The 288,358-nt window shown below is 40.7% G+C and overlaps 2 protein-coding genes and 1 long non-coding RNA gene across 3 annotated transcripts; 1 reads left to right on the forward strand and 2 right to left on the reverse strand.

The window, feature by feature from the left end:
* Positions 1 to 3,153: 3,153 nt before the first annotated feature.
* LOC149460515 (uncharacterized) lies at positions 3,154 to 7,177 on the reverse strand. Its single transcript, XM_089679596.1, has 5 exons — positions 7,105 to 7,177; positions 6,651 to 6,728; positions 6,080 to 6,238; positions 5,649 to 5,741; positions 3,154 to 4,860 (listed from the first exon to the last, which is right to left on the reverse strand). Exons 2-5 carry the CDS (start codon positions 6,669 to 6,671, stop codon positions 4,537 to 4,539), a joined length of 597 nt encoding a protein of 198 aa, XP_089535722.1. The 5' UTR covers positions 6,672 to 6,728; positions 7,105 to 7,177; the 3' UTR covers positions 3,154 to 4,536.
* Positions 7,178 to 12,173: 4,996 nt separating this feature from the next.
* On the forward strand, positions 12,174 to 242,106 carry NPFFR2 (neuropeptide FF receptor 2). The gene is made up of 4 exons (XM_089679597.1): positions 12,174 to 12,638; positions 179,994 to 180,322; positions 220,872 to 220,971; positions 240,976 to 242,106. The coding sequence occupies exons 2-4, from the start codon at positions 180,001 to 180,003 to the stop codon at positions 241,832 to 241,834; spliced, it is 1,281 nt and encodes a 426-aa protein (XP_089535723.1). The 5' UTR covers positions 12,174 to 12,638; positions 179,994 to 180,000; the 3' UTR covers positions 241,835 to 242,106.
* LOC149460517 (uncharacterized) lies at positions 128,218 to 129,488 on the reverse strand. Its single transcript, XR_016313059.1, has 2 exons — positions 128,597 to 129,488; positions 128,218 to 128,491 (listed from the first exon to the last, which is right to left on the reverse strand). It is a non-coding gene; the product is annotated as an uncharacterized LOC149460517 (long non-coding RNA).
* Positions 242,107 to 288,358: the final 46,252 nt, after the last annotated feature.

The raw sequence follows: 288,358 nt of genomic DNA on the forward strand, positions 1-288,358 counted from the left end.
ATCGGCCGATTTTTCAGCCCCCTGTAAAACTGTAGAGTGAAAAATCTGGAGCAGCTCTGCATAGAAACCAATCAGCTTCCAGGTTTTTCTCTCAAAGCTTAATTGAACAAGCTGAAGTTAGAAACTGATTGGCTACCATGCAGGGCTGCACCAGATTCCGAGTGCTTCAGTTTTAGTAAATAAACCCCAATATGACATTACGTTTTTTAACATTATACTAGTCATAGTCTGACCATACATTACACAATCTCTTCTGGATCCACCACAACTGTATGTAGTGCATGATCCTACCTGATTGGATACTGATTGAATAGATTTCTTAGGTTTGTCCTCGTATCACATAGGTTTGTTAAAGCGGTATTAAACCCAAATCCCAAAATGTAATATATTGCAGCTTACCAATCATTAGGCGTGGTGGCTGCATTCGTTTATCATCTGTTGATCTGGCCAGTAACACATCTCCTTTATTACAGTGCCGCCTCTCTGGATGAAGGAGCACAGGGGCACCTATGAACAGCAGCATTGTCAGTGTAAGGAAAGAGAGTATTAGATGTACTAGTAGATATAGATGCATTAATAAATTGAAGCTGAACACCAATTAAACTTTATTTACAGTTAGGCCGGCCATACATTATACAATATTCTCATACAATTTTCCTTTAGATTTACCAAAACCATATAATATGAGGTCAGACCTAAACACTTTCAATTTGTATGCAATCAGGCAGGCCCTCGCTCTTCATAGTTGAAGGTAAATCTAAAGGAAATCGAATAAGAAAAATATATAATGTATGGCTAGCTTTACAGGCAGCTACAGAAAACTGTTTTTTTTTCTTTTCCTTTTGGGATAAAGGTTTTTCATAAATGAATAAAAGTTGCTCATTCTATGCACCCGTCTGTGGTAAATGGTTTGTTTCATCACTGTAAGGCTAGATTCAGATCTTCGCATTCCTGCAGGCTGCGTTTCGCACTTGCATGAGAGCCCATTCATTTGAATGGACTCCCGTGCCCCGGGACACGCAGGAAGTCCCTGCACTTCTTTGGGAAACACAGCCCGCACGGGAACCTCGTACCTCGAACCAGTGCGGTTGTGATTTTCAGTGCAGGCGATGTGCCATTAGAATTAATGGCACCTGACGGCGGGTCCGCGTTCCTTTGTGCGAGTGGAGCAGCTGCACAGAATTTTGTGCAGATTCGCAGCGGCACCACCCGCGCAGATGTGAACCAGGGGTAACTGCTACATGTGCAGGACAGTTTTTTTTTTTACGAAACCAACATACTTATTGGCTAGATCACCAAGTGGAAATGAAAGAAAGAAAGCAAAAAAAAAAAAAAACAAATGCAGTCATCGCATCTAAGAACTGGTAAGCTGCAATATAATACATTTTTACTTTTGGGTTGAATACTGTTTTAGCTCTAAAGAAAATTTTACAGAGATTATATCATCAGGCTGTATAGATTCAAGGTGTTCATGGTACTAGTCCCTAAACATCTGAACTTAGAAGTGTACTGTGTGTATGTGTATGTGTATATATATATATATATATATATATATATATATACAGAGAGAGAGAGGGGGGGAGGGGGAGAAGGAAAGGGGGAGAAGGGTAAAGAGAGGGAGAGGGAGAAAGAGAGAGGGACAGGGAAAAAGAGAGAGAAGGACAGGGAAATGGAGAGAGAGGGGGGAGGGGGAGGAGAGAGGGAGAGGGACAAGGAAAAGGATAGAGAAGGAGGGGGGGACAGAGAGAGAGAGGGGGAGAAGGTGAGGGAGATGAAGAAGGAGAGAGGGATAGGGGGAGAGAGGGGGGGGGGCATGAAAAGGGAGAGAGAGCACTGTAAAATCCAATTAGTAAACCTTACTTAAAAAAAGCATGCAAACCGATTGCCTCAAAAAAACCAAGTAAACTAGAATAAGAATTGTATTTTCTTCTTACAAATGCTTATTGAGTGTGGTGAACTTACACTTTAGTATACACAACTAACAAAAAATAGTGAATAGTACTTGGAAATTTTACGTTAGGTGAACTCTTAAGTTAGTATGGAGTACTCAGATTTGCCATTTAAAATAACAAAATCATTTTAAGTAACGTTTACTGTATAATGTATTCCAAATGACACATTTATTTAGGTTGGGCTAACTAATGTGATATTTTCTGCAACTCTGAATATTGAGTTGTGGTTACTTGCACAGCAATCCGATTTACTTGTTAAAACCATGCAAACCGATTGCCTTAAAAAAACCAAGTAAGTGTTACTTGTTTTATTTTAGTTTTATCCAGACATCCATTTTACATTAACATCTCCCATCTGCCCAATACTGCAGACAAGCGGCGCAGGCAGGCCAGACTATCTAACTGTATGGCATGGGCCTGTTTCTGGGTTTGGCACCCCCTGTCTACCCATGCTGTGATTGGATGCAGTACACATCAATCAACAGGTTTCAGCCAATGATTGTGGCTGAAACCTGCTGACCGGCTCTTTCAAATCACGTTTACACAGACACAGCCAGATCACTGTGCTGTGAACAGAGGTTGTGTTTCTTCTCCCTGACAACTAAATCTGTTAACAACAGCACATAAGACACACATTACACTTCACAGATAACCCCCCCCCCCCCCCCCCCCGTCAGTGTCATTAATACAGTGTACATTATTATCTGATCACTGTATTAGTGTCACTATTGATGTTAGTTGGTGTCCCTCCCAGCCAGTGTGTTAGCTCTAGATTGCCCACCACTCCATCACAGTCACACTATGTTGCTGTACCGTCATTACAGTATAGAATCTATAGCTGTGTAAATTCCATATGTGTAGACACAAACCAATTAATATACACTTATTTGGATTTTGTTTTAACCAGAATACAATCATTTTTTTCAGAATACCAATATTTTTTATTGGATGTTTTGTGACAAATCTATATCTATTAAAAACCCAGTGGAGATCAAATACCACCAAAATAAAGCTCTGAGTGAAAAAAAAAATTGTATATAAAATTTAATTTGGGTACAGCATTACATGGCTGCGCAATTGTCAGTTAAAGTAGCATGGTGCTGAATAGAAAAAAAAAACCTGGTCATGAAGGGGCAAAAGCTTCTGCGGGGCAAGTGGTTCCATTCTCACAGGTACATATAAATAAATGACTGTTCCAAAGTTCAAATACGATTTTTTTTATTTTTCTTACTGTTATAAGAAAAAACATTGTTCTTTAAAATTTTGTTACATAACAACTCGCTTTTGAAAACATTTAGGCCTCGTTCACACCATGAGGTTTTGTGCACCTTTTTCTGCAAGAGAATGAAAACATCTTCTGCGCTATGTTCATACCACAAAACTAAATTAAAGTGGTTGTAAACCCTTCCATATATACCTAGTGAAGTGACTGGCCTTAGGTGATACAGAGATGAAACATCCTCCTACACAAGTTATACCTGTTAATCTGCAGCCTTCACTACAGCCATTTAAAGTGCTGTATTTATAAAGCTTGTCCGAGAGTTCAGAAAACAGAGGGTGGAGAGCTGAAATGAAACTCTGCAGAAATTCAGTGAGGACTAAGAACTGTTTGGTGGGATGAGACACCGCCTTCACAGGAACAGAGCTGAGGCTGTTAATCTGCTAGAGGGCCCTCCAGTCACCTTTTTTCTCTTGGTGTCAGGAAAAAAAAAACTTGTCAGAAGTGATTCATGCCAATATGGAGAAATGAAGCAGCAGAAATGAAATTATACTCATTGCTTTTAATGGAGACAAGTACACACTGTAGAGGGATATACTTTGTTCATATTTCATGTCTGAAGTTTACAACCATTTTAATAATAGTTTCCCTCCATGCCATTTTACACCTTACTCACAATAGGTCCGCTAAATTAACTCTGCCTGCAAGTAAAGGACCTTTTACAGGATGAGTAGGAACTAGTGAAAGAAGGATCACTTTGTATATATTATAGAGATGTACAAGCTGGCCAACTGCATCAAAATGATCTGTCTCTGGTCCTTGCATAACAAATCACCAAAATAGAAAATATAGGCATAGCTCATTGCATATATCACAATTGATGGAATAAACTCATTGCATATATTATAGAGATGTACAAACTAGACAACTGCATCAATGAGTTTATTCCACGCAAGCACAGATCACTTTGAGGCAGTTAGTCAGCTTTAATATCAATTATGATACCTGAAATGAGTTTAGCCCACATTGGTAATATACAACCACTCAGGTACTGTATGTTTGTTGTATGATCAGAGATAGATTACTTGAGGCAGTTGAACATCAATTGCAATATATGAAATTACTTTAGCCTGTATTGGTTCTGTACAACCACTGAGGTATGCCTATATTTTCTGTTTTGGTGATTTGGTATGCAAGGACCAGAGACAGATGATTTTGATGCAGTTGGCCAACTTGAACATCTATTACAATAAATTTTAAAACAGCACAAGGTTTCTGAGCTCTGTGACATCAGCTAACTTTAGTCTACTGAAAACAAGTCATAGGCAAGCAGAAAAACAAAACAAAACAAAAAACCCAAACATTCTAACTCAACAGGAGATTCTTAAGGCTTTGCAGTTTTGGTGGGAGTTTGTTCTCCCCCAGGCCCAGCATCACTCTTTGAATGAAGTTAAAAGTGTTTTCCATGGCTTTAGGGTATTCCAGGTGTAAAGCATATAAAAGTCCAAAGAAGAGGCAAAGTGCTTGAGGTAGGTTCTGGAGATCCTCCATTACAATACCTCCCTTGGCTATGATGGCAATAGACACTGGGTCAAGGTGGAGATGATTTGGAGAAGCAGGCATACTTTCATCAATGACAGTCTTCAGTCCAACAGGTAAACGTGCCCAGACCTCATCGCTGTCAGAAGGCTATACAAAAACAAACATGATCATTTGTCACTGTGTTGTATATGGTTAGTTTTAGCTTCAAGGTAAGGGTCAAAGTCAATCTATTTTTGGAAGGTTTTCTTCCTTTAAAGCATTTATTTAAAGCGGTTCTAAAGGCAGGTTTTTCTTTTAATGCATTCTATGCATTAGGATAAAGCACCTTCTGTGTGCAGCAGGTCCTCATTAACTGAGACAGCAGCGAGGCATCATTACCTCCCACTGCATTCAAAGTCAGTGAGCCAATGAGGAGAGAGAGGAGGTGGGGCCAAACCGCAGCTCTGTGTCTAAATAGACACACACAGCCTTGGCACAATTGCCCCATACAGCTGCTTGCTGTAGGGGCACTCAGCAGGAGGGAGGGGCCAGGAGTGCCAGCAGGGGACCCGAGAATAGGAGGGTCTGGGCTGCTCTGTGCAAAACCAACTGAACAAAAGGTGGTAAGTATAACACATTTGTTATATTTAAACAGAAAAACACACAAGCATTTTAATATCACTTTCAATTAGATAGATATATACACACGCAAAAAAGGGTATAATCCATCTGGATACACAAAGTAGTTGTAATGATACAGTTCTACTAACATGTCTAAGTTGAAAAATTGTGTTCAAGCATTAACATTTGTTTTACCCTCCCTAACTAAGGGATTAAATTTTATAAACTGCCATGCCCACCACTGTACTAGTGATATAATAAGTATTAATCTGTATTTCTAAGGAATACAAAGCGAATCCCCCCACAACTGCCAAGGTGCAACTATGATAACTTACGAAGCAAGTGATGTAGAATGTACTGGGGTCATCACCAAGTAGAACAGGGAGGCCTCGGAGCACAAGGGTGTGCATTGCTGTCACATCAGGTTTCTAGAAGTAAATTATCGAAAGTTCAGTTTAATATTGCATAAAATGCAAACCTACATGTTTATGAAACAAATATCATACTATTTGACAGTTCAGGAAAGTTACTGATTGAAGTTATTTAAGTTACACCCATAGCTTCGATGTTTTAACATCATTGGATCACAACGTCTCAAGACCACTTTAAAATATTGAAATCAATACATAGGCCAAAAGGGATTGTAGTAGAGGTTACAGGTTGTACATTTATGGTATCTTACATATTTCTGTATATGACAACAAAGTGAATCATGAAAGGTTTTGTAAGTTGAGAACAAACAAAAAGAGGGTTGCAGTAGACTCACCTCTGAATTAATTTGCTGCACAAACATGGACAATGTCTCTCCAACACTTCCTTTCTTGGAGTTGAAGATTGTGACAAAGCATGGTGCGTATCGATCCAGGGCATCAAAAAAGTTATTCTGCAGATTTGTGGTGGCTATTCTATTGAACTCTGAAAACACCTACAACACAAAAACAAAACAAAAAAAATCTCTTTTGCCCTAATATTTGAATAAGTCTCTCCCAAATTCTCCAGTACCCCAGCAGGCAGATCCTTGTCCTTCCTCTCTCTGTGGTTCCCCCAGCTCTTCCCTCACCTTTGCCTGTGAAGTTCAGTGGTTTGTAAGGTAGACTTTTCTGCCTTATCAACTGCTATCTCTGCATTCAGAGATCATTGGTTTGTAAGCCAACACAAAACTGCTTAACTCCTAAATTTACTTACCAACTACTGAACTCTGCCTTACAAACTACTGAATTCTGCATGTATAGTTCAGTAGTTTTGTGAACCAGAGCTCAGACGTTTGAAAGGCAGAGTTCTAGTTAGACCTATTGCAGGAAAATCCATTAAAATATTACTAGCTATTGGCATCTTACCTCCAGCGTACTGAAGCCCATTTTGACAAAGAGTCTGTTCAAGGAAGAGATCTCAGGCAGTTGCTGTGAGCAATTCTTCTGAAAAGGACAAAATTCCTTACTTAAAAATAAGTTCCCCCTTACAGCCTAGTGGTTAGTAGATTACAGACAGAGACAGTCTTTGATACCGTATGTACATTCTTTATAAGCATAGGAAACTACAGCAAACATTGAAAAAAAAAATTAGAATAAAATGTTAAATGAAACGTTCAATTTTAAGTTAAGTGGTTAGGATAAGTTTAATGGTTTAAGGCAGCATCCAGAGTTCAGTGGTTTGTAATGCAGAGTTTATATGTACCGCCTCCATCCTTAACACAGTCTTTTGTGCCCTGGGTAGTACCCCCCTTCTTGGTGGTCAGTATCTGCATCCACTCCCCCATGTGGTCAGTGTTTGTGTACCCCAGAAAATACTCACAATGGCAGAGACTGTCCAGTCAGTAATTATGGATCAAGGATTACCATCACGTAAGGTACAACCTTCCTCTGTGGAATTGATCGCTGTTGAATGAAAGAGTAGAGTACAGGAAAAATGGTCATAAATAACTGTAATAATAGCTGTGTCTGTGCCCCTTGTCCTTTGTGATCAAGTGTCTTTTCATCGAGCGCTCCCCCCCACAATAGGTTTGAAGATTGCCACCATACAAGCATTCATTGAACAGAGTGATTGTGGAGAGACAGCGCAACGTGCTCCTGGTGGTCAGACGCCAAGCCCCCAGCCATCAGTGGCTGCTCCCCATTCAAACAGTGCTTGTTGGCTGTGTCCTTTTCCCAGCTTGCCAGTCCATGGCCGCATGCACCCCTCCCCTTGCTGGTTGGTGGCCACACCCCCATCCTCCTTGCTGGTAGTCAGTATCTGTGCCCCCCAGGTCCCAGATGATCAGTGTCCACCCTCCATCTACAGTGTTGCCAACCTACCAAAATAAATTTACTGATAACACACCCACAATTTACTGACACAGCCAGGTTTTTACTGCCATTTTGACAATTACAGTTGTAAGTGCAAATTTCAGTATTTAAGTTACAATTAAGTACAATATATAATTAGCAATGTGAGTTAAAGAAAATCTGAAGGCAAAAAACATTTGATAAAGTAAGGGCAGTTATTATAACCCATTAGTTTTCTGTCATCCCTGTCCAACTCAAGAGATTTCCTATTAACCACTTTAGCCCCAGAAGGATTTTCCCCCTTCCTAACCAGGCCACTGCGTTACTTTAACTGACAATTGAACGGTTGTGCAACATGGTACCCAAACAGAATAGATATCCTTTTTTTCCCCACAAATAGAGCTTTCTTTTGGTGGTATTTGATCACCTGTGCGGATTTTACTTTTTGCGCTATAAACAAAAACAGAGCAACAATTTTGAAAAAAAAAAAATATTTTTTACTTTCTGCTATAATACATAGCCAATAAAAAAAAAATGTAAAAAAAGTCAATTTTCTTCATCAGTTTTGGCCGATATGTATTCTGCTACATTTTTAGTAAACAAAATTCCAATAGGCGTATATCGATCGGTTTGCGCAAGCGTTATAGCGTCTACAGACTGTGTGAAAGATTTATGGTTTTTATTTTTATTTAATTTTTACTAGTAATGGTGGCGATCAGCAATTTTTAGCAGTACTGCGACATTGGGGTGGGCACATCGCACACTTGTAACATCATTTTGGGAACCAGTGACACCAATACAGAGATCAGTGCTATAAAAAAAAGCACTTTTTCTGTATTGGTGTCACTGGGAGGGAAGGCGTTAACAATAATGAGCTAGGGAGGGGTTAAGTGTGTTCCCTGGGCGTGTTCCAACTGTGAGGGGAGCTGGGCTGTCCAATGGAGCAGAGTGATCTGTCTCCTGATAACAGGAAGCGGGGATCATTTTGCTCCTTACCGAGAGAATGGCGAGCTGCCTTGTTTACATAGGCACCTCGCTGTTCTCCACTCAGAGTGAAGATTGTTGGGTAGCTGGTGGCAATCGAGCCTGCTGGACACCTGCGCTGTCTCCTGCTGTGTGAGGAGACAGTGACAGCGGTGCTGGGGGAGTGCCCACTTGTGACCTTCACATACAGCTACGGGATTTAGCCTGCACGTGCCACCCTGTTGCCGTATATGTGCGTGGGGTGGTCCGAAACAGGTTAATTTCTGTTTCATAGCCAACACTGAAAGTGAAGGGAAATCCATGGTAGCCACCAGGATCACCAGAAATGATGTCTCCAGTTCTAACATTTTGCCTTTATTCCAGTTTTAGATTCTTTTACTCTTGGTGATAGCAGTAAAAGGAGAGGAAAAAAATCTACCAAACTGGGGCATGAGAGAGGGAAAACACACACACACATTGCCCCCCGCCCCAGACTGCAGAGGGACACAGATATGGAAACACACATTGAACAGAACTTAGCTTTTCCCATACACTTCCTCTCTCCAGCTCACAGTGCAACACACACTCACCTCCAGAGATGATACTAAATCCCAAGAGGGATGGCAGTCACAGAACTCAGCTTTTCCCCCACTCTTCCTCTCTCCAACTCACACAGCCCCCTCCTTCCTGATCACACACAGCCCTCAGCCCCCTCCTTCCTGATCACACACAGCCCTCAGCCCCCTCCTTCCTGATCACACACAGCCCTCAGCCCCCTCCTTCCTGATCACACACAGCCCTCAGCCCCCTCCTTCCTGATCACACACAGCCCTCAGCCCCCACCTTCCTGATCCCACACAGACCTCAGCCCCCACCTTCCTGATCCCACACGGACCTCAGCCCCCACCTTCCTGATCCCACACGGACCTCAGCCCCCACCTTCCTGATCCCACACAGACCTCAGCCCCCACCTTCCTGATCACACACAGACCTCCAGGAAGCAGACACTGAACACCAAGGAGGAGTGGCATATTACAGCACATGGACTTTCCCCCACGCTTCCTCTCTGCAGCTCACACTGCTCAGGCACCTCATCTACACCTCAGATCTGTCCATCCTTCAAGTCCAATTCCCCATATTTCCCACTGTACTCACCCCGTGTCTCTCACACCCTCTTCAGCAGCTCTTCTTTCTCCTGGACATCCTTCCAGTGTGATGTCCACGTGTCTTCTGCTTGCATACTATTGTAGCTTAGCTGGGACCTCTGCTTCTCATTGGTGCAGACAACTGTCTGTCACTAATAAGCCCATGTCCTATTGGAAGTAGGGAGGAGGAAATTGTAGGTGGCTGGAGATAGGACAAATAATGATTGAGGCTCTGAGGCTGTGTATGGATATACTCTTGTATTCCTGTGTGCATGTAAATGATTATGTACAGAATATAGACAGAAGCTAAGTGTACTTTGTATTTTTTTCCTGCACACTTTACTCAGTGCTGCTTTATTAGTGTTTAGTCAGTAGTGTGCATTGTGTCATAGACATCAATACATCTGATTAGAGATCAGTATAACACAAGGTGTTTTTCACTCCCATGTGCAAGAAGCCTAGCCCTTTATCCTCCTTAAATGACCAAAAAGCAGCAGAAAGACAGCACTGTGAAAAAAAAGAGCCAGCAGGAGAAAATGCACTGTAACTGGCTGCCTGTTAGGGCATTTTTAATACATTTGCAGCAATACTGAAACACTGGACTAAAGTGATTGTAAACACAATTTAAAAAAATAACAAAGGTTTATACATTTCTGCTCTGTGCAATTCCCCCAATGGTCCTTTTTTGGCGCTCATGGCTCCTCATGTTCTAAGTGTGCTTCCTATGGTGGTACACCTGCAGGCTCAATCCTGAGCCGCTGTCTATGTCAATTGACAGACTCTGGTTCCGCCTAATCCCTCAATCTCTCTTCACTGGCTTTGATTGATGACAGCAGGAGCAGCTGCCTCAGCAAAGCCTGTTAGACCTGGAAGTCAGAAAGCCGCTATACAGACAGACAGCGCTGGATCAAGTGTAATAAGGGGAGTGAGGGGGCAATAATATTACCTAAACATTTATCACCTTAATGCAGGAAAAATTGTTTAGACTTTAGAATCACTTAAATCCCAACTCCAGGAAAAAAAAAAAAACCTTGCAGTGGGACTACAAGGGTTAATTATCCATTTTTGTCTAGTGGTGAGAGAAAGGAGATATACTTACCTGATCTTTCAATTCTCCCTGTACAAAACTGATCCCTGCAGCTCGTGCACCCCCACCCCCCATGATCTAGCGTTCTTGAGTAGTGAACTGGTCCTGATGTCATCAAGCCCATAGACCTGCAGGACATGAGGATGTCAGGAATAGTCCACTGTTGAATTGTGGGGGAGTGCCATTTGCAGTATCGGATGATCCGCTGAGTTTAAGTTTTTCTCCCCTGCAAAAACAAGCAGTTAACCCTTTCAGTGCAAGCAAAGCTCCTCTGCATAGGAATTTATTTATTTTTGCCCAGAGTTGGGCTTTAGGGACAGTTAATGCATTGCTGCCTTGTACTGGTGTAGTATTGCCACTGCTTCCTTTGTTTCAACTTGATTATTTTAAGTTGGTTTCACTCAAAAAAATAAGTAAAATGGTTTCGTTACCTTGCAATTAACTCTAACTTAATAAACACTAGTAAGAAGGCATATTTTTGATATATGAGTAAAATTAACAAATATATCTAAGTTGGGAAAGCTATTGGATTTTACAGTGAGGGAGAGGGGGAGAATGAGAGAGGGATAGAGAGAAGGACAGGGGGAGAGAGAAACAGGGAAAGGGAGAGAGAGGGAGAGAGGGGGAGGAGAGAGAGGGAGAATGAGAGGGGGAGAAGGAAAGAGGGAGAGGGGGAAATAGACAGGGAAAGGGAGTGAGAGAGGGAGGGAGATTTGCACATATATATATATATATATATATATATATATATATATATGCAAATATATATGTAGGTATATATAAAAATGAAGTCTGTGATTGCTGTACTCTGTACATTTTTGACAGAAAATGTCAAAGCAGTGTAAATACAAGTTTTTGGGCAAAATCAGTCTTTCAAGTTAGAAACACTGAATGTACAGTGTACAGTGATATCAGGAAAGAAGTTACTTTGTTTATTCAGCAACATTTTGTGTGTGTGTGTGTATATATATATATATATGTGTGTGTTTTGCTGGAACTAAGGTTAAAGGTAGCTGTCATTGTAAATAACTGTCACTTTTTTGAACACAACAAGCTTTGTAAATTGAGCCAATTTCCTGTAACTCATTACCCTATATCACGCACGTGCAGTCCTGTATGAAATATGTACGTCTATAGATATATATATAGTATACTTTGTGTGCACAAGACCTTATCTGTGATTGTAACAGATCGGACAAAGCAGTACTTTACCAGTATGATATCACAAAGCCCAGGGAGCTGTCAGTGCCCCATAAGAATTGTATTGTTTTCAGATCAGCCCCTAATTGTAATGTCTCTGCATCGCTGGATCTAGTAGTCATGCAAGGAGCTCCTCTTCTGTACTGCCAGGGATTGTGCTGTGACTTCTCCCACATTAGTACCAGCTGTAGCAGGCAGTGAATGGTGTGCCTCGATCTGACAGCTTGGCAGTTGGAGAGCTGTCACACAGGGTTAGTCAGATGTCGCCTCTGTGCATGACCAGTGTCATCCTGATCAGGACTCTACTTATAAGGGGAGGTGCAGTGATGAGGACAGCCCCGATCCTTCACAAAGCAATGACGTCCCTTTCTCATCATCAGCATCCCTACAACAAGAAAAAAAAAAAAAAAAGAAGGGAGGTGAAAACGTGCTGATGCGCTGTGCTGTCAGTGCCTGCTTATATTTGGGTGACAGGAGCTGCTGGATCAGCTTGTGCTGTGGATATAACACCTGCTCCCTCTGCAGCTGACATCCTGGAAGTGTCAGCCCACTCCATTCCTCGTCCCTAGAGACATCAGCTGGAGCTTTAACCCACTTCCAAGACTTGTGTTCTTGGAAGAGCATCACTAGGCTTCCCTGGTTCCTGTGCCCAGGACTTCTCCTCCACTGGTAAGTACTCCCACACAAAGGGGGGATCTAGTTTATAGAGGGGAAATAAGGGAACCAATCAGTTTCTAACTCCAGCTTTTTTGGTTAAGCTTTGACAATGACAGTTAGCATCTGATTGGTTGTCATGCATAGATGCTCCAGTTTTGACCAATTCCCCTCTATAGTTTTGGATTTTAGCACAGTTTAATTCCAAGAAAGTACTTGAGGCAATGAAATGCCTGCACTTGCTGTCAAGCAATAATTATTTTTATTGGCAGTCGTCTGATCCTCATACATACTCTGCATTAGTGCCATGTCTACTTCCACTCTAATGGAGAAGCTCTCTGATGTTGGTAGACACTTTGTTCAGAAAGCATGAAGTGCACTTTATTGTATTGCCCTTGAATCCTCATTTTATGCTTTGAAGTCCTAAAGGGCCAATTGGGAGAGTAATATGTAAAAGGTGGAGTTGTTAATGTGTTTTTACGCTAACATGAAGAGGGGGACCACCGATGTCTGATTTAGAAGTAGATGGAAGAGATGCATGCCATTTAGATCTATTAGGTAATCAGCTGTTAGGACATCTTTACAAAGTGTCCCATTGGTCACAGGACAAAAGGTGAAGGGATCTGCCTCCTGCAGCCTTATGGGATAAAGCAATGCACTGATCTGTGGGGTATAACAACTTTGCTTGAAGTATGTCCAGTGTTAGATCTGTGATGACAACATAAATAGGAGGACATTGGAATGACTGTCATGTACTCTTAGGTTTTTTTTTGTTTTTTTTTGGATTGATATTATGGCATTTTGCACCGGTTGGAACCTTTCAGCACCTAGTGAGCTGCCCCTGATTACTTTCCTGACCACACTGTGGGGTTTATTTACTAAAGCTGGAGAGTGGAAATCAGGCTCACTTCTGCAGAGAAGCCAATCAGCTTCCAGGTTTTGTTGCCAAAGCTTAATTGAACAAGCTGAGGTTAAAAGCTGATAGGTTTCTATGGAGAAGTGAGCTTGATTTTGCACTCTTCAGCTTCAGTAAATTACCCCTGTTTGTATTGTGCAGCATTAGCCCATAACAACACATGTAAAATCGACTTTCTCTGCAATGCAATAAGCAACCATGTGGCAAGTGCAAAAGCCCATAGAAGCCAATCATAAATCTACTTTCTCCACTGTGCAATGAGCAATGAGCATTGATGTCCAAAGTGCAATAGCCCATAGCAAACCAACAGAAATCTATTTTCTCTAAAGCACAATGAGCAATGGTGTCCAAAGTGCAATAGCCCATATTATCCCTTTAGAAATCTACTTTCTCTGCAGTGGAATGAGCAATAATGTCCAAAGTGCAATAGCCCATAGCAACCCATCATACATCTACTTTCTCTGCAGTGCAATGAATAATGGTGTCTAAAGTACAATAGCACACAGTAACCCATCAGAAATCTACTTTCTCTATAGCACAATGAGCAATGGTGTTCAAAGTGCAATAGCCCATAATAACACATCAGAAATCTACTTTCTCTACAGCACAATGATCAGTGCTGTTCAAAGTGCAATAGCCCATAGTAATACATCAGAAATCTACTTTTTCTGCAGTGCAATGAATAGAGGTGTCTAAAGTACAATAGCCTATAGTGACCGATCAGAAATCTATTTCTTTACAGCACAAGCAATGGTGTTTAAAGTGCAATATCCCATAGTAACCCATCAGAAATCTACTTTATCTGCGACGCAATGAGCAATAATGTCAAAAGTGAAATAGCCCATAGTAACCCATCACAAATCTACTTTCTCTACAGCACAATGGTCAATGGTGTTCAAAGTGCAATAGCCCCTAGTAACACATCAGAAATCTACTTTATCTGCAGTGCAATGAATAATGGTGTCTAAAGTATATTAGCCCATAGTAACCCATCAGAAATTTTCTCTGTAGCACAACGAGCAATGGTGTTCAAAGTGCAATAGCCCATAGCAACCCATCATAAATCTACTTTCTCTACAGCACAATGAGCAATGGTGTTCAAAGTGCAACAGCCCATAGTAACGCATCAGAAATCAACTTTATCTGCAATACAATGAGCAATAATATTCAAAATGTAATAGCCCATAGTAACCCATCAGAAATATACTTTCTCTACAGCACAATGATCAGTGGTGTCCAAAGTACAATAGCTCATAGTAACCCATAGAAAATCTACTTTCCCTGCAATGCAATGAGCAATGGTGTCCAAAGTGTAATAGCCCATAGCAACCCATCAGAAATCTACTTGTTGTACAACGAGCAATGATGATATGCAAAGTGCAGGATGACAAAGTGCAGGATCTTATAACAACTCATCAGAAATCAACTTTCTCCACAGTCTAATGATCAATGATGATATAAAAGTGGGATAACTTATAGCAACTCATTAGAGATGAAAGTGGTACTAAATGATATAGTTATTCTCCATAAAAATACATGCACATCGACTCTTTAATCATCCTGTAATCTTTTTTTTTTCCATGGAATTGTTTCATAGTGTGTTTTTCTGTCTCCCTGTGGCATGCTCTGTGAGCTCCTGAACCTTTCCTTTTCCCTCTCACTGTTAGTTTAGAATGAGCAGTGCCTGTTATTTGCGATTGTGTGCAGTGCTTTATGTACACTACAAATCCCATTGTCCATCTAGGGAGCGAACAAGTAAGGTAGCTACTGTATGTTCCTACATGCAGTGGGACCATGAAAAAGTAGTCACTCTCTAATAGGAAGTCGGATCACAGCAGCAAAAATGGAATTTGGAGATTTGGAGGAGGCAGAAAGCAATATAAGGGATGTTTTTAAGTTAAGAATACCTAGACTGAAAAAAATAAAAACAGAGTTTAGTGTCACTTTATCTTACTCTGCAGTGCAACGAGCAGTTATGACATGGAAAGTGTAGTAGCCCATAGCAATCGAAGATTGGTCATCTTTTTCTGATCATGCGCTAATGCACACCATGTCAACTTTGCTTTTTGCAATGGTAAGACAAACAGGAAAATAAAGATTGGACATGTAGCAGTTCATCAGTTAGATGAAGTGACATTACTTTGTCTGTAGAGATCAAAGTAGCCTTGGGCTACATTCTACAGGTAGAATCAGGAATTTATAGAGCTGAAACTGCTTTCTTTTCCACTGCTGGTTAATCTGCGGTGGTGACATTCATTTATCAAAGTGAAAAAGCTATTCAAATCTGCGGTGCAATACTGTATTCCTGCTTCACACATGACAGAATCTCATTAAAGGGCTTATGCACGTGGCTGTAATTGAATTACTGATCTGTATGCAGGATCTTGCTGGTAGAGGCTGGCTCCTTGATCCTGCATTAGAACACATTTACTAGTCTTTAAGGGTAATTTCGCATGAACCGCTTGCTTTCTAGTGCAATTCCACACATTCTAGTGCATTTTTGACAGTCCATTCATTTGAATTGGCTGCAGAATGCACTTGACTGCAGAAAAAATAGTGCAAGCACTATTTTTCCAGACTGCACCACACCAATCTGCATGGTACTGCAGTACTATGCGATTTGGTGGCTGTAATCACTCTGCATTTTCAAGATGAATTTGGGGCGACAAGGGCAGTACGTTCACCTGCGGTACAGGAAACATATTTAGAACCACGAGCGGACTGACCATTCGAGCACTCGGGCACTGCCCGAGGGTCCGGGGTCAGTAGGGGGCCCCATAAAATGCCCCTGGTACCTTTTTATAGGCTTTCTTGGGTGTGTTTTGAGTGTGGTTAAGAACACAGGGGCCCCATGATCCCCAATTGCGCGGGGGGCCCCATGAGTGGTCAGTCCACCCCTGTTCAGAACGCACCTTTTCCGCACCGCAGTTTGTTGTAAACCGGCCCTAAGTTCTTCTGTTTAACTATGTGTTTAGATGTATAAATGTAATCCATCAAATTATTCTTCCATTCGCTAGCTGAGATGTATGCATGCACAGTATTGCTTTACCCTCACCTTACTCACTTTAATGGGTGGCGCTTGGCTGTGGTACTGCATGCCAAATGTTACAGGTGGTATAACTTTTGCCACGTGTATGTGTACAATCCTAAGCGGCTGCATGCTATCTTTTAGCTGGATAGTTGGGAGTGGTAAATCTGCAGCTTACTCTCCTATTTTTACCGCCCATAATATATAAATTAAAATAAATAGTCTTCACACCCAAAGAGCAGACATTTTACAGAAGTAAAAATAAGGGCCCTTTTAGACTGCTTCATTGAAAAAATGCGGTAAAATACATATGTATTTTTGATGCGTTTCCAATGTGTTTTCTGGTTGCCTGATTCCCAGCATGAAACATGAACATGTGACTCAAAACGTGCTCCAAAATGCAACTGTGGTGCACTTTTTATGTGTTTTTGATCATTTTTTCATTCATTTCAATAAGGATATACATTTTTGGTACGTTTTTGAAAAACGTGCTAAAGATGCAGCATGCAGGAGTTTTCAAAACGCAGCACAGCCACAATAGATATGTGCAATTCAGTTCCTTTGGATTTGTTTTTTGAATGGAAATTCCATTTTCAGAGATTCAGATGTATTGGAATTTCCAGACGGACACAGTAATAAATCTGCATGAATCTGAAAAAAATATCACAAAATTTGGATGCGTTCAGATGTATTGAGAAGCTGGTTGTTAAGGAACAGCCGGTTGCAATGTCCTTAACAACGATTACTCCTATCTGCTGTCAGCTGGATTCCCTGCTGTCAGCAGAAAGTTAGCAAAGCAAATGGCAATTTCCAAAAAATAAGAAAGTATGGCCCCCCCCCCCCCCCCCCAATTCTTATCAGGCTCTTCGAGTCTGGTGTAGATTATAAGGGGAACCGTGCACCAAAAAAAAAAAGAAATAGTATGCGGTCCCCTCCAAAATCCATACCCTTATCTGAGCATGCAGCCTGGCAGGCCAGGAAGGGGGGGGGGTGAGTGAGCAGTCCCCCCCCCGAACCATACCAAGCCACATGCCCCCAATATGGGGGGTGGATCTGGTATAGATTTGGGGGGGTGGGCTCACAGTTTTTTTTCTTTTTGGCGTGGGGTTCTCCTTAAATCCATACCAGACCCGAAGGGATTTCATTTTTAGTTTTTTTTAAACCGGCATTTGTTTTGTTTACAGGCGAGTCATGATTTTTAAGGACACAGAGGCCTGCCGGCTGGCCACTGCTTGTCAACTGGCGCTATTCCAAATGCAACAAATGATGAAGATACAAACCGAATTCCGAAAACAAATCAGTCCATTAACAAATGCATCCAAAAATGAGTTCTTCACTCAACAATTGGATCCAAAAATGAAATGAAATAAAATATTCCGGTGTGCACATGTCTAACCTGCAACACATTGATGTGATGAATTCCATAGGATTTCAAGGGAAATATTTTTATTGTTTTTCTTGTGCTTTTAGTAAGGTAAAAGTGCATCAAAAACGTATTGGTGTGAAACAGCCCTAAATGTGTTCACCTTTTTACATAGGTATAGTACGTATACATACACATAATAATTGTTTTTTTATTTTTTTTAACGCCTTCTAACTATTAGCACAGCATAGAATGGTTGAATAAGGGTGTACATTTTACACAAGCAAAACAAACTGGAAATGCAGTTAAAGCTATGATCACACTAGCCTGCATGGCAAAACACATTTTATCGTATAAGCTAGCACAGTGCTGGTTTCAGCAGAGAGCAGCGCACACTTCTTTTTAAAAGATTTATTTATTTGAAGTGTCACCATTCTTGTCAATGTGCAACAGCGTGGTGCTTGTTGCTGATCTACGGTGATCCGCAGTGCCATCTAGTACAGTGCAGAAAAATGCAGACATGCGTGCATGCATTTTACCACAACTCACTGTACCACGCATCACACCAGAGTTATGGTGTGAACAGGGCACATAGAAAACAATTGTTGTCTATAGGGTGGATTTGCTAAAGGCAAACAGACTGTGCACTTTGCAAATACAGTTTCACTCATTTTTCCCAGAGCTTAGTAAATATGGTAAAGCTTTACTTTGTAATGAATACCTACATTGGGCATAAGGAAAATAAAAATAAAAAAACATTTTGCTTGCACATGATTGGATAATGAAAATCAGCGGAGCTTTACCACTTTTACTAAGCTCTAGGGAAAATTACTGCAACTGTATTTGCAAAGTGCACAGTCTATTTGCCTTTTAATAAATCCACCCCTATGAGCCTTAGTGATGGCTTACTTTTATCCAGTGCGGGGAAATGCAGTGTAAATGAGCCTAAAAGCTGAATTCCAGGTATAGCACTTTTTACATAGCAAGTCGGTACGTGACGGAACGCCTGTCACCCTGATTGGGTGATTCCGTAAGAGAACTGCTTCCTCGCCGCTGGGACACAGGACCCAAGTATTATAGCTGGACATCACACCCAAGACTAAGTGACACTAGCTTAGGTGCAAAAAACTGGAACTTCTTTATTGAACAGAAATACAGGTTTTTATACACTTCAGAAATAAGGGAAGTCCCCACATGAACAATAAAAACAAATATTACACATTGGGATAAACATCCCACACTGATTAGGTAATAACTTGATCACATTATCCCAAACAGTGCAAATGGTAAACAGTATAGCCAACAGCTAACAGCGATCTAATTAACAGTAAGCTAATCAGCATCTAGCAACTAACAAGTAAAGGTGATCTAATTAATAGTAAGCTAATCAACAGCTAGCAAATAACAAGTAACAGTGATCTAATTAACAGTAAGCTATTCAACATCCAAGCACCCAGACAAGCCAGGAAGCCCACCCCAGACAGGCCGGCACCTCCAACCCTGAATACACAAAGTCTATTACACATGCTGTCTATCAGGTGTTTGCTTTCACATGTATAATCTGTCCATCATAAGACAAAACTCATAGGATAGTCCAACAGTCTGAAAAGTGGAATTAATTTGGATTGTTGATAAATATTTCTTTCCCAAGTTGAGGAGCTTCTTCAACCCAATCCGCAGGAGGGCCCCATATTTCCTCTTACCATTAACCTGTACAAAATAAATATTACTAATTTCCATCCAATCCAGAAGGGAAACTGCATTGTCTTTACTCAGACAATTAGTCCAAGCCGCACTCTCAGAGTTGATCATGTTGTTGTCCATCATTAGAGAATGATCTGCTTTCTCCATGGATCATAATCATTGGGTAGAAGGCTAGCCCCTAGTCCCCTCCAAAAGCCCCTCTCCTGATTGGGTCTGTCACATGGTCCAAATTAGATTAATGCAACTATATTATCATAGCTGTGGGATCTCTCTAGAAGTAGAAACTGCCACTCCAGTGATCTCTACTAGATTCCGAGTCCTGTGTTGAACAGCTGCCCTGCTGCCTTCTAAACAAAGGGGGTTGGCTGCTCAGCATGGACACCGTTCAGAAAATGCCTTGCTTTTTCTCAATGAAGGCAAAATGTTCTTTGATTGTATGAAGTGTGGGACAGTGACATCCATCTCATCCAATCAAAGAATGCTTTGCATTCTTTCAAAAAATGCAAAGCATCCTCTGCATGGCACACATGCTGAGCTTCCAACTTTGCGTGTTAACAGTGCAGCAGGGCAGCCACTTGAACTTGGACTCGGAAGCCAGTAGCGATCACAGGAGTTCTTCTTTAATCTTAGCTGTATTAGTAGGCCAAAGGGACCTGTATAAAATGTATGTCTTTTAATGTCACCTCGTAAACATTTTCTACACGCTATATGAACGTTACGTCATTTTTATAGTCTACATAGTGAATATGCCATTATCACTTCTATTGGCTGTGAATCATGGTTGACCTAACAACCCGAATAAAATGCCATTTTCTGTTTCATGGTAAAGCTGTGTTTTATCCAGTCTAGATGAAGGTCACGTTGTCACTGGCACTGACATGAACACTTTAAATGCCTGGCAATACAAAAACTAGGAGAGGAATGAGGTATACTGTATTAACACCGCATTCATCGTGACACATATATATGAAATGTGTTGCAATTATGTGTAATCTCTGTCAATAACCATACACTGTACTTCAATTTCCAAGTTCCATTATAAAATACATAGGGGTTATTTATGGTCCATGAGCAGGAAATGTTTGATGTGACAGTGCTGTAAAAGTCCCTTTAGAGTGCTAAATAGCTTTGTGTCATAAAAACAACATGGTGAAATAATGGATTTGCTCAGGGATTACCATCGTTGTAAAGTGCCTGCTAAACCCAGGCTGCTTCAAGAAGGACCTCGTAGTACTAACATGGATGACCTAGTAATCTCTATAGTAGATAGCAGGACTATTGATTTTCACCTCTTCGCTGTTGATCGATTTGCAGTTTAACACAGATTTTATCCTCCACCCACCATGCAAAAAAAATTGCGATATTTTAGATATGTTCAATTATCACACTTTATAATATATATTCAATATTTTCATTATTTTGAAAACACGTTTTCTAATAAAACATTCACCTATTCTAGGACAAGTTGCATATACCGTAATCATCCATTTATCTTAATGGAGATAAAATGATCAAACTGAGTTGTGCAGATGTTGTTTTAGGTATCATATGCATTGTAATTTGCAGTATAACTGCTGAGTAAAACACATGCTCCCACGCCTGGAGTGTGTAAGGGATTTAAAACCTTATATTTAGCATTTCAGATTTTCACATGTAGTAACAATGTTCTGCCAGTGGATGTCAGTATTGCTATAAGCTGTCACCAAGAACAGAAATCAACATAAGCTATGTGACAGTGAAGTATAGTGAACCATATGAAAGAAGTTTTGGTTTTACAATCTGCTGTTTCTGACCCATGTGAAATGTTGATCAAAGCATACGGTTTATTATTATCGAAAGGTGAAGTCCAAGAATTATATGTATTGCATGCTACATTGGTCCAGCTTGGCAAAACATAAGTAAGCATATTTCATATTGATGGGCCACTGGGGAAGTCTGAAATATCACATTAGTAGTTGGTGTAACCTTCCAGGTCCTGCTCAGGTCCTATGGGAGCTGCTTCCCCTCTGCACACTGACCATAGGGGGTCGCTGACTCAGTAATGCCAATATTCACAGAACACCTTGCATTTTTTATAATGAATATATGCCGTTCTCTGATTGGGCGAGGTGGAGAGAAGAGTAGCGAGGTCATGATCTCTTCCTCGTTCAATCACAGGATGTTTGTCTAACATTTTTTTTATAAATAGACCCTGTAATTTAACCACTTTTCAGCAATTTAGCAGTTTCCTTTAGTACTTTTTGTCATGATAGATTCTGCACTGTAACAACGTGGAATTCTTTTAGTCAAAAGGAATGAAGTGTTTAAAGTGGACCATAAGGATCTTTACAAGTCTGCATAAGCAAATTCCTGACATGTCACAATATGTAGCTTCAGTATTTTCTGTCATTTAAAAATCTGTCCTTGGGTTTCAGATAATTGCCTGTACCTAGGCTGAGATGATGACATCGGTCTGCAGCAGAAAAAAAAAGCAGTCGCTTTTTTGTCCAGTAATCAGACTGCAACATTGTAACTGTGTAAAAAGACTCAAGGTGGGAGACTGAGGCAAAAACACCAGGATTTTAAAAGAGAAGTATAGCCAAAGCAATGTGGTCATACTCCTCCTGGGGATCACAGGAGTGCACTTTGTACTGCACTTCTATAACCCGTTTTCAGCTGAAAGCACGCTGTCTGCTGACATCGTGGAGCAGGTTCAAGGCTCTGAAAACATCTTGGCATTAAAGTCGGGATCCACCCAGAAGCCTGGACTGGCTCAATCCTTTAGGGAGCCACTGAGAGCTTCATCCATCTGCTCCCACCCCCTCCACACCCCAGTTCTTCAGTGAAAGCTGGAAGGGCAGAACAGAGAGCCAGATACTAGCAGTCATGGCTCTCTGCTCAGAGCGAAGGGGAGAACTGAACGATCAGCAGTGTTTGATCACCTAGTTCTGCAGAGCTAGCGGGGGACTGATGCAGCATCGGCTTGATGCTGCATCCACCTAGGTGAGTATAAATCTTAATTTTTTCAAAAGCCATACTTTCTTTTTAATGATTTTGTTACCTCTAAGCCAGCATCTCAGTCCAGGCAGGAAGATAATGAATAATCAGGAGGAGTACTGTGACTTGTAAAGCTTGTCATAGATGGTTTAAAATTCAGCACGTTCAGCAGAGATGATCAACTTCTCATGAAAGGGAATGTTGGAAAATTTTGCTTTGGTCAGTGCATTCAGCCAGCTAATCAGTTGCAGTGCTGATCAGTGTATTCTGACAGCAGGGTAGTCTTGCTGTCAGAATACAATGACACAGTGGTAGGGATTACTTCATCTACCTTGAATGTGTGGATGGGGGAATCGCTTCACTTTTTTATTCAGTCCACTGGTTGAGTGAAAAATAAAACCTGAGCCATTTATAACCAGCTTAAAGTGAAACTCCAGTTAAAATGTAAAAAAATAATAGTCAGCAGCTAAAAAAACTGTAGCTGGTGACTTTTAAAAAAAAACGGACACTCACCTGTCCCTCCATCCAGTGGTTTCCTCACCACAGCTGGTTTCACTGGCTGTCCTCTCTACCCGACATCAGCATCTTAAGTGTGGGCACCCAGCTGTGATAGCTTGCGACTTCACAGCCGGGTGCCCACTGCGCATGCACAAATAGAGCCATACCTTGTAAATGGTCCTGTAGTCTTCTGGGACCTGTTACGTGTCCCAGAAGACTGTGGGAAGGGAGGGGGAGACAGCAAAAATGGGAGCGGGTACCTGTCAAAAGGGTAATAGGGTACTTGTCTCTCACTCCCCAAAGGTGCCATTCCTTAAGGAGATCAGGTGGATGGAGGAATCCCTCCCGCCAAGACATTATATTCTAACAGTGGTACTTCCTGCTGTCAGAATACACTGATCTCCAACTGCTGACCGATAAAAGATTTCCTACATTCTTGTTCTACAGAGGTCTATTGATTAACTTTTGTTAAACATGGACAGCCATACATGGATTTAAATTTGTCCATTTCCTGTTGAACTGGCCAGATTTTGAACCATCTATGGCCAGCTTTACATTTACATATTAGCAATAAAGAGAGGTAGAGTTTCAGCTGCTTGTCCCCAATATTCAAGAAAGGGATTCCTACCTCCATCAAGACAAGCTAAGACAAGCTTGTCTTGATGGAGGTGGGAATCCCTGAGATACTGGAAAGCTTGGTGGATTTGAAAGGGGCACTAATGGATATCTGCCAAGGGGCCTTGGTTTGTTTTTTCCCCATTCCTTTGATATTATGATGGAGTGATGTGGGGTATGTTTTACTGATTGGATTTTATATTGCCCCTTTCTTACCAATATGGAAGAGGAAAACTTGGGTTATTTTGCTCTACTCAAAATATGTGACTCCATGGAATGATGTTGTCAGCAATGTGAGGGTTGGCTGACTTTTTCCTCTGATGCCAACATATTGAGATGTTCATGTGACCACTCGTGTATCAGACTACTCATGCCATCATTTATGGAGAAATACAATTCTGTGGTGAACGCCATTGTTTTTAGGATTGCTCTGATATATGCTAGCAGTTTAATTGATGTTTTAGATCCCCCTTGTTTCAAGAAGATCTTGGTATGACTGAAATGTGTCGAGGCTATTGGGGAATATCTTGTATACTGTCTTGTTGCTTTAACCCTGTAGAAGGGACAATGGTGAAAAAAGTGTATTAGAGCTACCAGTGTGATTTTAAGATGCAATTAATTTTTTTTAGAAAAGTTTGTAAAATAAAGTATATAAATCTTTTTACATAAACATATGTGTGATATTCTGTTAGCTGTATTAAAGTCCCAATGGGGTAACTCATTCTTGAATACATCTACATATTAGCATGTATGAACTTAAAATGAAAAAATGCGTATGTGATGTTTGGTTGCCTTTAATTGATCAACAGTAATAATCATAGGTATTGTTAGTCTTAAGATAAACATATAGCACGCTCATTGTACTCACAGCAATGCTACCCAATATATATATAATCTATGCAAACGTCTTCCAGTACAGTGGACATATTATAGTTTACAATCCACTGAACTCTTGACAAGGCTGGATGAACAAACATTTGCTAAGGCAGTTTCCTTGCATTATAATGGGTGTGTGCTTGAATGTGCCCTAATGTTACCTTTATGGGTATCAATAAATTATAATGCATTCCAGGAAGTATAAAGAGTGCTAGCCCTCTAGGAAAATGCAGCTCCCGTGTGATGTATACTATTAGTCACATCCAACTAACAGGAAGATGCAAATAGAAAAAGACCTGCCCCTCCTCTATTGCTGGGTGGCTCTATCAGATGACTCATAAAAACATAGTTGCCAACATATGGAAATAAATAGGAGAGATACATCAAAGGGTTTAACCAATTCAATACCTGGCAATTTTACACCTTCCTGCCCAGGCCATTTTTCAGGTTTCAGCGCTCTCACACTTTGAATGACAATTGCGCGGTCATACAACATTGTACCCAAACTAAAATTTTATCATTTTCTTCACACAACTAGCGCTTTCTTTTGGTGGCATTTAATCACCGCTAAATTAACAAAAAAGACCAAACATTTTGAAGAAAAAACATGTTTTTCTTTGTTTCTGTTATAAAAGTTTACAAATAAATAATTGTTCTTCATAAATTTAGGCCAAGATGTATTCTGCTAAATGTCTTTGGTGAAAATAACCCAAATTAGGATGTATTTTTTAGTTTGTAGGAAAGTTATAGAGTTCACAAACTATGGTATAGATCTGAAGATTGATCAATCCTGAAGTACTGACAGCCAATCTAATTTCTTGAGGTCCAAGAATGTCAGAACAGTGCAGATATCCCCCAAATGACCCCTTTTTGTAAAGTAGACAGTCCGACGTACTTCATAAGAGGAATGGCGAGTTTTTTGAAGTTGTATTTTTTTTGTCATCATTTTTCGGAAAATGAAAAAATTAAAAAAATTATTTTCACAATTTTTTTTTTACATACTGTCACCAGTGCAGTACAGCATCATCATATAACTGGCATGGCGGTGATCAGGGACAATGACTGGTGACAGTATGAAAAAAAAAAAAATATATATATATATTTTTTTTTTTTTTCTTTTGAATTTTTTTAGTAAATTTTTTTTTATTTTTTTAAGATTTTCTTTTTATATCTCACTATGACCAAAGTAGTACAATGTTACCATAATAACATTGTACTACTTTGGGGAAGTGATCAGTATTTTTTTTTTTCTTTACACAAATTGCTTATAGCAAAGAATTACTTTGCTATAAGCAAGCATTTACCTGAATGACATCGATTCATTAAGGGTTTTGTTCTTTTTTTTGTGCTTAGCTGTGATTTGGCCACAGCTAATCACATGACATGTGCATGTGATTAGCTGTGACCATTCACAGCTAGACACTAGTATACAATGGATGGCATGAATGAAGCATCCATTGTATACAACTGTCATGTGACCTGCTGTGATTGGTCACAGCAGGTCACATGGTACTGGCAACGGGGGCCGGTACTCAAATCTGTCATCGGCCGTGTCCGAGGTACACGGCCGGTGACAGATTGCGCCGCTGCGCGGCTCTGCAAGCAAGAAAACTGCGCATGTGCGGGAGGACGCCAAATGGCGTCCACCCCGGAAATCTAGTGCATTTTTGCGGCCACCAAATGGCCATTGGCCAGGCGGCAAATGGTTAAAGCTGGCCATAGATGCCTAAGAACAAGTATTCTTAGAAAAAGTCTTAAAGTCTGAAAATTTGTATTAAAATTCTCACAACATTCAAATGTTGTTAGAAAGATTTTGTTTGCTTTTAACAATTGATTTGGGAATGAATGGATTTTACCAAACAAAAGATACATACTCTCTGCGGCTGATAATGAATGTCAATTTGACGCACTAATGATTAGAAAAATGAACAAACTTTCTTAGAACATTCTTTTCCTAAGAATATCTACCATCAATGGCCAGTTTAAGAAGAAGAATGCAGTTCTCAAAGTATGGTAAAAAGAATGTGTTCAGAAAAATTATCACACCAAATCATTTGTGTAATTGGTAGGAAAATAATCCACAAATTGGTGGTGTTAGTGGTTTAATAAGCCCTCAATTGTTGGTGTCAGAGGGGGGGAAATAGGCCCCAAATTCTTGATGTCATGTGGTTAAAAAAACAGTCCCTTCATTGGTTTAGTGGGATAAAGTAAGCCCCATTGATGGTGCCAGAGGTCAGAAAAATGCTTGAAAACAATGGTGTCAGCAGGAGTAACAAAAGCCCCAGTTCTTGATGTCATTGAGAAGAAAATAATCTGTTGGTGACAGTAGGATAAAAAAAGCACCATAATTGGTGTCAGTGGGAGTAAAATTAACCCAAAATTATTGGTGTCAGTAGGAGAAAGATTAACTTTTTGTGGGTGGTGTCAGTAGGTTCATAACTAACCCCAGATTGCTACTGTCAGTGCAAGCAAGAATAAGCCTTGTTTTGCATGTTGTCTCTGTGTGGAGGTGGCCATCTTGTTGAAGGAGCAGGCCATTACTTACTCATCTCAGACTCACCTATCCCTACTGACTGGTGATCTGATTAATGATGACTTGTACTAGAAAAGATCAAGATGCAGTAGGAGAGGTGGAGAAAGCACAGATCTACAGAGTAAATAAAGTTGGAGCAAGAAAATGTTTTCAGTGCTGGTAATAAGGTACAACATCCTCTCTGGCAGTTCTTAGAAGAACAGTGAACAGCTTGCTAGTGGCATTAATAACTGTTGCTATGGTGCTCATGAAGACACTCCAAGACCCTTAAAATTAGCAGTCACCAGAGGCAGAGGCAGGAGTGGGCTAGATATGTCTTAGATTATCTCAAATTACAGCTATGGGTCTGCAGGAAATGGATTATCTCAGCTAGGTCACATTTCACAAGAATGCACAGCTACAACTCAGAAGGAATCAAAACAAATGGTAGTTTGTTACGTGTAGTCCTTAGTCATAGTAAATATTTCCAAATTATTCCTTAAAGAAAATCTTTTTGAGTATAAGTCCATTTTAAAGGTTAAGTTCACTTTTTGGATGTTACACGTCGCACCCATGAAACATGCTCCAGTGGCTCCCCACACCCCTGTGACAGCTCCCATGGACCCACTGTCATATTTCTGCAGGAGCCTGATATTGCACCTGCGTTCTACTAATTGTAAGTGCAATACTCAAAATATTAAATGCACATTTTTTCCTGTAAAAATATATGCATTTAATATTTTTTTTTCAAAAAGGGGAGCCTTTATTAAAGAAAATTCTATACAAAAGACCTGGAATTGTGTAATCGAATGATTTACCTGTGTCAATAACTCATTGGCAGGATTGGATTGCTCCTCAAAAGGTGTTAGGGATTTATTTCCTCCCATTCATGAATTTGAGTAAAGATTTTTCCTATTTTAAGTATATAGGAAGTATAGTTTTAAAAAAACTCTCCTTCAATATGTTTTATTACAATACATAAATATATTGTTAAATAGTACTTGTACTCGTCATTGTACACCTCTGCCTTGCACATCAACATTCAGAGAGGATTTGGAGAATAATCAAAGATATTTTGGGGATAAAGGGTTTTACTTCATTTCCACCAGTTTAATATAATTCTTTTTATAAGGAGGTGGCAACATTGGAGGGATTTACTCTCTGGAAATGTGGTGTCTTGTAGTCTTTATAATTATATCACACTGGTTCACTTCAATTTTAGTAGCTGCAGGAGGAAGTCTCTATTCCTAAGCTTCATTTTTATTTTTTTCAGTACATGCAGCTGCTACATGCAATAAAAGTTCAAAAAAATGACCTTTATGGTACATTCTAAAAAACTGTAAAAGAGTATATATAGATGTTTGATTGAACAAGAGGGTTACTTCCTTTATTTATTTTCTATTTATGTATTTGAGATATTCCTTGAAAATCAAAGCAGGATATCTCAAGACATTGGGAATATATGGTTAGAAGTGTTAAAGATTATTCCATCTGTCTGGATATCAGCCTCTGAAAGAGTAACTCAGTTATTTTCAGTTCACACGTTATATAGAACCCCTCATTTACTTATACACCTACTATGAAGATGTCATAAAGTTAAAGTCTGTGTAACCCACATACATGTATTTTGGGACATTTTGAGCTTTTAGAGGGACAATCCAGTTAGAAATCAGGGCCCAGTACGTATTTTCTAGAAAACCGATTACACAAAATGTACCCTCCAATTTTGAGCCTGTAGGAACTGGCTGTTCATTTCAATTTGAAATTAGAACAACTGACTTTCCAACAAAGGGGGCTTTAAATAATTGTCAGAACATTTGGTTGGAGTGGCTGCAGACACTAGACTTGGTACCAGACAATTTGTTTGTCTGATCAGGACCTGGTTAAAGTTATGGCATACAGGTGGGGAGCATTTTCTTGTTTTCTTATGTTTTTCTTCATAGCTGTATGACATGTGGAACAAGTTTGATACTCCATATCATTTTACGTAGATTTAATAGCTATGTTTTGAAGGAAGGGTTTTTTTGTCTTTTTTTTTCTCCTTTCCTTTGTTAGGATTTGTTTAGAATGTGCTGTGTTCCTTTATTGTTTCTTTGTGTCTAAGCTTTCCTTTGGTAAAAATCATGTGACTAGGGCTTTACACATGTGACCAGCACCAAAGGAGGCTCATAGTAACATTTCCTCCAAGAAATGTAGATTTTTCTATTTTTGTATTATTCTTTATCTATGTTTCTCATTATGCTTTTCTCCTAAAAATGTTCAATTCACAAACATAAATATCACTTTCTTATGTAGTTTGTTTTTCCACATAAAATTGGCATGTAATTCCTAAAATTGTCATACTTATCGAATAAAATGGTGGCAATTGCAGTTCTTTATGTCACACAGAATTTGTGCAACTGTTTATCAAATGCATATTTTCAGCTAGTGCAAATACACTAGCAGGAATTTTAGTGCAAACAAATATAATACGAGGATTCTTCAAAAACTTTCTGCAGTTTTATATTTTCGTTGGAAACGGTGAGGATAAGAACAGTAGTAATTAGTCATGTCTGAGAGTGTCATGTGACTAGACTGTCTGAAAAGCCGGCTGACCTTGCAGTTTTTGTATGAGAGTAGCCATGCTGGGTTTGAAATTCTTAATAAATAGAGTTAGAAAAAAGTGCGGAAACTTTATGAAGATACCTTGTATAATATCCAATTTTCTTGTAAAAAATAAAAAATGGGGTTGTGTCAAGTAAATAAGTCTTAACCCTGGTTCACAGATGTGCATTTTTTTATGCATTTTGAGCTTGCAGATTCACATGACCAAGGAAATGCAATGTGTTCTTATGGAAGGTGTTTAGATATGTTTTCCATCCACAGTCCGTTTTGAAAAAGGGTCATGTGCAAGTTTGGAGCAGTGCGCTCCCCATTCGCACTGTATGAAGTTGAATGGGAACCTCAAGTGAAAGGTAGTGGATGAAAAACGCATTGTGCTATAGTAGAAAGAGAATTGTATGCAAGGAGAATGCAATGAGAATTGCATGTAATTCACACCACAGCTACTACCTTACTAGAAACCGAAACGATTTTGAACCGCATATGTGTGAACCTAGGCTAAAACTTGCCTGTGATTTTGCAAAAAGAAAAATCATCCCTGTAAAATCACCCTGTAAAAAAGTGATGGTGCTGAAAATTCTCCATAAGTGACACTTTAAATGTCTTTACCAGTAATCAGTTTAGAGTTAATCATGAATTATTGCTCCCATTCTGATATTTTGCTGTGATACCTCCCATGTGTGGTGCATGGCCTACATGAGCACTTTCATTTATGTGTGTACAGGGGTGATGGGGTTTCTGTCAAAAAGTTTCCTTTCATTTCTTTTTACATTTTTAAATTATTTTTTATTTAACATTATCGTTATCAGAAAAGAGCTAACAAGCCCCTTGTGTGATAGCATGAGTCTATTTAACCCCTGATGTTTCCCGTGCCATCTACTGCAGCAAATTAAGCCCAGGTCAGGCTTGATTAGCTCCTTCCTGGGCTGCAATGACAGCTCTGAACCTGGAGGTGACATAATGCATGTCGATCTCAGGTTCATTGATCAGAGGAGATCATGGAATGGATATTCCCTGGGATCCTTCTGCTCTCGGTGTTGGAACATTTTACCATGATCCTAGGCTCCCTAGAAGAAATGGAGAGCTTGGGAACCACTGCGGGCACTGAAGGCAGAGGGAGTGACACATTTCTTTTAGTGTAAAAGAGATCTACGTGGATTACTTTACTTGAAATCCAATTTCCATGAAAAAAAATAAAATACCAAGCTCATGGCTGCAACAGTAGCAGCAGCAGCAGCTATGAACTTGTTTCTAACCCCTAAAGGGGTTAAAGTGTATCTCAAGGAAAAAAAGAAAAAAATATTTAGTACCTCTCTTCAATACATGCACATTTGCCCATGTCTTATCCCTTTTAAAACCATGCATGTAATGTGAGGGGTCTGTCGAACCATTCAGCTCTGACGGTAACTATACATATGCACTAAAAACACAATGAAAAAGTCAATCTATCAAGTGGAACAATAAAGTGCAATACATAAATATATATAAAACTTGCGAATATATAAAAACAGGAAATCGGCAAACTGTAAGAAAAAAATGTCCGTGAGCAAATGTGATAATAAGTGCACTAAAGTGCAAATAAATTAATCAATCAATAGTATTATTGATATTCACATTTGCACGTAATTAATTAGTGCAATATTAGAATCATAGGTCCATAAAACAACTGCGTTCAAATAATGTCCTTATATTCATAAAGTGCAATATTTCAAAATGCAGGATATGACCGTGAGATTAATCACACAGGGGAATCCCCCACCTTGGTCAGATGTACACTCACCAGAAGGTATATGATAACAGGCATAAGGTATATCACATCTGGAGACATACTTGTGGGGATTGTTTCCTATACCTTGCACGCTTGCTGCTTTCTAATCATCACTAGTGCTCGCCTATATACAATATATTTACATATACATATGCACTGTCCTCTTAAGAAGTCCAGCTGCCGAGTAAATCCCTTCTGGTTGAAGGTACTTTCACAGGTTGACTCCATACTACATTTGCTCTCTGAGTTTTTCACTGCCAATAATAGTTCTTCCTCCCCACAAATCATTTGGGAAAATATGAAAGCCCACTTGAGAGGCCTCCTAATTAAGGAAATTAGCTCCTATAAAAAGTTACTGTTTGGTGGGAAATGTTCCTGTCTGCAGAGATATAATAAATGGGGGCTCAGCATATTTCTGATCTTACCCCCTGTTATTTGCACTCTGTGGAAAGACGTGCAGTTGCTTATAAACAGTCGATTTTGGATAAGGCTGGAAAAAAACAATTCCTTGCCCGCAGCAAGAGGAAGAAAATACTGCTCACCTGCTAGCTGTAATTTCTAGCTCCCAAACTCCTACTAATTCTATAATGTCTATTTTGATGCCTGCAGGTGTACATTCCTCTGATCCAACTGATATTCTGACTTCATTTCACTCCTTCTATAGTGACCTCTATCAGAACAAGGTGTCGTACCATCCCACTCACCATACTGAATTTTTACAGTCCTTGAACTTACCTAGGCTCTCCCCTGCAGGCAGGAAACAATTAAATGCTCCCATATCCATCGAAAAATTGACCCTGGTTGTAGCTAGTTTGCCAACAGGCAAAGCCCTGTGTACAGATGGACTTCCATCTGAAATTTACAAGATGTATGGGGGTGTATTGTTACCTGACCTGTTAAAGGTTCTTAATCAGGCATATGTAACCTTTACCTTGCCAAGCTCTATGAATGATGCTAAGATAGTTGTTATCCCAAACCCTGGTAAAGACACCCTATACCCAGAATCATACCGACCAATTTCTTTTTTAAATTCTGATGTTAAAATGCTGTCCAGCATCTTAGCAACCAGGTTGAGTGTCCATATGCAACAATTGGTACACCCAGATCAGTCTGGTTTCATATCTATTAGACCTACAGCAATTAACCTGAGAAGACTATTTTTATATATCAAAAATATGAATGTACCACAAAATATATAGGTGGGGTAACCTAGTAATGAGCTCGAAGAACGCACCTTATAGTGGTCTACAACCGCGATGTGACGTGCGTAACAATGCCACACCTAGCTGCACCCTGCACAACGATTTTCCAGCTCATGGATACCGATCGATGTGCCAGCAGCCTGAATTGATTGTTACTGGGTCAGGTTAATTACGCAATTAACCCCTTCACACTACCACCACCTCCTTTTTGATCAGAGAAAGAGGAAACTCGGCGTTCAGCTATAACACTATGATGGTTGATATAATCAAATGCATAACCTGGTCATAATACAGGCCTGTTATACAGAGGGTTAAAACAAACAGTAGCGTCTCTTTAAAGGCAGGGATTCGTAAATTGCAATCAAGAGCTATAGAAACAGTTCAACACTTTCAGAAAGAGAGATTTATTACTAAAAGGGTCAATAAAAATATTTACAGAGAAGATGTAACTAAGATATATATATAAACATAGAAAACAGCACAGCACAGCAAAGAGATAACAGGGAGAAGTTAAAGGGTTAAGTTACTTGCCATTAAGTCTTGGATGTCAGCTGATCACGTTTCAGAGCGAAAGGCACAGGTCTCCCCAGGTGGTATATTGATGTTAAAAATTGGGAGATGTCTTCAACTTAACTCTTAGGCTTGACAGTCTGCTTTAAAGTTTCCCAGCAGGGGGTGGTTCTGAAGTAAAAGACCAATCCCCTGTTTAGGGAGGGATCATCAGGCGGAACCCTAAACTGGAGCCCACATCTTTCATAATTCATATTCTGGTCCATAACTTTCCATCTGCACATATTATGCAGACAAATCTGAGGATTATTTACATATGAATTATGAAATTATAAATTGTGCGGTTCACAAGTTCTCTGTTTCGGCTTCCCTGACCCATCAAACTGTTCGCCTGCTCATTGGCCATCTGACGAGGTGTCTGGTTTTTATGTAAGTCTCTCATATTCCAAGATATGAGACATAGGAGAAAAATTAATTTGAGAAGTGTTCATCTAATTCTGTCACCTACGCTGAGCTAGGTTTATTAGCTCTGAGTCCCTTTCAACTCCTAGGAAGGCTCCTCTATCCCTTCACGAGGCGTGAAATTACACAGGTACTTTGGCCAGTGAGACTCCAGTTCTCTTAGGAAAGCTGGTCCTATCTCTTCCTAGGTGAGAAAGGATACAGCTTTCACAGACAGCTCGGCACCTAGCTAGAGATGCCTGGCCGGCCAATGACCCATGAACAGTACACACACACACACTGGCCAGATGTCTCCTCTCAGTGAGGGGGAGGGGTGGGGGAAGGATAAGGGAGAAATATATGTGTCAGGACAGTTAATCCCTTTGCCAAGATGGAGGTTGAAACCAAAATGGTTGACCCGCGTCCATCTCTGGGTATACGCTGTTACAGGTATAAACCAAATAATTAGCAAACAAAGTTGTAGTTGCAAGATGCAAACTACCAGAGTCGGTAATAATTACCCAAGCAATATAGCTCACATGTAAAATCACATATTTTTATGAATCCCATGTTGGGAAAAAGGTAATATCCGTAGATGGTGACACATACAATCTCTGAACACATGAAAAAATAAGCAATCCGGATTGCAACATTAATACATTTCAGTGGTAATCACTTTAGACTGGTGTAAGGTTTTATGCAGCGCTGAAATGTTTCATATGAAACTAAATTTGACCATGTAAATCATAGCCATGAACAATGAGCGTAATATCTATACATGTGGACTAATGGAAAAACGCAATAAGTTTGGCTAGGCACATGTCATGATATATTAATATTTCCGAACATCAAAAATAAGATGCAGGTTGAAAAAATATCCAGTTGTAGGATGCGGTGGAATAAACTCATGGAATTATACAGTGTTGAAATGAATTCATACTGTCCCATGTTCTTTCGAAACTTGAATGGTGTGGTATAAATCATGAAGTATCGTTGAGACATATATATTACCCCATATGGATGTTACTCCAATTAGGCAGAGTAGAAAATGTACAGTGCAGCTGAGAAATAGTATATAGACTTCAGGTGAGGTGTGCAACGGCATATATTGATGGTTTGTAGTACACCACACCCACCACCGTCATATTAACCGAATGCCGGACTGATTCCAGGTAGTAGAACTCTCAATGCGCTGTGACTTTGCTATCATATGGTAGATAAATGATGAATAACCGACACAGTCCCCATCAGGGTAATGATCAGACCTGATATAATAGATTGCATGGTATGCAGTGTTCCCGCCGGATCAGAAGGCATGTCGAGTGGTGCAGCATCTGAGACTGCTCTCACCAGTCCGTTATATCAACCACGTGGGGCGTTGCTTCTGGGTGTGATGATGTCAGTACGTTACATTGACTCATTTCATCAGCCAATCAGTGCAGTCTTTTTCTTTTTTTAAAATATCCAAGTCCCTTCGGATTATACTAGCGCTAGAGAAATCTTGTCGATTGATGCGGCAAAAGCTATAGACAGTGTCAAATGGTCCTACCAATGGTAAGTCCTGGAAATGTTTGGCTTGGGTAGTGGATTTCTCATACGGATGATATTGCTTTATTCGGAGCCTAGTACGTGCATGCATATTAATGCCTTGGTTTCTGACTTTTTCCCATTGTGCAGAGGAACTCGGAAGGGGTGCATCCTGTCTCCCCTCCTCTTTACACTGGCCATAGAAGCACTAGAAATCCAGCAATCAGGTTCCATAATGGGATTCCAAAGGGGGATGGAACAGATAAAATATCGCTGTATGCAGATGATGCTTTACTGTCCTATGGTGACACTGACCAATTTCTTATGTCACTTATGTCCTTGATCTGTCAATATGGGTCATTGTCAGGCATCCTCATTAATTGGAACAAGTCTGTCCTTTTCCCTTTAGATGTATCTAATCCTACCCTTCTGACCAGTACATGCCATATCCGAGTGGTAACATCTTTAACATTTCTGGGGATCTGGGTTTATCCCAGAGTGGAGGACTATCTACAAACTAATCTAGCACCACTTTTGCATAAGTTCAAGGCCAAAAGTAACACCTGGGCAAAATTACTTCTGTCCGTGGTAAGCCGTGAAAACCTTTTAAAGATTTTTTGGGTCCCCCAACTTTTATACATATTGCATACTTCGCCTGTCTAGATCCCTGTAACGGACATGTAAAATTTATTGTAACGGACATGTAAGATTTGAGTGGAAATATGGTATCATAGCCATGACAGGTTGAGTAGATTAGATTATGTCAGGCCCTTTCATTACAAAGGTGTGTGCAGGAACAGTCTGGTCATTAAGGATGCACATTTAGCCCCTGGGCAGTAGGGAAATGAATAGAAGATACAGACAAATGGTCTGGGGTCAGATGTGTATGTATACACAATTATTCAATAGGCCTTACAGACCCAATCAACATTTAGCATCAATTAGAGTTAATTAGCCTAAAGCCCCGCCTCCTGGAGGTGACACCTTTGTGTTAATGAGATTATCACCTGCTGGGAAAACGTGTTTAGGATTTTGTTATAGGAGACAGGACGGCTAGCCATATGCATTCATCAAAGGAGTATGTTTAATCTCTTATAAAAGCTGAAATAATAGTTGCAGAGATATGAACATGCTTCCTTTGTGCAGGCCATTCTGTACGCTATATTTGCATATGAAAATCATATTTGTGGCTTGGGGAGAAAGCCAGGAAAATGCATGGAATGATTAGATGACGCGGGGGTGCGACAGTTGATTGGAGTTTGGTACTGTTGCGATCGGGCTGACGCGCTGGTGTCAGAAATCTAATCCTCGACTTGGTGTTCAGGCCAGTCTTGGCCCAATTGAACTTGGGCAGGTCCATACACAGTACCTCTTGTGGGCAGGTCAGGACCACCTCCCCCCAGAGTCAATTGGATGAAGACTAATGTCCCGCCCATGTCCAAATCGCAATAAATTGAACGCACGGACATTTGGACAGGGTGATCCGTACGGAGCTGGTTCGATTGACCAATGGATTGCTAAGGTTCTGGCTTGCTCCAGCCGCAGGGTAAAGTGTTATTCTGTCTTTTTATTCCCTTTTATTTTATAGTAATTAGTCATTTGTGTGTCTTCTTATATCTTTTGTATTTTATGTAACCTTTTATCTTTTGTACATATTTTATGCACTGCCCACTTTGGGAAATTAAATCTTAAAATTAATTAGTGAACTTCTGTGTATTTAAGCACGTGCTCATATCTTCGGAGAGACTAGATCGGAGAGATTAGATTGGGTTGTATTTTAGTGCCTTTAAAACGCTCGGTTAAGCTCATTGCCAATCTGTATGCAACTGCACTGTGAGTGAGCAGATTGCACGCAGATTGCAAAGGTAACAGATCTGCCAGACGGAGATCTGTGTGTGTGTGGTGTCTCAACAGACCGTTCTGCGGATAAACTGTTGGGTGGTGGCAGGCTACCTTTGTGGTGCGTCTGGTGTGGCGGTGTGTGGACAGTGGAAGGGTTATTAACACCGGGGTTCAAGCTAGGATAGCTGAAGGGACCTTTAGAAGGGTGTGTGATTACTAAGCTGGTCCTCAACTCTAATCAGGGCACCAGGTTGTATGTAAGATCGCATCTGCCAGTGTGTGGTCGACCAGCTGGATTGGAGTGGAGTCTCCATCTGGTGGTGGCCAGAGGTAGTGCGGGCTGTGAAAAGGTATCACGGCTGATCTTATATACGGTTTGAGATATTTAAGTGTAAATCCCTTTATTATCCCCTCTTTACCACCCTGTCGCGGCCGCACGCGTGTGTCACGGTTAGCTAGTCGCTGTGGGCGTGGCGTGTGGTGGACACGTGACAGGGTGATCGTTTAACGAATCCTTGACAATCCCCTATGTGCGGTTTTGCAAGAAAGACTCCATTTAGCATACCCTAATATGGAAGGGCAAGCACTCCAGAAATAAATTACCTATTTTGAAGCTTCCCAAAGTGGAAGGAAGGCTGGCAGTTCCCCACTCCAAGATTTACTTTCTAGCCTCTCAGTTGCAGCATTTTGCCAGATGAGATACTGTGAACTTAGCTGACCCTATCCAAGCCCTTTTACTGGCACATTCTCCCATGTATAGTCTTTTGATGCAGCTGGAGTCCGATGCTTTTGCAATACCACATTGGGTCCCACATTTAAACTGCACTAGGTAAGGTATGAAATGAAGGCTATTATGCATTATGATTGGAAATCAGTGTACATGCCCTTATGAGGGAATTCTAAATTGGAAGAAGTGAAAAAATTGGAGGGGTTTCATTATTGTATCTTCAGGGTGTTTGATATGTCATCCAAATGTATGTCCAACATACTATAAGATCTTACCAGGATTTACAAGAGATTCTTTCAATATCTCCAACTCAGGCACACCCTGATGAAAAAACTAACCCCAGAAAACTAATCTCACCCTTCAAAATATGCCATTGATTACTGCTTTTGAGGTTACTTTGGAAAAAACAGGTCTTATAGCATCCCTATACAGAAAATTGCTTGAAAGGTACCTGGCTTGTCTTGTTGTTCTGGATTGCAATGGGTGGGAGCGGGACCTGGGCGAGATATCAGACAACTCCTGGCTCAACATATTGGAACAAGTGTCCCAGGTCTCCATGTCCCCAATGCAGCAACTCATTCAATTATTTATCGTTTACAGGGTGTATCGTACTCCCCTTAGGTTATTTAAATGGGGCTGTAGGTCTACCCTAGACTGCCCACTATGCCAGGGTTATCTGGCTGTTTTTTTCATATGCTTTGGAAGTGCCCCAAACATATTTGCTATTGGTGTGTGCTTGTGAACACAATTAACAAAGTGTATCAAACACAGATAGAACTCACCCTAGCGGTCTGTTTGCTGGGGGATGAGGAATAACTTCCACCTGATGTCAGAGTATAAATACTACAGCTGTTGTTTACTGCTTGTAAAACTATTGCAATGAAATGACTGTCTCCTAGCCCCCCTATGTTTGAAGATTGATAACAACAAGCTAATACTACCATGTTGAGAGAACAGCAAATATACAAGCGCAGGGGTAATCCCAGCAGATTCTTTAAGATTTGGGACTCATTGCTAGCAGTACTGGGTATAGCCCCTTTTTCTTTGGTATCATTAAGACTACTGCAATGTTAGTCAGGCTTGTGCTAAATGCAGTATTCCTAGGGATCAAATGCTGTTATAACTTCTATATTTTTGCATGTACACCATGGAGTGGGGATAATATTGTGTGATCTTTGTTCAGAGTAACAGTAACACTTATTTTCTGTTAATGCGAATGGCATATAGTATGGTTGTGTTATTCTTACATTTTGTTTTTTGTTATGAAATCTCATGTTTTAGAGACCGGCCAAGGTCTTCCACACTTGCCCTCACTGTAGGGGGGCTGGAGTGGGCTATAGGATTGCAGCATAGGGGCCACGCACTAGAGATGCCACTGGCTGGCAGACTGCCACTGTGTGATGTTTGCTTACCCACCCGCTGCCCACATTTTTTGCTGGGAGCAGATGGGGAAGGGTAAACAAACATTGAAAAGTGGCCATCTGGCAGTCTCAGTCCAGGAGAGCTGCAGTGGCAGGAGGAGGAGCTGGAGGGGAGATCCCTTATCCCAGCTTTCTCCTCATCTCCAGATCCTGCTTGTCTCCTCCAGAGCTAAGCTAACAGAAGTAGTAAAGCTGTTGTCACTACTACTGTCAGCTCATAGGTAAGAATTCTCCATGTGGTGCCCCCCACCTCACATAATACCACTGTGCCCACGCAGCTGATCCTCCCACCTTCCCCTTGTCCTAGCCCTGTAGACAGAGAACACAGGACATTTAGCTCTGAGTTTTTTACAACATTTTTTTTTTTGTTAAATAAATTTAACAGAATTATTTCAATTGTATATTTACCAGATCGAAAGATAGCAAACAAGAGAAGTTCATTGATGAGGTTTATATACACTTTAATTTTTTTATCATTTCAAAGGATCTCTTTACTCAATATACTCTTTTGTGTGAACTAGAAATAAACTATATGTTAACTAAATGTGTTTGTGGTAAATTAACAACAAAATCATTGAAAAGGCAAATGCCTGGGAAATAAAAATATCACGTGTTATGTATTTGTGAATTAAGCCTTATATCACAAAGCTGCTACATAGGTAAGCCTTTCCAAGCTGGAGCTAAGTGATAACTGCTCTTGTGGAAAGGAGGAGACAGATGTTACCAATCAATTAGCTGTTACTATTTAGCAGTTAATTTTATAAAATCTTTAAGTATGTATTATACTGGAGGTGCTCAGTCTGGCTCTTAGGGGATCTTTAACAGTGTTTTCTCCTTGTCATGGCTGTATCAACGGTAATGTGTTTAGTTTAAATGTTTTTATTAAATGCATGCACACGCATCACACTTTCACAATCATATACATGAGTAGGTAGAACACTGTTTCTGACAACTTTTTTTTAATATAATCACCTGCTGTTGAAATGCATGTATTGCCAAAAACATATTGATTTTTAAGGAAGAGGGGATTAGAACTCTCTAAATGTCTATTGCTGTCTTTGTCCCCATAGATTTATTCCCCTTCCTTGTTATGTTGGCCACAGAGACAAAAAGTAATGGGAAATGTAAAATTAAAGAGCTGTCACCAGAACAAAAGGTGAAAATTGTGACACGTCTTTCAGTGACAGCTTTCTAAGAGGAGAATTCAGCTCACTTTTCAAAGATTTTCTCTTGCTTCTCTAACAAAAAAAAAAAAGGAAAGATTTGGCTTTACATTTACTTGCAAACTCTTGTTCTACAACTGAGCTTAGGTTACCGTTATTAGAAAAATAGAGACAGTCAGGAGCAGAATGTTCTGCACAGAGGAGCAGCATGTTGAGCATCCTTTCACTTTGTTTTGTTGACCTTTTCTTTTGTATTTTCCAATTTTTTTCAAAGCATGTTTCTGTTTCAGCTTGTTTCCTTGAGCTTAAAACATTCAGAAAGAAGGCAGTTAAACAAATGTCTGTCTACAGAGGAATAAGTTATTTAAACTAGCACATGAGGTAACAAACATGAGCACAGTGGAAATGAACTATAAATGTATGGCTAGATGGTATATCACACTGAATAAAGCACATAAACAACAAGCAGACGTTTCACCTTTATGTTGGAGAGGTTGTGGGGGAAAGGGCACGATGGCACATATATGGTGGGAATGCCTGAAGATACAAGAGTGATCTGTGGATTTGTTTATTTTATACATTTGAATCTTTGACAAAACTACACAAGAACAGGGTACTACACCATCTAGTTAGTGTGGCTAAGGGCCTGATTCTCACATTTTGGCTTGCCCCTGACCCACCAAGTATGAATGACTGGGTAAATAGAGCAGACAAAATTTATAGGATGGAGGAATTGTGTCATATTGAAGAGGATAAAATGGAAAAATTTAGGAAAAATGGAGTGAGAGGTTGGTCTTCAAAAAAACTAAAAGATGTTTGGAACTGCTTGGAATATCAGTAAATGAGTACTGGGGGGAGCTTTTAAGGATGGCCCACAGAGAAAAGGGGATAGGAGGAAGGGAATACAAAAATTGACTGATAATGCTGATAAAGGCTGGAAATTAGGAAAGTGGTGTGGTTTTGGGAATTAGGTGGGGAGAGGGGAGGGATGAGGGCGGTAGGGAAAAAAAGAATAAGAGGTAATTGGGATACATGGGAGAAGCTTGTTATTGTTATTGTTTTTTCTTTTCTCAGACTTGTGTGCATTTGATGTTCTTTTTGTAATAAAAAAGAATCTAATAAAAGATGTAATTAAAAAAATGTCTGTACTAACACTGCATTAGTTGGGAATGAATGTACCTTGCATGTGTCATGTGCTTTCTACAGTATATGACGGGAAGATGCATTCATCCACAAAAAAAATTGTGAAGAGAACAATAGGGAGGATCTCACATGTGTGGTTGCCTGTTGCATGAGTAATCTGTTAGTAAAAGTCATTGGACTTTGATTTAATGCTAAAGTATTCATTTGCTGACCTTTGAATCACACATGATGATTATAGGTATCTTGCATTTAGGTCAACAGCTGTTAACTTGGTGAGCTTGGTACCAACGGATCCATGGAGTCAGCTGGGGCTGAAATAATCTTTATACTTTACCAGTGCACTTTTGGCACAAGAATAGAACAGGCTGAAGTGAATTGATTTACTAATCAGGGACTATTGAGTAGGCAAGAAAAACTCACATCAGTTCTGACGTATTCTCAGAAACGTCCTGCCCCTATGGCAAATACGAAGATTCCAGATTGCCAGTTTGGGCATATGTTACCCTTTATCTAAGAAGTGTTCTCAGTCACTGAAATACGATTCAGTAGGGCATTCTTAAATCTCTTTTCTATATCCAATTAAATATACTGTCCACATGCATGTTTTGGGGCATAAGGACCCTGCCAGCAGACATCTGGAGATCAGGAAAAGAACTCATTGATATTTGTGATCCAACTCTTTAAAAAGAATGCATGCCAGTCACACCACTGATAATGTACCGAAAGACTGAAAACTGCTTGCTGGGTGGACTAATGATGATTGGCCATTGTATCAGTAGCTAAAAAAACAGGTAACAGTGTTGATAAAGGTGTGAAATCATCCTGAAGGTCACTTGCTAGAGTAACATTCAATATCTTTAGTAGGGTTTTCACAACAGGAGAAGACTATTTATACTGATACTTATGATGATGATGATGTGTCAGGTTCTTGCGTAAAATAACAGAAGATTAAGGTCTGGGCTAAACTGAGGGATTAGTGAAAGTCCTGTACACACTTCAATCCTCTGTCACTCCTGGCATTATTTTTTTTACATTTATTATAACACTATTGGTTCAATAACCAATATTCAGTATGTTTGTTTTATTATGTCTTGGCAGACTAGGACCTAATTAAGTTTTATATTTTAATTTATGTTTGTATTTATACATCTTTATTTCTGTTTTTTTATGTTCTGTGCTATTGTATTAAATTCCAAAGTAACTTTATATGTTTATTCTAAATTATAGTTTTTAATTGGAAATTTTCATGTTTATATTTATTTTTTGAGTGGCGTGTATGGCTTTCTCCGAGAAATCAGTGATGGTGAATAAATCACTGTCATGTATTAGGGCTCTTTCACAGGGGCAGACTCTGCCAAGCGGATCCACCTGCTCAGCTGGGTATATGTCCACTGTTCCCTGCTGAGCTGAGCAGGCAGATCATAGGTCTGTGTCTGCTCCGCTTGTGCAGAGCGGACACAGGCACAGCCCTATGTTCTCTATGGGGCAGTCAGATGTAAACAGACCGCCCGTCTATATTTGACTATCATCCAATTTGATCCTCTAGACCCCCATCTGTCTGTTTTTAGTGGATTGGATTGGATCGGATCAGATGCAGGCTGGTGTAAACAGACACATGATAACAATGGGTGGTCCAATCGGGTCTGCATGAAAATTGGGCAGGTGGACCCGATCGATCTGCCAGTTTGAAAGGGGACTAACACATAAGGATTCATCTGTAATCTTGTAAAAATCCCGTATGTGATACACACTCTATTACATATTAATTCATATTTAAAACAATAAATGTAATGTTGGGAATCCTAAATTTATATCTTTCTGAAGCATAGGCTAGAATTGATTATATATTTTAATAAATGTGTTTGAAGGGGGATCCCTGTATCTACCAATATGCATTTGCACAGCTACACTATATTGCCAAAAGTATTGGGACACCCCTCTAAATCATTGGATTCAGGTGTTCCAATCACCTCCATGGCCACAGGTGTATACAATTAAGCTTAGGAATGAAGACTGCTTCTACAAACATTTGTGAAAGAATAGGTCGCTCTCAGGAGCTCAGTGAATTCAAGTTTGGTTCCGTGATAGGTTACCACTTGTGCAGTAAGTCCATCCTTTAAATTTCCTTGCTACTAAATATTTCACAGTCAACTGTTAGTGGTAATATAACAAAATGGTAGCAACTAGGAAACTCAGCCACGAAGTGGTAAGCCACATAAAATGACAGAGCGGGGTCAGCGCACAGTGCCAGACGTCTCCAACTCTCTGCAGAGTCAATAGCTAAAGTCCTCCAAACTTCATGTGGCCTTCAGATTAGCACAACAACAGTGCATAGAGAGCTTCATGGAATGTATTTCCATGGCAGAGCAGCTGCATCCAAGCCTTACATCACCAAGTGCAATGCTAGTGCCATTGGACTCTAGAGCAGTGGAGATGTGTTCTCTGGAGTGGCGAATCATGCTTCTCTGTCTGGCAATCCAATGGAAGTGTATGGGTTTGGTGGTTGGAAGGAGAATGGTACTTGCCTGACTGCATTGTGCCAAGTGTAACATTTGGTGGAGGGGGGTTATGGTGTGGGGTTGTTTTTTAGGGGTTGGGCTTGGCCCCTTAGTTCCAAAGAAGTGAACTCTTAAGCCGTTTGGGGATGGCCCCTTCCTGTTCCAACATGACTGCGCACAAGTACACAAAGCAAGGTCTATAAAGACATGGATGAGCGAGTTCGGGGTGGAGGAACTTGACTGGCCTGCACAGAGTCCTGACCTCAGTCTGTTAGAACACCTTTGGGATGAATTAGAGCAGAGACTGCAAGCCAGACCTTCTTGTCCAACATCAGTGCCTGACCTCACAAATGCGTTTCTTGAAGAATAGTCAAACATTCCCATAGACACACTCCTAAACCTTGTGGACAGACTTCCCAGAAGAGTTGAAGCTGTTATAGCTGCTAAGGGTAAGCCAACTCAATATTGAACCCTATGGACTAAAAGTACTGAAGACAGAGGCAACTGTGCAACCAGTATTTTTTAAGACACACTTGAAAGAAAGAGAAAGCTGCACTTCAAACATTCCTGCTGTCATCTATTCTATATGAGCTCCTTCCTCTCACACTTTTCATTCACAAAGAGCTTATTCAAAGAACTCTACCCTTGACTCAATGTTGCAATAAAATACACGGAGGCAAAAAAAATTGTGCAGTATCTTTTGGGGGTTTCCTAACCTGGTATAAGAGGTTTTGTTTGTATTTGTGTTTGGAACTCAAATTCCAACAGAGGTACCCTCCTGCAAAATAAATCACTCATACTTACCTTTCAAGCAGGCAGCAATTCTGGCCTTTGCTCATGGCCACAGCTATCTCACACCTTCAGGTGCCCCCTGTTGTGCACTGTAATTTCTCCAGCTGGCAGCTATGTCACTAAGGGGCACAGGACCAAGAGAAACTGCAGCATATAGCAGGAGACCAGGCATATAAAACACCCATGAAGTATTGGATTCCAATGGTGGCTGTAGCTCTGTAAAAGAGCAAAGACTGACGTTTACTGGAAAGGTAAATATGAGTAATCTTCTTTTATAGAATGCTTCTGTTGAAGTTTGAATTTCCTAGTAAAATGCTCACTTTAAAGGTGATTTACATTTAGTTTGACTATGTTATTTGCACCTTTCACTTCATGTGTGAAATAAAGTTCTTACTATCATGAGGAAGTGTAGTTGCTTAGTTCTTGGTTATCTTATAAAACGAGCATAATACATTTCCTTTCACCTGTTCCTTTCTCTTAACTGTTCTCTATCACTGTTTTGTGACTTGCTTTCCCTCCTTTCACAAAATAAGACCCTAAAAAGTATTGCAAGAAGGTATTGTTTGCACCACTGAACTAATGTCAAAGGCCTCACTCTGCTTTTAAGAGAGTTATAAATGTAAGTAAGAGATATCAGCAAATTTGTTGATATACTGTAATACGTCTGTTTCCTTTGTTTGCTTTCCTGTTTTATAGTTACCATTAATGGAGTCAAACTGACAAACAATAGACCTTCATTGTCAAAGTATTTTAAGGGGAACACATAAAATGGAATGATGAACCAATAAAACCAAATTCCAGCCAAACGCTTTGCTTACATCTAGGAAGAGTAACGTCACAACTAACTGTTATAACTATTGTCAGCTAAGAGCTAGGCTTAGTGCATGCACACACTCTTCAAGGACTTTCTACTAATTCTTTTGTACCACTTATCTGCTTTCATCCAACAGGAGGACAGCTACTGAAAATCTAACAAAACTTCCATTTTTGTGTAAGGTATATCATTTTAAAAATCTAGAATTGTGTATTTACACATTATTGCTAACATAATTTTGAATAATTATAAATATATTTTGATTTTTATTTCATTATTGTAGGTTGGTATTCTTTCGTACAGTTTTTCACTTTTGTTATAGTAGATGTTCTGCTGGTATGTGCAGTTTTTCAAAGTAGTAATGGAGTTGTTTAATAAATTCCTTCAGCTACTCAAAGTGTTACAAGTACTTTAAATGGACATTTAAGCAAATACCCAGTTAAAAACATATACACTATAAGGTCAAATGTTAGTGGAAACCTGACTATCACATCTATATTACATTGTTGGACATCCCATTGCAAAACCATGAATGTTAATATGAAGTTGGCCCCCAATTAAAGCTATGATGATAGCTTTCATATAGTTGCATCTGACTCTTGGCCATTTTATGGGCACTGTGTCTGATATGCTTGAAAGCCTTCTCCATAAAATTTTCTTGGCAAGTTTTTATGAGGTAGGTCTCCAGGTCCTCTCCTTAGCCACTTCCCATCTGGCCCATGTAGATAAACGGCCGAACAGGAGCACTGCCGAAGCAGGTTGACGATTTTAACTGTTACCCGCGTTCACTGCCTGTGCGTGCTCCCTCCCCGATCGTTGTACGGGACCTCTGTGTGTGGTCCTGATGCATATGATCACTGATTGGCCAATCAGTGATCACATGAATAGTAGTAAACAAGATGTCACTTCCTGACATAACTGCTTACTACTTGTGAAATCTGTGAATGATCACAGAGGTCACGGTACAAGGCTATTCACAACAGCCTTGTACCATGTGACAAGCTGTGACCAATCACAGCTGTCACAGTATTTCTCAATAGCTGCAAGAATGCAGCCAGAGAGAAGGAGAAATGATTGCTTTTAAAGCCCTTATGGGTGTAAAAGCAATCAGTGTAAAAAAATAAAAAATCTTCACCACCTCCCACAAGTAGTACAGTGTCACTATGGTGACATTGTACTGCTAGGGGGACGGTATGTTAAAAAAAACATAAATAATAATATTAAAAAAATGTAAAATATTTTTTATTAAGTCTAATTTTCGGTAATAAACTAATTTGGGTTTCTTTTTTTTTACTAAAAAGATAGCTGAATAAATTTTGGCCAAGATTTATGAAAAAAGATTATTTATTTGCAAAATGTTATAAGAAAAACACTTTTTTTCAAAATTTTTAGACTTTTTCATTTATATAGCAAACAAATAAAAATCCCAGTGGTGAATAAATACCACCAAAATAAAGTTTTATCTGTCTCCAAAAAATGCTAAAAAATTCATATGGGTACAGTGTTGCATGACCGCACAATGGTCATTCAAAGTGTGATTGCACTGAAAGCTGAAAATTGGCCTGGACTGGATGGGGGTGAAAGTATTCAGACTTGAAGTGGTTAAACCTCTCCATTTGCACAGGATGGGACTGGCATGCAGAATTTGATAACACATGTGCATACTCAATCTGTGCACATATAGTAGTTCTATTACAAAGAGCAGTCAATATACCTGTCCTCAGAGTACCTGGAGGAAACCCACGCAAGCACAGGGAGAGCATGCAAATTTGAGGCTTGGGAAGAGTTTTTACAAGATGTTGTTGTATCTATGTGGGAATTTGTTCATACAGCCAAAAGAACATTTGTTAGGTCAGGTACTGATGCACAAAAATACAAAGTTTGCAATTGGCATTACAATTCATATGAAAGTAGCTCAGTAGGTTGAGGTCATCTCATTCACAATTAGTCAGCTCAAGACACTAAACTTTAGGCAATGCTTTTATTTTATTGCAGCCAGTACATTGTAACATAGGTGCATTGGAGTGTCATTCAAAATCAATGACACTGCAACACACCAACACATGCATACTTTGTTATCATGTATGTTTTATTCTGTTATTATTTTTATTGTGTAAACAGCCCTAACAATACCTTTCACTGAAAACCTCTGAACTCAATAATTTGTAGGGCTGTCCACATACTTTGGCTATATGAGGTAGGTGTGATGATTAAGCGCCCACAAACCTTTGGCCATATATGTTTAGAGTTTATCAACCAAAATAATTCTGTTTAAAAGACCACCAGGGTAGGCAACACACTTATTTATTAACTCAGCAGTGCCCCTTCCTGTAGCCCCTCTCATACTCCAGCCACCTTATTGGACAATCAGCATCATCTCTATCCAACATCTTGAGAGATGCCCCAGGAAGCAATAATGCTAAAGCAGGTGTAGCAGAATGATCTTCCTAACAGAGCTGTGCATTTAGGTGTTTACTTAGATTTCCACTTTTTATAGCCTCTGCTAAGCAACTCCAAATTATTCAGTGTTAATGTATAGAAATGATTTCCCTCGCATTACTAATTGATTTCATGAGCATTCAAACACCTTTCATATTGCTAAACATGGAAGTTTCATGCAGTGAGCACCATACTGAGCCGAAAATGTGTTATTTTAAACCTGTCTTCAGCATTTAACATTTGGTATACTCAGGTTTGAGGTTGTCTCTGGAGAGCTGGATATTAGAGCAGACTTTATGTTCAGCGGCTGAAATGACACAAAACGAACATAAAACCATGTTACTTCTGAGAAAACCTCAAACTCTGCAAAATGTTCCTTCATCCAAGTGTAATTTAAGAAGACAGACTGCAATATTCTGGTAATTGAGTTGTGCTTGCTAAATTTTCAGTGCACTAGAACCTGAGCCTGCAGAAAAAAAAATCTATGCACTAGAATTATTGAAATGAGAAGCAGAATTTACCTGTCAGGGAATGGATCTGAATGGGACATCTGCTGTGTCTAAAAGTAGCTTTTTGCTGAGCCATGTGAGATGCTTAACAACTTCCTTCTGATCCATTAGACAATGTTGCCTTGTACTTTGTTTTTCATTAACCTTGAACTCTGCTTCTCCCATGAACTTCCTAATTTAAGCCATGTCTCTGCACTTCTTGTTTGTCATATTATTGAGCTTTTTCCAGCCAATATCTTGCTCTTGTCATTACTGCTCTCATTCATATCTTCACTACCACACGTTAGCAACCTTTGGCTTGTTTACTGACTACATTTCTGTGTGATCCCTACCTGCTATATCTACTATTGGTCCCCGGCTTGCTCACCTACTGATGGGGTGATCCTGAGAACTGGTACTAACATGCAGCAAAACCCATCTCCACCATCTGGAGCTCTGGGGAATTCTGGTTAGTACTTAGACGCTTCACCTTGGGTGAGCCCGCATCATCCTCCAGAGTGACCTGCTGGTATACTTGCCCTGCTGGTCAGTGGGAGCCTCTCTACTGCTATAGCTACCGGACTGCAAGCCTGACTTCAGACTGTAATGTAATTGGGATGCAGCAGCTGCATGGATACCACTGTTGCACCCAATTTGACATCCGTGCAGGTGCATGACCCTGAACGCAACGCACAGAGGTCTGCATTTGGGGCCATGCACCCACACAGATATCAAATGTCTTTACAACTGCTGCATCTTAATTGATATCCGTGTGATTGCCTGCACGGGATGCACAAAAAAACCTGTGCATCCCCATGCAGGTAAACACTGTCCTCTCACAGGCATGTGGGCAAGGTCTTAAATATGTCATTAGCATGGTTTTGCATATAGGTAGCTGAAAAGGAACAGCTAAAAGATAATTTTATGTATTTTATCATATTTATTTATATAAAAACATCAAATGACAAATATACAAACTAACTTCAACAAGTAAGGTTTTTGCCTCTTTTCTGTATCAAAAATACTGACATTGTTACTTTTATATCATTTGACACATCACGTTGGTTCCTGCATTTTGCTTTCAGCTTCAATAATGCAGAAAAACAAATTTCTTATTTTTTTAATTATTCAGAAACACAGAAAGCCAGTTAAGAACCTCTGCCTTATATGGTAGTTAATTTGTATGCAGACTAAGCTAAGGCATTTATCTTTTTGACAGATTCCCTTTAAATGATTCCCTTTTGAAAGCATTAGCATTTTATAAAACATAAGCAACTTCAATGTGGATAAAGTTTCAAAACTCTCAGAACATTTGTAGAAACTTTAAAACCCCATGTCAGCTTTTTTGGCACCTGTTTTCCAACTGAGCAGATCTTTTCACTTCCAGTTCAGTTTAGATACACCATTTTTGATTTTCCCACACTTATACTCCTGGTGACAGTAGACAGTGGAAGGTGAATCTCCATAAAAAGGCACATAGCTAGGAAAGGTGTAAAAGGTAGGAAAGGGGTTTTGCCCCCAGAAAAATACTTTTTATCTCTCTATTTGACCCTAGCTCTAATCTTTGAAAAACAAAAAATATATTAGCAAATTGAAAGGAGAGACTAGATACAATAACCACGATCAACACTAAAAATCAAAGAAAATTGCCAAGAATAAGTAATAATGTATGAAAAAATGAGAACTACCAAGCTATGAAATACAAGAAAAAAAAAACAAACAAGAAAAGAAAGGGGGAATAAGAAAATTGGGAAAGAAAGGAACTCTAAGCCGTTTGCTGCCTTATAGGAAGCAGGCAGAAGGCAACTGAATCATTAAAGGACAAGTTCACCTTTTGGACAAAAATAATAAATGCACATTTTTTTGCAGGTAAAAAAAATGTGCATTTATTATTTTTGTCCAAATGAGCCTGTAAAGCATTGCACCAGTGATCAGTAGATCTCCTGGAGGTTCCTACATGATGGGATTAGTCTTGTGTCAGCTTGACCTCGCTATCTAATCAGTGTGGGATGTTTATCTCGATGTGTAATATTTGTTTTATTGTTCATGTGGGGACTGCCCCTATTTCTGGAGTGTATAAAAACCTGTATTTCTGTTCAATAAAGTAGTTCCAGTGGCACCTAAGTTAGTGTTGTCTAGTCCTTGGGTGCAACGCCCAACTATAATATCTTGGCCCTGTGTCCAAGCGGCGAGGGAGCAGTTCTCTGGCGGTATTGTTCACATATTTAATAATACTTAAACATTTTCATAATAACCATGTTTCCATGTTCTAGCCTTCTGGAGGGGCTACATGTTGGTAATATAATGGTATATCAAAATGATCTTTCTAGCAAATAGGCACTTTCATAACTTCAAATTTATCCATACTGCTGGAAGGACAAAAAGTCCTTTGCTAATGATGAATAGTTCTTCCTGTGATAGTTCCTTTGAAAACAAATTAGTTACTTGGTTTTCATTATTATTAATATATATTTTCTGGAAATAAAAAATGATCCAGAATCACAAACTGGGTACTACAGTGTTTATAGTAGGTTGTTTTTCAGTTGCCAGCACAGGCAGTGTTGTATTTGTTGGCATTGAAAGGGAAGAAATAATGCAGCAGGATGCTAAATAGGGATGTGTGTTTGATATAATCCATCTCCTTGTATTCGTGGTTGTCTGTGATTGTGTAGTAGATAACATTTCCAGTGTCTTAGAAACCTGTGTATTTTGTGAGGCAAGATATTTCTATGATCTTGTGCGAGTGATGTGGTTTGTTTTTTCTTACTTTGATGCACTGTTTGTGATCTAGTGAACTTTGTGATTTTGGTTGGTGAATGTCAGAAATTGATATATAGGAGGAACTGGATGGTGGCTTGTATTTTCAGCTTTTTTAGGATACCTAGATTGGAATTTATTTTCCCATGTTTTTGTACATATGACCATTGTTTTAAAAAGGTTTCCTGTTTATCCTTTCTACAGAATTATTAAATCCTGCAATGTTTATTTATAGAAAGATAAGTCCTTAAAGTGATCTATGTCTGAGAAGGTTTTGTATATTTTTTCATCTGCCTTTTTTATTTTTGGGTGTAAAAGTCACTTAACCCCTTGACGCCGACATAACACAAATATGTGGCCTCACAGAACTGGGCTTTTTTTCCGTGGGGCCGCATATTTGTGTACCTGTCTTTGTGCTGGGAGCGTGCCGCACTGCGTGCTCCCAGCACACTGAGAGCCCCGGGTCCCATTCTAATGATCAGGACTCGGGACTCCAGATTCTGGGTCACATGATCGCTGTGATAGCCTCTGATTGGCTATCACAGTGATCAGTCACTGTACAACCTGGCCCCCTTGTTTTTTTTTTGTCTCTCTCTGTGAATGGAAAAGAGAGATACATTTTATCTCTCTAACTCCTGGCATGGAGGGGAAAAAACATTTTGTTAAAAAAAAGATAAATAAATGTTAAAAAATAAATAAAAAACACCTGGATCAAGGTTTGATATAGTTCAGTGCCAGGGTAAATGTTTAGGTCAAGGTCAGGGTCAAAGGTCAAAGTCAAAAGGTCAGGGTCAAAGGTCAGGATTTTTTTGTTTCTTTTAAATTGGTGTTAGTGTCAGTTAGTGTCAGTGTGTTTTAGGCAAACAAAAACAAAATGCGCAGTATTGTTTCTGGGCTTTACTCCGGGTACAAACAGCAAATAACTTATACATATATGGTATCACTGCGATAGTCAAGAGCTGGAAAATTTATTTTGGGTTCTTCTTTGGTGGTAGGTTATGGTAGTAACAAGAAACACATAGCTAAATTGAAAACAATTATTATTTTTTTTCACTATTTTGGTCCAGTTTTTCTATGTTAATAAAATCAAATCAGGAGATATCCATTACCATTTACCACCAAATGAAAGCCCAATTTGTCCTAAAAAAAAACAAGGTATAATTCACCTGGATGTACAAAGTAGTTGTGATGATATGGCTGGTTTTACTAACACATGTTAACATTGCAAAATTGTGCTTAGGCATTAAGATTTTGTTTCACCCTTAGGCGTGAAGGGGTTAAAATTGGCATCATTTTTTTTCTCCAACATTTCAGTTTGTTTTCCCATCCCTGTTTTAAACCATCATAATGTGTGATATATGTGGAAAAATTTGAAAGTGTAGTTCCCTTGGACATATATTTTCTTTAATACATCTCTCAGAAACAATACAATATTCCACCGCAATCTAGATTTTGTAATAACAAAATGTGTCTTTTTTTCAGAACAGATGTACTCAAATATGTATTCACTTGTAGCGCTAACCCCCATAGGGACCATTGGTAACAACAAGATCTTCCCTAACAGTGCAGAGGCCACAAGTCACCAAAGCACCAATCCATACATTCCGGCTCCAATGAATCAGTATAGGGGATTTATTTTTGTAGTTTATTGCTAGAGGAACTTTAACAAGAGAATGGGTTAGGGCATAAGATACTCCTAAAAACTTAGCACTTAGTGAATAGAGGACAACCTTCTCCCTGAGTAATTGTTGTTCTTGGACAGTCTAATGCCTCACAGCTGGAGACCATGAGGCAAGTCTCTTTGGCATATGGTTACCTTGCACTGAAGCACAATTGCTGGTACCAGGTGCCATCTCCAGAACACTACACAGTCACAAAGCTCAGTTTAGGGTTTTTACTCACAAATCCCTAGGATAGTAGCCACCTTCCAGCTTCAAATGAGTGAGACAATCCCTCTTCAGACCAGATACCTTGTGATGAGGTCCTGCAATCAACTTCTAATAAAGTTCATCAAGGCCTACAGCCCTGACATCGGTAAGATTTCTAGAATAGCTGTGTAGTCCATGGGCTGCCTGAAGGCAACAGACCCCTCCAGCTTTGGAATCTTCCTAGGGAGAAGGAACCCCGCTCACTGGTGCTTTAGGTCATTTACCATCATTCCAGCTCCCTTCTGCACACTCCCCTCCAGAGATTGGCTGGAACCCGATCAATATTAGGGCTAATTATTTTGAAGCTCCTGCCCTAAGCTCTGGAAGTTTCTCCTAGAGGAAGGGGGAGGCAATAAAATTCCCAGTCTGTGAAACCCTGAACACACGAGGACAAACGATCATTGCTTTCTTGATTTCAGAAGAAGCCAAAACTAAATTTATCTAGCATCCTGCGCTAGGAGAGTGCTACACAACAAATGTCTGTGCATTCAGAATTCCTCAGAATTGTCATGTAGGTATGGAAAATGTTATGATGATGGTTCTATGTTACTATATGCCACATCCAATATATCATACCCAAGGTCACCAATTTATTGTAGCAGGGGAGTTTCCAGGTCATATATATAGTGTGGCACCATTAAATAGACAAAATCATAAAATATACAACTTATATTATACGTATATTAAGTAAACACACATGAGTACCCTGTCATACAACAGTAGCTGTAGACACTTCTGGTCATCTGAGCCTCCGGTCAAAGTCACTTCCACTTTGGGGTCCTGCCACTCAGAGCACATGAAAGGAGTGTCCTGAAAGCAATGACATAACTCACTCATGCAGGGTGACATCATGGCCAGTGACATTTTAGTGCTGTCAGAATGAACTTTGACAAGGCTCCACCAATTAGATGGATGGGCCCTGGCCCATCTTTTGCAAATGCATGTGTAGATGCAGCATGCATATGTAAACAGTGATTTTACAAGGTATCACAGTAAACGTCGGATTCAGAGCAATAATTCATGGTTAACTCTAAACTGATAACCTGAAAAGGCTTTTAAACCATTACCTATGGACAGATTTAGGTACAATAGTCTACTGCCATTTCATGGACAATTTTAAATCTTGATATGCTTGGTATCTATTTTCTATTTTACCAAACATTAATTGGGTATTGTATTGTGTTCACTAAAATTCAAGTGTATTTTACCTGAAAATTTGTATTTGATAAATGGCTGTGCAAATATCATGTGTTAAAATACTTGCAACAGCCACTATTTTTTTCCTCAAGTCTTCCACTTTAAGAAAATATATAATGTTTGGGGATTTAAGTCGTTTTCTTGCAAAAAAATGCTGATTTTAACTTGTTTTGAAAATATTCATTTGTTGAAAAATTTTAAAATTGTCTAAGCCTACCTTAAACACTAGCTGTCTGGGGCAAAGTGTTATTTCTGTCCATATTCTATGTGGAAATAAACATATACAGTGTCATCATAAAAACTTTTTTTCTAGTTTTGCAGTATTTTTTTTTTTGCATATTTGAGTGGAGAAGGTTTAGAACTCCTTTTGGATTTTTTACTCTCATTTCTTCATGTCTTTGTGATAATGGTTTAACCATAGAAAAAGTGAGGAAAAATCTGAAATAGGGAAACAGACAAAAAAAACATATCCTTCCCATACTCTACTAAAGAAAAGCATTTTTATTTTTGTTATATTGATGTTGGAGAGTTCCCCTAACTTCTTGTCTGGTAAAACACTATCAGCAGGACAGAAAGTGAGAGTAAATATATTTTACGGAGCCCCAGACTGCAGTAATACATGGTTTTAAACCTTTCCTCCTCTTTCCAAAATGAAGAAAAAAAAATGGCTGGTCAGATGCTTTAGAAACTATTGTATTGAGGTTTATATGTGTTTTTCAGACTGGTTTCTGGTACAGTAATTATTAAAGTATATTTTGTACGCAAAAGGACTTGTGGTTCTACCCATTTTCAGCACGGTGTGGCCACACCTACCATTCACTGCGGCACATTATACAAGTCATTTTTCTTCTTGGAGTACCTAGGGGTGCCCCAAATCTTTCATAATCCCAGCTATTCCCTTGGTCTCATAAAATGTCAGATGTCTGGTGGAATCCAAAGCAGGCCATGTAAGTTAATGGCTGTGCTCCTTTACTCATGCAAACCCATGCATGCAATTACAACATATTGTCTTGATTCCAGCACTTTTGTGTTATGAAAAACACATTGTACATGAATGTGTAGGTAAACACTGATGCAGTGAAGTACTGGCATTTACATCAGTACAGCGGCATACAACTGTCTACCTCTTTGACATGCCCCACCTATGACTGTGAATTTTTTTACTCTAAGCATTTTTAATACCTAAAGATGTCTGTGTGCATGTACCCTTATAGTCCTCTACCCAACCATGTTATGATTTGTGATTGATTTGTGACTGGCATTACTTTAAAATGACTTTTAAAAAGTTGCTTCATGCCCTTCCACTTCCAGTCCTCAATAGCATATTGGAGTACCAGCCACATTCCTCATCACAAGTGTCCTCACATAGACTTGTATTGCAGTAAAAAAGGGGTGCATTTTTGACCAGTTTTGTTACTGAGTGCTAATTATTAATTACACTAGACTAATCTCCCATGCATATTGGACTGCACAAGTACTGTTTGTACACCCTGCACAATTGCCATTACAAAAACACTGCAGTAAGACTATTAAAATTGGAGTTTGTTCATACAATGTCTATCTGATTGCATACAGTATCTATATCAGTGACTTCAATGGAGGTTTAGGTGCAAATGGGCACAGCTGTGATTAGTGGTATAATATTCTTGATTTGCATCTACATAAAAATATTTCTAAAACTGGTTATAGCTACTAAATGGTGGTTAGATCATCCATGCTCCTCGGCTAAATAATATTTTTGGGTTAATGACACAGTCACGCATGCTCATATGTAGAGTTGCCGGGTTACCAGTATTAGTATTGGTGCTGATACAACCATTTGCACGAGTACTCGTACAAATGCTCCGATTCTTGAAACTGATTCCTTTGCAGTGCAATTTGAGGCCACACAACTGCATGTGATTCGGATAGGAATCACACCGCATTCTTGTTCAAATCACATGTGATTCTTTGCACTGTGATTTAGGCCCATTCATATTGTATGGCCTCAAATCACACTGATATCTCATCAGTAATTGGTATTGTGTGTACTTGATCACGAGTATCAGTATTCGTATTCGCTGATAAAAAAGCATACCCTACCTATATGTGCATGCATAATTGTCTACACTATAAATGGCAGTCTAAAATATGCCAATATAGAGGCAGGCATGTAAGACAGACATTGCCTAGTGATACCATGAATGACACAAAATTCTGGGCTAAGGCTAACAATAAAATGTTTGATGTGATACAAATTCATCAAGTGCAGCTATTTTTTTTATAAAACTTTGGATCATTTGAATGTCAAAAATGTTTAAACAAAACAAAAAATATGGCATAGTTTAGCAGAAAAGTTTAATCTATCAACCCATATCAATAAAACTATATTTTCCACAAGTTTCCTTTTAAAAAGGTCATCAGGGTCCTTGTGCGGCTTGTTCTTTACAATATTGATAGACAAGGCGAAGAGTTCACGACAGATGATGTGATGATTAGTGTAGCAGACGGACATTGTCTGGATGTGCGGCATAGCTTTGAAATCTTTTTCCCTATCACTTCCTCAGTCACCTTTGCCCTGAATTTCTGGGGTTTTTTTTACTATCCAAAGATGTATTATTTTTTTCCTTTTTTTTACTGAACTGGGCTCTGTAGTGTGCAGAGGCTAAGGTCATGTACTTCATTTGTGAACAGGTCTATTGGTCATATAGGAGAACAATATACTGTAGTCACAGCCTTATTCTCCTAATAAGTGTAAAGATACAATAAGCACATTACAAATGAGCTAGCAATAGGGTGAGATGTTGTTTGGATTGGGATATAATTGGTATACCTTTGGAAATGAAATGACCATCAGTTTAATACAAAATGCTACGGTTATGTTGAATGAAAAAAAAGTTAAACAAAAAACGTATATCAGAAAACCACTATGGGTTCCACTTGAACAATCAAGATTATACGTCAAAGAAAATATGAGACTTGGGATCATTGATGGTGGAAAAATATATAAAACATCATCCTTTGTTAGACCAACACCTCACATTAAAATATACACTGATCAGGAATAATCCTGATATTGGGATCTATAGGTGGCAGCAGTTGTTGGATTTTCCACGGACAATATGATTTTATATTTAGAGGACTAAGACCTTTCACTTAATACTGCTTTGACCGTTATTAATGATTTTAATGGTAATTCAGGAAAGCACAAATATTCCTTCCCTGTCACTAGTTATCATGCCTCACTTGCATTTTGCAAGAGTAGTATATTTAGATTTCTTTGTTTAGTTCTTTCTACAGAACGTCAGGATTATATCCATTGAAATGTTTGACCCCAGCTTACTACTGTTAAAAATAGTATGGTTCCCAATTTCTGTCATTGGACATATTAACCTTGTTAAAATAATTTTTCTTTTCAAAATTCTTTATATTCCTTGGCACTCTCTAATCTAAATATTGTGTTAGATTCCCTACGTATTATTATGATTATTATTATTATTATTATACAGGATTTACATAATGCCAAACGTTTGTGCAGCTCTTTACAATCTTAAGGGAGACAGTACAGTTACAATGCAATAAAATACAAGAAGGTTAAGAGGGCACACTGATAGTAGCTTACAATCAAATAAGGTGAGGTAAGTGGCACAAAAGGTTATAACTGTGGGGCATGAGCTGACAGAAGAGTTAAAAGTTCATCTGTTAGTTAGAGGTGGAATAGGTTTCCCTGAAGAGATGAGGTTTCAGGGATTGCCTAATGGTGGCCAGAGTAGGAGATAGTCAGACAGATTGTGGTAGAGAGTTCCAAAGAATGGGGGAGGCTCTGGATAAGTCCTGGAGTCAAGCATGAGAGGGAGAGACAAGAGAGCTTGAGAGCAGGGAGTCTTGGGAGAAGTGGAGAGGACTGTTTGGGCGATATTTGGAGACAAGATTGGTGATGTAGCTCGGGTAGTGTTGTGGATGGCTTTGTATGTTGTTTTTAGTATTTTGAATGTAATTCACTGGGCAATCAGATGCCAGATAGGGATAGCAGACACTGATCGTTTGTAAGGTGAATGAGCCTGGCAACAGCATTCCTAATAGTCCAATGAAAGAATTACATTGCTCCAGGTGAAAAAGCTTCCCAACTCAGCCTTCATGGTGCTCACCTCAGCTCTCCACCGCCACATCACAAAATGAAAAGGATCAGCTGCACACCACTGTAGAGCTGCTTAAACCATTTATTCCATCATCGTTCCAGATGAAGACAGCACGCAAATATAAGACACAGAGTAGTCACTTGTTAACACGTTTCACACATAATTGTGCTTATTCATAGCCAGCATTCATGGTAGACTGAGGAGGGGATAGCCTATGAAGAGGTAGGCCTATGAGAGGGGAGTTGCAATAGTCAAGGCGAGAGATAACAAGGGAGTGAATGAGTAGCTTGGTGGTTTCATTAGTTAAAAAGGGGCACATTTTAGAGATGTTACAGAGGTAATGTCTACAAGCTTTTGACAGTGATTGGATTTGGGGCAGAAAGGAAAGGTCCGAGTTTAGGATTACACCTAGTACCTTGGCATGAGGGGAGGTACATTTTTCTTACTAATTTGCTTTGTCACATTCACTTTTGTTAATTAATCCTTTTTAGACAACCAAATTAGACATTTTAGGTATACGTCCACTTTAAAGTAATGTTCTGCTTAGAGCTTTGAGGTAGAAACACTTCTCTATGTGTCATGATGTACATGTGTTGGTCTGCTTGTACCCCTGCTATTTAGCTTTTGTGTAAAGCAGAGTTCCAGTTGATTTAAAACAAAAATAAAAGTCAGTGCAACAAAAACAGTGCTACAAAAAGCTGCTGACTTTTAAAATACAGACACTTACCTATCCCTTGGTCCAGCGTTGTCCTCACCATGGCTGATTTCACCAGCCTTTTTCTCTCCCCGGTGCCGGCATCTTCAGTGTAGGCACCCGGCTGTGACAGCTTGCGGCTTCACAGCCGGGTGCCCACTACGTATGCGCAAGTAGCATTACACTTTGTGAATGGTCCTTTACTCTTCTGGGACCTGTCACGTGTCCCAGAAGACTATGGGGAGCGAGGGGGGGAGGACAACTTCAGCTTCCGATTGACTTAGGCGATCGCAGCGGAAGTGGGAGCGGGTACCTGTCAAATTCCTGTACCCACTCCCCAATTCTTAACGGGGATCGGGAGACAGTGCATTCAAGCAGAACTTCCCCTTTTGGGTGCAGCTCTGCTTTAAGTCCCTAAACAGCTTTAAATATAGCTTCTTGGCTTTTTCCAGACTGACACAGTTCCAGTCTTGAATTAATTGTTTTGAGAAACATCTAAAAGGAAAAAAAAATCTTTTTACATTTCTATAGGTATTTTGCTGGAATAGTAACAAACTTATTTAGTTTTTCTCAAATTTGACTGCAAAAGTGGAAATACACTTTAATGCAGATATTGGAGTAATCGTTCCAACAGCACATGGCTGATACTTCCAGGTACCTGTATGTGAGGTCTGCATTTCTTTTTCAGCAATTCTGGCACCCTGAATCCAAGGATGCCCTGGCTTACAAATATTGAACCAGCTTCCCTGCTTCCTATCTTCTCCCAGTCATAATGATGATTGATGATTGACCTTTCTGGCCCATAGTGAGGCTTAAGAAAAGGTAGGTGGGGTGGGAAAGCATCCAGACCCAGGAATCTGGCTCAAGAAAAGTCAACTTCATATTTGGTGCAATAGAGTGCTAAAATAGGTAATGGATTGATGTTTATGTATCTGGAGATGACTTATATGTGCTGCTTGCAGTTGGTTTTGGAGCTTTTTTCCTACTTTAGGCTAGCTTTAAGTTACAGACCTATTTTTCTGCCCATTGCAAACCATGACAGTATGTAAAATTGTATAAACATAATCTATTTTATGTTACTTTTTTATCTCAAAGCTAAAACCTGCTCCATAAAAGACAATAAATTTAATCTCTCTGCTATTCAAAATATTATACTGAAAAACAGTTTGATGTTTAATTAAACAAGTTTTTTTAGAAAGAAGAAAATAATTAACCAGAACCAAGCCCAATTTGTGGAGCTTTCATTCTGGCTTCCCATATTCTGTTCTCATTTATATATAAGTCCGTGTCTAAACTAGCAATTACCCGACACAATCTTTGCCTATTACCGTGCACGCTAGAGCAGATGACTTGTTTATACCTTCATCTTTTATTATATAGCAGATCTGTGCACCTAAACATCCAAAAATAGAAAATTCTAGTGGGAACCTAACATCTGATTCCTGTTTTCCTACTAAATGAACAATCTATGATCCAGTCTAAAATATATTATTGTAAATATTTCATATTGCATATTTAGGGGATACTTTACTTCTTATTATTCCTGATGCATGCCAGTATGCTAAAGGTTAATTATGTTGTTTCTCATTCCAATCAATTAATTTCCAGCTGCCATTTTTACAGCCTGGGCTTAAAAAAAGCAAGGAAGATGTTTAATTGCTATGGTCAATAAAAATGAAAATGGCAAACTTTAACTACATCAGGGTTCAAGTTTTTTTTAATTGACATTTATGTAAATTCTTATTTCAGTTTTATAGTTCAATTTAAATAATAGAAATACAAATACAGTCAGATAGATGTACTATATCCTTCATTTTCATAGTCAAACCTCCACTTTCCTGGATTTTGGCAGCAGCATTGATCCTGTTTTCTAATTAATTCACACAAACCTGATCAGACAACCCCCCTTCCTTGCTTCTCTACAATGCAGGTTAAGGGTGTGGCTGTTACTCAACTCTGCCAGCACAGACAACTGGAGAGATGAAGGGAATGTAGCATGTTCACTAAGATGAAATGGTATATTACAGCATTTGCAAGAAAAAAACTCACAAATCATAACATACAACAGTACAAAACCATATATCTAAAAGTTGTAAGGCTTCAATTTGGTTTTACAATAACAATAAATTACTCTGTGATTAACAATGATATTTGCAGAAGGGCTTTTGCAATAAATATATGGAAAATTAATAGAGTGAACAGGGTTAAAGGGTATCTAAACCCAAAATTCAAAATGCAACATAATACAGCCACTAGTCCTTGGTGTGATGGCTGTATTTGCTTTTATTTTTCAAGCTTCTTTTACTTCTCCTACCCCCTCCTACCCCCCCTGTATTGAACTGTATCGTTGCTGTACTGTTTCCCTTTATATTGTAAAGCACTGAGCAAACTGTTGGCGCTATATAAATCCTGTATTATAATAATAATACTTTAATTTTACCTGGTAATCCTGCAAATAACGCATTGTATCTATGGCAGGATCCATGGTTGTCAGTGTAGGCTTCTCTCCTGATATAGACTACAAACATGTCCATATCTCTTCATCTCCATTAGATAACAAGCAGAGCGATTGTTAGTTTACAGTGGACAGCTAGGAAGGAATATCTATATATCTTGCGAGCCAAATTATATCTACCAAATGACCACCTTAAAGCACAAATCTGAACAATATTTGTCCTTACTACTAAAGGATCGCAAACATCCAACACATAATTACCACTGTGCGTACATATTATTTCACCAAAGTGTGTTGCGCTCCTTATTAATTTATAATATCTTTTTTAGTACTAATAACCCCCTATTTGTATCCTTAAAGATAATAATAATATATAAAAATATTCTAATTACAGGAAAATTGATAACGTATATTCATACCATTAACCACAATTAAGTATTCATATATAATGATAACTAAATACCCCAAAAAAAAAAAAGGGTGGGGCTGCGACGTCACTCGGAGGTAGCCGGATTGTTTGACAGACGGCGGGTGCATGACTCAATGGTCAGCGGAGGATTCGGTACATATAAGATTGCCTTATATTGATCGCATAAAATGTGAGTGTACTACTTGGAAGGAATAAAGGAGCATTTTTAAAAAAGGATAAAACACTATGTTTGAATTTTTTTCCTATATATGGAGAGACGCATAAAGAGGAGAATATAGGAGGCTTATAACATTACAAGGAGGGATTAATCCCAGAGGGGATAATCAGTGATAAAGGATACCCCTATTCTACAAGAAAGGAGCCCCTTACTCCAATCTAAAAAGGAAAAAGTCTTAATCAAGCATGTTCCAAAGGAGGTGAACCAAAAGCGCATATAGCCTAATTGTAGGCAATTAAGGAGGTGAGTTTACATCTGTACTAATTGGAGGATTCACAAACAGTCACGGATTGAAGATTATATAAAGCACAAGAGTCACTATTTTATTTTTATTTTTATGATTAATGGGACACTTTTTTTATACAACACTAATTATATATAAGTGTTTATTCACAATTATTTTTGAAATTTATATATTTTTTACTTATAATAAAATTTGTTTAATAATAATTAACTAATTTTGATAATCACTGATATTTATTATATTATGAATTATTGAGGTTTTATAATCAGGAAAATTTTTTTTTATTTTTTTGGGTATTTAGTTATCATTATATATGAATACTTAATTGTGGTTAATGGTATGAATATACGTTATCAATTTTTTTGTAATTAGAATATTTTTTATATATGATTATTATCTTTAAGGATACAAATAGGGGGTTATTAGTACTAAAAAAGATATTATAAATTAATAAGGAGCGCAACACACTTTGGTGAAATAATATGTACAGCTAGGAAGGAAGATATTCTTTAGTGCAGCTCACAGGAAGTTACAAGGACACTGCATTTCTGGCAAGATTTGGCAAAAATGTTTTTAGCTTGAAGAAGAAGAAAACTAAGGCAGCCACATCATCTAAGGACTGTAAGCTGCAATATATATTTTTTTTTTTTCTTGAGATTTGTTACCCTTTAATTCTGTATGTTCAGCTTTGTGTTTTGACCTGAGTGTTGGAAGAGATGCTGTTCATTTTCTTTCAGCCTTAAATATACAGTGACTCAGATGAGCTTGTGTGTATGTATGTGTTTCTATACTGAGAATGTTGTCGTCAATTACAGGCAGCTCTGAAATACGCCAACCAGTGTAAGAGTTAGCACATCCCTCTCTACAGTTTTAGACATGTTACATTATGTAGCTATTATTTACTCAGCACAGTGCTTTAGTAAATAAAATAATCTGCATCTTACAAAGCCATTGTGTATGACTTATTTACTTCTCCCATTACAATGACATTAATAATGGATTTCCTGTAGTAAAGAGTGTGTGAAGTTAAACATTTCCAGAGAAATAAGGGGCTGTCATTGCTTAACTCCTTCTGAAAATGGGAGATGCCAGTAACACTTTGCAATTAGCATTTTCTCTTCTGTGGTTAGCAGGAGGTCCAGCTACCAATGTGAACTAAATGTTTTATAAAACAATACTGATTCAATGAACTATAATATCATGTAAACCTAGATATGAAATTGATGATGATTAGTTCCTGCTTGTTATAATTGGTTAATCATACCCTGAATCGCCTATGAACAATTTTAGGTACCTATTTTACAGACATGCACAATTTTAAATCTTGACTTGTAAGGTATCTATTAACTTGACACAACATAATCTTTTATATTCTATCTAAAAAAATGGTATTATATTGTGTTTATATGCACTAACATTCTTTGAAAATTTGAGTTTTAAAAATGGCTGCAAAAATATATAGCAAAATATCTTTTTTTGCTAGCAAAAAATGCTGATTTTAACATGTATGTGAAAAATGTAAAAATTGCCCCTGACAGCAAGCAGTTAAAGTACAACTATACTCGCCTCTCCTCCAGTGATGCACTCTCCAAAAGTTGCTTTGCTGGTGCCCATATTTTTTCCCAGTCTTCTTCTGGGTTTGGGATCTTCTCCCATCATGATTGACCATACTGAGATGATGTAATTTTCTGGCATGCGTTGCATAAGATCAGGAACAAGCAGGTAAGAATCCTTTATTTCAGAACAGCTATAGTATGTCTCTTCTGCAAAATATAGCTGTCCTGTTTGCACTATTTAATTATTTCCATTCTACGTCTGAAAAGGCTGGAAGCAATGACAATCTTGTAAGAAATGACAAAGAAATATGAGATAAGCATTTCAACACTGCGTGAAATGAGATGGAAAAGCGAGGATAACATTAAATCAAGAAAAAATATAATATTATACAGTAAAGCCTGAGAAGGACAGATAGAGGTTTTAGAGTACATGATAATTGTAAACAATCAATTATAGTATCAATATCAGTCCTGTCAAAGCATGAATAAATTTGCTCAAAGTGGAAGGAAATTTTTCAATACGTACATAATCCCTGTGCATGCACTTCAAAAACAAGGAAAGTGAAGTCAAGGTTGACTTTTATGAAAAACCAGATGAGACACTCAACAATGCCTCCACAAAAGAAGTGAAAAAATAATACTGTAGGTGATTACAATGGAACCTACAAAATATAGATCATCCATAGACATGCAAAGCTTACATGAAGAAAGTAATGATTATGGGGAAAGGGCAATTACATTTGCCATATAAATCAAACATAAATTGAAAGCGGAAGTCTAGTTTAGTAAAGCCAAGAATGAATAAAGAGGACTACATAGCAGCAAATACAGAGGAATACAGAGCAGCAAGAGGAATAGCTGAAATGATGCAAAGAAAAATGGGTGAAAAAAATTAGAGAATGCAATCAATTGCTGTAAGCTTCAGAAAACAAAAAGAATGCAGTGAATTTTTTTAGGGTAGAGACGAGTTCCACGTTGGGACTTTGGGAGTTTTGCTAGTTTGAAGGTTTGCCAAACGGTCAAGCTAGGTGGTTGTTCAGCCAAGCTGAACCTTTTGCTGCAGTGGTAAGTGAAACTGCCAGCGAGTTATCCCCAGCCAGTGCATTCAGCCATCAATTGGGAAACTAAGGACAATTTGCCAGCCAAAATTTAAAAAAAATATGCTCTAAATATTAAATATAGGCACCTAAGGGTGTGTGCACATACCTGCAGGAATCTCTAATATACTGATCTATGGATTCATTCTGGTTTGTTCTAGCAGGAAAAGCTTCTGCTCTTCTTTCTTGATATCCTCTTGCACAAACCTGTTGGCAGCCCATCATAGTAGTGTTTATCTCTGACACTCCTGGAAAAACTTTGGTGACTGTCAGAATGGCATGGAATTTGAAGCTGGAGAAACATAGAGCTGCAGGTGAGTGGAAATTATAGTAAAATAAAGAAAATGGCTGTGGTAAAGGATCCCTGAGTGCAAACCGAGCCTAAGAGTAATATGCAGATGAAAAAGTTACATATTCAAAGGTATTGAATTTGATAAGCACATAAGTATTAGGTCTAAGATGCCCTACACGCACACATTCTCTGTGTGTGGCCCTCTTTGTGCTGGGCAGCAGACTGGCACTGGGTGTCCGAAAGTGAAACACTCTCTGCATTCCACCAACCAACACTGAAATAGACTGTACTGTGATTTATCTTGGCTTCCCACACAAAAGTCCCAGGCTGTGGGAGAGAGTGAGAGACATGTGGGAGCGTGTGAAGATTGATGACGCCAATGCTGGGAGTTGTTATGGCATCCACTGACACCAGTGCTGGGGGATATTATTATGGCTGTGGGCAACGATGATGGGAGTTATTATTGCATCCATGGATACCAGTGCTATTATTGCAGCCACTGACACCAATGCCAGGAGTTATTGTTGTGGCTGCGGACACCAATGCTGAGGGTTATTATTGCATCCCCTGACACCAATGCTGAGGTTGACACTGTATAAATCCTGTATTATAATAATAATACTATATTAATAATTTTACAAGAATGCCTTCAGAAGGGAATACTCTCAGATTTTTTGGAGAACATTGGCCTAGTCTCCCATCACAACCACAAAAATATAATGAAAATTGATCCTAAGACATTTTATACATTTGGCCAAGGCATGCATCCCCAACTGTGGGTGAAAAGACTTCTCTCTATCCATATGTGGCTTAATAAAATAGAATACATGAGAAGGAAAGGACTTAATACATTAAAAAAACACCCTAGATATCTTTCATAAAATATGGCTACTCTCACACATGTTTATATTTTCTGAGGATGGGAAACATCCTGCAGATGCAGGGCCAAAAATGGGGGGTGAGCGGGGGGGGGGGGGGGGGGTCACAGACGGACCTGAGCTGCATTCACAGGAAGCTGTGGAACTCACACACCACTGGCTGTTCAGGTGACGGTGAGCCCGCACTGTCACTGATCGCAGGGGGGAGCTGGGATCTTGACCTTGGCCAGGGATTTAGCCTAGCCCTCCTCCTGCTTGGTATAAACTCTCACTGCTGTGCCGCTAATCACAGGGAAGGTGGGCCAAGACCTGGACTCGGATGTGTATTCTGCCTACTTGCTGCCTTCTTAAAGAGATCCAGCCGGGGCCCCGGGGGAGTGAGTTAGCCACCAGGTACTTCCCACCCAGGGCTGAGCAAGCTAGAAACTAAGCCCTAGAAGATCTCCACATGTAAGGATCCTGAGCTGGAGAACAACTCCATGTATTGTGTGTAGTGGAAGACCGTCTGTACTACTAGTGTCTGAAGGAGGTGCAGAACCTCATCCACGAGGTCAAGGCTCTGGAGGTCATTTGGAAGCTGCACAAAGTGAGGGGGGAGGAGATAAGGAAAAGGTCAGGATGGAACAAAGGGGGGCATGTGTAAGCTTCACAAGGTCAAGGACAAGGTTGTGGGCCCAGATGGGGGGGGGGGGGGTGGGGGTGCTGGAGCAGCTAAAAAAGGTGGTGTAGGTGCAAAAGTTGAAGGGGCGTTCACAGGGTAAGGGGGAAGCACAAGATATGGGAGGGGGAGAAGCTGCACAATGTAAAGGGGGTGCTCAAAATGAAGGGCCTGGGGGAAGCTGCACAAGATGAAGGCAAGGTGAGGGGGTGTACTCCTGCACAATGTCAGATAGGTGAGACCCCTCAATAACTGCTAAAAAATAAAAAAAATGATAAATCTGTAAAAAATGGTACAAAAATAAAATAAAAATGACACTGTTAACTTCCCTCCTGGCACCAACCTCTGCCCTACTGGCACCATCTTTTTTGGGCGGGAGGGGGAGGCGCCGAATGCAGTCTTTGCCCCAGGTGAAAGAATGTCTAGCTGGTAAGAATTGAACATCCCAACAACTGTCACTGCCTCTTTTTTTTTAAATTGATAGCAGTTTGTTCCTCTCAGTGGCCTTCAACCTCCTCCTCGCCCTTTTTTCTTCCTCTCCTCTTCCTTCTAAGCCTATCAAAATACTGCCCCCCTCTATTATTATAGTTCTCTATCCTACTAGTTTGCGTTACCCCATCTCCCCTCCCAATTTCCTTTCTAATCCTCAAAAAAATCAGGTTGAGGATTTCACCTGATTAGTTCCCCTTAGTTACTACCCCCAAATTCCAATTTAATCCATCTGTACTTGTTCTGTTATAAAGCTTTTAAGAACCAATTCCAACAAGTAGGTCATAGAAAATATACAAGTATGTTTTTTCCTTCTGATCCAATAGTGCTGGATATGTATGATTTACACCAGCCATATTCTATCGTGATAAACTAGCACAATAAAAACTTTTATTTAACAAATAATAATTAAAAACAAATATGCAGTTAAATTATCCAGGCTGGAGTGTGTGCCTTTCACAGCCTGTCACAGATGTATGGGTATAATCTTAGCCAGACACAGCCTATCAAATGCCAGTAGAATCCTTCCTCAACACTGTTAACCAGGAGGCTTGCAAGAAAGAGCCCTTCCAGGGATCTGAGGAAAGGTATATTGACATCCCTCTGACAGTGTTAACCATAGGTCACTCCCACACCTCACATAACAGGTTGCCATGGCAACACGTTCCTTTCTCAAGACTTGAGTTTTTGCAGTTAAGTATTACATTATCAGCAACCTTCACTATAGCATTCAACACATATATGGGAGTAGCAGCATCTTCTGGCCTTCACCCACTAGCTTCTAGAAACTTCTGCAAGCTTCTAGAACTAGGGGGAGGTACCAGAGGCCTGACTTGTAGAGCCCTCCAGCCTGGCCTAAAGTAAACTCACTGATTCACACCCAGGCTTCTAACAAGCCACTAACTACATTGCAAACTAGATACACAAGAGGGCGCTACACTAGATTTAAAATCTTCCATTGTTTAATCCCCTTCCACATGCTATGAGAATTATAGTTCTCAAAATAAACTTCAATGCATTGTTTATATCTATGATTAAAATCTCCTATGACAATGGCCACCCCTGTGAACTGCACATTCAATTAAAATGTCATATAATGCCTCCAAAGTCAGCCTAGAATTAGCCTGTAGATGTATATAAACAGCCACAATTATAACATTAGTAAATTGTATAAAAATGGTCTACATTTGGTATAAAAATTATCTTCATTTTAATGTAAGTTATTCCAAATCTGGTGAACAATATGTCCCGACAGTATTAGTAACTGTGCTCCAATTATTGTTAACATATTTTATATGCACATACCACCTCTTTTACTCTTTCCAGAGTCCACAGTCCTATCCGCTAAATAGACAGAGCAGCGTGGCCTCATCAGGTATAGAACATCCAGTCAAGTCTCTGTGAGAACAATCATATAGCTGTCTGTAGTAAACCTTAGCCTGAAAATATGAAAGAATTTCAGTGATAATATATCATGTACCTGGTGATGGAGGCCAATGGAGAGAGGGCTTCCCTTGCGGCTAAGTTCCGGACTCCCCTGAGAGTGGGACAGCTGGAGTCAGGCCCAAAGTTGCACAGGTCGCCTGTAGGAGTGCTGGTTGGTGGTCCACTCAGAAGCACAGCTGGTGCACGGAGATAGGTCTGCAGACAGGAGGCGCCTGTGCGTGGTATGCAAGCCCTTCCGGGATTTAGATGTTTACTGGGTGGTCGGTTCAAGCCAAGGTCAGGTACCAGGTGGGAATCAGAGCAGACGTAGTCAGATGGGATAACCAAGGTCATACACAGAGGAGCGAGAGAGAGAGTATCCATAAGCCATACAGTTGTGGCCAAAATTATTCAACCCCCAATGCTGTAAAGGGGTTTAGGGACTATAGTGTACATTTGGAATTGTATTCAGAATCAAATCCTACAAGGACGTTGTAACTACCCAAATGCAACTAAAATGACATCAATTGTTTATGTAATACAGTAGTAAATGGTTCTTATGTGGTTTCTTCATTGCCACAATTATTCAACCCCTTAAAGACTACCACTCTGAAGAACAGAGGTTCATACAGGTGCTTTCCATCAGGTATTGAAAACACCTGTGGATGTCACCGAGCAGCAATCAAGCATAATAAGCACCAATTAGGCAGCTTTAAAATGACTGTGATACTCAGCTCCTTCTAGACATTTACTGGTGTGGTTACAAACATGGTGAAGGCAAGAGAATGGTCCAGGAAGACAAGAGAAGAGGTGATTTCTCTTCACAGGAAGGGCAATGGCTATAAGAAGATTGCAAAGATGTTAAACATACCAAGAGACACCTTAGGAAGCATCATTCGCAAATTCAAGGCAAAGGGCACTGTTGAAACGCTACCTGGTCGTGGCAGAAAGAAGATGCTGACTTCGACTGCTGTGCGCTACCTGAAGCGTAGAGTGGAGAGAAGTCCCCGTGTGACTGCTGAGGAACTGAGAAAAGATTTGTCAGATGTGGGTACAGAAGTTTCAGCCCAGACAATAAGACGCACACTGCGTAATGAAGGCCTCCGTGCCAGAACTCCCAGGCGTACCCCCTTGCTGTCTCCAAAGAATAAGAAGAGTCGACTGCAGTATGCCAAAAGCCATGTGGACAAACCACAAAAGTTGTGGGATAGTGTTCTGTGGACTGATGAAACAAAATTAGAACTGTTTGGGCCCATGGATCAACGCTATGTTTGGAGGAGGAAGAACAAGGCCTATGATGAAAAGAACACCTTGCCTACTGTGAAGCATGGTGGAGGGTCAATCATGCTTTGGGGCTGTTTTGCTTCTGCAGGTACAGGGAAGCTTCAGCGTGTGCAAGGTACCATGAATTCTCTTCAGTACCAGGAGATATTGGATGGAAACGTGATGCAGTCCGTCACACACCTGAGGCTTGGGAGACGTTGGACCTTTCAACAGGACAATGATCCCAAGCATACCTCCAAGTCCACTAGAGCATGGTTGCAGAGGAAAGGCTGGAACATTTTGGAGTGGCCATCGCAGTCACCAGACTTAAATCCGATTGAGAACCTCTGGTGGGACTTAAAGAAAGCAGTTGCAGTGCGCAAGCCTAAGAATGTGACTGAACTGGAGGCCTTTGCCCATGAAGAATGGGCGAAGATACCCGTAGATCGCTGCAAGACACTTGTGTCAAGCTATGCTTCACGTTTAAAAGCTGTTATAACTGTAAAAGGATGCTGTACTAAGTACTAAGATTGAATGTCACTTGGGGGTTGAATAAAACTGATAATGCTGTGAGCACAGAAAAGACATTTGTGGTTATTTCATTATAACTGTTATGTTATATTTGTCTGACCTACAAGTGCCTCTTTAATGTAAATGTAAGCAAGATGACTGAATGATCAAAAGCAATGTCAAACTGGCCAAAACACTCAATTTCAGTGGGGGTTGAATAATTTTGGCCACAACTGTAAACTTGATGCTTTTGTCCACTGAGTTTAACTTTTCTCAAATTTCTGACCCATGTATCGTCCACATACCTGAACTAAAGACTGGCCTGAAAGAGTTCAATACTCTCTTTTCCACCTCCTCCAAGTTAGCTACATTAGGAGTTACAAGTTATCTTTGTACTTGAAATAGGTAGTGTTGAGGTAAAGGTCCAGCAAAGAATGTCCTTGGTCTTGTTTGAGTTCTGTTCTTCTATTAAAAGTTATATCTCCTGTCATTCACACTCCTACACTCTCACAAAAAATCAATTTAAACTGGCACATTATGTACTCCTTGCTCCATTGCTAACCTTGGAAGAAGCAGTTCACTTACTTCTCTGAAGTCGAAACTAGGCTGGATGGCTTTTACATCAATGAACATTTAACTAGCACCAATACCAACAGCCACAAGAAAACAATCCTCCTCTTTTTTCTTCAGCTAATCATCTTGGTCTACTTGTTTAAAAAAGAATAAGAAAAAAAGTCCTATCTCAATTCAGATGTTTCCTTAAGCAGGCCATAGATGGGTTGAAATTAACTGGTTCAGCAGGAACTGGCCGAATTTTGATCCATCTATGGGCAGGCTGGTTGTATTAAATTCGCTCCATCAATCAACTTCAGCATGACCCGCCTGTCATTTTTTTCTTTTTTGCCCAATCACTGCCGTGTGTGTGTAACCACCAGCAGTGATCATTGTCTTCTGGTGGGGAATACTCTTCTCACTCCCTGCTAGCAGAAAACAAAAGCTCTGCGGGAGGAATTCCCCCCATCAACACAGTCAATTTTCTTTCTATCAACCCATGGTTAAAGGAGAGAAAATTGCATAATGTATGGCATGCCTTCGACTCAATAACCTCTGCAGTTAGTATAAAAGTGAAAAGAAATGTGACATCATAGGACACCATTGTCTCTTCTGGCTTTAACTTCACTTCAGTCCCTACAGGCTTGGTTCTTGGACAATAACACACCTTTCTATGGTTCTTATATTAACCACTTCCAGTCCGGACACTTTTCAATTTTCAGCTTTCAGCGCTATCACACTTTGAATGACAATTGCGCAGTCATGTACCCATATTAATTTTTTACCATTTTTTTGAGACAGATAAAGCTTTATTTTGGTGGTATTTATTTACCGCTGGGATTTTTATTTTTTTTGCTATGTAAGTGAAACTGTCCAAAAATTTTGAAAAAAAGTATTTTTCTTATAAAATTTTGCAAAAAATAATCTTTCATCATAAATCTTGGCCAAAATGTATTCCATTGCCTTTTTAGTAAAACAAAAATAAGCCAAATTAGTTTATAACCAAAAATTATAATTTTTAAACATTTTTTTTACATTTTTTTATATTTTTTTTTTTATATTATTATTTATATTTTTTTTTTTTACATACTGTCACCCAGCAGTACAGTGTTTTACAGTGATTGCTTTTACATCCATATGTGGATAGCCTTTTACCATGTGATCTCTGTGATCATTCACAGATTTCACACTTTGTAAGCAATGATGTCACAAGTGACATCTTGCTTACTACTTTGAATGTGATCACTGATTGGCCAATCAGTGATCACATGATCGGGACCTTGTACAGAGGTCCCGTTCGACGATCGGTGTTTCACTGTGCACCGGATCGCGGTGCTGCGCGCTGCCAGGGAGCGTGCACAGCTAGAAATGGCGGGTGCCATTTATGAACGGCAACCCGCCCCTGGAGTGCCACCCTCCTGCCGTTTATAAACAGCAGGCGGACGGCAAGTGGTTAAGGTGTTACCTATTTGGTTATCAATACTGTGGTATTTTGTGGTATTAGAAATGAAGAAATGGCTTGGATTAGCTGTGAAACATCTACAACATTACAGATCAAATCAGTTGAAACTGACTAATTACTACTACCTATAACATGCCCAGGATAAATGAGAATCTTTACAAACATACATGTCCAGGGGTTTGTACTTTTCATCAGGCTTTGCGACCGTCACCCAGATTCCTCCTAATTGGCAGCGATCTGGTGATCCTGTACGTGATTGAATGTGCATATGAAAGTGATTGAATGTATATACTTAATTGAGCACACTTCGCTAAAAATCAATCCTGAGGGTCACAGCATATTACATTAAACCTTGTTTTCTCCCATCTTTGCACTCCCTACAACCTCACAAACACCCCCTTTCCTCTCTCTGATCACAATCTCATCACCTTCACAGTGTCCTCGTATTCAAACACTTATCCCTCCAAGCAGCAAACAATTACCCGCAGAAACCATCACAATTTGAACCCTGCTCCTTTCCACTCTGCATCTGACCAACTCTATGACAGAATCTCTCCCCTGTCCTGCCCTCACCTGGCCACTGCTGTCTATAACAGTTCGCTTTCATCCACAGTAGACTCGCTTGCTCCTCTAACAACACGAAGCATCAGTCCCTGACCGTTACAACCTTGGCAGACTGACGACACCAGAAATCTTAAACAACATAGTCGTGCGCTGGAGCGATTGTGGCGTAAAACCAAATCTCATCAAGCATTCACCCTATATAAATCTGCTTTCTTAACATACAATTACTCCCTCCATGCTGCCAAACAAGCCTACTTTGTCACTCTCATCAATAGCTTATCATCCAGTCCTCGTCATCCCTTCTCTACTTTTAACTCTCTACTTTCTCCACCTTCACCTCCACCCAGCACCTCACTCACTGCTCACAAGATTGCAAATCATTTCAAAAGCATGATTGATGCAATTCGTAGGGGCATCGCTACTGCACAGACATCCATCCCACTTAGCATACCTTATACTAAATCTCCCTCAACACTTTCCTCTTTTGACCTTGCTACTCCTGAAGAGGTCACTAAGGTTTTCTCAGAAGCTCGTCTCACTACCTGCCCCCTGGATCCTGTCCCCTCACAACTACTACAGTCACCCTCTTCTTCCATCCTATGCTCCCTCACTCACATCCTAAATCTCTCCCTCTCTAACGGTGCCTTCCCCTCCCCTCTAAAGCATGTACACATCACTCCCATACTTAAAAAGCCCTCCCTGGACCCCACCAACCGGAACAACTTAAGACCCATCTCCCTGCTCCCGTTTATCTCTAAACTCTTAGAACGCCTAGTCTACAATCGCCTGAGCTCCTACCTCACTGACAACAACCTTCTTGACCCTTTACAGTTTGGCTTTCGCTTACTACACTCCACTGAAACTGCCCTACTAAAACTCACTAATGATCTGCTAACTGCTAAAACCAATGGCCACTACTCCATACTCTTACTACTCAACCTCTATGGGGCTTTTGATTCAGTTGACCATCCCCTCCTCCTCAAAAAACTCCACTCTCTTGGCCTCCGAGACTTTGCTCTCTCCTGGTTCTCCTCCTACCTATCGCAGCGCTCCTTCAGCGTTACTTATAACTCTGGCTTCTCCTTTTCACTCCCTCTTTCTGTAGGGGTCCCTCAAGGTTCCGTCCTTGGGCCCCTACTCTTCTCCATCTACACCTCCTCCCTTGGTCACTTGATAAACTCCCATGGCTTTAAGTATCATCTCTATGCTGATGACACACAAATCTATCTTTCTATCCCTCACCTCACCCCTTCAGTCTCCTCTCGCATTACTAACCTATCGGCATGGATGTCACTCCACTTCCTCAAACTCAGTCTTTCCAGAACTGAGCTCTTAGTATTCCTTCCAGCCCGTGCCCACTCCCCTGACTTCTCCATTAAGATCAATAACACTATCATCAGTCCCTCCCTTCATGCCAGGGTGCTAGGTGTAACCCTAGACTCCCATCTGTCCTTTCAGCCCCAAATCCAATCGCTGTCCAAATTTTGTAGACTTCACCTCCGCAACATCTCCAAGATACGGCCAATCTTAACCTCGGAAACCACTAAGCAACTTATTCACTCCCTTGACTATTGTAACTCCCTCCTCATTGGCCTACCTCATCGCAGGCTATCCCCTCTTCAGTCTATCATGAATGCTGCTGCCAGACTCATCCACCTTACTAACCGTTCTGTATCAGCCACCCCTCTCTGCCAATCCCTCCACTGGCTTCCCATTGCCCAACAGATAAAATTCAAAACATTAACAATAACGTATAAAGCCGTTCATAACTCTGCCCCAAATTACATCAACGATCTTGTCTCTAAATATCACCCAAACCGTACTCTCTGCTCCTCGCAAGACCTCCTGCTCTCTAGCTCCCTTGTCTCCTTCTCCCATGCTCATCTCCAGGATTTTTCTAGAGCTTCCCCCATCCTCTGGAACTCTCTACCCCAATTTATCAGACTATCGCCTACTCTGCTCACTTTTAGATGATCTCTAAAAACCTCTCGGAAGCCTATCCTGCCCTCAGCTAATAATGGAATCTTCTACTCTTCCTACCAGTCCATCCCCCACAGTTATTACCTTTTGTACCACTAACCCCTCCCTCCTAGATTGTAAGCTGCAAGGAGCAGGGCCCTCCTATCCCTCTTGTATTGAACTGTATTGTTATTGTCTTGTCTCTCTTTATATTGTAAAGTGCTGAGCAAACTGTTGGCGCTATATAAATCCTGTATAACAATAATAATAATAATAATAATATTCATTTCCCCCAATGACATCATCCTTTAAAGCTGTCTTATCTCTCCTATCATTCCCCTTTGACTCATCAGCTTTCATGCAAACCCTTTCAACACAGACACACATACATTCCTTCCCTGTATCTTGACTTGTCCTACTGACCCAACTTTGCTCTGACTTTTGTCTGTCTCCTTTCATATGATTCAGGAGCCAGAAATGTAGTCATCAAATAAGAGAGTCCCATCTGACCCAGTCACTTGTGTGTGTCAGCTACTGAGTTTTGTGAATAACAAACTTTCTACTGCCAGTGGTAAGGAGCCAATATGAGCCTGTAAGCGCACACAATATTAAAATAAATATTTAATATATACTTTTTCACAAAAGGGAAAGAAAAGGAAATATATTTATAATTTTTATTTTTTTCCCTTGACCATATTAAATATGATTGAAAACAACTACACATTCCCTTTAATATGGTCAAAGAGGCAAATAATAAATATATTCTAATTAATTAAAAGGACAATATTTCTTGGCTGGACTTGCTTTATAAATCATAAAACAGTGCAGCGCTCTAAGAATTAAATAATAATAAATCAATAAAATAAAATAAATATGAATAAAATAATAGTGCCAAAAAACATAAAAAATTAGTGCCAAACCATAATAGAAATAAAGACTTGCTTTATAGCTGGCCTTGCTCTTTTTTGATTTGTTAATAAAATTCAGGAAAATATTTTGGCTGAAAAGATTTAACAATAAATATATCTGGCCAGGTCTTAAAACTACATTCATTGCATGTTTCTAATGCTATGTGTGATTTATGTGAGGATATTGATTAAAAGAAATAGGATTAACAATGGATAGGAATAGGATACACAATGAAGCTTTATAGTCCATTGATTTAATTTAGATAAAAGTTAAAAGAAAACATGTCAAATCATACATTATCAGAAAATACTAAGCCAGTCATCAATAATCAGCTGGCAGTCTGAAATAGACATTCTAATGCCTGGTACACTAGTGGAGGTTTTTGTTTTCATTGAACTCAGTGGGTTGAATGAAAAAAAAAAAGAGAGGTCACTGTACTAAGTGAAGTTAGTGCCATGATCTTCCACACTGATCTATTGTGTCCCTGCCAGAGCACACTAATCAGCGCTCGCAGCCATTGGCTGCGAGCGCTGACCAGATGCTGGATTTCCAACATGCCCATTCAACAGAAGCTTGTCATAAGACCAGTTTTTGTAGAACAGATAGCTGTACACATGGGCTAATAGTTGGCCGGTTCCTGCCCAACAAACCGTTTTCGGACAATGTTTGGCCCATGTTTTCCCAGCTTAAACCTAGGGCTCCTCCTGAGATTCGTAGCGGTTTCTTGAGCTGTGGCTGCTTGTCCTCCCATTTGATGATGACTGCATAGTTCCAGAGCCAACGCCACTTGCAGAGCCAGCAGCATGACACCAGATCACTTCAGCTATCTGTAATGGTGGGCATTTTTCCCAATGAACAACAATATAAGAGCCATTTTCCCACTAACCCCCGATTAATTGGGTTTAGCAGGGGTTCACAAAAGCCTAGACATTATTTCAATGGAATAAAAGACTGTACTAAATGATCCATATTTTTTTAGCTGGATGACAATCAGATGTACATGAATGGCTGTTTTTAAATACCAATGTAAAAGTTAGCCACTCCACTGCTTTATTGATTTTAAAAATAAGCTCTCCATATGCACAGGTATATTAGGAGCAAAATGGTATGGGTTTCAGACTTCAACTGTAGTCAGTTATTTGTTATACTGTTTCTTCACACCAGGGTGGAATTCAACAGAATTCATCATGCGTCATGTTAATGTGAAATGCAGACTTTTTATATGGCACTCTGAGCCAGCACAAACACAACACCAAAAATGCATTTTAATAGGACGCAAAAGTGAACCCTTTGTGCATTGGGGTGCTCTGCATTGAATAAAATGTTGCTGATCGATTTAAAAAAAAAAGTTTTTTTGACAACTCACTGAAAGTTAAGAGTTGTGATGTAAAACAGCACAGCAAACATGTGTGAATGGGGTCTTAATTAATGCTTTTAAAATACACATGTAAAAAAGGTAAATTTGATACAAATAAATAGATAGAAGACTGCTTGATTCCCCCACCAACACTTACTGTAAATGCCTTCCACAGCGGTATTGTATTCTGCCAGTGGGGGGATACAATGATTACTGATCGTATTAAAATGTGATTCGGTAAAACTGGCAAGCCTCCCTGATTCATTTGATGTGTGAATGTTATTGATTGATCCACTCTAGGACTTAAAGGATATGTTCTCTTAATCTTATTATTCTTACATTATTCTTATCTTTTACTCTCTGTTTCCTACTGTCCACTCCATAAATTCCTCCAAGGTTGAACATTCTTTACAACATGCACTGCTTTGTGTCGACTTTCTGAACATTCACTGACATAGAATACATAGAGCTTGCCATCTATTTTCTATTGGGAGATCATAGTACCTGTTGTCTTAGTTGGGTTGGGCTTGAAGACCTTGTGAATAGCTTGATTAAGAGGAAACAGTTTACCACTTTCACATGCTTGCTTTTGAATATTGTAATAGCTATAAAGCATTTCAGAAGCATTTAATAACGGTCTGCATCAAGCAATGTCGTCTATAATCATGACTGTGCAGGGAGACATGCACAGTCATGATTTTTTTGTGGCTAGCACCATGTTTTCAAATTTATTGATTTCATAAGGAAGGCAAGGAAAGGAAACTGCTATTTAATGAACAGAAAGTTATTATATGCTGACTTCTTTTATTTCTAGCTTTTTATGCCGTTTGCCATCTGACAAGACCATAACAAAGGTAACTTCAGTGACAGCTGATTTTTCCAATTATTTGTGAACTCTACATTACAAAGAACCCATCTTGGGAGCATAACACCTTAGTTTGGCACTAGATATTCATGTGGGGTTAGCTCATCACCTGTGTTGCATTTGATTGAGCTATTTATATACACTATATTGCCAAAAGTATTGGGACACCCCTCCAAATCATTGGATTCAGGTGTTCCAATCACCTCTATGAGCAACAGGTGTAAAAAATCAAGCGCCTAGGCATGCAGACTTCTTCCAGAAACATTTGTGAAAGAATGGGTCGCTGTCAGGAGCTCAATGAATTCAAGCATGGTACCATGATAGGTTGCCACCTGTGCAGTAAGTCCATCCGTGAAATTTCCTTGCTACTAAATATTCCACAGTCAACTGTTAATGGTATTATAACAAAGTGGAAGCAACTGGGAACAACAGCAACAAAAACTCAGCCACGAAGTGGTAGGCCTCATAAAATGACGGAGCAGGGTCAGCACATGCTGACGCGCATAGTGTACAGAAGTTGCCAACTGTCTGCAAAGTCAATAGGTAAAGACCTCCAAACGTCGTGTGGCCTTCAGATTAGCACAACAAAAGTGCATAGAGAGCATTATGGAATGGGTTTCCAGGGGCAAGCAGCTGCATCTAAGCCTTACATTACCAAGTGCAATGCAAAGTGTTGGATGCAGTGGTGTAAAGCACGCCACCAGTGGACTCTAGAGCAGTGGAGACATGTTCTCTGGAGTGACGAATCATGCTTCTCTGTCTGGCAATCCAATAGATGTGTCTGGGTTTGGTGTTTGCCAGGAGAATTGGTACTTGCCTGACTCAGGGGCGGACTGACAACTCATGGGGCCCCCGGGCAATAGGGGATCATGGGGCCCCTGTGTCCTTGCCCAAACTCAAGCCTATTAAAAAGGTATCAGGGGCATCTCATGGGGCCCCCTACTGACCCCGGGCCCTCGGGCAGTGTCCGAGTTTCCAAATGGTCAGTCCGCCCCTGGCTTGACTGCACTGTGCCAAATGTTAAATTTGGTGGACGGGACAATTTCATGCTCCCAAATTTGTGGGAACAGTTTGGGGATGGCGCTTTCCTGTTCCAATATGACTGCGCACCAGTTCGCAAAGCAAGGTTCATAAAGACATGGATGACCGAGTATGGGGTGGAAGAACTTGACTGACAGAGCCCTGACCTCAACCCAGAACACCTTTGGGATGAATTAGAGCAGAGACTGCAGTTCTTTTAGTCCAACATCAGTGCCTGACCTCACAAATGCACATCTGGAAGAATGGTCAAACATTCCCATAGACACACTCCTAAACCTTGTGGACAGCCTTCCCAGAAGAGTTGAAGCTGTTATAGCTGCAAAGGGTGGGAAAATTCAATATTGAACCCTATGGACTAAGACTGGGATGCTGTTAAAGTTCATTTGCGTGTAAAGGCATGCGTCCCAATACTTTTGGCAATATAGTGTATACAGTCAGGTCCATAAATATTGGGACATCGACACAATTCTAACATTTGTGGCTCTATACACCACCACAATGGATTTGAAATAAAATGAACAAGATGTGCTTTAACTGCAGACTGTCAGCTTTAATTTGAGGGTATTTACATCCAAATCAGGTGAACGGTGTAGGAATTACAACAGTTTGCATATGTGCCTCCCACTTGTTAAGGGACCAAAAGTAATGAGACAGAATAATAATCATAAATCAAACTTTCACTTTTTAATACTTGGTTGCAAATCCTTTGCAGTCAATTACAGCCTGAAGTCTGGAACGCATAGACATCACCAGATGCTGGGTTTCATCCCTGGTGATGCTCTCCCAGGCCTCTACTGCAACTGTCTTCAGTTCGTGCTTGTTCTTGGGGCATTTTCCCTTCAGTTTTGTCTTCAGCAAGTGAAATGCATGCTCAATCGGATTCAGGTCAGGTGATTGACTTGGCCATTGCATAACATTCCACTTCTTTCCCTTAAAAAACTCTTTGGTTGCTTTTTCAGTATGCTTTGGGTCATTGTCCATCTGCACTGTGAAGCGGCGTTCAATGAGTTCTGAAGCATTTGGCTAAATATGAGCAGATAATATTGCCCGAAACACTTCAGAATTCATCCTGCTGCTTTTGTCAGCAGTCACATCATCAATAAATACAAGAGAACCAGTTCCATTGGCAGCCATACATGCCCACGCCATGACACTACCACCACCATGCTTCACTGATGAGGCGGTATGCTTAGGATCATGAGCAGTTCCTTTCCTTCTCCATACTCTTCTCTTCCGATCACTCTGGTACAAGTTTATCTTGGTCTCATCTGTCCATAGGATGTTGTTCCAGAACTGTGAAGGCTATTTTAGATGTCGTTTGGCAAACTCTAATCTGGCCTTCCTGTTTTTGAGGCTCACTAATGGTTTACATCTTCTGGTGAACCCTCTGTATTCACTCTGGTGAAGTCTTCTCTTGATTGTTGACTTTGACACACATACACCTACCTCCTGGAGAGTGTTCTTGATCTGGCCAACTGTTGTGAAGGGTGTTTTCTTCAAAAAAGGGAAAGAATTCTTCGGTCATCCACCACAGTTTTTTTCCGTGGTCTTCCAGGTCTTTTGGTGTTGCTGAGCTCACCAGTGCGTTCCTTATTTTTAGGAATGTTCCAAACAGTTGTTTTGGCCACGCCTAATGTTTTTGCTATCTCTCTGATGGGTTTGTTTTGTTTTTTCAGCCTAATGATGGCTTGCTTCACTGATAGTGACAGCTCTTTGGATCTCATCTTGAGAGTTGACAGCAACAGATTCCAAATGCAAATAGCACACTTGAAATGAACTCTGGACCTTTTATCTGCTCATTGTAATTGGGATAATGAGGGAATAACACACACCTGGCCATGGAACAGCTAAGAAGCCAATTGTCCCATTACTTTTGGTCCCTTAACAAGTGGGAGGCACATATGCAAACTGTTGTAATTCCTACACCGTTCACCTGATTTGGATGTAAATACCCTCAAATTAAAGCTGACAGTCTGCAGTTAAAGCACATCTTGTTTGTTTCATTTCAAATCCATTGTGGTGGTGTATAGAGCCAAAAATGTTAGAATTGTGTCGATGTCCCAATATTTATGGACTGTATATACTGTATGTATGTTTGTGTATTTCCTCATACTTATATAGAAGAATTTGTTTGTTTGCATCAGACGCAGACAATAGGTTTCTGAGTGTCTGAGTGGACACTTCTCAAACAAATGCTGTTGGAAATGTTTACACAAGCTGTCCTCTAAAACAATGAAGATATAAATACTATTGTTGTAGGTTGGGCTATTGGCCATTAGTAGTTAAATACTTCTATTGTTCTACATTGGTTCTGTAACCAAAGTTAAAAGTTCAGGTAACCAATGGTCAACAATTGCTTGACCTTTAGACATGTATGGCCTATGGCAAGTATGATATAACACTGCCATCTAGAGGTTGAGTTGGAAAATGTTTGCCCATACAAAAGTAATGAGAACAGGCACGCCCATATGAGATTGTCTGCCTAAACTTTCTAAATAAAAAGCCTCGCAACTTAAGCTGAAGGAGGCCTCAATAATGACGTAACACAAAGGAAGGTCTGTGCCAGAAGAAACTTCACCTGATCTCCTGCAATTGCTTGTAGAGTAAGCCTGGGGTCTTGATTACTTACAGAGATCGTGAAGCCACTATAACCTGAGCTAAGTAACTTTTAGTGTTTTCCTATTGTATACAGACCATAGATCATTCTTATTCTATAGGAAGTGGGTAGCACTTTCTGTATGTATATCTGCCAGTTCTGTATTGTTTTCCTATAATTGTAATAGTTTGTACAGTATATACAGCATTTCTTTTTAGTAAAAACACATTAATACACTACAGAGGTTTCTAAGTTTCCTTGCTTTATTGCAAAGTGACCTAAAAAAATGCCAAGCAAAACATCACCTCCCTGGGAACATCTCCAAAACAAACAAAAAAAAAGTCAGAATGGGATTCTAGCTTCAAGCAGCCGTGCAATCTAGAGATGTCAGTTCTGGGTAAAGTTGAACTTTATGTTTAGAGAAATGATTGTTCAAGTTAGCCACTGCAGTTATAAGAAAGTGATAGCCTTAAGACTGTGATGCATAAATTAAAACTTTTTGAATATTTTTAGAGGATAATTACCCTTCAATTGCAAGTAATTCCTTTGGAGGCAGTCAGTTGGGGTATCAGTTGCCAATTTTCCTCTGCCAAAGGACCCTCTAAAAGTATCTGGCTAAATAATGTTTTTTTAATATATTAGAATCTGACACACCGAGAACACACCTCAGGGCTTCATTTGAGTGTAGTTCAAAAGGTCCTGTAGATTCCATTTTAGTGTAGGGTTTAGCTTTTAGGCAGAGAATCAGCTATTCATTTCCAGAACAAAAGACATAAATTTAAAAGGATTTTAATATGCCTGTAATTTTTGCTTCCCTGCAGCTAGCAGCGATGTGCGGAAAATAAACTTTGTAGCTCGGATATAAAATTGGCTCATTTTTAAAGCATTATCTGTTGTGTCAAAATACATTAGATGTTCTGGAAATTTTAAATCTGTAAAGAAAAACGTAACTGTAAATGTAAAACAGGGTGTCTTATGATACTTATATCCTACCCAAAGAAAAAAGAGTTCTAATTTTATTACCACTTGAGAATGTTCCCTAAAATGTATTTCCACATTTGCAGTCAAATTTGAGAAAATCCCACTATATGTTCGTTATGTACTCCCTCTCACACAGCATACCTAAAAATAATAGAAAAAATATTTTTGGGTGTTTGGAGCAGGCATCCGAGCAGGCTGCAAACTAATTTAAATAATTTTGCTCTGTTGGGACATCGCTAAGGATTCCCTGTTCTGGAGTCCTATTTTCAGTCGTTTTCTGTATAAGACAAGCAATTCCTATTAACCCTGTGCTCAGGGTATGTTCTCATTAGTCTCTGATTGTATCCCCTCCTGCCTTTATTGTTTTGCCTTTCAATAAACTTATTATGGAAAAAAAATAATAATAATTTCACAGCTATTCTGTCCTCACTGACAAGAGGGACACACTGAGCTTTCCCACATTACTCATATAATGAATCCCAACTTCTAGATCTTTAACCCTTTGTTTGGACCATCAGTGTTCCAATCTAGTTTACAACTGGACATGAAATCCACCAGCACATTAGCTCCCCAGTTTCCCATGGAATCCTTCCATTGTGCAAACTATGGGGTAAGTTCATAAGGTTCACAAGCTGTGTAGTCCATAGGAAAAAGTCAAAAAAGCAGAATGAACTTAAATTTCTAACAGCCTAGATCAGCTACTTCCACGAGATTTTAAAATCCACTTATGGTATACATTTGTATAACCAACTGCATCGCTGAGACATTAAAAAAAAACTGTAGCACCCTTCTAAATAGGTGCTAGGATTAGTTAGATTTAGTGCTGGCTCACTGTGTTCAATGGTTTTGGCTAGGTAAATTTAGCTGTGCTCACTCTATCCAGTGCAGTTGATTATTAGGTCAGTTTTCAGCTGCTGCTAGTCTCCCTCTGCTTCCAGAGAGTGGTAGAATTATCTGGAGCATAGGTGTGGAGCTATGCAGATGGCAATATGAATATTTATGTAGCCCTGGCCAATTCCAGGGAGCAGGGCCCTAAATTCTTCTGGGTAACTGTATAAATACTTTGAAAGACTGGGTTTTTGGGTCTTTTACTGAAGATCAGTCCAGCCTGGAGTGCTACTGTCCTCCAGAGCAAAGCTACCGTGTGCTTGTCTGATGCCATAGCTACCAAGAGCTGACTGAGGGGTTGTCTACTGAAGATCTTATCTGGTAGTTGGAAGGAGGCTAGCCAACTTTCCCTGGACAATTGTGAGTACAGACTGTCATAAGAGATCTTACAGACTTTTGGGCTGCTGCCACCCCTCTTGTGCTAGAGAGTCAGCTGTGTGTCTTTGTTTGAAGGGAACACTAACTGCTGTTCTGAAGAGCTTAGTCTATCTAATTCCATGTGAAGGGACTTTTGTTGTTCTAAAAAAAGAAGCTAGTGTGTTTGTAAATGCCTCTTTTACAAGCCAAGTGCACAGCTTGCTATCAGCAAGGACTTAATCTCAAAATTTACCTGTTTATAAGACAAAGACAAGTCCACAGTTTGCTATATGCAAGGACTTGCTTTAGCTTTACAGAAAGGAGGTCACTGTCGTCAACCTATGCATAGTTTTGTTTTTGGAATATCCCACTCAATTACCTAAACCCTATCCAAGTTCTCAAAAAAAACCAACACCCCTAGACTGCTTATTGAGGAAAAGTGTTCTTGTGCCTACTGTGGGTCAATCCACTAGGGAAGAACTTGGGCAAATTTCATCGGCTTCTACGGGAGTAAGCGCTTCAATACCATTCAGTGAGGGAGGGTCTTTTAAAGCGACTTAAAGGCAGCATTGAAAATACATAAATCCTTTAAATAGCATGCTTGAGGAATGCCTTAAAGCATACAGTAACTTAAGGCAAAACTTTTTTTTTACATTTTGGAAGGAGTGGAGATGAATAGGACACCTGTCAGTTTTTATTGCTGCCTGTGCCCCTGTTAGGGAAATTCACCCTCTCTATTTGTCCTGTTTACTGTTATAATCGAAAGTGAAAGTAAAGGAAACCCCAAATTTTGGGTTGTCCCCAGAAAAGTAAGAGAGGGGAAATTTTCCAATGGGGGCACTAGTTCTGTTGATTGGGGGGTCCACAAGAAATTCCCTTAATTTTAGAGGATTATCTGACTTCCTGTTTTGGCTATGGGACAGGAAGTGAAGGTAAATCTCACCAATGGGACACAGATGTTAAAAAATAAACCAACAGGGTTTATAACCCTCCCTAACACTAACGTAAATGAAAAAAAGTTTTGCCTATAGTTCTACTTTAAATCTGTAGGTGAAGTTGTGGATTGCACTATGATGCAATCCTTTGATATTTTGTGTTTACAAATAGCCACCAGGGATTTGTCATTTAGTTGTGATGGCCGAACTACTGCTACATGGCGGATCCCCACTAGTTTCTGTTTGTCAACAAACCAGGGGATCTGTCATTAGCAGTGGTACCAATATAGATTATGAATGACAGATCCCTGCCAGCTTCTGGGAAACCCGGGTGTTGCCCTTTACCAAAAGATGGTCATTAGCATACACTCCCCGGCCACTTTATAAGGTACACTTTGCTAGTACCAGAATGGACCTCCTTTTGTCTTCAGAACTGCCTTAATTCTTTGTGGCATAGATTCAACAAGGTGTTGGAAACATTCCTCAGAGATTTTGGTCCATACTGGCATGATAGCATAACACAGTTGCTGCAAATTTGTCGGCTGCACATCCATGATGAGAATCTCCCATTCTACCACATTCCAAAGGTGCTCTATTGGATTGAGATCTGGTGACTGTGGTGGCCACTGGAGTACAGTGAACGCATTGTTCTGTTCAAGAAACCAGTTTGAGATGATTTGAGCTTTGTTACATGGTGCATTATCCTACTGGAAGTAGCCATCAGAACGGTAAGGGCGTTCGGCAGGCTATTCGCCCTCCGCACCCCCACAATGCACTGCGCCCTGACAATGCTTTGTGATTAGCAAAAACAATGGTCAGGTGCAATGCTTTGGTCAGTCACAGTGCATGATGATGTCACAAAGGTGGGGTTAACCCCGCCCCCTTGTGACACCATCACGGTATTTAAGAACTGTTATTACGGTGCAGCTGTCAGACGGCGGGAGCCAGCGTTAAGAGCGGAGCATTTTTTTTTCTTCAGGTTGGTGGTGGCAGCGGTCATCGTGATTGACATTGGATCTAAGTCTGGGGACATGTTTTTATTTTGTTTTTATTAAAGAACTTCTCCTGTCATTTTTACACTACACTTTTTTTTTCTGAATGGGTAGTGGTACCATGCACCGCATACTCATTTACATGGGTGAGGGGTGGGATCTGGGGGCCCCTTGTTAAAGGGGGCTTCCAGATTCCAATAAGCCCCCTGTTTGCAAACACCCACAACCACTGGCCAGGGTTGTGAGGAAGAGGCCCTTGTCCCTATCAACATGGGGACAAGGTGCTTTGGAGGGGGGAGTCCCCCTGCCCCAAAGCATCCCCCCATGTTGAGGGCATGTGACTTGGGCTTGGTATGGATAAGAGTGGGGGGACCCCACTCCATTTTTTTTTAAATTGTCAGACAATGCCGACAATTCTTTTGACATTCAGCTGTCAGCTGGGAACTCCGCTGACAGCTGAAACATTAAAGAATGTTTCGCTACTAAAATACCACATGACTTAATAATATAACTCATGTGGGATTTTAGTAGCTGTGCAGTATTTTACTGCATACTCAGATGCAGTAAGATACTGCTCAGTAAATTGTCCCTGTTTGAAGTTCGCGGTCAAACTTTTGATAGATTTGAATGTTTGACCACGAACAGAACAGGGGGTGTTCAGCCCATTACTATCAGGTAGGTAAACAACACTCAGTTGGTACTAAGGGGCCCAAATTGTGACAAGAAAATATCCCCCACACCATTACACCACTGCCAGCCTGAACCGTTAAAGGCAGGATGGATCCATGCTTTCATGTTGCTTACGCCAAGTTCTGACCCTACAGTCTGAATGTCGCAGCTGAAATCGAGACTCATCAGACCAGGCAATGTTTTTCCAGTCTTCTGTTGTCCAATTTTGGTGAGCCTGTGTGAATTGTAGCCTCCGTTTCCTGTTCTTATCTAACAGGAGTGGCACCCAGTGTGGTCTTCTGCTGCTGTAACCCATCTGCTTCAAGGTTCCACGTGTTGTGCATTCAGAGATGTTATTCTGCATACTTTGGTTGTTATTTGAGTTACTGCTGCCTTTCTGTTATCTCAAACCAGCCTGCCCATCCTCCTCTGACTTCTGACATCAATAAGGCATTTTTGTCCACACAACTGCCACTCACTGGATATTTTCTCTTTTTCGTACCATTCTTTGTAAACCCTAGAGATGGTTGTGCGTGAAAATCCCAGTAGATCAGCAGTTTATGAAATACTCTGAACAGCCCGTCTGGCACCAACAACCATTCCACTTTCAAAGTCACTTATATCCCCTTTCTTCCCTATTCTGATGTTCGGTTTGAACTTTAGCAAGTAGTCTTCACCACATCTAGATGCCTAAATGCATTGAGTTGCTGCCATGTGATTGGCTGATTAGCAATTTGTGTTACCAAGCAACTTAACAGGTGTACCTAATAAAGAGACTGGAGAGTGTATATTAGGTCAGTAACACCACCCAGGATCCCCACTGGCTTATTTATATTCCAGTTGTGCTGTGGATTTACTAGTATAATTTATTCAGCGCTCAGGTAAAATTATACAATTCCATATGAGTACACAAGCAGCTGGATACTCTTACCAAAACATACTGCCCTTTTATTCCAGGGCCAGATAATGAATACACTTAAATGCTCCTCCACACTCCTCCTCAAGGCTGTGCAATCTCCAAAATATGGCTTCCAATAATTCAATATATGTTAAAAGAAAGCAAGCAAGCCTCATACTGAGGAAAATTCTTACAACTGCTATCTTTGATACACTGTTGTTGTGGATTTAGCTTCCTGATACAACGTGAGCATTTTTACATTTAATAAATAGTAGTTTTCAGAATTTACTGCACTATTTCTGTTCTCAGATAAGCAATACGCTTCTGACCCCAAATCAACACCAGTGCATAAACTTCAGACTTCAGATCAGTCTAAAACACTCTACCCTTGGGAATCTAACTATTTTTAAACACTGTCCAGCCAACCTTTCATCTCTAAATAGCCAGCCCAGACAACATGTGGCAGCCAGGTAATGGGGTGGTGCGCACTACTGTCTTATGCATGGCTGGTAAAAAGGGTGTTTAGAGCTAACTGAGCATGTTATCGAAGCAGTTGGTATGCAACAATAATGGACAACAAACAGCAGTAATAAAATAATGCCCACTGTCCCCATCAATGATAGACCCTCAGCAGCAGAGATAGACTCCCAACAGCAACAACAGTTCCCCAAAGACAGCAGTAACAATAGACCCCCTACCAGCAACAAAGATCCCTCTCAAGCTAACACTTGAACAATCTGTCAGTGTGAGTAGGGGTAGTACTGTTTTGGCGGTTTTCCTACCCACACTTATTTACTTGGTTCTATACAGATTATAAACGTAATAAGTGATTATAACCCTTTGTCTATACCTGAATTTAGCCAATAGTGTAAATATTAAAAGATAACCACTGTGCAAAAAAATAAAGATCTAATTTATTTACACAGCAAGGAAGCTTTCTATTAATCATATACAACAAAAATATAATACAGATTGTTACCAATACAAAGACTACAAGAAAGAAATAGTTACAAGAAAAAGACAGAGCAATGGTGATACATTACAGCATCCTGATGTTCTGAGGTCTGTGCTGTGGGAAAGCACATGGCAGGAAAAAGGGAAGGGCTCTTTTGTTTTTGTTGTTTTATACACATTCCAAAAGACCATCCCTAAACCCACCCACCCAAGTAAATCACACCTCAAATGGGTGGGCTTCAGAGCAAGGCATCAGTTTAATTAAAAGAAAGAACAGGAAATTCCAGTTGCCTTCCATCCCCCTCAGCTCCATTGAGTCTTTTGTAGTGTAATCCCCCAACAGTCAATAACGTTCATGAAGATGTGGGCCCAAAATTGCCATTACATTTCCCCCTCAAGTTCATTGGAGAACTTATGCCCTCCCTCAATAATTTTGTACCCACCCATGACCACCCAGAAGGCCCAACCCCCCACCACCACTGCGGCCTCCTCTTCTTTCTTGATCGACGGAACTCCTTATCTGTCCTGAGTAAACAAAGAAGTCCTGGTGCCTCCTAGACCTCACATTCGCACCATGAATGCCTGTGCTGCGATGTTTCTTCACCCTTCTGCCTTGGAAGGATGGAACTCCAACATCGATGGCGGGATCCTGGTATCTTTAGTCCCGTATCTTGGGAACACTGTGCAATGTTTGCAGAGATTGGATCAGACCGCGAAATGGCACTATTCAGCATGGCGAAAGATAGTTGAGGAAGGTCTAGCTTTTGCACCCTTGTCTCTAGAGATGATGTGGTGGTTGTCGTTTCTTCAGGTGGTGGTAGGGCAGGCCTCCAGACAATCATACATGGATACGAAAAAAGAGAAGGAGAATGTTATTGGGGGGAAATCAAGCGTGAAGCAGCTGTTTGGCCTTTAAAGTTGTTAAGCATAGGGGGTCTTAATGTGGGCAAGTGAAGTGGGATCCCCACAGGATGCAGAGTCTGAGCAACAGCCGGTATTTACCAGAGCCCCTGAAGGTGGGGATGGCCGATGCTGCATGCTATTGTCAGGTCTCAGTCCCTGGGTTCTCCCCACCCACTCACAGGGCTCGGGATGAAACTATATACAGATTGAGGGATGTCTGCAGGAAGCAATTCTAAGCCTGTGGATCCCCATCGGACTCTTGAAACTGAGTCGGGCACAAATGCCACAGCCTTATAATTCAGGCTAAAAAAATTACATGAAACAAGGAAAAAGAGAGAGAGGAAAGAGTAATAAAAGCCAAAGCATAAACAAAATGATATAAAAATAAAAAGGGTACAGATTTAATGCTCCTCCAACTACGACTTTTACTTTAGGATGGTGAAGAGCAATGAATCTGTATTCATACAAAAAAATTAAAAATGAGAAAAGATGAGTCGGGCACAAATGCCACAGCCTTTTAATTCAGGCTAAAAAAATTATATGAAACAAGAAAAAAGAGAGAGAGGAAAGAGTAATAAAAGCCAAAGCATAAAAAAAATGATATAAAAATGAAAAGGGTACAGATTTAATGCTCATCCAACTACGACTTTTACTTCACTTTAGGTTGGTAAAGAGCAATGAGTCTGTATTCATACAAAAAAGTTAAAAATGAGAAAAGGTGAAAAAAATTATAATATATACTGTATATATATATATAGTCGCCTAGGAAAACTGTTGGTAACTGCATTAAAACACAAAAACATTGCAAAAATTGCAGCAGTTACTAGACAATAGACAAGTCCTCCGCCATACTATAATCAACAGTATATTTGCAGGTCAGGTACACAAAAACGGGGAGAGTAAAAAATTTTGATTGAAAAAATGTTTAGAATTTAGATAAACTTGACTGCATTTTATTGCTCCAATTTAGAGGCTTCTCCCTAAAACAAACCAAACCAAAAAAAACAATAAAAAGGGGAAAAAAAAAACAAAGAACATCAAGAGTTTCCTTTTCCTTTATGTTGTTTTAGGGTCCTCTCTTGAATGTGCAAATTTATTTTGTGTGTATCGGATCAGGTTCTTTAGAGAGCAGTTAATGGCCTCTCGGTTTCTCTATAGGAGATACCTCATTGAGGTACACCTTCTTATAAGTTTGGTGATCATTTTCCTGATAGTGATGCACATTATTAATTGCATCAGGAAGAGCAACAGGGTTACGCAACTCAGGTGAAGAGGGTGGAGTAAGATGTTTAAGAAAGCTGTGGCTTTAGGACTGTACCTGAAGAAACCCATCAGCATACCTTAGCATCTCTCTACTGTGTGTGTTACTTGGATTAATCAACTTCGATCCAAAGGTAACACTTAAATTGACCACTCCACTCCTCCTAAGACATCCTGATCTCCAGCTCTCTTGTTACCTCCTCCCATGCTCATCATCAGGACTGCTCCAGAACCTCTGGAACTCCCCTCCCCAGTATGTCCAGCAAACTTCTACCCTGTTCACCACTAGGTGATCCCAGAAAATTAATTTATTTAGGGAAACCCCATCTGCCTCCACCTAAAAACTATACCTCAGTGAGCTCTATCAGACCATTCTCTCATAGCTATTACTTTTTGTACCACCCCCTCCCTTTAGATTATAAGCCCCTTGAGCTGGGCCCTCCTGTTGATGCGCTGCACAAATTGTTGGCGCTATCTAAAACTCAAACTTTTAACTCTGGCCCAAATCCCAAAGGAAGTTTCTGTAGGTGTATGGGGGTGTCAGGTTTGAGACCAAGCATTTTCCCTGAGGTAATAGGGGTATATCCCTGTGTCTCTGCTATTCTTTGTGCCAGCATTGCTGTCTCCTGTAAAGCCCCAAGCCTAACATAGCACCCTCCTTTCTCCAGCACCCATCAGTATCAATCATCTGAGGATGTCCGGACTCATAAACCATCAAAACATGATGGACTCGGGGGTATAACACAGTAAAGTCCGATAGGATAGTACCCAAATTGACTGCGGTATATGCACATTGTTCAGTCCCTGCAGCTGGACACAGGGATGAGACAGTGCAAGTCAGGCATTGATAGCCAAGGACCTGAGCCATCCACCAATCCTTATGACTCATAGCAAACTTGGATACTACCCTACCTGTGTCTTTTCAAAGTGGAAATTATCCCACTGAGAAAAAAAAACAATCATTCCTCCGAGGTCCTGGGACACCTCTGATTGTACCTGGGTACCGGACAGAGCAAGTTGGGTTTCCTGACCCCTTTACCAACATGTATCAGACCTCCCAATTTGGTTCTGAGTGCCTCCAGATCCATATTGTAATATTAATTGAGGTACACTAGGAGTCTAGGACAGGAAGGGCACCTATGGGTACTATGTGAGGAGACTACAGCATACCCGAATGTATCACAAGGTGAAGGGCTCTTGGAAGAGCCGAGGCACAGTGTTCAAGGATCTGCTGCTATTGGGAACAATTGGCCAATAAACAAATAAGAATCTCTTGCAGCGCCGAGGTGCTGGGATCACTAAACAGGGGGTAAAATTCAATTTGACAGGTGTGCATAGAGACACACAGATACTGGGGACAAATACACAAAAACACATAAAAACAGCCATGCAAACAAACAAACTGAATTCTCTAGAAGACAGGTAGAGGTACACTGAGACACTGGACAGGAAATAGGCTTAAAATACAATTGGGTACACAAAGGCAGGCTGCTAGGAACAATAAGGTGACAAGGCTATGGTAATTAGACAAGCTTGAAAAGAGATAGCCTGGCTGGGGGGTGGGGGTGTAGCTAACTGAATTAACAGCAGGAGGTTAACCAGTCTACAACACAAGTTTTGTGAGACAACAAGGATCAGCCAAACCTTACAAGTTAAAGCCATGGCACTACATATACTACATATACCATCCTACCTACTGATCCTTAGGAATATCTTCACAAAACACAAACACTATAGATGTAGTAACACTTTTTAGCGCTGTCCTAATCAGATTTCCATCTGAAAACTGGCTTTACCTAGTCACCAATCAGTGGAGCAAAGAAACTCGTTCATACTTGAGCTCCATACATGTCAGATTAGGACATACAAGCGTACAATCCAAACGCACACGTTCCTGCATTACCAATGGCGGTGTGTATAAGTGGGTGCTGCAGCGACCGTCTGCTGGAACCGAACAGAATCAACAAAGCAAATTGTCACCAGCACACTGAGGATCACCAATATGGGGCAAAAAGTTTTAATGAACGATCACATGGTTACAACAAAGCAATTAGAACATACAACACACGCCTAGACCTGAACAGTAAGACACAACCTGACTGACAAACGCAAACAAGCACCATCTAACTAATGGGGGGTGAAACTCATAAACATGGACACCTGAAAACAGACAATACAGGAGAAAGATCATTTTGGAACGAGATGATCGCCTTCTGTTCGGAAAGCCCTGAAAGCCAATGACAAAACCTGTGAGGTAAAACACCAATAAAATTTAGAAATAAAACATTACATTTCCACCTAAAAAATAAACAACCAATGGTTAGGGTTTTACAACAGCAACACAGCTTACAGTGAATATTAAAAAAAAAAAACATTTTCTCAGATGTTTAAAGAGTGCACTTTTTGTATTACAAAAAAAATTGTTGACGTCAACTAATTATTACCACGTGGATTTTGTTTATGGTATACCATTAATATCCAAAAAAAAAATTGTTTACCATGGTTAAAATGAGCAGCTCAAAACAAACATTTTAGTGTTACCATTCATTTACAAAATGTTGTACTTCACCAAGAAAATTCTCCAAACTCGTCTTTCTAGAAAAACAAACACATCATAGTGAATACAGCTCAGAACATTTGCATATGAATAGGGTCATTTCCACTCACTGACCTGGCTATACAGGAAGGGGGGGGGGACAGTTGTTGGTGGGCTGTCAGCAACTGAGACATTAGATTTTTGAAGCCTAAACAAATATTACGTTCACCTTCAGACAAGACAACATAGATTCCATAAACACACTTTTACAATTTGTTATCTCAAAGACAAACTCAAGATACCACTAATGCCAGCATGTCTTCTCCAATAACCTGGACTTTTCTTTTTACTTCCATAAAATCCATTTTGGAAGTTTGAGATTCCTTTAATGATTTCTCCCTTTTCAGTTGCTTATTCTCAGCCTGTGTAGATGCATTCTCTACCGTCATCTGCTGGAATGGGACCCGTGATCTCGGCCGTTCATACTTATTACACTTCGGCCATGTTCCAAAGCGTGCTGAATACACTTCCACATCACGTCTCATTCTCCTGTATGGATTTTGTTTCACTACCTTTCCAGCAGAAGAGGATCGACAAAATCGTGCAATGTGGCCAAATAATCCACATGCATAACATTTGATCTTTTCTAAGGTGGTACGGCATCTATTAACTAAAGGCTGTGTTTTAGACTCAGAATATTCAGTGACTGACACCTGATTAGCAACTTTTCCTGGCTGCATACAAGATGAAGGGGCAGCTTTACAATCGCTCCCACCATCCAGAGATTTACAAATGTTCACACATACACTAGGAGACAATGATTTTTCACTGAATTCACAAATACTTAATTCAGTCTTTTTATCATTTACTTTAATGGGAAAATGAGTGATCTGCTTCTGGCAGTCAACAGAAAATTGATTCAATTCACTTTCTGTGTTCTTCAATTTTTCTACTAACTGATCAATTTCCTCCTGTAATCTTTTGTTATCTCTTGTTAGCTGTTGGTGGCTAGCATCAGAATTAGTTACAGAAATTCTTAAACTACTCAGGTCGCTTTTGGATACTTCAAGAGCTTCCTGTAGTGATTCGTTTTGCAACTTCAGATGCTCATATTCCTTAGCCATCCAACAGGCAGCAAAGATCAGTGGAGTCTTTCCCTGACGCTTACTATAACTTTTCCCGCTAGGTTTTGATTTTGTATCTTCTTCTAACTCCAGTCTGGCCTTTCTCTGACTAACTTCTCTGTTTTCCTCATTCTGTTCCTGTTCCTCACAGTCTTTTGGTCTTACCTTGTGGCTCTCCCTTTTCATCACCTGTTGATAACAGTCCATATCAGTGCTTGAGAATTCCACTGGCAAGGACTGGGTAACTGCATAAGGCCCCAGTCCTGAAGATTGCTCATTGTCCCCCTGTCCATCAATGCCACAATTCTGGGGTTTAGACTTTTGTGACTGTTCCTTCATGCATCTACTTTCAAGTGTTGTTTGGAATGAGTTCTCATGGAATGATTCCATATTAAAAACATTCCCTGCCTCCCTACTCATTGACTCTAACAGCCATATACTCCAAGCATCTCTTTCATTTGGGCGTGTCATCTTTTTACGATGATCATACCAGAGGTCTTCCCAGGTCTTAGGTTTAAAAGTACCTCTTTTAGAATACTTCATTCCAGTCCAGCGCTCCCAATCATGTATATATTCTACCACCCAGGGTCCATATTTACCGATCATCTCTTCCCTTGGGGTCAGTTGGCAGTGTTTGCCACACTTAGACGCCCTCCTTGAGTTGATGCTGTTACCCATCCTTACGGATACCGGACCCTGGAATAATTCCCAACCTTAAGCGGTTGCCCCCAGAGGTAGCTAATCTCTGGCCAATGATTGGGTTGACAGGTTCTGCCCCTGTCACCGTTGCTGCTTTTCACTACTTGTAATATAGTCCTTCAAGCAGCCTAGGGATCACCCGAACTTGATAGTTCAATCCCCCCCGTGGACGTTTCTGAAGTATTCTGACAGATTTTTTCCTAAATTGCTCCTATTATCCCAAGAAGGATTAGAGCAAACTTAAATAATCAAAATTTGAGTGCTTGAAACGCATCAGGCGTGAGACACAGCTACTTGCAGTATGGTGTGTAGTAGTTACAATATAGCTGGTTCTCACAGATCTAACTACACGCTTACAATCTACAGTTAGTAAATTACAAAGAGGACAGATTCATACTCACACCCCGCTGCAATAGGTGCAACCCAGCAGTTATGATGTTTCCTTATACACTCTCAGTACAATTTTAATTCAATTATACTGTTCATAATCAGTCTCATCAAAATATTAGTAAAGACAAAAGGTAGAAATGACATTCGACAAAGCTTACTAGTCTAGGTATTTTAGACAGAAATGGAAGATAGACATGAAAACAAAGAAAGATGTAAATAATTATCTATTCCACACAACAAGTAACATTTACCTAAACATTCAGACTTCCTCACTAAAGGGGCACCATTTGTTTTGGCGGTTTTCCTACCCACACTTATTTACTTGGTTCTATACAGATTATAAACGTAATAAGTGATTATAACCCTTTGTCTATACCTGAATTTAGCCAATAGTGTAAATATTAAAAGATAACCACTGTGCAAAAAAATAAAGATCTAATTTATTTACACAGCAAGGAAGCTTTCTATTAATCATATACAACAAAAATATAATACAGATTGTTACCAATACAAAGACTACAAGAAAGAAATAGTTACAAGAAAAAGACAGAGCAATGGTGATACATTACAGCATCCTGATGTTCTGAGGTCTGTGCTGTGGGAAAGCACATGGCAGGAAAAAGGGAAGGGCTCTTTTGTTTTTGTTGTTTTATACACATTCCAAAAGACCATCCCTAAACCCACCCACCCAAGTAAATCACACCTCAAATGGGTGGGCTTCAGAGCAAGGCATCAGTTTAATTAAAAGAAAGAACAGGAAATTCCAGTTGCCTTCCATCCCCCTCAGCTCCATTGAGTCTTTTGTAGTGTAATCCCCCAACAGTCAATAACGTTCATGAAGATGTGGGCCCAAAATTGCCATTACAGTACCTAGAGGGTTAATCATTTACCACAGGCAGAGAGAACTGTCAGCCCAGCAGTCAGTCAGAAGTAGGCACACTTTTTTCCCACACCATTAAGAGGCAGAGGCGGGGGACATGCTGCTCATATCACTCAGTCGGGGACTGAATGAGCCAGTCAGCAAGAACTTTAAAAGAAGCATTGGGAAATGTGGCTGCAACCACATTACCCTTCTGTCTAACTGCAATTTAGTAGTCCCACTCCCCTGTGGTAATGGTGGCACAACAAGAACTAGTAAGATGTATTTAAGAAAAAGGATTTCAGCTGCTGTTTGGAGATGTCTGTAATCACAGCAATCACATGGTACAGAGCCACTCAGCTTCATACACTGTGCTTGTGATCCCAGCCATCTAACGACAGCAATGGCTGACCTACTGTATGTGTGTTGTCTCTAATGCTGTTTATATACAGCAATGGGGAAATAATAGTCCTCCATCTTCCCTGTTCAAAAATGTAGTAATGCAGTGCTGAGTACCTGCTGAAGCTTTCAATAATACCTACCTTACCTGAATTTCCGGCATCTTGACAAGCAAAGCTCTGCTCCCTTCCTGCCTGTTGCACATTCCTATTGAACAGTAGAATTGGGCTTGATGTTCGAGTCGAACATAAGTTTGATTCGAACATCGGCCATTCGTGTGTTCGGTAAGGGTGTTCAGTGAGGTGTTCACCCACCGTGCCCTACAATGCACTGCGCCCTGACAGTGCATTGTGATTGCCCAAAGCAATGCACCTGACCATAGCTTTGGCAAATCACAGTGCAAAACGACATTACAAGGGGGTGGGGCCACCTGGTGATGTCAGCTGGGTGCCCTGCCCCCTTGTGATGTCATCACAGTATTTTAAGAGCTGTCAGACTGGCACAGCTATCAGATGTAAAATCAGTAGCGCTGAGAGTAAAGAGGTTTTTTTTTTCTTTTTTTGGGTCGGTGGTGGCGGTTGGCATCATCTACTTCGGGGGACATTTTTTTATTTTTGTTTTTAATAAAGGACTTGTCAAAGACTGTCTCCTGTCATTTTTTATACTACACCTTTTTTTTTGTGAATGAGTAGCGGTACCATGTACCCCATACTCATTCACATGGGGGGGGTGGGATCTGGGGGCCCCTTTGTTAAAGAGGGTTTCCAGATTCCGATAAGCCCCCCCCATTCGCAGACCCTGACAACCACCAACCACGGTTGTGGGGAAGAGCCCCTTGTCCCCATCAACATGGGAACAAGGTGCCTTGGGGGCCCCCTTGCCCCAAAGCCCACCCCCATGTTGAGGGCATGTGGCTTGGTATAGTTTAGAAGGGGGGGCGTTCTCCCACTTTCTTGACATGCCGAGCTGCATGCTCAGATAAGGGGCTGGTATGGATTTTGGGGAGGATCCCCATGCCATTTATTAAAAATGTTGGCATGGGGGTTCCCCTCAAAATCCATACCAGACCCGAAGGGCTGGGTATGGATGAGGGGGACGATCCCACACTTTTTATTTTAACTGCTGGCAATTCTTTTTACATTCAGCTGTCAGTGGGGAAAGAATGTTTTCACTACTAAAATACCACATGACTTAATAATATAACTCATGCGGTATTTTGGTAGTTGTGTGGTATCTAACTGCATACTCGGATGCGGTAAGATACCTCTTAGTAAATTGTCCTGGTTCGAAGTTCACGGTTGAACTTTCGTTAGGTTAGAATATTCGACCGTGAACTGAACAGGGGGGTGTTTGGCACATCACTTTTTAACAGTTAGGCAACCCATTGTTGTGATAGGCCAATAGTAATCTAGAGGAGATACTAAAGCTAGCCATACACTGAGTGAATGTCCACTTCCTGATGAACCAATCAAATGATGCTTTGTGAGCAGCCTTGTTGGCACCTTTCTGCTCAACATCCTTTGTAAGGAAAACTGAAGGAGCCAGGCAAAAATCGGTGGCAAAACAGAGTTGCATCCAGGGGCGGACTGACAACTCATGGGGCCCCCGGGCAATAGAGGATCATGGGGCCCCTGTGTCCTTGCCCAAACTCAAAAAAGCAGTGCCCGAGTTTCCAAATGGTCAGTCCGCCCCTGGTTGCATCCAATCAGATGCAACTGCTGTTTGGGTATTTAGACAGCTATAGGTACCAGGTATCAGAATGCAATAGCTATACTGCAGATTTGTCCTTCTTTACTGTAGAGTCTGGATGGAGGAATTGTTTTTCTTGTCAAATTTGTTTATTAGCATTTGAACATAACAAAAAAATAATAAACACTATTCTGTACATAAGGGTGCAAAATCCAGCACTGTCACAGCTATAGGAGAACATAACAAACTACAGGGGTCAAGAACAAGCATTACAGTATCAATAAAGACTAACAGAAGAGTGCTATAAGAGGGGCAACCAGGATGAATGTCATAGCATGGAGGAATCTTTTATGTTCAGCCCGCAGGTTGATCAGTGTACAGCCAGCCAGCTCTCACACTATGTGGAATTGTCTGAGCTTTCCCTGTAAGAACAATAAGATAGAAGAGAGTTTAATCAAGACAGATATTCCTCTGTTTTCATTTTTTTCTATGCATTTATTCATGTTTCTACTCTATTCAATACTCTACCCTCTGGCAGGGAAACTGATTAGACTGAAATGCATTTCTAGTCAAATTTGAAAGCCTTAAATATGTGCATGTTTTACTTTGCATTAGAATTACCCCTTCAGCATTTGTTGATAGACTATACATATGTCATTCCTCTAGGTGTAATGGACAATCCTTAGGGGAAAGAAATCAAACTAATAACATACATTATATCATTTTCCTGACAATACAAAAATGTGTATCTTTACATTACTGGCAGTCTAAAACCTAGTAATTAGATTATGGTGATGTTTGTTTTATTTATGCTGGAGAAGTTGAGGTTATGTTTTGACTTTGGACCTCTGAATTAGTTTTCCTGTCATTCACATTAATACCACTGGCAACGGAAAGAATTATATTTTTTTGTCAGTGATGCTTGCATGTATGCAGCTTTTAACTCATTTGTTTTTAATTTTCCCCTTAGTCCTATTTTTTATATAAGTGTGACTGAATGGCTGACTGTTATAATCAATGTAAACCAATGTAAATCGTCACCAGTGGCTTTACTTTTTGTTCTTTTCAAGCAGTATTACAACCCAAAACAAAAATTAATTAACTCTCAGCTTAAAAATCCTTGAATGTGGTGGCTGTATTCATTATTTTTGTCTTTCCTTTACTTCCACTTGGTGATCTAGACAGTAACACATTTCATGTCTTAAGGTCGCTCTCTTGATGGAGTAGAAATGGGAACACCTTTTGGATAGCAGCATTGTCTCGGAAGAGGGCAGTGTTAGATGTACTAATGATCAAAAAGATCAAAAAGAGTACATATGGGGCTTTCAAGGTACCAGCCATAATGTGCATTACAGTATAAAACAAACTGGTATTTTTTAATTTAGACAATCATAAAATAAAACAAAATCAAGCCCAATGCAACAAGGTTTGCACTTAGTAAAATACTACACCCCCACGCTCATATTTCATATGTTATCTATCTATAATGCTGAATAATAAGAACACTATCTTTTAAAAGTCCATTTATAGCATTATCTCAAAATTGTTGGACAAAGATGAGCAATCGACTCTCCTCATTTAATTGATTTCCAACTTCTTCAGGAGTTAATGGTATGTTACCCTATAATGTTGACCACCAATAATTTTATCTACAAAGAGTGTCCAACAGTGATGTCCCAAGGCATTGGTACATGGAATAAGTAAATCTCCTGCTGTGTACCCTACGTCTGAAAGATTTTTAGTACAAAAATTGCTTTCAGCAATCAGATTGTGATTACCAGGGCTTTTTTCCACGGGAATGTGGGAGAACACAGTTCTGGCACCTCTAGCACTGAATGGGGTGCTGGAGGGTTTATTGATGGCTGCTGGGGGATCTATTGTTGCTGAAGGAGAGATCTTAAGTTGTTAGGGGGTCACTTGTTACTGGGAAGGATCTACTGTTGAGGGAGGGGTCTATTGTTTCTGGCTGCTGGAGGATCTGCTGATGCTGTCTGCATCTATATCTACTGTAGTGTTGCTGGTGGGATCTGTTGTTGTTGGGGGTATTTTGCTGTGGGGCATCTATTGTTGCTGACTGCACTGTGTAGAATATTTCTGTAGTGTTGCTTATGGGATCTATTGTTGGGGGTATTTTGTTGTGAGGTATCTATCCTTTCTGGTAAGAGCTATTGTTGCTGACTTCAGGGGATCTATTTTATTAATTTTCTTGTTATCATTAACAAATCCCATATAAATTTCTTGGGACCACAAAATGATACTTGGTTCTGCATTCGCTAAAAGGGGCAATACTGAGAGGTCAGTAGGGAGTGGAACCAAGGAACGGTGCTCAGAGGTGGGTAGTAGGCGGAGGCAAAGGGTGACTCAGAAGGTGGGGGTACCTGCACCTATTCTAGAAAAATCCTTGGTGATTACACATAGGATCTCAGTCTAGTGCATTTAGATACCTTTGGCTACATTTGGGTCTTTTATGATATAAGAGGCTTTCAGAGTAAACAGAAGCTGGGACTGGAAAGATCTGCACGCCTGCAAAGATTATTAATACATGTTATAAAGCTAAATACATTCTTGAGTTCTTAATTATGTTCATTAAAAAATTACATTTGTTAGCATTTTAAAAAAAAGATGTATATAATATATTGTATTTAAATATTACTCATTAACTATTTGTAGTCAAAAGCTTAAGCCATAGCTTGCCATACATGGGGCAGTTTTTTCATTCAACCAGCGGGGTAATAAAAAGACTGACCTGATTCCCCCATCCACACACACATTCAAGGTGGATGTGTTGATCCTTCCTGCTGTGTCATTGTATTCTGACAGCAGGGAGACTCCCCCATCATCAGAATACACAGATCTGCCCTGCAGCCTACTGCATTTGGCTCTGATTGAGAGGAAATATACCGACAGTGCTATTGAACAGAAGCTGATCAGTAGATGATCTTCTTTTTAACCACAGTGGCCGCACATAGATGGAATATCTGCCAGCCCCTGCTGAACCAGCCTTATTTCATTACATGTGTGGCTAGCTTTAGCCAGGTAACCAGCCCATCCATCTTCCTAGCAGAGATTTAAATGTTCTATCTAGTCAGTCTAGAGTGATTGCCACGTACTGTATGTAGGCAGTGCTGAGGTCTCTTAAAACAAAATGCAGCATGCTTTACATAGTAAATGTAATATATGCACTCTGTGCTAAGGGTTAATTTTTACAGTTAATATTTTTAATAACCATTTAGAAATGTCAGTTTATAAGCATGCACAATTTAAAAACAATTAAAACAAAGTACAATTCGACTGTATGGCTCTGCACAGAAGTGAATAAATGCTAATGTGCTAATTCCACTGATAATTACTATGTCTTATATTCAATTATATGAATTTTGTTAGTAAGAGAAGTGTGTCTTGGCAACCATATACATTAATGGATTGGGTGAGGATATTTACCAATTGCAATGTGTTTCTTGTGCTGAGTTTTAGAAACCTTTTAAAATATAACACAGAATTAAAGAAAAGCACCCATATATCCAAAATGAAGGTAGAATTTTACAAATTTTTTTTGTTATTATTATTATACTAATAAATAACAGGACATGTACAAAGTCTAATCTATTGTGCAGGACCCTCTATATACTGTGTACCCCCCATCACTGCTTTAAATGGTTGAATTTGGTATTTTGAAAAACTGCATATAGGAAAAGCATTGGTGAAAAGAAAACACCTGTTTGTGCAGTCATTTTTTGAATATCCATGTTTCATGTCACTGGGGACCAGAGATGTGCATGATGTACTTCATTTAGTTTCGGATTTGTTCTTTAGTGTAATAATTAAGTTAATACTTTAATGTCATCATATTCATTATGTTAGATTCATTTTTGAAATTCATTTTGTATATTTGGATTAATTTTGTATATATTCGGAATCGATTTGGTTCAAATGCAATTAAAATTTTGGAAGACAGCTATATTCATCTTAATGTATTAATTTGTTATTTCGTGAGATAATACTTATGCACTCTATTTGGGTTGGATGGAGGAGGGTTAATCAAAATCTCCGAAGCCTAACACAACAAATAAAACAAAATTAAGTTCAGATTAATTCGTTATGTTATGATTCAGAGATTCTGATGGATCCATTTTCATCCAATCCACACACAATAAAGGCCCTTTACACTGATCAGTTTTTAATCTGTTTTTCAATTTAAAAAGCAGCAGAAAAATACATGAAAAATCCTCAAAAATCCCCAAAATCCTATGGAACCCTTCACACTGGTCATTTGCATTTCAGCTTTTAGGCTGCTTTCACGCTGCTCCATTGCAAAAACAATGACAAAATGTGTTTTTGCCATTGTGCTTTTTTGATGCATTTGAATTGCCTTTTTCACCTGGACATGTGACTGGATAAAGCACTTCTCACAGGTGCGTTGCAGTTTTTGATACATTTTTGCCACGTTTTCCATTTATTAAAATGGAGAGGTGCATTTTAGTGTGTTTTTACTGCAGCAAAAATACATCAAGCAGGACTTTCAAATAAAAGCAACTGAAATGCAATGGACTGGTGTGAAGAGTTCCATAGGATTTAAGGGAATGCATTTTTTCATGTATTTTTCTTTCCCTTTTTTAAATGGAAAAACTGAACAGTTTAAATGGCTCTTAAAAGTCCTGCTTGCTGCATTTTTGCTCCATGTTTTGGTATGCCTGATAAACGTAATTACTAGCCTAAAATGTGGTTTCCATAAATATAACATTGTTATATATTGTTTTTTTTGCGCTGACTAGTTTGAAGTAATGTTTGCGCTCCTTATTTATGTTAAATCCGTTTACCGGTTTACTGCATTTTTGTGTCAGGTGCATGCAGTGATGAAGTATACAGCAACACAGCAAGCCACAATTATTGTTATTTATGCCATTAACTATATTTTAGTATGCATTTTCTTTTGAAAGCCAAGTTGGTGTATGGAAAAATAGTTATATAACATTAAGTTTGATTTCATTGTAAGTAGTGTTTGAAAATATATTTTACAGGGGCAGAACAAAACTATAACAATAGCCATTTTAATATAAATTAGGGTCATAGATCTTGTGTGGGCTGCATTCCAACCAGGTGAAATCCACTTTGGCAGTATCAATGTCTACATTTACATTTAAACAGTGCCATTACGCTAATTCATTTTATTGCCACAAATTTTAAAAAGAGTAAGTAACCTTATATTATAACACATACTATACTTAACAATAATATAGAGGCGTCACCACATCAGGTGTGATCGTTTAAATGCTTAAAAGGCCCTTTTTGATATTATTGTAATTTGAGCTATTAAAATGTAAATTATTATTACATTTCTGACCTATAGCCACTTAAGTTTTTACCAAGCTCTCAGTGGACTTCTTTCAAATAGTGTACTTGACTGCAAATGCTGGGAATGTAAGTAGAAAAGTTGTAATTGATCAAAAATGAAACATTTCTATGTGCTTTTGTTATGTGACCCACATTCATCCAGTTTCTATAAAACTTGGAAACAGAATATTCATCTTTAAAACTGCACTGACGATTACGAAAAGAATACTGAGAATATCAGTAGGCAAGAGATAATTGTTCTACTTATAATTTTAAACTGCCAAGGCTGTAAAATGAATCATTTGTTCACAATACATGCTCATGGTAATCTCTCTTTTATTGCAGCATTAGAACAGAATACTGTAGTTCGTAAAACATGCTACTAAAGTTGTCATTAGTCATAGGTCATTCTGTTCCCCATTAAATCTTGACAGTGGTCAAGTGGTCAATCCTACACTCCCTTCAAAAATAAACAAAAAAAACCACAACAAAAAGAAAAAAAACAAACAGAAAAAAAGTTTCAGTTGCTAATCATAACCATCTGCAGCCAATGTTCTTTTTCATTACTGGATAAGGGAAATGTTGGAAACTATGAAATTTTGTTGTTGTCTGTATCCCTACCAACAGGGACACAAACATCAGTAATAACCTGACAGAAGTTCTAATCCTTCCCTACTTGGTTAAGCAAAAAAACATGGAATGAGCTTTAAATATTCTTAAAAGTGGAACTTTAGTCAGAAAATTGAGTCCTGATAGATGAGTCCTGCTAACACTTTTGCAGGTATGACTATGCAGAACATTAAAAAAGGTGCCTATACTGTTTTAAATCCAGTAAGACTCCTTCTCCTTCTGCTCTGCACAGCCTCAGGTGTTCTGTATTCTAGGCACTGTGCTGATAATCAGAGCAGTGAGGGAGTTTGACTAGAGACCGACATGTTGACAGCTTTAAAATTTACTGCTGCTGAGGGGGGCAACAGGAATGAGATCGATTGTGCCAAGGAGAGACAGATTAGGAAGGGAGAAAAGAAAAACAGAAGAGGTGACATGACATATTCTGCTGCCAGAGAGTTGAACTTGCTAAGTTAGTGTCTCATCTTATATCCTTGATTCTCTATCCTTTCTGCCAGCAGTGTTGTGAACATCAACACTGTACAGCGTCTGCAGCCTTTCCCTCTAGCTGAGCCAAGACATACGATCAATGTTGGAATTGAGCACATTTTAATTACAGAAAGTGACACATAGTTTTTAAGACCAAGGAGAAGGGTAGATTTCTCAGTACAGAAGTGAAAATATTAAAAAGTCAGCGCTATCAAACAAAAGCAAAAAGCTGCATGCAATGGGTATAGATATACAATAAACCTCTTAAAACATATGGAATATTCCTTATTGCTGGCATATTGCTGTTCTATCCTTAGACAGCATTCTGTTGCGGTAAGCCTGTAATCTCCCTGTAAGATGGAGGATAAACACAGTGGGTGTTCCTTTTATGGTGAAGGTTTGAGCAATAGACAGTGGGATCCATTGGTTGTTCACTGGTTATACATGTGATATCCCCATTTTACTATGATTCATCTGTGGAATAACCTATTACTTTTGATCTATGGACACATTTATGTTTGTACCAATCATATATGGTGGATTATTTAGATTTCTATAGTCTCTTAATATTTAGCGCTGCAATGTTTATTATTATTTATCTCAGTGCGGAAGTGACTGCTCTGGGCTTCAACAAAATGGCAGGCTCGGGCAAAAAAAAAAAAAACAGGAACAATGCTGGAGGCAATGTACAGCACACACTAATTTTGGTAGACTAATTATTAATGTGGAATGTATGTTCTGTTGTTAAAGTGGAAGATTTTCCTAACTATGGTTAAACTTGCTCCCACCCCCTTCTAACCCCTATTCTAACTACCCTTTAAAGCAAAGATGCCTATTCTGAGGGTGCTCACAAGATCAGCTTCCAGTGGCGGCTTCAGGGGAGAGAAGGGACAGCCAACAATAGATGCCCCATAGTAAGCCTATTGGTGAGGTCACTGCCTAGTTTTTACAGTTCTTGGTACGCTCTGCTCTCCCTTGAAGCCGGCCATTGGTAAGATCACTTGACCAGACCAGAATAGGTAAATATACACATCTTCCTTTCACTGGGTAGTTAGCATAGGAATTAGGAGGGGGGTGGAAGCATTTTTGTTATTGAGTTAGGATACGCTTTTAACAGAGGATGTTTATGGCATAGATAGAGTACAGGGGGTTATGTCGGGAAATCTTTATTTACATTTTCTGTGACCATGTTGATTACAATGACAACATAAAACTAAAATAAAGGCATATACATGAATATGTCTGTATGTGTTTACAGTATACTGCTATATAATTATAGTTTTGATGACTTCTTCGTTAACTAGATTTCAGATAAAGCCAGCTTAGTTTGTTTATTAATCATCTGATTTTTTGGATGTTCCCATGCTGTCCTTTTAATGTAATTTGCTCTATTACACATAAATTCTCCACTGTATTGGTAACCGATTTTTATTAATTCCTATTATGCTTGTTTTTTGTATACACCATTGTCACCATTTCCGTTTAATCCAGTCTTTAACAATTCAGTTATTAAAAAAAAAGACCTTTTGTACCCATTTGTCATACAATACAATAATTATAATCTTACTCTTTGGAAAGTATTGTGGCAGACTACTCATGCTGGGGGGGGGGGGGGGCGTGACCAGCTTTGCATGCAGTAGGACATGTGCTCAATTAGCTCCGCTCTGCATCCTGTTAATTATCCTGTTTGGCACCTCGTTCTGCGGCTTCAATGTGCTGTGACCCCCCCTGCTGTCACTTGGTGCCCTGATTATCTTGATCTGAGATGGCTAAAAGGGGGAAAGAAACTCGGGCCTTGCCTGAGTCAGCTGGGCAAGATGGCAGTACCCTGATCCGTGCATCCAAGAAGAAGCAGAGGGAGGCTGCTCAAAAGTTCTTTGCCAGGCAGCTCACCAGGGAAACTTCCCAGAAACTACTTTTGGACTACTGTACTGACTTAGACTGTACAGGCTGTACACATATCCATCTTGCACTGGCAGACCGAGAGATCCCATCCTGCAGTCCCACAGTGAGTATCCCTCCATCCCAGTCTAATGGGACACAGCCTGCTGTTGCCATTGCAGATCATCATGAACCCACCCTTAGAGAAATCCTCTCCACAGTCACTACATGCACCTCATCTGTGGCGGTCTTTACTGGGAAGGTGAAGGGGATGAGGATGGAATTGTCCCTGGTGCATCAAGATATGCAGAAAATGCGGGATCGCACTGCAGCCTTGGAGGGGAGAGTGAGTTCCCTGGAAGATGATTGTCAACCATTACATAGGGACGTACGATATGTGCAATCGATCACTTATACTAATGCCTCTAGATTGGAAAATTCGGAAAATCGGTTACACCGCAACAATGTGCACGCAGTGGGTATCCCGGAGCACGCTGAAGGTAAAAATCATGCAGCCTTTATTGAAGCTTGGTTGACCTCTACTTTTGGCAGTGATGCATTCTCCCCCATGTTTGCAGTAGAACGTGCACACAGAGTCCCAGGACGTGCTTCTCCAGTCAACGATCCTCCTCGGCCCTTTTTGTTTAGACTCCTCAATTATCAGGACAGAGATACCATTCTCTCCAGGGCCAGAAGCAAAGGTAACCTGTCAGTTGACAATGCTCAAGTATCCTTATTTCCAGATTTTTCTGTGGAAGTTCAAAAGCAATGCGCAAAATTCCTGGATGTCAAGAAACGTCTTCAGGCATTGGGCCTTCAATATGCCATGCTATATCCGGCTAAACTTTGCGTGCTTGCAGATGACGCTTCTCACTTTTTTTGATAATCCTAATGCAGCCTTGCAGTGGTTGGATGGAGTGGAACATCACCTGGCAAACTCCCCTGGAACCTGACCTTGGGGATCTGTTTGATCCTTAGTGCCTTAAACTCAACTTAGCAGGGCAGTGGGGTATTGCTCTCACATTTCCTTCCTGGGATCAGATTTTTTTCCAGCTTAAGTTGGGGCTCCTCCCCTCATGGGCTTTCCTTACATTTACCTGCTGTGTGGTTGTCCACGAGACATTTTGCAAAACCCAACCTGTTTTTGGTCCTGACAGGACCTTTTGGCCTCCTGCCAGTGTCTTCAGTTAATATTTTTATGGCTCTGTTGGCTTACATGTTGATAATAATTTCAGTATTCCCCCTTGTTTTATTTATGGTTCACCTGGGATGGCTGTGTTTAGTGGAGTGCATGATTGCTGGGTTTATCTTCCCTGCTTCCTGCGGCTGTCCTCCTGGTCACCCTGACCCATGTGATCTGGGCTCCTCCTACTGCCTACCCACTCAACGCATAGATTTGGGCCTTGGGAACATGACTATCCTGCCATATGTGTTTGATGCTGTGTATGAACCCAGGTCTCTATCTGACCATGCCCCTTTCTGGGTCAAGCTACAGGTGTGTTATACCCGCTCTCGTCCGCTGTGGAAGGTAAACCCATTTTGGTTGACACTGTTTCCGGAGTCCGAGTTGATTCCGGGGGAGTTGTCAGACTTTCTGCAGCGGAATGAAGGCTTGTCCCCATCAGGAATGGTTTGGGATGCGATGAAGGCCTTCCTGCGGGGCTTGATTACCTGGGAGACTTCAGCGGTTAAGCGTAAATCCAGGGAGTGGGAGGAAAAGGTATGGCTAGATGTTCTACAGCGGGAGGTTCAGATGATCCAAGACCCAAGCCCCTGTAACTACACCTCCTGAAAAGAGGTCCAAGCCCTTTATGTATCAGTGCTTACTCAAGTAGCAGATAAGAAGCAATATTTTTTGCAACAAAAATATTTTGAGGAAGGGGAAAGTACGGGGCACATTCTTGCTCTTGTGGCGAAGTCACAACAAGTGGTGTCCACTGTAAACAATATTGAGGATGCTGATGAAGTGATCTGCATGAGTCATGCAGAAATCCTGATAGTTTTTCATCACTTTTAAGACGATCTGTATGCTTCTAAAACTATAACTACCCATTCTGAGGTTTTTGATCTTTTCCTGTTTTATCGGAGACTGACTAGAGAGAACTGGAGATGCCAATTACTGTTGAGGAGTTATCTGAAGCTTTGGTAGGCACCCCCAGTAATAGAGCTCCAGGTTCAGATGGATTGCCATTCAAAATCTATAATAGATACAGTGCGCAACTCCTCCCGGCATTACTCAATGCCCTGAATACCGCCATGGATGGAAATGGTTTGCCGCCCTCCAAGAATGAAGCTGTTATTATAGTATTATTGAAGCCTGGAAAAGATCAATTAAAACCTGACTCCTACCAACCTATTTCCCTTCTGAATATGGATGCTAAATTGTTGGCCCGGGTTCTAGCTACTAGACTGGCGCGGATTATTGGTAATATCATACATAAAAATCAGTCGGGGTTTATTCCTTCTAGAGCCCCTCCTCAATTGATAGTGGTCCAACTTCTGCAAGCATGATATTTTATATCAGGTGTGTGACTCCACTCCTCCCCCTGGAGGAGTTCATATGCATCTCCCATTCTTTTTGATGAGACTTCTCGGGTAAACCAGAGGTTGTTGTTGATGTGTTTTGTTTTTTTTATTGTTTCCCCCAGGAAAGGAAAAAGCAAGATATTGTCAAGAAAGTTTTGGATCCTTGTGGTCTCTGTTTTGTTTGATTACCATTTCTGTTATTCTGTTTATTATCTGCGTATCCATGTTGTTCTATTTATTTGTAATCCTGCTGTTGCAGTAATGTCATTGTGGATTCTGTTAATACTGTTCCATTTTCTCTATTATCTTGACAATAAAAGTTGTTTGGATTAGAGAATAGTCATGCTATTCATTTCTTATATGTGGCTGTAAATAAGATTTCAGAAAAAGATTAAAGTCTACAAGATCTTTAAAATTAAAAATGGCAATATGAGCTAGTGGTCACACATTGGATATTGATCTGACCATTATCTCTGCGCACTGTCATAGTAGGCGTTTGTCCTTAGGGACTTAGGGACACCATTCTTATCCCCACAAGCAAAATGAAGAATAAAACTGACTTGATGAAATCTTTCACTGTGGCTGAGACAGATTTATGGAAACTGAAGTCTTCCAGGGTTTCTTGAGTACACTGTATAATTTCTATACTGTGTACCAGATGATGAGCATCATAGATTGACAGATTAGAAAATAATCATGTTATTGACACACCTGGAATTCATGTTATGAATTCTACCAACACACCTGGTCCACTGATGTCAAGGAAAAAAACTGAGTTCCAAATTGAATAATTTTTGGACTGACTCATATTTTTCCACAATATTTAGGCCACGGCCAGGGATGTCCGGTAATTTCATAAGCATTTACACATGTTTATCTTATGATCACTCTAAGGAATAATGTTCAGCTCCCTTTTCTGTATTCTTGGGCATTGTCCATGTAGCTGTCCTGTCATTTGTATTAAATACAAGCATTCTTGCTTTTTAATCACTTTATTTAAGAATGTAAATGTATTACAAAATTAGCTAATATGGGTAAAAAAAGAAACATTAGTATACTATACACAATGTTTTTCTTTTTAGTAATCAAGAAAACTAATTGGAGGCCTTTTTGTTGACCATGTTGTTTAATGCAAGGGCTTTTCGGTGTACTTTATATGAGATGAACAGTATTTGCAATATTTTTAGGTAACTGTTATGTAAACGAGATCAACTTGAGTAAATAATCTTATTGTGTGTTAAAGTTTTTAAACCTGTGTTTCCAAATTCCAATTATATTTGTGAATGGAAGCAGCCATTTTTGCTGTATGAATATCAAGACTTTGCTTCTAACATTACAGAGCTACACAATGGTTGTGTTTTACTGCTCATCCTCATATTACAAATATATGTGCTGGTTGAATTATATGTCAGTTAATAAGATGACATTTATCTCATCAATTGTTGAGTCATTGCACTAAGCCACCAAGCACTCCATCTAGTTTCAAATCTATCAATGACTATATTTAATACAGTAAAACAATATGGCAGATAAAGCTTGTTAAAATCAGAAAGCTTTATCAATTACTGTATGTCTTACACAGCAATATTAATTCATAATTTGCGCTTACTGAAATACACAGTACATTCCCTTTTATTATTCAACTCTGCTGATATAACATTTAAGAGGTTCGTTAACATATTTGTTTTGACCTTTTAGCTTCTACTTGGCTCACTAGCAGTTGAGCTAGTACATACTTTGCACTGTCTCAAACTGTTTTACTCACCGTTAAAGTGTTACTAAACCCAGGACCCTGCATTCACTATACTCTGGTCTCCCACAGTACACACTACGTAAAAATGCAGTTATTTTAGTAAACATAAACTGCTGAATACCGTTTCTCATTAACAGTTAGAGCAGTCTTGTGACTTCTATCAGTGTCCAGCAGAGCACTGGTTAAAGCTTGTAGGAGTTTTCATTCTCCTGTAGGAGGATGCAGGGCCCCTGACCTCTGTCTGGAGAGTGCTGATTGGCCTTGTGCTGATCACATGTACTCTCCCAAGAAAAAAAAACCTCTCTAGAAATACACACCAAACTGAGCAGACACTGAAAGAAGGGCAGGATCAGAGATGTCAGGATCAAACATTTTTTTTACCCAATGTGGAGGATTAACCCCTTAGGTTTCCCAGTGAATATAACAAGCATACTTTACTGCAAATACAGACTGATTTTACTGTTGTGGGTTTAGTAACACTTTAAGCTCTATGGCAGTATGTCCATGGAGCTCTTCCAGTCTTGTGACTGGTTTTGCTGTTCTGTCCAAAACAGCACTTAATTCATATTTCTGGAACCTGAATCCCAGATTGTAGAGCTGGCCCATAGGTATGCCAGCTCTACCCTAAAGAAATCCAAAAATATGTAATTAAAGCATTTGCTTAGATTAGGAAACAATCCTTATGTCGTTGTGTAACTGTAAACACTCTAAGGGATATTTATTTGTGGGTCAGCTATCATCTGTGTTAAATTTTTTTTAGCTCTTTGTAATTGCTTACCCCTAGTTCTTGGGATTTATGGCCATCGATCCAACAACCACTCCCCCCCCCCCCCACACACACACACACACACAGATGCACTAACGGGCAATCATGCATTTTGAAAGGAATGACCTTCTACCTTACTCAGCGTAAAAAATAAATATGTCTTGGCTACATGGGAAATTTTTAAAGCCCAACTACAGGATATTAGCACCCCCCCCCCCCAACCTCCCTCTAACTAACCGCTGATATGAAGAAAAACATCTAAAATCCCATTTTACTTATCCAGTGCCACAGTCACATGATCCTTCTCTTCTTCTCCTCTTCGCTGCCTGCAGGATTTGGACACCTTCTGTTGGTGGAGGCAACACTTCCAGTGGCTGTGTCCTCTCCCATAGGCTCCAAAGTCTGGAGAACTCATGGGAACTGTTAAGGCACTGCTGCCCAAGAAGATAAAGAGCAGGGAAAAATGATACTGCATAATGGCTTAAGCTGACTGATGATTACTATTTTTTTGATCAGCCAGCTGACTGAATGAAAAAAAGTAGGGGCTCCTCCATCCACACAAGCAAGGTGGATGGAGGAAACCTCCCCACATGAACATTATATTCTAACAATGGGACTCTCCACTGTCAGAATACACTGATCAGATTAGCTGCAGCCAGCTGACTGAGTAAAATTTTCCAACAAGCCCATTCAACAGATGTCAACCAAACAATCAACTTCTGGTTAACAGGTATGGCCATGCATAGATCAAAATTTGGCCACTCCCTGCTTAACCAGATGAATTTCGATCCATTTATGGCCAGCTTTAGGAAGAGTGCTTGTAATCAAGACTGAAGAGTAAGGTTACTGATGCACAATGCACTATTTACCTTTCATTTTTAGCTGGAGTTGGGCTTTATTAATCAGTTTTTCTTTCAGTATCACCTGCATTTAATCAAGACAGGTTTTTAATGAATTGCTAAGTGATGGCAAATTGATCTTCTTGTAATTCAAGCTTCTATGTCCAGGTAAAACAGTCCTGATAGCTGGCGTCTTCAGAACGATATGTAGTTGTTTTAAAAAGTATGGTAAATTGAAGCTGACCATCTACTCTGTGAGTGGAAGAAAGATTGGAGTTCAGCTTTGGTGATGGCCAGCTGGTGTGGCGGCATGCTGAAGTGAGAAGAATTGTGCCCCAACATTGGTGTCATTTAGAAGAATTATGCCCCATCATTGGTGTGATTGGGAGGAATTGTGCCCCATTGTTGGTGTTATTGGGAGTAACTGTGCCCCATTGTTAGCTTAATTGGGAGAAATTGTGCTCCATCATTGGTGTCATTGGGAAGACTTGTGCCCCATTGTTGGTGTCATTGGGAGGAATTCTACCCTATCATTGGTGTCAGTGGAAGAAATAGGGCACCATCATTGGTGTCGGTGAGAGGAATAGTACCCTACTGTTGTTGTAAGTGGGGGGAGATAAGGCCTGTTGTTTGTGTCAGTGGAAGGTTGTAGTACATCTCAGCAAATGCGCTTTGTTGGGCAATATCTTGCTATTCTGCACCTTGCAGACGGTAAGTTCTAGAAGATAAATGTCTACTTCTAACAGCCTCAGTACTGTATTTATACATTCACAACTCTATTAGCTCTGTAAATCTAAACTGATAAAAATGCTGGGTCAGATACAAGAATTCTGAATGTTTGAAGCTCACTTAGCTCCAGTCACTTCACATAGTAGAAGTTAATTAGGATCTTTCTTTATTTAGTAAAGAATCAATTCTAATGTGTATGTGGGGCAGCAAGCACATTGGATTTAGACCCTAATTGGTTTGCTGGACTGATCATGAGTGAAACAGATAAATGTCACAACAGTTGTTGATGTATTGATCCAAGGTTAAATAAGGATAATGTTAGAACATTTATTAGCACAATCCAATGGATTTTGTGACAGAACCCCAACTGCTTCTAATGTATACAGCACTATTGTGAGATTGATGCTATCAAGCTATTGTCCATTCAAAAAGTTATAATTTATTCATGGCAGAAAAAATTGCAATACATGGAAGATATTATACTGCACAGTGCTCAATGCCCACATAGACATACAAACAAAATTATAAAAACAATGTCAATATAAAGACATCTGGATGTAATATACAATATATGTATACATCCCCTACAGGATACTCATCATGTGAATTCCCATATATGACTAACAATGGTTCAGTACAGATGGCACTGCAGGATATATATACACACATGCCCCAGGGCCCAGTGGCAATAGATGGTTCCAACAATGATGGCACTCTATGGAGGGAGATTTTGGAACTGGCTAAAAACTCACAGATTTATACTGTATAGCCTTCGCTGTATCAAATGGGCAATTATTTATCAAATTGGATTGGTACTACCAGATGTACTTTGGATGTATTATACGACAATCACTGTCTTACCAGTCATCTCTGTAAGGAATTCCCCCTTTCCTGGAATGCCATATTTCCCCACAATCTCTTCATCCCTTCCAATCTTTATTTTTGGATCATTGCCGGTGACCTTGGAATTGTCCCTATTATCCCCTGTGATTTTCATCACACAGGGAGAGATCTCCCTCCATAGAGTGCCATCATTATTGGAACCATCCATTGCCAATGGGCTCTGGGGCATGTGTGTATATATATTTTGTTTAACTTAGATAAAATGTAATTGATAAACACAACTATATGTTTAATCAAAAACATAAAACATAAACATTAAACATAAAATAACAAAAAGCAATATTTTGTAATTTGAAAACCTGCCTTCCAAATTAAGATTGAAAGGCTAATTTGGTAACATCAGCCCCCACAGTACGCACTGATAGCATCATAATTAACAATCTGCCAGCGCAGATATCTATATAACTAATGAGCAGCTTTAAACAATTTTCAGTAGCTAAGATAACTTTTAATTTGTTTTCTGTTTTTGAATGTAATTTTGAGGTTGGGATTAGACACGTATATAAAAGCGGTAATAGCAGGTAGCTCCGCACTAAAAATTTAGTTTATCTTTAACCAGCAAGCAGCTTTAAACAAGTTCAGTAGCTGTCCCCTGACAATACAATATAGTGTACAATGTACCTAAATCTTGACCTCAAAAACACCTGAGCTAAGAGAAAAACAGAGAATACATGCCTGACATGTCCCTTCAAAAATGCGAATTACCTGGCTGTTGTAATGATCTTAATATTTCAGTACTTTTAAAGCTAATAACACAGAACAAGAATGCAAATCAACAGTTCTAACTGCACTTGCTGCATGTTTAATTCAGAGGTCCATGGCTACAGCATGTTAACTGTCGGCAGCCGGCTGTGACTCCTTGTAGTTTCACAATCAGCTTCCCACTTTGCATGCACAAGTTGTGCTGCATTTTCTGAATGGTCCCACAGCCTTCTTGGACCTTTATCAATTCCCAGAAGGTTGCGGGCAGGGAGGTGGCAAGAGAACTTGTGGTGGAATCACCACGGCAATATGACCAGAAGTGGGAAAACCAGTCAAAAACAGATACCCGTTCCCCCCAAAAAATATATATTCCAAATATAGCAGAGGAGGACGTGGGAGGAGGAAAAATGGAACCCTCTTGGGTGAACCCTAAATCCACAAATTCAAGAGAGTGTTCATAGCTTCAAGAACAATTATAAAAGGTGAATGTTATCCTGTAGATAACTTTCCAATCCCCTTAACAATTTCAAATCCGCGAATGCCAAATGGATAAAATACACTATCAAAATCAACAACTGTCTACCGTCACCTTTATTCACCTTTGCTTCAGGCAGGGTGCTGGGGCAGGCTTTGCCCCCCCCAGATTTTAATTGTGCCCCCCAAGTCTCTAGGAGTGCATCCACTGATCCATGAGGCACTCTGATGGGCACAATTGATGTAAGTGAACTCTGATGGGGACAGTTGATGTAAAGAGCACTCTGTTAGGGACAATTAATTTAAGGAGAGCTCTGATGGGGATAATCTATGTAAGGGAGCATGTTGATGGGGACAGTTGAAATAATTGAGCACTCTGATGGGGACAATTGATGTAAGAGGGACTTTGATAGGGACAGTTGATGTAAGGGGACACGCTGATGGGAACAGTTGATATAAGGGGGCACTCTGATGGGGAGAACTGATGCAAGGGGGAATTTCATGTTGACAAATGGGGGTCTCTGATGGGATCATTTGATATAAAAGTAGATAGCTGATGTAAGGAGGTACTCTGATGAGGACCCTGATTTAACCACTTGCCTACCGGGCACTTATACCCCCTTATTTACCAGGCCAATTTCAGCTTTCAGCGCTGCCGCACTTTGATTGACAATTGCACGGTCATGCAACATTGTACCCATATGAAATTTTGATCATTTTTTTTCTCACAAATAGAGCTTTCTTTTGGTGGTATTTAATTGCCACTGGGCGCTTTACTTTTTGCGCTATAAATAAAAAAGTGCAAAAAATTTGAAAAAAAAAAAAGTTTCTTTGTTTCTATTATAAAATTTTTCAAACAGGCATTTTTTCTCCTTCACTGATGTGCGTTGATGAGGCAGCACTGATGGGCACTGATAGGCGGCACTGATGGGCACTGATAGGCAGCACTAAAGGGCACTGATAGGCAGTACTAATGAGGTGACACGGATAGGCGGCACTGATAGACAGCACTAATGAGGTTTCACGGATAGGCGGCACTAATATGCAGCACTGATAGGAGGCACTGATAGGTGACACTGATGATGGGTACTGATAGACGGCACTGACTGGCATCACTGCTGGGCACTGACTGGCGGCACTGACTGGCACAACCCCTGGGCACTGACTGGTGGCACTGACTGGCAGCACTGCTGGGCTGCACTGGTGGGTGGCACTGGTGGGCAGCACTGGTGGGTGGGCACAGGTGGGTGGCACTGGTGGGCACAGGTGGGTGGGCACAGGTGGGTGGCACTGCTGGGCACAGGTAGGTGGCACCTCTGGGCACAGGTGTGTGACACTGCAGAGTGGCACAGGTGGGTGCACTGCTGGGCACAGGTGGGTGCACTGCTGGGCACAGGTGGGTGATCTGCTGGGCACAGGTGGGCGGAGCTAGTGGGCGCATTGCTGGGCACAGGTGGGCGGAACTTGCGGGTGGCACTGCTGGGCACCGATCATCAGGGCACTGATCATCAGTGCCCTGATGATCGGTGCCGATCACCGCTCTGACAACTGCCGGTTCTCGGCAGTACTTTCCTCACGATCTGACATCTGTGCAGCCGAGAACCGGCACTTGCATTTCCCTCTGATCAGCGTGTCATTGGACACCGCTGATCAGGTGGTAAAAGGCCGCTGTGATTGGCCTTTTACCACATCACGTGATCAGCTGTGTCCGTAGGACACAGCGATCATGGAGATCGCCGGGTGCGCGCCCCCTGGGGCGCGCAGGAGAGCGCGTTCTGGGGGGACGTCATATGACGTCCACTCAGAACTGGCCGGCCGCAGTGTAGCCGTCATTCGGCTATCTGCGGTCGGCAGGTAGTTAAGGAGGGAATCTGATAGGCACACTTGATATATGGAATCACAGGTTCTGTTTAATCTGTGCTAATCTAATGACAGCCTAATAGATATTAGTGTTCCTTGTTCACTCCTGAAATGCCTCTGTACTACCTGTCAGACATTATTTCCAGGTTCTGACTCTTGGTACAGAAGTAAACAAGGAATACCGGTTCTCTGCATCTATTTCACACTGTTGACATTATGGCCCCTGACTTTTTATACTGCATCCCCAGATCAGATAGACTAGATCCGACCCTGCTTTGCTTCCCAAAGATCTTCAACACATCACATGTAGTGCTCTACCTGCCACTTGTGCAGCCTCTTACCAAATAATCAAATTAAAACCACATACCATTCTATTCCAGATAGGTCAGAGAATCAACATCTCCTGATGTCCTTCCTCTCAGTAAAACAAAATGGATCCTTTAAGGCACAGGGTATGATAATCTAAGTCTCTCTCTCAGTCAATAGTTAAAGGGTATAGAGAAAGTTAAAGGACATGGAGAAAGCAAAAAGAGCTCATAGTGCAGAAAATCTCATAAAGACAGCTTTAGTCACCACCATTATGCTTACATGTGAGAAGGTATACAGACATTCAACACTCAAAATGGCCACCTGGGTGCTTCCAATTCCGGCATCTGACTTCACTTATTGACACGTATTGTTCATAGACTTTCTCAAAGGTCTATAGCCAAGGGACGTTGGTGGTCTGTTCAGCTACTTGGGAGACTCTGGGGGGCACTTGTGCGCTGATGGACTTTTTAAATCCACATAACAGCTAGACAAATAGTCAGTAGTTGACAGTTTCTATATTTCTTTCAGCACAGGTTTACATTAAAGCTCCAAAACTTCTATGCAAGTAGTGATAGGCGAATCTGCCCAGGTTTGATCTGCTAAGGGTTCTTGCTCAAAATTTAGCAAATACTGCTCCAAATTCAATCGACCTGCACTTGAAGGTCAATCTCATTGAAGTCGATGGGGGTGAATCTTGTTGTTAAATTCTGGGTATTTTTAGATTTTTAAAGGTAAACTACTGTACAAAAAGAAATGTAGGAAGCTGGGTACTACCAATACAAAAAAAATGTTAAAGAACACCTTTCAGCAGGGAAAGAGTTTTTTCCTGCAGATTTGAGGGAAACACTGAAAATTCACAAACAGTTTTTAATGCGGAAAGCACTGGTTCGCACTGAATGTGACTTAGAAATCGTGCAACTTCACCTGAAATTGCACAATTTTAAAGTTGCTTCTTAATGCGACTTGAGGTGCAACTTTGCAGACATCTGTGTGACTTCATGCACAGATGTCTATTCAAGCAGCACCTGAAATCAGAAAAAGTAGTGCAGGAACTACTTTTCAAATCGAAAGTTGCACCAATTAGAATGATTCCATTGCTGATCATTGGATGCAAATTGTCATGCGATTTGAATGGTCAAGTCACATCAGTGTGGATGGGGGCTAAAGCTGTAAGTGGTGTTATGGAACAATTAAATTTGCACAAACAGCCTCCTCAGTGATGGTATACACTTGCATTACATATTTGCCTGTGAATTAATTTTGATCTCTTTTCGATTAGTTAAACCTACATGCGGCAGCAGCATCCCAATTTAATTTATTTCAAACTCAAATCCAGGGAAAATAAAAATCCTCCCTTGCAGTAGGGCTGCCCCTGCACTGCAAGGTTTAAATGCTCCATTAGGTCTAGGAGATGGGAAAAGCAGTTTTACTTAACTAATCCTCCACTCCTATAGCAGGCAGCGCTCCCCTATGCTTCAGCAGTGGACTTTTCCTTGGTGTCCTCACATCCAATGCAGGGCTATGGAGTCTGCATTGGTCTTAATGACATCACAGGACATGTGACTGCCAATGCATGTAGGAAAAGAGGCTGTGGGGACTAGTCTTGCATTGCAGAGAACCCTGCCTTTTTCAGTTAGATTTTTTTTTGTTTTTCATTTCAGGTAGCTTTAGCAGGGAAATGTGCTTTTTCATCACACTGGTCAGAAGTTTACCAAGGATGTCCCTGTTTTCAGTAATGTAAAACTGTCTTGCTGGCCATTTTTTACTGAACTCTTATCAAGAATTGAGAGACTGCAGATGATACAGAGGTGTAAAACTGGCTGCAGCTGGGTTTTTTAATGATAGATAATTGGCCAAAATGTACTACAGAAAGAGTACATGCACAGACAGGTGTTTTTTTTTAAAGAATTAAGAGACCACTGTAAAATTGGCCAGCAGCAGGACAAATTTAAATAGCAAGGCTAGGTACAAATTTATAGTACTAGAGGCTATAAGCAAAGACTGAGGTTTTACTATAATTAAAATATTGCAGAGTACACATAAGTGTTAAACTGAAACAAATACATAAAAAAAAGAGGAATACTTGCAGCTAAAAATGTTTTTGCTATAGACATGACAGTAGCTAAAACGAGTGGAAGACCTCAAAATCAACCACAAAATAAATTTATGATAATAAATAGTTCCATGGCTGTGCAGTGTAGTGTATCTTTTTAAAAAAAAAAAATTCCCATGGGTGAATTTGCCCAATAATCTGCTGGGACCATGAATCTCCAACCTGCAGAATTTGCTTCAAATCCATGGTAGCAGTAACCCCAAACCTCATCCTTATGTGGAAGCAAAGATATTCATATGAAACAGACACAGAAATAAATGTGGGTGGGAAAAGGCTGAAAGTTTGGTCCAAAGCTAGGTACAGGCTGAGTTTTTGCCCGTCCGGTCTCCTGTTCAACGGAAGCTGAGCATCATACTGTATATAGAAGCCATATTTCTACTGTTTCCAAATATGACAGCTTCCTAATGTCACTGGTTCCTAAAGAAACCATTGGTGCTTGCACCTACTGTGTCCCTAGAAAGCACTGACATCACGGGGAGTCCCCACCACATAAGCAAAGATGCAGGGATAGCAGTAAAAATAGCTATGGCCATATTTGTTCACTAATGTCACCACCATTCCCACCCCTTTCCTTATATAGCAGATGACAGCTCGGGGAACTGTCATTTGACTACTGGTACTGCTGGGATAAGTCATGTGCTCTGAATCATTGTTTTTTTTTTTTTGGTGAGTCAGCAGGTAGTGGGCATTGTGATTGACGATGGATTTACAATAAGGGGTATTATTTGGGGACTTTTTTTAATAAAGGTAATTATCCAAGAAATTAGCATTTTTAATTTGACAGATATGTCTCCTATTGATTTTATTGGGGTTAGCATTCAGCATCCAAGGTTTATTGCTAAATGTGACCTTATTGTGACACTATTGCAAGTTTTTTTATATGCTGGTAGGTCTTCTAAAAACAGATCTATGGCAATAAACCAAATTAAAATATGCAACCGAGATAATTCTAGAAAGAAAAATCCAAGGACTTGGTTCTGGTATGTTGTCTAAGTTCTTTCACATTGGTCATTATTAAATTATTGAAATCATTGACAATGTGAATGAAGGTCTTTTTTGGATCATTGTATCAAAACTAGCTAACAAAAGCCTAATAGTGGCACTAGCATTCTTTTCTATTACTGGGGTGACCTTTTGCCTCTGCTGTCATGGTTTATTTAAAAAGATGGCTATCTGCAGGGCATGCTTATGTAATAACAACTGATCTTTGCAGTAGAGCACGTTCTGTGAACATCCTTATTAAACAAGTCATATATAGAAGTGCAAAGCAACAACACTTTTTTGTTCGGTTATGTTGGCTTCTTTTTTTGCAAATATGCATCCTTTGTTCCTGAAATGTATAAAAATGGCCACTTTCAATAAATTGCCATTTCTGAAAGGGGGACTTGCTAGAATGCTGTTAGAGTTTTGTTTGGATTGTACATGGCTGGATTGTATTATGCGTTGGATTTGGTATTTCTGTCCAGTTAGCTAAAAATTACAAAAAAGTTTTTAGTTGCAGATTTACAGAGGTTGCAATTGTTGCAACCATGATTTAGAATATATCTAAATCCAAGGACATTTTACCTTAATTTGCCTATTCTCTTCTGACCTCTGAAATCAAGAAGACATTTTTTTCTCCACACAACTGCTGCTTACTGGATATTTTCTCTTTTTTGGACCATTCTCTGTAAACATTAGAGATGGTTGTACGTGAAAATCCCAGTAGATCAGCAGTTTGTGAAATACTCAGACCAGCCCATCTGGCACCAACACCCATGCCATGTTCAAAGTCACTAAAATCCCCTTTCTTCCCCATTCTGATGCTCAGTTTGAACTTCAGCAAGTCATCTTCACAATTTCTAGATGCTTAAATGTATTGCTGCCATGCGATTGGCTGATTAGCAATTTGTGTTTCCAAGCAATTGAAAACGTATATCTAATAAAGCGGCCGGTGAGTGTATTTTCCTGGTTATTGCAGCAAAATAGCAAACCAATGATAATCGTTTTCTGCAATATAGCTGTCGTGTTGCCTAGGATTCCTGTCCTCTGTCTAATCAAATTGCAAAAAACTCCAGTCATGGAATGTCCTCATTATCAACACTTTTTTTAACAAGCTAATAGAAAATTCTTGTTCCGCAGGGAACATGAAACCAATGTTACACTAAGCCTAGCTACATTTGTATCAATTCATAATGAATAAAATGAAAGCAATCTAAAGCTGATCTAAGATAATTATTTAGAAGGAAATGTGTGGTATAATGTTATACAATTTGGCAGTCAGAATCATTTTTATAATAAAACTTTAAATTTTTTTTTTTGAAGAGCCAAAAACGAAGATGTATGAGTTGGCATAATTAAATATAAAATAGTTATCTGTAATATCATTTGTCATTATAATAATCAGTGTTAGGTATTATGTTCCCTGTATTCAGCAATGGGGGAAATAACACTGTCATATTTTTTTTTTCCCACAAAAAGTGTTTATTGAAGAAAGGTGATGAAACATACAGTACATCGTACAGGACCAAAATTTGTGCAGTAAAATACAATGGCATGGTAATATAACAGAAATAAACTGATCATGTACAAATAGGTAAGAATTATGAATGGGATCTCACCCCCGCATTGGGGAATGTTAGCTGTAAAGCAGGGAGGTAAGTAATTGATAGAAGAGCAATCAAAGGAGGAGAGGATTCCTCTTTTATAGAGCTGAGAGTAGGAAGATTGTCTAAGCCTCATAGGAGAGAATAGCGGTCTATGTATATCTCAGGGCTAAAATGCTGTGGGGAGAGCCTTGGGCAATTTTGAGGAAGCCAATTCCACATGAGGTGCTGCCAAAGCATGCTGTTGAGATGTAGTGTGGGACTTGTGTTCCTATAGGGCAGTGTTTCTCAACTCCAGTCCTCATGGACCCCCAACAGGTCATGTTTTCAGGATTTCCCTCAGATGAAACAGCTGTGGTAATTACTAAGGCAGTGAAACTGATCAAATCACCTGTGCAAAATAATGGAAATCCTGAAAACATGACCTGTTGGGGGTCCATGAGGACTGGAGTTGAGAAACACTGCTATAGGGGAAGAAAGTTTGGTGTCTTTCAGTGGGGAGGCAGTGGGAGATCCTCTTGTGTTAGTAGTAAGTCAGTGTGGGGCGTATAGGTGAGAGGGAGGGTTAATTTTGGTCAGAATTAGCGGAGAACATGTGTTTTATGTTGGGATGGGGAAAAGAGAAGAGGGTAAAGGAAAAAAGAAAAACAGTGTGTGGGGGTGGGAGGGGGGGTAGAGCAGTGAGGGAGGTAGGGAAGAGGGGGGATGGGAACACTATCATATTTTAGTGTTATTTTAGTGTTGATCAAATTGAAATCACTTACTCTGCTTTCAGTTCATACGAGCTTCTCACAGTGTGCATTAGAAGCTGCAGCAAGTAAGATAGAGCCTGCCTCATTTTCTGACATCAACTAACCCTTTCCTCCCCAGCCTAACTATCCCTTTTCAGTTATTGGATATCAATTCTTTCAATCGTGGAGGTTCAGCATCACACCTGGGTGTTACAAATTCAGACTGCCTAGGAATGCTCATTCATACTGACACCCACCCATAAAGCCACTTTGATATAAGTATAACTCTTTTGCAAGAGCCAGCCCACTGTCTGGAGGTGGGACTAGGTTCTGTGCACAGCTTCCTTAAAACATTACAGCATCACTTCTATCAGGAGCTAACTACAGAGACCCAGTGATGACATCATTGGGTCTAAAATAAAATGAAAGGCTTTATTTAAAATGTCTTTAGCATGTTGATATGGGTGGAAAGGAGGAACCAGAAATGGCAAAATATAGGCATATTAAAAGTAGTGGTATTCAGCTTTAAAGTGGTTCTAAATGAAAAGTTTGAGTTTGCCCTACACGTAAGATTATACACATCTTACCTGCGGGTGCCTTTGAAATGCCTTAAACTTGGGCTGCTCAGTAGACATTGGCTCCAGCCGATGACCTCGCTTGGGCATGTGCAATACCCTCAGTATTCACTGGATATAGGGACTCACATGCGCATGTGTGGGAGTGATGTCTTTGCAGCCATTCAAATTGCTAGAGAGCACAAACCTGGAAAGAAGACTGGCTGAAGATGGAAGCACCAGGAGTGGTGACAGCTTAGCTATGAAGAACTCTGTTTATAAAGGAAGTCTTTCATAATGTGCTAATACGTGGTACATACTAGCACATTATGGCATTAGCCTGCAGGGCACCATTTCAATTTTGTTTTCACTTTACTACCGCTTTAATAATGAGGCTGAGCAGAAAGAATATGAAACTATCAAGCCCACACAAGAAGTCAAGAGGTGGTGAGGTTTTGTCACCTTGCTGCGACTCAGTCTTCAGTCTTCTCTGTTTGTACAATGTCTGATTAAGGCTTTCTGTGCTGTGTCTGAAAGGTACACAATTTGAATGATTTGTTCTGTAAATGTGAGTTATGAGATACAGCATGATCAGAAGAAAGTACAGTTTTTCAGCCTGTGTAACAGAACAGGGGACCTTACCATAACCTTTATACTCAGCTAAAAACAGTAGGTTGCGTCTTTCCCACAGAATAATCAGCATTGGAACATACACTTGTTACGTAGTATATTTGAAAACGGTAATATAATATTGCTTTATTAGTAATTATAGTCTCTTAGATACTCAAATTATAGGCAGTGGAAATCATGAGACCAATTGGACACTTTCAGATGTGTGCAATTCTTCTCTGCCTGGCTGCCCACTGCTTAACCTCCTCCAGGCCGCCATGTTTCTCTCCTCTGACAGTGGGTTTGTAAGCTAACAGTTATTGTGATGTGATATACAGAATAAATTAAGGTAAAAACATTTAGACTTTAGTACCACTTTATATGACAGCAGATTTTAAAGGGTTGTAGTTCCTGGAGTTTAATTTCTTCTATGTCTGAGGCCTTTAGTAGCTTTTTGAAATTTGATGGGAATAATGGTTGGAGGTGACATATGAAGACTGGACCCATTCAGTGCAGTATTGCACTGCAGTGAAATGCAGTATTTTGCGCATTAAAATGTGTCGCGCTAAGGCAGCTCAGTCATTTTTTAATGGCTGCCAGTGTACTGCAGTACATTTTTTAATGGACAGGAAGCATTTTTTTACATCTTTGTGTTACAGTTCAGTAAAACTCAGATGTGTTGTGCCGCACTGCCTAGGTCTGTTGGTAGTGCACCACAATGTGTGTCATGTTACTGTGTGTAGCAGTGGTATGCTGTAAAATGTGACCCATACACAAAAAACTTAGAGTGCCGCTCTGCAAGACTGCAAGACTGCAAGACTTCCCCCTGTAGTCTAAAACACAGATCGGGTGCCGACCTTCAAAAAAATGTATTCAGGCCAGAAAACAGTAGGTGGAAACACTGCACACAATATAGAGAGGTAAAGATACGGCTTCAGCCTGAATCCCTCCTGGCTATGCTCCTCTTGACTTGTTTTGCCCTGCCTACAGGGCTTAATCATGGAAATCTCTATAAGTAAAATCCATAGTTGGGGCGAAACTTGTCAGAAGGAGTTCAGGCTGAAGCCATATCTTTACCTCTCTATATAGTGACTGGGTTCTGGAATGTGGAGCTTCCACATTCTGTTTTCCAATCTGTTTATGCTGTAAAATGTGCTTTTTATAGCACGTTACTGGAATGCATTAGTTTTAATGGGTTCTTTTGGTTAAAACATCAGTTATTCTTTAACCCTACCTGATTTAGGAAAACAGGAACACTAGATCTGGGGAGTGCAGCATAAAACACGTGTTTTTAGCTGTGTGTTTCAATGTGCTAAAAGTGTTATGTTCTGTTGCACTCCCTAGATCTAGTGTTCCTGTTTTCTGACTCATGCAGAATATTCCTGTTTCCCTCTTTAGTGTAGCATGTTCAAGGTTTTATTAAGGTATGCAAGTATCTAGGAAATGGTAACCATAACAGAGTGATAAAACACATGGACTAACCATCCAGGGTAGAAAGATGGCTGCCGGAGCTCCACGTTGCTCCGGTGGCGTGACGTCACAGCGTTACTGGCCCCTCCTTACGCGTTTCATGCACCTGCAGGTCGTCTGAGGGGAATACCATTAATGCCTAGTCGTGCGATGTCCATTTATATGCTTAGCACATGCGCATTAGGTATGTGCCATTGTTGTGAAGACCTAACGTCATGCGCACGCGAGGCTAAGCGGGCACCATTTTTCCTTCGGTATTTGAGAATGTGTATGCTAATATGACAATCTTTCATGTCAGTCGATGCGCACAGTAAGTGTATAAATGCGCACAGTAGGTATATATAAATAGGTTGAATATTAAAATGCTTAATCCTCAGTAATTGAGCTAGAAGATTTGGAAGAGACTATCGGTGGGACAGCTGTTGAGCGTCTAATAGTACAATATATACCAATGGAAAAATGCTAGAATAAATTATACTTATTTGAAAATCCCTTACACAGAGTTCATAATAAAAGCAGTAATTCATATTAAAATAAGTGTTACTAATCGATAAGTCATATTAAAAAAATATAAATATCATAAACTTATAAATGTATATAAATAAACAGTGCATGGTTAATACTGGTGAACCATATATGAATGCTACTATCAGTTAATAATGAATCAATAAATAAATAAATATAATAATATAACGCATAAAATTATGTCATAAAAGATATGATGAGTATTAACCAACAGAGCAGACGGGAAATGTTATCATGCAAAACCACTTCTGTATAAAATCGGTATAGGAAGGAAAATCATGCCTATTCTATTAGTTAAAAACATTAATTTAGTAATCATAAAATCACATATAAATTAACTTTTATTAATAAAACAGTTTAAGTCAATGTCAATATTATGGCCTTGTGGGTGTAATGTACGGAGCTCATGTATCCAGCGTGTAAAGCCTTATCATACCATTACGAACGGAAGCACAATAAAGACCCATCCTCATTACTTTTTGTGGGGATTGACAAGGTACAGCCCCACTGGAGGGGGGTTAATAAACTGCGAGCGGTCTCACAACTTGAGACACGCTGGATACATGAGATGAGTTCACAACAATGGTGCATACCTAATGCGCATGAACTAAGCATATAAATGGACGTCGCATGGCTAGGCGTTAATGGTATTCCCCTCAGACGACGTGCGGGTGCACGAAACACGTAAGCAGAAGCCAGTAACGCCATGATGTTACACCGCCGGAGCAACGTGGAGCTCTGGCAGCCTTCTTTCTACCCTGAACGGTTAGTCCATGTGTTTTATCACTCTGTTATGGTTACCATTTCCTAGATACTTGCATACCTTAATAAAACCCTGAACATGCTACACTATGGATATGCTTTTATATTGACTCCTGTGCGGAATATCACTTTTCAGCTACTTGCCACCTGACCACCAGAGAGGGAGCCTCCACCACATCTAGAGAGCTGCACCCACGCACCCTTTAAGGGGGATTCTGGATATCCCTGATGCCCCACTACTGAATCCCAGGACCACCATCGGGAGTCTACCCTGATTCCTGCCATACCCTGTGATGACCATTAGATGACATTGGGATATAATATACAAACGCTCATTTATTTGCGCGTTCTGGTGAGTGCGCATTCTTTACTCATCCATTTGCACATCACTCACCCTCAGAAAGTAATAGGAATATCTGAGCACCTCTAATCATTATATGGACCATTTATGCTAATCTTGGAACTGTTTTACTATGATTTACATTATCTATAAGGTTTTTATATGTCGCATTGAACTTTTATATATTTGGTTTTAGTATTACTTTTAGCGCTGCACATCATTTTTACACTATTTTACAGGCTTCGTTTGGTTACCTTGTGCACAGCTGCTCTTACTTCCTTTGTGAGCTCACATTTATCAGCTTTACATACTTATTTTAGGTTTACCTGTAGGTACAAGGTAGGTTTGCTACCACTTTAACAAGATGTAAAGTATGTGTATGGAAAAAAGGCAAAATAAAATCCGCTACCTGCGCATCTGAAAAATGTCTTTTTTTACCTTTACTCAGACTTCACTGCAGTGAGAGGCATGCCATGGAATTTTTTACATCACATATATAACAAAGACATATTTATTTCTGTTTGATTACTTCTCTTTGATGTGGTATATTAATAATTAAAGTCTATTTTTACACATATTTCCAAGTGCTGATTCTTGTTCCATGTGAATTCTGTTCTTTCTCATACCCTTTGATTTCAGAAAACAAAAACATAAAGAAAGTTTCTTCTATATCCAAGAGTGTATTATTCATCTACAATTTGCATATACCTGTCCTGGGTATCAGGCACTTGAAGATTCCTAAACAATATGATAGTGTGACAAGAACACGCCTATCTGAAAAAGAAGGTTTCTAAAAGATCCACGCGGAGTAGTATGAATTCAAATGAATTTAACAATACTTTATTTGATCACATAGATCATGGGGAGGTTAAACATAAGCACGGTGTACATATGAAAAAAATAAAATCATGTTTAAAAACACTTAGCGTCTTCAATTAAGGGTCATCTTAGCCAACAGAGCACCATATAAGGCAGAGTAGTGTAATGATGGAATAGTTATCCTGGATTTCCGTAGGTTTCCTGCTTAATATTTGTGTGAACCGTATATTCAGTGGGTGTGTTCCCAGTATATATCAGGGACCTCCTGGAATGTACAAGCTGGAACACAAAAATACATGGTATGTATCTAGCAATATGGAAACCAAATCACATCCAAAATTTACCAGGCCTCCCTCCACAATAGTCAATGGATGCTGCTGTTACCTTCTCAGAGGTGAGACTATCATACCCGCCTCTCAAATGTAGGGACTTCCTGGATAGCCACCCCAAATGGAACAAGGTCCACAGTACCAAATGATTCTGAGGATATACATAGAAAAAGATAATAAATGTGTAGAACATGGGCATCAGGTAATCCCGAAAACAAAACACACATAGAGATGTGGATATATTACCATCAATAAGGATCAAGAAGACTCCTGTCGACTTGAACTAAGATCAGGTCCTTGATGCTTTTCCAAAAATGCATATGGGGGTGAGGGACCAGGTATACACGATGCGTGGATTTCAAACACATATAGTGTGTATATAGCATATAGCAGGCCGTAGATACCTGAATTTAATATACCCAGTGAAGGGTTTCCAAAAATTGCTCAATTTGAGAAGGTTATTTGCGGTTTTATAAGGATGTGGCTATGTCACAGCAAAAAATACCTGAATAGGATAGCGTATGTATATATATATATATATGTAGATTCTCCTCCTTAGAGGATTTCCAAAAAATTCCCCGAGTATACAGGGTAAATTAGGCCCATACAACATGCCCTATGAACACCATGTAGGCTCTGTAAATCTCAACAGCCGTAAGCTTTTAAATAACTTGCCACCGGTGGAAGATATATTTCCCTGAGGGATTGCCGTTTGCGAACCGCTGTGATAATAGCCCACTGGTAGTTCTCAAAAGGTCTTGGGCCTACCTAGCAGGGAGCTGTGACACCGCCGTTCCTTCCCGCCTCGTGGGCGCCGCACCCTGTGAAGACGCCGAGCGTAGTGACGTCAATACGTTGACGCGTTTCGTCCGCCAATCACCGCAGACTTCGTCAGAACTGGGAGGGGACTTCAATCCTTTGCCTTATATGGTGCACTAATTGCATACCAAAGAGTCTCCACCTCGCCATCTTGTGTTGAAAGAATATCACTACATTGGGAATATCCAGAAGTGAATTAAAACATATATCCTGAATTTAAAAATGATTGCTGGATGTGGAAGAGGAGCCTAATTACTATGGACCAAATCATCTTCCAGGAGAATGATAGACGGGAGACTATTATTAGCATATTTCACTTTCACATAGGGAAACATCAAGACCAAGTACAGCTACCAAGATTTTAAAAAAAGTCCTATTGTTCTATATGCTCACCACCTAATTAGAGTAGAAAGAATCGAACAATTAGGTTCATATTTTGTCCACAGAGGCCCATATTTAGTGCATATATAGGGTATCGCAATGTAGATTATAACTCATGATATATAGAGAGTTCAAGGGAATTTATTTCAAAAACACCCCAAAGTTAAGTTCTGTGTTTAGTCCAGATGGGACAAGGGTATAGATCCAGAATTTTTCTTTTTGTAGGAGGACTTTATCAAAATCACCCCGACGAGCCGAAATATTCAGCAGAAAGATCCCTTTTACTTTTAGACCATCTGTTTTGCCCCCGTGTACTTCTTTAAAGTGTTGCGCCAATGGGTTCACTTTTTCTCCCTTTCTTACATTCCTATTTTCATTTCTAATGTCTCTCAGATGTTCACCAATCCTAGTCCTAAGGCTTCTTTTGGTTTTTCCTATATAAATCTTTTTACATGGGCATTCTATCATGTATATCATTTTACTACTAGAACAGTTAATGAAGCTTCGTATTTGAAATATCCTAGAGTTATCATTGTTGAAGAACTGATTAGACTTATGTACAAATGGGCAAATCTGACAATGACCACATGGAAACATACCATATATACCAGTCTTCCTAGTTAGCCAGTTTCTCTGTGGTACCCTCTGAAATTCTGATTGTACTAATATATCATTTAGATTCCGAGTTCGTTTTGCCACCATATGGGGGCTCTCTCCTACCACTTTCGCTATCTGCGGATTTTGAATTAGTAAATGCCAATGGGAGTCCAGGGCCTTCTTGACTTCATCCCATTGTTGTCCGAATTTAGTTATGAATCTTACCGGTTGGTTTTCAGTATTCGCAGCTGCCTTTGGTTTTGATTTATTAATTAGTTCCTCTCTTGATTTACCGAGGGCTCTTCTTTTTGCTCTTCTTAGGGTTCTATGTGAATAGCCCCTCTCTCTGAACCTTTTGTAGAGCTGGATGGATTCATGTCTATATTCTAATTCTTCTGTACAGTTTCTTTTTATTCTCTGGAACTGACCAATAGGGATTCCCTGTTTTAGACTCTTTGGATGGTAGCTATTAGCATGTAGAAGTGTATTGGCCGCTGTTTCCCTTCTAAATGTTTTAGTGACCAGTTTATTTTTGTGGACAGAGATTGACAAATCCAAAAATGTTATCACCTCTCTATCCACTGTATACGTAAGTTTGATATTTCTATCATTCTTGTTCAAAAATTCCATAAAGCTTTTAAGCTCATCCATACCTCCATCCCATACCATTAGGACATCATCAATGTATCGCAACCAGGTTATTGCATATTGTTTATAGGGAGTGGAGGGATATACTAGCTCCTCTTCCCACATACCTAGATGTAGACATGTGAATGCCGGGGATGCTTGAAGATTCCTGGAGGTTATTCAGGATTTCTGCAGAATGCCCCAACAGCCTGAAATCTCACAGTATTCTTTCTTCGATTTACGGCGTTTTGCCATGTTTTTCAGCGTTAGAGCGTTTTTACAGCTAAAAACTCCTCTAGAAGCCCACTAGCTCTGGGTTTTTTTCCAGCCAAAAAAAACGTTGATTACAGTCTATGTGTGCATGGACACATAGGATAACATGCTGGGGAGTTTGCCAGCTGTAGAAAAAACCATAAAAAGCCAAAAACAGCAGCTGTAAAAATGTCCAGGGTGCATGAGAACTTAAAAGAGGGGTATGCATGGACCACTTGATATTAGCCTATTTTATTTTCAGTGTTTTTTCGGTTCTTTAGGCCCCTACTTACTCATGATCCTTGTTTTTTCAACTATTATGTCATCCTTGGCACTTGCTTTGTATATGGCATATGTAAGGGATGTGATTGAAGCAATGGAAAGCCACTTTAGGAATCAATTGGTTTGGTTGTCTGAACCCTGGAATAATCTATGGGTAATTACACCAGTGCTGTAATTGTTCATGATGGAGGAAGCTGCTGCCTTCAGATGTTTATTTTAGAACAAAGTGTGGTGGCTTTGACAAGTAAGAACAAATCATTTTCGGGATATGAGAACAGAATCTATTAGTTTGTTTGAAAAACATTTTGTCTAGTTAGAGCCATACAGGCTAAGTTTTAGTTTTATGGCTTCTATTTCTTTGCTGTGGGCAAGCTGCCTAATTTATGTGTAACTGGATAAGCAAAAAATCTATTTGCTTCCAGTCTGAAATCAAAGCTGCTTTGTTGACTCCTGCTACCTGTATATTAAAGAGCACTAGTTATGGATGTCTACCCCTAGAGATGCCAAAAGCCAGGCTCCTGTCATCACAGGTGACGATGACTAGAGTGGCGAACATACCTACTGGAGAGATTTTAGTAGGACAAGGTGCGAAAAAAAAAGTGAAAACAGTGGTTCATCTGCTGTGCATAATTAGCTTTATCCCCCACCCCCCACATTTCCTCCACAGCAGCAAGCACATATGCGCCTAATTCTCCCTCTGCCACTTAGAACCACCAACCATCCATCCTGATGAATATAGAGAGACCTAAATGTGGACCCAGCCTATCTAATAACTGGACATTTACATGGTCAAGAAGCTGGTGGTACAGTTCCTGTTGTGCCAGCTGTTGCTGCAAGCACCTTTCATAAACCTATGGAGTGCACACAGTAAATATAGGTTTTACCAAGCTTCTGCTATATTTCTAAAAAGACTGTGTCGCATGTTAATATTGCTAGAAAGATGGTGCTATCCTTAGACTTCTTTCAATGCATCCAGACATAAGTGTGTGTCAGACAATAGTTAAACCTTGAACAGAAATTGTGGCTTGCAACAATGCCTATGACCTTTTGGATTACTCGGTAGCTTGCAGTGACAATGCACCTATTCCACAATGCAGACTGTGAAACTGGGAACGACTCTACTATTGTGCTACTGATATATCTTGTTTTGCAATGGGTCAAAGTTCATCAATAAGAGTGTTTCTATGTCAAAGCTAAAACACCTTTGAAATATTTAATTTCTACCCCCAGAAATACCTCTAAAAAAATCTTTTCTATTCCACAGCCATTTTGTCTGCTCCATGGGCAAAATTTATAAACCATGGTGTTGTTATTAACAAAAGAATTATTGATACATTTCATGGCCCTTCTGCAGGCATCAGCCATTGTTGCTGATGCTTTGATTTGATCCTATCGCTCGCTCCTTCCTGGAAAAATCCTTTTTCTATATAAAAGTATTAACTTTTCTATTTCATAGCAATCTATACTGCTGCATCACTAATGACTGCTGATCACTTTTTGGTGTATTGTTTTGTCCAGCATTGGTAGATACTTAAGATGCTTGGTAGTGGGGTTTCCACATTGCATAAAATTATGAGTTAATGTATGCCTTTACCCAGTTTCTAAGGTTAGTTGTCCTCCAATATTGGCACTCTGATGTGAGGCATCCTTTAAAACTTTATTTAAATACTATCCTGTGGTACCCTGCCCTAGGCTGGATATATTTAGTTTTGGGTTCTGCTGTTCTTAGCTAAGCAGCAATTTATTTTCTAAGTCTGGTCAGATCTGCCTAAGCCTGGTGGTTCGTTGCTCCTGCCTAGGGAAGAACTTCCAGAAATAGAGTAGCTGGGACAGTCACTATGTTATGGCATTTAATCTGACCTCAGTCAATCCCTGGGAGATAGGCCCAGAAGGTGTGGCTAAGGAGAAGATAAATGTTTGGGAGGGCTTGTTCAGAGCTCTCTCCTCTTGGGCCTCTGCCTCTGGAAGCCGTGCTGTGTTTTGGAAGAACTGTTGTTATCCGGCCTCAGCATGTGCTTTTAAAAGAGCACATAGGAGGACGCACACACATAGTGCATTACTGAAGGTTTATTGTATAAAATAAAACAGTCAAATGGATACTCGCAAAAATAAATGTATACAGGCGTTGTATGACACTAAATCTCAATCCAGTGTAGGAATATTGTGACCAAACACATCGTGACACATCGTTTCTTCAGAGCTAGCTACATTTATTTTTGTGAGTATCCAATTGGCTGTATGTTTTGTTTTATATAATAAATCATCAGTAATACACTAGTCTGGTTGTCTACTAGAATCCCCAATCTGAGGGGGGGGCTGCATCGATGAAACAGGCCATAAGGATGCTATTTCATTGCTTTTGATGATGCACTGCATAAGTAGACTTTAAGGCAAAACTCTATGCGCTGGAAGTATTTGTGTTTTGTGCACAGTATGTGCTTGGCTGAGGGTCTGGAGAAACCTGAATTAAGGCAAATTTTCCGGAGGACACTACCTTAGGAAGCTGGGCTGGATAAGGACCTCTTTCCCTAAAGAGTGTCTCTGGACATTGCGAGTAGGACCTTTTGCCTGAAGCTCAAGGTATGCCTGTGCTTTGAGGGTTAGATGCCAGACATTGCTAGCAGGACTGTGACTGCCTGAGAAGCTGTCTTCTAACGCCAGTGTGTGCTTTGGAGTACCCTGCACCCTCATCCCTCTACCTGCCTGTGTTCAACTACTGCAATAAATCTTCACAAAGACACCCCTAGACTAAGCCTGTGTCTGTTATGTGCTCTGAAGGTGGTACTTGGACTGGCAGCCTTCAACAGATAAGGAGACTTGGGATATTTCCTGTGGCCACTTCGGGGATAATTACTACACTCCTAATTTGTTTTAGAGCTGTACAGGATGCTAATGTAGTAACATGGCAAATGATTAAATGACCAAGGAAAAATACTGCTCCATTTTTTTATTAACAAAACACTCTTTTCAAAATGTAAGAAAATAAGAACTATATTAACATTGCAAAAGTCCATATGGGTATATACTTGAGGTACAACAGGTCCTACAGCTAGAGAAATTGCAGGGCAGAAATGGCAGAGCGGAAGTAGATGATTTTTTTTTTCTCCTCAGCTGTGTTCTCTTATCTCTGCCACTCAGTGGATCCAGGACATCTCTCTTCATTATCCAAGAAAAATATAATTGATTTACAGTCAGTCAGTGACACTGCCTCCATTACACTAGCTCTCACCCCAGCTGTGTTGTGTTATTACTGCTGAATAAGTACATAATAAAACCTAAACGATGACAAAAGTGTAAATCCATGATAAAACACACTTTATTCTCGTTTATATCCCTATTTAATCATGCATGTATTCACATATACTACAGGATGACCTCAATTTGCAGTAAATATGCAGCAGCACTTTAAGTCCCAGTATAAATGTTTTATATTTTGAGCTAAAAGAAAAAGAAATCAGTAAAGTACTGACTTACACTGGACTCCTTGAAAGTAATGGCATATTTAATGGCTGCAGCTGTCTGACTCTGATTTACTCTCATGCTATATTTTCTGTAATAATTTATGGGCATCGAATATTATGTCATTAAATATTCAAAAAATCATTTTATGTGTGAATATATGAGTGTGTGCACGTATATGTTTGTGTGTATGTATTTACAAAGCACATATTTCAGCAGTGCATTGCGCACCATACTAACAGAAGTTCTTGCTTTTTTTTTTTTTTAAATTAAGTGATTTTTATTGAAAATGTTTAAGTTTCATATACACGAAAAAGCAAACAACGAAAGTCCATTTCATTTGCTAGATATAAATGCATGAAGAAAGTGAACAACATAGCATACCATTGCAGTACGCACAATAACTGTATAATCAATGTGTACAAAACAAAATTTTAAAGTGTTACTAAACCCAGGACCCTGCATTCACTATATCTGGTCTCCCACAGTACACAGAACATGGAAGTGCAATTATTTTAGTAAATATAAACTGCTAAATACCTTTTCTCATCAGCAGTCTTGTGACTTCAGCAGAGCACTGGTTAAAGCTTGTAGGAGGAGTTTTCTTTCTGCTCTAGGAGGATGTAAAACCCCTGACCCTCTGTCTGGACTGTGCTGATCACATGCACTCTCCCAAGAAAAAAAACTCTCTAGCATTACACACTAAACTGAGCATAGGCATGTGGCTACAGGTTCAGTCTGTCTTACAGGTGGACATTTGAACAAGAGGAGGGGCAGAGAAGTCAGGATCAAACAGCCTTTTTACACAATGCAGAAGATTAACCCCTTAGGTTCAACAGTGAGTATAGCAAGCATGCTTTAGTGCATATACAGACTGATTTAACTGTTATGGGTTTAGTAACACTTCAAGTTTATATATAAATAAAATGGGTAAATATTGACTCTGTGGTAACTGTTCTAACCAAATGCTCATCACAAGAAACCAATATGAGGGTAAGTCATTAGGGAGGCATACTAGATAGCATAGTGGAGGTGAGGTCTAGATTGCTGGAAGACAGCCTTTGCTTGAAGACAGCCATAACTTTTAAAAATGTTTGGGACATCCACGATACTCTTAGGTCAGCTTTACTCATTCTAGAATGTTACTAATTGCATTTTCCATTGCATATATAATGGAACGGTAGGGGACACTCATTTGTGAGCTATTAATTTGCTAAAGATAGGAAGAGCAAGCATGCATTAAAACCAATAACTTGAATGTTGGGGATGTCAGATACCGTCAGATAATATCTTGCAGTGCTAATGTAGGATCCAAAGGCAATTGGAGAGAGCTAATACAATTTATTGACTGAAAAATGGATGACCAGTACTTTTTAGCTTTACTTACAGTTTTTTTTAATATTGTATTTATCATCACATTGATGTGTGAGCAATATAACACTGAACTTCACGCAACTTTGAAGGACATGATTTAACACAGATCTGTATTCATTAAGGCCTATTCATAACATAGCACAGAGCCGTGTTTTTCTGCATAGGAAAAATACAGCTCTGCAAGGACATACAGAAAAGAATGCATTTCTATGCACCCTATTTACACTTTTCCATACCTGACACCTGTGGTGCAGAGCGATGAGGAAATCTGCAACACTGCTGCAGTTTTCCACACTGCTCAACAGGTGTACTGTGCCAAAACGCACAGAACACAATAGGAGTATAGGGAATCTGATATTCGGGGGTGATCGGTGCGGTGGGGGGTGGGCAGTTACAAGCACTGATTTCACTGTATGGCTCCCCATAAAAGCAGCTTAAAACCATTAAAGAGAGAGGAGGAGAGGGGGCTTTCAGCTGCTTTCATAGAGAGCCGTACAGGGAGATCAGTGCTTGTTATTGCCCCCCTGCCACACCAATCATGACTATCTCCTCTACTGCCCAGACCCCGTAGCACTGCCTGCTTCCCTCCTTTCCTCTCTTACCCATTGCTTTGGGGAATGTGTCAGGATGGAGAGCGGAGAAAGGGGCTGGTAAATATGTAATTCACTGGCCCCTTCCTTTTCTGAATGAACAGATCACTGGCTCTGGCCATTCATGCCTGAAGCATAGTAAACTGTGTTTACTATGCTTTAGTTTCTGAATGCATAGGAGCCTCTGTCTCCTATTCATTCATCATCAGTGCAGCTGAGGCTACAGAGAGACTGAGGAATGCTTCCTCATTATTTTTCTCTTTCTCAAAAGTGAGACTTCAGGGTTCTGTTTAGACCCCTGATAGTTTACTGAAGCTGCCCAACAGGACTATTAACAATGTTGTTAAATAATAGAAAAATTAAATTGTAAAAAGTAATAAAAATAAGAAAATACTGACATGGTCCACTGCCCTATTGACATCATCCACTGCCCCCTCCCCAAAAAATTAAAAAAAAAAAAATGAAAGTGAAATCTAAAAAATGAATTGTAAATTTTTTTTTAAAAACTATAAAATTGTAAAAACAATTCTAAGGATTAAAAACTACTGACACCATCCGCTGCTCTACTGACACAGTCCACTGCCCTACTGACACCATCTACTGCCCCTCCCTCCCCCAAAAGCACTGTAAAAAATGGAAAAGAAATTTACTATATATATATATATATATATATATATATATATATATATATACATATATATATATATATATATAAAAACAGATAAATAAAAATTAGGGCGCATTCACACGGGTTCTCTTGCGCATACAGTGTGTATGAGTGATTTGTTTGTGCAGCTGGAGCCACCTGTAATTCAATGGAGACACAGCAGCTGATGAACACAGCCAGTCTTAAAGTGGTTATAAAAGCTCAAGGTTTGTTACCTTCATGCATTCCATGCATGAAGGTAAAAAACCTTCTGTGTGCAGCAGTGCCCCCAGCCCCCTCAATACGCACCTGAGCCTCATCACAATCCAGCGATGTGAACAACAGCCTCGGCTGTCCCGGGTCTTTGCCTCCTTATTGGCCATTGGCTCCCACTCCTGTCAATCACAGCCAGTCAGTCAATGAGGAGAGGGAGGGGGCAGGGCCCAGTCGTGTGTGAATGGACACAAGGAGCTGCGGGTGCCCCCATAGCAAGCTGCTTGCTGTGGGGGCACCCGACAGGAGGAAGGGACCAGGAGAGCCTGCGGAGGACCCCAGAAGAGCAGGATCCAGGCTTCTCTGTGCAAAACCACTGCACACAGTAGGTAAGTATAGACATGTTTGTTATCCCCCCCCCAAAAAAAATGAACCTTTAGAATCACTTTAATTTGGAGTGCAGGTGTGGGTGAGTGGCCCCAAATGCACACTGCCAGTGTTTGGTGCCATTCACTTGCATCCACATGCCTGTCAAATTAGGACCTGTGGCCGTGTTCATACATTTGCTGTGTCCCCATAGCATAAAATAGGTTCCCTGCACATAGTTTCAGCCACATAAAAAAAGAAAAAAATCTGGTTCACTCTGTACAGGCCACAGCACCAATGTGAATGAACACCAAGACCTCATGCACACAAAGAGATTTATTTATTACCTCAATGCAGTTTTATCTTTGAGATTTAGCAGGAATTGTGTATGTTATATTGTGTCTGTGTCCACTAATAATGATTTTATTGTATTCTTTTGTGAAAGTGAAATGATGACACAGGAATCAGAATACTCACATAAAAAAGCAGCTAAACACAATAGGAGTTTAAAAAAATGCACATAAAATATGAGTTTAAAAAAAAGCACATAAAATGCAGGTAAATGCACATAAAATTGCAGGTAAATGCAAGTGAGTTTTGAGTATGAGTTTTTACCTGCATTTTTTATTAGCACAAGTGTGAACCAGCCCTAATACTTTTTTAATGCAAGCAATGTAAAAACCTAACTTCAAGTTGGTTTGTAATTCCCTGTATAGCAGAGCTCAGATTGGGAGAGGGGGAGGCTATGTATTAGGCCAAACAATTGTGCTGCAGTGTCCATGTGCTTAAAAGGAGTATGTTGATAGGAGGAGAGAGCAGAGTGACCATGAGATGAACTTATCAGGCTGTGGCTCCTCTTTTGACTGTCCATTCACAGGTTGGAGAAGGAAATAGACAAATAACTGCATTAGAGATAAATGCAGTATTTTGCAGGAACTACAAATCCTTTGGCAGGTAAAACAGCTTCCACCTTGAAAAATACACCTTAAAGGTTTCCATATTTGGCATGTTACAACCAAAAACGTACATGTATTTTATTGGGATTTTATGTGATAGACCAACACAAAGTGGTGCATAATTGTAAAGTGGAAGGAAAATAAAACACGGTTTTCAAAATTTTTTACAAATGAACATCTGAAAAGTGTGGTGCGCATTTGTATTCAGTCCCCTTTACTCTGATACCCCTAACTAAAATCTAGTGTAACCAATTACCTTCAGAAGTCACCTAATTAGTAAATAAAGTTCACCTGTGTGCAATTTAATCTCAGTATAAATACAGATGCTCTGTGAAGCCAACAGAGGTTTGTTAGAGAGCATTAGTGAAGAAACAGCATCATGAAGGCAAAGGAACACACCAGACAGGTCAGTGGTAAAGTTGTGGATAAGTTTAAAGCTGGGTTAGGTTATAAAAAAAATATCCCAAGCTGTAAACATCTCAGAGAGCACTGTTCAATCCATCATGGAAAATGGAAAGAGTATGGCACAACTGCAAACCTACCAAGAGATGCAGAGATCCACAGCTCAGGTGGAAGAATCTGTCCACATGATAAGTATTAGTTGTGCACTCCACAAATCTGGCCTTTATGAAAGAGTGCCAAGAAAGCCATTGTTGAAAGAAAGCCATAAGAAGTTCCATTTGCAGTTTGTGAGGATCCATGTGGGGGACACAGCAAACATGTGGAAGAAGGTGCTCTGGTCAGATGAGGCCAAAATTTTACTTTTTGGCCTAAAAGCAAAACTCTATGTGTGGCAGAAAAACTAACACTGCACATCACCCTGAACACACCATCCCCACCGTGAAACATGGTGGTGACAGCATCATGTGGGGATGCTTTTCTTCAGCAGAGACAGGGAAGCTGGTTAGAGTTGATAGGAAGATGGATGAAGCCAAATACAGGGCAATCTTAGACGAAAACCTGTTAGAGTCTTCAAAAGACTTGAGACTGCGGCGGAGGTTCACCTTCCAGCAGGACAACGACCCTAAACATACAGCCAGAGCTACAATGGAATAGTTTAGATCAAAGCATATTCATGTGTTAGAATGGCCCAGTCAAAGTCCAGACCTAAATCCAACTGAGAATCTGTGGCAAGACATGAAAATTGCTGTTCACAGATGCTCTCCATCCAATCTGACAGAGCTTGAGCTAGTTTGCAAAGAAGAATGGGCAAAAATGTGCAAAGTTGGTAGAGACATCCCCAAAAGACTTGCAGCTGTAATTGCAGTGAAAGGTGGTTCTGCAAAGTATTGACTCAGGGGGGCTGAATACAAATGCACCCCACACTTTTCACATATTTATTTGTAAAAAAATTTTAAAACCATTTATCATTTTCCTTCCACTTTACAATTACGTGCCACGTTGTGTTGGTCTATCACTAAAATCCCAATAAAATACATTTACGTTTTTGGCTGTAACATGACAAAATGTGGAAAATTTCAAGGGGTATGAATACTTTTCCAAGGCACTGTATATGTTTTATATGTTTTTCATTTGTGTATTTAGCAGCTTGCTGGGATTTTCGCTTTAAGTGTAATAAACCTGTGGCACTGCTGGTGTTTTATTCAGGCTAGAAAAACAATCTACACCAGACATGCTCTGGTTCTCCTTCCAGATGGATATTTATGAGTCCCCTGACAACAGCTCAGTGTTTCTATAGCAAAACAGAAGAAAACCCTAGCTTCTGCACCGCATATGCTTTATCTGTATGTATTTTATTTCCATGTAAACAACCAGGAGCTAAACTTGATGCAATTAGTTTTTATTACATTTTGCAGCGCAAAGTAATATTTGTTGAAGTACAGTTTTATCAATGCATTATTCCAAAGTGTGTATTTTCATATTGTTATCCACCTCAGAATTTAACATTTGCAGTAATTCTTCTATATTAGCTGATCTTAAGAAAATAGCATAGATAGCTTTGTGCAGTTGTGTTTGTTGATATTTCTTATTTCAAAGTGAAATATACATATAAAATAATCTTTATACCAAGCCTTTCTGAATCTTTTTGGAGTAATAATTTAAATAAGTTTCAGGGCTTAGGGAACCTCTTAAAAATTGTATCTGCAGTTCAAAGTATATTAACACTGGTGTTAAATGAAAGAATAAAGAATGTGGAATTATTTCTGTTTGGATAATATGTAATACCCTGATGCTCTGTATATGGTGCTCACCCTATAAAACCCACTTATAGTTATAATGGGCCTTTTAGTCTGTCTAGAGATAATGGCTCCACACCTTCACCTGAAAACTCACTGACCAGTCAGAAGCAACCAGTCATTGGACTTCCACTCAGTGTTTGTTTGATGAAAACTCAATTTGTTCGCGGGATGCCCAAGAGCTCCTAAAGAACAAAATGAGAAAAAAATGACTTCCTCTCCTCTCACAGACATGTGGTACCCTTTAGCTGTGAATAGCAATATTTACTTGTGAGCTTTTAAGCCATGACCAGCAATATTTGTTTCCAAAGTGATCAGTTTAGGTTTCCTGCAGGGTCCATTAGTAGCGGCTTGTGCCCAGCCCGCCGAGTCTCTCACAACAGCGAACTGCCCTATGCTGGATGCAGCCATCCTTCTCTTCCTTCTTGGAGTCACCTTCTGGAGGGGCAGCAATAAATTTCAAGTCTATATACCCAGGCCTATACCTTGATAGTCGTCCTCTCCAGACATTTTGGGGATGTCCACTCTACCAATATGAGTTCCTTTAGATTCAGTATCATTGAGAGATTCAGAAAGCATTAACCAGTGCATGATGTGCACCACATTTTGTTAGAGAGAGAGGGCCAGTGGATCTTAGATCTCAACTAGAGATGAGCGAATCGAACTTGGCGAAGTGGAATTCGTTTCGAATATTAGGAAAAATTCGATTCGCGCCGAATCCGAAAATTAGCAAACTTCAGATGCACGAATCGAATTTTCCCCGATTTTCATCCCTTCTACAGCCGGCAAAAAGTGTCCCTGCAGAGAGCTCCGCTATTTCTGACAGTTCTGACAGTTCCGTCACATTTACAGCGGTTGAAACATTGTATCTATTTGTTTCCATTTAGGATACAGATGTTTTTATTCGGAAACAAATAGATACAATGTTTCAACCGCTGTAAATGTGAAGGAACTGTCAGAGAACTGTCAGAAATAGCGGAGCTCTCTGCAGATACACTTTTTGCTGTACTGGAATTCTTCTTATTTTCATCCTACTTCTTCTTCTTCTTCATCCTCATCCTCATCCCCTTCTTCTTCTTCATCCTCATCCTCTTCTTCTTCATCATCCTCATCCTCTTCCTCTTCTTCTTCTTCATCCTCATCCTCTTCTTCATCCTCATTCTCTTCTTCTTCATCCTCATCCTCTTCTTCTTCATCCTCATCCTCTTCTTCTTCTTCTTCTTCATCCTCATCCTCTTCTTCTTCTTCTTCATCCTCATCCTCTTCTTCTTTTTCTTCTTCTTCCTCACCATCATCCTCTTCTTCTTCATCCTCATCCTCTTCTTCATCCTCTTCTTCTTCTTCTTCTTCTTCTTCTTCTTCTTCCTCTTCCTCTTCTTCTTCTTCTTCTTCTTCTTCATCCTCATCCTCATCCTCTTCTTCTTCTTCTTCTTCTTCCTCATCCTCATCCTCTTCTTCTTCATCCTCATCCTCATCTTCTTCTTCATCATCCTCATCTTCTTCTTCTTCTTCTTCTTCCTCATCCTCATCCTCTTCTTCTTCTTCTTCTTCATCCTCATCCTCTTCTTCTTCTTCTTCTTCTTCTTCATCCTCATCCTCTTCTTCTTCTTCTTCTTCATCCTCATCCTCTTCTTCTTCTTCTTCTTCCTCATCTTCTTCTTCTTCTTCTTCCTCATCTTCTTCTTCTTCTTCTTCCTCATCCTCATCCTCTTCTTCTTCATCCTCATCCTCTTCTTCTTCTTCTTCTTCTTCTTCTTCTTCTTCCTCATCCTCTTCTTCTTCTTCTTCTTCCTCATCCTCTTCTTCTTCTTCTGCTTCTTCTTCTTCCTCATCCTCATCCTCATCCTCTTCTTCTTCTTCATCCTCATCTTCTTCTTCTTCTTCATCCTCTTCTTCTTCTTCTTTTTCTTCTTCCTCATTCTCATCCTCATCCTCTTCTTCTTCTTCTTCTTCTTCCTCATCCTCATCCTCATCCTCTTCTTCTTCTTCTTCCTCTTCTTCTTCATCCTCATCCTCTTCTTCTTTTTCCTCATCCTCATCCTCTTCTTCTTCATCCTCATCTTCTTCTTCATCCTCATCCTCATCCTCTTCTTCTTCTTCTTCTTCTTCTTCTTCATCCTCATCCTCATCCTCTTCTTCTTCTTCTTCTTCTTCTTCTTCTTCTTCTTCTTCTTCTTCCTCATCCTCATCCTCATCCTCTTCTTCTTCCTCCTCATCCTCATCTTCTTCTTCATCCTCATCCTCATCTTCTTCTTCTTCTTCATCTTCTTCTTCTTCATCCTCATCCTCATCCTCTTCTTCTTCTTCTTCATCCTCATCTTCTTCTACTTCTTCTTCATCCTCATCCTCTTCTTCTTCTTCTTCTTCTTCTTCATCCTCAACCATAGATGGAACATTGATTTTTGTTTCAAATAAAGGAAATTATGATTTTTTGGTACTCTCCTTTTTTTCTTCCTCATTTTTGCGGTGTTTGGAAATGTTCATTTGTATACCACTGTCAGCGGTGAATGTGTGCTATCCCATGTGCAAAATAATTGTTGCTTATTTGTCCATACTTTTGACAATTATTTTTATAAAAAGTATTTAGGTAAAACATTTTTTGTTGATGTCAAGTTTAGATTTTTGCATGTGGGTTCACATCTTCACAATTTAACGGACAGCCTTAATATTTTATTTTAGCGATGCCTGTTTTTCCACTTAATTATTTTTTTGGCAGATCTCTCAATATCCAATATGTGGTATCAGATGTAATATTAAATATGTGGTAATAGAAGTTCCATGCCTTTCTCCTAGCGATTGAGTGCACTGTGATTGATGTTGACAGTTCGTTCAATCAACTTTTATATCCTTTCCCGCATGCTGTATTTAAATCTAAATTTGTTTTTAACTAATTTTGTAATATGATTCATTTTTCTTTCCTCTTTTTAGACTTTTGGGATGTTTTATAAGGTCAACTCTAATTGGTTTGACTAATTGATTTAGCCTGTGACTGGTGGGAGGAGGGGGTGTGTATATGTATGTTGTTTTTCTGAGGTTTTTATGGCTATGATTAAGGCTAACAACCAATTAATAAACCAACATATTTGGAAAAAGAATGAGTTGCTGGCTCTCTATTTCCTTTCTCCAGATAACAGGACTGGGGGTCCCAGAGTAACAGCACACATCCTCCCAAGGGCACAGATTTGGAGGCAAGAGAGCTTTCTGCAACTTCCCCTAAATATATATACCCCCTCCCAGCATGCACCACAGGCAATAAATTTTAAGAGGGTGGCCAAGGTAAATATAAATATTCACAACTCAGATTATTGTCACATCCCATGCTTTTACTAGGGACAGTCCCCAGCAGTAGAAAACAAATGATCAGCTGAGCTCAGAGAAAACTTACAAAACAGACTAAATAAATCAGCCCAGGATGCATACCACCCAGTAATACTAAATTTATAGCGAAATCATTTTTTGGTAATCATGAAATAAAATAAAGAGTGATAATGGAAGCAAAAAGAAATTCATACAATGAGATTTATGGTGTTCCTTTTCCTTTACATTGGTGGTCAGAAGAGAAATTCCCTCTTACATTGGTTCATGAAGAAATGCATCCTTACATTGGAGGTCGGTAGAAAAGCCTTCTTTACATTTTAGCCAATAGAAAAGTTCCTATATTCATGGTTAGTGGAGAATGCCTTTCTTTGTTTTGTGGTCAGTGGCAATGGTGCCCTCTTAGATTGGTGGTCAGTGGAGAAGGACCCCTTTACATATTTGATCGGTAATAAATATACCATCTTAGATTGGTGGTTATTGGAGACGAGCCTTCCTTTTTTGGTTGTCAGTGACAAAGATGCCCTATTAGCATGGAGGTAAGTGGGAGTGGTTCCTTCTACAGAAGTGCTAGCTTACATTTTGGAAAAATTTCCAACTCCAATTAAGCTCATAGCACAAGTTTTAGGTGTATGTAATAACTTATACATTGTTGTTAATGTAGAGGTTTAAGGAATCACTTAATATATTCACAGTGAAAAAACACCATGAACACATGCAAGGTTTAGTTCAATTAAGATACATATGTAGTGACAGTCGCCCAATAAATAAATTTACTCTGTCAATGATTTTAAAGAAAATCCATAACTAACAAAAAAAAATAAAAATACTGAAACATCTCAGTATCAATGTTGCAATGAAAAATATCAATGGGTAAATATTTCCCTGATAATAGGCAAAATGCCAGAGTCTCTTTATAATGTAGTTTAACTTTTTCAGCCAAATTGGGATAACAGCTGTTTTATATTTGTCACAGGTTCCCATTCATATGGCATAACTTTAAAAAATAAAATATTGCAGCTTACCATTTTAGATGCTCTTTAGCTGATAACAAGTTCAAACAGGTGCCATTGATACAGGTAATGAGTGCAGGACAGAGGAGCCTCTTAAAGAAGAAGGTACAGGTCTGTGAGAGCCAGAAATCTTGCTTGTTTGTAGGTGACCAAATACTTATTTTCCACCATAATTTGCAAATAAATTCTTTCCAAATCAGCCAATGTGATTGTCTGTCTGGATTTGTTTTCTCATTTTGTCTCTCATAGTTGAGGTCTACCTATGATGCCAATTAAAGGTCTCTCTCATCTTTTTAAGTGGGAGAACTTGCACAATTGGTGGCTGACTAAATACTTTTTTGCCCCACTGTATAGAAGGTCACAGACATGTGCATTTCATTTTGATTCATTTTTTGGCCGAAAATTTTTATTTTTGGAGATTCGGATGTATTCGAATCTCCAAATGGACATAGTAATGAATGTCAACGAATAAAAAAAAAAGGTTTTAACAAAATCAGCGACTGCATTAGTTTCATTTGGATGATGTCACATGATGTGATAGTAGTTTGGGCCCATTGGCAAATGAGTTACATTTTCAAATTAGTTTGATAATTTTGTTTAGGATAACAAATGTATCCGGATTTCAGATTTCATTCCATGCATTAATTTGGATGACGCCAGTTGATATTGTCCAATCAGCTTATGTCATTTCTCTTGGTGGGTTGGACTAGCATCCAGAAATATTGAATCAGTCTGATTCAAATCTGTCAATTACAATAATATATCAAATACGGGCAGCAGAGTGGCTAAATGGTTAGCACTTCCGCCTGGCAGCACTAGGGTTGTTGGTTCAAATCCCAGCCACGGCACCACCTGCCTGGAGTTTGCATGTTCTCCCTGTGCCTGCGTGGGTTTCCTCCAGATAGTCCAGTTTCTTACCACACTCCAAAGACATGCTGGTAGGTTAATTGGATCCTGTCTAAATTGTCCCATGTATGTATGAATGTGAGTTAGGGACCTTAGATTGTACCCCCCCTTGTGGGTTAGGGACTGATGTGAATGGACAATATATATGTGTAAAGCGCTGCATAAATTGATGGCGCTATATAAGTACCTGAAATAAATAAAAATAAATATATAGCAATCTTCTGTAAAAACTGCAATTTTTTTTTACTTTACCCGTACCAACGAGAATACGAAACAAGTGCCAAAGATACGAAAACAAATTCTGAAAATGAATTGGGTCAACATAACATAATACTTTATTACGTTTTTTTTTCACAATTTTTTTACATGCAGTGACCAGAGCAATACAGTGTTACCTTAGTAACATTGTACTACTCTGGGGAGGTGACCAGGATTAAACATCTAATGCAGCACAAAATCAGGGAGCTAGAGGAAATAGTAGAAAAGATCAATGCTGAAGCCTTTTTTGATGAGTTGTACCTTAGTGTGCCATTCAGCATTAAATGAAAGATAATTAAAAGTCAGGATCTTATATCTGATTATATTTAAAATGAAAGTAACGCAGTCACAAACCACTGTTGTGATCAGTGAAAATTCCATGTAGAAACAATCAGCAGATCCAGATATACAGGCAGCTAAACTTATATATGAATCTGATATTTTCTTGTAATTAGTAAATTGTAGATAGGTACATACTGGTTAGTACCCCCCTATCTTTTATTTTTATTTTTTTGGGGGGGTAACCAATCTTCAGATCTAAAATTAGCATTTTAACATTTGTGACAAAAAACACAAAATGGAAAAAGTGCAGCTCCAGACAAATTTGTGTTTCTTTTGGATAGAGTAGGAAAGGGCTTGTTCTGGAAATTAATAATGACATTTTATAGATAGGCAACATCTATCCTCATATTGATTAGTGGTTCCAAATGACACAGGCATTAAAAGATACACTCCAAATAACCTTTCCAAATAACTGTTCTGTTTATACGGTGCAATTTAAACTTTTATACACATGATTACGTAAGTATCACAATAATATTACAATTGTAGTTTTATGGTAACAAAGGGAGTTACATAGGCAGGGTAATTTCTAATCAGGATTCAAAAGAATGCAAACATGTAATCAAAACATTATTAGTGCTATGTGCACAATGAGTGCAGTGTGCAATACGTAGGCAAGGCAAATTGGAATGCAATTTTATACAACATTTACAAATACAAATACTATAGCTGCCAACTTTTAATATTAGGGCACTTACCTGTCCAGAGATCCAGCAGCGACCTCACCGCGAGCCGATTCTTCAATCGGCTGTCGAATGCTGGTGTCGCCATCTTGACTAAGGGAAATTGGCAGAGAAGCCAGTTTCCTACTGTGCATGTTCAAAGAGTGCTGCACTCTGTGAATAGGCCACAGTCCTCTGGGACCTGTGAAGTGTCCCAGAGGGCTGTGGGGGGGGGGCCCAAACTTCTGTCTCAGTTCACCACGGTGACCTGAGCTGGAAGTGGGAGTGGGTACCTCTTAAAACCAGGTATCCTTTCCACCCCAAAAGGTACCAAATGTGGCAGTGGAGGGTGCAACTCCTCTTTAAGAGGATATTCTCTGTAAGATCTGAGTTGAAGAGAAAAAAATATAAGCTAGTGAACAACATACTTCCAAACAAAATCCCATAGGAAGAAAATCCATAAATCCCCTTAGGGGCTTAAAATATATGAAGATATTCAGGCCATAGTTTTATAGTTTCTGACATCCCCTTAGTTACTCTCTTTCCACTACATTGTGGATGGTAGGGAACGTAAAATAAAACCTCAAAACTTCTTGTAAGAATTCTCCCATAAAATGAGTTCCTCTGTTACTCTCTCTATCTTCTGGGACTCTGTACCTACATCTAATTTTGATAACACTCTTTACTGTGGCCTTTGCAGTAGCATTTGCCACTGGCCAAACTTCTGGCCATTCAGAAAACATTTCCATACAGACAAGTGCATACTCTAAGATCCTTACTTGGACATCTGGATACACAGTCGTGTTCAAAATAATAGCAGTCAGACATCACTAACCTGATCAATCACTGTTTTTGGTAGAAATGATATTTCTACATGGCAAATTATTTACTAGCAGGTGTAGTAGAGTAATAGAAATCCAACAGACCCAACAGTCATGACATGCATGCTGCTGATTCTGTGTAATTGAATCACTAATTGAAAGGGGCATGTTCAAAATAATAGCAGTGTGGAGTTCTATTAGTGAGGTCATTCATTCTTTGAAAAACAGGTGGCAATTATTGCCCTTATTTAAGGAAGGAAGGCAGCAAATGTTGTACATGCTGGTTACAGTGCATTTCTCTCTGAAATTCTGAGGAAAATGGGTTGTTCTAGACATTGTTCAGAAGAACAGCGTACCTTGATTAAAAAGTTGATTGGAGAGGGGAAAACATATAAAGAAGTGCAGAAAATGATAGGCTGCTCAGCTAAAAAGATTGCAAATTCTTTAAAATGGCAACCAAAACCTGAAAGACGTGAAAGAAAGCGAAAAACTATCATTCGAATGGATAGAAGAATAGCCAAAATGGCAAGGACTCAGCCAACAATCAGCTCCAGGAAGATCAAAGAAGGTCTAAAGTTACCTGTGAGTACTGTTACAATTAGAAGACGCCTGTGTGAAGCCAAGCTATCTGCAAGAAGCCCCCGCAAAGTCCCACTGTTGAAAAAAAGACATGTGCTGAAAAGGTTACAATTTGCCAAAGAGCACATTGACTGGCCTAAAGAGAAATGGTGCAACATTTTGTGGACTGATGAAAGTAAGATTGTTCTTTTTGGGTCTAGTGGCCGGAGACAGTTTGTCAGACGACCCCCAAACACTGAATTCAAGCCACAGTACACTGTGAAGACAGTGAAGCATGGTTGCGCAAGCATCATGATATGGAGATGTTTCTCATACTATGGTGTTGGGCCTATTTATCGCATACCAGGGATCATGGATCAGTTTGAATACATCAGAATACTTGAAGAGGTCATGGTGCCTTATGCTGAAGAGGAAATGCCCCCCTTGAAATGGGTGTTCTAACAAGACAACGACCCCAAACACACCAGTAAACGTTCAACATCTTGGTTCCAGACCAACAAGATTGACGTTATGGAGTGGCCAGCCCAATCCCCGGATCTTAATCCAATAGAAAACTTGTGGGGTGACATCAAAATGCAGTTTCTGAGGCAAAACCAAGAAATAGAGAAGAACTGTGGAATGTAGTCCAATCATCCTGGGCTGGAATACCTGTTCACAGGGGCCAGAAGTTGGTTGACTCCATGTAACACAGATGTACAGCAGTTCTCAAAAACAGTGCTTATACAACTAAATATTACTTAAGTGATTCAAAGGAAAGCAAAATCTTCAAACATTTTTCAGTTTATATAGTGAATGTTTGAGTTTGTAAAGAAGAATACAAACACTGCTATTTTTTTTAACAGTCTAATATTCACTTTTCTTCAATTTATTTAGGGGAACAACACAAATTTGATATATTTTTCTTCATGTTTTGATTTGGAATAGAATGTGTAGTGTTCCCAATGCATTTGTGTGTATGGAAATAAAAGCTATTAGAAGGATTTTGAGCTTTATTCACTTTTTTCAACACACTGCTATTATTTTGAACACAACTGTATCTATTTGTAATCTCTGGAAGGGATGTTCCATTTTTGGTAACACCTTTGGTAACAGGTAAAACAAGAAGTGATATATTCTAAAACAACTGTGGTGAACGCTGGCGTTATTCCAGGCTAATTTGCTAAGGCAGCCATAACTGCTTTTGACTGATGACACGGTCCATGTGTCAAGCTGGCTATCACAGAGAAAAGAGTGGCTGGCAGACTTAAAAGATCACCTTTTTCCAAAGTCCTGTTTCTTAAGAAGGTGCCTTCTGCTGTGGACCACTTGTTCTTCTTCTTCTGAGGTCCTCAAAGTTTGATTATTAACCCCAGCTCTACTGGGCCACAACTAGGGTTGGAAACTGTGAGTTGCACAGTGCCTGTAAGTGCCAGGGCTCTAATGCAGCATTCTTAGTTGCCTGGTCTGCTTCCATTTGTGCGTTTTAATTTTAGTATGGCTACCTCAGCAAGAAGCTGGGAGGCTGAAGACAGCCAATCAATTAAAGTGATTCTAAAGGCTTTTTTTTTTAAATAAAAAGCATATCTATACTTACCTGCTGTTTGCAGTGGCTTTGCACAGAGCATACCGGATCCTTCTCTTCTTGGGTCCCCAGCAGGTGCTCTTGGCCCCTCCTTCCTGTTGGGTGCCCCAACAGCAAGCAGCATGCTTTGGGGTGACCCGAGCATGCACACTCCTTAGCCCTTGCTCCATGTGCCCATTCACACATGGAGCCACAGCTCAACCCCGCCCCTTCTCTCTTCTCATTGGATGCAGGAAGGTAAAAAAACCTTGAGTCTGTTCAACCACTTTAACTTAGCATGCTTAATTGCTTCACTTGCTGAATTAAAAAACTTCTAGCCCTTCAAATGGAACCAAAATCATGCCCCATCCCAATAGCTCTCTATATCTCTGTCTGTATTTTGTATACACTTTTGATAGCTCACAAGCTTTGTTAAAGCATGGAGCTCTGCTTCCTGAGCAGGAAGGATCCAATGACTCTGAATACAGAATGTCTTTCTGGGCGATAACTGCATATTCAGTATGGGTCTTGCCATCCTCGATATACAACGGGGATCCAGCTACAAATAAATCAAATATCTGGGTCTTTGGGGAGTGTGTCCTACACTGGACTCACAGAAGCTGATTCATACATCATCAAATTAACACATGGTTTTCTTTGTCTCCAGCCTCCTCCAATACAGGCAACAATGTGGCTGGGTTCAACGGTACGCCTTTTTCATTGCTAGTTTTCTACATAAATAACAATACAAATTCACATTTTGTGAACCTTGCATTAGACAAATATTTACTTAGGCTGTTTGCAATATTTGCTGCACAGAATGTGGGACCATTAAAGTTAAATAATTGACCAAAATAATGTGTGTACCTTTGTCTAGTAGCACCTTACATGCAGCTGCTGCTCTGATATAGCTGAGTGAACCCTTGATTACTGGGTCCATCTTGCATGAAATATATATCAAATGGCTTGTTGTTTTCTATCGTGCTCTTTGTATAAGAACTCCAGTTTCATGTTCTTAAAAGACAACCTTTTCCTGGCAATATTATCAATTCTGTTTGCTTGCTCTGTTGTTAATTTTAGCTAGGTAATACAAGTCCTTAGTGTAACAGAACCAGACCAAGACCGCACTTGGGTATCTCCGTTATACTGCAGCTTCCCTGTCCGAACACAAATCCCCGGACACCACCCACTGATCATGCAGGAAATAGACAGCACCCGACTCTTCTTAAGACAGGAAGTCAACTACTTTATTTTTACACAAACACAAGATATACAGTCAGGTCCATAAATATTGGGACATCGACACAATTCTAACATTTTTGGCTCTATACACCACCACAATGGATTTGAAATGAAACGAGCAAGATGTGCTTTAACTGCAGACTGTCAGCTTTAATTTGAGGGTATTTACATCCAAATCAGGTGAACAGTGTAGGAATTACAACAGTTTGCCTATGTGCCTCCCACTTGTTAAGGGACCAAAAGTAATGGGAAAGAATAATAATCATAAATCAAACGTTCACTTTTTAATACTTGGTTGCAAATCCTTTGCAGTCAATTACAGCCTGAAGTCTGGAATGCATAGACATCACCAGACGCTGGGTTTCATCCCTGGTGATGCTCTGCCAGGCCTCTACTGCAACTGTCTTCAGTTTCTTGCTTGTTCTTGGGGCATTTTCCCTTCAGTTTTGTCTTCAGCAAGTGAAATGCATGCTCAATCGGATTCAGGTCAGGTGATTGACTTGGCCATTGCATAACATTCCACTTCTTTCCCTTAAAAAAACTCTTTGGTTGCTTTTGCAGTATGCTTTGGATCATTGTCCATCTGCACTGTGAAGCAGCGTCCAATGAGTTCTGAAGCATTTGGCTGAATATGAGCAGATAATATTGCCAGAATTCATCCTGCTGCTTTTGTCAGCAGTCACATCATCAATAAATACAAGAGAACCAGTTCCATTGGCAGCCATACATGCCCACGCCATGACACTGCCACCACCATGCTTCACTGATGAGGTGGTATGGTTAGGATCATGAGCAGTTCCTTTCCTTCTCTATACTCTTCTCTTCCCATCACTCTCGTACAAGTTGATCTTGGTCTCATCTGTCCATAGGATGTTGTTCCAGAACTGTGAAGGCTTTTTTAGATATCGTTTGGCAAACTCTAATCTGGCCTTCCTGTTTTTGAGGCTCGCCAATGGTTTACATCTTGTGGTGAACCCTCTGTATTCACTCTGGTGAAGTCTTCTCTTGATTGTTGACTTTGACACACATACACCTACCTCCTGGAGAGTGTTCTTGACCTGGCCAACTGTTGTGAAGGGTGTTTTCTTCACCAAAGAAAGAATTCTTCGGTCATCCACCACGGTCATCCGTGGTCTTCCGGGTCTTTTTGTGTTGCTGAGCTCACCGATGCGTTCCTTTTTTTTAAGAATGTTCCAAACAGTTGTTTTGGCCACACCTAATGTTTTTGCTATCTCTCTGATGGGTTTGTTTTGTTTTTTCAGCCTAATGACTGATATTGACAGCTCTTTGGATCTCATCTTGAGAGTTGACAGCAACAGATTCCAAATGCAAATAGCACACTTGAAATGAACTCTGGACCTTTTATCTGCTCATTGTAATTGGGATAATAAGGGAATAACACACACCTGGCCATGGAACAGCTGAGAAGCCAATTGTCCCATTACTTTTGGTCCCTTAACAAGTGGGAGGCACATATGCAAACTGTTGTAATTCCTACATCGTTCACCTGATTTGGATGTAAATACCCTCAAATTATAGCTGACAGTCTGCAGTTAAAGCACATCTTGTTTGTTTCAAATCCATTGTGGTGGTGTATAGAGCCAAAAATGTTAGAATTGTGTCGATGTCCCAATATTTATGGACCTGACTGTATATACAGGGCGGGGAAACACAACCAGGAACCAGAAACACATCATCAGCCCACACCATCAGAGGGAAGGGCTACAGGAAACACCTCCCACCCAACCAAGACACAGAACAATGGGATGCAGCACATGGCAGAGAACAATGGACAACCACATGGCAGTGAACAATGGACAACCACATTGCAGGGAACAATGAACAATCCCCACACCAATACACAATACTAAGACATGGGCATTCACACCCTGTACCCCTTAACAGACACAGGGTGGGTTAAACATAATGAAGGGAACATGAGCTGACACAGGGGTCCCCCCACCCCAAAAGTCACTCCTGTCACATATCTCCCCTTTCGGCAGGAGACTAACGCAGAAGTAAATCCCAGACGGATGTACTCTGAAGTTAGTCTGTACTTCCAGTCCCTCAATGCCAGCACCCACCCCCATGCAAATTGTCCCACACCAAGCATTACTCACCCAGCCAACCTCTGCCTCTCCCGTAGAACATACCCGCTGCTGGGGAGAAGTACGGACTGGTCCTTCTCCCTGAAGTCCTCTCAGCCACTGGGGAGAAGACAGGGTGGCTGGGCTGACTCCATCATGCTGTTGGGGATCTGGGCTGACTGCCCAGCATCCCTGGGGTATCCAGGTGGCGACTGTAGTCTCCTCCACTTTTGACTTGATGGACATCCCCCAGTGTTTGCAAAGTAAAGCTGACATCCTCTTGTCCCAATGCCAGTGCCTTTTCTGGGGTTGTGTCAGTGGAGACCGAAGTCCCATCCACGGACATCAGCTCAAGCTGCTGTTGTGAGGTGCCGATTGCATCCTCTTCCTGTAGCTCCTGCGGTGCTGGTTGTTGTGGGCAGAGGTCGACAACGCCATGCCCTGGTGCCAGCTCTTCTGCGGGAGATGTGCCGGCTGGTTCCTCCTCAGCAGAGAAGTCTATCAAATCCCCAGCCTCTGGAACAGGTGTCTGGGGATAGGGGTTCACCATCTCCTGTCCGTGGAACTCAGAAGACGTTACCAGTGCTGGGCAGAGTTCACTTATGTTTAGCCCTGCTGCCAGGTCTACTGCTGGTTCCTCCTCAGCCGAGAAGTCTATCAATTCCCCAGTCTCTGGAATTTCCACTGCCGATTCTTGGGCATGCTGCCGAGCATGTTTTAGCAGTTGCTGGTATGCCCTTTCCAGATGCAGTTCTTTCATCAGCAGGTATTCCAGATCTGGTTCAAGCTCTGAGACCCCTGTGAGACCGAACATAGCCTCTCTGCCTTCTCGCAACTCCTCCAGGGTAGGTTCTCCTTCATCGCCAAACACAAAATGCTCTGTAAGGCTCTCCCACAGCAATCCAGGGCCAGCAAAGTCATATCCCTCTGGAGAGCACTCTGTTGACACCCCTAAATATTCCTGCTCTGCGTACCATTGCAGAGCTCGATCTCTGTTGTCCAGTTGTATCTCCCAGATTGTCTCAGGCTTCTTGTTTCAGGCTCACCTGTAAAGCCCCTCCTGGCTGGCTCGCCACCTGTTCTGGAAATTTATAGTGAAATTTTATGGATAGGCAACTCCTATCCTCATATTGATCAGTGGTTGCAAATTAATAATAACTACTGCAGTAGGGTACAGGCATTAAAAGATACACTCAGCATCTTTCCAAATAACTGTTCTGTTTATTCAGTGCAATATAAAGGTTTTTATACACATGATTACGTAGGTATCACATTATTGTTACAATTGTACTTTCATGGTAATAAAGGGCGTTACATAGTCAGGCTAATTTCTAATCAGAATCCAAAAGAATGCAAAAATGTAGTTAAATCATTATTAGTGCCGTGTTCACAATGAGTGCAGTGTGCAAAACATAGTTAAAGCATATAATTTTTACAGAATTTACAAATTTTCTGTCATATTTTAATGCCATCTGTGTTCTTTTGGGAAAATTTCCCCTCACTTTCTGTTGAGAGAGTAAGTGATGGGGGAATATTACAAGTACAGAAATGAGAACAAAAACATGTTTTTTGTAGAAAATTGACCACACAACAGATATCCCCATTGAATGATTCCCCTCACCTCTTGTTTTGGTTTTAAATAATTTTTTGCATTTCCCCTTTCTTTCTCAGGCACAACAATCATGCGTTGAGATAGGGAGTTGAATCTGTGCAATAGACACAATAAAAACATAACAGAGGGCCTAACTCTTTCTCATTCTATCCAAAAATAACAAAATAGTTTTTCCAAGAGACACACTTTGAAGCAGCATTAAACCCAAAAGCAAACAGTGATGCTGCATTAGATTCCTTTTTTAGGCCTGCTTTTTTCTTTTTTCATCTGGTGACCCTGTCAGTAAGTCTGTTGTTTTTCAACAGAAACCCTTTCTTACAGTTACAGGGATGAGAGACCATTTAACACTGGCAGGGGTGCTTAAAATGACCAGCTTTTATTTATTTATTAAAAACCTTTATCCCAAAAGGAAAATCTGTTTGCTGTAACTGACTATAAAGTATTAGCTGGAGTGAAGCTTCAATCTGTTAGTATATTTACATCTGCTAGTTCTTCTAACCCTCTTTCCCTCAGACTGACAAGGCTGCTGTCCAAATCTTACCCCTGTGCTCCTTCATACAGAGTGCAGGCACTCTAATACAGGAAGTGTGTTCCTGACCAGATCACCAGGTGAAAACAGGCGGAAAAAAGCCTTAGAAAAAAAAATGTAGCAGCCACCACATCTAATGATTGGTAAGCTGCTACATATTACATTTTTGGTTTTGGGTTTAATACCACTTTAAGGCTCTTTAGGTATCTAATAATAGCTGCCAGATTACCAAATATGAAATAAAAGAGGGCCAAGCAAGGTATTAAAATAACAAGCTTGGAAAGTGGGGGAGCTAATGGTTAATTATTTTATTGAGAAAATAGAAAACACAGAACTTTTAATATGCTACAGATGGAATATAAAGAAGGTCAGTGTGGACTTAGGGGTTAAGTGTGGACTTAGGGGCTCAGCGATCAGTGACTTATAGAGGGACTGCGGAGGACATTCTGACACTGGGGGGAACTGACTTGGTGTCACTGACATCCCCAGTGACACCAATACAGTGATCAATGCTAATTACTAGTAAAAAAAAAATGTTTAAAAAAAATTCCAGTATATATACCGCCATTTGTAAACGCTATAACTTTCACGTAAACCAATTAATTTACACATGTTGGGATTTTTTTTTAGCAAAGACATGTAACAGAAAACTTTTTTGGCCTAAATTTATGGTGAAATTAGATTTTATTACTTTTTTTTACTGGACATGTTTAATATCATAAAGTAAAAAATATTGTTTTGTTTTTTTCAAAATTGTTGGTCTTTTTTGTTTATAGCGCAAGAAAATAAAAAACACACAGGTGATCAAATACCACTGAAAGAAAGATCTATTTGTGGGAAAAAAAGGACGTAAATTTCATTTGGGTGCAGCACTGCATCACCATGCAATTGTCAGTTAAAGTAACGCAGCGCCGTATCGCAAAAAATAGCCTGGTCAGGAAGGGAGGTAAATCCTCTGGAGGGCAAGTGGTTAAAACCTGTGCCCAAACTTAGACATGTATGGGTTTTAATGACAGAGCTAAAAATAATGTTCACAACGATGTATGTAAAAGTACTCACACCTGTACATTCATTGATATTTTCTTATTTATTGCTCTATACTTGCGCTACATGAGCTGCCAGTGTAGGCGAATTGAAACAAGAAAGTGACAGTTTCTTCTATAGGATTGCTGGACAGGAATTCAGCCATCAGATGTGTTCTGAAATAGAATCACCTTTGTTTTTAAATATCTCCTGCTCTAATATACTTAAATAATCATCTACTGTGAAGCTTTTACAAATAGAAACATTAAAATGTTTTGCATAAATCAATACATGTTTATTATGTAATTTGAGTGGAACACCAAATTCTGAGACTCCTGAAGCTTTGTTTTAAAGCAAAACTATACTCATCTACCCTCCAACGATGTAACGTCATCAAGGTCACTCGCCACTGTCATTTTCACTCAGTCCTCTTTGGCCATCTTGACTGGCCAGACAGGGATGATGCAGCACCTCATATACAGTTGTGGCCAAAATTATTCAACCCCCACTGAAATTGAGTGTTTTGGCCAGTTTGACATTGCTTTTGATCATTCAGTCATCTTGCTTACATTTACATTAAAGAGGCACTTGTAGGTCAGACAAATATAACATAACAGTTATAATGAAATAACCACAAATGTCTTTTCTGTGCTCACAGCATTATCAGTTTTATTCAACCCCCAAGTGACATTCAATCTTAGTACTTAGTACAGCATCCTTTTACAGTTATAACAGCTTTTAAACGTGAAGCATAGCTTGACACAAGTGTCTTGCAGCGATCTACGGGTATCTTCGCCCATTCTTCATGGGCAAAGGCCTCCAGTTCAGTCACATTCTTAGGCTTGCGCACTGCAACTGCTTTCTTTAAGTCCCACCAGAGGTTCTCAATCGGATTTAAGTCTGGTGACTGCGATGGCCACTCCAAAATGTTCCAGCCTTTCCTCTGCAACCATGCTCTAGTGGACTTGGAGGTATGCTTGGGATCATTGTCCTGTTGAAAGGTCCAACGTCTCCCAAGCCTCAGGTGTGTGACGGACTGCATCACGTTTCCATCCAATATCTCCTGGTACTGAAGAGAATTCATGGTACCTTGCACACGCTGAAGCTTCCCTGTACCTGCAGAAGCAAAACAGCCCCAAAGCATGATTGACCCTCCACCATGCTTCACAGTAGGCAAGGTGTTCTTTTCATCATAGGCCTTGTTCTTCCTCCTCCAAACATAGCGTTGATCCATGGGCCCAAACAGTTCTAATTTTGTTTCATCAGTCCACAGAACACTATCCCACAACTTTTGTGGTTTGTCCACATGGCTTTTGGCATACTGCAGTCGACTCTTCTTATTCTTTGGAGACAGCAAGGGGGTACGCCTGGGAGTTCTGGCACGGAGGCCTTCATTACGCAGTGTGCGTCTTATTGTCTGGGCTGAAACTTCTGTACCCACATCTGACAAATCTTTTCTCAGTTCCTCAGCAGTCACACGGGGACTTCTCTCCACTCTACGCTTCAGGTAGCGCACAGCAGTCGAAGTCAGCATCTTCTTTCTGCCACGACCAGGTAGCGTTTCAACAGTGCCCTTTGCCTTGAATTTGCGAATGATGCTTCCTAAGGTGTCTCTTGGTATGTTTAACATCTTTGCAATCTTCTTATAGCCATTGCCCTTCCTGTGAAGAGAAATCACCTCTTCTCTTGTCTTCCTGGACCATTCTCTTGCCTTCACCATGTTTGTAACCACACCAGTAAATGTCTAGAAGGAGCTGAGTATCACAGTCATTTTAAAGCTGCCTAATTGGTGCTTATTATGCTTGATTGCTGCTCGGTGACATCCACAGGTGTTTTCAATACCTGATGGAAAGCACCTGTATGAACCTCTGTTCTTCAGAGTGGTAGTCTTTAAGGGGTTGAATAATTGTGGCAATGAAGAAACCACATAAGAACCATTTACTACTGTATTACATAAACAATTGATGTCATTTTAGTTGCATTTGGGTAGTTACAACGTCCTTGTAGGATTTGATTCTGAATACAATTCCAAATGTACACTATAGTCCCTAAACCCCTTTACAGCATTGGGGGTTGAATAATTTTGGCCACAACTGTACACAAGAGTTTATTCACCTGGACGATACCAAAATTGCATACTAAGCAGACCATGCCAGCTTAGCGTACATGTAGGCAGACTGCATACATTAGGCAGTTAGATGGTGCCTGGCTCAGGCAGGGAAAGGGGTTAAATTACCCTGGTACAGTTCACAAACTTTTTTGACCCAGCCTAAGCACCCTGGGAGGCCTATATAAGGTAAGGAAGGTTCTGTCAGCCTCACTCTCCTTTTCGCTTCCAAAGATGTTGTAGTGCAGCACCGCAGATGGGGTTTGCTGGTCCTGTGTTCTGCCTGAAGACACCAGCATAACGGAGAATTGTCATGTCATGGATTTTTACCAGTGAGATGGAATCTCACCTGAAATGGTATGCCTGGGCAGCCACAGACTAGCATAGTGAGACGGATGCATTGGACTGTGATATTCATATTATGTACTTGCACTACAAAGTTCAGTAAAGTTTGTTAAACTGTTTCTTGAGCCTGATCTGAAGTTACTCAAAAGGGGTGCATGAAGGTAAATGGCAATTAAGGAACTTGGGTCTGTTAAAGTGGTTGTAAACCTCAGACATGAAATATGAACAAAGCATATCCCACTAGAGTGTGTACTATAGTATAATTTCTGTCTTCTGCTTCATTCCTCTGCTATCAGCATGAATCACATCTGACAAGTTTTCCAATAGAAAAATGGTGACAGAGGAGGAACCTCAATTGATCACCTCAGCTCTGTTCCTGTGCGCTGTATGAGGGGGGTTTGTCTGTTCTCTCCTATCAGCTCTCAGAGTTCTCCTCACTGAGCTCTGCAGAGTGTAACTTCAACTCTCCACAAACATTTTTTGACAGCTCTACAAGCTTTATAAATTTAGCATTTCAATGGATGTAGAGAAGAAAAGACTGCAGACAGACAGATACAACATGTGTAGGAGGATTTGTTTCATCTCTGTGTATCACCTGAGGTCAGTCACTTCACTGGATTTATGTAAGGGTTTACAACCACTTTAAAGCACATCAAGGTATGAAGAAAGTCTGTTACGGGGGGTTAACTCAACAAGAGTAGAGGAAGAGAGTAGTTGCCACAGGTAACCAAGGACTGGTGTAAAGCGTTTCAGCAGCCTGTCATGAAGCATGGTAACTGGGTAAGGTGGGGTGGTCTCTAGTAGTGAGGGGTCAATAATCTGGTTGCCTCCCCAGTGTTCGGTTTCCCATAACAACCGGGACCAAACCTGCTTTACGGAGACCTGCAGCCTAGCCACAGGGTACTGCAGAAAGAATAAAGAGTTGATGAAGAGCACGCATGAGGTTAGTGCAGGTGCTCAGTAGGACCCCATTCTGTCTAGGAGTAAGGCAGCACAGGTCCTCTGGACAGGTGGAGAGGGCATAGGCTCTGTGGTTTCTCTCCTAACTGCAACAGTTATAGTCAAGGTGTGCAGTGATACAGGACAACATGCTCTACTAGGACTCAGTACAGACATTCATTGCACACAGTGCATGGATCATCTAACCTTAAGGTTGATTCCACCTAAATATGGCCTCCGCCTCATCCCGGGGTATTGGGGAGAACATGCACACACAAAAAGGTACCCCATGTGCAGGATGAGTGACCCTGCCCACTGCCTGGTGTAGCCCAAGAACCCCTGGGGGCTTCCAAACTAGAAGAGTCAGCAAGGATGCGCTTACTCCGCACCACTCACATACACTGTCAGGAAGATCACAAACAGGCAGGTAAGAATCCTTTAATGCAGAAGAGGCATATATGATCTATTCTTAAAAAAACAAAAGACTGCCTGATTGCCTTTTACGAAGTTTTACTTAAAATTCCACATTAAAGTGCTTCTTTTGTTTTCTCCATTTAGGTCTGTTAAATATTCCATCGATGTTATAGCAATGTGGAGAGGGGGAGGTATTCTGAGGTCCTAAAACTGTCTGCTCTTATAAAGATACAGTTGAGTGAGTTAGTGTTGCCACCCTAAGGCAAAAGGTGTGTTACTGGCAGGATCAGCAGATGAAAAGCCTTGAAAAAGAAAGCAAATGCAGCCACCACATTTAAAGGCATGTAAACTGAAATGTATTACGTTTTTGTTCTTGGGTTTAGGACATATTTATAAAGCTATGAATGTGACATCAACCAAACATTCACTGATAATAGATCATTCTCTGTACACTAAAACAAATATATCGGAGTGATTCACCTACACTGAATGTTTGATGAAATGCCCCTGACAATCCATCTTAAGAAGGGCATACATGGGGTTACTGGGCACAGCAGCTGAGGAAACATACCTATGTCAAATTTAAGTTCAATTTATCTTTATTGTTTAACAAAAATATAGTCTGCATATTCATTTTGAGAAAAAAACAACAAAGGCTTGAGTACAGATAATATATAAACTGTATGTGTACAGTCTATTAACACATAGCAAGATACAATGGAGTATCAAACAGGATAATGTTTCAAGTTGATTACAGTAAAGTACAGAAAAGACAATAGTTGCACCGAATAACAGCTACATGAGATGGTAATTATATGCTTAAAAACAAAGAGTATCAGTTGGGAAAAAATATCATTAAACAATAGGATTAGGACCTGAGGTGCATTGTAGAACCTAGTGGACAAAGAGAGTAATGGTCATATTTTACAGTAAGTGTGGGTAAGCCAAGGGTTCCATCTTAAATGCTAATTTAGGTCATTAATGAGCTTTATGATTGATAGGGTGAGATTGGTGTTACATTTCTGTACGCTATTAAGTTTAGCCGATCATAATATATGCAGGACAATTGTTCTAGATGCCTTGGCTATTTCGTCTATATTGAATTTGAATAATGTTATCTCCACAGAAGGCAATAGAAGGGAGAGAATGAACTCTGACATAAGTTTGTAAAACTTGCTTGTAATGAGAACGGTACAGAGGCCAGAAAAAAAGTATTACACTGCCCACATCCCTTTATTGAATGTCAAAGAAAGTCAACCATTTTCCGTTGGACTTTTGAATGTAGTGGCACTAACATAATTAATGAAAAGTAACAAAACTTTACTTTACAAATGGAGTTTAAAATTACATAAAATAATATTTGCTGGTATTCAACATGCAGTATCTGCATGGTACATTATGTTGACAAAACACTCCATTGTGGAATATCACATGGTCGTAGAGTATTTTTACATTTCACAACAATCCTCAATGGGGTGTACACCCAACACATGTCAAGATAATTCCTTTTTTCCAATAAAGATTTTTATTGAATTTTCAGAAATATGAGAAAAGTTGTAACAAGATACACAAAATTCAAAAAGCGAAAAGGAGACTCCAAGGGGGTCTTAACAAAAGACAAAGTTATACAGTTCTGTATGACAGGAGTTTGGTACATTAAGTTGTGTAACAAAGTATACACAAAAATCATAAATAGAATTTAGAATTGAAGAAATCTGGGGGATAGAACATTATGAATAGCTAAAAGTATCAATCAATCTTAACTAGATAATGTTTATACTTGGAAACGAAGTTATGAAAAAAAGGGGGTGGGTGTAGCAGAATATGTGTATATATATAATATAAGAAAAAATGGTCAGCATCAGCTATGAGCAGAACTGAAGATCAACAAACATTATATCTGCAAATGTATGTGATCTCATTATCTGGGTCTAACTCATTCAAGTACCCATTAGCCTGTTATAAGCATTGGAGTAAGTGAAAATAAACCAAGCCTTCCAGGTTTTGAATCTGTCAGGCGGTCATTTAATATAGCTATAGTTTCCTCCATATGGTGTATGTTATCTACTTCATGTAGCCAGTTTCTTATTGAAGGAGTTCAAATTGTTTTCCAGAATTTAGGGATCAAATATTTGACAGCATTAAGTAAATGTTTTGTCAATGAATTCTTATAGCCCCATTATGAGACTGTAGAGATGTGCAGTAAACAGCAAGCTGCATCTAATCATAAATGCAATGGTGCAGCGCTGACTTAATAATAAAAATAAAACTGTAAGCTATAAACCGTAAACAATAAATGTGAAAATAAACATGAACTTTATCCTCGGTGGGATCTTAATAGTGAAATATATTATTAATCAATGAATTCAACCAAGTCCAAATGGGACTAGAAACAAGTGTGTACTGATCCACTAGGGATCCCAGGTGATATCAATAAGTGTTGCAATCAACCAGGTCCAAAAAAATAAAATAAAGTGTGTAACGTGAACTGATCCACTCAGGGATCCAATGTGATATTCAAAAGGTGGAAAAGACCATAAAAAGTAAAGAATATTATAAATAAATATAGTCCAAATGGGACTGGATAAAGGTGAAAAACAGCAAAAAGTAGGACTAAATAAAAAGGTGAAACAATGAATATAGAAGTGTCACAAACCCCTAGGTGCCACTCAAATGCAGCGCTCCATAGAAAACATCATTATCCCATAATTTTGGAAAATTTAATTCCCCCCAAAAAATATGTAAATATATATATAAAAAACTAAACAAAAAACAAACAGAACTTCCCCTTTTGGGTGGAATTCTGCTTTAAGGAGAGAGATTGGTCTGTAACTGAGGCATTGTAAAGGGTTCTTGTTAGCCTTTGGAATCACTGTGATATGGGCTATGAGAAAGGATCCAGTTGTTGTGTACATAGGGAATTTAAAGTCTGGAGAAGTGGTGATTTTTAATAGGTCAGCAAATATTTTGTAGTATTGTGAGGTTAGATCATCAGGTCTTGGGCTTTTCCCTGATTTTAAATCTTTTATGGAAAGTAGTAATTCTTCTGTAAAATTACATTCTAAATCCTTAACAGCTGACTTGGGTAATGCAGGTAATTTAAGAATTCTTTAATAATTTGGTCTCTACTACCATGTAAGGTAGATGGTTTATGGGAAGTTGGTAAATTATATAATTTAGAATAAAAGTTGTGAAATTGTGATGCAATCCTTTCCACTGCCCATGGGCAGGCATCCCACACCATACTATTTTAAACACTGCTTGCTCTGTTAGGATTCCTTGCCACGCAACATCTTTAGAGAACTTTGATCTGATTTTATCCACACTGGGATTATACAGACTTAGAATTCAGTAATTTTAACCTGCAAATTTTCTCTTTGTGTACTGCATCATTTTGCACCACAGTGTGGATATGTTATGGCCGTCAGAGTATTTTGAAGTTCGGTGTTATTCATGGTTCTTCTTTATGTTATTTTTAATTTATAGCTTGGCCAAGGTCATTGAACATTGGTGACCTCAGTGTGGCGCTCTCTTGGCTGGCTGGCTGGGATTCCCCTTACCATTGCACTTTGGGGTGTTGGTGTGACCATGACAGACTGTTTTTAATGTGTACTATGGCTACATTTGTTAGGCTCCTACTGTGTATAAGTAGGATGGTATGTACCCTGAGGATACATTTTGTGTATGTACTATACTCTATATTTTTTTTATATTACAATGTACTTATTGTGATCTGTTATGCTACAGAATTCCTTTTTGTAATCCCCCTCTGTTATATCCCCATGCAGAAAGATTAGTATCTGAAACGTGCTGGGTTTCCAACGGATGACTGTCCACTGGAACAACGAGAGGAGGTTCTTTTTTACATCAGCTAAAGTTCCTTCATCTGTATCCATGCAGCCATTATATTGTAATTTTTATGGAATTTGAGAAATTTTTGAGATTGTATTGTGCTAGAATACAATAAAACGTGCTAGAATACAATAAAACGTATAACGTTGTTATATTTTACCTCTTTCCTGTTTCCTGTTGCCCTTAAAGTCCCTTACCCAAACACTGGGGGTTCTTCGCTCTTAAGAACCCTATATGATATGCAAGTTATGCCAGATTAGGTGTCTTAAATCAGATTTAGGGGTATGGTAAAGTCTCCCATAATTACACAACCAGTGGCAAGCCATTTTAATTCATCTACTATTTTTTGGCAAAAGGATATATTGGCCGAGTTAGGAAAATATACATTTTCCAGTGTGGTAGGTCTGCCATCTAGGGTCCCTTTAAGAAAAATGTCCCTTCCATCTGGGTCTATTAGTTGATCTGTCATGGCAAAGTCAGTCTTTATTTAATAGTATGAAGACTCCTTTCATTTTGCCTAGGGGATTTTACGCATGGAAAGCTTTAGTAAAGACATTTATCACTGAGTTTAGTAATGCTATGTGTTTTAAAATGGGTTTCTTGTAGGAAAATCACCTTAGGTTTAACGTTTTTAGGTTTTCTCAAAAGAGTCGATCTCTTCTCAGGGATACTCAATCCCTTTACATTATGGGCCATAACAACTTATGATTAAGAGGTGTTTTAAAATAGAAACTTTCATGGTTTTTAAACCAAGTATGAAATAAGCCTGCTATAGGTAAAAAAAAATCTGTAGGTTTGGTGTTTCAAGAGAGAAAGCAGAAGAAAAGAAAAGAAAAGAAAGAAAAAAAAAGGAGGGGATTGAGACAGTTTGTCCCATAAAAGGGGAAGAAAGTGTAGAGATGTGTAACAATACCTTTGATACTATTAAACCAAGAGTATCCTAAGGTAGTTAGAATGTAGACAAATGGTAAACAAATGTAGGTGTTCGTTATAATAGCTGAACAAGCTCTACTACTTATGTGGGAGAGTGGGAGTGCCCAAAACCTATATAAATGGGCTGCACACAAAAAAATCTGCAGTGGGTATTATAATATAAAGTACACTATCATAGAAAAATTGGATATCAACAGCTCCACAGCTGTAGAACAAAGGGGCATAAAAGAATAAGCCTTTTTTCAGTCACATTGAAGTTAACAATGGTAGTTTGAACAAGGAACTAATGTAGATTGACTTGATATAAAGCGTATCATTACTAGTCAGTGCCCTCCTACTAGAACCTATTGTCAGTTGTTTGACTGAACTGTATAGATGAGCCCCAAACTGATGCACATCTGCATGTTAAAAGTAAACTAGAGGTTTATATCCTATAAGTACTGATTATGTTAGATAATAGTATAACTAATTAATAAACATGTTAGAAACTAAGTCTAAGTGCTATCAAGAATAATAGAGAGAAGTAAGCATGAACCTGTTCACGTGGGAGCAATAATGAACAAAAGGTAAGAAATAGCATATGAATCAAACATATCAAGACCCTTATTAAAGCAAGACTATATGTAACTACATAAGCAAAAAGGGTGTGTGACCTGCCCGCAAAAGCATGAATGTCAAGTATGGATAGGCTTATCATTCTCCTGAGGAGGTGAATGAGAAAATTCAAAGGATTGATCTAACGGCTAACCAATAACGTTGAACCATCAAGATATATCTCAAAACCAGCAAATCACCTCCTTAATGAAATTAGTTCTGCTTAATACCATATAGTCGAACTTTCAGGGTATGTAAAAATATGAAAATGATCATGATATTCCACATAATAAACAATTGAGTAGATCCATGTACCCAGAGAAGGAGGTATATGACACACGATCTCCAGATTTGTACAATGGAGTATGGGCCCTATAAAGCATAAATGATCTGAATCCAATTCACATAATATAATTACAAATGCTGTGGCCTTTCTTACAGTAGTCATCTTAAACTATATGCAGGAACCCTTAGCAGGAACACAACGGTGTTTATCAGCAAACCTAGGCATAAAGTATAAGTAAGTCATAGTGTAGTCATTTATCAAATAACGTGAGAGCTATATACAACAATATCTCAGGTTTGGACATGACTATGTATGTCCAGCTATATCCAGTGGAACTGAAACCTGCTTACAGAAATGATAAATCAGAGTAGGCACGAATCCCCTCTGAAACGACAAGAATGAGAATGATTGACCTGAGAGTAGAAATTGTCTAACAAGTCCCGTGTAACACAACAGTCATGAGATATACAGTACGGTATAATAATCACAGTCATTGCCTGTCCATAAAACAGTTATGTTTTATAGGTCACTGTAGAGAGACATCACTGCTTGTGCTGGTGAAACAACCAAGTAAACCAGAGTTAATAAAACTGAGAAAGGGAAAACGGTAACAGATCGTTACCTCACACTTTAAAGTCATGTGTCCTCTCAGGCTTTAGGTATTTTTGACCCTGGAAGGGATAAGGTAGCTCCAGATGTGGATGATTTGTAATTCTTCCTTTTTTGTGAAGTGTTTTGTTAGGTGAAATGTGGAGAGATTCTGAGGTATTAGAAACCAGTGCAGGGAGTTTAATTTCCCGGTACCATTCTGGTAGATGCATGTATGGTATTTGTAGATCGTTACAAAAGTCCCTTAACTCCTCAGGTTTTTCAGCAGATATTGTTTGCTACTGAATGTAACTTACAAGGCAAAGGGGAATTGCCAGCTGTATGTTATGCCTTTTTCTCTCAAAACCTCCAGCAGGGGTCACAGAGCTCTTCTGTTATTTAAAGTTATAGGTGACAGGTCTTGAAAGAGCTTAAAGCAGAGCTCCACCCAAAAGGGGAAGTTCCACTTTAAGGTTCGTTCCCCCGTTAAGGATTGGCATCTTTGTTGAGCCCAAAATTGACCTGGAACCTGCTCCCACTTCTTCTGCGATCGCCTAGGCAATCGGAAACGGAAGTTGTCTTCCCCTTCTCCCTCCACATAGTCTTCTGGGACACATGACATGTCCCAGAAGACTATGGGACCATTCAGAGAGTGCAACTCTACTCGCATATGCGCAGTGGGCACCCGGCTGTGAAGCCGCAAGCTGTCACAGCCGGTTGCCCACACTGAAGATGCTGGCGCTGGGAACACAGGGGGGCCGGTGAAACGAGTTGAGCCAGGGACACCGTAAGATCGAGGGACAGATGAGTGGCTTTTTTTTAAAAGTCAGCAGCTACAGTTTTTGTAGCTGCTGACTTTTATTTTTTTTTTTATTTTAAATGGAACACCGCTTAAATGGTGTGCTCATTGAACATAATAAGGTCACTTTCTCTAGCCTTGGAAAGAATGTCCTCCTTTAAGTGGAAATTGGAGAGACTACAGATTATATCTAGGTCAGGGGTGGGCAAACTTTTTTGACTTGAGGGCCGCAATGGGTTCATATATTGGACCCGGGGGCCGGACCAAGAGTAGATATAGTAATTCATCCCCCATAGTAATTCATCCCCCATAGTAATTCATCCCCCATAGTAATTAATCCCCCATATAGTAATTCATCCCCCATAGTAATTCATCCCCCATAGTAATTAATCCCCCATTTAATAATTCATCCCTCATAGTAATTCATCCCCCATAGTAATTAATCCCCCATATAGTAATTCATCCCCCATTGTAATTAATCCCCCATATAGTAATTCATCCCCCATATAGTAATTCATCCCCCATAGAAATTAATCCCCCATATAGTAATTCATCGCCCATATAGTAATGCATCCCCCATAGTAATTCATCCCCCCTATAGTAATTCATCCCCCATATTAATTCATCCCCCATATTAATTCATCCCTCATATAGTATTTCATCCCCCATAGTACTATTCCCCCCCAAGAAGTAAGCCAAGTCCCCCTGTGTCAATTTACTTACCTTTGCGTCACGCGTTCCTCTCGCCGTGTTCCCGCGCCGTTCCGGTCTTCAGGGCTCCCCTCACGTTCGTCACGCTGCCCCGCCTACACACATCCTGACAGCCATCCTGACAGTATGACGCTCCACGGGCCGGATTAAAAGGTCCGCCGGGCCGTATACGGCCTGCGGGCCGTAGTTTGCCCATTGCTGATCTAGGTGTTAGTGATCTGCATGCACAGTCAAAGTCAATGATAATTTCAGGATCTCTTTGCAGGACACCATTCAGGATCTTTTGTAGGGCAGGTTTAATGTGTTACTAAACCCAGGTCCCTGCATCCACTGTATCTGGTCTCCCACAGTACACAGAACATGGAAATTCAATTATTTTAGTAAATATAAACTGCTAAATACCTTTTCTCATCAGAAGTTAGAGCAGTCTTGTGACTTCTATCTGTGTCCAGCCCACCACTAGCTAAAGCTTGTAGGAGGGCTTTTCTTTCTGCTCTAGGAGGATGCAAATCCCCTTATCTTCCATCTGGACAGTGCTGATTGGCCCTGTGCTGATCACATGCACTCTCCCAAGAAAAAAAAACAACCTGTCTAGCAATACAGAAAAAACTGACCATGTGCATGCCTACAGTTCAGTCTGGAGATAAGAGGTGGTCGCTTGAAAAAGGGGAGGAACAGAGAAGAAAGGATCAATTGGCCTTTTTATACAATGCAGAGGATTAACCCCTTAGGTTCCACAGTGAGTATAACAAGCATGCTTTACTGCATATACAGGCTGATTTTACTGCTGTGGGTTCAACAACACTTTAATCTGCTCTGGGTTCACAGATTCAGGAACTCCTCTCACTCTAATATTATTCCTCCTTTCTCTGTTGTCAAGATCTTCTTGGTGTCTGTTCATAGCAATAAGGTGGTTGGAATAAGACACAGTTATGTCCGCTAATCTAGAGATGGCTTTGTCCCTCTGTCAAGGTCCTACCTTTTCCCTGAGGTTATGTTACTCCATGTGCTGGCGTCCATCTTGGATTCTGCTGTGCATGGTGGGAATCCTTTTTATGCTTTCAGGTCTCTGAGGTCCACCCCCCAGAGGGGCGTGGCTGATGACATATAAGCCTGTGGCCCGCACATGCTCTTTGCACTTGTGTCTTGTGTCTTTGTGTTACTATTACTCTGTTCTGACTCTCGTGACTCTCCTGGTATTCTGATTCGGCTTGTGACTTGACTATTCTTTGTATTCTCCTTTGATCTGACCCTCTGTTGCTGAACCCGGCTCGTGACCTGTGATTCTTGTCTGCTGTCCTGTACTGTTTTGTCCTGTTGTTGTTGACCCAGGCCTGTCTGACTACTCTTTTGTCTCTTCCACCAGCTACACGCCATTGGCGGCGGCCATTACCGCAGCTGAGGTGTCTCGGGGGCCGCGACCTGGTTCCTGGCTGCGTCAAGTCCATCCCCACCATCAGGGGCCCTGTGAAGGGCAGCCTGGGACTTAGACTCCGCGCCCTGAGGGACTTCGGTCTGTGGGTGGTGGTTGTCATCAGCCAGTGCGTTACATTGTTAGGCCTGCCTGTCCGTTCCTCGGCTCCTGCCCTGACACCCTCTTCCTCCCTTGTCTCTCTGCTGCTGAACCTCGTCTAGAAGCCAACTGTGTTCTGAAGATAGCCGGTATGTGACAGGCTAGGGAGGCAGGAGAAGAGCGGTGGGAGTGGGTATGTTGCATGGGCTTAGAGAGTTTGCCCATCATCCAACTTCTGGTGACCTGTTTTTAGTCTGTGGAGCTGTGAAGATCAGTTAGTGTGCCGCCATCTGCTCTCCCCAATTCCTTTAGCCTCTTCTTTAGCGGGTGTATAAAGACAAATGGGTCTGAAACAAAATACAAGGATAATACCTGTTTTCAAATACATAATGCCAAATTAAATTAAAAGCAATCCATGGTATGGAAACCTCTTTTCGCTCCCAACCAGCCACCAAAACACAGCAGAGAACAATCCAGGCAAGACACGCAACCACAGAGGCCAAAGGATGTGCAGCTGAAAAGATCAGGGAGATGAACTAGCATTTACAAGTATTTAAACAGGATCCAGACAATACCCTGATTAAAAATTCCTAAGGGATCTCCACGTCATATCATATGTCTATATATAACCAATTACCTTCTAATATAGCCTTATACTTCCTAGTGGCCCTTGTTTCCATTAAGTATAAATTAAAACAAAATATCTGTGACCCAAAGCCTGTATCCCCACATTGCAGAAGATAAACATACTACGGGACATAGGATTCAGAAGATAAGTTCTAAGTGCAATAATATCAATAGTATCAATAATATTGAGTCACCCCTAAGTGTCCTTAGTTCGCTGTTCACCCTTATAATTCATGCCTATGGGACTTTAAATGGCTTTTACCTACCCTGGTAGTAATCTTCTTGCATCATGGCCTGTATTTGTTCTTTAGCAATCAGAGGGTAATGCAATGTCCCAGATTTTAACTCTCATACACTGTATATCAGTAAAAAGTTCCCATCTCAAAACCTATTGGTTCAGTCAGGAGTTGGGCATGTTTCCCTCCCCACCATGCATGTTTATGCATTTGGAAATACCCAATCTCCAGCCATATGGGATCCATCATAGCCTCCCAACACTTACTGCGCCACAGTACTGCCCCATGTCCTTCGGGATGACAGAATACCAGCCAATATGATTTTACGTCATTTTAAATTCAATATGTAAAATAAAGTTTTGTCACATTTTATGATATATCTTAGTGTCTCTGCTTTCTAAAGTCCCATGGGAAATAGTTGACCTTCTTTAAGTTTGAAAATCTGGTTGCAAAAGGAGAGTTGCAGTACCAAATAATATGTACTAGAGAACCACAGTTCCTCCTGCATTGGAAGGAGGTGTTCGAGTAGAGTTTAGGGAATTTATACAGGGTGAGGTATCATCTATGGGTTATTTTATACAATATTTCCCAGTGGTCCACACAAAGAGTGGCGATATGTGTGAGTCAAATGGAAAGTTACCATTTTGGAGGAGAAAAAGTTTTACCTATATCATGCACCCATTTTAATATGTTTGAGAACTTTGTAAAGGAGGATTTGTTGTGTAGTTTATTGTAGAGTAATAAATACCATTCAGTGGAGATGTGAGAGGTTCATAAAAGTGACAGGTGGATAGAGGGGAGAAGTGGATGCAGCAAGGTGGAGGGGAGGATGGAGCCAGGTTGACAGAAGAGAGGAGGGAAGCAGCCAAGTGGAGGGGAGGATGGAGCCAGGTAGACAGAGGAGAGTGGGGATGCAGCCAGGTGAAGGGGAGGAAAGAGCCACAGGGACAGAGGAGAGGGGGATGCAGCCAGGTGGAGGGGAGGATGGTGCCAGGTGGACAGAGGAGAGGGGGATGGAGACAAGTGGAAAGGAGGACAGAGCTATAATGTTATCATTGGCACTCACTTTCTCTCTGGTTCCCTCCATGTGTCATTCAGCAACAGTCTGTGTCACTGTGACACCTATCCCGAGAACAGGAGAAGACCCTTCTCACACGCGAAGAGTCGCAGCTCACACAGCAGAGACCTCCTCCAGTTTCTCCCCCTTCACAGGTCAGCTGACCTCTAGTTTTTGACCCACAGCCATAACGTGAGCTCAACGGGAAGCCAGCTAGCAGTGGAGAGGCTAGGTGAGCAGCACAGGTTCAAGGGGCAGCTCATCTTTGGGCCCCATTTTCTGTGCCCCTCTAAATGTTGCACCCAGGACGATCGACCCAGCTGCCCCCCCCACACACACACAGACACACACCACGCCCTGTTCCGAGGTGTTGAGCAAGAATTCTGTCGTTTGGGCATGGCTGGGTGAGAACCTGGAGCTGGATGCTATTGAATGGAGAGATGTTAAACCTCTGGCTGCTATGGAGCTGCTGTAATTGGTGGGGTATGTGAAGCTTCCTCAAGTTGCAATCATCATGCTCCTGCCCCCCCCCCCCCCCCCGAAAAAAAAATCACATTTAAAAAAAAAAATTACATTTGTCAGGCAGCACCAATTTTAACCAGTTGCCCTCCAGAGGATTTACCCCCATTCCAGACCAGGCCATTTTGTGTGTTATGATGCTGCATCACTTTAACTGACAATTGCGTGTTCATGCACCCAAATTAAATTTACGCCATTTTTTTCCCATGAATAGAGTTTTCTTTTGGTGGTATTTGATCGCCTGAGCGTTATTTATTTATTGCGCTATAAAAAAAAGACCGACAAATTTGAGAAAAAAACATTTTTGACTTTTGCTATTAAATGGTGGTATATATACAGGGATTTTTTTTCCCAGTTTTTATTTTTGCTAGTAATGGCGGCAATCAGCGACTTATAGCGGAACTGCGGCGGGCATTCTGACACTATAGGGAACTGACTTGGTGTCACTGACATCCCCAGTGACACCAATATAGTGATCAGTGCTAATAAAAAGCACTGACATTGTACTAATGGCACTGGGCAGGAAGGGGTTAACATGTGGGGTGATCAAAGGGTTAACTGTGTGCTGTGTGTCTGTGCTTCACTGTAAGCACACTGCTATGCATGGTTCTGACTCAGTGATTGAAAGCCGAGGCAGTGAATAGCTTAGGTGCAGTTACCATTTGTAGATGTTCTCTTAAGCATAGCACATCTTCATTTTTTGAGTTCAAGTCCATTTTAAAGAAGTCTTAGAATTCCTTAGAAGCTGGGTCTCACTTTTTTATTAATTTCTTTTGCCTGTGTTGTAAATTCATGTTACTTCTTTAAAAAGAAAAAAAAGGAACGACTAAACTTATTTAACTAATAGGAGCGTACATAAAGCTATAGTATTTGTTCACAGAATTTTATCTTAACAGTCTGCCAGGTCATTTCAACCATAGAGCTTTAATTTGACATGGTTGGGTTATAAAGAAGTAAAAAGACGGAAGGATACATTTGCTGCTAACTACCAATTTGGTTTGACTTAATTTGTATATTAATACTGTGTTTACTAAGTTTTTTTAAAAGGGAAACATAACAGTATCTGAGCAACACAGATTGAAAATGTTATATAATTATTTTTTAATATTCAAAGAAGACTCACCCATTTATCCTTGTCTCCATACTTTATTTTGTTAAAAAATAATTTTGGAAAAAACCCCGTAGTATTTCTAGCTGTGGCCATATTGAGTAAGGGCAGATGATTAATGTAACATTTTTTTCTGAAATTCACTTGCTCATAGCCCAGGCATGCAGGCAGAGGGTTGTGTTTAGCTGAGGAAGCCCCTCATCCCCTCTTCATGATAAAAAAAAAAAAAGCTCATGAAGACCCCTGGGATGTATGATATTTTTTGGCCTAGGCCATAAATCAGGAAGCAACTGAGAAAATGTAAAAAAAAAACCCCATAAAAACAAGTAAATAAAATATACCTTCCTATTTTTATACTAATGCTAGCAGCACAAGGATTAGAAATAGTTATTGTTGATTGAAAAAGTTTACCTTCCGCTTTAACAAACCACTTTAAAGGTGGAATACTGGCAAGTGATATTTTCAAACTTCTTTGACATACACGGTTCAGAAATACCATGAACAAGGCTACTAGTTATCATTTTGGTGTCAATTTTTGCTTAAAATAGTAGCTATTATAGAGCAATTGCTGCATAGCACAGTAACATAAATGTCAAGTATCTCATTTTCAGCATAGAGATGGGCTTTACATTTTTCATAGCTTTTATAGACAAAACAAGATTTTCATTTTAAAATGGAACTAAAATTTTGCAAAAAAATAAAAAAATACCAGGAGGTAGAGTGTTTTGGCAGGTAAACATGCATTTTTCAACAGAAAATTTTTTCCTTGATCCCTTGTAATTTTTTCTGTTCTGTGTATAGAGCACTACCAATGTACTATGCAGTGTACATTGTGGCTTTATTTATGGTATGGGATTTACATCATCAGTAGGATTGCTTTGGGACCCATTGGACCTTGCAGTGGAGTTGCCTGTGCCAGGGGATGCAGCAGTGACAGGACCTTGTAGGAGGTAGGTATGATAAAAGTACAAGTATGCACAGCCTACATAAACCTTTTGCTGAGAGCTCCCTGCCCACCCCCCCCAATCAGCATTAATTCTGCATTCAGTTTCATAGTTTCTTGAAAAGCAAACTGTTCTGTTTTTCAGAGGCAGCAATGTTATCTAAGTTACAGTATACTGCTCTGACTACTGCCGGTTCTCGGCAGTACTTTCCTCACACTCTGTCATTGGACATGGCTGATCATGTGGTAAAAGGCGTGATTGGCCTTTCACCACATCACCACATCACGTGATCAGCTGTGTCCGTAGGACACAGTGATCACGGAGATCACCGGGTGCGCGCAGGAGTTCTGGGAGGAATTCATATGACGTCCACCCAGAACTAGCCGACCGCAGTGCAGCCATCATTCGGCTATCTGCGGTCAGTAACTAGTTAATAGACATATTCAGTGAAAATTTCAATCAGAACCTTATGGAATACATGATATTACAAATGTATGTATTATGTCATGAACAAAAATAGAAAAAAGTTTTGTAACCATAGCAGAACAATTGTACCAACTTGGACACTTGTAACTTTCTTCTGCTTTTAGTGTTTATGTGGAAAATCTATATCTGCCTTTACATTATCTTTTTAGTAACATAGGACATACCTGCTTGGATTAATCAATTCCACGTATTATTTCCAGTGCATCCTACTTCTGAAGTCTTGATAGTATAGCTACTCTAGTTGGATATCATGCTATGAATGCATTATTATAGATAGGAAGGATATTCATCCCTCAAGGCTACAAAGCATTAGGATAAAAGTGCAGCTGTTATTATGTGTCTAAGTGGCTGAGAAAGGAGGGGCCACTTCATATTACTAAAAATTGGCAACTAAAACTTTAGAGTTTATTTTTACTTTAACAACATAATATAAATTGTTGATAAGGAGATAATCCAATTGCCTTCTGGGGGATCAGGAAGGAATTTATTTTTCCCCTGCTAGAGGAAATTGAATCATGCTTTATATAGGGTTTTCTGTGCCCTACTCTGGATATACTGATGTGAATGTACAATACAGTATTTTCTGGCATATAAGACTACTTTTTATACTTAAAAATATACCCCAAAAATTGGGGGTCGTCTTATATGCGGGGTATAAAATGTGAACCTTGAGTTTGTTTGGGTCAAGCTGGCTGGATGTGTGGTAATACTGTACATACAATATACCGCGCTGAGCCAAGCTGGCTCAAAACAAATGTCCCTATGACAGATTAATCTGTCAGCCCGCTGGATGTGCGGTATATACAGTATACTGCGCTGAGCCAAGCAGTTTCAAAATGTACCGGTACGTCCCTACTGTAATCAGCCCGCTGGATGCGTGTATGTACGGTAGCTGCGGCTACATACAGTATACATTGGGCCAATCGCGGCGAGTGATGCATTCTACTAATGAATACAAAGCCTGCTCGGATTGGCTGAGTCAGAGAGGTGGGCTGATGATGTCACAACCTCAGCCAATACGAGCAGGCTTTGTATTCATTAGTAGAATACATCGCTCGCCGTGATTGGCCCAGTGTATACTGTATGTAGCCTCAGACACACATCCAGCGGTCTGATTACAGTAGGGACGTACCGGTACGTTTTGAAACAGCTTGGCTCAGTATACTGTATATACCACACATCCAGCGGGCAGACAGACTAATCTGTCATAGGGACATTTGTTTTGAGCCAGCTTGGCTCAGCGTGGTATACTGTATGTACATTACTGCACATCCAGCGGGCTGGATTTTAAGTACCTGTAAGTCATAACCATTTCAATAAAAAAATCTGATGTTTTTAAATGGTGTTGCATTGGAAGAGGGGTAGTCTTATACGGCGAGTATAGCCCAAAACCTATGTTTTGACTGGAAAATTAGGGGGTTGTTTTATACACCCAGTCGCCTTATACGCCGGAAAATATGGTATATATACCGTATGTGTAAAGCGCTGCATAAATTGATGGCGCTATATAAGTACCTGAAATAAATAAATAATAATAAAATAAATATACTATGGGTAAGGGATTTTGTATATGAAGGTTTTATATTTATTTCTGTTATTAATTAATTAATTAATTAATTGATTGATTTTTCTATTGGTTGAACTAAATATACTTTTATAATATATTGTTCTCAACCTGAATAACTTTGCAACTAGAGATGTCTGTCAGCAGTGCGTTCGAAACACAAATATACTTTAAAGTATATATAAACCCTCACATGTTAAAACAACCCATACCTTTTAAAATAGAAATGAAAGGTAAAACAGTTGTGTATACATATAAGAACAGTATAAATACCTTTTTCCCTTTTTTATAACTGATTACATACCCTCTGTTCTCAGCTGCATAGAGAGGTGAGGGTAGAGACTGCAGCACGCCGATCTTCCCAAAGAATGGCTCTGAAGGGGGACTGGGGTTTGAGCAGAAGTCTGATCATTGGAGGAGAGCACAATGAGCTTCAGCATAGCTAGAGAGCTGACCACGTTGTGCTCTCATGCCTAGTGTGGTCAGTTTTTAATAGGAAAGCAGAGAGACTAGCAAGAACACCAGGGATTTCACACAAAGGAAGCAATACAAAGAGAACAGGATACTTTTTCATGCAAGTGCATGGTACAGCAGGCACATAGCAGGAATATGAAATGTTGGGTTTACATATTCTTTAATGAACTTTCTATTAGTCGACTGGGGCCACACACACACACATTACATACAGTATAGTAATACAACTCCAATATAATATAATAGGAAAAATGCTTCTGACCATCCATTACCTGGGGGGGGGGGGGGGTCAACTGCCTACTCACTATAGCCCAGGCCACCAGAATTTGTTTAAATTGTTAAAATTAATTCAAGTACTGAAAAATATGTATACACATGCATTCAAGCACTATAAATATATAGGTAGTGCAGTGCTAGAGCAGTAATTCAAAAGAAGTAATAATAGAATATGAGCTCACTAAAAAATCAAATACAGATTAATAACCAGCTACGTACCAGACAACAGCATAAAAGGCAATAAACCATAGAGTATAATGCTCACAACTAATAAAGTTAGGCACGGGAAAACATAGAAAATAAATAAATATATATGACATATATTTTGTGTCAGTGCCTAAAATATACAAATAAAATTATAATTAAAATTGAAAAAATTAATATTAAGTGGGGCAATGAATAGGTGTCGATGCCTAGGTAGTGCCCCTATAGTCCCAAAATACTTCAGTCAGTGCTTGTGCTCGTGATAACAGAAGAAATGCGCACTCAGCGGACGCGCAATAATATTGTGTGTTAAAGATAATATTCTGGTGTCATCAAGGTGGTCATCTGTGCCAGTGGGTGGAAAAGGCTCCCTCTCAGTATGGATGGGTCCCGAGGATTTAGATGCTGATGATCCAGGAATATCCAGAGTTCCCCTTAAGGGATATGTGGGTGCAGCTCACAAGGGTTAACTGGGGGCTCCCCCTTTGGAGGCAGTGGACTATTGCAGGGCGTCTAGAAAATTAATGCTCCCCAAAAGGGGTCAAAAATGGAAGAATGCCCATAGTGTAGTAACTTAAAGTAAACAATTTATTTATTTAAAAGTTGAAGATGCATCCAAAAAATGTATAACACAAGAAGATTCGGACTAACCGTCCCTGATTAGAGATGGCCGCCGGAGCTCCACGATGCTCCGATGGTGTAACGTCACAGCGTGAGTAGGCTCCTCCTTACGCGTTATGTGCACACGCACTTCATCAGAGGAAGATACCCAAGCACTATACTAAATTAAATGCCCTGATTCATTTTATTTATTTTAGTAAGTTCAGAGCTCATGGACATGACAAAACAGTACATAATATGCAAATGTACAAAATTCAAGCATTGGAAGTCTAGATGTGTAATTTATTTGGCTCTTATCTTAAGAATTGACTCCATTTACTGCTCAAATAACAATTGTGAGTGTTCTAACCTCAATTCACACAGTGCACTTGAAATCGAGCTCACACAAAATTCACGCAGGGGGGTGGGTACAAAATGATTACACATTATACTTCTAACAAAACAAGGTCCTTAACCACCAAGGGAAAAATCAGCTCTATCTATAGACAAAGTCTGCAGACTGTCATTAGCTCTACTACTAAACAAACAAGAGAAATAATTGCAATAAACATGAATTTAGCAATAACTGTTTTCAGCACCCGCAGATACGTACTGGTAATTTTTAGCATAGAGCTCCTAAATATGGAACCCCTCACACTAACCTTCCTGGTAACCCTAAGGTTTCATTTACACAGGCACGGAGACCAACACAACATGAACGAGCTGTTTATTTATGCAGTTGAAGCTGTCTGGAGCTGCATGCAGGCAGCCTATGTTACTGAATAGGGATGATTGAATGATCTCACCCCTTTGTTTACATTTAGCACCAGGGACTAGAACATATTGTTCAGTGTAAGAGGTCATCAGGTGCAAATCATGTTGGTGCTATGTGGATTAATTTCTTTTGGTATGTTGGCAGGTGTTGCCCATTGTGATTGACAAGGATCTGCATCGGTGGGCAATGTAACTGGGCAATGTAAATTTCCACTCTGGGATAAAAGACATGTCAAAAACTAAACCTTGCCCCCCATGTTGCAGATGTGTGGTTGGTGTGGTTCAGGAATGAGGACACATGCTTGGTGCATGGACGAGACACCCACAATTATTTTTCTTTCTACAAAAACAATCTCCACCCCTTTGTTTACATTCACCTCTCAGCTGGCAATACCCACTGAAAGCTGAATGAGCAAGGTGGGGTTCAGTACTAGTTGACAGGACACTGGTGGTCACTGGCTCAATAAAAATGCTTTACTTCTCGCTGCAGCAACAAGGTGCTGACTAAAAAAAAAAGACTAAAGCTTCAGTTAAATGCCATACAAAAAAAGAACATTCATTAATTAGCAAGTGTTTTTTAATGAAATAACTACTTTAGGAATAAATATTGCATTTGTTATTTTAACCTAAAACTTAATGGGGTATTTAGTGCATTGAGCCCACAGTACTAGATATTTTGATGCCTGTGTTCACAAATGTCTGCCACAGATTCGCATCCTTTCTGCAGCCTCATATTCATGTATGTTTTAAGGATTATGAAAGATTTACTTTATTGCCTTCAGGAGTTTTACTCTTCCTTATTTTATCTTTTAGGCACATCATGAATGAAAAACTGGACATAAATGTGTCTATGATATGGACTCCGAGGAAAGCCATGAACAGGACACAGCCTAACATAGACCCAAACATAACATATGTGGACTTCTATCTCCATCGGCCATCAGTTGCTGCAGTTTTCATCATTTCATACCTACTAATCTTTATCCTGTGTATGCTTGGCAATGGAGTGGTTTGTTTTATTGTTCTCAGCAGCAAACACATGCGAACAGTCACTAATCTTTTTATCTTAAATCTGGCTGTCAGCGATTTACTAGTTGGGATTTTCTGCATGCCCACAACACTACTGGATAACATCATTGCAGGTAATGTGCTTACTGATTTTTGCATAACAAAAGATAATAAAAGGCATTTTTATAATTTGAAAATTAAAACTGGATGTCTGTACTGCCAACATCAGGCTATCACACGTGTGTGTCCATAGACTGGCCTGTCAAGGAATGACCTTTAAGAAATGTGTCTAAGACAAGTTCTAGCTCAATTGGTGCCATTGCCCTAAGCCACAAGGCTTAGAAAATTTAAATTTGAAAGCAGATTGGCTGCAATCCACGTGAGACAAAGATGAGACAACGTTTTTATTAATTCCCTTCTGTATTTTCTTAATACTTTTTATTTAGTGTTAATTGCACCTATTGGTTAGTGAATCGAGTGTTAGGCTTAAAGTATAGTGTTGTAAACCCTGTTTTTTTATTGAAATAAAAAAGACGCTACACATATCTGCTCTGTGCAATGGTATTGCTCAGGGTGGTCCTTTAGGCTTGGTTCACATATATGCATTTTTCGATTTCTCTAGTGCTTTTCTCAGTTTGTCTTGCATTTTTTACACATGTTTTTGATGTGTGTTTGCATCATTTTTACCGTGTTTTGCATTTTTTTCAGCTTTTCAGTTTACTTTTTTTTGTTGCTGGGCAGAATAAAAACACAAAATGCAGCAAACATGCACTAAACTGCATTTCAGCAGCTTCTCCATTGAACTCTATTGTAGCAAAAACGCTGCTTTTTGCTTTTAAAAAAGACTTTGACCCTTTCAGGGCAGAAATGCAGCAGTTTCAAAAAGTATAGATGTGAACATGTTTCATAGGAAGCCATGTTAAACGGACTGTACTGTGTTTCTGTAAAAAGCACTAAAAACCGCATTGGTGTGAACCAAGCCTTTCTTCCACTTCTGGAGAGTGCCCTTCAGCAAGCCATGTGCTATGGGGGCACAATGCAGAAAACAACATTGGCATTTTTGATTAAGGATTTAATGATTTTTATTAATAAAGAACAGAATTTAGCAGTATGCCAAGCATGGAATTAACTCTTTGCAAACTTCTACATGTCAACTTTTTCATGTCAGCTGTGAAAGAGTGGTCACATGATGACGGCTTCATTAACAAAACGATCCTATAGATAAACATCTTGACTTTCAGACTGCAGTGCAATTTAAAGTGTTTTTTTTTAACAGCATTCCAAATAAAAGTTTTGTATGTGCTTCAAAAAATATAGAACAATTACTGAAGTATGAATATTTGTCATGAAATTTTATCAAATTAAAGCAGAGCTCCACCCAAAAGGGGAAGTTCTGCTTTAAGGACTGGTCCCCTGCTCCACGTTAATGATTGGCACCTTTGGGTAGCGGGTGGGGATCGGGTACCTGAAATTGACAGGTACCACCTCACACTTCCGCTGCGAACGCCTATACGATCGGAAACAGAAGTTGTCTTCCCCTCCCTCCCTCCCTGTAGACTTCTGGAAGACATGACAGGTCCCAGAAGACTACGGGACCATTCACAAAGTGCATGCGCAGTGAGCGCCCAGCTGTGAAGTCGCAAGCTGTCACAGCCAGGTGCGCACACTCAAGATGCCGGCGCCAGGAACATGAAGCGGCCGGTGAAACAGGCTGCAGGGAGGACACCACGGGACCGAGGGACAAATGAGTGACTGTTTTTTAAAAGTCAGCAGCTACAGTTTTTATAGCTGCTGGCTTTTTTTTATTTCATTTTCACTAGAACTCCGCTTTAACTATGGTTACTTTCACATTGCTCTGCATGAAAAAACGCATGAAAAACACATGTGTTTTTGCTGTGTGTTTGACACATTTTTGCTGCTGTGCATTGTGCTTTTGGTGTTTTTCATGTGTTTTTGATGCATTTGCATTGCATTTTTCTCCACTGGAAAAAGCACTTCCCACAGGTGCGTTGCATTTTTTATGCGGTTTCCATTCATTTCAATGGAGGGATGTGTTTTTGGTGCATTGTTTTTAAATGAACAAACATGCACCAAAAATTCAGCAAGTAGGACTTTTAAATATGCAACTGAAGCACAATGGACCAATGTTAAGAGCTCCATAGTCTTTAAAAGGATGCATTTTTTCCTGTTTTTTTTAAACTGAACAACTGTACAAAAACAGATAAGTGTGAAAGCAGCCTAATGCATGTTGACATCACTGATTTTGATCAAGACATCTAGGCATCAATGACATCATGCTGCAAAAGGGTTGAGAGCACTTTTATTAGGGTGTTTGGCCACACAACCTTAAAGTTACAGAACATGAAACATCCAGACTTGCACAGGACTCCTGAAAACATCCAGACATGAAACATCTAGACTTGCACAGGACTCCTGAAAACATCCAGACATGAAACATCCAGACTTGCACAGGACTCCTGAAAACATCCAGACATGAAACATCTAGACTTGCACAGGACTCCTGAAAACTTCCCATTGTGTAATAGGCAAATGAAAATAGTAAGCAGCACAATTTGTATATACAATATTGTAACTAGTAGGGGAGGTGTATATTGAGGGGCTGTGTACTGTACAAAAGTTTCCTTCACTTACCCACTATTAAGTTCTCATGTTTTTCATTAATATACAGTATGTCTAAACGTTTGGTTACGGTAGGTCCACACTTTACATTATCGCTGTCATGAGGGATGTGTCTTCCACAGAGAACATATTTGCAAATGCATGCAACTGAGACCTCTGTTTTTATTAAAATGCTTTCTTTATACTTTTTTACTTGCTATGAATTTTCTTCTTATTTGTACTTCCCTTGTTTTATGATGAATTGATTGAACAGCTTACCATTTCCTCTTTAAAGTTACCTGCCTTGCACTTTCAGGGCAAGTTACAGGATTTTGTAAAGCCCACCCTCCAACCACCTTACACTCACATCTCCAGCACACCCTCACTCTTTTCTTACATGTTTTCTGATAGGTAATTGACATTATATTTGCAGTTTTGTATTTATTTCTCCTGCAAGTTTGAAACTGAAGTTCAGGTTAAAAAAAATCTCTACAGTTTTAGTCACATCGCTTATCTTAATGAAGTATGTCCCACATTGTGCAGGAAGATGGGTCCTGGAGAAATCATCACTGCAGGACTGCCTCATCTTTTTCCTTTCTGAATTTCCTGTGCTGCAATGGTAGACAACTTCAGTCAGAACATCAGTAATGATGGTCAGACGAGGACACACCCCCTCCATTAAGTAATGTTCTTTCATTGATTACACTGCCTGTAACATGATCTATGAATGAGGGAGAGAATCCTGTGCATCAAACTCTCCCCATGTGCAGATTCATAGGTAACAAAACTGTAGGTAATTAAACCCAAGTATAAGTCAGTATACAATGACAGGCAGAGTGCCTATCTCTGTATGTTGTGTAGCAGAGCTGCATGTTTGCTATCACTACTTCCTCCCCTCCACACTTGTCACTAATTGTTAAGGAGGCTGTCGGTTTCACAGCTAACAGGCTCCAAGCAACCAGTGACACGCAGCGGGTGAAGCCTGATGGTGAAGCTGAGACACTACTGGTCTGCTTTCTCCCTATAATTGACAGCAAGCAATGGGTGGATTCTATAGCCAATAGCAATCTATCTACTAGCTAAAGCTGGCCATACACATATAGATTTTCGTTTGAGAATTTTCGCTTCAAGAATATTCGTTTGATTTTCTAATCGTTAGTGGGGTCAAATCGATGTTTGTTTTCAACCTCAGTGATGGGAAAATTTGAAGGGGCAGGAAGGAAAACTTTTCTCGATCAAACAAATTTTCAGACAGTGTATGTGGTTATCGTTCAGAAATTCCATTCATTTTAAACTTGAATGTTAAAAGCAAAAAAAAAATTTTAAACGACATTTGTCCATTCACTGAATGTTCAAATAATTTTTGTACGACTTTCTGTAGGAATATTCTCGTCCGAAAATCTACACGTGTATGGCGAGCTTAAGGATCTGCCTGCTGTTAATCATAGGAGGACCAAACCTATTGGGAACTGGTGTCTTTCAATCTCCATCAGGCTTCACCCACACCATTTCTAAACTATGCTGCTTCGCTAAGCATGACATTTCCGTATGGACATTTTGACCTCAGCGCACCGCCACACGCATGTCCCAGATTCATGTACTTGTCTATAACAGGTATATTAACCTCTCACCTGCACCAACATTTGTCATGCGGAGGCATGTTGGAATTCTAAAAATGTTATGACACAAAAGAATGACAGTTTTTATGAATTCCCCTATATATATTTCCATGTCATGATTTCAAACACAAATGAAAAAACAAAGATTTTATTTTTGATTGCTAATTTTATGATGGTGGGGGAGCCATTCAAATCATTCCTCTGTGGACATCTGTACAATTATAAGTGAATATTGTTATGGCAGCAGCTGTCTTTTCAGGAGTGGATGAAGTACGCTTTGGAATCATAGTTTTTTCTATTAGTCTCACAGTGGCACACATATATAAAATAACAGCTTTCTTGTGTAAAGATATAAATTAAGTTAGCTACTTACTAAAACATATAATAGTTAAATAAGTTTTGTCTGTAAACATGTATAGTAATTCTACAGCACCATAAAATACATATTGAAGGAAGTATGCTAAAAACAATGTTCTGCCATCTAATACATCTTTCACAGACTGAAACCTTAATGTACCAGAGGCCCCTAATAGCCTGCAAGCAAAGGTCCATACAAAATAAATTCTTAGTAAAATCTATTGTTCTATATTATTTGAGAACAATGAAAAAAAAGGAAGCACATTCCTCATTTACGATATAAACATAATATTGTTTTTGATTTTATGGTTGACCTCAATCTGGCACCATCAAGACAATTATAAAATGAAGGACAAAAGACATGATTCACATGGTTAGTACTCATTTGAGAGGTAGAAGTCAATATCACACAATGAACTTCCAGTTTCCATATCAACATAAAGTATGTACCAGCATTAGGAACAATCTGGAATTCGTAACTTTTTTTTTTCATTCCAAATAGTTTTTAATAAAATGAGCAAGGATGTCATTTCATGTCCATGTAACATATGAAAAAATAAAATGGCATTTATGATACAGGATGGCAGCATAAATCAATCAATTAATATATTTCTCTTTCTCAATCTGATATATAATTTATGTCACAACCTGTCCATGTGACTCCATGTCATTGAGATTGGAAATGAGGAAAAATCTTGGGGACACAGACATAAACATCTCAAAGAGGTTTAAACCTTTCCCCACTCTATGCAAAACAAAGTTAAGCTGGACATTAATTGGTGCATATGTTGTCATGATGCCAGGCCTGCTCACAGCCCAGATCTTCTTCTTATTGACCAGGAGGTTTCCTCTTTTGCTGCTATTGATTAATTATAGAGATATGTGTAACTCAAGTGTCCCGTATGGACAGTGAGAGAGAGAACCTCAAAAAGATAAAAGGCACATGCTGGTAATCTTGGTAATTACAACCTCCTGGCTCCCCAATGTGGAACTTTGTGTTGGGAATGACGAAGGCTACTAAAACAAGAGACTAGATGGATCACAGGTTTTAGTGCTACAGCAAAGATATACTTACTTCCTGAAGACGCAAATAGCCACACTAGTTGAGGCAGTTGAGAGTCTTCATATCTGGTTCTGTTGACGTCACGTCCAGCCAACTCCTTTCCGGTCAGGGGAACGCACGCTGGTCCCGGAAGGGATTGCGATTCATCACAGGCTGTTTACAAGTGTGCACAACTCATGTGAGTGCAATATTTATACCTATATGTCTTTTAGCAGAAAAAAAAATACTACACTATTTTTTTTCTCTGGTTTGGTGGTATGGTTAAAGTGTTACTAAACCCACAACAATAAAATCAGCCTGTATATGCAGTAAAGCATGTTTGTTATACTCACTGTGGAACCTAAGGGGTTAATTCTCTATATTGTGTAAAAAGGTCGTTTGAACCTTTCTTCTCTGTTCCTCCACTTTTTCAAGCGACCATCTCCTGATAAGGCAGACTGAACCGTAGGCATTTGCACATGCTTAGTTTGGTGTGTATTGCTAAAGAGTTTTTTTTTTTCTTGGGAGAGTGCATGTGATCAGCACAGGGCCAATGAGCACTGCCCAGACAGTGGTCAGGAGTTTTGCATCCTCCTAGAGCAGAAAGAAAACTCCTCCTACAAACTTTAGCTAGTGCTGGGCTGGACACTAATAGAAGCCACAAGACTGCTCTAACTTCTGATGAAAAAAGATATTTAGCAGTTTGTACGTAATAAAAATAATTGCACTTCCATGTTCTGTGCACTGCGGGAGACCAGATATAGTAGATACAAGGTCCTAGGTTTAGTAACACTTTAATCTCTGGAGGGATGCTCTAGCAAGAAAGCAGACTATGGAGAAAGAGATTTAGATGGCCATTATCTTGGAGGAAAATATATAACCTACAACGTTTTTTGACAAATAAAGGTCACTGGAGTGTTGGTGAGTGAACACTTATCATTGTGGCGTGGAAATTGGTGGCACTGTTACAGGATTTAACAATAATAGCACTGAAACTTATTTGCTTGGTGGCGCATTGGACTTTATCCAAAGACTTTGTTTATTATATTGGTGTGAATATTGATGTTTATTTTAATAGGGTCTTTATACTTATTTTTACTTTTTAGCAAAGATATACTGTTTAATGCTCAGGAACTATCACTATCCTGATTCCGCCCGTTTTATCTATTATGCACACAAAAAAGTAAAGCTATATATAAGCTAATGGAAATGCTTAAAGTTAGCCTGTACCCAGACCATGCACATGTAGAGATGTAGAAATTTTCCAGAGTTCTCTTTTTGAATTTTGTGATCAATTAGTTAGCTTTAGTCAACTTAGCTATGTGCTGGCTGGTATTCTCTAAGCATTAAGTGAATTAACTCATTTGCTATGTTGGGTTGGCACCAGCAGGATGTGCTAGAGTTAAAATGTGTTAAGGATATTTGATATCAGCAGACCTAGGGGGTCTGTTGTGCATGCTGGGAAAGCTACTAAATATCTGAGGCACATCCTGGCACATGGTCTTTCTCTGCAGGGATTCACCCTCAGAGGATGTTGCTATAACACCAGTTTTGCTGTTAGGCCTTGGAGCCAAAGGATGAGGAGTGTTGCAGTAACCTGTCCTGCTAGGAGACCTCCACGATAATATTGGCTGCAGTGGTATGCTACAAGGGTCTCTAGAAGAAGCAGACTGCAGATGTGCTCCACATGGAGGAGGTGGGATTCCTCTGAGTAGAGAGGAAACACAGGAGCCTTTCCAGTGCTGTCCTGTCTTGAATTTCAAGTCTGAGATACCACATGAACCCCATCCTACAAAAAATCAGTGTTCAGCAAATATAGCCCAGTAAGAGTGGGATCCAGAAAGCTACAAATACAAGTAAGAACACCAAATACTGTGTGTTGAGAGAAATAATGAAGGTATCCTGTACTATCCCTCCTTCCCTGTATGTCATACACACGTGCAATAAATCTTCAAAACCTAAAGCAAAGTGACTGACACTCATCATACTAGCCAACCTCAGGACAAAAACTCTACCCTGAGGACAAGAACTCCACCCATTTACCAAGTAAATGGGTCTTGCACATTGGTGGAAATACCAGGGTCGCAATTGTTGCACATGCATTGAGGCCCTTCCCAGCATCCTCTTGCTGTCCTGCCCCTGTTATTGACGGCGCCGGTCAGCAGCGGCAGCAGTGCATTGGGAGCCAGTGCTGGTTACATTATGAGGCTGATGGGCACATGCGCGAGAGGGTTGGCACTATTGATTGTAGACAGCTGAGCCCCCCGCTGGCCACCTAGCAGCGGTGAAGCTGCATAGACGTCTTTGTTGACATGTCAATTGGAGTACAGACGATGCTCTCGATCAGATCTAATACCTTACAGGCATGGAGCCCACACGGCTGCTGAACATATTGCTGATATATTGTTGATATATATTTGATTGTACTCTTGATTTTAATACATACCATGGATATAAACACAGTATTAATTAGAATCAAGAGAATAGTTAGATATACAGTACTCAGCATAAATGATTACACCCCTTTTGAAAAGTAAGACTTTAATCAATATTTCAAAGAACACAAGAACAATTTCCAAAATTTTGACAAAACTGAGTTTTATAGAACATTTGTTTAGCTTATTACATGAAAGTAAGGTTAATAATATAACTATTATAACTTTTATATATAAGATTACAAAATTTTCAGTTTTACTCAAATTAGTTGAAGCTAAAATGAGTACACCCACAACAAAAATTACTACATCTAGTATTTTGTATAACCAGCATGATTTGCAAGGACAGCACCAAGCCTTCTAGTCATGGAATGAACAAATTGGCCACATATTGCAACATCAATCTTTTTCCATTCTTCAAGAACAATCTCTTTTAGAGCCTGGATAATGGATAGAGAGTGATGTTCACTTGTCTCTTCAGAATTCCCCATAGTTGTTTGGTTTCAGACATACTTGGCCATTGAATCACTTTCACCCTGTTCTTCTGCAACAGTGGTCTTAGATGTGTGTTTTGGATCATTGTCATGTTGGAAAAAAGCACGATGACCAAGGGCACGGAGTGATGGTAGCACCTTCTCTTTCAATATAGAGCAGTACATCTGTAAATTAATGATACCATCAATGAAATGCAGCTCCCCCAAAACCAGCAGCACTCATGCAGCCCAACAGAAGGACACTGCCACCACCATGTTTCACTGTAGGCACCATGCAGTTGTCTGTGTACTCCTCGCAATGCCAAACAGTTTTGAAGCCATTAGTTCCAAAAACATTTATCTTGGTCCCATCACTCCAGAGTACAGAGTCCCAGTAGTCTTCTTCTTTTTCAGCATGAGCCCTGGCAAATTATAGGTGGGGTTTTTTGTGCATTGGCTTTAGTAGAGGCTTCTTTCGTGGATGACATCCATGCATGCCATTCCTCTGCAGTGTATGCCATATTGGGTCACAGGAAACAATCACCGCAGTTTGGCTTTCTACTCCTTTAGCTAACTGCAGTGAACTTGCATGGTGATTTTCTTTTCCCTTCTCATCAGAAGACACTCAAGGTGTTAACTTCTGTGCATGGCTTGGACGTCTCTGTGAGATGGTTGCAGTTCCAGCTTTGTTAAATTCTTGTATCACTTTTGCTACAGTATTCCAACAAGTAGCTTTCACCTTTGTGTAAAGAAATACATTTCTTTCTCAGGCCTTGTGACATTTCTCTTCCATGCGGTGCCCTTGCTGACAGCATGAAATGGGAAGGGGTTTTCTTTCTTAAGAAACATCCTTTTATAATCATCTGTCTGCTGGACACCTGTTTAATGAATAATTAGACTCACCTGTAGTTGAATTCTTGTTAATCAAGATTTTGTTGTCTAAAATTTATCTTTGCTGTTAAGACTTTCATTGGGGTGTATTCATTTTTTCAACATGGTCTTGAATGAATTTGTTAGGAAAAAAATTTTTGTGTGTGCAAATTAACAAATATTGTTGCAATCAATGGCCCACATTTGTGGAAATATTTTCTAGTATAGTGTCATATAGAAAATGTTAATTATGAAAGGAAAGTAAAGGTTTTCTGACAAACCTGTTGGGGTTTACTCATTTATGCTAAGCACTGTATATGAACAATATGTCCAAAAATATATTCAGCAGCCATGTGGGCTCCATACCAGTAAGGTGGGGGCTCTGATCAATAAACCCACTATCATAATTAATATTAGATCCGATCCTGAGTATCGCCCAGAGTGCTACCTTTGTGACCTTGGTAGTTCTGCCACTGCATTGGACCATTAAATGGAGTTCCCTGGTGTGCAGGTGACATATCTCTTGATTTCCACCAACATGAGGCCTCAAGATGGCAGGAAGGTGGCCAGATGCCAAACATGTGAATGGGCCCCAGACACTAATAAAGGGCCCCATGACAGGGGTAAATGGCCTCAGGATCAGTGGGAAGGGCCACAAGCTCATAGGGAAGGACCCCAGGCTCGGAAGCAAGAGGCCCTGGACTGATGGAAAGGGGTGTCAGGGATGCCCTTCAAGGTTTCTTGCAATGGTACCCTAAAGGTTCTAGTTATGCCTCTGGTCTGGTACATTCATAATGTGGGTATTGGGTAGCTGAAGAGTCATTCCTTTAAAAGGTGTCTGCCTGCTTTACAGTAACACCACACGCATTTAGCATTCACGTATTCTGAACAAGCATAAAAAGACTTTATAACAAGCCCCCACTTGTACCTATAATCTTTGTGAAGAAAATAATTTTGAAAGTTCACCACTGAGGCATTGAAATCATTGTTCCTCTCCCCTTTACTTTCTATGCAGAACAGTCCTCTAATGAAAATACACAGCACACAGCAGGTGATGTGAGCTGCTAGAAAATCACTGAAACAGGACTGTAAAGTTTTTGTTGCCATGTTTGAGGATCTTTTAGCATTATTAGTTCATCATAAATGCAGTTAGAGAGGTCAGTGGGGGCTTTAAAGCTCCTTTACTTCTTGTTAGTAATGTTCAAAAAGTCCGAAGTTTGGGCACAGGTGTACTTTAATGCTGAACTGTAAAATTTAACACTCTACAAGGGTTAAAAGCTTGTTTTGTCTATGAGGATAAAAATAAGCACAGTACAGTACTTACCCTATTGCTTTCTCCCCCAGCAGTCAATAGTCTCCAATGCTGGTAGGAGAGATTCCTCAGCATCCTTCCCTGTAATGCAGGATCACTGCATTGTAAGTGATAAGTTAAAATAAAAATATAGGCAAAACTTTTTTTTTTCATTTTGGATAGAGTAAGGGAGGGTTATAACCCCCGTAAGATGTGTCCCATTGTAAAGATTTTCCTTCACTTTCTCTCTCATAGCCCAACAGGAAGCAAGAGGAAATCTATGCAAATTAAGGGAAATATTTTGGGGACCCCCAGGTCAACAGAACTAGTGTCCCTATTGGATGATTTCCCCTCTATTACTTTTCTGGGCACAACCCAAAATTTTGGATTATCATTTACTTTCACTTTCACTGATAATGGTAAATAGGACACATAGAGAGGCTGCAACCAGTCAAGCAGACTAGAGCAACGAGGAGCCACCCATTGCAGAGTTAACATTTACAGTAATTTAGAGCACAGCTTTTGGCATCATGCACATGGGAATATGAGTTTATGCTAAAAATATCCTCCAAATTCTGGCAGAAAAAATGTCTGTAATGTCACATATGTACGTTTATGAGCATTTGGCCTTGAGTGTAAACGCATTCTACTGGCCAGAATATTAATTTTTTTTCTGGCCATTTAAATAAATCTGTTCTCATACACGTACATTTATACGTGTATGCACATACATTATGCTCATGCACTCCTTTTGGAAGTTTGGCCCACTTTTTTCATGCCCTTAAATGTTGCTGTTAAAATACTGATCTAAATGCCTGATGTGCATGGCCATATAGGCTAACATAGAACTAAATTTAGAGGCATAAAAAATATGCTGTATGCCTGTAAAGTGCAGTATTTCACATCTATATGCATAAGCCTTTATCTTTACCATTTAGTTTTGTTTAAGGTTACCATTCATATTACCATATCAAAGCACTAAATGTTTAAAGACAATTTTAAGATCATTTGGGACCAATGACCATCTAAACAATCAACTAAAAACAATGAAGCTTGATTTAGTGATGTAATTAGAGCTTAGCAGAAGATACAGACAATTTTTCTGATTTTGAACTGGTCACATTCCTGATTTCAATTCTACAGAGAAAAGTGAGTCATGGGTTTATTGATCAATGAAGAAAACACATTCCATGTTTTCTTTTTTCTTTTTAGAAAACAATTCCAGCCTGCCTTATACCAGAGATTGAACATAGTTTGAAAATGCTAGAGTCTTCCTGAAGGGCTCTTCTGATTTATGCCTCTTACTTTTTACTTCTGGCTCTCACTTTGGCATACAGACATTAGCTAGTCACTGTGTTTATTAGCTGTCAATTTTTCTTAACTTCCGCTTTGCAGGAAACATAAGAAAATGTTAACTCACTGCAAATTTTGTTCTTAAAGTGTATGTGAATCTCAAAATATTTTTTGTAAATATTAATGCCATTTTTACAATAAACTAGTAGTCTGTTAGCTTTGAAACATGGTTGCAGATTTCTAGAAATACTTGTTATGGTATTTATACAAATACAATAACAATTTTATGGCATGGACAGTTATGCAGAACCTTTGAGACTTGCTTTAATATAGTGGCTTTGCTAACTTTCTAGCTCCCGATAGGTTATTAGAGTTTATACAGTCCTTTGTAAACTACAGGAAACCGTTGTTAGCCAATGAGCTTCAGTCAACTCCCCCTGCAGTGATTGATTGGCAGTGGCTCATTTGCCAGACAATAGAAAACCTTTGTTAGCCAATAAGCTCCAGTCAACTCCCCCTGCAGTGATTGATTGACAGTGGCTCATGTGGCAGACAATGGACTTCCTTCCGCAGCAGCACCATTGGCTTCTCCCCTCTAACTGCCCTAGCCTGTTGAGAAAGACCTGCTAATATACCCATCATATGACTGCTAACAAATAAAAGATAATAGGTAATTTATATTCACCGGCCATTTTATTAGGTACACCTTGCTAGTGCCAAAAAAATATCCCCACACCATTACTCCACCACACTCCACCACCAATCCAAGGCAGGATGCTTTCTTGCTGTTTACGTCAAATTCTTGCCCAACCATCTCAATGTTGCAGCAATAGTCTGCCCATTCTCCTCTGACCTCTGACATCAACAAGGCATTTTTGTCCAAAACATTGCTGCTCACTGGATATTTTCTGTGTTTTGGACCATTCTCTGTAAACCCTAGAGATGGTTGTGCATGAAAATCCCAGTAGATCAGCAGTTTTGAAATACTCAGACCAGCCCGTCTGGCACCAGCAACCATGCCACGTTCAAAGTCACGTAAATCCCCTTTCTTCCCCACTCTGCTGCTCAGTTGGAACTTCAGAATGTTGTCTTCACCATGTCTACACACCAAAATGCATGGGGTTGCTGCCATGTGATTGGCTGATTAGCAATTTGTGTTACCAAGCAATTGAAGGTGTACCTGATAAAGTGGCCGGAGAGTGTATATGTATTTTTACTGCACCACATAGAAAATAATAATCACGTATTTTTTTGCCATGCATTGTTATGAACCACAAGTTTCATATGTACTTAAAACAAGTCACACCTAGGTATAAGTGCTCCAGCAACCAGCTGTTTTGTACGCAGGTTGAAGCACGTTCTAGTTAGGTGCTGCCCTGGATGGGAGGGTAAGGGTTAATGCTTTTCCCTGTTCTTTAGTCTTGGTGGGTTATCTTTAGATCCAACCCACTGATCCTGTGATAGTGGACAGTGGTCTGGAGTGAGAGAGGGGAAAGGAGAGAAGAAGAGAGAAAGGCAGAAGATTGGGAAGCCACATCCGGGAGTAGTACAAGAATGTCACCTGCTGCTGCCATAACATAGAAGGTCTTCTGTATCTGGGGTTTGCCCCCGAAGACACCAGCTGCTATGCCACTGATGGACGTTTAAGCACATGAATGCTACCTTCTTCAGGTATGCTGGGGCAGCACATATCCTGAGTTAGGAGTAGGAACATAGGCATAATCCTGTTTTGCATGTTGAACTTTGAGATGTTCATTTTGCAGTTTTCCAAGTAAAGCTTTGAAACTTTGTTCCTGCCTGGTCTGAAGGGTCATGTAAGTTTGACAAGCAGCCTGTCAGTAGGGTATACCTGTTATAGGTGGACCAGTCTCTAGCAGTGAGGGAGATGTTGTCAGCACTCCTTCTGCCAGGAGGTCTGTCTCCCATTGCAATGTGAGTCAATCGCAGAGGTCTGCATCCTGTACAGAGGTACAGAAGTTCAAGAATGCTCAATAAATGCCCATGAAAGTGTTGCTTTTATAGTGGGAAGTGCTTAAAGGAGAAGTGATGTACAGGAAATGATCTACTTTTGAGGTGTGGTTATGTTGTGGTGTGATAGCAGACATTTTTGTAAATTCTCTGTCAGACGGATTCATATACTTTGATCTCTTTGACACTTGGCTTGATCCAGCTCAACTTTGCAGACACAAAAAGCTTTACCACTGTCAATAATTCTCAATGTCTCTGCTTTCCCTGGCATTATCAGTATTGCTGGCTGGTTGATGCTTTTGCATGCACAGAGAAGCAAATGTTACCACATGGGTGCTCTGTACAAATATCCTAGTTATCTATTAATTCCCAGTGCATACTGGGATACAGGAAGCTCCAATCTCTCTCCCGCAATGCCCAGCTACCACTTCACTAACACACCATAAATGCTCTAGGTGCTGTTAAGGTGTGGTTACAAAGCATTACCATTGAAATCAATAGAGGCAGCTGAAAAGCATTGATGCCTCATGAAGGCAACATGCTGCTTAATTTTTAACAAGATACAATGCTACCGCTCCTGTGTGAACAGCATGATGTGGTTTTAACACAACCAAATGCTACCACTCTTGTGTGAACAGCACTGTTGGGTGCCCATTATTATATGCATGGCAGCCATTGAGGGGCGGTTATGAGACTTTAAAAATGCCAAATAAATGCTACATAAACACAGTGTATTGACTTACCTGTGAACGAGCCCATACACTCTGTGCTATGGCCACATACCAACTGGCTGATTAAACATGGCCAGTTTATGTATGGCCAAACATATGCAGAAATACTGACCCTGAATACACGCTGGCTGGGTCCAGGGTCATTCAGAGGCTCTATTTTCATGTAATTGCTTAGATGAGCGGTTACATGCAAACAGCAGCTATGTTGGCCATTGATTATTTTTACTTTGAAAAAAATTAAATGATTTGGCAGCTTTGTCTAGAAAGAGGTACATGCAAAAAGACTCTTCCTTAGAGGTGCAGCCACTGTACATTATACCCTGCTGGCAGGCTATGTGGAGCGTCAGATAGGAGAATGGGGAAAGAGTATGTAAATTCCTCCATAAAGATGCAAGCACTGTGCATTACATTCTGTTGAAGAGTGATTGGAGAAACAGTAATGCCCCGCACACACGATAAGAAAATTGGATGAAAAATTTAGCGAAACCACTGATCGAACGATTTTCTCTTCGTTGATGAGCAGGATGTTTTAACCGATAACAATATTGTGAACGAAAAAATGCGGTTGAACAGCAGTGAAAAATGTTGTAGTTTTGCACACGACCGACCGATTTTCTATGCGGTGGTATGACGGTCATATGGAAAAAAATCTATCAAGCGCTATCACGCAGTTGGTTGGCCTAATGATATAATGAAACCAGAATGATGCATATTATATTTTTATGTATCACTATTTATGTATATAGAAACTATATTATACTCATTGCTGTTAATTGTTGTGTATATTGCTCGTTCTGGCGTGGCTACAAGGTCACATACACACTACATCACTTCCACTTGTACAGAAGACGTCAACACTACGTATTGCCCGACAAACTATTTTTTTTAGATTGCTTAATGTGGGCCACGATTTTGACCAACGAAGGCCTTTCGGTCGTCAGATGACTAATCGGTCAATTTTCTAATCGTGTATTCCCACCTTTAGGTGAAAGGTGAGAGACCGGAAACACCGCTTTCTCCACAGAAACCTCTCTCCACACTCATATACCTGCAGGGATCACACAAACTAAAACAGCACAGGGATGGTGATTAAACCATTCTGACTCTGCAGATCTCATTGGAGCAAGTCAAGTATATCTCTGAAAGTAAGAGGACATTGGATAAAATATTCTGAACTGAACTTCTGGCACAGTATCTTTAATTTAAATATATTCTTCAATTGCCACAAAAGATATAAATCCACTTTGTGTGCACCCATACAAACACAGATGTTGCCTTGTAAAAGCAGCAGTGACATCATCACTGTGCTGCACAAAGCCTGTACAGACAGCAGAGCTGTGGAAGGGGCCAGGCCAGCACCCCCCACCACAGACTGCCTATAGAAAACTAGAGGAGAGGGTGGAGACAAGACCAACCACACTGTACAGGGAGAGAGAGAGCAACCATGACTAGTCTTTGTTACAGGAAGATCTTGCTCAGGAGTAAAGTTCCGCAATGGATTATTAGATTTCTAGAAGAAATTCAGAAAGCACATCAAGATTAAAAATCACTTCCCGTCCAGAGATGTACCGGTACATCGGTGGACTTTCTTTGTGTATACCGGAGTGATGCCTGCTGCTGCAGGCATCACCTTGATAATGTTTTTTAGAGCCAGCAAGCCGCTGTCTTGTAATAGCAATAAGAGCAGCTTTTCTGCTGCAAGATTGCTATTACAAGCAGCAAGAGTGTACATCCCCCCCCCCCCCGCCCGCCACCTTCAGCCGCTCTCTCGGGCTCCCCCGTCCAATTGGTAGACCTGAGACACCAGTGGGCACAGCCAGACAAAGCAGGTATTGGCTTTGATCAGCTCACCATTATAGTGAACCAGAAGCGATGACCTGACATCACTTCAAGGTTACTTGTAAGTAAACAGTGCCATTTAAAAAAAAAATAAAAGCATCCAGAAACACCGATCTTGGTGTTTTTGAATGCTTTTACATAAAGAGGAGGTATGTGGGGTCTTATAAACCCCCTAAAGAGTACTTGTCACGTGCCCTGTTGCTGTCACAATTATGTTGCTTGTGACAGCAATAACAGTGATTAAAAAAAAAGTAAAGAAACAGTGTAAAAAAAAAAATTTAAAAAATGTAATAATTTAAAAAAATAAAGCGCCATCGAGGGGGGCGTGGCTAGTCGTGGACGAGAATGGCCGCTTTACACTGGAGCTCCCGCCGGCCGGATCCAGCTACAGAGCCGCACGGAGGAGTCGAGTGAGGCAGCTCCTCTAAAATATGGGGAAATCCGACCGGATGCCTTCTGGCGCCCGGTCACGGTCCCCAAGGGGCCCTAATCACACGGGAAGGCACATTAAGGAGCTCTTTAGCTCCCAGCAGCAGAGAGTAGGGCCGCAGCCTTCTCCTTCTCTCTCTCCATCCCCCTCTCCCCCTCCCTCTGCAGCTGCAGACATAGGCTGTTATCCCTGCTCGGCCACGCACGCTGTTCATGACACAGTGCCACAGCATGACATATCCTCCGCTACACAATCCCTCTCATTAAGATATTTACAAGCTGTGGCCGCTGACATCAAGGCCACGTTAACTACCACACTAACCATTGCCCTTAGCGAATTGCGTGAAGATATCCGCTCAATGGGCTCAAGATTGGATCAGGTGGAGTCTGCTTCCAGACAAAATAAGGCCGCCATAATTCATATACAGCAACAGCCAGTGATACATACCTCGACTATCCGGGACTTTTACAGGCACATCGAGGACTTAGACAACCGTGGACGTAGACATAATATTAGAATCCGTGGCCTACCAGAATCAGTGGCAACCAATGATATCCCCAAGGCAGTAGTGACCATCTTTAATGACCACCTTGGCCGCCCGCCAGCAATCCCGATTGACATTGAGCGTGTGCATAGGGCGATCCAGCCTGGGGGGGGCAACACAGACCCACCCAGAGATATTGTCTGCTGCATTGTCAGTTTCCCGCTCAAGGAGGATATCCTTAGATGCGCTAGGGACAGAAGACATCTTACTTATGAGGGGGCGGAAATACAACTATTTCAGGACTTATCCAGTATGACCTTATGCCAAAGGTGAGCATTGCACCCACTACTAGACACGCTCCGCTCCTGCAATATTCCCTACAGATGGAGGTTTCCCTTCTGACTTTCCGCACAGGCTAATGGTCATACCTTTCGACCTGCGAGTCCCCGAAGATTTGCCATCTTTTTGCTCTTCTTTGGTCATCCCACTGATAGACCTGCCTGATTGGTACAGGTCCCTGAGATTGCAGCCGGCCCTGGATTCGGGATCTGAAGACAGCGCAATGGACTGGCAAGGCCAATCCCATTGTAGGCTTCGGCTGCTCCCATCGACTCCTCCAGGACTCCTCACAGGGGGCTCTATGGCCGCTTCCAGCCCAACAGCCTCTCCTGCACACAGTAAGCCACGGCACGAGATCTAACTGTCCTTAATCCTCACATACTCCTGCCACTCATGTGCATTCTTTACTATTTGCCTGCAGTTTGCCTCTGTTCCTCACATTTCACCACTGTTTCATTCCAAGAGTCCCGGTTGCTCATCTACCTCCTATTCGTTGTTCATTTGACTTCCATTTTTCTCAATATACTATTTGACTGCCTAGAGAGTAGCCAATGTTCCAGGGGTCAGACCCACAGTCATTGACCGGTAGATATCCAACAGGGATCTCTCCCTCATCTCTGCCCTAATGGAAGGCGAGTATTATCCATACTACAGTTAGCTCTTCCTCCCTGGCCGAAGACCAAAATTCTCAGCTCTTTCTCTGTTGCTGATACTAAGCATCCCGGATCCTCCAGCAGACCCTTCGCCTCCAATTAGCTTACGATCCATCCCACGAACTGGACTCCCACACATTCTAACCTAATGACGGCTTCTTGGTCGATTGTCCTCCATTATCCTCATCTTCTCTGCATCCCCAGAGCCTCATCTTGCCACATTTGAAGACGTCCTGCTACTTCTGAGGAAACATCCAGACGAACTCTGCTCTTCCTCTACTCACTTCGGATTGCTCTGCATAGCCTGACTCTTCGGAAGAGACCTCAGCTAACTTAGTACAGTATACAATATATATGGGAATGTGATGGAGGCCTTGTGCCTCGCTCGGAGGATGGATTGGGGAGGCGGGGATATTGTGTGCTAGGAATTTATTGAAGCCTATAGGGGATTGATGCAGATATTACTTCACCATGTTTTTGTTTTTGTGAACGAGCATCACCTCTCCCTGCTCCCTATTAGACCATCCCGTTCGGATTTGCCTTCTTCTTCCTGGTCTATCACTGCTTTTTGACCTTGCTGAGGAGGTAAATTCGGGGGGTTCTCACACTACCGATACTTCCCCTATGCCCTCCCCCCGCCTCCCTGTTCCCCCCATCTTCTCTGATACGCGAGAGGTAATGCTCGTCCCCTTTGATAAGGGCCTTAGATAATTTATTTTTTCCTTTACATATAATACTTAGCCTTTTTCATTTTCATTGGTAGAATGACTGGCTTTGATCCTAGGGAGATACGAATGTTACTGCATGTTAATTTGGGGCTCAATGTTGTTTTGTCTGTTTTTGCACTGATTTTCACTTGTATTGATTATGTTGACCTATTATATCTCTGCTCCTTGTAAGGGGATACTTGTAATACTCGCTACGGCCTTTCACAATTCCGCTTACTGTCATGTCTCCCTCACTTGTCCTGATATCGTCTCAATATAATCCGACTTTTTCACATATTTGTCTCCTCTGCACCTTGATACTCTATGTACATATCGAGTAGGGGTATTCCATGATTGGATTTTTACCACTCATATTGTACCCCTGTCCCAGCCTACTCATTTGTGTCCCCTGCATGTTACACGCCCTGCTACTTTCCAGAGACGATCAGAGACCTATCCAACATATTATGCCCCGAGGATATTCTGCAACATATGCCACTGTCGAACCCCTCCTCTCCAAACCCTACTTTTCCATTTTTTAACTCATTATAATGTGGCTACTGGCCGGCGGTTGTTCTCTTCTCGGTTCAACGTCTACTTTGTTCCCCACACAGTAAGCTCTGTGAGCTCTTACTGAACCTTTTTACGGCTCTTATCACTATCTTGACTTCTTCATTTTCTCCTTCATCCTCTTTGCGTTCTTCTCTTATCTCTCTGATTCATCTCCTCTTTCCTAGTCTCTTCTTTCCTCACGTGGAATAGCGGGTCTCTTCCTCAAGCCATTCACCCTTAATATCTCTTCCTCTCGTTTTATTTTTTTTCTTTGGAGTGTTCCTATTTCCTCTCATTTCCCCCCCCCCCTTTTTTTTCCCCTCTTCCTCCTCCCCACTCCCCTTACCCCCAGTGCGCTGCGTCATCAGATTTCCACAATACTGACTTGTAATCATGCCTTCCTCCACCTCAGTCTCGGGACCATTGTCCTTGAAAATCCTTTCACTTAATACCAAGGGTCTGAACACACCCGAAAAGTGTTCTATGCTGCTTTCTCACCTGCATAAACAAAAAGCAGATGTAGTCTTCCTTCAGGAGACCTACTTTCGCCAAGATTCCATTCCCAAGCTTTTCAACTTCAATTTTCCCACAGTCCTCCATGCCACCAACCCTTTGGCCAAATCGAAGGGGGTAGCTATTTTATTCGCTAGACATCTCCCTTTCATTATTTCTGACTCCCTTGCAGATCCTGAGGGCAGATATTTGTTTATAAAGGGCTCCTTTGCCAACAGACCCATCACTTTTGCTAATGTTTATGCTCCCAACACCAAACAGGTCTCTTTCATGCGCTCAATCACTACTGCCCTAGCTGCTTTCCAATCAGGTGTATTGATATTGGGGGTGATTTGAATGTCCCATTAAGCCCATTCTTAGATTCCTCCTCAGCAAGCTCCTTTTTACCTTTCAAGGCCCTCAGGCAAATACGCATACAATTACAACACTTGCAATTGCATGACTCCTGGAGAACCCTCTACCCTACTGTGAAGGATTACACATTTTACTCCTCACCACATAATAAATACTCTAGGATAGATTTTTTTTTTTGTTGCAATCAGATCTCCCACTCCTCCATGCTGCCTCTATAGAGCCGATGGTTCTTTCCGATCACCACCCCATCAACATGACTTTACAGTTCCCAGAGAAAAACACATGCTCGAAATTTTGGCACCTAGATGCTTCCCTTCTTGCGGATTTCGCGATCAAACAAGTGATCCGCTCCAATCTGACTGAATATTTTTTCTTGCTCTCCGGACACCTCCCCCCTCACGCAGTGGGATGCCTATAAGTGTGTTATCCGTGGCATCCTCATAGCTGCTGCGAAGAAGCGTAAAAGAGATAGACAAGAGCGTTTGAAACTCCTCATAGATAAGATCCATTCTTTGGAGAGAGCTCGTAAGCGGTCTCTGGTTGCGTCAACCCTATCCGAACTCACGAACACACGCACACAACTTCTTACAGAACTGGGTAAGGTAGTTAAAAAAAGGTATATTCTCTCACAAAAGATATACTATGAATTTGCTAATAAGAGCGAGAAGTTTCTAGCCAGAGCTCTCCGCAAGAGACGATCCATTATGACGGTGCATAAAATTAGAGGTTCTGATGGTACTATGGCCACATCTAACCCTGACATTGCCTCCCATTTTGAACACTTTTATAAATCCTTATACAACCTTCCTCCTGAACTTCCCCCTTTGCTTACTGTCAAATCCAGGGCTTCCTTGATTTCTGAATTCCTCCATCCCCATGGTCCGATGGCTCTCTCAGAAGAATTGGTTAATTCTCTGGAAAAAGATCTGACCCTGAATGAGCTGCAGTGTGCTTTAAAGCAGATGAAACCTGGTAAGAGCCCGGGCCCTGATGGTTTTTCAGTAGCCTATTACAAATCTTTCCTAGATATCCTGGGTATTCCCTTCCTTTCTGCTTTTAATACTCTCTCTCAATCCTCCCAGCCACAAAATCGACTTTTAGAAGCTCATATAACAGTTATCCCCAAAGGCGATAAAGATAACACCCAGGTTTCTAATTACAGACCCATTTCCCTGCTGAATGTGGACATTAAATTATTTATGAAGATCCTTGCTAATCGACTCCTCCCTCCGCTTCCCTCCTTGATCAACTTAGATCAAGTGGGATTTATCCCTGGCAGAGAAGCAAGGGACAACACCATTAAGGCCCTTAACCTCCACCATTGGCTTCGTAAACCTAACATTCCCGTTTTTTTCCTTTCCCTGGATGCAGAAAAGGCCTTTGATGGGATTGCATGGGATTATTTGAAGGTGTCTTTGGTGGCACTGGGTTTGGGTGAGAAGATGCTTAACTTTATATTGACCCTATACTCTGGCCCAACTACTCGAGTCCGGGTTAACGGGCATTTGTCAAACTCCTTTCACCTAGAGAACGGAACGCGTCAGGGTGCCCCCTCTCCCCGCTCTTGTTTGTCTTACCCTTTGAGCCCCTACTGCGGAAAATTTGCTCAAATTCCGATATCAAAGGGAGCAAGGTATTGGACAAAGAATATAAGCTTGCTGCTTACGCGGACGATATCCTCCTCTTCCTTGCTGATCCTCATACCACTTTGCCTAACCTACTGAAAGATTTTGCCTTCTTTCGATTCTTGTCAAATTTCAAAATCAACTTCTCCAAGTCCTTCGCTCTTAACATCACCCTTTCCCCTAAATTAGTCTCTTTCTGTGAGTCCTATTTCCCGTTTCAATTGGAAAGGGAATTCCTTTCCTATCTTGGCGTGCAGCTTACATTCAACCTCGATGACCTTTATGCAAAAAATTTCCTTCGTTCTATCCAAGAGGATTTCAATAAATGGCATCGTCCTTGCTTCTCATGGTTTGGAAGGGCAGTGATAATTAAAATGAACATACTTCCCCGTCTCCTCTATCTCTTTCAAACATTACCAATTCATCTACCTCTTGCTTTTTTTACATCTTGCAGAAAACTGCTCTTTATTCCTATGGAACCATAAGCGTCCGCGCATTGCTTTCTCCCAACTGACTCTTTCTAAACTTAGAGGTGGAATTGGGCTCCCTGACCTTCACCGTTACTATTGAGCATGTCACCTTTCCCGTATAGTGGATTGGCACGTCCACACTGCCTCTAAAGACTGAGTCCACCTAGAAAATGCCTTCTCACCCTCACCTCTGGCATCGATCCCATGGCTTCTACCGAAGCATACGCCTCAAGTCCTTCTCACTCATCCTTTGGTGGGCCCACATTAAAAATTTTCCGCTTGACTTGTAAATCTGCATCCATCTACGAGTCACCTAATCTCTTAACCTCCATTCATCTCAATCCTGACTTCCCCCCCGGAATGCACAAAGACTTCTTATCCAAACACTGGCCGCATGACCAGATTTTAGTTAAACACTTTCTCCACAACGGCAAGGTGAAATCATTCCACGAACTGCTTGAAAGCCTGGTTATTTGCGACTTTCCTTTCTGGGCCTATTTACAGATTAGACACTTCCTGCTTTCACACAATCCTCTTCATAATTGAACCTGTCCTCTTACTCCTTTTGAATCTATATGCTCTAAAGCTGAACCACGTAAGCATCTGATCTCGGAGATCTACCCCCTCCTCGTCGAGAGCAGGGCCTACAACTCTCTACCCTCATGCTGTGCTTGGAACAGAGACTTGGAAGATAATCTGTCGGATTCTGACTGGGACCTAATATTTATGTATTCCCATAAATGTTCCCTTAATGTCTCAACGCAGGAAAACGGCTACAAACTGGCCTCTAGATGGTACCGAACCCCTTCGAGAATCTCTCATTTCAACCCTTCCTTTCCCAACAGTTGTTGGAAATGTGGGAATTCAGATGGGTCATTTCTCCACATCTGGTGGTCCTGTCCGAGCATTCAACCATTCTGGCAGGAGGTCCATAGGCTTGTAGTGTCTGTAACTACCTTGCCCTTAGTCTCCAGCTCAGTTCCTTCTCCATCATTCTTCCCTTCCTAGGGGACAATATTTTAAATCTTTAGCCATGCATATGGTCAATGCAGCCAGACTCTGTCTTCCCGTTCTATGGGGCTCCACCCGCCCTCCCTCTATACGTGACTGGCTGACCTGTGTGGGTAAAATGGCAGAAATGGAAGAACTGATTGCGACTGCACTTGACACCCCTACTAAATTCTCCCATATCTGGGCCTGCTGGACTCACTTCATAACTACCCCTACATACCAATCCATCATGGACCAATCTGTCTGATTTAATTTAGTCCTCCCACTGGTGATACTCTATTACACTTGATCATATGGAAGGCAACGTACTCCCCCTCAGTGTTTTATTCCCAGTTGCTTGACATTGGTGATAGTTTAATTCATAACCTCATCCACTTATGACCCTCTGTATTGATGATGATGCAAACCTCGCTCGTTACCCCCCCTTTTTTACTTTACCCCTTTCCAGCGTTCCCTTCCCCTCCTCTCCCCCCCCCTTCTCCCCCTTTTTTTTTTCTTTCTTTCTCTCTGTTCTTTCCTTCTTCTCACATGCTCTGATATATTTTGGATACTCTTCAAGAGAACATTAGGCATGCTAATAACATAGTCTCCTTACTTTCATTAGCAGCCCTCATTACAATTTAAGTTTGCTTGTAGATACCTCTATCGTCGTAAGATTATGGCTTTGTCTTCGGCATATGCACCGCATCTATCCTCCCTCCCTCTACTGCTCTGCACTGTGAACTATACACATGGGAGTTCCGACGGTGCAGCCTTTCAAATCGCATTACAATAACGCCTGAGTATTACAAGCATATCCTTGTTATAGCCTAGTATATCAACGTTGCACATATTTTTGTACTCGACTTCTTGCCTTTTCGTTATATGCAATGCCAAATGTCTTATCTAAGCTTCATTTGCATATATTTTATATCATTCTGTATTTCATCAATAAACTTTTCTGGAATAAAAAAAAAAATAAAGCGCCATCCTCCTGTGCTCGCGTTCAAAGGCGAATGCACGCATGCAAACAGCGATAGATCCACACATGTGAGGTATCACCGCGATTGTCAGATCATGGGCAGTAATTCTAGCACTAGATCTCCTCTGTAAATCTAAAGTGGTAACCTGTATAAGGCTGTAAAGTGTCTCCTATGGATAGTAAAGGTTATGTGCATGGGCACAGGCATGAACAATTTTAAAACGTGACATTTTGGTATCTATTTACTTGGTTTAACATTATCTTTTATTTTTTACAAAAAAAAGGGTTATGTATTGTGTTTTTTGCAATCAAATTCAAAAATTTTTTTACCATAAAAATTGTGTCTGAAATCCTGCACAAATGCTGTGGGGCATAAAAAATTTCAAAACCCACCAGTTTATTCTCTAGGGCCTCTGCTTTAAAAAAAACAAATATAATGTTTGGGGGTTCCAAATAATTCTCTAGCAAACAAAACAATTGTTACATGTGATCAAAAAGTGCGAGAAATGGCCCAGACTGGAGGTAAAGGAAGAATACACATGACTTTTCTATGTAGGCAATATTTTCTGAACCCTGAGTTCAGCTTTAAGCAGTGATGTGCTAATCGATTGTGAATATAATTTTTTTTTCTTTTAAAAATGTACATCTGTTACTTTTAATAAAGTAAAAATATGGTAAATACATAATGCTACTTAAAAGGCATAAAGCAGCAGTTTCAGGATACAGAGAATCCTCTTCAATTCACACTCTCGACCTAACTGATAAATATAATTTGCATTAACACCTAAACCATTAGGCACCTAATCACCATTGAGTTTGTTAGTGACTTTATCACTGCTCAACTGAATTCTGAAAGGTGCTAATTCCTCCTAACTGTACATTTGTACACATGCAAAAGCAAATATATTGCTTCAATATTTCTGATGTTCAGATTTCAGTGAATGTAGAGTTTAGTTCATATTAAAGAATTAAATATGAATATTATGGTTTTTCAAATTCCGACAGCAGTTAGAGCTCTTTCCAGCCCTGTTTAGCTCATATGATGATAAAAAAGCCACCTATCTACAGAACTAAATAGCCTAAAGTGCATTTAAACCCAACAGCCAATGTAATATATTTCAGCTTACCAGCCTTTGGATGTACTAACTGCATAGTTTTCTTTTTTTAGACTTTCTTCCTTTATTTTCTTGTATCATTGGTGATCCTGCCAGTAACAAACTTCTTGGCCTAGGGTAATAATGCTCACTTACTGTACTGTATCTATGGAGGAGCAGTTTTGTCTAGAACAGGAAGAGGTTTAGAACTACAGAACACCCCTCCTCTTCTCCATAATATAAAACTAATACAACTGTAACAGATGTAGAGAAAAACAGAAAGTTATCAGCTCACAATATTTCTGGCAAGACCAACAACGACCTAAACTGCCCACAGATTAATCTTTATTTTTTCAATCAGCCTGCAGGCCAAATAAAAAAATAAAAAAAAAATAAAAAAAGAATGTGGATGAAGGAATTCTCATTGCTGCTCCATTGTATTCTGGTAGCGGAACTCCTCTGGTGTCAGAATGCACTGATTCTGATCAACAAACATTTTCCAACATTCCCTTTTGCCAGAAGTTGATCCATAAATTGACTTCTGCTGAGCTGGAACGGCCATAGATGAATTGAATTTGGACCCATCCATGGCCAGCTTTATTTGCAGCCAAATAAGAGAAGCTAATTGTTAGAGTTTACATATACTTCAAGCTTAAAGTACAAAGCCAAAATTCTACTGTCTACAGGGTAATTAGAATAGGGCCTAGAATGGGGGTAGGAACAGGTTTAGGTTTAGACTGGATTTCTACCTTAAATTTTAACACAGAGATAAATGATTCAGAGGAGTGACCCACATCACCTTTAGAAGACACAATGCTAAAAAACTGTGTCATTGGTGTAGCCCAGCAATGGGCAAACTACGGCCCGGCGGACCTTTTAATCCGGCCTGCGGAGCGTGATACAAAAAAAAAAACAGCCAGGGCAGCGCGCTCAAATGCAATGATTGGCCAGTCTCGCTGCCACTCACATCCTGATAGCCAGTGATTGGCTGTCAGGATGTGTGTAGGCGGGGCAGCGTGACGAACGTGAGGGGAGCTAGGCTCCTCTCACAGTCCGCCCTGAAGACCGGAACGGCGCGGGAACACGGCGAGAGGAACGCGCGGAGCAAAGGTAAGTGAATTGACACAATATGGGGAATGAATTACTATAGGGGGGATGAATTATTATATGGGGGATGAATTACTATATGGGGGATGAATTACTATATGGGGGATGAATTACTATATGGGGGATGAATTACTATGGGGGATGAATTACTATGGGGGATGAATTACTATATGGGGGATGAATTGCTATATGGGGGATGAATTACTATGGGGGATGAATTACTATGGGGATGAATTACTATGGGGGATGAATTACTATATGGGGGATGAATTACTATGGGGGGATGAATTACTATATGGGGGATGAATTACTATGGGGGATGAATTACTATATGGGGGATTAATTACTATAGGGGGGATGAATTACTATGGGGGATGAATTACTATATGGGGGATGAATTACTATGGGGGATGAATTACTATAGGGGGGATGAATTACTATGGGGGATGAATTACTATGGGGGATGAATTACTATGGGGGAATTAATTACTATGCTTACTATGGGGGAATATTACTATACTTACTATGGATGGCATGGTAGTGGCTGGGCCGGCCAGCAGCTAGTCCGGCCCCCGGGTCCAGTATATGAACCCATTGCGGCCCTCAAGTCAAAAAGTTTGCCCACCCCTGGTGTAGTCTGTATGTCTATTTTAGGAACATGAATGTTATATAACTACTAAACATGGGTACAAAGCATCTGATTAAAAACATATCATCCTAATTTTTTTTTATTTACCTAGAACTATTACGGCTCTCTACTCTCTGTACTATATCTATTTTTGTATAGTCTACTTTATATTATGTTTATACAAATAAAGAATACAAATACTGTATACTTACTGTAGTTTAACCACTTCACGTCGGCCGCACGCAAATGTGCGGCCTCCCGGCGTCTTGGCCTAGATGCCAAGTGGCCACACATTTGCGCTCATGTAACAAAAAACATATGTGCTGATAGCGCGCGCCCTGTGCGCTCCCAACACACATGTGCGGTACTCACGAAAAGCTCCCAGTCCGCTCTTTCGATCGGGACCTTTCCCGATCATGTGACCGGCCGTGACGTGATGTCACGGCAGCCATATGACACTAAGCCCCACCCCGTACCACCCACCTCCTGACATAGGAACTCCTCTTCACGCCGGGATGATCCGGTGTGAAGGGGTTAAAGGAACCCTGAATGCGCCTGATCTTGTCTGATCTTGGAAGTTAAGCAGGGTTGAACCTGGTTAGTACTTGGATTAGGTCAGCCTGGAAATATCAGATGCTGTAGGCTTACAAAAAAAAGTGGATATAAAACTTCTGGTGAGCACCACAATACCTATTAAACTAAACTGTTATCATCATTATTGATTGCAAGTGCTCAGCCAACTGCATCCACCAGGCATAGTCAATGGCAACGGGTTTTTAAAAGCTTTAGCTCTATTATGTATATTTAAGGGTTTGTAGCTCTAGTTGGCCTAATAGTGCACATTTAAACAATTCTCATGCACTGACATGTTTCTAAGAGCTGTAGCCCTCAAAATATCCTAAAGGAATTCTCAGTGTGATCATTGTCCTCGATAATTGGACACTGGTCCTTTCAAACTATTTTTTAGTTTCATTAGACAACAATTTAGTGAGTTAAGCTGGTAAATACCCTACAGGTTGTAGTATGGATCCCATCCAATGTGAATTTACCACATGCAGTGGACACATCACAAACTGGCAGGATAAAATATCCAATAACAGAGATACCTGTGTAAACTGCACCGGTTTTAAAATGTACCCAACATATTCTCCACTGGAAGCTCAAAGTTAAATTGCTTTCCGTGTTTATTTGATCTTCTCCAGCTCCTATAAGTGTCTGCACCCTGGTTAGCCTCACATTAAGGAAACTAGGCTAAGGTAGATCCACTGTCTAAAAGTCTATTCTGAAATGTTGCCCTACAATATAATATTCATCAATCCCCACCCATAGAACAAAAGAGAAATAGGACAGCACCGGAGACAGCTGGAGTGGGAAATAGGGCAAGTGTTTAGCAGTCTGTGGACAATCCTTCAACATCATCACATACAATGCATGTCATTTAGCCCTGTATTTTACATGGTGGGGGAGGGTATGAGACCACTGTCAGTAGCACCTTAGAGAGGAGAGACTGGTCACACCACTGAAGGAATCTGCTGGAGCACAGAATTAAAATTCTCCTTGATCCAGCACCCCTAGACATAATGAGCACTTAACCTTTGCATCGTGGGGCAGCCCCAGTGCAAGGGTAAACATTTTCAAATTGGAACACCTGGACTTTAACTTTGCAGGTGCATCATAGCAGGTTTATGTACAGTAATTAGGGTTTTATCTCCTAATACATCCAGAGGGCTGGACAAGATTATGATGTAAATGCATCTGAAAACAGGAGACTGCTTGGGACCAGGAAATTTTAGTGAAGCAATAATTTTATACATTTCTGAATCCAATTTTTGGACCCAGTCATTGCATGTATGCTTTTAATTATTATTAACCTAATAGTAGTTATGGTTACTACTAGAGATGAGCGAATCGAAGTAGGCGAAGTGGAATTCGTTTCGAATATTGGAAAATTCGGACGCGCGAATCGAAATTTTTCCTAAAATGGCGGCGGACATGTGCGGCGACGGAGCGGGGATGTCTGGGAAGGCGCGCAGACAAGGCGCGCTGACCCATAATGCATTCCTTAATGACATGTGATCGCATTAGCCAATCAGCAGCCAGCCAGCCAGCACTGTGTAATGGTCGAGCTATAAATGGCGGCCATTTTAGAATTCTTCATTTGCCTCCAGTCATTCAAGAGAGGCAGACCGCTCTGTATTAGGGACAGAGTTAGGGCCACAGAAACGTTACTTGGGGACAGAGAAACATTACTTAGGGACAGAGAAACGTTACTTAGGGACAGAGAAACATTACTCAGGGACACAGAATTGTTAGTGAGGGCCACAGAATCGTTACTTAGGGCCACAGAAACGTTACTTAGGGACAGAGAAACGTTACTTAGGGACAGAGAAACGTTACTTAGGGACAGAGAAACATTACTCAGGGACACAGAATTGTTAGTGAGGGCCACAGAATCGTTACTTAGGGCCACAGAAACGCTAGTTAGGGCCACAGAATTGTTACTCAGGGACAGACAGAATTGTTACTGAGGGACACAGAATTGTTACTTAGGGCCACAGAAACGTTACTCAGGGCCACAGAATTGTTACTGAGGGCCACAGAACTGTTACTTAGGGCCACAGAAACGTTAGTTAGGGCCACAGAATTGTTACTCAGGGACAGACACAGAATTGTTACTGAGGGCCACAGAATTGTTACTTAGGGCCACAGAAACGTTACTCAGGGACACAGAATTGTTACTGAGGGCCACAGAACTGTTACTTAGGGCCACAGAAACGTTAGTTAGGGCCACAGAATTGTTACTCAGGGACAGACACAGAATTGTTACTGAGGGACACAGAATTGTTACTGAGGGCCACAGAACTGTTACTTAGGGCCACAGAATTGTTACTCAGGGACACAGAATTGTTACTGAGGGCCACAGAACCGTTACTTAGGGCCACAGAATTGTTACTCAGGGACAGACACAGAATCGTTACTGAGGGCCACAGAACCGTTACTTAGGGCCACAGAATTGTTACTCAGGGACAGACACAGAATTGTTACTGAGGGCCACAGAATTGTTTATTAGGGCCACAGAAACGTTACTTAGGGACACAGAATTGTTACTGAGGGCCACAGAACTGTTACTTAGGGCCACAGAAACGTTATTTAGGGCCACAGAATTGTTACTCAGGGACAGACACAGAATTGTTACTGAGGGACACAGAATTGTTACTGAGGGCCACAGAACTGTTACTTAGGGCCACAGAATTGTTACTCAGGGACACAGAATTGTTACTGAGGGCCACAGAACCGTTACTTAGGGCCACAGAATTGTTACTCAGGGACAGACACAGAATTGTTACTGAGGGCCACAGAATTGTTACTTAGGGCCACAGAAACGTTACTCAGGGACACAGAATTGTTACTGAGGGCCACAGAACTGTTACTTAGGGCCACAGAAACGTTAGTTAGGGCCACAGAATTGTTACTCAGGGACAGACACAGAATTGTTACTGAGGGCCACAGAACTGTTACTTAGGGCCACAGAATTGTTACTCAGGGACACAGAATTGTTACTGAGGGCCACAGAACCGTTACTTAGGGCCACAGAAACGTTATTCAGGGACACAGAATTGTTACTGAGGGCCACAGAACCGTTACTTAGGGCCACAGAATTGTTACTCAGGGACAGACACAGAATTGTTACTGAGGGACACAGAATTGTTACTGAGGGCCACAGAACCGTTACTTAGGGCCACAGAATTGTTACTCAGGGACAGACACAAAATTGTTACTCAGGGACACAGAATTGTTACTGAGGGACACAGAATTGTTACTGAGGGCCACAGAACTGTTACTTAGGGCCACAGAAACGTTACTCAGGGACACAGAATTGTTACTGAGGGCCACAGAACCGTTACTTAGGGCCACAGAATTGTTACTCAGGGACAGACACAGAATTGTTACTGAGTGCCACAGAATTGTTACTTAGGGCCACAGAAACGTTACTCAGGGACACAGAATTGTTACTGAGGGCCACAGAACCGTTACTTAGGGCCACAGAATTGTTACTCAGGGACAGACACAGAATTGTTACAGAGGGACACAGAATTGTTACTTAGGGCCACAGAAACGTTACTCAGGGACACAGAATTGTTACTGAGGGCCACAGAACCGTTACTTAGGGCCACAGAATTGTTACTCAGGGACAGACACAGAATTGTTACTGAGGGACACAGAATTGTTACTGAGGGCCACAGAACCGTTACTTAGGGCCACAGAATTGTTACTCAGGGACAGACACAGAATTGTTACTCAGGGACAGACACAGAATTGTTACTGAGGGACACAGAATTGTTACTGAGGGACACAGAATTGTTACTGAGGGACACAGAATTGTTACTGAGGGCCACAGAACTGTTACTTAGGGCCACAGAACTGTTACTCAGGGACACAGAATTGTTACTGAGGGCCACAGAACCGTTACTTAGGGCCACAGAATTGTTACTCAGGGACAGACACAGAATTGTTACTGAGGGCCACAGAATTGTTACTTAGGGCCACAGAAACGTTACTCAGGGACACAGAATTGTTACTGAGGGCCACAGAACCGTTACTTAGAGCCACAGAATTGTTACTCAGGGACAGACACAGAATTGTTACTGAGGGCCACAGAATTGTTACTTAGGGCCACAGAAACGTTACTCAGGGACACAGAATTGTTACTGAGGGCCACAGAACCGTAACTTAGGGCCATAGAATTGTTACTCAGGGACAGACACAGAATTGTTACTGAGGGACACAGAATTGTTACTGAGGGCCACAGAACCGTTACTTAGGGCCACAGAATTGTTACTCAGGGACAGACACAGAATTGTTACTCAGGGACACAGAATTTTTACTGATTGCCACAGAACCGTTACTTAGGGCCACATAAACGTTACTCAGGGACACAGAATTGTTACTGAGGGCCACAGAACCGTTACTTAGGGCCACAGAATTGTTACTCAGGGACAGACACAGAATTGTTACTCAGGGACACAGAATTGTTACTGAGGGCCACAGAACCGTTACTTAGGGCCACAGAAACGTTACTCAGGGACAGACACAGAATTGTTACTCAGGGACAGACACAGAATTGTTACTCAGGGACACAGAATTGTTACTGAGGGACACAGAATTGTTACTGAGGGACACAGAATTGTTACTCAGGGACACAGAATTGTTACTGAGGGACACAGAATTTTTACTGAGGGACACAGAATTGTTACTGAGGGACACAGAATTGTTACTCAGGGACAGACACAGAATTGTTACTCAGGGACAGACAGAATTGTTACTGAGGGCCACAGAAATGTTACTTAGGGCCAAAGAAACGTTACTCAGGGACACAGAATTGTTACTCAGGGACAGACACAGAATTGTTACTCAGGGACAGACACAGAATTGTTACTGAGGGACACAGAATTGTTACTGAGGGACACAGAATTGTTACTGAGGGCCACAGAACTGTTACTTAGGGCCACAGAACTGTTACTTAGGGCCACAGAACTGTTACTCAGGGACACAGAATTGTTACTGAGGGCCACAGAACCGTTACTTAGGGCCACAGAATTGTTACTCAGGGACAGACACAGAATTGTTACTGAGGGCCACAGAATTGTTACTTAGGGCCACAGAAACGTTACTCAGGGACACAGAATTGTTACTGAGGGCCACAGAACCGTTACTTAGGGCCACAGAATTGTTACTCAGGGACAGACACAGAATTGTTACTGAGGGCCACAGAATTGTTACTTAGGGCCACAGAAACGTTACTCAGGGACACAGAATTGTTACTGAGGGCCACAGAACCGTTACTTAGGGCCACAGAATTGTTACTCAGGGACAGACACAGAATTGTTACTGAGGGCCACAGAATTGTTACTTAGGGCCACAGAAACGTTACTCAGGGACACAGAATTGTTACTGAGGGCCACAGAACCGTTACTTAGGGCCACAGAATTGTTACTCAGGGACAGACAAAGAATTGTTACTGAGGGCCACAGAACTGTTACTTAGGGCCACAGAATTGTTACTCAGGGACAGACACAGAATTGTTACTCAGGGACACAGAATTGTTACTGAGGGCCACAGAACCGTTACTTAGGGCCACATAAACGTTACTCAGGGACACAGAATTGTTACTGAAGGCCAAAGAACCATTACTTAGGGCCACAGAATTGTTACTCAGGGACAGACACAGAATTGTTACTCAGGGACAGACACAGAATTGTTACTCAGGGACACAGAATTGTTACTGAGAGACACAGAATTGTTACTGAGGGACACAGAATTGTTACTCAGGGACACAGAATTGTTACTGAGGAACACAGAATTGTTACTGAGGGACACAGAATTTTTACTGAGGGACACAGAATTGTTACTGAGGGACACAGAATTGTTACTCAGGGACAGACACAGAATTGTTACTCAGGGACAGACAGAATTGTTACTGAGGGCCACAGAAATGTTACTTAGGGCCACAGAAACGTTACTCAGGGACACAGAATTGTTACTCAGGGACAGACACAGAATTGTTACTCAGGGACAGACACAGAATTGTTACTGAGGGACACAGAATTGTTACTGAGGGAGACAGAATTGTTACTGAGGGCCACAGAACTGTTACTTAGGGCCACAGAACTGTTACTTAGGGCCACAGAACTGTTACTCAGGGACACAGAATTGTTACTGAGGGCCACAGAACCGTTACTTAGGGCCACAGAATTGTTACTCAGGGACAGACACAGAATTGTTACTCAGGGCCACAGAATTGTTACTTAGGGCCACAGAAACGTTACTCAGGGACACAGAATTGTTACTGAGGGCCACAGAACCGTTACTTAGGGCCACAGAATTGTTACTCAGGGACAGACACAGAATTGTTACTGAGGGCCACAGAATTGTTACTTAGGGCCACAGAAACGTTACTCAGGGTCACAGAATTGTTACTGAGGGCCACAGAACCGTTACTTAGAGCCACAGAATTGTTACTCAGGGACAGACACAGAATTGTTACTGAGGGACACAGAATTGTTACTGAGGGCCACAGAACCGTTACTTAGGGCCACAGAATTGTTACTCATGGACAGACACAGAATTGTTACTCAGGGACACAGAATTGTTACTGAGGGCCACAGAACCGTTACTTAGGGCCACAGAAACGTTACTCAGGGACACAGAATTGTTACTGAGGGCCACAGAACCGTTACTTAGGGCCACAGAATTGTTACTCAGGGACAGACACAGAATTGTTACTCAGGGACAGACACAGAATTGTTACTGAGGGACACAGAATTGTTACTGAGGGACACAGAATTGTTACTGAGGGACACAGAATTGTTACTCAGGGACACAGAATTGTTACTGAGGGACACAGAATTGTTACTGAGGGACACAGAATTTTTACTGAGGGACACAGAATTGTTACTGAGGGACACAGAATTGTTACTCAGGGACAGACACAGAATTGTTACTCAGGGACAGACAGAATTGTTACTGAAGGCCACAGAAATGTTACTTAGGGCCACAGAAACGTTACTCAGGGACACAGAATTGTTACTCAGGGACAGACACAGAATTGTTACTCAGGGACAGACACAGAATTGTTACTGAGGGCCACAGAACTGTTACTTAGGGCCACAGAAACGTTACTCAGGGACACAGAATTGTTACTCAGGGACACAGAATCGTTTAATTAAAGAGTATGTCAGACAACATGCAGAGGAGTGGCAGAGGAGGCAATGTTTTAGGAGCGAGCAGACGTGGCAGCAGAGGAAGGGGTTGAGGCAGCACTATTCGCAGCCAGAGGCTAGTGCTCCCGGTGTCATCCAGTACAGTGAGGAAGAGCTAACAGAGGGCGGTCAGGAACGGGGGGAGACATCCGCCTCTTCAGCAGCCAGGCGAAGAAGTAGTGGCGAGGAGAGTGGCTCGGTAGCTGGTCTAGAGACAGGTCTGTCTCCTGACCCACACGCAGCCGAGGGGACTAGTAGTGAGGCGGAGACCCTAATTGATGATGATGAGGCTGATCGCACTTGGCAGCCTCGTCGTCATCAGGCTATTGCTTCCGCATCATCAGGAGAAGAGGGTGGCAGCTTGGCAGCGAGCAAAACAGTCGGTGGGTTGTCTCCATCGCCACACTCTGCCATGTGCCACTTTCAGGTCTCCTCACACACTGCTGGTGTGTTGAATTTTTTGACATAGGGTGCTGGCAGATTACGGGCCTCCCATAGCTGCTGCCAGGCCCCTAATCTGCCATGGGCCCCTATACCGCCTCCTCATGCTGCTGCCAAGTCCAGAGTCTGTCATGGGTCCCTGTACGGCCTCCCATTGCTGCTGTCTCCATCGCCACACTCTGCCATGTGTCACATTCAGGTCTCTTCACACTGCTGGTGTGTTGAATTTTTTGACATAGGGTGCTGGCAGATTACGGGCCTCCCATAGCTGCTGCCAGGCCCCTAATCTGCCATGGGCCCCTGTACCGCCTCCTCATGCTGCTGCCAGGTCCACAGTCTCTCATGCCATGTGCCACTTTCAGGTCTCCTCACACTGCTGGTGTGTTGAATTTTTTGACATAGGGTGCTGGCAGATTACGGGCCTCCCATAGCTGCTGCCAGGCCCCTAATCTGCCATGGGCCCCTATACCGCCTCCTCATGCTGCTGCCAAGTCCAGAGTCTGTCATGGGTCCCTGTACGGCCTCCCATTGCTGCTGTCTCCATCGCCACACTCTGCCATGTGTCACATTCAGGTCTCTTCACACTGCTGGTGTGTTGAATTTTTTGACATAGGGTGCTGGCAGATTACGGGCCTCCCATAGCTGCTGCCAGGCCCCTAATCTGCCATGGGCCCCTGTACCGCCTCCTCATGCTGCTGCCAGGTCCACAGTCTCTCATGCCATGTGCCACTTTCAGGTCTCCTCACACTGCTGGTGTGTTGAATTTTTTGACATAGGGTGCTGGCAGATTACGGGCCTCCCATAGCTGCTGCCAGGCCCCTAATCTGCCATGGGCCCCTATACCGCCTCCTCATGCTGCTGCCAAGTCCAGAGTCTGTCATGGGTCCCTGTACGGCCTCCCATTGCTGCTGTCTCCATCGCCACACTCTGCCATGTGCCACTTTCAGGTCTCCTCACACACTGCTGGTGTGTTGAATTTTTTGACATAGGGTGCTGGCAGATTACGGGCCTCCTATAGCTGCTGCCAGGCCCCTAATCTGCCATGGGCCCCTATACCGCCTCCTCATGCTGCTGCCAGGTGCAGGCGAACGTAGTCACACAGGGGAGGAACTTCTCAGTGTAATGAACAGAGAAATCGACAGATGGCTGTCTCCGCGCAAACTGAAAATCGGAACCATGTTGACCGACAACGGAAAGAACATGGTGTCTGCTCTGCGTCAAGGAAGGTTGTGCCATGCGCCATGCATGGCTCACGTGTTCAATCTGGTTGTCAAGCGGTTCCTAAAATCCACCATCCCACTGCAAGACATCCTTAAAATGTCACGTAAACTTTGCATGCATTTCAGCCATTCCTACACCGCAAAGCACACCCTCCTTGAGCTGCAGCGGCAGAACGGAATTCCACATCATCGCCTGATCTGCGACGTTGCAACAAGGTGGAATTCAACCCTACACATGTTAGACCGCCTTTACGAACAGCGAAAGGCCATCACCGATTTCCTGATGTTACAAGCGGATAAAGGTACTCCCCTGTGTAACTTCGATGTCAGCCATTGGCAGCTCATGCGTGACACCTGCCGCTTGCTCAGGCCCTTTGAGGAGGCCACGCTATTCGTGAGTCGGCAGGACTATGGGATGAATGACGTCATTCCTCTGTTGCACGTCCTGGAACAAATGCTGTTAACAATGGCTGGTCAGGGTGCGGTAGACGTGGCGCACAGATCTCAACGCCACATGACCCCTGTGGGGGCAGGACAGGAAGAAGAGGAGGAGGTAGAGGAGGACATTTGTGCTCAGGAATTATTGAGTGAAATGGGTGGTTTTTCCACTCAGCGGACAGGAGTGGAGGAGCAGGAGCATCTGGTAGAGGAGGAGGAGGAGACAGAGGACCCAGACGCACCGTGGCAGTATGCTGTGGAGATGGAGGCAGGGAGTCCCTCGCATTCCTTGGCACAAATGGCCCATAGCATGCTCGGTTGCTTGCGTAGCGACAGCCGAATAATAACCATCAGACAGAGAGATGACTTTTGGCTGTCCACCTTGTTGGACCCTCGCTACCGTTCAAAAATGGTGGCCTTTTTCACACCTGCTGAGAGGGAGGCCAAAATAACGTACTATAAAAACCACCTATGTAGTCAGTTGGTCTCTGCCTTTGTGCGCCAACGTCCATCCTCAGACACTGTGGGCCCTGTGCGCTCGCGTTCCGCTGCCATGGCAGCAGGGGAGGGGTGGGGTGGTAGGAGCAGTGGCAGCTCCACCAGCAGCGGCTGCCTCAGTCTGCAGTCGATGATGAGTAGCTTTCTTCACCAGCGCAGTGAGGAAACTACTAACCAGCCGCAGCAGCAGCAGCAGCAGCATCAGGTGGACCTGGACCAGGAGCTCAAACAACAGGCTTGGGCCTACTTGGACAGCACCCTGCCAACCGAGGTAGACAATCCCCTTGACTACTGGGCAACGAAACTTGACCTTTGGCCCCAACTAGCTGAATTTGCCCTTGAAAGGCTGTCATGCCCGGCCAGTAGCGTGGCATCGGAGCGCGTGTTTAGTGCGGCAGGAGGTATTGTAACTCCGCGGAGGACACGACTGTCCACCCAAAGTGTGGAGAGACTCACGTTTGTGAAAATGAATCAGGCGTGGATTAGTCTGGATTTCAAACCACCAGTTCCTGACACAACTGACTAAATCCACCATGAATCATGCCCCAAACATGTGCCACTTTCAGGTCTCCTCACACTGCTGTTGTGTTGAATTTTTTGACATAGGGTGCTGGCAGATTACGGGCCTCCCATAGCTGCTGCCAGGCCCCTAATCTGCCATGGGCCCCTATATACCGCCTCCTCATGCTGCTGCCAGGTCCAGAGTCTCTCATGGGTCCCTGTACGGCCTCCCATTGCTGCTGTCTCCATCGCCACACTCTGCCATGTGCCACTTTCAGGTCTCCTCACACACTGCTGTTGTGTTCAATTTTTTGACATAGGGTGCTGGCAGATTACGGGCCTCCCATAGCTTCTGCCAGGCCCCTAATCTGCCATGGGCCCCTATATACCGCCTCCTCATGCTGCTGCCAGGTCCAGAGTCTGTCATGGGTCCCTGTACGGCCTCCCATTGCTGCTGTCTCCATCGCCACACTCTGCCATGTGCCACTTTCAGGTCTCCTCACACACTGCTGGTGTGTTGAATTTTTTGACATAGGGTGCTGGCAGATTACGGGCCTCCCATAGCTGCTGCCAGGCCCCTAATCTGCCATGGGCCCCTATATACCACCTCCTCATGCTGCTGCCAGGTCCAGAGTCTGTCATGGGTCCCTGTACGGCCTCCCATTGCTGCTGTCTCCATCGCCACACTCTGCCATGTGCCACTTTCAGGTCTCCTCACACACTGCTGGTGTGTTGAATTTTTTGACATAGGGTGCTGGCAGATTACGGGCCTCCCATAGCTGCTGCCAGGCCCCTAATCTGCCATGGGCCCCTATATACCGCCTCCTCATGCTGCTGCCAGGTCCAGAGTCTGTCATGGGTCCCTGTACGGCCTCCCATTGCTGCTGTCTCCATCGCCACACTCTGCCATGTGCCACTTTCAGGTCTCCTCACACTGCTGGTGTGTTGAATTTTTTGACATAGGGTGCTGGCAGATTACGGGCCTCCCATAGCTGCTGCCAGGCCCCTAATCTGCCATGGGCCCCTATACCGCCTCCTCATGCTGCTGCCAGGTCCACAGTCTCTCATGCCATGTGCCACTTTCAGGTCTCCTCACACTGCTGGTGTGTTCAATTTTTTGACATAGGGTGCTGGCAGATTACGGGCCTCCCATAGCTGCTGCCAGGCCCCTAATCTGCCATGGGCCCCTATATACCGCCTCCTCATGCTGCTGCCAATTCCAGAGTCTCTCATGGGTCCCTGTATGGCCTCCCATTGCTGCTGTCTCCATCGCCACACTCTGCCATGTGCCACTTTCAGGTCTCCTCACACACTGCTGGTGTGTTGAATTTTTTGACATAGGGTGCTGGCAGATTACGGGCCTCCCATAGCTGCTGCCAGGCCCCTAATCTGCCATGGGCCCCTATATACCGCCTCCTCATGCTGCTGCCAAGTCCAGAGTCTGTCATGGGTCCCTGTACGGCCTCCCATTGCTGCTGTCTCCATCGCCACACTCTGCCATGTGCCACTTTCAGGTCTCCTCACACTGCTGGTGGGTTCCATTTTGTCATAGGGTGCTGTATGGCCTCCCATTGCTGCTGCCTCCACCGCCACACTGTGGCTCCAAACACTGGTTTTGGCCCCGTGACTGGCCAAATGAGTGAAGTGTGCGGTGATTCTAAGATCGACGGCACTCATCTGCATGTCATACTGACTGACAGTATTATTTCTCTTCCCCAGCAGACTCCAAGGGCATTTAAATTAAAGGTACAGTGTTCTGCACTAATATTAAGTCTCTCTGAAGCCTAGAAACACCCTTTTTTAAGTTAAATTCACAGCGAATATATTCGACTCGAATCGAATATTGTCCACGAATTCGCCGAATCAGTCGAATCGAATTTTTGAATACTTCGCTCATCTCTAGTTACTACACTGTTTTTTGTTTTTTGTTTTTTACAAGGACATAGTGAAGAAAATGTCTTCCATAAAATAGTCTACAAGAACATATCTGCAAATACATTAACTGTTGATTTAGATTTTAAAGCATAATAAACATGAATTAAATTGGAGCCTTTATAAATGTATAGGCTAATGTAATATGCAAGTAAATGTAAATTAAATATAGACAAGTGTTCTATTAGTGTTCCTGCATATATTTTTTTTTAATATTTGATTAAAACCATTTGTAGCATTTGCACAAGGTTATTGTCATTAAAATGGGATTTAGAAGCTTTAGTGCTCTGGGCATCAAGGTTGTGTGCAAAATGTTGTTTATGAAAAAATACTTAATCCTGTAATGCGTTTGCAAGTGTCACCTTAGATGTTCTTTCTTATTTAATGGATTGTTCATGCTGTAAAGTGTTTTTTTTGTTTCCAAACAGGTTGGCCATTTGGCAATACGATTTGTAAAATGAGTGGCATGGTTCAAGGAATTTCTGTGTCTGCCTCTGTTTTCACATTGGTAGCAATAGCTGTGGACAGGTAAGTGGAGAATGGATATTTAAAGCTGAACTTCCAGTACATAAAAGGACAACAGTAGATGCAGTGATTTATTTTTGTAATTGTTAATTTTATTTTTAAATGCAACTACCGTAAGCAGCATGATAATATCTGTGTCTTGTAATTCCCAACAGAGCAGCACTTAAACTGGAAAAAAGATGGAATACCAAAAGCCAAAACTGGCTTTCCTTAACCACTTGCCCTCCTGAGGATTTACCCCCCTTAATGACCAGGCCTAATTTTGCTACTCGGCGCTGCACTAATTCAACTGATAATTGCGTGGTCATGCAACGCTTCACCCAAACAAAATTTACGTCCTTTTTTTCACACAAATAGAGCTTTCTTTCGGTGGTATTTGATCACCTGTGCGCTTTTTATTTTTCAAGCAATAAAAAAAGACCAAAAAATTTGAAGAAAAACAATATTTTTTACTTTCAGCTATAAAAAATATATAGTAAACTCAAAATTAGTTATAAATTTAGGCCAAAATGTATTCTGCTTCATGTTTTTGGTAAAAAAATCCCAATAAGTGTATATTGATTGCTTTTTGTGAACGTTATAGCGTCTACAAACTATGGTATAGATACTGCAATTTACGCCAGTTTTTTGCTGTACAGCACTGCGCTAGTTTAACGGACAATTGCGCGGTCATGCAATACGGTACATAAATGAAATTTATGTCCTTTTTTTCACACAAATAGAGATTTGTTTCGGTGGTATTTGATCACATGTGCGTTTTTAATTTTTTGCGCTATAAAAAAAAAAGGCTGACAATTTTGAGAAAAAAAAAACAATATTTTGTACTTTTTTGCTATAAAACATGTCCAGTAAAAAAAATTAAAAAATCAAATTTCCTCATAAATTTCAGCCAAAATGCATTCTGTGACATGTCTTTGCTAAAACAAAACCCAATACATGTAAATTAATTGGTTTACGTGAAAGTTATAGCATTTACAAATGGCAGGAAAGATACTCGGATTTTTAATTTTTTTTATACTAATAATGGTGGAGATCAGCGACTTATGGCGGCGATCAGTGACTTATGGCGGCGATCAGCGACTTATGGCAGGACTGCGGGACTGCGGCTGACATTCTGACACTGGGGGGGAACTGACTTAGGGTCACTGACATCCCCAGTGACCAATACAGTGATCAGTGCAAAAAAAAAAAAACACTGACACTGTACTAATGGCACTGGGGAGGAAGAGATTAACTTTTTTTTTGCACTGAAAGGGTTAACTGTGTGAGGGGAGTGTTTTACTAATGGGCTAAGGGTTTATTTACTAAAGCTGGTTCACTCAGAATCTAGTGCACTTCTGCACAGAAACCAATAAGTTTACAGGTTTTATTGCTAAAGCTTAATTGAACAAGCTGAGTTTAGAAGCTAATTGGCTACCATGCACAGATGCACAAGATTCTGAGTGAACCAGCTTTAGTAAAATAAACCCCTCAGTGCCATTTCTGTCCACTGCTTCGTTCCTCTGCTATTAGCATGAATCACTTCTGACAAGTTTTTCTGTCACTGAGAGAAAAAAGATGACGAGGAAGGGACCTCCAGCAGATTGACAGACTAAGCACTGTTCCTGTTTGCTGTGTGAAGGGAGATGTGTTTCTTCCCTCCAATCATCTCTCAGAGTTCTCCTCAATGAGCTCTGCAGAGTGTAATTTCAGCTCTCCACCCCCTTTTTTCTGAACCCCCAGACAAGTTTTATAAATTCAGCACTTGGAACAGATGTAGATGTAGCGCTGCTCCCATGTGGGCCACTTGTATTTTTGCCCAGGTTTCCCCTTCTTTGCCCCGCAGCCAGGCACAGTGTATTTCTTCAGAAAAAATACACACACACACAAACATTTCTGCTTGTTGTCTTCAATGACCAGTCTAGGGGATTTGTGTTTTTGGAGTTTTATTGTAGAACTGGGGATAGGGATAGTGAATTTAGTAGGATACTCCATAATTAGAACTATTCACATTGAGGACATCTAGCTGATGTCTTAGTTGAACACTGTTGGAAGTCCTGGCTGAAAGTAGAGAGCAGACCTCTCTTTAGTTTGTAGCAACAAGTAGTTTAGGAGTGAGCAAAGTTCCTTTTTCAGTAGTAGTAGTAGTTACAGGATTGAGCTCCTCAAATAAAAGCCAGTTCGACAGACTGCAACTGCTCAGTAGCTGAGCAAAGTCCTTTGCAGTAGCATCAATTGGTAAGGCTCTTCAGAACACTAGCCAGTGTTCCCTTTCCTTTTCAGACCCATGATGACTATCAAGCAGCAAGGGGGTAGCAAGCACACAGAGTCCTTCAATTCCTCAATGTCTATACTCACAAGGCCCAAGGACAGAATGGTTGCCTCCTTTCAATCTTCCAAGTGAAACCTTCCAGTGATACCAGATAGAACTTTGGCAGACAGCTCCCCTCAGTCAGCTTACTGTAAAATCAGGGACACTCTCTCCAACTTCAGGCCCTCAGGTCGACCACCTGAGACCCGCATGGCAGCCAGTGTCAGGCAAGGTAAGCCTGCCCCCAGCCTGACTGTCACGTACCTGATGGGAGACTGAATTGATGAAGTCTGCCTCACTTGTCTCACTAGCCCTGACCCCGCTGAGGTTGGAACAGAGGGAGTCTAGGGACCAGGGGGACAAGAGCGCCAGTGGTTGTTGCTTGCGACTCTTGCAGATGATGACCTTGGTAGGCATAGTATCCTCTGATTTGGGCACCATAGAAATAGACCAGGCAGGTTCAGTGGATTGCCAGATGTGCAGCAGAGCAAGGTAGGTAGCAAGGACACAGGACTGGAGCAGAGTTATAGGATAGCCGGGGTCAGAAACAGTTGGGCAGCGCGGTACAGAATTAGAAGGAGAAGCCAAAGTCAAGAGCAGAGCCGAAGTCAGGAACCAGGAGCAGGAGAGCAATCAGAGTCAGGTCAGGAACAAGCCGGGTCAGCAACAAAGGAATCGTACAGGAGCAAGCAGGACACAGGGGGGAGCTGAAGACCAGTCAGCACTGAATCTGAGCAGAGGCACTCCTTAAATGGCCCATCTGGCACCAATCTTCGCCATGCATGTGCATGTGTGATCGCGCATTCCTATGCCCCTGCGCACAACCGGCAATTCTTCTGTGGAATCTCCTTTGCACATGCGCGTTTCCGATCGCGATTCTTCGTGCCGGAAATCCCTCACACTGACTTGGTTCAATCCTCTCCCGGGAAAGACATTATTTATTTATTATTTATTTCAGGTACTTATATAGTGCTGTCAATTTACACAGCGCTTTACATATATATATTGTACATTCACATCAGTCCCTAACCCTCAAGGGGTGTACAATCTAAGTCCCTAACTTACATTCATACATACACAAGTAGGGCCAATTTAGACAGGATCCAATTAACCTACCAGCATGTCTTTGGAGTGTGAGAGGAAACTGGAGTATCCGGAGGAAACCCACGCAGGCACAGGGAGAACATGCAAACTCCAGGCAGGTGGTGCCGTGGCAGGGATTCGAACAAACGACCCTAGTACTGCCAGGCGGAAGTGCTAACCATTTAGCCACTGTGCTGCCCTGTGGACATTGAATCGATGTGCTCACAGAACATAAATACCACTCCCAGCATGCAATGGGACTGCCCTCCCCCTGCCAGTGCTTTACCAATATTAATGCTGCTCATTTATTTGCCAAGTTCCCTCCCAGATTCTGGAAGGCTCTCATAGCTTCATGAAGGCAGACAGAACTCACAGCAAATCCAGGAGCACCAGAGCATCATGAGCAGTCTTGACTAATTAATCACAGCACTCTGTTAAGCAGAGAGCCCAAATAGATTTTCCTAACAGCCTCTCCGTTAAGCAGAGAAACACAGCTATATACAGCTATATTTATCTGAGCTAAATCCTAGTACCTAACTAGGAGGGTGCTACATAGAGAAGAGAAGACTGCTGATAGACAGGTACAATTTATGAGGAGGATTTGTTTCATATCTTTATATCACCTGAGACCAGTCACTTCACTGGGTGTATTTAAGGGTTTACAATCACATTGACTAGTTCGGCATTAAAGCAATTTTTTAAATTTGTGTGCGCACATGTGAAATCTTCATTTTTGTCCATAAAATTACATAAAACCCCCAGAACATTATATATTTTTTGAAAGCAGATACCCTGTAGAATAAAGAGATGATAGTTAAAAATGTTTATGTTCAGGAAAAAAAATTAATAAAATGAATTTTAGTGCAAACTCACACAATATACAGTAATACCCAAGTTTTACTAACATATAAAAAATTAGATTGCATCGAGTAAATAGATACCAAGTCTTAAAATTGCATGTGTCTGTGATATTGCAAAAAAAAAACTATGGTATCCAAAAATCTAGATAGATGACACTTTAAAAGCTATTGCAGCTCATCAGTTTAGAGTTAACACTGGTTTGCGCAATACCTCACAAGTGTGGTGCATCCATGGTTTACATACGTGTACGTGCCCTGGGCATGAGTTTGCAGATTTGTGCAGGGGTTACGGTAATTTTTAAAAAATACATTTTATGATCAATTTTTTTTTACTTTTTAATTTTATGTAGTTTTTTTTAACTTTATTGCTATTACAAAGGGTTAATTAACCCCTATGTGACAGCATTTGGCAAGTGATAGGTACCCTTTTCGGAGATATTATGGTTCTAACAGACCCCCAATGTCTCCCCTGCCCTCCAATGTATATACCTGAACGCAGGTCTGCTCGGCTAGATGCTACCCTGGCTGTACCGGCCAGGAAATGGTGGATCTGAAACTGGAAGTGATGAAATCGTTTCCAGTTTCTTTGTTTACAGGGGAGAGAGAGGCATGGATGTGTCTCGGTCTCCCCCCATTCCCCATCCTGATGTTGGTGGTAATCGAAATTCTGAATCACAGCTTTTCTATAAAAGCATTTCACAATTACAGTTAAAGATACATAAAATCTCTAGCACATAGTAATGGTTTCCATACACCGCGCATGCGATGGCCAACTAATCTGAAACAGCTGTATGATGGCAAGGGTTTGTCATAAAAGATTGCGCCATCGTAAACTGTATCTGTGTTGCAAACCAGCTAGCTGTTTTGGGTGAACAGTTGACCTGGGAGACAAAAAGGAACAATGGGCATAGTTTTGCCCACTACCCTAAGATGAAGTATAAACTCTATACTTTTTTTTTTGTTTTGTGATATAAGAGACACATTTAAATTTTACAGTATTCTGTTTTAAGAGGGTGCTGCTATGCTTTTCACTGGTTTAGTGAAGGGCTTTATGGCTAACCTCACCATAACCTGTCTGGCTATACTTTTCTTATAACCATAAGAGTCAGGGAATGCATAATTGAATGATAAACAAACTGGATATAACCAGAAGTTTATTTTCTGACCAAAATAGTACTGACTTTCTTTCCTTACAGAAATACTGTCAAAGCCCTAGAAAATATGTTGATTTTTTTTTTCGTTTTTTTCCAATGTCTTTATTTTTCAAACAGAAACAAAGATTTGCAGTTTTAAGCTCATCCGTGAAAATCAGATGTTGTGTTCACATATGATAAAAATTTTCTAGCCTGCACATTCGGTTTTTTTCGTCCAGTCAGAATAAGTTGTCAAAAGAACTATGCTAATGAATAGATAAATGACTGATACAGAACTTTTTGTACAATTTTCCTATCACTCGCTGGACCAAGATGCTACACAGTCATATAAATTCTGATGAATATCTACTAAACAACTGCACTCAGTGACTACAATTATTAAATGCCTAAAAAAGTTAGCTGCTGTGTGTAACACTATGTGTGCTTACATGAAATTTCTAAAGCCCGCTGTAGGCCTGATGTCATGAAGCTGGGCCAGTCTCTGATAAGATCTAGACCATATGGCCGGGATCCACCCAGAAACCTGGTCCAGCACCTAGCTCAGCCTCTCAGCTGAGCTTCTGGGAGACTGAGCCAGCTGCTCCCACTACTCCCCAGTCTGGTGCTCCAATGAGCGAAGGAGGGCCAGAGCAGAGAGACGTGACTGACAGTTATGGCTTTCTGCTCAGAGCGGAGGGGAGAACTGAGCAGTGTTTGATCGGCACAAAATGAATCAACCAAATGAATGGGCTGCCATGCCCGAGCACAGGCCCACAATAGTGTGAACCAAGCCTTCTATGAGGATCATGTGTGATACCACAATTTTCATCAATGGGCTGCAGGTGTGAAGAAGCATGCACCATTTCAAATCCTGGTTTGCTTACCTCTCTTTAATTTCTGGTAACTTGGAGTTGATACTCTAGCCTGATTCTTCTATATTTGTGGTATGCCCTTTCAGAGATGTCTTTATTGCTGAGGGAATAAAACTCAGCATGAATTTATTTAACTCTGAATGGGCTCATCAGCTCAAACACTGAGAAAGTCCCATCAGATTCTACTTTTATTTAGCACACATCAAGTATATCACAGTGGCATTACCACAGTTTAAGCTTTTTCAAGAGGACACAAATGCGTATACCTTACTTACAGAAATTTATTGTCTCTCAAAAAGATCACAGAACTCTCCCTGATTTTAAACGTCATCTACTTTTATCTCCAAAAGGATTGTGCTTTGTTCAGGCATCACCCAGGATCAGCCTTAAAGCCTAGTACACACTATGAGGAAAAACGGCCAGATGAGATTTGTTGTGTATGTTATCTCATGTATCGTTTGTGGCGTACAATATGTATGAAGGACTACCATGAGGGATCACTTGTCCAACATCAATACTCAAAAGTATACAAATGTAGTGAAACAGTTTGTACGTCACCGTGGATCGAACCTAAGGTCTTTAAGAGTACAGATTATAGAGAAAATTGACCCTTCCAAAAGGGGAGGTGGTTGCTTCTCAATGCTCAGCAGAAGAGAGGCCTTCTAGGTTGTTAAGTTAGACACTTGAATCCCCAAGGGCCTAAACCACGAGTGGGACATCATTCATTATTATGAGTGATGCATCATGTCACTTCACTCTTTTATTACTTTATTTTTTCCTGTTACCATTTTTCCCTTCCTTCCCCCCTCTCCCTTTCTTTTTCCCCCCTCCCTTTTTTCCTTTCCCTTTTTCCCTTCTTCCTTCCCTTTCCCTTCCCCTTCCTCCCTTGAGCGCACTATTTATGTAATATAACACATCTGCTCCTGCTGCAGCTTCTCATCTGGTTTGCTACAAAGTTACAATTTTGCTGTCTGATCATTGGACGAGAGGAGACTTATGCCTGGTACACACGATGAGATAATCTGATGAAAAAAAAACACATACGGAGCGATTATCCCATAATCTGATCATTAGTACACAGCTTTTGAGAGCCAATCACGGATGTTCATGCAAAAATATCCAAAGGGACAAGCAGGAAAATTTTTCTTGTAAGATGACAGAATGAACGGTTTTCATATAGTTAGTATAGTATTTGTAGGGAAAAAAAAAAGAGCAAACAAGACCATGCATGCTCAAAAACGAAGGAATACAATACAATACAATATAATACATTACATCACTTCCAAAGTTGTATTCTGTCTTATGAGAATTTTCGTAACTTTAGTAACCTAGTCGTTTGTGCAAAAAAAAAAAAAGGGGGCGATCGTTCATCCAGTATTGTCATTGTGCATACTAGACATAATATAATACTTGCTTCTGCCTGTAGAAGACTGCTGACATCGTCTAAGCCTAGGCAAGTCCCTTAATAGAAGCTAAAGTGCTGCCCTTTAATGATAAAATGTAGAGTGTTTGAAAAAAACTAAATTAATGCTACATATTGAGACATGTCAATGTATTCATACAACCTTAAAAACAGTTACTGAAAGGTCCTCTTTAATAGGAACAACTTCCGTTTTGCATTCTTTAGCTTCCAGCGAATTTTCACTCCAATGAAAAAAAGTTCACTGTTCAAAGTTGTAGGGTTCACCATAAGAGATGAGCCAACTGTTTTTATTGGGTTGCTTAGGAAATGGTACGTTTTATTGAATGTGTGAAAATATATAGCAAGCAGATAAAAGTACTTTTCCAAGGTAGTCACAGAACAATATGATAAATAAAACACCAATATATTTGACCAACTATGCAAGCAGTTTAGGAGTAGCATAAACAGCCTTACAATACTTCAGATCTTTAAACAGAAATAAAACTTAGCCACACTTTATGTCAGTTTTCAGGTACATGCCATGTGCTAGAATTAATGGCTTCTGAAGTCATAATCCTCACCAGATTAAAAGCAATGTTTACAGTGTTTTGGATCAATTAGAGGTGAAAAACTGTTCAACGTGAGGATTTCTGAGTTCTTTTTTTTTATATATATAAGAGATTAGACAGCAAATGCAGTATAAACATTAATACCAAACTACAACAGATATTTAAAAGCATGCCAACATATTGAACAAAGACCTGTGTAAATTAAGAAACCATTTAACAGAAACAGTTGAATCTGCAGTGATCAAATAACATTTTTAACTGTGTAAGTCAATATTAAAGAAATAGAACTTCTCTCTAAAACATATACACTGCTCAAAAAAATGAAAGGAACACTTTTTAATCAGAGTATAGCGTCAAGTCAATTAACTCCTGGGATGTTGATCTGGTCAGTTAAGTAGCAGAGGGGGTTGTGAATCACTTTCAGCTGCTTCGGTGTTAATGAAATTAACAACAGCTGCACTAGATAATAAGACAACTCCCAAAACAGGATTGGTTTTACAGGTGGAAGCCACTGATATTTGTTTCCCTACTCATCTTTTCTGACTGGTTTTCACTAGTTTTGCATTTGGCTACGGTCAGTGTCACTACTGACAGCATGAGGCGATACCTGGACCCCACAGAGGTTGCACGTCCTCCTGGATGGCACATCAATACGTGCCATTGCCAGAAGGTTTGCTGTGTCTCCTAGCACAGTCTCAAGAGCATGGAGGAGATTCCAGGAGACCGGCAATTACTCTAGGAGAGCTGGACAGGGCTGTAGAAGGTCTCTAACTCATCAGCAGGACTGGTATCTGCTCCTTTGTGCAAGGAGAAGCAGGATGACCACTGCCAGAGCCCTACAAAATGACCTCCAGCAGGCCACTGGTATGAATGTCTCTGACCAAAAAATCAGAAACAGACTTCATGATGGTGACCTGAGGGCCCGACATCCTGGCTCACTGCCCAGCACCATAGAGCTCGATTGGCATTCGGCATTGAACACCAGAATTGGCAGGTCCACCACTGGTGCCCTGTGCTTTTCACAGATGAGAGCAAGTTCATCCTGAGCACTTCATGCTGCCTTTAACACCGTTCAACATGACTGTTTTGGTGGTGAGTCAATGATGGTCTGAGGAGGCATATCCATGGAGGGACACAGAGACCTCTACAGGCTAGACAATAGCACCCTGACTGACATTAGGTATCGGGATGAAATCCTTGGACCCATTGTCAGACCCTATGCTGGTGCAGTGGGTCCTGGGTTCCTCCTGGGGCATGACAATGCCTGGCCTCATGTGGCAAGAGTATGCAAGCAGTTCCTGAAGGATGAAGGAATTGATACCATTGAATGGCCCCCACGCACACCTGACCTAAATCCAATAGAACACCTCTGGGATATCATGTTTTGGTCCATCCGACGCTACCAGGTTGCACCTCAGACTGTCCAGGAGCTCAGTGATGCCCTGGTCCAGATCTGGGTGGAAATACCCCAGGACACTATCCTTCGTCTCATTAGGAGCATGCCCCGACATTGTCAGACATGTAAACAAGCACGTGGGGGTCATACAAACTACTGAGTACCATTTTGAGTTGCTGCAATGATATTTCAGCAAAATTGACTAAGCTGCTGCATCATTTTTTCACTTTCATTTTTGGGTGTCTTTGAATTCAGTCCTCTGTAGATTGATAATTTTAATTTCCATCAAACAATGGGGCATCTTTACGGTTCTAACACATTACCCAGCCCATATCAGTATAGATATCCAGTATGATATTTTTCCTATTGAGATCTGATGTGTTTTCAAAGTGTTCCTTTAATATTTTGAGCAGTGTACATGCATTAAAAAGCAAAAAAGGCATATGTTTTAAAGACCTTCAACTTGTCATTTAGAAAAACATAAATTAATGTACCTTCCTATGTGCATCTATACAATGGTTTATAATATGCAGTTAATGCACCCATCTTGCACGCTCATGCAATGCTGTACCCAAATTAAATTCTTATAATTTTTTTTGACACATATAGAGCCCACTGGGTTTTTTTTTTGCTAAACAAACGAAAAAAGCCCAGAAATGTAGAAAAAAATTTTTTTCTTAGTTTCTGTTATAAACTTTTGTAAATTAATAATTTTTCTCCTTCACTGATGTGTGCTGATGAGGCTGCACTGATAGGCAGCACTGATAGACTGCACTGATGGACACTGATAAGCAGGACTGATGGACACTGACAGGCATCACTGATGGGCACTGAAAGGCAACACTGATGGGCACTGATAGGCAGCACTGATCATCCCTGATTGGCACTGATAGGTGGCACTGATAGACGACACTGATGAGGAGGCACTGATGGGCACTGACAGGCATCACTGATGGGCAATGAAAGGCAGCACTGATGGGCACTGACAGGCATCACTAATGGGCACTGAAAGGCAGCACTGATGGGGCCTGATTATAAGTGTAGATATCCCATCTGAGGATTGTCACTTACCGGCTCTCCTTATGAGGTGGCAGGAGTAGGAGAAGACTGCCGATAGCCGGCACTTCCTGTTTACATGTGATCAGCTGTAACTGGACACAGCTGATCACATGGTACAGAGCCTGCATCATTGGCTCTTTACCTCGGTCAGTGATCTGCTGTGTCACAGGGACACAGATGGACCATGGGTGTGCATGAGTGGCAAGAATGGGAGAACATCATATGAAGTCCTCCCAGAACAACAGCGGTCCCACTTGGCCATCATAGTACTATAGGCTGGGCTAGATTCAGTTAAACGTGGTCTTGTATAATGCTATACATTGTATACGGTCTTTTATTTTTTTATTATAAATTTTTTCAAATTTAGAGACAGAAATCACATATCTGCAATTATCAGGGATGGGTCAGGAGTGGTAGCTGGGACTGTTGCAGAACAACACATGGTGACGCGAAATTAACTCCCATTAGCGGACAGGTTCTTCTCATTCAATCAGCTCCATTATATAAATACTGAGATGTTGGAAGTCAGAATGTTTTTAAAATGTTTAGCTATGTAAATATACAGTTAAATCCCAAGTTCAATTAACTTGAAATTTCTCTCTTGCAGTGGGGCTGTGCCTGCACTACAGGGATGTATTGCGCATTTTGGTTTAGATGACATAGAAAAGATGATGTCACAAGTCAGGATGTGTGGGTTGCTAACTAGGAATTATTTAGCCAGGCTTCTGAGGGGGTCCAAATGGCCTACAGGAAAATAATAAAACTAATGATCATTTTACAAAGCTGTGATTTTTTTTTTAAATATCAGTTGGGGCCCCTTGACTGCATAGGCTGTTTTCTGGAAAAGGTGAACTTAGTCTTTAAAGTGGAACTTCACTCTTTTAATCAGCATTGACTATTTTGAATCTTTATGTTGCTACTATTAGTAAATAGATAGGAACATATATTATATTTACTTGTTTTAAACTTTTTTTCACATTTCTATAGTTACTTTCTGGTTTCCATGCCTAGGCAAATAATGTCATACATCCCAGGAGTCTTCAGGGAGGGGAGTAGGCATTTTCTCAGCTAAGCACACCCTCCTGTCTGCATGCCTGAGCTAAGGGCAGATAGATTCCAGATAATAATTGCTACATGAATCATCTACCCTTACTGAAGATAGCCATGGCCAGAAATAGTAGGGGATGCTTTTCAAAGTAATTTCTCAGCAAAATAAAGCATCGAGACAAGGATGGATGAATTCGCTTTGAACATTAAAAAGGAATTAAATAGAACTTTCAGTTTGTGGTGCTCAGATACAGCGTAGTTCCACTTTATTACTGAGAAAATTTTCTGAAAAATATATTCATATTTGGTGACTAATGATGTGATTCTGAATTTCATACATGAAATTATTATATAATGTTCATCTGTACCTCTGCTAAACTTTATAATGAAAGCAGTAACTCACACGTGGAAATGCTGCTGAACGTAGAAAGACAGTGGGGTTGATTTACTAGAGGTAAATATACTGTGCACTGCAAGTATAGTTGCTTTATATCCCAGGGGGAAGCTCTGAAATGAGATGAAGCTCTGCTGATTTCTTTCATCCAATCATGTGTAAGCAATAATGCTGTTTTTTGTTTTTTTTCATTTTCCTTGCATGTTCCCCTCAGATCTGTGCTCTTGTAGTGCACTTCCAAGTGCACTTGGAGTGCAGAGACTATTTGCCTTTAGTCTAGGTTCACACCTATGCGTTTTCCGCTGAATTTTTCATTTTGCATAAATGCACAGCAGTCCATTTAACATGATTTCCTATGGGGCAGGTTCACATCTCTGTGTTTTCACCTGGTGTGTTTTTTGGAAAGGGCCAGGGTCTTTTTTTAAATGCAAACCATTGCGTTTTTGGTTCTATATGGAGACACTGCAGAAAAGCATGTCGTGCGGTTTAATCTTCCCAGCAACAAGTAGAAAAAAAAAACAACGCATCCAAAACTGCTATTTTTACACCTTTGACATCAGTTCAACGTGTCTGAAAAATAACTGAATTGATCATGATAACCCAATGAATCGGATTCTTCCATCTTCATTCTTTCATACTGCACTAGAAGAAAGAAGAGAAGGATATGACCCGCTGCTTAACTGTGACATACATCGTTTCAGATTTCATAAACTGGTTTAATCTGAAATTGTGTGTTCTATAGAATATTGTAACTCCTTAGAATATTAGAGGTCAGAAACTGTAAGCAGTGTAATTTATTGGAGAATGGGATCTTGGCTATACCAGTGTTCATAATGTATGTGCTTTTTCAGGCATGCTAAAAGACCTCATTCATCTGAGCCAAATGAGAGTTTACATGCAGAATATAAATCCAGCCTGTCTAATAATTTTCTAATCTTGTAGGTTTTTTTGTTTGTTTGTTTTTTTAACATAAAGATCAATTTAGATGCACTGAGAATCACAATAAAGGTTTTGTGCTACCTGCAAGAAGAGAATTGACAAACCCTTGTGTTTAAAGAAAAACATGATGTGTTTTAAGTGAGCACTTGTTTTGAGCTGTTCCTACACTGTTTACTTTGAAATAGCTTTTTTTTTTTAGTAACATGTTAACATTTGTACATGTTTTGTCAAACATGTTATTGTTTTAAATACAGAGATCTGCACAGCAGCCAATATAGGGAACTCTCAGTGTCTTAGTGCAACTACTTAGATTGTCTTTAAAAAAAACACATTCCTACATTAAAAATGTCCTTTTTTTTGAGAAGAAAAAAAAGTAAAACTATTCCACAGCACAAGGCAAAGGCAGCACATGTAATGAGCAAATATGGCTGTGTCCATTTTCACATATATATATATATATATATATATATATATATATATATACACAGTTGTGCTCAAAGGTTTGCATACCCTGGCAGAAATTGTGACATTTTGGCATTGATATTGAAAATATGACTGATCATGCCAAAAAATGCTCTTTTATTGAAGGATGATGATCATATGAAGCCATTTATTAGCAAATAGTTGTTTGGCTCCTTTTTAAATCATAATGTTAACAGCAATCACCAAAATGGCCCGGATCAAAAGTTTACATACCCTGGAATGTTTGGCCTTGGTACAGACACACAAGGTGACACACATGGGTTAAAATGCCAGTTAGAGGTTAATGTCCCACATCTGTGGCTTTTTAAATTGGAATTAGTGTCAGTGTATAAATAGTCAATGAGTTTGTTAGCTCTTATATGGAAGCACTGACTAGGCTAGATACTGAGCCATGGGGATCAGAAAAGAACTGTCAAAAGTCCTGCGTAACAAGGTAATGGAACTTTATAAAGATGGAAAAGGACATACACAGAACTGATTAACAACCCCCTCTGCTATTCTGGACTAGGCTGCTGCATCATTTTTTCACTTTGAATTTCGGGGTGTCTTGAATTCAGTCCTCTGTAGGTTGATCATTTTAATTTCCATCAAACGATGGGGCATCCTTACGTTCTGAACACATTACCCAGTACATATCAGTATAGATATCCAGCATGATATTTTCCCCATTGAGATCTGATGTGTTTTCAAAGTGTTATACACTGTATATACACTGTATTGCCAAAAGTATTGAGACGCCTGCGTTTACATGCATATGAGCTTTAATGGCATCCCAGTCTTAGTCTGTAAGGTTTAATAATGAGTTGACCCACCCTTTGCTGCTATACCAGCTTCAGCTCTTCTGGGAAGGCTGTCCACAAGGTTTCGAAATGTGTCTATGGGAATGTTTGACCATTCTTCCAGAAGCGCATTTATGAGGTCAGGCACTGATGTCACACGAAAAGGCCTGGCTCGCAGTCTCCACTCTAATTCATCACAAAGGTGTTCTAGATTGTCAGGGTCACAGCCGCTTCTCACCCCTGCCCACTGATTTCTAGAGACTTCTCCAAGTCTCTAGATAAGGGGGACATTCCAGAAAGCTGGTCTGCTGGGCCTTTCAGCCCTCTTGCCCCCTCTGATTATTCCTCCAGGCTACTGCTCAGCCTCTAAACTAAAAATGAAACATCTAGCTACCTAGGAGGGTGAATATATATATATATATATATATATATATATATAAAATGTATAGCCAAATTTAAATACAATCATGCCCCCCTTTCCCAAATGACAATACTTAGTTGTGATGATAGGTTGCTTATGCCCTGAGCAATTCTTTGTGGACTGCAGAAGGGTGCAAGGCCTTTTCTCTGTAGCGCACAGACAGGTTTGGTCTGGCAGTTTGATCCCAGATTCCAATCCCTGAGAGGCACATGACAACTGGTCCTACACACTTGAGTCAGTAAACAGTTTGTGCAGCTTTTTAAATTTTTTTTTTATTTTTGGGTAGAACTTGGATAGGGTGAGGGTGAGCCAAGAGAAACTCCAGTAACTTCAGACTTGAAAATGAGGACATTAACTCTGTACTAAGACTTCAGGGTGAAGGCACCTCTTTGAAATGCATAGATGAACAGCAACAATCAGTAGTTGCAAAACAAGAATGCAGTCCTGAATGTACAGAGTTGTAGCCAATGTTCTCCCAGGAGTGCTAAGGAAAGTATTTAGATCCCCTTCGAAGTGTAGACAAAGTGGTACTAAACAGGGACTCCTCAACAGGAATGCAGTTCTGAGTATACTGGTAGTAAAGTAAATCTCCCAGAATAGGCCAAAGAAAGTCTCTAAGTCCAGAAAGCTGGTGCTCACTGTGCCCTGCTATCAGTCAGTTTCTGTACTCCAAATGTCTGTTTGCTTGATACTTAGGAAACAGTATCAGGGACCCCATAAAAGATTCTTGCAGTTGCAGGCAGATTTCTCAGGGATTCCCCCAGGAACAAGAGACCTCTTCTCTGGGTTCCAGCCTAGTTATACCTCCCCCAGGCTCCTGACGGTCACTCGCAACCCTGACCTGGGATTGACTGGAGAAGTATTAATATGCAGCCTGGGATCTGTGTTCTTCCACCCACTATGTCCCAGGTCCCTGAGATACAGGGTAAAATAACCAAGCTCACACCAGCAGAGCCCAGAGCAGACTTACCCAAACAATTGTTGCTCTCCCTGACTACAAAAACTAAAGTTAACCACTAGTAGCCTAATGGGGCACTACACACCCCCCTCTAAAAAAAAATAGGCCCTGTCCTCAAGGGACTAACAAAAAGCTCTTGAGCCCAAGAGCAGAGTATTCCGTGGCAAAAACAACAAACATGGAAGGGGTTAGGATAAATAACAAAGTAACAAGATTTTGTATGCAACATACAGCAAAATTACTTTTAAATAAAAAGACAATTTAGAAAAACAAACAGCATTTATTTACAATGTAGGGAGACTGGCGCCTGGCCTGATTAAATAGCCATATGGCGTCAGAACTTTAGACACAATTTACACCATATATACATATGTACAGTCCTACTAATCTATTAAATACCCCAACACTAACTACATACAGGTAATAACTTTGTAAGCAGGGAGAATACTTCAGGCGAAGCAGTGTCTTCTCTGATGCCTGCAAAGGAAACAAGTTAATATGACCTAGTTTTGGAGCGCCACCTCCTGAAGGTAGCCCTCCGCAGAATAAATATCTAGAACATTCTATCCCTATACTAACACATCCAAACCTTACATTTCCGAAAGTCCATGCAATATGTGACTTAATCCTAACACTAAATCATCTCATTGAAAAATGTCCCTAGCTGGCAAATATATCTTAACTCAACTCGTCGTCCATCCAGGTCATTGAAAAAGAACAGAGAAAAGCAACCTAACTACCTAGACTTATACACACTAATTAACCTCAACAAACAATAAAGGTCCTTTGACCAAAGAATGTGGTAACCATATAAGACCCAAGTTCTATGTTAGAGACCAAAAAGGGTCTTCACTTACAAGAAAATCTTGAGCTGAGGTGAAGGCTGTTTCATAAACTCCTAACCTCCATCAGTGCTCTGGACAAAATTGTGGGCGATCCCTTCCCACACACAGCAGCAGTTCTGCTGAAAAAACACAGCATGGCCTGAAGAACTTGAAGTTTGGGTCCTCAGGACAAATGATACATCACATAGCTGTGGGCCATGTGCACAGCTTGGTATCCATTAAGGTCCGTAATATGGACAAAAACAGAATCAAAGTCTAAATACCCAGCCTTCCTTTAGCCTACAAGTGGAAATCAGGGTTGGGGACCTGGATCATCTGGTTGCTTGGGCCCAAAATGTTAACAGACCTCATTTGGTCAGGTCTGCCACGTTTATGAACCTGCCCCAGCACCAACTGCGTTTAAAGCTGCAAAACTCCTCCCAAAAAATATTTTGCTCCCTGGTTACGATGGGACTTGGGCGCATGCAAAAATGTCCTTATTTCTGCTTCACACCAGCCTTCTCTGAGAGCCTCCACCTAATCCATGATCTCTGGAGGCACATATGGAAACTAAAATCCATAGTCCAACGCCACTTTCTTCTATACAATACGCTGCATCTTGGAAAATTGTGGCAGCTTGTCCTTCACCCCTCTATTTGGCTGGATGAATGGGCTAACGGCCCTTTTAATTAACTGGTGATGGGCCTCGCTTTGAGCTTGAGGCCCTGGCTCAAGTATGTGGGGGTGACAAATAAGATCACCGTTCCTTTTACTCCTTGCATAGTTGTAGGTTGGCAGCAAACTGTTTGTTGCTGGATAAACTACTTCTCCTCTTCCACTAGTTCACACTCTGGTACAAACTTATCCACAGGCGCTGATCCTTTGGTGTTCATTAAACGTTCTGCCTCACAGGAGTATTTCTGCTCTCCTTCCTCTTGTGTATCCTGTCTCCCCAAAGCCATTCAAGAGAAGACCCTCCAGATCTCTCCCACTCAGTAAAGTCCTTACCACTTAAGTCTCTGTAGAACTTAGTGGACCCAGCATAGACTTTACACAGTTCCATTCTGTGAAAACAGGTTTCTGGATGCCACAGCTGCTGCAGTCTTTACTTCTGTCTCATTATTAAGGATATTTTGCTGTTCAGATAATGGGTCGTTCCCCACTAATCCCTGAATGGTTCCCTGACGATGACTATGCACATAACCCCTTGCATGTGTCCCTATTCTCAGAAACATTTGCTACAAAGTCTGCCTAACAGGGGATGTGCTGTTGGTAGCCTCACTTACTTTAAGTATCAGCCTCTCCAAGTCAACCTTCTTGCGGCAGAATCCTGTGTCCCACTTTGCAGGCGGCTGGTTTTCTCTTATCAGCTGGGACAATGTCTCTTCACAGAGCCCGCACCGACTTGGATCCCCATGCTCAGCTGCTCACATACCACACATGGATGTTCGTTCCCCTGGGCGGGAACGAGAGCTAGCTTGCCTCTTGGCACCAGCCTCACACCGGTGTTGTTCAAGCGATGTTCCTCTCCAGCCACCCGACTCAGTCTCCTCTCTGCTCTTCACTCGCCACAAGACTCGCAGCCTTGCCTGCAGAACTGTACATATCCTGACATCTTGCTACTCCTCCGACACACAGTCCATCACTTCGCCCCCCATTCCAGGGCCTCCTGGAACAACTTCTCCCAAGCCAACACCTAATCCTTCCTCTTCCAGACCCCAAACAGTTGCTGAATAAAGGCATATTCCACTGCAATCAACTCCTGAAAAAAGGCAGATGTTCTCCACTGGCTCACCCCCTCTGAAGTTGCACATATCACTGGCTGTATTCACTGTAGTGCACATGTCACTGGTTGCATTTGCTGTACTGCACATGTCACTGGCTGCATTAACTGTACACAAACTTTGGCCATCTCCCTTAGCAACGGCTGCCTGTGCTGGGCGGGAATCCAGGAAAGAGCCCCACACGTAGCGTAGAACCAGGACTGATCTGGCTGATTGATCTCAGGTTCCATTCCGTGATAGGCACATGGCAGCCATGCACACAGTATTTCCCAATCATTTGAGTCAGAGAACAGACTGTGCATGTCTTTTTTTTTTGTTCTTATTTTTGGTTATAGAACTTGGATAGGGTGAGGGTGAGCCTAGGGATAGTCCAATAAACTTCAAACTGGTAGTAGAGGACACTAACGCTGAACTAGTACTTCAGGATGAAGGCACCTCCTTTTGAAGTGTAGATAAACAGGTACTAAACAGGAACTCCTCAATAGGAATACAGCCCTGAGTGTACTGGTAGTAAAGTAAATCTCCCAAACAAGGCCTCTAAGTCCAGAAGGCTGATACTCAATATATCCTGAATACTGTGTACACCTGCAGTATCAGTCAGTTTCTGTGCTCCAAATGCCTGTCTCCTGGATCCTTAGAAAACTTTGTGCAAATGATTCAGGAGAATAGCACAGAAGATCCCCACCCAAACAGTAGCTGGGACCCCATAAAAGATTCTTGCAGTTGCAGTTGGATTTTCCAGGGATGCCACAGCTCTCAGGCTGGGTGTTACTCCCCCAGGAACAAGAGACCTTTGCTCTGGATTCCAGCCTATTTATACCTTCCCCGGACCCTGTTGCTTACTTACAACCCTGACCAGGTATTGGCTGGAGAATTACTGTGTCAAAATGCAGTATGGGATCTGTGTTCTTCCACCCACTATGTCCCAGTTCACTGGGATACAGGAGAAGTCCACACTAGTAGAGCCGAGAGCAGACTTAACTAAACATTTGTTGCTCTCCCTGAGGACAGGGAACACAAAAACTAAATTTAACCCCTAATAGCCTAATGGGACAATACATATTCATGAATACAGAGCTCTGATCATTTGTTATTATTGTATCTACTTTGAGTTCAGCTTACACTTCGTTTTTAGGGTAGTTATTACGTTTTAAAAGTTTCTATCACAGATATTTTTTTTTATTAAACATACCTGACAATAAACATTAACAAGACCTAATAAAACAAAGCAGACATCAGGTTTTGTAAGCTTTGTTTTTGTAAATAGAAAATGCTAAATCTGTGTGGTCACGTGGTGAAGGAAAGGAATCACTGAAGGATAGGTGTGTGTGAGCCAGGTGCTTTATACACAATGCTTTGCTATCTCCGTTTTGCTAGTAAAAGAGAACATCCATCCCTTGTAGCCTTCGTAAATAGCTGGATATGGATTCTTAGTTGATTGATTTTGAACTTGCTTGTAGAACTTCTCAGTCTGCAAGATGCTTTCTCTTTTTTCTTCAAGAGCTGTCTCAGCTTTTTTAAAAAACTAAGTTTGAGAGTACCCTGAGGGATAAATAATTATGATGATATAAATATACTTTGTGTAACAAAATGAAGTGTTTTTAAGCTGTTCAGTTTAATTAACCTAATTACCTCCAGCAAGTAAAATGCTTACATTTCATTTGGAATAGACTAACTTTGCAATGCCTTTCTACTTTGATTTTTGTCATTGCAGGTTTCGTTGCATCGTTTATCCCTTCAAGCAAAAGCTGACCATCTCTACTGCTGTTGTCATTATTGCAGTCATATGGGTTTTGGCCATTGCTATTATGTGTCCATCCGCAGTTATGTCACATGTGAAAGAAGACAAACACTTTCGAGTTGTTCTAGGCAACAGCAATCAAACTACTCCCATTTATTGGTGCCGCGAGGATTGGCCTAACCCACACATGAGAAAGATATATACCACGGTACTGTTTTCCAACATCTACCTTGCTCCTCTCTCCCTTATTGTTATTATGTATGCCAGAATAGGCATTACTTTATTCAAGAGTGAACTGAATGTTGATAGTAAGAATCACCAACAGCAAAGGCATGCTGTTTCCCGAAGAAAGCAAAAAGTTATTAAAATGCTGATTATTATTGCTTTACTGTTTATTTTATCTTGGCTACCTTTGTGGACACTGATGATGCTGTCAGACTACGCCAACTTGAGCGAGCACCAGTACCAAATTATCAATATTTACATTTACCCTTTTGCACACTGGTTGGCATTTTTTAATAGCAGCATCAACCCCATCATTTATGGTTTCTTTAATGAGAACTTCCGCCGTGGGTTCCAAGCTGCCTTCAAACTTCAGCTATGCTCAGAAGAGTTGGAAAGGAGAACCATGTACTCACATCGGGCACAAGGCAATGCAATTTTACCAGCCACATCTCAAAATGCTGGGCGTCAAGGGTCAGCTTTTGAAAAGCAGAGCAGTGATGATAAAGAATCTGACAAACGAAAACCACTAACAAGTGACCAGGATTTAATCATGGAGGATTTGGAGAAGATGTCAAATAACAATGGGATCCAGAAAGACATGGTTTAAAAAAAAAGAAACTTAACACTTTAATCTGTGCATGTGTTGAATTTGGTTAAAAAAAACCCCAAAAAACAAAAACATTAACTAATACCGTATTTGCCATGACAAACAAGTCACACCCACAAATACTGCCACATTGACATGTTTGCGTTGACCTGTGCCATACTTTTTGTAAATAGCTTTGTACAGCCATTACATCGAATGCCTGTATATAATGTCAGATTTTATGTATTGCCATTTTGAAGCGCCTGTAAATAAAGATATTGCTTTTTTGTGAAGATCAGAATGTTGCACAGTACATAAGAAAAGTAAATGCTTGCACAAAGATATAAAAGTTAATTTATTTTTAGATAATTTACACCTCCCAACTACCATTCTAGTGTCCTAAACCCATTTTGTGTGTACTGGGTGGCATTTAAAAATGTAACACAAGGCAGAAAACCAGCTATTAGTACAGATGAAAATGCAACTAAAAACAATGGGCTTGCTATCATGATTGATTTTGGATGTGAAGATATTTGATGAAGGACATAAAAGCAAACATTTTTTTGTCAAAGTCAAAAGATACATAATTAACGTAATATAGACCCAGCTTTAGTCCTGCCATTGTTGGTCTTGGTGTTGGCATCTCTTGGTGCATCTAATTAACCTAATGTCATATTTAGATTGCAGGTAATGAGACATTTAGGTAATAAGGACCATTACTGACCTTTTGTAATAATCATTTTCAGTAACAATGGTTTTGAGTTTTTTTACCACAATTCCTGCACCCATGATAGTGTGTCCTAAGGGTTCTGTTTATCAACTATTATTTATTTCTGGTACTTGTAAAGTGCTGCACAAATTGACAGCGCTATATATTTATATTGTACATTCACATCAGCCCCTTACCCTCAAGGGGATTACAATGCAAGGTACCTAACTGACATTCATACATACACATACTTGGGCCAATTTAGACAGGAGCCAATTAACCTACCTGCATGATTTTGGAGTGTGGGAGAAAATCGGAGTACCTGGAGGAAACCCACACAGGCACAGGGAGAACATGCAAACTCCAGGCAGGTGGTGCCGTGGTTGGAATTCAAATCAACTACCCTAGTACTGCCAGGCAGAAGTGCTAACCATTTAGCCACTGTGCACGTTTAAATCGGATTACTGGTTGTTCAGAAATTAAGGAAAAATTAAGGAAATAAAGCAGATTGGAACCCAAAACTAAAAATTTAGTTTAATACAGCTTACAAGTAAAAAGTTATTGTGCCTGCATTACTGTTCTTTTTTTCAGACTTTTTCAAATGTATTTTGCCTGGTGAATCTGCCGGTGATATACTTCCTGGGGTAAAGCGGCAATGCTATATCTATGGAAGAGCAGCATTGTGACGCTAGGCTGCTTTTGTGATTTGGACTGCAAACCCCTATTTCTCCCCTCACCTCCATTACATAGGGAGGTATTCTTCTGTATTTCAAAGAAGATAGTTGGAAAAACTGTTACTACTGATATCAGTTCAGTGCTCAGGAAGTTACAAGAACATTAAAATTCTGGCAAGATCAACAAGTATTTTTCTGTACTTGCAGAGAACATACTTAACAACTGGAAAGCTGCAATATATCATATTTTGGTTTGGATATTCTTTAAACTCCCTAGCGGTCTGATTATGTCCATATTTCTGTGCTCAAAGCAGTAAATTTTTTTGCATGGAAATATGTAGTTTTTTTTTATTGTAGGCCTGTAATTTTTAGGAATAACGCACTGAAATCTGTCCGAACAAGAGTCTAGAAAACATCCCGGGTATGTTAAAATTTTAAACACAAAATCATAAATTATAATTTAATAAATAATCATAAAAAAATAATAATATAATAATACATTTAATTCAATAATATAATCAAACCAAAAACACTGAAATTTGAAATATAGCGCCAAGTTCGCACATCACTAAGCAAGTCGCAAATTCGTTTTCAGTGTCTGATGACGAATTTCCCCACAAATCATTATCACTCAATTCTGCAAGTGGTTCTAATTTACTATCGCTGTTCTCAAAAACCGCTTTTGACATAAAGGGACACTTTTTGGACGCCATGGACATTTCTCAGTTTCCAGGCAAAAAGAACAGTAAAAATGCAGGCAGGGCACAGGACAAAGCACTAGGGACAAAATGTATGTGAAATGATTTGATACAGTAATGTTTTACTATGTGATTTTAGTGTATTTAGTGAATGTCACTTTTTCACATTTTTGAATTTCCTGCCATTCCGTCCCCCATACGTCCCGACGTTGCAGGGAACGGAACCCAGAAGACAGATGCCAGCATCCGCCACAGGACATTGCCGGGGACACTGCAGGAGGGAAATCGCAGGAGCGAAGGACAAGGTAAGTGAAGAAGAGATCCTGGAGCAATGCTGCATGGTATTCCCGAGTGTAGCTTGGAGTTACTGCTTTTGGTACTGAAACTTTACCCGAGCTGCACTCGGGAATACCGCCAGGGAGGTTAAGACAAAAAATATGAATGGATTTGGAGATATTTGGGAGAATAAACTAGGCCATTGTGGTTAGGTTGATGCCCAGAAAGTTTTCTAAATTATATGACCAATTGTGGTAAGTATAGAATATAGGAAAGAAAGTGGCAGAAAGAAAACTATACCTATTTAAATGACTATCTGCTGGGGGTAATGAGGGAGAAGAGAAAAAAGTACATTTACAGTATCTCAGTCACTGTCTCTCGATTATAGTCCTATGTTACATGGGCTTCCCATGAAAGCTACAAATAGCTGTTCTTACACACATCATGCACGTATGGTCCTCTTTTGCCACCATTCAGAAACCTGCCATGTCATACAGCCATCACTGGATTGTATGTGTGTGTGGATGGAAATAGGCTGCAGGGCATCAACAGTATAGAAATGTAACAAAGGCTGAAAACATTTGTACTAAAACTGGAGCAAACAGAGTCTTGAGCAGCTGTGAATGGCAATCAGCTTATATCTTCAGCTTGTTCAATTAAGTGTTGAAAATGAAAGTTGGAAGCTGACTGGCTTCCATGCACAGCTGCTCCAAATTCTGTGTGCTCCAGTCTTAGTAAATCCCCCTCATTGTTCTTTTGCAAACTATCACTAAGATTTACAGTATCTCACAGAAGTGAGTACACCCCTCACATTTTTGTAATTATTTTATTATACTGTATCTTTACATGTGACAACACTGAAGAAATGACACTTTGCTACAATGTAAAGTAGTGAGTGTACAGCTTGTATAACAGTGTAAATTTGCTGTCCCCTCAAAATAACTCAACACACAGCCATTAATGTCTAAACCGTTGGCAACAAAAGTGGGTACACCCTTAAGTGAAAATGTCCAAATTGGGCCCAAAGTGTCAATATTTTGTGTGGCCACCATTACTTTCCAGCACTGCCTTAACCCTCTTGGGCATGGAGTTCACCAGAGCTTCACAGGTTCCCACTGGAGTCCTCTTCCACTCCTCCATGATGACATCACAGAGCTGGTGGATGTTAGAGACCTTGTGCTCCTCCACCTTCCATTTGAGAATGCCCCACAGATGCTCAATAGGTTTCAGGTCTGGAAAAATGCTTAGCCAGTCCATCACCTTTACCCTCAGCTTCTTTAGCAAGGTAATGGTAGTCTTGGAGGTGTGTTTGGGGTCTTTATCATGTTGGAATACTGCCCTGGGTCCCAGTTTCCAAAGGGAGGGGATCATGATCTGCTTCAGTATGTCACAGTGCATGTTGGCATTCATGGTTCCCTCAATGAACTGTAGCTCCCCAGTTCCAGCAGCACTCATGCAGCCCCAGACCATGACACTCCCACCACCATGCCTGACTGTAGGCAAGACACACTTGTCTTTGTACTCCTCACCTGGTTGCCACCGCACACGCTTGACACCATCTGAACCAAATAAGTTTATCTTGGTCTCATCAGACCACTGGACATGGTTCCAGTAATCCATGTCCTTAGTCTGCTTGTCTTCAGCAAACTGTTTGTGGGCTTTCTTGTGCATCATCTTTAGAAGAGGCTTCCTTCTGGGACAACAGTCATGCAGACCAATTTAGTGCAGTGTGTGGCATATGGTCAGAGCACTGACAGGCTGACCCCCCACCCCTTCAACCTCTGCAGCAATACTGGCAGGACTCATACGTCTATTTCCCAAAGGCAACCTCTGGATATGACGCTGAGAACGTGCACTCAACTTCTTTGGTCGATCATGGTGAGGCCTGTTCTGAGTGGAACCTGTCCTGTTAAACCGCTGTTTGGTCTTGGCAACTGTGCTGCAGCTCATTTCAGGGTCTTGGCAATCTTCTTATAGCCTAGATCATCTGTATGTAGAGCAACAATTCTTTTTTCAGATCCTCAGAGTTCTTTGCCATGAGGTGCCATGTTTAACTTCCAGTGACCAGTATGAGAGAGTGAGAGTGATAACACCAAATTTAACACACCTGCTCCCCATTCACACCTGAGACCTTGTAACACTAATGAGTCACATGACACGGGGGAGTTATTTTGAAGGGGACAGCAAATTTACACTGTTATACAAGCTGTACACTCACTACTTTACATTGTAACAAAGTGTAATTTCTTCAGTGTTGTCACATGAAAAGATAGAATAAAATATTTACAAAAATGTGAGGGGTGTACTCACTTCTGTGAGATACTGTAAATCTTAGTGATCGTTTGCAAAAAAACAATGAGGGGGATTTACTAAGACTGGAGCACACAGAATTTGGAGCAGCTGTGCATGGAAGCCAGTCAGCTTCCAACTTTCATTTTCAACACTTAATTGAACAAGCTGAAGTTAGAAGCTTATTGCCATTCACAGCTGCTCCAGACTCTGTCTGCTCTAGTCTTAGTAAATTCCTCTCAGTATATCATAAATTGACATTTTCTTGTTTCCATACAAATGTTTTCAGCCTTTGTTACATCTCTATACTGTTGACGTCCTGAAGTCTATTTCCATCCACACACACATACAATCCAGTGATGGCTGTATGGCATGGCAGGTTTCTGGATGGTGGCAAAAGAGGACCATACGTGCATGATGTGTGTAAGAACATCTATTTGTAGCTTTCGTAGGAAGCCCATGTAACATAGGACTATAATCAAGAGACAGTGACTGAGAACAAGGGTTGCCACCGCATCCCTTTGAGTTTAATTACCACCTTACCAGCCTCAGAACCTGTGAAATTAATATGTGTTTGCTGTTAAAGGAATGAGGTGGCAACCCCACAGAGAACTATCACCTGAACAAAAACCTGTATGGCAGGACCACCATGTATTACTTGTGATGAAAGCTGCAGTTTTAAATATATATTGAAAATAACAATTGAAGTTTCATTAAGATGTTAAAACTTTTATGAGATTTTAGTGATTCAGTTTACATAGTTTTTAAGTTGGTACTTTTGAAAATGAAAATTAAGAATGCAAAGCTGGATACAGGAACACATTTTCCTTAATATTCTGTTTCCCATCAGCTCAGACACGCCATCCTTCACTCACTTGCTGCTGCATTCAGCCACCAGAAGGGAGGAAAGGAAAGCCCATGTAAGATCTAAATTGCTCTAGTCTAAACTAAAACATGGCTGAGGACTATAAAGGTGTATTGGGAAAAAGCAGGATGCACTATATATATATATATATATATATATATATATATAAATATATAAAAAGAAAAGATTGACAGGTTTTTTTCTGAATGAGGGTTGATTCCCTTTGCCTTAGGGTTGTATTGCTATCAGTGGTACAGGAAATACTGAGCAGGAAGAATATATTTAAAATTAAGTAAATTGGAAGAATATGTTTTACTAGTAGAACATTGTTGAGGATAATGGAGCTTGCTGCTTCCTGTCCTCAGCCCTAATATAAGGTCAGTGTCATGGCAGGGGATGGGAAAGCCTCACACAGTCTGCAACGACTATTAGTGCAGTATTTCCCTGGCCTCTGCCAAAACCTTAAATGATAGCAGGGCTGGGGACGGGCAGCAGCTGCATGCTTCTGGAATATACCAAAAGTGATTAAAAAGATTTTTCATTTCACAGGCCTATTGAAAATCAATGATTGGATCTAAAAAATGTAGAGCTTGTACTGCAAATTCAGAATATTGCTGTACAATAAAATCTCACCATGTAAACATTCCAAAGTAAGACCAGAATTACTGTTAGCTAAGAAATGTTAGCAGGCCATAACTTTTTTTTTCAAATTTCAAAGTTTCACTAGCTACTTCCTGGCAGTATTCCCACATTTAGCACCCGTGTTTAATATTTTTTGTTCTGTCTGTGAAATTCAGGTGAAGAAAAGCAACTGAGCAGTAGAACATTTAAAATAGCAGTTGGTAAAGTTTATGTTCCTTAACCATGTAGTGCAGATATCAACTTTCTTTTTTCTGCTATGAACTACATAATGAGAAAAAGCAGTTCTTCTTTGTATACCTACTTGTGTACCAGTATCCCAGCATTGCTAGAGTCAGAACTCCTCACATATACACACTTATAAGCCTAAAGATTACTTTACCCTTTTTGCTGCCAGGTCCTGTGCTCCACTTTTAAATCCAATTGGCCACACTATTTTTGCCAATTTTCTATTGCTTTTTTATTTTTCCCTTACAGCTTTCAGAGTTTGTAAAAGAACCCCCCCTTCCTCCCCCGAACCATTAATTTTATAATAGCACATGACCAGTAGAATAAAAAAAAAAGGTGATACTGATTTTTAAGGCCCTGTGATATTTGCGCAAATGTTTATCAAAATTTATTTTTGCTATAAATACATTAAAATCATTATTAGCAGATACAAACACAGCACATTTTACAAAATTCCTACTAAATGAAAAAGCTAAACCCATGTTAAATTAATAACAACAAATATGTGTAAATTTTAAATTGCACATTTTTGCGAAGTTGTGAATATCGAAGCTATGCAAACCTGTAAATAACCAACTTTCTGTAAAAATCTTTTTCACTTACAGCTTTCAGTGTTTGTAAAAAGACACCCTCAAACCATGCAGTAACTGAAAGCATAGGAGAATAAAAAGAAGATGCTACTGATTTTTTAGGCCCCTCAATAGTTGTACAAATGTTTAAAAATCACTATGTTCACTTAAAACCACTAAAGTCCTTGTCTGCACACATAAACACAACATAACTTACAAAACTCCAGCTTTGCTTCTTCACCCCGTCAGTAGCCTCTGGAGCGTGATCCGAATGTGAAACAGGCTTCAGAGGCAAGGGTGATTTAGACACATGTCTTAATCTACCCTGTTTATATATATACAGTTGCAAGAAAAAGTATGTGAACCCCTTGGGATTACGTGGAGTTTTGCATGAATTGGGCATAAAATGTGCTCTGAACGTCATCTAAGTCACAACAATAGAAGAACACAGTCTGCTGAACATAATACTACACAAACATTAGATGTTGCCATGGTTTAATTGCACATAACATGCAAACATTCACAGTGCAGGGAAGAAAAAGTATGTGAGGCCCTAGCTTAATGACTTCTCCCAGAGCTAATTGGAGCCAGGAGTGAGCCAACCTTGACTCCAATCAGTGTGATGATATTGAATGTGTTGCTGACAGCTGTCCTGCCCTTAAAAGACACACACCTGTTTTGGGTTTACTGGTTTCAAGAAGCACTGTCTGATGTGAACCATGCCTCGCAGAAAAGAGCTCTCAGAAGACCTACGACCAAGAATTGTTGACTTGCATGAAGCTGGAAAGGGTTACAAAAGTATCTCCAAAAGCCTTGATGTTCATGTGTCCACGGTAAGACAGACTGTCTACAAATGGAGAAAGTTTAGCACTGTTGCTACTCTCCGTAGGTGTGGTTGTCCTGTAAAAATGACTGCAAGAGCACAGCGCAGAATGCTGCATGAGGTAAAGAAGAATCCCAGAGTGTCAGCTAAAGACCTATCGAAATCTCTGGCACATGCTAACATTTTTGTTGACACATCTACAATAAGGAAAACATTAAACAAGAATGGAGTACATGGGAGGACACCACAGAGGAAGCCATTGCTGTCCAAAAAGAATATTGCAGTACGTTTGAAGTTTGCAAAAGAGCACCTGGATGTTCCACAGCACTACTGGCAAAATATACTGTGGACAGATGAAACCAAGATTGAGTTGTTTGGGAAGAACACACAACACTATGTGTGGAGAAAAAAAGGCACAGCACACCAACATCAAAACCTCATCCCCACTGTAAAACATGGCGGAGGGAGCATCATGGTTTGGGGCTGCTTTGCTGCCTCAGGGCCTGGACGGATTGTTGTCATTGATGGGAAAATGAATTCCAGAGTTTATCAAGACATTTTGCAGGAAAACGTATGACCATCTGTCCGCCAACAGAAGCTCCGCAGAGGATGGGTGATGCAACAGGACAATGACCCAAAGCATACAAGTAATTCAACAAAACAATGGCTGCAACAGCACAGAATACGCCTTCTGGAGTGGCCCAGTCAGACCAGACATCCCAAGAATATTGCTACACTGAAACAGTTTTGTGAAGAGGAGTGGTCCAAAATTACTCCAGATCGTTGTGCAGGTCTGATCTGCAACTACAGGAAACGTTTGGTTGTGGTTATTGCTGCCAAAGGAGGGTCAAGCAGTTATTAAGTCCAAAGGTTCACATACTTTTTCCTCCCTGCACTGTGAATGTTTACATGTTATGTGCAATTAAACCATGGCAACATCTAATGTTTGTGTAGTATTATGTTCAGCAGACTGTGTTCTTCTATTGTTGTGACTTAGATGACGTTCAGAGCACATTTTATGCCCAATTCATGCAAAACTCCACATAATCCCAAGGGGTTCACATACTTTTTCTTGCAACTGTATATATATATTTTACAATTTTACTTTTTTTGGTTATTGTTTTTCATTTCTCTTTTTGAGAAAAAGAAAGGGACTGAAGACAGTTCCTTTCTCTGCAGCCTGAGCTGCACTATAAATGAATGAATAGATGTCTCTGTATAGAGATTCCTATTCATTCACAAACTGAAGTTTACATAGTTTACTATGCTTCAGTGATGAATGGACACAGAAGCAGCAGGTATTGATCGCTATCTGTGTTCATTCACAAAAGGAAGGGGGCCAGCAGCACTGCATAGAGGGGCCGCTAGTGATCAGTAAGGGGGGGGCAATGAAGGGGGGGGGTCTTGACGGGGATTGTTTACATATTTTTACTCCCTGTGGCTCCAGTGTAGCACATTAAACTTGCGAGAGAGGCAGAGGAGGGAAGCCGGTAATTGCATGGGAGCCACAGGGGATGGGTGTTGAAAGAGGGGGATGCTGGGGGGAAGGAAGTCAGAGCTGGGACAGCAGAGGAGGGGGATCGTAAGGGGGGGACATTTTAACGGCCAGTGCAGGGATGTGTGGAGGGGCAGCAGGAAGCAGGGGGAGAGAGGCAGAGGAGCAGCAGGTGAGGGGTGGGGCATACTTTAGGTGAAAATCTCTGATCAGTGGCTTGTTAACCGGTAATCAAAACTATTGGCTTGTTCAGCAGTGTCTGCTCAACAGTTCTGCAAGTGACCATGAGCTTAGAGCAAAAGGAGTAATGGCAGGTTCGTACAGTGTAGGACTTGGCCAGCTAGAAGCAGTGCTGTAGATCTATATATACCGTATGGACCTGACAGCAAATGGGTTAAACTCCTCAAAAATATTATAATTTTTTCTAAAAGCTGAGACCCTGAAACAAAATGGTAACAATTGTATGACGCACAATATTCGCACTGCAATTTATATTTTCAGTTAAAACACACTCAAATTAACTTTAATGTGCACAAGCACAATAATACCCATGGGATTGTACACCCCATTATCACCCATCATAACATAACAACATATCTAAATAATAAAGTAAACACACATAAAGGGGATTGTAGAAAATTTTAGGCCGTGGACCCTATATAGGATTTAAATCAGTTTTAATTATAATATAAACCTTAACCACATTCCCTCCAGAGGATTTAGCCCCTTCCTGACCAAGTCATTTTTTGCAATATGGCGCAATACGGCGCTACATTATTTTAACTGACAATTGCATGGTCATGCAACGCTGCACCCAAATTAAATTTATATCCTTTTTTCCTACGAGTTGAGCTTTCTTTTGGTGGTATTTGATCGTCTGTGCGTTTTTTTCTTTTTTGGGCTATTTTTTCCAGTAAAAACATTTAAAAAATCAAATTTAAGCCAAAATTTATTCTGCTACATGTCTTTGGTAAAAAAAATCCCAATACGTCTAAATTAATTGGTTTACGTGAAAGTTATAGCGTTTACAAGTGGCGGTATATATACAAATGGCGGTAAAACATCCCCAGTGACACCAATACAGTGATCAGTGCTAATAAAAAGCACTGACACTGTACTAATGGCACTGGGCAGGAAGGGGTTAACATCTGGGGAGATAAAGGGTTAACTGTGTGCTGTTTTATTTTGTGCTGTGTGTGTCTTTCACTGTCAGAACATTGCTTTGTATTGCTCTGCTATGCAGAGCAATACAAAGCAATGTGCAGGAGCTGACAGGGGAGAGATCTGTATTGTTTACATACTGTTCTCTCCCCCATCAGTGATATTTGGTGATCGTCAGGTGTAGGTGGGGAATCACTGGCCAGGACCCAGTGATCGACAGCTGAGGCCGTACTGCGGGCATTCTGACAATGGGAGGGAACTAACCGTCACTGACATCACCAGTGACCCTAATACAGTGATCAGTGCTATTAAAAATCACTGACACTATACTAATGGCACTGGGCAGGAAGGGGTTAACATGTGGGGCTATCAAAGGGTTAACTGTGTCTTGTTTGCTTACTGGGCTGTGTGTGTGCTTCACTTAAGAACACTGCTTTTTATGGCTGTGCTATACACAGCCATGCAAAGCAGTGTGCAGGAACTGACAGGGAAGAGAACTGTTTTGCTTGCAAACAGTTCTCCTCCCCATCGGAGATGCTCGGCAATCACCAGGCGCCGGTGAGTAATCACTGACCGGGACCCAGTGATTGACTGCAGCGGCATGAATAGAGGCACGGGTAGGGCTCGTGCGCCTCCTACCCGGAAGTGCAAAATCACATATATATACGTGATTTTGCGCACTCGTGCTGCCCTGTAGTAGTACTTCTGCTATAGGGTGGACAGGAAGTAGTTAACCTTTAATCACTATGGGTTAAGGTTTTCCCCACTTCTTCCCCCCTTCCTTACCAGGTCATTTTTTGCTGTTTTGCTGTGATATAAATTAAAAAAAGACAGAAAATTAAAAAACAAAAACCTATATTTTCTATATTCTGTTATAAGAAATATCCAATAAACTCAGGTTTAGGTTTAAATTTAGGCCAAAATATATTCTGCTCCATGTCTTTGGTAAAAAAAAAATCCCAATAGGTGTATATTAATTAGTTGTCGTGAAAGTTATAGTGTCTGCAAATTATGGTATACATAGTATTGGAATTTACACAACTTTTACTTTCTGACTGCCTACCACATTTCTTGAGGTGCTAAAATGCCAGGGCAGTACACAAACCCCCAAAATGTCCCCTTTTTGGAAAGTAGACACCCCAAGAAATTTGCTCAGAGTCATGTTTAGTCCATGGAGGATTTTATTTTTTGCCACAAATTTTTGTAAAATTACAAAAATGTATTTTTTTTTAAACATGGTTGCCACTTAAATGATATATTGCTCACATATGCCAAGGAAATATATGGAATAACACCCCAAAAAACATTCTGATACTTTTTCCAAGTATGGGGATACCACACGTGAGAGACTTTTTGGCAGCCTAGCCACATACAGCCCCTCAAAATCCAATGACTACCTTTAGACTTTGAAATGGCATATTTCCTTATTGTACTTGCTCACTGCCTAGCACTGTTTCAGAGGCTCTGAAATGCCAGGATAGTAAAAACATCCCTGAAATGACCCATTTTTGGAAAGTAGACACCCCAAGGAATTTAAGAAGATGCATGGTGAGTATTTTTCAGATATTTTTGTCACAGGGTTTTGAAAAAGAAAAAAAAAAGGAAAAAATAATTTTTGATTTCTTTCTTAAATTTTCCAAAAATGTGCCCATATATTGCCTAATAGTTTAATAAAATATAATGTTACACTGAGTAACTAGACACCAAACTTGACATGCTTTAAAAGTGCTCATGCCCGCCCAACAGTGTCAAACTACGTAAATTTTTAATATCCATAGGCAGCGCTTAAAAAGCCTTTACAGGCTTCCCATTTAGATTTACACTTTGCACAGGAGGTTTAATGGTAGAATTACTGCCCTCGATCTGACGTTCCTGGTGATACCTCACTTGCATGGTGCAATCTCTGTTTACATAGCCTTTGCGGACGAGCACGGGGGAAGGGGGGATCTTTTTTATTATTAATATTTATTTTCCTTATTTTAGTTTTACACTGTCCCTTTAATTTTTTTTTTCATCACTTATTGTTATCACAGGGAATGTAAATAGGCAATAGGCAGTGGCAGGTACTCTTTTATGAGAAATATGGGGTCTATTAGATTCTAGCTCTCGCCTCTGCCCTTAAAGCATATGATCACACCAAGATTGCTGTGATCATTTGCTCTCTCAATTTTTTAAATGGCGCTGTTTATATCCAGGGAAACCAAAATTATGAAATACTCATTGCTACCGGTTTCTTAGACCATAGAGATGATTGGAGCCATTCCAGTCCCTGATCAGCTCCATGGTCAGTCAGAGGAACCGCCGGCTGCATTCTCGGGTTCCCCAGAGGGACGGAAGAGCCCAAGAAAGCCGTGGAAGGCGGTGTAAGGGGGGGTGTCTTTCTGCTGCTTGTAAAAGCTAATTGGCCCCTTGGATTGCTTTAACATGTTAGCCAACTGCCAACTGAAAAAAAAGATACCAGTATGATGCCTGTAGAGGCAAAAGGTGGACTTTGATGAGGGAAAATAACAAAGGGGAGAGCAGTTGTGAAAGCAGGCCAAAAGATCCAAAAGGAAGGCTGGTTATAATCTAGAGGTGAGTCCAGCTGACAGAGCTGAGGTAAATGTTGACTCTGCCCAGTGACAGGAGAGGATAGACAGGGGAATGGTTACACCATTGGCCAGATATTTTCCTGCCAATGATTTGTCACCAGTCCAGCAGTCAACTGACTGAAGATCTGCCCAGTGGCTGAGGTAAATCCTCCTAGCAACAGCAAGGCAGCTTGTGACCTGAAACACAAAACAGAAAGAACCAGCAAAAGCAGCCCAGGGAGACATATACTTAACAATCATCATAGCTCTCTATTAATAATAGAATTTATTTAAAAACAAATGGGTGATAGGGTTAAAAACCCCATAGGGCCACGTCTCTAAATTTTTCTTTGTGGTCCTCACATTCACTTTATATTCAAAAGAGGAGGTTGCACCAAAAAAAAAAAAAGATACCAAACATGTCAAGCCTCAAGATTGTGTCTCTAAAATGGTGAAAAACTGTGATACTCAAAATTGTCCATACGGGATGGATCAAAAACCTGTATGACTCATCAATTTAGCATTAACAGTAAATGATGGCCCTAGAACTATTGCTTTCATACCAGTGTGAGTGTGATGTGTGTGTGGAGCAATTTCCTTTTCTCATGTTAATGTTTGGAGGAGGGGGCTCCTTTTTTTTCTTATTGCTAATAACCCCTATAAATCATACACTATATTGCCAAAAGTATTGGGACGCCTGCCTTTACATGCACATGAGCTTCATTGGCATCCGAGTCTTAGTCCGTAGGATTCAGTATTGAGTTGGCCCCCTTTGCAGCTATAACAGTTTCAACTCTTCTGGGAAGGCTGTCCACAAGGTTTAGGATTGTGTCTATGGGAATGTTTGACCATTCTTCCAAAAGTGCATTTGTGAGTTCAGGCACTGATGTTGGACGAAAAGGCCAGGCTCGCAGTCTCCGCTGTAATTCATCCCAAAGGTTTTCTATCGGGTTGAGGTCAGGACTTTGTGCAGTCCAGTCAAGTTCCTCCATCCCATGTTGTTATGAACCTTGCTTTGTTCACTGGTGCGCAGTCATATTGGAAGAGGAAGGGGCCATCCCCAAACTGTTTCCACAAAGTTGGGAGCATGAAATTGTTCAAAATGTCTTGGTATGCGATTGGGCCCTGGCGTTCTGCCACCGGGCTCCGAGAAAAGGGTTCCCGGGCTTGGGGCTGCTCAGTCCAAAATGCCTGGGCCTATTTTTTGTCCCTGTCCAGTCCTGCCTCCCACCAATGGGCCAAGGAAAAAAGGAGCAATGTGGGAGGAGGGGGCAAATGTCAATCTCCTTGCATGAGAGCTGAGACTGGACCTATGGGCCTATAGGAGTGTGCAGCCTGTTCCTCCAAGGTGCCAATGATGTTATAGTAACAGAAAAGGCTGCACTTTGGTCCAGGAGCAGCAAAACAGCTGGAGAGATGACAATACTGTGGCTATTTCAAAATCTGCATACAGCAAGCAAACATTGAACTGAAAATCTGGCATGATCACTAGGTTTATCTTATGAAAACAAGAGAGATAAAAAAAAAAAAACTTTATGTATTTGCCATACATACAGTTTAAATCTTTAAGAGTTCAGGAAGCAGTGACAGCAGGTGGTGGTAGACCAAATAAGTTTGTGTCAGATTATAAGTGGTTTTTAAATTTATTACAGGTATTTGTATAGAACCCACAATTTCTGAAGTGCTTTACATATACATTGTACGTTCACAAAGTTACATAGTTAGTCTGGCCTGAAAAAAAGACAAAAGTCCATCCAGTTCAACCATAAAAAAAAAAAGTTATAATCCTACAGCCGCAGTTGATCCAGAGCAAGGCAAAAAACCCAGCAAAGCATGACCAAATTTGCTCCTGCAGGGGAAAAATTCCTTCCTGCTCCCCCGAGATATTCCGTAGATCAAATTTACCTATAAATGTCAGTGACCAGTTATATTCTGTGTATCCAAGAAAGAATCCAGGCCTTTTTTAAAGCAGTCGACTGAGCTGGCCAGAACCAACTCTTGAGGGAGTCTATTCCACATTCTCACAGCTCTTACTGTGAAGAAACCTTTCCGTTTTTGAAGATTACATTTATTTTCCTCCAAATGTACAGAGTGCCCCCTTGTCCTCTGTGATGACCTCAGGGTGAATAACTCTACACTGAGTTCCCTATATGAACCACTGATGTATTTATACATGTTGATTGTATTCCCCCTTAATCTCCCCTTCTCAAGAATAAATTCACTTCCTCTAATCTTTCCTCATAGCTGATCTCCTCCATGCCTCTTATCAGTTTGGTCACCCTTCTCTGTACTTTCTCCAGTTCCCCAATGTTCTTTTTGTGAATTGGTGCCCAAAACTGAACTGCATATTCCAGATGAGGTGTTACTAATGATTTGTACAGGGGTAATATGATATCTCCCTCTCTGGAGTCTATACTTCTTTTAATACAAGAGAGGATTCTGCTCGCTTTAGAAACCGCAGCTTGGCATTGCATGCCATTATTAAGCTTGCGATCTACCAGAACTCTCAGATCTTTTTCCACCATTGATTCCCCCAGTTGTACTCCCCCTAGTATGTATGATGCATGCATATTCTTAGCCCCCAAGTGCATTACCTTACATTTATCAACATTAAACCTCATTTGCCACATAGTTCCCTAATTAAACAGTGCATTGAGGTAGGCTTGTAAATTGAAGACATCCTGTAAGGACGTTATTCCACTGCACAGCTTGGTGTTGTCTGCAAAGATTGAAATGGTATTTATAATCCCAGACCCTATATTGTTTATAAATATATTAAAATGTAAGGATCCCAACACTGGACCTTGGGGTACACCACAGACAACCCTAGACCATGCAGAGTATGATTCATTAACCTCTACTTTTTGAATACGATATTTTAGCCAGTTTTCTATCCATTTACATATGGATTTTTCCAAGCCTGTAGACTTTACCTTACACATTAGCTGTGTCTGGGGAACTGTGCAAACGCTTTTTCAAAATCCAAGTATACCACGTCCACCACCACCCCTCTGTCCAAGGTTTTGCTCACCCCCACATAAAAGGAAATCAGATTTCTTTGACAACTTCTGTCTTTCATGAATCCATGCTGTCCGTTTCTTAAAATATTTTTTCCAGCAAGAACTCATCTATGTGGTCTTTTATTAAACTCTCCAGTATCTTCCCAACTATAGATGTTAAATAACAGGTCTATAATTGCTTGGTAAAGATTTTTACTCCTTTTTAAATATAGGAACAACATTGGCCTTAAGCCAATCCAGTGGTACTATGCCAGTCATTAAAGAGTCCCTAAAAATTAGAAACAATGGCTTTGAAATGAAAGAGCTGAATTCTTAAAGGACCCGTGGGTGTATGCCATCTGGTCAAGGTGCTTTATTCACATTTATTCTGTCTAAAAATTTCTGGATGATATCAGTTGTGAGCCAATGTGGATCATCTGGAGCTGTGTCAATACCATGCCCATTATGGACAAGAGCTCCCCCATGCTCCTTTCTATACACAGAGATGAAGAAGGTATTTAATAAATTTGCCTTCTCTTTGTCCCCAGTCACCCACTCTAGATTATTTTGTAAAGGGCGTACATGCTTGGGCCAGACCTTTTTACTATTAACATATTTGAAGAATTTTTGGGGGTTTGTCCTGCTATCTTTTGCAATCTGTCATTTATTTACAATTTTTTCTGCCTTTATTTCCTTTTTGCATATTCTGTTATATTCTTTGTAATATTTAAACAATAGCATTCCTTCATATTTATATTTAATAAAAGCTCTTTTCTTGTTATACATAGCTTTTTTTAACTTTGGCCATAAGCCACATAGGTTTTATTTTTAGCCTTTTAAACTTGTTGCCCATGGGAATATATTTTGCAGTGTGTTTACATACGATCTTTTTGAAGAACTCCCATTTCTGTGTTGTGTTCATCGATGCCAATATTCCCTTCCAGTTTATGTCTTGGTGAGCAGCTCTCAGCCTTGGAAAATTAGCTCTCTTAAAGTTGAGCGTTTTTATGTTTCCTGTATGTGCTTGATGTTTACAGCTAACAATAAATGAAATCATGTTATGTTCACTGCTACCCAGATGTTCTTTTCTATGGACATTCATAATAAGCTCTGCCTGGTTTGAGATTACCAGGTCCAGCAGAGCATCATTCCTAGTTGGGGCCTTTATGAACTGTACCATAAAATTGTCCTGTAGTAGGTTTAAACATCTGTGCACTTTAACTGTTCCTGCAGTACCATTACTCCAGTCAATTTCCGGGAAGTTAAAATTCCCCATTATTATCATAACTGTCCCAGCCCTTGCAGCCCTTTTGATCTGTGCAAGGAGCAGAGTCTCCACCTCCTCAATAACACTGGGTGGCCTATAACAAACTCTAATGATCACCTTTGTAGTATGCACCCCTGTGTGCAGTTCCACCCAAAATGCTTCAGCCTCATCACACTCTCCATCAACTAGGTCCTCTTTCACATTCGCTCTGAGATCACGTCTCACATAGAGACAGAAACCACCACCTTTCCTTTTTACCCTGTCTCTCCGAAAGAGAACATAGCCAGGAACATTAATGGACCAGTCATGTGAAGAATGAAGCCAAGATTCAGCAAAATAAATCATAGTTCTGTTCATGCACCAAAGCTTCCAACTCACCTATTTTGCTTGGCAGACTTCAGGCATTGGTGAACAAAAACTTTAATTCATTGACACTTTGTGCACATATATTTTGCATATTTTTTATTTTCGTACAAATAGTACCAATTCCAATGGTTGTTTGTAACATGGGAACTTTATTATCATCTGCCATAGCCCTCCCCCCATCTTTCCCCATTCCACCCACCAATAAGGACTGACCCCTGTCTGATCTGTCTACCCTATTATAATCTAATTCTCTCTCCCCCCTTGGTCCTAGTTTAAATACTCCTCCAGCCTCCCCATAAAACTCACCCCCAGCACAGCAGACCCCCTTCCATTTAGGTGCAAACCATCTCTAGCATATAGGTTGCACCCCAATGAAAAGTCAGCCCAGTGCTCTAGAAACCTAAATCTTTACCTCTTACACCAGGTCTTTAGCCATGCATTTAGTTCTCTAATTTCCCCCTGTCTTTCCTGACTTGTGCTTGACACAGGTAATATTTCAGAGGTCATCGGAGGTCCTTCCCTTTAACTTGCAGCCTAGTTCTTTAAATCGATTCTTAAGGAGCCGCCACCTTCCATGTATTCTGTCATTGGTTCCAACATGGACCAAGACAGCTGGGTCATGCCAAGCCTCTCCCAGTAATTTATCAACCCAGTCCAACACATGCCAAACCCTGGCACCAGGGAGATATCAAACCATTCGGTTAAGGCGATCCTGGTGAAAAATTATTCTATCAGTCCTTCTGATAATAGAATCCCCTACTACCACCAGCTATCTAGGCCTTCATACACTACCCTCACCACCCCTCCCAGATGGTCTGCCCTCCCGGCTGTTAGGGATATCAGTGACATCCAGGGCTGCCACCCCTGAGCTTGCCATCCCCACATCTTCACCCAACTTGGCAAATCTGTTTGGGTGCACAAACCCAGGGCAGGCTTTCCTTTTCTGTGAGCCCCTGCCACTCTCTCTCGTTACAGTAACCCATCTTCCTACCTGATAATTCTGATTAGCCCCTCCGCCCTCCACATCAATCCCATTAGCTACCTGCTCAGGGAGCAGAACAGCCATTTTGAGGTTGTCGGTTCTGCCCAGTGTTGCAACTTGCTCCCCCAGATAACGCGAGCTTCTAGATGGGCAATCCGCTCACATCTGTCGCAGCGGTATCCATTCTGGAGCTGTTGCTCCATTGTTCCATACATGCGGCACAAAACCTTCAACCCTGCCAGCACTCATATCCCAGTTCCAATATTAATATTTCTAATAAGAAATATCAGTTGTCACTTACAGGTTAGTAGACTCTTTTTATAATCTGCTGTTTTCAACTCCAGTTTTTTAACGCCACTTAATCAAATGCCCACTTAGTCAAAGGTCCAGCAAGCAAAATACAGGCAAGCTCAAGTATAAGCAAGCTCACAGTGAGCTCTACAGAAAATTTATATAGTACCTCTATCACCTGTGACCAATTGACCCCTCCCCTTAATTAGCAGACTGAAGGAAAGCAAGAAAAAAATGCTATTTAAAAAGTGACAGTAAAAGTGATTTAAAAAAGTAAAAGCTTCTAACAAGACCCAAAGAAGAAAATAAAACAACTACAAGCATCAGCAATCACCAGCAGTCAAAAGTAAAACTGTTTTTCACTCTCCACTCAATTTTCCCACTCTTTTTAGCTATCAGCCAGCAAAATGTGCCAGACCACATCAGTCCCTGCCCTCAAGGAGCTTACAATCTAAGATCCCTAACTCATATTCGTACATACACATGCTAGGGCCAATTTAGACAGGAGCCAATTAACCTACTAGCATGTCTTTGGAGAGTGGGAGGAAACCCATAGAGACACAGGGAGAACATGCACATTCCAGGGAGCTGACACTGCAGTTGGTATTTGAACCTACAATCTTAGTGCTGCTAGGTGGAAGTGCTAACCACGTAGCCACCGTGCTGTGTTTTAGTGCTGTAACTTGGGTTTTTGTAAGAGGGATAGTAGTTTAGAGAGATTGCCTAAAGACAATATTTGGTGTTATGTCCTCTTTAGGTATTTTTTGTGTTTTTTCAAAATGTCACACTAAAAAAACGAAGTTAATGTTAAAAATATGAAATGTTCACTGAGTCAGAAGTGTCCTATTATATGCCTGTGACCACATGTAGGCTGCATTCATTTGCTGTTGTGGGCTTTTAACCTTTCTGTCCCAATTGTTTACAGCAGGAGCCAGCGCTTCTCTCCTTTATTTATCATTATCAATCTCGGTTTTTTTCACCTTTGTTTCCACTAAGCACCCTCCTCCATTTCTTAGTTTGCACTAAGACATATATTTTAAGGGTCTCTCACTTTCCTGCAGCTGTAGCTGCAGAGGATCCTAATCTCTTAGCTTTACCACTACTATCCTGCCAAATACAGCTTAGTAGAATTCTAATTAACCCCCAGCACTCTGTCCTGCTAAGATCCCGCTTAAATGTTAAAGAGACATGCAAGAAAAAGTGACAGTTATCTGATACAGGCATCCCCAGAGTCCTTTATTCTCACCTTACCCGCACTCCCTCGCAGCTCCTTGCTCCTCCACAGTCAGCATAAATATGAATGCTAAAAAATATTTCACACCCACTAGTTCATATTTATGGAGTAATTTATGCAGTTATAGAAAAGGAATCTTGTTATGATCCATTGTGCTGCCAACTTTTACGAACAAATAAAAGTTATAATTTATTTTTGTTGGTGTGCAGTCATCCACTTTTTCTGCATTCATGTGTTCCCCGTAATTAGCTGAACATGTATCCAGCTTCAGTTGGTCAATGTGGACCCCATTAACTAGCTGGGGTGGCACCCATTAACTAGCTGGTAAAAATAACTGGCACTTTAGAGTATGGATGAGCATGTGACTTGCTCCCCCCTTGATGCTTGATGGTGTCTGAGAATAGCAGTCAATTGTTAGACCCACGTGGTGAAGTTACAGCTCCCCCAGGTCGACAACACAGGTGATTCAGTATTGACTGAGGGCATGCAAGGAGTTTTAAGGGAACACAAGTTAGGTGAATATAAGAGTGTCAGAAGATGCCCTTTGCATGTCACCTGCTGCTGAGCGAAGGCATGAATGAAGTATCAGTTTGCACGCTTAAAATAAAGTTTTAAAAAAGTAAACAATGCAATTCACTGAAATGTGCATCACACTGCCCCCTCATTATAGTTCCCTGCAGGGCAAAACTTACAGCTGCTTGCACATTAAAATGTAGCATTTAGCGTACAGGCAGTGTGAACAATCCTTTAGAACAGGAAACATTTTTAAACCCTAGTTAGGTTTTAAATGCTTCCAAAAGGACACCTTCAAAGGTGCTGATATATCTATACCTATTAATACAGTGCAGCAAAGGCAAATAATCATTCCTAAACTTATTGGCTCTGGTTAGGCAGCTTAGATAGAATAAGACAACCCGCTAATGTGTACTCAGAAAGCGCAAACCAACAGGTGCATAAGACCAAATGGTAAATGTGACCAAATTGCTTCACTGGCTTACACATACAGTACTGTAAAACAGAATAATAGATATAGAACAGCGCTACCTGTACTCCAACCAAACCTAACTCTGTTCTTCATATAAGCCCATAACAAGTGTTAAAGTGCAGTGTGCAATCAGTGCAAAAACAAACAAGTTATAGAACATGCAATAATATCCTTGAGCAAAAGTCAATGTGCAAAATATATACACTATATTGCCAAAAGTATTGGGACACCCCTCCAAATCATTGGATTCAGGTGGTCCAATCACCTCCATGGCCACAGGTGTATAAAACAAGCACCTAGGCATGCAGACTGTTTCTACAAACATTTGTGAAAGAATGGGTCACTCTCAGGAGCTCAGTGAATTCAAGTGGGGTACCGTGATAGGTTGCCACCTGTGCAATAAGTCCATCCATGAAATTTCCTTGCTACTAAATATTCCACGGTCAACTGTTAGTGCTATTATAACAAACTGGAAGCAACTTGGAACAACAGCAACCCAGCCACGAAGTAGTAAGCCATGTAAAATGACAGAGTGGGGTCAGCGCATGCTGTAGCACACAGTGCGCAGAAGTCTCAAACTGTCTGCAGAGTCAATACTTAAAGATCTCCAAACTTCATTTGGCCTTCAGATTAGCACAACAACTGCACAAAGAAAGCTTCATGGAATGGGTTTCCATGGCCAAGCAGCTGCATCCAAGCCTGACATCACCAACTGCAATGAAAAGTGTCGGATGCAGTGGTGTATATCATGCCGTCACTGGACCCTAGAGCAGTGGAGACGTGTTCTCTGGAGTGACAAATCACGCTTCTCTGTCTGGTAATTCGATGGACATGTCTGGGTTTGGCAGTTGCCAGGAGAAAGGTACTTGCCTGACTGCATTGTGCCTAGTGTAAAGTTTGGTGGAGGGGAGATTATGGTGTGGGGTTGTTTTTCAGGGACTGGGCTTAGCCCCTTAGTTCCCGTGATGGAAACTATTAAGGCATCAGCTTACCAAACATTTGGGACGATTTCATGCTCCCAACTTTGTTGGAACAGTTTGTGGATAGCCTTGTTCCAACATGACTGCACACCAGTTCAAAAAGGAAGGTCCATAAAGACACAGATGAGCGAGTTTGGGGTGGAGGAACTTGACTGGCCCGCACAGAGTCCTGACCTCAACCCGATAGAACACCTTTGGGATGAATTAGAGCGGAGACTGTGAGCCAGGCCTTCTCATCAGACATCAGTGCCTGACCTCACAAATGCGCTTCTGGAAGAATGGTCAAACATTCCCATAGACACACTCTTAAACCTTGTGGACAGCCTTCCCAGAAGAGTTGAAGCTGTTATAGCTGCAAAGGGTGGGTCAACTCAATATTGAACCCTACAGACTAAGAATGGGATGCCATTAAAGCTCATGTGCATGTAAAGGCAGGCATCCCAATACTTTTGGTAATATAGAGTATATAACTATTAGATCATAATGACCCTATGTTACAAATTTCCTTCATAAATAATTCATCATGTGCAATAGTGTCCATCTTAAATGCATAAAAAAGTTCACCAGTGATGATAAACGTATTGATTATATCAGCCAAAAAAGTATAAATATGAAAATAAATATGGACAGTGTAACAAATTCCATATGAAGAAATGTAGAACATAAATAATCATCTATAGAATGGGGTCTGCCTGAGCATGGTGCCGACAAGGTGCTTCTGAGAACTGCCAGTAACAGTTATGCCTAGGAGTGGTTGAGATACCTGAAGCACCTTCTATTGTCCTGTCCAAGGGGTGTCCTGCTCCTGTATCCCGTCTGCCTGACGTTGCTGTGTGAGCGGGGGGGATCATGAGCCGGTTAAGGAAGCAGACTCCACCAGAGAGTGTGGAGCGGTGAACGTCGGAAAGTCACGTGACTGCTGCGGAGCAGTGCTGGGAAGCACAGGCCGGGTGTGAGAAGAGAGGAGTTGGCATATCCAGACCTGGTGCAAGCAGGATCTGTGGATCCCACAGAGGGTGATCCCCTTACACAGACAGAGTCAGACCACCCTGGAGTGCTCTGGAATCACCTGGAAGAGGAAGATTGAGAACTGTAGCAGTGCTCGGTATACAGAGAAACAGCAAAGAAACAGCAGCAGCAGCAAAGTGGATGAAGGTAGAATCGGGGGTGTAAGAAGGGCTGTGGGAAGTAATGAGTCTAAAATTTAAATTGACTAATACTGTCAAAGGAACTTTTTGGGGGATCATCTGGAGGACCCAGAGGGGACAGAAAAAACGGTACAAGAAAGAAAAGTGGTATAAAGAGCCCCGAGGGAGGAAATTGGTGAGGGTACAAATGGGAGAGCTAAGTGATACCATTCCTATATGTAAAATAAAATGAATAAGAATATATACAGTGAACTATAACCTCAATATATCCTGTTGAAGTAAACTTCTGCCCTTCAACTTAAAAAGATAGAGATATTATATGAACATTATGATGAGTAAATCTGCAAACGGAGAAAGGTCCAAAACATCTCAAATAAGTACAAGTACAATTAAATAATATATGCCCCCTCAAGAGAAAAGTCCAGAGGGTCAAACCCCAGAGAGACAACATGGAGCAAGTGGAAGATGGAAGACGGAAAATAACATCTGTGACCATTCTGGATTGTCTCTGGGAATATCCAATCTGAGTCAAATTGAAGAAACTGTAGATATTGAAAAAGAATTAGATATAGAAAATGTTTAAGAATAAGAGAAAAGCTCACAAATTCCTACTAAAACTGAAATAGCAGAAATGTTTATTAGAACGCTCCATAAAAAATGAGATGGCGGTAATACATAAGGATTTAGGGCAAGTTTTATCGCAAGTAGAAGAAAGGGAGGGCAAATTGGATAAACATGCCCAAGTAATAACCAATCTGGAAAAACAAATGGAGGATATGCAAAAGGAGCAAAGGAGACAGATAGAAGGAACAATCTGAGGATACGGAGTTTGCCCAAGACTTCGCAGGGAGAAGATTTGATGGAGATAATGAGGAAAGTGTATAACACAATGATGGATAGATCAGTAACAGATCAGTTGAAAATTGACAGAATACACAGAACTGGAAGACCCCAAAGGAACAGCGAGTAAAAATCTCAGAGATGTGATGTGAGATTTCATTATTACAAAGATAAAGTAGATCTATGGAAGAAGATAAGATATATACTAGTAATAAAATATAAAGAAACAAATTTACAAATCTTTGCTGATATAACACCGGAAACATTAGCTAGAAGGAGAACTTTGAAACCATTACCGGAACAGATGAGAAAACAAAAACGTATGATACGGTTGGGGGTTATCAGCATGTTTAATTGCATGAAAAGACAGTCGCTCTTCAAGATTGAGGTTCCCAGAAGAATTATGGGACATTTGCGAGAGACTAGAACTACAGATAGTAGACATTCCAGGATGAGAAGAAGGGGTAAAGGAAAATATAGGAATAGAAAAAGAGAGATGGCAATAAGTCCCTAAAAAGAGAGCGCATCAGAGATAAAATAAGTAGGGGGGAGGAGGATTGGGGGGACTTCTATTTTTTTTTTCCTCTGCTATCTCCTATTTCCGCCTAGGCAGTTTGAGAATTTTAGACGACAGGAGGGAAACAGGAGTTTCACACATGTATCTTGACTTGTGACGCAGGGATTGGGGACGTGCGTTTGGTTGAGCGTATGTGGTCTGAATTTCACCCCAGACTGGAATCGATAGTGGGACTAGGACCACAAACTATTCAGGGCAAGATAAGATCCAAGGGGTTGCTAGGGGGTTAGGAGTGGGGGTGGGAGAGGGGAATGGTATGGGTGGGAGAAGGGGAGGGATGGGGAAAAGAACTATGGTGGAGATATCTTTGTGTTCCTGATGATAGATATTGGTACTTCTTTTGGGGCAAATATAGAAGGAGAAAAAAGAAAACATAGGAAATGGAGGAGGTTACTTTTATGACCTATAATGTAAAAGGGATTGAATCCCCCGTGAAGAGGCATACGATTCTTAGAGAATTACAATGACAATCTTTTGAAGTAGTGTTTTTACAAGAGACTCATTTATCTCAGGAAACAGCATCCTGCCAAGGTCTAAATCAAGCTTATAACCCAGGATTCTCAACCATACAGGTTGAGGGGCTCTATAGGGTTTATTTAATGCAGAGGAAACTGGCTTTTCAGTTTCCTCATTTATTCATAAAATCCACTTTGGGATCTGGAGACTGGAGATTTCAAAGTGATCTGGGAGGGATGAAATCTCCAATCCTGGGTCCGTGTTTTCAGATTGCAAAGTGTGTGCAGGCCTTTTTGTAGAGGCCTAACCATGATTCTGGGCTACACCCCTGCAGAAAGGAAGTCATTGCCCTGGAGTCAGGAGAGCTCCACCTAGGAGAGGTGGAAGCCAGAGCAGCAAGGGGCTGCTAGCTGTGTGCAAACAGCCATTTAGGAAGGAGTCTGCAGGAGACAGCTGTGAGCCTAACGTTGAAGGCCAGAGCAGCAGAAATGTGTGTACAAGCCAGGAGGCTGAATATTTGTTTTCATGGTGGATACCCCTGCGTGGGAAACATGTTATGGAAGTTTCCTTTTAATAAAATTGGGCTAAAAGGCCTTTAAAAAAGAAAACGAGTGGCTGTGTGCTGGAAAAGCTCTACCATTTGATGTTAGTTCCCACAATATATATATATATATATATATATATATATATATATATATATATATACTGTGTGTGTAAAGCACTGCGTAAATTGATAGCACTATATAAGTACCTGAAATAAAATAAATATAGATATTATATCAATATCAGACCATGTACTTGTCATAATGCAGTTACAATTGGGAAGAGAACAGAACAAGATAAATATGGGGAAACTGAATGAGACACTCCTCCAGGATAATGAGACAGAGCTGAGAATAAAAAAAGAAATAGAACAATATTTTAAAACAAATGAGACTGAAGAAGTTTCCCTGGCCATGGTGTGGGAAGCGCATAAGGCATATATCAGGGGAATTCTGATTGCTATAGGAGCAGAAAAAAAGAAAGAATGGCAGAAGAAAATAAACACATTAATAGGGGAATTATATGAATTCGAGCAATCACATAAAAAGAGAACAATAAAAGATACTCAGCAGAAAATACTTTTAAAAAGATACAAACTAATTAACTTAATGGAGCAAGAAATGAGAAGAATATTTAACATGGTGGCAAGAAAAAGATATCAGTGGGAGAATAGACCTGGTAAATATTTAATGAGAACATTGAGAAATAAGAAATCGAGGAACTTCATAGAGAAGACTAAAGATTATAATGGAGAATGGGTATATTTAACCACTGATATCGCTAATGTATTTAAAAAATACTACAGGAAGCTATATGATGTAAAAACCAAAAAATCTAAAAGAAGGAAATGTATAAAGATCTAGAAAAAGACAGATATATTTAAAAGAGGCAGGATTACCACGATAGGGAAAGGAAAGCCTAGCATCTTTAGAAAAACCAATAACACAGGAGGAAATTCAAGAGGCACTGAAGAGTACAGTCTCCCCCCAAAGCACCTTGTCCCCATGCTGATGGGGACAAGGGACTCTTCCCCACAACCCTGGCCAGTGGTTTTGGGGATCTGTGAGCAGGGGGCTTATCGGAATCTGGAAGCCCCCTTTAACAAGGGGGCCCCCAGAACCTGCCCACCCTATGTGAATGAGTATGGGGTACATGGTCCCAATACTCATTCACAAAAAACAAAAAGAGTAGTGTGAAAAAAGACAGGACACGGTCTTTGACAAGTCCTTTATTAAAAGAAAAAAACAAAAAAAATGTCCCCCGCAGTAGATCCAATGTTCACCACCGCCGACCCCAAAAAAGAAAAAAAAAAGGTTCCGTTTCCGACGATGTCTTCTAGCCCTCTGCCTCTGAGCTGGCTTGACAGTTCTTAAATATGTAAGGGGCGGGGCCACCAGGGACATCACGCATGTGACCCCACCCCATGTGACATCAATGATGTCATATGGGGCAGGGTCACTCAGGTGATGTCCCTGGGTGGCCCCGCCCCTTACCTATTTAAGAACCATCAAACCAGCTCAGAGGCAGAGGGCTGGAAGCCATCGTCAGGAGCAGAACCTTTTTTTTTTCGGGGCGGCGGCGGACATTGCGATTGACATCTACTGCGGGGGACATCCTTTTAGTTTTTTTCTTTTAATAAAGGACTTGTCAAAGACCGTGTCCTGTCTTTTTTCACATTACACTTTTTGTTTTTTGTGAATGAGTATTGGGACCATGTACCCCATACTCATTCACATAGGGGGTGCCAGAATCTAGGGGCCCCCTTGTTAAAGGGGGCTTCCAGATTCTGATAAGGTCCCTACCCGCAGACCCCCACAACCACCGGCCAGGGTTGTGGGGAAGAGGCCCTTCTCCCCATCAGCATGGGGACTAGGTGCTTGGGGGGGGGGAGCCCTCCTGCCCCAAAGCACCCCCCATGTTGAGGGCATGTGGCCTGGCATGGTTCAGGAGGGGGGGCGCTCGCTCGTCCCCCCCCTTTGCTAAACTGCCAGGCTGCATGCTTGGATAAGGGTGTAGTATGGATTTTGGGGGGACCCCCATGCCATTTTTTTTAATTTTGGCGTGGGAGTTCCCCTCAAAATCCATATCAGACCTGAAGGGCTTGGTATGGATAGGAGTGGGGATACCACAAAGTTTTTTTAAATTATTTTTTTTAATTGCCGGCAATTCTTTTACATTCAGCTGTCAGTGGGGAACCCCGCTGACAGCTGAAACAAACACATGGTTGTCACTACTAAAATACCACATGACTTGATAAAATAACTCATGCGGTATTTTAGTAGTGTTTACATTTTTCTGACCTTCGGAATGGAATAATTAGTTTGCAATGCATTCCTATGGGAAACAATGTTTTGGTTTATGAATTTTTCGCTATACGAAAAGTCCTGCAGAAGGAATTAAATTTGTAAACCGAAGTATTACTGTACGTGATTTTGCATTTCTGGGTAGGGGGTGCGTGCGGGCCCTACCCACGCCGCCATTCGCAGCAGTGGCTGTCAATCACTTGGTCCCGGCCAGTGACTACTCCCCGACACCCGGTGATTGCCAAGCATCTCTGATGGGGGGGAGAACTGTTAGTAAACAAAACAGTTCTCTCCCCTGTGAGCTCCTGCACACTGCTTTGCAAAAAAATAAAAACCTGCACAGGCGATCAAATACCACCAAATGAAAGCTCTTTTCATGGGGGAAAAGGATGTAAATTTAATTTGGGTGCAAAACAACTGTCAAACTAATGCAGCGCTGTAATGCACAAAATGGCCTTGTCAGGAAAGGGGGGTAAATCCTCTGGAGGGCAAGTGGTTAAGAGATACTATTACTCCATATTATTATCACGAATATTTGATTGGATATATAATGCTCCGGGGAAAAGTTGGGTTAAAATAGAAAACACATTAAGTGAGACACAATTAGATTAGGATTATTTGGCTTCCACATCATCACCGTATGTTGGCTGAAAACACAAGCACTTTTACACAGAATGTAGTTAGGGTATGGCGTGTAATTTATAAACAAATGGGAGGGAAGTATAATTCACCATTAATACTGCTGGTGGGAACAAATTTTTTCCCACCAGGGAAAGAGAATATTTTTGGTAAATGGATAAAAAAATTTGAACACACAGTTAAAAGATATGCTGGAAAAAAAGACAAATATGCTCTTTTTAGGAATTAAAAAATAAAAAGGAGTTGTTTTTCATGATAGATGAATGGTGATATTTTCACTTAAAACACTTTGTTGCAATGTTCCCACAGCCACTTAGGATTTGAATGCACTTGAACAATTGTTTAGCGCAAGTAAGATACGGAAACATAGAACCTCCCGTATTTATAAGATCCTAACTGCAATAGTAGGACCCACCTCTCTGTTGTATATGGAGAAGTGGGAAACGGAACTTGGAATATCATTTAACGAACAGCAAAAAAAGAAAATATTTAGATTAACACAATGGGGCGGTAGATACGAAGGTGGTGGAAATGAATTATAAATGTTTAACAAGATGGTATATTACACTTAGTGTGGCACATAAACAACAAGTAGAGAAGTCACCTATGTGTTGGAGGGGGTGTGGGATTAAGGGCACCATGGCTTATATATGGTGGGATTGCCCCAAGATACAGGCTTACTGGGAAGAAATAACTCACAAAATGCAGGAGATTATGGGGACTAGTATCTCGAAGGACCCAGGTATATTGTTATTCCATAAAACTGAGCTTCAGTGGAAAAATACAAGAATATGATAATATTCCATTTGCTAAATGCAGTAAAGGGATTAATACCTACATTTTGGCAAGCTCAAGAGGCACCAGAGACTGGATAAATAGGGTGGATTACATATATAGGATGGAGGAACTCTACCAATAGATACAATGGAGAAATTAAAAAAAAATGGGAAAAATGGAATGAGTTTAAAAGTTCATATAGATACGTTGAACTAGTAGGAATAGAGAACAAAGAGAAGAAAGAATAATAGCTAAAAATGTAGGAAAAAGAGAACCAAGAAGAAAGGAAGGAGAAGGAAGTTACAGAGAGTATAGGAGGAATAGTAAGAAAAGGGAAAAAGAAATGGGAGTTGGTAAAAGGGATTTAGGTGTGGGGGGGTTGGGGTTATGGAGGGAGGATATTGGGGAAAATATGTATAGGAAAAGGTGTTTTGTAATGATTAATAATGTGATGATTTATTCTTGTAATGTTGAAACTAAAAAAGAAATAAATAATCTATATATTGGAAAATACTGTATATGTATATAAAGACAATATACTGCATATGTATCTGTCTATATGATTAGTCTAAAAAAACATAAATAATCATATGTAAGCAATCATAAAAGTCACTTCATAACACATGATAAGAAATAATAACATATTTCCTGAGCATGTTTTCAAATCAAATACTGGCTGTAAGTTTGAAAATGGTCTGTTACAGCACATATGTCATAAAGTATACAGTACATCTTAAATATACTCTGTATTTCTAGCAGTGTAGAGATCTTTAATTCACAACCATACAACAAAGAAGAAACTTATGCTATTATTATGATTCGATGGGAGTTTGCTTTTACCAAACTGTGCATACATGTGGAGAAATTCTGCAATCTAAGCAACACCTCAGTGCACAAACCTCTGTCAGTGCCAAACTCAATTATAAAACAAACATAGAACCAAAACAGATACATACATTTTAACTATGCTTCCAGTTTTTATGCAACAAAATGGGAAATTAGAAGTCCAGACATAAGTTTTATTCCATTAGCATTATGCCATTAGTGGCACTCCCCAGTGGCTGGTGTCTTTGGGGCGAACCTCAGGTTGGATGGATCACACATCTTTTGGGCTCTGAATTCGCTGTACTCCTCCCCGAACACAGCTGATGCAGCAAGGCTCTCAGACTCCTACAGGGGAACCCTCACCCTGGCCTACTGTTCCTTTTTATATTCACAGGAGCAGTGGGTAGGTCCTAAAGATCCCACCAAATGAAAAACCCAGTTAATCTCAGCCTTCCCATCCAGGGCAGCACCTAGGTAGCTAATTTACAATTCGCTTACAGGTGTAGCATTTATGGGGATCCTAGCAACAGATGACACGCCCTAGGTATATACAGAAGCCTTAAGAGACCCCTTTAGAATATTTAACAGAGATTTAAACACTACACACATCCAGCATATACAGTATCCAATCTATAGATGCACCACATTTTTAATCAATGCAGGGGCATGCATCCATATACTCTATACCCTAGACTAGGGGTGTCAAACTGGCGGTCCTCCAGCTGTTGCAAAACTACAAGTCCCATCATGCCTCTGCTTTTGGAAGTCATGCTTTTAACTTTCAGTCTTGCAATGCCTCATGGGACTTGTAGTTTGGCAACAGCTGGAGGGCTTCCAGTTTGACACCCATGCCCTAGACCATTCCTTGGATTGTTCACCTTTTAGCAATTAAATCTTCCCCTTGATATACAAATTAATACCACAGGTCAATTCATGGCTTTTACAGGTCGGAGAAAGTAATCAGGTGTTACATCTGCAACTACTTAAAAAAGCTATTTTATTAAGTTAAAAGAATGAATCCAATTGGGTGCTACTGATGCTATTTTAAAACCAAAATATGATGTATTAATGTATCACACATGCAAATTGTGCAGCGCCAGCATGTGATGTCATTGATGTTGTCTGTTAGAATTATAACACCATATATAGCTTAAAGGCATCCCCCTAGCATGTTACTGAAATGTTATTGAAAGGATTGCTGGTTTCCCAATGCTCCCCCATGAAGTTACATGAAAAATGCAAACCTTCATTCCACTAAACACCAGTTTTTAGATTCCTAGCTGACAGGTGAATGCATACAATGGGACAAGGGTAGTGTAAATAAAAATAAACAAAAATGTGAGTCCCTTCAGTTCTGGTAGAGATTTTAAAAAGAACCCCATGCAAAGAAAAAAAAAAGGATGGGGGATGAGGACAAAGGTCGCTTCCTTAGAAACCCTGAATCTTTGGTTGTGGGGGCCTACAAGCAGGCGGTTTAATAAATAGAAGCCCCCTTTATACAAAGGGGGCCTCCTCTACCTGAATGTGTAAGGGTTACACACCCACAGGTTTTGACAAGTCCTTTAGTAAAGTAAGATTAAAAAAAGGCCTCACAATGTAAATCCACCATCACTCTTGTTATCCAGCAATACAGATCCCCACCAACAGAAAAAAAAAATCTGACAACATGTCTGATCCTGTTGCTTTACTCTTATAAAATTACATCTCCTGGTCCCTGCTGCTATCATGTAAACAAAGGCACATTTTCTTTGTGTACTTCTAGATCAGGGATGTAAAACTGGCGGCCCTCCAGCTGCTGTGAAACTACAAGTCCCATCATGCCTCTGCCTTTGGGAGTCATGCTTGTAACTGTCAATCTTGCAATGCCTCATAGGACTTGTAGTTTGGCAACAGTTGGAGGGTCACCAGTTTGACACCCGTGTTCTAGATCATCAAACACTAGAGGTTGCTGTGCCAATTCTGGGATTGCAGGCTCCTACCTAGGCCTTGTTGTTTAATACTGATAAGCAAACTCAGAGAATTCCCTAGGATAACCCAGAGTTCTCAGAATTTTGAAAAATCCCTTCCCACAATGGTGTCATGTGTTAGTTGGGGGACCAGACCCTCCTGATGACAGAGATTATTTAGGGAGATTTAGGGATACGCTTGGGTGTCCCCATGCACACAAATAACCTCCATTTTTCTAGGGTGCAAGGTTTTTCCCGTTACTAGTTAAGTTTTTACCAAAGTAACCAGACTACCTGAACCCAACAATACAACAACATTTTTACTATTTATACACATTTTGCATAAAGGTTTCTCATTCCCCTTTACTGCAGTGCATGTGAAAGTTGCAAATAGGGACTGCCGTCTCTTTATAAGAACGTCACAGTGCATTTGTTCATCAATATCTGGGCAATCTGCAGCTACATGTTCCTCTTCCCAGCAGTGGTAACCATCCTTCCAGTCACCTCCTGAGGATTTTGCCTTCCAGGCTACTCTTGCCAGACATTTGAAGTAGCCCCCAAAGTGACTTTAGTTCCTCCTTTTCCATTCTCTCCACCTCCATCCCTTGGTGAAATCTTACCCATAACCTCCACCATATGTGAGGAATTAACTCAGTAGCGTGATGTATGTGAATCCCTGGATGAGTCACAGCACGGTGAAAATGGCACAGCAAGACAGCAGAATATTGGTGTAGCACTAACCCCTTAGGGATTTCTGATGAATTTGGGTCCCCCTATAGTCCTGCACAGCCAGTCATTGAGCGTTTGGGGTTTTTTTAGGGGAATTAACTTAGATAGGGTAAGTGGGGTATAGGAAGCCCAAGGAGACCAGAATCTGTGGACAACTTCCTGAACTTTTTACAAGCATCTTCTTTGATGCAGTCTCTGTTGGAGTGCTAGCCAGCAGCTCCATAATGTACCATCCCAGACCCTAGATGAACTCCTCTTCACCCAGAAATCTGGAGACTTTCTTCCTGAGAAGTGGATCTGTCTCTTTAAATGGTGAACAGTCACTAGCAGGGGGCTAATCTGGTTTCCCACCACCTGACTCCTCACACTCCCTGCTACAATATAATATGAGGGAGGGTTGCCACCTCATCCCTTTAAAACCGAACATATATTAATTACACAGGTTCTGTGGCTGATTAGGGTGGTAATTAAACTCTCTTCAAGCCTTATCTGCATTAAATTATCCTCAGAGCCTGTGTAATTAATATGTGTTTGGTTTTAAAGGGATGAGGTGGCAACCCTGGTTGCAGGGCTGGAGGAAGTGACCTGTAACAGGCAATTTATGTGCCTGACCCTCCAGAGAGGGGAACTGCCATGGTAAACACAGAAGCTGGCAGAGGAAGGGAGTATCTACTTCTGTGTTTACAATTAAGCAGTTGGCAAGTGTGGCCAGTGCTGAAGGTGGTGGAAAGGAGTACCACCAAGTTCCAGCAAAAACAAACCTGCAGTTATGACACTCATGCAGTGGGATTGATTTAGTAAAAACGTAGAGGCTGTTTGTTCAGTGAATGTCCACTTTGCAATGCATATGTTCACTTTACTTAGTACATCAAGTGAACTGTGTTAGCTCTGAATACCCAACAGAAATGAAGAAGGCAGAATTTTTATTCGCATATGATTTGATGACTGCAGTAAACATACCTTCACTTTATTTACTAAGCTAAATGACCAATCCTGATTCCTTAGTAAACCAACTTCAATGACTGTAACAACATACATTTTTAATGATGACACACGCAAAACTGGAAAAACATGTTTATGGAGGAGGCTAATTAAAAAAAGATTAAAAAGAGCAAAGGGGGAAAAAAATAGTCTAAAATAAACTGAAAATGTAAATGAAAAAAAAACAGTGTCTCATTCATTTTGCTAATATACTGTCAGTCAGTGCCATCCATGCTGTAGATTGGTTCATTAGCTATCGTCTTTGCAAAACATTTCGTATAAAAATTGTAAAAAGAAATGGTTCGTTTGTCAAGAGGAGACTGTGACGCGGTGCACCTGCTGCCAATGTGCAGTATCATTCAGAGCATAGCTGGCTCTAATAAAATTAAAAGCAGTCAGCTTTGACAGCACTACAATGTGCAAATACACTAATTAATTCTTTGCTAATTAACATCCACTGTATTCTCCAAAAAAAAATTAAGAGAATAGAAGGCAAATCTGGAATTGTGCTTACCAAATTATATCATATTTAAGACTGAATACTTTTCATATCATAATAATGCAAACCATTTATTATTAAGTGCTTTTAACAAGCAAACAATGCAAAAAAGAAAACAAATACGGTGGCTTGTTTTTATTTTGTAAAATGTGTTTTAGGGGAAGATTTGTGTAAAGAACACAGCTACATGTAGTCATTTTAATTTCAGATCACGTCAGCTTTTCTTGGCTTGTGATTATATATTGATAGATAGAAAAATAATAATTAACGGATGTCTTCACCACACTACTGTGCATAAACAAACAACAAAGTACATTCATAAGAAGGCTGCCACTAAGTCGAGGCAAAAGAAAACATTAAAAGATGTCAACTATTCTTTATTGAGATCCACATATTCTTATCAGTCTGCAAATGATTTACCTTCCCCCCCATCAAGAGAGGCTGGGGTCAGAAGAGTTTCCAGGGTTACACACATATATGTATTGCGTGATATTCCAACAGACAAGGATAGCAGCACTTTGTAGCTGTTTATTTAGATAAGTTCAAAAGAACATATTCAACAGTTTCTGGAAAAGGCTCTTCATCTAAACAGTAATAGGTAATATTTACATCTTTGGAACATAATATTAAAGCAGTAGTAAAGTCATGATGTTGATTTTTACCTATAGGTCAACCTATAATAAGGCTTTTCTATAGGTACAGTAAATATCTTATAAATGTGCACAGTGTATGAGATATATACTTTAGCAGCATCCGGCAACATCACCAACGCATGCGCACAGGGCTCTGAATGGATTGTGCCAGCCATTCAGATCTCTGTGCCCTGGCCATGACTTCTGTGCACTTTCATAAAAACGAAGCCCGTGAACCTGGAAGGAAAACCGGGGGAAGATGTAAGTGCCAGGACTGGTAAACCCCGATAAACCGCCCAGAGGCCCAATTTTCTTTTTTAGGGGGGGGGGTTTACTACCACTTTAAATGCTAACAAGCACCACCCTTGTCTTTTGGTGTCACTGTCAAGGTAGAACTCCGGCTTATGTTCAGTAATGACCCCACACTGTGCCTCATAAGGGGTATAATTTATTCCAAGATAATTCAGACATTAAAAGCATCCAGAACTAGCAGTGAACTTCTGGCTGGGTGGAATATCCGCTTACCTACGTCCCCGAGTCGGGATATATGGTACTCGTGATCATTGTGTGAGGCTGTCTCGACCGGGACCATGGCAGTCCCGGGAGAAAGCAGAAGTCGGCTGCTAAGCCAGACTGGACCCAGGGGCGTATTTGCCACGAGGCATACAAGCATTTGCCTAGGGTGGCACTTTTCAGGGGGGCAACATGGTGCAAGCGCCACCCCCCGCCTTTCCCACGGAAGGGACACTTCCCTGGGGAAAGGGACAGGGGCTGCTGTGTCTTACCAGTGTCCGGAACTCCATGTCCCACGTCGATCCGGTCCCCAAGGTGCTGCTGGAGGAAGGGGTGCAGAGGGTGTCCGTCTGGTGTTTTCATCTTCCTGGATCTTGATCGCAATGTGGGTGGGATGACAAGTTGCCCCTTAAATCTAGCCACACCCCTGGGATTACTGGGCAGCCTATGGCAATTTGTCCCTCCCTCTGCAAGCTCCACCTCCTTGCCGGTGATTGGCCGCCTGATCTGTAGCTCAGAAAAGGCACACAGGTGGCCAATCACAGGTGAGGAGGCAGAGCTTGGAGAGGAGGAGCTGAGCGGCAGCACAAAGATTGAAGATTGAGTGAGGGAGCAGCTGGAGCCGGTGAAGAGGAGGAGAGCGGCTGGAGAAGGAAGACAGCTGATGGGTAAGTGTTTGTGCCCGAAGGAGGGAGCACGGACTGGAGCAGGAGACAGCACAGCTATGTGAGTATAATTGGTGTCCGTGGGAGTAATAGTGCCCCATCATTAGTGTCAGTGTGGGAGGAATAGTGCCCCCTCATTGGTGTCACTGACACCAATGAGGGGGCACTTTTCCTCCCACTGACACCAATGATAGGGCACTATTCCTCCCACTGACACCAATGATTGGACACTATTCCTCCCACTGACACCAATGATGGGGCACTATGCCTCCCACTGACCCCAATGATGGGGCACTATTCCTCCCACTGACCCCAATGATGGGGCACTATTCCTCCCACTGACCCCAATGATGGGGCACTATTCCTCCCACTGACACCAATGATGGGGCACTTCTTCCCACTGACACCAATGATGGGGCACTATTCCTCCCACTGACACCAATGATGGGACACTATTCCTCCCACTGACACCAATGATGGGGCACTATTCCTCCCACTGACACCAATGATTGGACACTATTCCTCCCACTGACACCAATGATGGGGCACTTCTTCCCACTGACGCTAATGATGGGGCACTTCCTCCCTCTGATACCAATGATGGGGCACTATTCCTCCCCCTGACACCAATGATGGGGCATGATTCCTCCCACTGACACCAATGATGGGGCATGATTCCTCCCACTGACACCAATGATGGGGCATGATTCCTCCCACTGACACCAATGATGGGGCATGATTCCTCCCACTGACACCAATGATGGGGCACGATTCTTCACACTGACACTAATGATGGGGCACTATTCCTCACACACTGACACTAATGATGGGGCACCATCATTGGTATCAGTGGGAGGAATCATGCCCCATCATTAGTGTCAGTGTGAAGAAGCGTGCCCCATCATTGGTATCAGTGTGAGGAATAGCGCCCCATCGTTGTCAGTGGGCAGAACTCTAATAGGAAGAGGTGGAGCCTAAAGAGGAAGGGGTGGAGTTTGCAGATGAAAGGGTGGGACACATTTAGATGCGGGGGGGTGCCCGATTTTAGTCTTGCCTAGGGCAGCACAATACCAAAATACACCACTGACTGGACCTCAAGCTTTGCTGGTAACCACAATGCGTTTTGCACGCATGCTCATTCAGTGGTTACCAGCTAGCTTTTATAGGGGAACACTACAAATGGGCTGGCGCCATCCAGGGGAGGAAATGGACAAGATATTCCACCTCCAATACATAAGTAGAACCCACTTAAAAGCTGATTATGAATACACAATTATCTACAATATGAACATCTGTAAATAAATAAAATTGTACATAAAAAAAGCTTCTACAATGATGAAAACAATTTACGGTTAAAATACTATTATCCATTAATTTCATGAAAGGCAAGAGGCCCGACGGGACATTAAGCAATTTTACCTGTTCATATAGCAAGTTGGAATTAGATATCAAGTGATAATGTATTAGAGATTTTATTAATTGTTTGTTACTTGTTCTTGTACACAGAGCTATTATTATTATTAATTATTATTATTTTTTATATATATATATTCATGACCATATTGGTCGTATAGTAAGCATTGGAGCAATAAAGTTTTTTTTTCATACAATGGCGGGAGAGAGATCGAATAGATTGCGGTCGATCTTAAATAGATTTAATAATCTTAATAATATTGACCGCACGTACACATTTGAAGATAAAAACGTACAGCTCTAGGAGAAGGACGAGACATACCTCCTCATAGTGAAACCTATGAAACAAATATATGAGGAAAAACGTTTTACGATTACAATATGCCAAACAATACAAAAATGTATAATGGTGGGATTTGTCCTTCTTACAAAAATATTTAGAACTAGGTATCACTCTGAGAGGGTTACATATTAAAAAACAATGTGGTTTTCTGTAGGAAGACCTCAAAAAGGATTGAGGATTAATTGCAGAATTTTGCACGGTTAAATGGATTAAAATAATTATTCAGCAAAGAGAAAGAATGTTAAAACTCGCACAACAGCGAGTAAAAGATAAAGAGAACATGTTGAAGGAATATAATTCATGTCTATTCCCAAAATGGCTTAAAGTACTAGATACTAATGTACAAAAAAGTGAGCATAATGTAGTAAATAAGAAAATTGTTAAATTAGACCTGATATTGAACATTTTAAATTGTATACTCACATAGGTGGATGAAGTATCAATCCAATATTGCATTTGCCCCCTTGCAGCTTTGCACTGAGAACTGAGGGATCAAACATTGTTCATTGCTCAGTTCCCCCCCCTACCCGAGACCCGTGACTGACCGCCTCTCTGTTCTGCCCCTCCAGTGCTCACTGGAGCACTGGACTGTGGAGGGGGCAGGACGGGCAGCATCGGGCTCAGTGGATCCATGATGCGGTGCATGCAGCAAATATTGGGTGTGGCAAAACTATGCTAACAGTAGGAGGGCCAGGAGTGTGTAATGCACAGAGTGCAGGAGCATAAATCAGAAGTATGTAATGCATAGAATGCAGAATTGAGGAGAATGTAAGGCACAGCGTGTAGGGGTCAGGAGTACATAACACAAACAGTGCAGGGGACAGAACAGGGGCGGACTGACCATTTGGAAACTCAGGCACTGCCCGAGGGCCCAGGGTCAGTAGGGGGCCCCATGAGATGCCCCTTGTACCTTTTTCATAGGCTTTTTTGAGTTTGGGTGAGGACACAGGGGCCCCATGATCCCCTATTGCCCGGGGGCCCCATGAGTTGTCAGTCCGCCCCTGGGACAGAATTATGAAACACCCATAGTGCAGAAGTCAGGATTATGTAAAACACAGAGTGCAGTGGTCAGGGATGCATAATGCATTGAGGGCACTAATCAGGAGTGTGTAACACACAGAGTGCAGAGGACAGCATTAGGTATCACACAGTTAGGAGAATATTGCACATGGGGAGCAGGGGTCAGGAGTATACAATGCACAGAGTGCAGGGCTGAGAATTATGTAACTCAAAAGATGCTGGGGTTAGGATCTATCAGTACTCTGCTAACACATCAAGGAGCATGTATGCTGACACAATCAGTACAGTACTAACACACCCAGGAACATGTCTGCAGGTACAAACAGTATTGTTCCAACACATCTGCAAAAATGTCCGTAAATGCAATCAGAAGTGCACAGCTACATTCAGGTACATATCCACACACACACTTAGTATAGTGTCAGCACATCCAGGAACATGTCTGTACATACAGTCAGTACAATACTGACACACCTGGGAACATGTCTGCAAACACAATCAGTACCATACTGACACATCCAGGAACATGTCCATAGCTGCAATCAATACTGTTATGGCACATCCAGGAACATGTGTGCAGAAGCAGTCAGTACAGTACTAACACATCTAGGAACATATCTGCAGACACAATCAGTACCATACTGACACTTATAGGAACATGTCCATAGCTGCAATCAATACTGTAATGGCACATCCAGGAACGTGTGTGCAGAAACAGTCAGTACAGTACCAACACATCTAGGAACATGTCTGCAGACACAATGCACATTGAGGAAGATTTCTGCCAGATCCATGCATCGGATCAAGAGAGCAGCTGCTAAAATACCATTACTTAGCAGCAAACGGATATTTCAAGCTGCTGGTGCCTCTGGAGTCCCACGGACATCAAGGTGTAGAGTCCTCCAGAGTCTTGCAACTGTACATAAACCTTCTATTCGGCCACCAATAACCAATGCTCACAAGCAGAAACGGTTGCATTGGGTTGAAAAATACATGAAGACTAATTTTCAAACAGTCCTGTTTACTGATGAGTGCCGTGCAACCGTGAATGGTTCAGATGGATGGAGTAGTGGATGGTTGGTGGATGGCCACCCTGTTCCAACAAGGCTGCGACGTCAGAAGGGCGGTGGTGGAGTCATGTTTTGGGCCGGAATCATGGGAATAGAGCTGGTCGGCCCCTTTAGGGGTGTAAAGATGACCTCTGCAAAGTATGTGGAGTTTATGACTGACCACTTTCTTCCCTGGTACAGAAGGAAGAACTATGCTTTCCGTAATAAAATCATCTTCATGTATGACAATGCACCATCTCATGCTGCAAAGAATACCTCTGCATCAATGGCTGCTATGGGGATAAAAGGAGAGAAAGTCATGGTGTGGCCTCCATCCTCCCCTGAAATAAATCCTATTGAGAACCTTTGGAGCATCCTCAAGCAAAAGATCTATGAGGGTGGGAGAAAGTTTACATCCAAACAGCAGCTCTGGGAGGCTATTCTGACATCTTGCAAACAAATTCAAGCAGAAACTGTCCAAAAACATCACAAACCACATCCAGGAACATGTCTGTACATACAGCCAGTACAATACTGACACACCTGGGAACATATCTGCAGACACAATCAGTAACATACTGACACATCCAGGAACATGTCCATAGCTTCAATCAATACTGTAATGGCACATCCAGGAACATGTGTGCAGAAGCAGTTAGTACAGTACTAACACATCTAGGATCATATCCGCAGACACAATCAGTACCATACTGACACATAAAGGAACATGTCTATAGCTGCAATCAATACTGTAATGGCACATCCAGGAACGTGTGTGCAGAAACAGTCAATACAGTACTAACACATCTAGGAACATATCCACAGACACAATCAGTACCATACTGACACATCCAGGAACATGTCCATAGCTGCAATCAATACTGTAATGGCACATCCAGGAACATGTGTGCAGAAGCAGTCAATACAGTACTAACACATCTAGGAACATATCCGCAGACACAATCAGTACCATACTGACACATCCAGAAACATGTCCATAGCTGCAATCAATACTGTAATGGCACATCCAGGAACATGTGTGCAGAAGCAGTCAGTAGAGTACCAACACATCTAGGAACATGTCTGCAGAGAATCAGTACCATACTGACACATAAAGGAACATGTCCATAGCTGCAATCAATACTGTAATGGCACATCCAGGAACATGTGTGCAGAAGCAATCAGTACAGTACTAACACATTTAGGAACATGTCTGCAGACAATCAGTACAGTATCGATTCATCCAGAAACAGGTCCCCATTCTAACACTGTCACTTGTAAAGTTCTAACATGGGGTTGCCACCTCATCCCTTTAAAACTGAATACATTAACTACACAGGTTCTGTAGCTGATTAAGGTGGTAATTAAACTCACTTAGTGCCTTATCTGCAGTAAATTAGCCTCAGGACCTGTGTAATTAATATGTGTTTGGTTTTAATTGGATGAGGTGGCAACCCTATTCTAACACTGTCTCTTTAGAATGCCCCCAGGCCCTATTTTTTCTAAAACATGGAAAAGCATTGGACCAGCACTAAGTGGAATATGACATTAAGGCTACTTTCACACTGATTCACCGCAAAAACACAGCAAAAACGCATAGGCGTTTTTACCACGCTTTGAGCATTTGTCTTTGATTTCAATGGGAAGGGGCATTTTCGGGGGGTTTAATTCACCAAACATGTGCCAAAGATGCTGCAAGCGGGAGTTTTTACACCACACAACAAGCACAATGCCTCAGTGTGAAAACATACATTCACATACACAGGGAGGCAATTTTTTTGAACTTTTCAGGTGCTTATTTTAAAGCAAAAACGCTTAAAAAACTCCTCAGTGGGAAAGTAGCGGAAGGCTACTTTCACACATATGCAGTTTGCATTTGAACCATTTCTGCATTGCGTCTTGCTTTGTTTTTTTACCCCCGTTTTGTATTTTTTTTTTGTCGCTAGGCAGATTTAAAGTGCAAAACGCATTCAAAACTATATGCTTTTCTGCAGCTTTTCCATTGAAGTCTATAGAGCCAAAAATGCAGCTTTTTACATTCAAAAAAATCCCTGGCCCTTACCAAAAAACACACCAGGTGAAAACACGGTGATATGAACGTGTCCCATAGGAAATCATGTTAAATGGACTATACTGCGTTTCTGCAAAATACTTAGGTGTGAACCTAGGGTAAGTCACACCCTCTTTATTGACCATACTCATACACACCCCTTGGTTCTGACAGGCGGAAGCTTGTCTAACTTCACTGATTCCCATACTTGTTGCGTACGGTTGTTAAAACCAGGGGTTTTCTGCAGGGTCCATTAATGCGGCTGCTGGAATATCTGTTGTCACTGGATCTATTTTTGTGTGGAGGGTATCTATTCATGCTGGAGAGGTCTACTATTGATAGCAGGGGATTTATTGTTGGTGGGGGGATCTTATGTTGAAGGAGGGTGTCTATCACTGCTAGCTGCTGAAGGATCGATTGATGTTGGCTGTGGGGAGATCTGTTGATGCTGCTGGGGGACTATTGTTTCTGGGGAGGGGTATTTTGTTGCAGTTGGTCCATTGTTGCTGGCTTCAGGGGATTTATTTTACTGCTTTTCTTGTTATCATTAAAAATGCCATACAAATTGATACTTGGTTCTGTATTCTCTAAGGCTGCTTTCACACTGAGGAGTTTTTCAAGTGTTTTTGAGTTAAAGAAAAAAAGCACCTGAAAAGCTCAAGAAAACTGCTTCCCTATGTATGTGAATGTATATCTATGTATGTTTTCACACTGAGGCATTGCGCTTGCGGTATGGTGTAAAAACTGCTTGCAGCATCATTGGGGCATGTTTGGAGAGTTAAAAAAAAGCCCCAGAAATGCTTTTTCCCATTTAAATAAATAGAAAACACCTGAAAATGCCTGAGAAGCACCTCAAAAACACCTTTGAGAAGCATTTTGGTGCAGTTTTTAAGTCACGTGTCCTTTAAAAGTGCTCAGAAAGCGCGGTAAAAACACCTATGCATTTTTGTGGTGTATCAGTGTGAAAGTAGCGTAAAAGCACGGTACTGGGAGGTAGGTAAGGAAGGGGGGGCGCACAGACAGTGTGATTCAGATTCAGGCTGCGACTCGGAAAGAGAGTTCCTGCACCTATTCTATGAGAACAAAAGCCCTGATTAAAATGTCCCTATTTCTAATGGTAATTACTAGTAAATGTGATGCTGTTTTGCCAAGAATTATATAAAATATTAATTATAGCATTTTGTTTGTGTATTTTCTAGCTTTTGCGCATCTCACAGTGTTCTAGTAGTATAATAATGATATACTAAACTATTCTGAAATTAATCACAGAATGTTTTTCTTGACAACGTCGAGAGGAATGCAAACGCATATCTAATGTATAGGTTGTGTGCAACTGTGTTGTTCCCGAGACACAAATAATATCAGAAAATGTTTGTTTTCTGTCACCAGCAAAATGCCTTCTAGAAATGAATTTAATAAATAGCTACACAGTCACAGGAATGATCTAAGGTTGTGCTGTTGTGTACTGATCCTGAAGAAAGATTTCCTCATTAAAATATCCAGCACAAAAGGTGCAGTGAGGTTGGTTTTACTTAAATTTAAAAATAATCAGAAGAAAGTTTCCAAACATCATTTAGGTGCTTTTTCCAGATGTAGTTCAATCTTCCACAAATGTGAAATGAGCAGAAATTCAGTATGTATATACAAAAAAGTATGTAAGTGAGCGCTAAAGAACAGACATGAATAATTGATTATATATGTGTAAATGATTATTAAAGTAGATGCTGGCACTCAGGATATAGGTAACAGTCCCAATATAAACATGTGTGGAAAAAGTGCAGCGCTATAAACGCACGAGACATAAATCATGCAAATAAATAAAGTGCAAAAGTGCGTGTAATTGTGCAACTGGGTGAATCAATAAATGTCCGTGATGACAATATATATCACATAACGAGCAGTAAACAATAATAGTCCTCAAATGATTGCAATATATCCAAGTGAAGAAGTGCAAATATTCATGAAGGGAATCCATAGCCTTGGATGGATGTACACTCACCAGAAAGCAAACATAAATGCGCATCTGTTTAAATTCTGTCACATCTGGAAGTGCAGTGGTGTAATGACAACTCTGGGTTTAATCATACAGCTCCATCCATACACGAGTGGGGCAAGTCTCCCTAATCAATAAAATTAGCTTGACCACAGGAGCCAGAAAGTGCTTATATAGTGTAGTATTTATTATTGTAGTCATAGAACAGTAAAACATCCACGTGGAGTAAAAGCAGTATAAAATCAAATACCAAGATGGCCGCCATCTTGGTATTTGGGGAATTCTGCATGTGATAGTACTGGTTGGATGGCAAAAAAACTAGGCTCCTGACCTGCATCTGCTTAACAAATTGGCATGATGGATGATGATACATGAAGTCATTTCAATCATTATAATAAGGTGTGATAATAACACCTGATTCATCAATGAAAAGTAAACCTTATGGGGTGGCTCCAAGCTATGGATAGAAGGAAAAAAGATCACCCCACCGGCAAGTGAGAAGAGGGGAGCATGAGTCCAAGTGATTCCATTGTCAGCCAATACAAGTGGAAGGAGGGACACTGCTCAACCAACCCCAGGAGTCCAATGTTGAGGAATAGCCTCAGCCGCCATTCTGGCCACGTCCTCTGATGAGTTTCACCCTGTCCACCGAGACTTGGTCACAGAGGTAGTGAAGATGTGTGAAGCCAGGAAATATATATGTATCACTGGCCATGAAAAAAGAATCAGGTGTGTATGTGTGATGAAAGAGTGATTTGAAAACAGGAAGAAAACAAGAGAAACTGAATAATAATTCTGAAATACAAGAGAAAAGAAAAAAAAGAGATTTTTTTTCTCATTCATGCTATATCTTTTTTTTCTCTTTCTCTTGTATTTCAATTTAAATAATGTGAACCAGCGCTTTGGATGCGATCTCTTAATTCACCACAGCTGCTGTAACAAGTGCTATACTAATCGTATCAGCCCTTATGTATACTTTATCTTTTATACAGCTCGATTGGTTTTTGTTTAAACATGTGCAGTAAACAAGCATATTCTTTACAATGCTCATATACTCAAATAAAAATAAACATGATTCAATGAAATGTCCTTTATGCTTCAATAAAGGCTCAATAAAGTGTCCAAGTGCTTGCACTTATTCACAGTCTAATGCACAATGCCTTCAAGCTTATTAACCACTTGCCTACTGGACACTTTTACCCCCTCCCTGCCCAGGCCAAATTTCAGCTTTCAGCACTCTCCTACTTTGACAATTGTGCAGTCATGCAACACTGCACCCAAACTAAATTTTTATCATTTTTTGGAGACAAATAGAGCTTTCGTTTGGTGTTATTTAATCAAACATTTTGAAGAAAAAAAAAAGTTTTTCTAAGTTTCTGTTATAAAGTTTTGTAAATACATGTGTTCCAAATTATTATGCAAATTCTATTTAAGTGTCACAAAGATGAAATATTTTGTTTTTCAGTTTAACTCATGGATGGCATTGTGTGTCAGGGCCCTTTTGATCACTGAAAACAATCTCGGACACCTGTGATAATTATATTGGCCGGTGAGCCCAATTTAAGGAAAAACTACTAGAGGACAGTGTTCCACATTATTAAGCAGAGCACCATTTTCAAGCAATATGGGGAAGAAAAAGGATCTCTCTGCTGCCAAAAAGAGTGAAATAGTTCAATGCCTTGGACGAGGTATGAAAACATTAGATATTTCACGAAAACGTAAGCGTGATCGTCGCACTATTAAGAGATTTGTGGCTGATTCAGAGCACAGACGAGTTTGTGCAGATAAAGGCACATTGAGGAAGATTTCTGCCAGATCCATGCATCGGATCAAGAAAGCAACTGCTAAAATACCATTACATAGCAGCAAACAGATATTTCAAGCTGCTGGTGCCTCTGGAGTCCCACGGACATCAAGGTGTAGAGTCCTCCAGAGTCTTGCAACTGTGCATAAACCTTCTATTCGGCCACCAATAACCAATGCTCACAAGCAGAAACGGCTGCATTGGGCAGAAAACTACATGAAGACTAATTTTCAAACAGTCCTGTTCACTGATGAGTGCCGTGCAACCCTGGATGGTCCAGATGGATGGAGTAGTGGATGGTTGGTGGATGGCCACCCTGTTCCAACAAGGCTGCGACGTCAGAAAGGCGGTGGTGGAGTCATGTTTTGGGCCGGAATCATGGGAACAGAGCGGGTCGGCCCCTTTAGAGCCCCCAAAGGTGTAAAGATGACCTCTGCAAAGTATGTAGAGTTTATGACTGACCACTTTCTTCCCTGGTACAGAAGGAAGAACTATGCTTTCCGTAATAAAATCATCTTCATGTATGACAATGCACCATCTCATGCTGCAAAGAATACCTCTGCATCAATGGCTGCTATGGGGATAAAAGGAGAGAAAGTCATGGTGTGGCCTCCATCCTCCCCCGACCTCAATCCTATTGAGAACCTTTGGAGCATCCTCAAGCAAACACATGCACACACATGTGATCAGATTCTGCACA

Source organism: Staurois parvus, unplaced genomic scaffold, assembly GCF_062004578.1.
Source record: "Staurois parvus isolate SC_StPar_1 unplaced genomic scaffold, SC_StPar_1.0 ptg000227l, whole genome shotgun sequence".
In the NCBI taxonomy this organism is placed as follows: domain Eukaryota; kingdom Metazoa; phylum Chordata; class Amphibia; order Anura; family Ranidae; genus Staurois; species Staurois parvus.

What these genes read in the sequence shown, in the direction of transcription:
- LOC149460515 (XM_089679596.1), bottom strand. Translation starts at nt 6,671, where the DNA reads ATGGGCTTCAGTACGCTGGAG. An exon ending in TGGGCTTCAGTACGCTGGAG is followed by an intron (nt 6,239 to 6,650) that starts GTAAGATGCCAA and finishes TTTGTGTTGTAG; the next exon opens with GTGTTTTCAGAGTTCAATAG. An exon ending in TGCAGCAAATTAATTCAGAG is followed by an intron (nt 5,742 to 6,079) that starts GTGAGTCTACTG and finishes ATTTACTTCTAG; the next exon opens with AAACCTGATGTGACAGCAAT.
- NPFFR2 (XM_089679597.1), top strand. Translation starts at nt 180,001, where the DNA reads ATGAATGAAAAACTGGACATAAATGTGTCTATGATATGGACTCCGAGG. An exon ending in ACTGGATAACATCATTGCAG is followed by an intron (nt 180,323 to 220,871) that starts GTAATGTGCTTA and finishes GTTTCCAAACAG; the next exon opens with GTTGGCCATTTGGCAATACG. An exon ending in GTAGCAATAGCTGTGGACAG is followed by an intron (nt 220,972 to 240,975) that starts GTAAGTGGAGAA and finishes TTGTCATTGCAG; the next exon opens with GTTTCGTTGCATCGTTTATC.